Source organism: Lytechinus variegatus, chromosome 1 (assembly GCF_018143015.1).
Source record: "Lytechinus variegatus isolate NC3 chromosome 1, Lvar_3.0, whole genome shotgun sequence".
Classification (NCBI taxonomy): domain Eukaryota; kingdom Metazoa; phylum Echinodermata; class Echinoidea; order Temnopleuroida; family Toxopneustidae; genus Lytechinus; species Lytechinus variegatus.
This window is the reverse complement of record NC_054740.1, coordinates 23,202,955-23,491,312: the sequence shown is the minus strand read 5'-3', so window position 1 is coordinate 23,491,312 and position 288,358 is coordinate 23,202,955. Positions and strand designations below refer to the sequence as shown.

Below are 288,358 nucleotides of genomic sequence, written 5' to 3'. Positions count from 1 at the left end.
ATCTTAGCATTGATCGCAAGGCTACTGTTATTTTTAACAACAGATTGCCATAGTCATTATGCAGAAAAATCTTAAATCGATCACTAGGCAATCAATCACAAAGTTCAGGGCACAGTCTTACAAAGAGTTGCAATTGATTCAATCAATCACAACTATGGAAAGCCAGCCATGTCAACATCTAAAATGCATGTTTGTTTAATAAAGATATGAATGTATATCCATAAATTCATTGATTTTTTGACAATTTGGTATGTTCTCCTTTGTTTTATGACACTGATGGATTTCCATAGAGTAACAATTGATAGGATCAATCTTAACTATTTGTTAGACGGGGGCCAGGCTTGGTGTATGAATTTTGTTTAAAAACAAGCTTGAAGATTTCAGAAAATGTCTCTGAATTTCAGGAAATTTGGTACTCGGGTTTGGGAATTTTATTTGAGCTGTGAAAACACGGGGAGGGAGGCACCGCATGATTTGACAGGAACCTGAGATATCTAAGTATCTGTCAAGGTCCATCATGGACCATCTCTGTATAGGTAATGCAAGACCGTAATGCATGTACAAGATGGAAGCTGAGGCCACAGTTTGGACAGTCCAGCGTCACGCTGTGATGTTCTATTAGTCTCAAGACCCTTGCCTAAGTAAGCGACCTTTAATCCTTGATTCCTTAGTGTATCACACATCCATCTCTTCATGCTCCATTTTTCCCTCGCTTATGTATATCCATCCAAAGATAGATGCATCGTGGCTGATCCAGTGGGGGCACAAGAGGCGCATGCTGGCCCTCTGTGTAGTTTATGAGTCTCCCATAGAACATATGTAACTAGATTGAAAATTATTGTCCTCTGATTCCCCGCTTTTCCAAATTTGTTCATTGTGGCCACTCTCATTTCAGAATCTTGGATCCTGAGTGCATGTACATGTAAGTTTGTAGAGCAACCACATTTCTTATTAATGGCTCTAGCTCCTGCATCAATTTTCTCTTCCACTCAGTAACCTACACACTTAATGCTCCATCCCTTACCCCTATATATATATCTTGCCTCTCACTTTCTCTTGCCAGCTCCCCCTCCCCTCATCCTTTCCCTTCCTTTCCCCTTCCTCCCTCCCTTATCCCCCTCTTTCTTTCCTCTTTCCCTATAACCCCACCTCTCTCCCCACTCTTTCTCTCCCTTTCTCTACACACATCTCCATTCATCTTATTCCTTTCATGCCAGGCCCTTTAGCAGACTGTATTGGCAATGGACAAACACACAGATAGAAGGGGAAGCACATAGCATAGTACCCCATGTTTGCCCAACCAAGCATCCTATTCCTTCCTCATCTTCCAATACCCATTTACACAATTGAAATTCATTTAGTCGCTATACCGTGGAACTAGCTGCAATACATGGATATTGCTTAGTTATATATCATTAAGTAATGTAGTCATGAAAAGTTGTGAAGAGAAATATACAGAAAAGTGGAGTCCATAAGTGTTCTGTTTTGGGCCCTGTTTTATACTGAACATATCACAAAACAATGGGCTTGAAATGTAATATCATACAGCAAGATGCATGATTGAGAAACATTTCTCATTAAAAGTGGAGTCCATTAGTGGTCTGTTTTAGGTTCTGTCTGATAATACTCCAAACATTTCATGAAACAATGTACTCGCAATGATATCTTAGGCAGCAAGATGCAGGTTTGCCTTTCAAAAAATGGGAATTGAGCCCATCAGAAAATGCTAGAATGCAACACAAATGATAGCAAGCTGCCAGTGACCTTCCAACTTCTAGACTGTTTCCTTCATACCCAGTTCCTCTGCATGTCTTTGATGACCATGTTAAGATTTTGATAACCAGCCTAAAGCCATTCACACTACAGTGATTCTTTCCACTGCGTCACTAAGAAACAAGTCGGGACGTTTTCCTCTGTCTGAAAAGGTTATGTTCCTCCTAGAGTAGCGTGCAGTATTACTGTAATAAGATACCGCAAGGAGGATCTATGCATACTAAAAGTGTGTTTTCACGTCTTGTCTCAGAATGCTATGTTTTCTTTCCATTCAGAATTGCGTGACCGCGGAAAAAGATGCTCTCCATCGTGCTGTTTGATATTTGATACAATCTATCAAGTCCTTATACCCACACACTACTTTTCATGGGCTGTTGGTTACAAGAACCAAGGAAGATGCATTTTGCAACACGATATCTCTCATGCCACTTTGATATAAAAGACACTGCCATCATCTATTTTCTTTAAATGAGTTAAAAGCAATATCTACAAGAGGAAAAGTTAAATGAAAACAAAAGATATGGTAACATTAGTGTCCGAAAAGTTTTAAACCGTCAAGTTTCATCCCAGGTTAGAGATAACAAATTCTCATGCTTCAAATTGTTTTTACACATTTTGTGCCAAAATTGACAGGCCTAAATTGTCATAGCATACTTGTCATGGTGGGACCCTGAAGTTAAATGGCCCGCTCACCCATACATGTAGCATAATGAAGTAAATTCTACCCTTTTCTAGCTCTTACATGGCAAGAATGGGAAGACAGAGTCCTATTGTTTGAAGTCTTTGGCATGACTCAGTTTAGATTTGAACCTACGACATGTTCATGAGGTAGATGCTCAAACGTGCTAACAGTATTGAGCCCAGTGCCAAATGAAACCTGGGGGTGTTTCACAAAGATTTAAGCATGACTTAAGTCGCACTTAAATGCCGAAGCGTACATGATATGCAACGCGCGATCTTATTGATAGATACGCATTAGTGCGCGTCCTCATGACACGATCTGACCAATGCGGTCAAGCCTTTCATACCGTACGCAACTCGGTATTTAAGTGCGACTCTAAGTCATACTTAAATCTTTGTGAAACACCCCCCTGGTAGTCACTCTACAAAGCCTATGGGGATTACAGAACTCTGTTATCGACAGGTTATTAACCCATTGCCAACTGGAACTTGGTAGTTTATACATGAAGCCTGTGGCAAGTTCTCAACAGGTTAATGACTCAAGAAGGTAACCTTGAGAACAAAACACCTGTACACTTGGTATTTTCTAAAAAAAGCGAGCAGGTACTACATACTCCGGGTGGCTTCTCAAGTTTATTCACCTACCCAAGAACATGAAACTGTTAATCCTCTAAGACAAGCACTTATTGGCTTCTGAAGTCATCAAGATGTCATGGGCGATCATTTTACTTATCAAGGTTCAAAGAAGGAAAAACAAGAGGTTGAAGAACGCTAGACAAGGTGGCAGATAACGGGCGAATCGTGAAGAATGAGGAAACCAAGAGCGGGAGAGAAACCGAATGTCTTGACGATCGTGGGCAAGAGTATTCATGACATGCCTGTGAATTACAGGGGGGAAATGAACACCGTTGATTGATTTTGGAGTCTGGGCCACGCTTGGAAGAGGGTAGACTTGATAAGGGGAGACAGAGAGAGAGAGCAGGGGGGAAACAAGTTTGGAGGTAAAGGGCGGAGGCTAAGCGTGCTCGGGATAAGGAACTGTGACTGGAGGGAATATTGGTGCGTGGAATTTCATCTCGTTGCCGGGAAAGACAGCCGATATGATGGAATGACAGAGGGCTGGGATGAGATGCGGTGGTGCGCGGCAATGTGATGAAATGTTTAATGATCACCATCGCATCAGACAATCACAAAAGTATGTTCTGGTAGAAAACAAAAAGAAAGTGTTCTCTGATTGAGGATTGGTCTTCTGGAGAAATGAGCGTGGGCGCGGCTGGAGAAGACAAGGGACAAAATCAATGAGAGAAAAATGCGAGGTAATTTATGAATCAATGAAAATCAATCAAGGGTTTTCTATCGCATGCGTGGCTGAATGGATGTCTATTGATTGAGACAGTTATGTGCAATCTCATCCAGCGATGGGTTAGAACAATTTATCACACATCATAAAACACTTTCATCAAACTTAAGTCTTCATATTGATACATAATACACATTACTCATATCAGTGTGAAAGTAAAAAAAGGCTTTATCTCTAATTGCTAGCCGAGTAGTAGATCAAGATTATGCACAAAATATTTAAATGGTAATTGATCCCTTTGAATAAAGTACCAAACAGTACGAGCAATTATCAGGATATTTTTCACGATCTTTTTTTAGGGACTTGATAGGGATAGGATTATGGCTTACATTATCTATATCATTACTTCTTGAATTTGTATCATAGTGATTGATTGATTGATCGATCGATCAATCGATCAATTGTGACCTCTGAAGTTTTACCAGGAACTCCCTGGTTGTTTGTACGATTACAATTCATCTTCCCTGTATACCAATAAATGTGGAACAGTGTCAGCATTTTCCATTCCAACACTTGCTTGAAGTCACATCTACTGCACACCAACTACTCTAGCAAGAAGTTGCGGTCCATGTGGGTGATCAATAATTAATGAAGCCTGTTAATTAAGTCCATGGAAATAAAGCGTTGATTGATTAGATTCTAGCTATACTGGCCACCTGCCTAGCAAATGATTAATTGACTAACCAGCTTTGGAAGGTAACACTATCTTTAATGGCTTCTCTTATTCAGGAATGATAACAGTAATATCATTATGAACATAATGACAATGATCCCCATGAAAAAATAAAACCTGGGATAGATACGATTTCATTTACACAAAAATTTCTAAAAAATCATCTTCAAATCAACAAGCAATACAAGCCACCCAATTAGATGTAGAACATCTGAATATCCAGTGGCAGTTTGTCATACAAAAAAAAACTGCAATGAATCTTGATCAATTAATAGAAAACAACAACTAATGATAGACCGGAATTAATAGACGGTGGCTGCTTTGCATCCGCTATAAAAAAGCACAGTCTACTTCAGATGCATTCCTTTTTGTTTTTAGCATAACAGTGAAGACTAAGAGCTGCAGACTCCGCCTGGGATAGGCAAGTATGCTATTGCCTGCAGTATGAATGTAAAGACAACACTGTAAAAAAGGAAAAACTGCGGTGTTAAAACTGACACCAATTGGTGTTAATAGAGGACCACACCCTGAGGTGTTAAAATTACACCCTAGAAATTAAACGTAACAGAGAGTGTAAATGTAACAACAAAAGGTGTTGTAATTACACCTATAGGTGTAAAACTAACACCACCAATTTAACACCGGTGTAAAATAACTGGTGTGGTCCTCTATGTACACCAGTTAACACCACAGTTTTTGCTGTGTAACACTACGATCTTGGATCTGTTGCATAAAACTTTTTACCTGAGAAAACTCTGGTAAATACTGAAAACTAAGGTTAGTCTGATTTCTGCCATTGACTTTAACACAGGGCAAAAACTCCGGTAAAAACAACCTGAGTTTTCTCAGGTAAAAAGTTTTATACAACAGGCCCCTAAAGTGCCAAACGACACACAGAATAGCAGTGTTTCTGAATCAACCAAATAAGTACCGAATTCTGTGATTCCCACAGGCTTTGTACAACTATCACCTAGTTCCAGTAGGGAATGGGTTAACCTGTTGATTACTGGGTTCTGTGATTCCTGGATATGCTTTGTACAATGATCACTCTGCTCCATGAGGCAATGGATTAACCCGTTGACTACTGGGTTCTGTGATTCCTGGATATGCTTTTTACAATGATCACTCCGCTCCATGAGGCAATGGATTAACCCGTTGACTACTGGGTTCTGTCGTTCTCATAGGCTCTGTACGTCATCATAAGGTTCCAGTAGGCAATGGCTCGAGCCTACCGTATATAATATATTCTGAATAGCGACCATTGGCTATGGCAAGCATCCTTGTTCAAATAAAATATGTATGAAAAGTCGCTACTAGGTTTTGTTACTCTCACAAATCCAGATGGATAAAAACACCTGCTTAGCTACATGTAGCGGCGTGTATAAATTCTCAAACAGTATCACCACCAAGTTCAGCCTTCCCCATTCAGCCAACCAAAATTCATCATTTGATTGCATAAAATATATTGTTAATTTTCTTTGGTATATAAAAGTTTCAAAAACTATTGTGAGCTGTAAAGCATACTGTTCTGTAGTGGAGCAAGTTTAATACGTCACTTCATTCTGAACTTGCTACAAAAAAAATCAAGTTCCATACATTCACCTTATCAAGAATGTTGTACAGCAAAAAAAATTTGTATGCCATTAAAAAGATTTTTTTATTTTCTGTCTTTTGTTTTTTAAAAAGATAAATCAATTAGTTTATAATTGTTGGCTAAATATGGTAATACTATAAAACCATACACAAGTTTGAGTACACAACCATACACAAGCTTGAGTATATATACAATATCATGAGTATATAGGCCTGATCAGTGAGCTACTAAATCTCATCAAAATCAGGATTCTATATCGTTTCTTTGAACAACTTTGCCAACCAGTTCCTCAGACTATAACACAAAGTTCTTTACACACTCTTTTAACACAATGTAATCGCAGGGTATAATAAATATGAACACCCTTATAACTAAATACAAGATGCCCTTTAACACAGAGTTTTTTGTCTGTCTGACATATCTTCATGGCTGTATATGGTGTAAATGACCCCACTGATAAGACTACTCAGTCGAAGCTATCTACTACTCATAGGATAAGATATGCACCTCTAGCTATGTATTAAGTCAGATAATAGAAAACAGTTGCATTCAAATTATGGAAGGAGTTAACCACCGAATGAATTGTACAGCATTGGAGTTTATCCTCTGCCCCCCCCCAAAAAAAAAAAACGAATGACCATCATTAATTAAGAGTGTCTCAAAAGAAACGAAAGCAACCTGATGCAGAGATTCACCAGTTGGTATACCGAGGCTTCAATAGACCTAGCTAGCTGCTGACTTTTCAATGAGCTAACACTGAATTATTCATGGGCTAACACCGAACAAAGATGTCCATCCTGCAACAAAGATGACCTAATCCCCGATCCTGATACCGCTCGAAGGGGAATCTCGAACCCCAAATTATTCCGACCTGGAGGGTTTTACTCCGATCCATATTGCTTCCTACACTTGACCCGTATCACCAGATGACGTGGCATCCCGCTTCAGATCGACCCTGTCAACGTCAGGGCTCCATCATCAACTGCTTTACTACTGGAAGAATGATGTGGTGCAAAGAAGTTTGCAGGCATCACTCCCCTGCCCCCTCCTCTATTTGCCATAAGAGGAAGCACAGAAGTCTTTGTGGACTTTTCAACCAATCCAACCTTGTAACTGAAACAACACTGAGACCTTTAGAATAGTGTGAATAGTTTATGACATTATTGAAGGTGCCTTTGAATGTTTTTCCACAGATAAATAGTACAATACAATCGCTGTCCATCATCATCAAAGTGGTCTGACAGATCCAGACTACCAGGAACAATTTGGGATTATGAATTAGGTTTATAAAAAGAAGGGGGCAGGCAATTAATCTTGTGCTAGACTTCTGTCAAAATTCAATGGATACTCACAGAGCCAGTTAGGGTCTGCACTTGCAGACTAGATGGGGTGGGGTGACTGTGATGGAAATAGTAAAGTGTTGAAGAAAGAAAACATTTTTCCTTCATTTGCTGCTTTTGCATCCAAAATAAATTGAATTAAAGGTCCCTTAAATAAAAAAGATCTCTTTAACAGCATACAAGTACTGAACAACTTGTACAATAACAAAGAAATATGATATCTACCTTCAGTAAATCATGTTATTACTCAAATATAATGCCATGAATTTAAGATTCAGGCAAAGATTATACTACACTCAATCTAAAAAAAAAAAAAACTCTTTCAGAAGTCTCACATTCAATCACCATGCTCAAGCAAGTCACTTTTTTTACCCAAGGGTCAAGAATCACTTTAGAATCCAATTTTCGCAGTACAAGTGGCTTCATATTAATACCTGCCTAAAGGTATATAGTTACATATCCTCTTGTACTTTTCACAGGGAGAATTGGTCAGTGGTCATTCAATGGTCAGTGGTGAGCGGTCAGCCGGGTCATAGCAGTCAGTCAAAAAGTGAATTACTTTCTTCTTTCATCAAGCTATTTGATAATGGACGTAAGGGTTTTTTCTATATGATTTGGGTTCACCTATTATACCATGATTATTGTGTAGCTTAAGGGGCATTTGGTATGAAGTCAGCCTTCCATAGTGTCTGAAAAAATATGAGTGAAAGGAATAAATTCAAAAGGAGAAAAGGGGAAGTAGAATAAGCAGACTGGAGCTGGTGAAGGAGGAACATGTGTAGGATGAGAGGAGATAAAAGAAGATGAAAAAAGAAGAAAAAGAGAAGTAGAATTAGGCGCTATTCATAGGAGGGGAAAGAGAAGTAGGAGTAGTGGGAGGGGGAAATGATGTGGTTCAGATGATGAAGAACAATAACAAAAACAAAAAACGATGAAAATGAAGAATAATAGGAAGGAGAAGAAGAATAAGTCGATGTATAGACTAGTACAACAGTTTTTTGTGTGTGTTTCTTTTATACAAGATAATTCAAGCTTAAGATAAAGCGCTAATCGGCTGTACATGGTATGCAACACCAAATCCAAAAGCAAGCAGGCAACATATGTGATTAACCCTCTTTCCAGCACCTTTTACACATTTATAGATGATTGCAATAAATTGCAAGGCACCATTTTTAATATATTCACTTTATCTTCTCAGTATATTTGCAAACCTTCCATACTGTATCAGCAGGGAATTGAGACTCCATGATAAAAGTACCGGTATTTCTACATATACTTTATATCCAACAAATTATGTCACAATATATGGAATCCCTTTCCCCAAAAACCCGACATGGGACACATACAGTATGTCTATTTGTCAATGCTATGATTGATAGCTACTGTATGTATTACACATGGACATATTAAAAATACACTGCTCCACGGGGCAGTTTCTGTTTGTAAGTTAAGAGTGACTTTAGAACAACTGGTAATCCTTTCTTGTGGTAAATGATATTCACCATTAAATGTTCATTGGTGATTATTTAGCACATAAGAAAGGTTTACTAGGCTGCGTTTATGCGACCTCGACCCAGAATCATGATTTGAATCACAATTTGAATCATGATTCAAAACAGCAGCATGAATCACGATCTGACAGAATCAGCGTTTATACGACCATCTTTCTAACGCTGTTTCTCCCTGAATTCGGGCCGATCCAGTGCGCATCACAGTGCGCAGTTTGACCCAGGAAGTATAGGTCAACATTTTCGCACGTGTTTCTAACTTCACGTCGGCTGCTAGATTTTTGCTGCCGCCGGAGCTAACGAGCAAACGTTTGTGCAAGTGCAACGCTTACTCGGCTTCCGAAAAATAAATCTTTTACTTCCAGAATTCCGTGTATTGTACCTCATATTGTTTTTGATCGGGAACCAGAAGGGGTCATTATCCTCCCTCCCACCTCCCGATCGATTTTTCTTGTCTATGATGGTCCTGTACTGGGCACGAATTCTGTTAATTTTGTCTCGACAGGCGGTGCCACATCTCCGTTCAAATCCCTCCCTCGCAAGCGCCGCTGAAAGGGATCGTCTTATTTCTGTGAATCCCGGTAAGGGATGCTTGTGCTTCAGGCTGAGCCCAAAGCACAAGCAGAGCCCTGAGTTAATTCATCGTCGATCAGTCCAATTTGTGCCTTTGGAACTTGAAGAAATGATTGATGAAAACAATGAAATATACAAATGACGCTACAGTACAACCCCGGGGGTACAATACACAGAATGATAATTCCTAAATGCTGGCAATACTGCTACACGAAAATTAACCTGCACGAAACACAGCGCGCGCCTTTGAGTCGAACCCGGAAGAAGCACGACACAATGACGTCATAGAATCATGATTCAAATCACGATATCGTTTATACGACCTTTTTCGTTCGTGATTCTACAGAAACGTCTTTCCAAACGCCCCTTTTTTCGTGTTTCATGTTTGTGATTCTAATCATGATTATATTCAATTTCGACTAAACGCAATCGTGATTCTGCAGAATCGTGATTTCAATCATGATTCTAATCATGATTCTAGGGTAAAAAAGTGTCGAATAAGAACGCACCCCTAGTTGTTCTAAAATCATTCTCAATGTCGCTCTTAACTTACAAACAGCTTTATGGAACTCCCACCGGGTAAGAAAATTATATCTACTGTTTTTACTTTCAGTGAACGGAGAGTAAGCTGTCCTTTAATATCATGACACCCTTGTATTCCACATGCATTAAAGAAATATGATTCTGTTGATGACCAACATATCTGAGTCTCGTCTTGCAGAGAGATCCGAAGCACGCTCAAATGGAGACTGATCTCGATTTCAATCTCTACCTAATTAAAAATCAATCTCGTCTGAAATGACTTTTATTATAATCTGTTGCAACTCTTTGTTGTCAAGAATCAATGCTCCCCCAAAGCTATCAGAGCATGCAGGGCCCCCTAAACATATCTTATCTTTCTGTGATTGATTGCATTGATGAAAAAGTATAATCAATCATAAAAATTATCCTCACAGTCAATCATTACAGCTTCATGTTACATGTCCCAGATGAACTGTATATTCCTATAGAATACATTCTCCGAAGGAGCCAGCCACTGCCATTACAAGGCGGAGTCGGTGGACACACCATGCTAGTAGTTGTACATGGACTTTCAAAATTGACCTTGAACTAGTATCATCCTTCCATATACGGCCCTATCTCAACGTACCCCAAACAATATTTTCTATGATTTACCCAACCTAAATCATCCCTCAAATTATCTATTTGCATGATAGGTTGAAATATATACCCTTTTAATGTATCCGCAGATAAAAAGTATGTACCTTTTTTCTCTATTTGGCAACTTTAAAGCCTTTTCTCTGTGAGCAGCACTTGTCATACATTGCCTAGTCGCATGGTGTCCACCATGTAAGGGTAGTCCCCCCCCCCTATATTTTATCATATCATGTATAGGCCTACATATCAAAATGCCATATTGTTTATAGGCCTAGGTTATATGTTGTCAATACCATTAATCCATTATCTTGTTTCTATTACTGTCCATATATCCTAACTATCTGCGCAAAACTAACTTATCAGTCATAAAGATGTTGACTTTGGGCTCTGAAAATACCAGCTACGTCTACGACCATTCCTGGAGATGCACTTCTGCTGAATTATTCAAGAAGATTGTCAACAATGTTTTTAATTCATTGATTTCAAATCTGCTTACAGCATTCTGCAGAGTGGATTTGACATGATAAATGCTAATATGGTCATTTGTGACTTCAGAAGGGTAGGCTATATAACCGACGCACTCGCCACCATATTGGTGTCACACGGACACCCACCGTCAAGTCCGCTGATGTTGTCACTTTACTACTTACCGAGCTTCTGAATCTGTTCAATCTGATGTTCTTGATACCGCGACAATCGTAGCCGGTTGTCCATGCTTTCTTCCATCAAACGTCTGTCTGTTATCTATTCACTGGTTCACAACACCACTTCTTCAATAACAATAAATAGTCAATATATACATCTACAAAAACTGTCTAATCGGCTCAGGCTTGGGCAGTCCTTTGCGTGTTATTTCCTAAGATTTTGCCTTGATTTTTTTTCCCCCGGCCCTGCGATGTCTCAAGAAGCGACAAGCCTGCCTGTATGTACGCTGTGCCTGTCTATTGCTTTTTCTCTATTGAGTCTATTGGATGCCTGCCTCCACCGTGGCTTGCATAGGAGGAGATGAATAGGCAATGCGATGCATTAAAGAGATGCAAGTGCGTTCTCCTCACAGTGTATTCCAAGTGCATCAGTGTGTGTGTGTGTGAAAAGAGACATGTAGCTCAGACCGGTACTGAATGTGTGTATGGGGAGAGCGATTGTGTGTGTGTGTGCATCTATGCATGAAGGAAGATGCTCCTAGCCTGCCTGTACATGAGGACACCTCTCTCGCCGATGATGCGATGCGATGCAGCATGCACCAAGTGCCGGTATATGGGTCCATACATGTACGGATGCAAAACACACACACAAGGAGAGACAGCCTACTCCTCTGTGGTCGTATGCTCGGCAGTGAACATGGACTGACTATGATTACTGAATTTCATTTCATGGCCAGTTCGTGTGTGGGGAGAGTAGATTTAGATGATGACGACAGAGTCTTAATCCAGCGTTGCTCTCGGGGAGGGACGGGATAAAATCGGACTGGTTTCAGACTGATATGCATGTATTTGGGGATTGAGGTTAACTTCTACTGAGGTCGGTAGCTCGAACGGCCAATAGAGAGTTTTTACTTGAATTTATTTGTTAACGTTAACTGTTCATGGTTCATCCTCAAGACTCATTTTCATATTGAATTTGGTATAAAATATAAATCAATTACACTAGGTTAAAAGTTAAAAAATATCTCGTATAAAAATACCTTGTTAAAACTACCTTGCTCATATCATCTTGTTAAAAATATCTTGTATTTTTAATGGTTTAGGGAAAATACATAGATACAAATCTATCTACATGTATATTCCATTTCGACTCTTGATTTTTTTTAATTGTACGTTGAAGATCAAAGTTAATTCATAGTATTTATTGAGTTGAATGACTTGACAACAATTGAACAAATAAGGAAATCATAGAAATTGGATTTCAAATTTTTTGCATGATATCTTAAAACTGATATCAAAGCATAGGTTCCCCTCAATCTTCATACATTATTTCATTTAAAAAAAGAAGAGATTCCTTATGAAATTGAAATGGACATAAATTTCATATCATGAAATATATAACTGGAAGTGTGTGATGTTGTCGTTGACTCAATCCTTTTCATATTATACAATGCATTATAATTTGCATGTTTATCTCTAACTCCAAGGAGTAAAAGAAAAATTCAGATTGGCCATGAACAGTGACCAGTCATATCAGATTAAGATTTAAACCTTGTTTATTTGAATATAAAGCTAAAAGTTTGAATTTTAATTATTTGAGATTTAAAATGTAATCCTAAGATTAGAAATAAACCCAATTTTTGGCTGGTCAATATTTTTGTTGAAGCAGGTGTTTCTGTTTCTTTTACAAATTATCAAAATGCAGTGGCAAGCTATCGTTCATAAGCAAATCCCTTGAAAGAATAGCAGCCAATCTTGCTTTATTTCAAATCCTTGAAATGTTATATCATGAACCATAATTATTGTCAAGGTTTGCAACCATCATATCATTTGCTAATTATAATTGCTGGATGCATGATTGGGAGAGCAGATCACTTTCTCTGTAAGATGTGCAATGGCCTCAATTACATCACACTCTTTAAATTTTTACACTGATACATCAATACTCTCCCTCGTTCTTGCAAATTAACATGTGGTTCAAAAATCTTTCACAAATGTTTCCTCAAAAAATATTTGAAAGATGTGTTATTCTGTCTGCTCAGGGATTATGCAGTCAGTGACATTTCAGATCATTAGTCCTGCTAAGCATGTAATACTTTTGATATTTGTGGCTACATTTACCCCCAAAATAGATTAAGACATTTCTGTGAATATAAAATGGCAAGTGGTGAGGATAAAACAAACTTTGCTAAATTGGAGGAAATATTGATAAGGTCGTTTTGATGAAAGCTTTTCATTTCATCACCATAAAGCATCTAAATAAATAATGAAATAAATGCAACAATAATAATAATTGTAATAGTCATTAATTTCAACAAGAAGAATTGCATCAAGGAGGAGGAGGAAGAGGAGGAGAAGATAAGAAAGAAGGAGAATAGGAAGAAGAGGAAGAAGAAGAAGAGGAGGAAGAAGAAGAAGAAGAGGAAGAGGAAGATAAAGAAGAAGAGGAGGAAGAGAAAGAAGAAGAAAGAAAAAAGAAGAAGGAGAAGAGGAAGAAGAAGAATGGGAAGGAAAGGAAGGAGAAGAGAAAGAGGAAGAATAATATACAACATTTATGAAGTGCTTAATACAAAGTTTCTGAGCACTGTAAGGAGGAGGAAGAGGAGAAGAAGAGAAAGAAGAAGAATAGGAAGAAGAGGAAGAAGAAGAATAGGAAGAAGAAGAAGCAGAGGAGGAAGAAGAAGAAGAAGAGGAAGATAAAGAAGAAGAGGAAGAGAAAGAAGAAGAGGAAGAAGAAGAAAGAAGAAAAAGAAGAACGGGAAGGAGAGGAAGAAGGAGAAGAGAAAGAGGAAGAATAATATGCAACATTTATGAAGTGCTTAATACAAAGTTTCTGAGCACTGTATATTATTACCCAATACCTATCAATATCTTTACCTTTTCAAATGAAGCAGACCTTTACTATAAATATCTTGCCTGCTGACATTTAAAATTCTCTCACCACTGCCCAGAATAAGAAAATAAGCTTTGCATTCTTTTTTTTTTCTTGGTTGTGAGAAATTTGGGGTTCCATGTCCCAATCTCGATCCCACATATCGTCGCTGAATCCACAAAGTGGCACAACGTCCCAAAATCATGTGAAAAGTCAATTTTTAGTTTCTTTCAGTTTTAGTATTCTCTAGTCATGGTATTATTTCACCGAAATTTAGAACCCAATTCTCTCTAATTAATGAGATAATTAAAGTAAAAAAGTGACACAAGCCTTAAAATCCTTTGTAAAAAATCCACAAAGTGGCACACAGGTGCCCGCCGTTTCTACGCACAAAACGACACTTGTGTTTGAATCACTGCTAAGTCAAGATTTGATGTTCTCGATAAAGTTTTTACATGGGAAGCAGGAGTAAATACCTGGCTAGTGGTATGTGCATTCTTTATTCTTTTAAACTTCACAATCCTATAGCAACTGGCAATTGAAAATGTAAAAAATTTTAATCGCGTTTATCTCAAAAAGTGATTTCGCGCATCAACCGTCGCGTGTGCCACTTCGTGGATTTGGCGACGATATCTACCCCAGTACTCCTTCACACTCTACACTGCAAAAACTCCGACGTTGATTTAACACCAGCCCGGAATCTATATATGTCCACACCAGAGAAGTATTGAAACAACACCAGTTTGGAATCAAACCAATGCTGTTTTAATACTAATTGGTGTTGTATAAACACCTCTGGTGTTAGACCAAAATTAAACTGGTGTTGTTTAACACTTCTCTGGTGTGGACATATATAGATTCCGGGCTGGTGTTAAATCAATACCAGAGTTTTCTCAGTGTACACACCCAAGACCCACAAATGAGTTGCTTATTTCCACCTATGAAGTGTTCAGATGTTGCATTTATATTCACTTAAAATTGTTCAGATATGCTATTCATAGTCACTTAAGTGTTCAGATGTGGCATTTATATTCACCAAAAAAAACTGTCAAGGGCTCCGCATAAAACACAAAGCTTAGCAATGATCATAGAACATTTTTCTACGACTGATTCCATTGACTACAATGTACGATCGTGAAAATAGTTTGCTAAACTTTGTGCTACGGGAGACAGATGTGGCACACGACCCCCTGATTACGAGGCAAGAGTCAGAACCACTACACCATAACACTTTGACTATCAAAAGAGATAGAAGAGGAAGATAGGCAAAATAGATAAAGAAAATGTTGCTGTCATGTTTGAGGCTATTAATATTCTAAGGCTTCTAATAATCTCCCTACTATTAAGAAGAGAAAGACATAAATCATGATGTAATGACCATTCTTCTAAATGCCACACCAACCATTATGCTGCCTATGTCATTTGCAAGAGACCCAGAGAGCTTGGAGCCAAGAATACCACTTTATCAAGATAATACTTTTATAGTCTACTTAATGTCTAATGACAAGTTCAGAAAACCATAGATATGTCAACAGCACATAATAATGTTAAGGTTAAAAAAGCAACCACCTTTTTTTCAGAGATGAATACACTGAATGTAAAATGACAATCAGATAGATAGATAGATAGATAGATAGATAGATAGATAGAGAGAGAGAGAGAGAGAGAGAGAAAGAGATAGATAGATAGATAGATAGAACAAACGAACGAACAAACGAATGAATGAATGAAATAACTAAATACATAAAAATAAACAACAAACACTTATTAATGCATTATGAAAATAACAGCACATGTGCAACTTTAGGGTGGGATAGAATCATACGAATGATTATTTGAGCTTGCACTCATCAAGGAAATACCAGCATAATTACATTTGTTAGAGGTTTGCACAAATAGCAACTCCTCCTAACACCGTTCTCAAACAGAGAGATACTTAAAAAGATATGGAAAGAAATCTACATCTAATGAAGATAACCTCAGCATCCTGGCGCTCAGTTACTGATCTATGTGTCAATGCTGGCACTATGTAGCTACAGTCACACCAAAGAAACCGAATCCAGACCGATAGACTCTATTACATTATATCAAATGGCATATCATCGGTCGGTTTAGAGTCGGGCCCATGGTGTGACAATGGTATCTGTTACTGCTAATGAGACCTTACCAAAAGACCACAGTCACACCTTCAAGACCGAATCCAGGCCGATTGACTCTACTACGCTACATGTATATCAAATGGCATATCACTGGTCGGTTTAGAGTCGGGTCCGTTGAAGTGACAGTGGCATCTGTTACCGCTCATGAGACCTTACCACTTTTATTAGAGGTAAATACTGAGAGATGAATTTGGAGCCGATGATGTTGGCTAACCTAATGGGCCTAACGACCTAGTAGCGCGCAAAGAGGGGCGTCTCCGGGTGTTATGGAGGGGTAGGGATGTGATGGGCTAAGCAGACTTGGCGGCCTTACTTGTGAAAAATCTAAACCCTTTTCAATCCTAAAATGCTAAATTTTGGGGAAAAATACAAACACTTATCATTCTTACACATTTCAAAACTCCTACATTTAGGGGAAAGTCTTATTTTGTGTCACTTTTCCCTTACGAATCCTAATAAATCAAATAAAATCTTACTACTTGGCAGACCTGGCTTAGTATGGAGATGAAGTGATTCATAGCTCAAAACCAACAGGAAGAAGGGGTCTGATATATACATGTACATGTAGGAACGAAAATACTATGACAAACATTTGGGAGCAAAACATAGGAGGGGTTTGATATTGATAAGGTCATTATTAATTAAAGACAGTGAAATTCTTGAAGAGGGAAGAGTGAATATAGATAAGACAAAAAATGGAAGAACAGAAAAGTTATGGGTGGATGAGTATTAAACAGATACTTCAGACGGAAAAGGCAATATGTGAATAGTGAATTAAGATTATAAAAAATGAAAAAAGGATGAATGGTTATTATATAGATGGATGATAATTGAAGAGAAAGGTGGGGGTTTAAGAAGTATTCTTTAAACAAAAGCTTTTTCTTCCTCTTTATTCTTAACATTTATTCATTTTATATTTTCCTCCTATCAAACTGTTGAAAATATCTTTATTCTTGATGATTCATAATATAAACATGAATGTAAAAAAATAAGACAAAGATACACTGTTAAGACAGCAAATTTAAAAAAGATTGATAATTATGAAATGGAAAGATGAAAATTGAACAAAGGGGGTAGGGTAACATAGATTTAAGACAAGAAAATCAGAATGAAAAGAGTGATAATATAATAATAACATATAATGATAATAATAATAACAGGCATTTATATAGTGCTATCTATCTAGAAATACTCTATTCTGAGGCGCATTGTTTTCATTACTATTACCCCGGCTTTAGCTCGAGCTGCCTTTCAGCGCTCATGCATTCAAGGAATCAATCCTGCCTGGTACCCATTCACCTCACCAGGGTCGAGTGCAGCACAATGTGGAAAAATTTCTTGCTGAAGGAAATTACGCTATGGCTGGGATTCGAACCCACAACCCTCTGTTTCAAAGTCAGAAGACTTATCCACTGGGCAACAATGATATTAAAATTGTAACTATTTTAACCATACAATACAGATTTGGTAATTTATTTCTGGCAGTAGAAATCCTCTTTCTCAGATAAACAGGTGATAGAGATTAAACAAGAGCTAGATGGCTCATGGATAAGAAAAAAGAGGTTCCAAAGTTTGCACTAAGTTTTTGTAAAATCAAAAAAAAAAAAACTTGGTCATTTTGTAATATTCAAGACTTTCAATCATTTTGCGGTGATGCTACACAATTTAAAAGAGTCATCTAACCAGAACTAATGACAACCCGGATTTGAATCATGACTACGCAATCGGTGTGAACTTTACAAGGATCAGAGTAAAATAAAATGTTGACTTCCTGCATTAAAAAGTGTTTATACTTCTGTGTGATTTAAATGTTATTAAAATAGTCCAAATGTTTCACATTATGGAAATCTTTACTAAAGCTTTTGACAGGCTTAAAAGGTCAGGATATTGGAAAAAATAAATTTAAAAGAGCAAGTAAATCATCACGTGTAGGTCAATGAGGGGGAGGAATATAAGAATCAAGTCACAAATTTACAGAAAAAAAACTGAAAACAAATTGAAAATGAAATGATAATAGTTCAAGAAAGTGAGGTCTTAGATCAAGAGGAAGATAACATGTTAGTCTTGATAAATCAGTACTAGCACACAATACAAATACAAAATATTAAGAGTGGATTTTTACACTAAAAATTTCTCTAAATTTCACATTATTGTTGATGATAGAATATCAAATTATGGTTAGTAATAATGGTCATGATCAGGTTCAAAGTCTGATATAAATCAGCAAAAGGGATATCATTTCATTAAAAGGTGCACAGCAAAAACTGTGGTGTTAACTGGTGTACATAGAGGACCACACCAGTTATTTTACACCGGTGTTAAATTGGTGCTGTTAGTTTTACACCTATAGGTGTTATTACAACACCTATGGTTGTTACATTTACACTCTTTGGTGTTATGTTCAATCTCTAGGGTGTTATTTTAACACCTCAGGGTGTGGTCCTCTATTAACACCAATTGGTGTCAGTTTTACACCACAGTTTTTACAGTGTGCAAACGAGACAAGAAGAAACTAGTATATGTCATAAGGGTAAGCAACAAGTGGAATAGCAACCAAATATGTATTTTACCAAAATACTGACAAAAATCTTGAAATCAGTTGAATGTCAAATCAGCATCATGTTTATAACATCTCCCCAAAATACAAGTAGCTTCTGGTTTATCAGCTTCAGTGCCATCTCTTTCGAAAAATTTACCATTCAATTTAATCATTGTATTTTAAAGTAATAGTAGTTTATGATATCAATAGATTTATAGATTGCAGAAACTATTAAACATAGTAAGCGATATGGGAGACTCGGGGAACAAAACCTTTGGAACAATTAGGCTTGTTTCGAAACAGGAAAATCAAAGAAACTGGTCAACGAATGTTGTAAGAAAAATCAGACAAATAATGAGAAAGTTATGAGCATTTGAATATTGCAATCACCAATGCTATGGAGATTCTCCCATTGGCAATGCGACAAGGATGTGTGATGTCACATGTGAACAACTTTCCCTTTTGATGGAGTATAAAATACCCCCAAAATGTCTCTTTTTGCTTTTTCTGATGGTGATATGCAAACTCTTTATCCATGACGTATTCTTCAAAAATCTGTATTACGTGCCCTCCTATAGAAAGAACACATGATCTACTGATAGATGTGATAAGAGAGGCAGTATTAGTGAAATATATTCTAAAGTAATGGAGAGAGTTGTTCACAAGTGACATCACACATCTTTGTCACATTGCCAATGAGGATCTCCATAGCTTTAGAGATCACAGTTTTCAAATGCTCATAACTTTCTCATTATTATTCCGATCATTCTCAAACTTTGTTGGTCTGTTTCTTTGATTTTCTGTTTTCACACTAGCTATCTTGTTCACAAGGTTTTATTCTCCTTTAATTGAATAGATGAGATCACCAAAAGTAACCTTCAAATTGGATGTGTCCATATTTGCTAATACCAGTAATGTTGCACTCGCGATGCTAGAGGTTGTTAAATCTGAGCTGATGCTCATTTCCCAGCGCATCTTTTTTTTGCACATGTTCTTCTGAATCACTATCTGAAAGATGTTTATTTTTACAACTGAGAATGGGGTACAATGAACACACCCTTTGTTTCTCATTATATCCCTGTTTTCAAATGTGCGTTTTCAGTCAGGATTCATGTCGCTGTTTAAATTTGAAAACGGACATTAAACTCACCCTAAAACACTTCTGATCTGTACATAAAAAAAATCCTTGTTCTGTAAATTTCGTGGAAGGGGGAGGGGTGCCCCCCCCCCCCCCCGGATAGAACATATTTTTTTCATTGACAAGGCTCTATAAATGCCTAGCTGACCATAATTTTTTAATACAATAATTTTTTAATATAATAATTGTTTGTTTGTTTTTATAATTCATTTTCACAGTTTGATCACATGATCAAAGTAGGCCTAGAGTTTCTCTTCACCTAAGAATATACTCCCTCTGAACAGTCTGAACTTGCAATTTAACAGACCTATTTGTTCAGAACCTAGTTCTTTAAATCCCAATTTATCTTCCTGTTAACATTAATTGTCAGTCCCATATATCTACTCTCCTGTATGTGCTTCTGGACAGGATTGTGTAATTTACCGGTTTCAAACAACCCATTAATGTATTAGCACCCCACTTCACGTATTTTAGGTAAATCAATGAATCAGAACAATTTATCAGCTAAAAATGGGCTTTTTAGAAAAAGTGACACTTTGAATAAGAACAAATCAGAAAAAGAGGATTATTTAAAACTTGATTGCTTCCATTCTGGGTGAATAAATGCTAATCGGAGCGTGAATCGGAATATGAATGAATAAACCAATTGTATAAAGAATTGAACACACTTTAACATCCATGTGATATCTGCTCTATTTCTAGAAAGGCATGAAAATTAGAGACATAATGTAGCAAATAAGGTTTTTGTTTGAAATTCCCCAAATAACATGAGAAAAATTTTGAATTTTTAAAAAGCTTTATGTTCTTTAACATCAAATTCGGCAGCACTTACATGTACGTATGCCACACATACATGTACAAAATATTTTTTTCACAGTAATAATTCCTCATACACAATCATATTTTCTGTGAAAAAAATAGATCAAGTCATCGTGAAAACATTTTCACACTAATTCATGGAGTTTATCACACAACATATTAACAGGGAAGCCAAAAAATAAATGACTGTGTCTTTGAGAATTTTTGTCAAACCTGCCTTCACCAATACTTTGTCACAATGTTTTACTCTCATTTGAACTTAATTGACATCAGGGCAAACTCTCCCCCCTTTCTCCGTCTGAAAACTCAATTTTGACACTTCTACAAATAATGCCATGTCTATGGTATAGACTAGAGTCCAAACCCAATGGCCCGTATTCTGAAGTCAGGTTTAACTTAGACCGTGGTCGAACTCTGTGCTAAAATTATGGGAAGCCAAAGGTGTCAAATTTTTATTAAGTTGTATGTTTCTTATCTTTACTGTGCTCTTTCCTGATTCACCAATGGTGAAGACAATTATCTATTTATACTTCCTAGACAATTATGAATGATTTGAGAGCCAAATGAGCTAAAATATGATATCTCTACTGTTAGTGACATATGTATCAATTGGCTTTCCATACTTAAACCACAACTTTAAACTTGGGTTTAAGTTAAACCCGACTTCAGAATATGGGCCAATGTGTACATGTACACGTACGTCAAATAAGCAGCCACGCTACATGGATGAGTGAACCTACGTTAATCTCAATAAATGCAATTTAAGAGTTAATCTTGTCCCTCATCTCGGCCTGATACAAGGGACCAATCCCTTTGGAGTACATTGTACGTCCTTATAGAGTAAATTATAGCTTCTTCTTGAGTGAAATGTGCATCTCTCTGGACACTTTCACTCCAAAAAAGAGGTGAAATCCAATCCAAAAACATGCGAATCTCACTCGAAAATGAGTGACTTCATCTCACTCCAAGTGTGATAATAGACTATCCAACAGGATGAATAGACTATTAACTATCCAACAGATTATCCAAAACTCTGCTGCAAGATTAGTTAATCAAACTCGAAAGTATGAATCAATCACCCCTGTACTACGAAACCTACATTGGCTTCCTGTTCATTCTCATATTTCTTTCAAATTATTAGTTTTTGCATATGAATGCTTCCATGAGATAGCTCCATCATATTTAACCGAACTATTAACTTTACATCAGACTCCTAGTACTCTAAGATCAAGCACAAAGTGCCTGTTTGCTATTCCTCACATTGCTACCAAAACATATGGTGAGTGCTCATTTGCACATGCCTCTTCCGTCTTATGGAATGCTCTTCCTAATTATATGAGAAATATACATGATCTAGATAAGTTTAAGACTTCCCTAAAAAAGTATCTGTTTAACTTGTAATGAATTCAGTGCCCAACACCCTTTACTTACTTTCTAATTTCTTTCCTTTGTTTCTTCAAAGTGCATAGGGACATGCAAAGGAACTGAATATTATCATTATTATTAGCTCTTTTGTATTTAGATAGTAGTCTCCTACTTAAACAGACTCTGCATTACACACTTAAAGTAAAAAACTGGTGATGTACCTGCAGACTAACACCCCCCCCCCCCCCTTCTTGCCCCATCCAATCCCTTCACTCCTCCAGACAGCTCCTCCCTATTAATCTAGACAATCTTCATATTGACAGAGGATGAATCCTCTGATCTAGACGCTACAAGGACTATTACTTGCACTTAAAGAGAGCGACTGGTTGCACTATTCCCATTAGATATCACAGACTTCAAGGCCTGCTTATTATGATTTAAAGGTAAATGCCAGTTTTGGTAACGATATCAAAATGAGTTCGTACAGAATCCAATGAAATGACCACCAAAGTGTCTGTTTGTATAAATAAAGAATATGTGCCAAAGGATTCTGGAAGAAATTGTGTAATTGCTGAGAAATTAGCAAATAAGCACAGGATTCTGGTCAAGCGTCGGGCACGACATTCAAAGCAATAATAATACACTGTCCCACGTGCGCTTATCTGTGTTGGTGATCTTCAGTGTGAATATTTTTCAGCGTAGATTTCAAGATTTCACAAAGTTCAGTTTATGTGACTGCACCAGATCTAGATCCTCGATGATATAGTGACAATTAAGCCTGGTTTTACAGACTTTCTCATTAAAACCGGGGTTTACTGCAACTACTGGAATTTCTCTTCAAGTTCAGTAATAATGCTCGTCTCTTCCATAATGATCCTTAGAAAGAGCAAAAAAATATATGAAATAATAGAAGAGCAAATTAATGACTTTTTCAGGTCAGGTATAGAAACTAATTTCCAGAGTAAAAACCAAAAATTGTGTATCACATTATTTTTTTTACAGAAAAAGAATCGGTCTAAAAGCAGAGAAATACCGCAAGATTTTAACATGACATCTTTTATTCACTGGAGCATATTCATTGCAAAAACAAGAATTCGGACACAGATTGATGAAAAAGTAATGCTATATCCATAAATTCACATTTTAAGCAGTGAATACTCATGATAATCTCTATAAAAAGAAATAATTATGCCCCTCTGTAGTCTCATATTATAAGTGTAATGTTTTTGATAGCTATCATGGGACTAACATAGGAGGGGTTCATGAAGAAAAAGGGGTAACAGAAAAGGTGTCATGCAGACTAACGATATCAACTGTAGTACAGTATACCAAAATCACTTCATGAGGCTGGTTTGATTGGCAGAGAACAGAGGTCAGTTTCATAAAACTTGTTACAATAACAAATTTACAATAACAGTTATAAGCTACTGAATCCTTCAATCCGATTGGCTGTTAGTAAATTTGTTATGGAAAATCTTGCATTTGATATTGTAACAAGTCTTCATGAAACGGGACCGAGGTGTATACTTAATATAAAACTGTATAAACTACTTGGGGCTACATAAAAGAGCAATTCCATGCTAGAAAAATCAGCCATTTTTCACAACATTTTTCAACCTGCTGTCCAAACGAACAAGGAACTTCAATTTGTTTTGTGGTAATATCAGAGTACTACCGGGTAGACATGCAAAAAACTGACAACCAACAAAAATATTTTGTCCATAGGTGAATTAGAGCTTAAAATGTTGCGTGTCGCACGGGACATTTCTGCATCCTGTACGACACACGACAATTTCACCTATAATTTACCCATAATCAATGTTTTTGTGTTGGTTATTAGTTTTCACATGACTTCCCTCTATAGATTTATCAGTGAAAAAAAAGAATATTTTATTACCAAAGCATTCAGCTCGGAAACGAGAAATTGTTGTCCAAATGTCCCGTACAACACGTATGGAATCGCCCAAAAGTTAAATTTCCACTACATTGACAAACTGATATCATGTACATCTACATGTAGTAGGATCCATGATCTATTAAAATGGCCCCTTATAAAACTTTGAAAGCTGTTTAACTTAGTGACATTTTATACAATAATTCTGATCTAGTCTGAACAGGTCAAAGGAGTAATATTCAATATCAGCATTAGCTGAAGTAGGGTAGGGTTAACTGGATATTTGATTTATTACATGGTTTCCCTGAATAGCTCCTAAGAGAAGAACTATGAAATATTAATAGTGCAAATTTTAGATATCCTTCCAAACACCCAATTTCATCCATTCAGTTGATAAACATCCAAGCTGCACTTGAATATCTAAAATGAATTATCACTATTCACACAGAGGAAATATAGCAAATATAACATCATGAAAGCTTTAGAATGCAATTTTTTTATAAAAAAAATGGCATGCTTTAAGGAACACTGAATTTTATTATCAGTTATATTAGTTTTTTGTTAGACTCTAGGCAGCTCAGGACGAAATTTTGATCATTATACTATCTACATGAAGAGAGCTAAAGTGTGACAAAAATGTATATTGTTGAAATATATAAAACATAGAATTTAAAAAAAAAACATGTGAGCTACAAACCTTGAATGTAACACAAATGAAAAGCACTACAGTAATACATATCAATCTTGGAAAGTCATGTCGTTTTGCAGGCTCACTGGAACAGCATGTGGATGAAATAGCTCTTTCTTCATGAAAACAAACTACAATGCAACCTACATTAGTAAAATAAACAATGCTTCAGAACCGTAGCAATGGTTTCATTATCTAAAATGAATATAGAATCAAATTAACTTACTTTGTTTTCAATAGAATGAGACAAGATTTACTGTACACACATTTTCATATCAGAGGCATCTGTCCATCATAACCTGTGATATAAATTGGATAATACAATAAAAACATATATATTGGTTAAAAATTTTATTTTCCTTTAGAGGAGGAGACAGTAGTAAATGTGAGAATAAAGATTTTATTGTTTTCAGAATATTAAAGTGTTATAATTTAATGCGAAAATCACAAAATGGTTCAGAAGTGAGTTATGTCCTTTTGCTATGGCAAACCTCGATGAGATATCATACAGGTTATATGTATATGTAGGTAAAATGGAATATTTTCAGAATCTGAAAGTGTTTTCATTTTAATACCAAAATCACAGAATGGTTCAGAAGTGAGTTATGTCCTTTTGCTATGGCAAACCTCAATGAGATCATACAGGTTATATTTACATGTAGGTAAAATGGAATATTTTCAGAATCTGAAAGTGTTTTTGTTTTAATACCAAAATCACAGAATGGTTCAGAAGTGAGTTGTGTCCTTTTGCTATGGCAAACCTCAATGAGATATCATACAGGTTATATGTATATGTAGGTAAAATGGAATATTTTCAGAATCTGAAAGTGTTTTTATTTTAATACCAAAATCACAGAATGGTTCAGAAGTGAGTTATGTCCTTTTGCTATGGCAAACCTCAATGAGATATCATACAAATACATGTATATGTACATGTAGGTAAAATGGAATTTTTTCAGAATCTGAAAGTGTTTTTATTTTAATAGCAAAATCACAAAATTATTCAGAAGTGGGTTATGTCCTTTTGTATTGCAAACCTCAATGAGATATCATACAGGGGACCGTTTCATTAAAGTTGTCAGCACTGACAACTTGTCTTTCTCTGACAGTTACCATGGAAACAGTCAGAGGTTAGTACCTCTCAGCCAATCAAAACCAAGGATTTTACTAAAATTGTCAGCTCTGACAATCTAGTCAGCGCTGACAACTTCATGAAAAACCCCCCTGGTTAGTACATGTAGGTAAAATGGAATATAAATATATACATGTAATTGCATACATATAGAGTGATCCTTGTAGGTAGAAAAAACTTCACATCTAATAAAGATTAAAAAGGAAAAAGCCAAGGATTTTAATGATGACAGTGGAGGAGGTATGGTGGTAGTGATGATGATGATGATGATGATGATGATGATGATGATGATGATGATGGTGATGATGATGATGGTGATGATGATGATGGTGATGATGATGATGGTGATGATGATGATGATGGTGATGATGATGATGGTGATGATAATGATGATGATGGTGATGATGATGATGATGATGATGATGATGATGCTGGTGATGATGATGATGGTGATGATGATGATGGTGATGATGATGATGATGGTGATGATGATGATGATGATGGTGATGATGATGGTGATGATGATGATGATGATGATGATGATGATGATGGTGATGATAATGATGGTGATGATGGTGATGATGATGGTGATGATGATGATGATGATGATGATGATGATGGTGATGATAATGATGGTGATGATGATGATGATGATGATGATGATGATGATTATGATAATAATAATGACAATGGTAAATAATATGTGGATCATTATCAGGATCATGAGGAGGATGATCATGACAGTAAAAATGACCACATAAATGAACAGGGGTTTTAAATGGTGTATGCCAAAATAATACCAAATATCACAATTATATCATCATATCATATCAAATAATCATGATTGAAATTACTGCAAGAGTGGTGATATTGTGATATTTATTAACGGGAGCGATGACGGCAATTATGATGCAGGCTAGGATAAATGAGATGACAACCGTCGTCATAGAAACTTGCACTTACAAATATTCATTAACGAAAACATTCATATCATATTCAATCATACCCCATGCCTCTTGTTTTACATAATACCACACACACACACAACAGGAATTCTCTCTAAAACCAGAATAGGAAGATTTATCATTTTGCTTGCATTTTACAAGATATTGAGTCGCAGATTAAAATCCGAGATAACGGCCTATAAGCAGACATTATAATAGGAATAATCATCAAAACAAGATCCTATGCAATGTCCAATAAATCCCTCTCATGGCGCTATCTGCTAGAAATAGGCACACGAATTGACGTATGTGTATGATGTAAAGTGAATATTTAATCATTAATGTAAGAAGCTTATCTTCTTTTATCTTTGGCTACCTCAGCTTGTCACAGACAAGCTAATCTTCCAATATATCATCATCGGGAAACCATCTGGAAAGAAAATGTGGCACATCGCTTCAGTCCCGCAATGTGCAATTTCATGTTGGGGGCACATGAAAGGATTTGAACCTAAATGCATGGCAGATGTAAGCAAATAACAAAGCACGATGTTTGATAATACTAGATTTAAAGGTTCAAGTCCACCCAACAGCAAGTTTTAAAATAAACTGCATGGAAGATAATAACTTTTTATAAATTTATTTTTTATTATTACTATGTTCTCATATTATAAGTGTGCTTTGCTGTGTCAATTTTTGAACTTTTTTTTTCCCTGTTCATTTGAAAGCAAAACTTAGAGGACAAGTCCACCCTAACAAAAACTTTCTGGAATGGTACGGTTCACAGTCACCCATGGACCGGTTCATGAAGAGGAAAAATCTATTGAACAACTATACAAGACCGTATATGGGCAATTCCATGGAAAATGTTCACTTTAGAGAAAAAATGAAGCTTAAGATTTCACTTCAGCAGTCAAATTTTCTTAAAAAGTAATCTATAAAGTCTCAATTTCCAATAGAAAAATCGCAATATTGATAAAATTTTGTAGTTTTTTCCATCATCAAAAAATTAGAATAGTAAATTGCAAAATGTAAAAAATGTGGCTATTTTTAAACAATTCATCTTTCCTGTCTTTACTAAAAGCAAACAAGGTCCCAGAGGTCTCTTTTAACTTTTGAATAGTTGATTAATGTTTAAATCAACAGAAAATAATTGTTAAATTTTATGCCATTCATCAATTTTAGAGAAATCTGTCTTCAGATTTGTGTGATTTCTTTACCATTATCAGTGTCATGTCCGTTACGTTTTTCACTTAAAGTTTTCACAGCTTACAGGAAATTTGTCTAAAGGTACTGCAGATTCAGATTCTATGTTAGAATTAAACCCCCTACCATGTGTAGCAATCATTTTCCCTTACCACTTCTCATTTTCATAAAAATGGCGTAACGGACATGACAATTCGCGTAACGGACATGACGCCTTATATATGGCAAAAGGCAGCATTCACAAAAACAAAATATTAGGCTCAGTGTCACAGACTGAGGTCAGCCTCAATTGTTTGAGGATAGCTGAATGTAATATTTCCTAGAATCTGCATGTCATTCAAGCTATTTTTAGAAGTTGGTGAATGATGAAAGTTCAGCTCTTGTTCTGGTAGATTTTTCTGAGAATTAACGGTATGCCACATAATATTAGGATAAGATGCAGCTAGATCTGGCAACATACTCAGATCACAATCTGCATCATTTGTGTTTGAACAAACATTTGATTATCTTAGGTTTTTGCACTGACAGTTTGGAGCATTATAAAACTCCAACTTGTGAATTCATGATCATTGATGATATTACTTCAAAGTATCTGACTTTCACCAACCTCTACATACTTCTTCAGTGATGGCATGGGCTCACATTTAAAAGCAAGTTTGTATTCGGATATCTGTGTTACATGATGTAGCTCTATGAATCCATGAATCTACAGTGGCACTTCTTTGCAGTATCACAAAGCAAAGGGGCCGTGGAAAGAATGCGGCGCGATCAATAAATTATGTCATCGTAGTAGTATTTTGGCCAGCCATAATCATGATTTGAATGATGTATCTTCAATTGTACACAAGCAGCGCGGACAATACAACAAAATTAGATACAGCCACATTTGTCAGCAAGCAAGATCGTACGATTTAGAACATCCAAGATTTGATGAAAGGATGATTATACTCAGGATGATAGTTATTTTGAATGAAAAAAAAAAATCTCAGAAGCTATTTACAAACATTCTGATTACCTTTCAACTCATACATAATCGATAATGAAAAACCGGTTTCCAGGTACTGCTATTAAATTTTTATTAAAATACTTTTTAATACCATTTTTTGTAATCTTAAAACTGACATTAATACGAGTACATGTTCTTTATCATACAATACATTCCATAATATGTTCATCTTGGATTTATACAGGTCTGGTATATTTTGTTTTCTTCTCACAAAAAATGAGATTTGGTCTGCTCAGTGTGCAGTAGTGGTATGATAAACATTGTATTCAATATAAAATTATCACTTAGGCTATAGCTATTAAATTAATGATACCTGCTAATAATATCTACATATTTTTCTTTAGAGTGTTAGTAAAGGTACTTTGCTGTTACATAATTACTTTCATTATTCATATTTCTTTCATTTTCAAACTAAGAAGTGCTGATGAAGTTCACTTCATAAGGGTGTCATGTCCGTTACGCTAGTATATTATCAAATATTAAGACGTGAATAAAAAATACTCTTTTCTATCAACTTTTTCTCCTTTAATAAGGTGTGGTGGATGGTAGTAACTTGAAAATACTCATTAACTGTTGTTAACCGGTGTAAAATTAATTTTTCTAAATATTTTTTTGTTTTATAAATATTGTACAAAAAGACCCCCTCTCAAATTGCAAAATAATAGGAGATATTACAGATTACCAGTTATGATATGTCTCTCTAACCTCTAGCCTTAACATGTAAACAATTAGACTTGTACCATATCTTGTAATAAAATAATTATATTCGCTTACAAAAAGTGGACGAAACTGTCATGTCCGTTACGCTTCGTGTGTCATGTCCGTTACGCTACATTTTGAGCTAGGAATACAGAATGCACTGCAAAACTGTTGTTAAACACCATTTTATTAGTAGAGCGGATAAGCTCCAAAAATCACAAGAATTGTGCAAAATTTGACTAAAGCATGAAACTTTCACAAGTATTAGTATATGCCGTAAGATTTATTTTAAAGATGGGAGGTAAATTTAAAAATGCCATTTTCGGCCGTTGCCATGGCAACGGAATAATTTCTCAAAAATGACATACATTCCCATGTAAATGGTAAATAAACATGATATAGATTAATAAAATGATAACTTTCAAGCTTCCAATTGAATATATATAAAATTTAGAAACATTCAAAATCAACAAGATAGTTCCAATTGGTCCGTTGCCATGGCAACGGCTTGTTTTTCCCCAGAAAAATAAAAAAATTTATTAAAAAAATGTTGTGGAATATGATTTATCTTTAATTTTCCCTAATTTCATTGTGTTAAACAAAGATATTTTGGTTGCTAGATGTATAAATCATATCTCAAGCCATTGCCATGGCAACCAAATAACAACTGATTTACAAAAATAACATGGTTGACAAGACAATGGGCAGGTGGAAAAATCAACTGGAATTGACTTTATATGTATGATTTAGTTTTGACCCCCTCATTTGAACCAAAACTACAGAAAGTGTTCTGCAGGAGTTCTTAATAAAGATAAAACTTTATGTTGCATTGGTAATGCTTGAATTAAATAAAATGTTGCAAAGAACCCGTTGCCATGGCAACAGCTTATTTCCCTCTAGAAAGGTAAAAATATTGATAAAAATGTAGAATACATGTATGATCATCATTCCATTTTCAATCATTTTAAGGTACTAATCGAGATATGTTTGTGACTAAATTTATATATATATATATAAAACATCTTAAGTCATTGCCATGGCAACCAGATAACATTCAATTTAAAAAACAACAAAACAGGGATGACAAGGTTATGGATAGGTGAATAATACAATGAAAATAACTTTTATGCATAAGGTTTGACCTACTCAATTAATTTAGGGGAAATAATAAAGTGAGTGTTTTGCATGAACTAATTAGAATGTCCAACATTGATGTTGCCTTAGCAATACTTGAATTCCACGATAAATATCAATGTTGCAAATGCCCTGTTGCCATAGCAACGGCTCATTTACACAAGAAAAGTACCAGTTTTGATTAGAAAAATGACTATAGACTCTGATTTTTCTTTCATTTCTCCTAATTTTGTGATTAGAATTGATATGTTTGCTGTTAACATACAAAAAATATCTGAAGCCATTGTCATGGCAACCAAATTACATCTAATTTGAAAAAAAAACATGGTTGACAACACAATGGACAGGTGGAAAATACAATTAGAATTATTCTGTATATGCTTAAGTTTTGAACCCCTCATTTGAACATAAAGTATAGAATGAGTTCTGCAGGAGTTCTTTAGAAAGATAAAAAATTATGTTGCCTCGGTTACGCTTGAATTAAATTCTTTTTAAAATGTTGCAAAGGGCTCGTTGCCATGGCAACAGCTTATTTCCCTGTAGAAAGGTAAATATATTGATAAAAATGTAGAATACAGACATGTATGATCATCTTTCCATTTTCAATTATTTTAAGGTACTGATCAAGATATGTTTGTGACTAGATTTATAAATATAACGTCTTAAGCCATTGCCATGGCAACCCGATAACATCTATTTTTTTCAAAAACAACATGGATGACAAGGGTATGGAGACTATGGACAGGTGAAAAATTCACTTAATGTGCATGCATAAGGTTTGACCTCAATCTAGGGGAAACAATACAATGAGTGTTCTGCATGAACTAATTAGAATGATAAACATTGACGATGCCTTGGTAATACTTGAATTCAGTGATAAATATCAACGTTGCAAATGATCTGTTGTCATAGCAACTGCTCATTTTCCCAAGAAAAGTACCAGTTTTGATTAGAAAAACTGTAGTGGTCTGATGTGTCCAAGACCTTGAGACGGCTTCCAAAAATGGAGTTTAAAACGGCTGTTGATATATAAATGGACATAGCTCACTTCATATCCGTCTGGGATAATTATATGATTTCGTGTCTAGACCATGGTTTCAATGGTCAAGTAATACATTATGACAAGTTACACGGACAGTCAGTTGTCCTGTATATTAAAAGAAATCCAAGATGGCTTTGAAAATGGAGTCTAAAATTGCTGTTGCTGCATTAAAAAACGTAGTTTCTTTAATATCCTGGAATAAGTTTATGCCATAGTGAAATGTGTCAAATTATACATAAGGACAGGTTACAAGAACAGTTAGTGTTCAAGTATGTCCAAAAATCCAAGGTGGCTTCCAAAAATGTAATATAGAATAGCCCCTGTTATAACAAATGGACATATTTCGTGTAATATGTGCCAAGTGCATATTATTTTGATATCTAAATCATGGTTTAAAAGTCAGTAAATACATCATGTACATTGGAACAAGTTACAAGGACAAAAGGACAGTTAGTAATCTAGTATGTTCCAACATCCAAGATGGCTTCAAACAATCGGAGTCTATTGAATTGGAGCCTGTTGCTTAAAAATTGACATAGTTCATTTAAATCCACCAAGGAAAACTGATTTTGGTGTTCACACTTTGGTTTCAAGTTTTAAAAGATACGTTTAGACTTGTTACAATGATATCCAGTTGTCCATTTTGCCTAAAAATCCAAGAGGGTTTTCCGAAATGGCATCCAAAATGACTTCTATCACTCAAAAATTATCAGTTCATAAAACCTGTAAGAAACAATTTTGGTGTCTACACTGTGGTATGAAGGGTCCATTATTACATTAGGACAAGTAACAAGGATGGTTAGTTTTCAATTTTGTCCAAAATCCAAGGTAGATTCTCACAAGTGGATATCATATCCACTTCAAAGTAACAGTCGCCATTTTAGAATCTATTTATGGAAGCCATCTTGGATTTTCAGGCAAAATGGACAATTATACATAATTGTAACCAGTCCCAACGTATCATTTGATCCTTGAAATCCTAGTGTAGACACCAAAACAACATCCCAATGTGTATTTAATGTACTATGTCCACTTTTAAGTAACATTAAAACCCCCATTTTCAAACAATCTTTGAATTTTTGGACACAATATTGACGCCTGACTGTCTGTTCAACTGGACACAATGTACAGTATTAGTTGACCCTTGAAACACTTCTGTAGACACCAAAATCATATCCCCAATGTATATATCCATTTTGAAGTAACAACAGTCAATTTAGACCCCATTTTGGAGGCCATCTTGGATTTTTAACATATCATTCCATTGATTGTCCTTGTAACTTGTTCTAATGCATTAAAAAATGGTTTTATGATAATGGTTGAGACATCAAGATCATATTCCCCAGACAGATATTGAACAAACTATGTCCTAATTTATTATTTGACTCTTGTAACTATGGTTTAGACACCAGAATCACATTTCACAGGCGGATATAGAATGATCTACGTCAGATTTGATTAAAAACAGTCAATTTTAGACCCCATTTTAGTAAGTCACCTTGCGTTTTTTTTACATACCAGACCAATGACTGTCCTTGTAACTTGTCTTAATGCATTACACGACCCTTTAAACTATGGTTTAGACAGCAACATAATATTCCCCAGACAGATATTGAACAACCAATGTTTATTTGTAAGTAACATTAGATATGGTTTTACAAAACTTTTTTTGTAAGCCATCTTGGAAATGTGGACATACTAGACCACTGACTGTCCATGTAGCTTGTCCTTATGTATTGACCCTTGAAATAACAATTCATATTCCCCAGACAGATATTGAGCAAACTATATCCTAATTTATTATTTGACTCTTGAAGCTATGGTTTCAACACCAAAATCATATCTCACAAGTGAATATAAAAGGAGCTATTCCATTTTCAAGTATCAGCAACCGTTTTAGAATAGTTTTGGAAGCCATATTGGATTTTCAAACACACCTGTCATTGTAACTTGTCCTAATATTGTTAGACTTATGAAACCAATGATTTAGACACCAATATATCATCCTCTAGGCCAATATGAAATGAGCTATGTCCGCTTTAGGTATCAGCAACCATTCTAGATTCAATTTTTCGAAGCCATCTTGGATTTTTGGACATTCCAAACCACTGGCTGTCCTTGTATTTGGCCAAATGTACTACTTGATCCTTAAAACCAATGAATAGAAACCAAATTAAAGCCATTTTATCAAGTAATGGATAAATTGTGGATTTTTAGCTCACGGCAGCCAGTGAGGGCATCATCTTGGAACACCCTTGAGTGCTTAAATTATTTTTAACCTTTCAACCAGTAAGGGTATTTTTATCGTATTTGACCAGTCTACTTTTCATGTAAAATAACCAGTGAATAGATTAAACTTCGTGTTGAATAGATTCAAACGTTACTTTAAAAATTATCACAGTATTACAAAATTTTCTTCGTCAAAATCAGCAGTGTAATTTTGAGGGGGCCAGATATGACGTATCGAGCAAAAAATTTCATTTTGTTTTTCATTTTGGGTACATTATTCGTAAAATAATATTTCATCCATCTCTCTTTCACTTTCTCTTTATTTTTTTTAGTAATGATTTTTTTTTTTGGGGGGGGAGAAGGGTTGCTAAATTACTGGGAATTTTCTTGATGGAAACTTTCCATGGGAATAAATTTGACTTTTGTGGGAATTTTTTAAATTTTTGGCAATTTTCAGGAATTAGAAAAAAAATGACGGGAATTTTCAAAAAGTAACAATTTTCTGATATTTATATGCAGGAAATAGGCATATCCTGGCAGATTATGCTTAATAGTGCTTTGCTATCATATTTCAAGCCAAGTATGCTAAAACAGTCAGACAAGGCATGATTTCAATCATCTCCATGTAAAAGATTATTTACTGTATTTACCTTGACTTGGATATCAAGACCATGTCGACTCCTTACATAGACCTAAGATTTTGAGTTATCAACCCCTATAATTCCCTTATATATTGATATGTTGAACAGCTTTAAAACACATCACCCCAAGACGCTTTCTTCAAAATGGCCGCCTGCGAATACTTTGAACGAAATTGTCCAGCATCGAGTTTCGGGCATTTATTTGAGCCCACAAAACTCTGATACGAGTTTTGTTGGTCTTATTTCGATGCCATGTATAATGAAGCAAGATTGTGCTTATCATTTAGCATTTTTATGTTCAGCACCCCCCCCCCCTAAAAGGGGGAAAAATAAATAAATAAACATATTTTTATCGAAATTTGTACTTTTCTGGAGCCATTTGCAACATTGATATTCATCTTTATGTTCAGCATTACCAAAACAAGTATTTTTGTCAACCTAATGGAACAATGCATAACACTTAATGTAACTCTTGTTCAAAATTACATGTAAAAGAGCAGGTCCAATCTTGTGCATATTAAGTTAATTTTATTGTATTTTCCGTTTGTCCATTATTTTGTCAGCTATAGATTTTTGGGGTAAATTAAATGTTATGTTATTGCAATATTAATGCCTCAATATGTTATTTATAAACAACAAAAATGTACGCGTATCTTTGGCACCCTAACTTTAGTAAAAATAAATGAAAAATAAGATTCTACTAGGTATTTTTTAAATCAAAGATGGTCTTTTCTGGAGGAAAAATGATCCATTGCCATGGCAACCGAACACACATTTGCAAACATTGATATCATTAAGTTCAACCGTTACCAAGGCAGCATCAGTTTTATCATGCTATTGTACTCATGCAGAACACTCACTGTAATTTTTGTTCAAAACTTAATGACTGTTCAAACATTATGTACATTAAGTAAAATTTTATTTTACATTCCACCTGACCATTATCATTTCAACAGTGTATTTTTTTTGTATTTATAAATTACATCTTAATCTCAATGGCTAAAGATGTTATCTACATATTAACAACAAGCATATATATGCTTAGCACCCTAAAATTAGGTGAAATGAAAAAAAAATCAAATTTAACCATGTTTTTTATCAAAGTTGCTTATACTTTTCTGGGAGGAGGGGAACATTTGAATTACTAATATTTATCATTAAATTCAAGTATTACCAAGGCAACATCAATTTATTATTCTAATGAACTCATGCAGAATACTTAGTAAATTTTTTGTCCAAAATTAAATGACTGGCCAAACCTTTCACACATTGAGTTATATTGTATTTTCCACCTGTCCATGATATTGTCATCCAAATTAATATTTTTGTAAATTAGATATTATTTGGTTGTCATGTCAATAGCTTTAGATGTTATTTAAACATTTTGCACCAAACATATCGATGTTTAACACACTAAGATTAGGGGAAATGCAAGAAAAATAAGATTCTATAGTCCTTTTTTAATAAAAATTGGTACTAAATGATCCGTTGCTATGGCAACAGGCCATTTGCAACATTGATTTTTATCCTTGAATTCAAGTATTACCAAGGCAACATCAATCTGAATCATTCCAATTAGTTCATGCAGAACACTCACTGTATCATTTCCCCTAAATTAATTGATGAGGTCAAACCTTACGCATGTATATATAAGTTAATTTTTATTGTACTTTTCACCTATCCATAACCTTGTAATCCCTGTTGTTTCTTTTTTTTAAATTAGATGTTATCTGGTTGCCATGGCAATGACTTAAGATGTTATATTTATAAATTTACTCACAAACATATCTCGATTAGTACTTAAAAAATTATTGAAAATGGAATGATGATCATGCATGTATTCTACATTTTTATCATTTTTTTCCTTTCTAGAGGGAAATAAGCTGTTGCCATGGCAACGGGTTCTTTGCAACATTGTTTGTTTTTATTTGATTCAAGTATTACCAAGGCAACATCGATCTGTATCATTCCAATTAGTTCATGCAGAACACTCACTGTATTATTTCCCCTAAATTAATTGAGTAGGTCAAACCTTATGCATGTACATATTAGTTAATTTTTATTGTACTTTTCACCTTTCCATAACCTTGTCATCACTGTTGTTGTTTTTAATTAGATGTTATCTGGTTGCCATGGCAGTGACTTAAGATGTTATATTTATAAATTTAGTCACAAGTATATCCCGATTAGTACCTAAAAAATGATTGAAAATGGAATGATGATCATACATGTATTCTACATTTTTATCAATATTTTTACCTTTCTAGAGGGAAATAAGCTGTTGCCATGGCAACGGGTTCTTTGCAACATTGTTTCTTTTTATTTAATTCAAGTATTACCAAGGCAACATCAATCTGTATCATTCCAATTAGTTCATGCAGAACACTCACTGTATTATTTCCCCTAAATTAATTGAGGTCAAACCTTATGCATGTACATATAAGTTAATTTTCATTGTACTTTTCCCCTTTCCATAACCTTGTCATCCCTGTTGTTGTTGTTTTTAATTAGATGTTATCTGGTTGCCATGGCAATGACTTAAGATGTTATATTTATAAATTTAGTCAAAAGCATATCCCGATTTGTACCTCAAAAATGATTGAAAATGGACTGATGATCATACATGTATTTTACATTTTTATCAATATTTTTACTTTTCTAGAGGGAAATAAGCTGTTGCCATGGCAACGGGATCTTTGCAACATTGTTTTTTTTAAATTTAATTCAAGCATTACCAATGCAACATAAAGTTTTATCTTTATAAAGAACTCCTGCAGAACACTTTCTGTAGTTTTGGTTCAAATGAGGGGGTCAAAACTAAAGCATACATATAAAGTCAATTCCAGTTGATTTTTCCACCTGCCCATTGTCTTGTCAACCATGTTATTTTTGTAAATCAGTTGTTATTTGGTTGCCATGGCAATGGCTTGAGATTTAATTTATACATCTAGCAACCAAAATATCTTTGTTTAACACTGTAAAATTAGGGGAAATTAAAGATAAATCATATTCTACAACGTTTTTTTAATCAAAATTTTATTTTTCTGGGGAAAAACAAGCCGTTGCCATGGCAACGTACCAAATGGAACTATCTTGTTGACTTTGAATGTTTCTAAATTTTATATGTATTTAATTAGAAGCTTGAAAATTATCATTTTATTCATCTATATCATGTTTATTTACCATTTACATGGAAATGTATGTCATTTTTGAGAAAATATTCCGTTGCCATGGCAACGGCCGAAAATGGCATTTTTAAATTTACCTCCCATCTTTAAAATAAATCTTACGGCATATACTAATACTTGTGAAAGTTTCATGCTTTAGTCAAATTTTGCACAATTGTTCGGCTAATCCGCTCTACTATATGGACAGAGCATGATCTTAAGATTAAATTAACACCAACATCAGGTGCATGCAATCCAAGAATTCACAGGAATTTTGATAAGCAATAGGAGGTAAAAATGCTTCGTCCATTTCGTGTCATGTCCGTTACACTCACGAAGAGTGCAATTTCTCCGCAACTGTTCAACGAAACGATTTGAAATTTTATGTGTATGTAACAGATACTTAAATGTGTCTGATAAGCTTATTAACAATTATCAAAAGACTGCTAATTCTACTGTATAACTCTTTGAATTACAAAAATTTGTCTGAACGTCATGTCCGTTACGCTGGAATTGGCCATATTATAAAAGGTCAAGTTTACCCCAGGAAAATGCTGACTTGAATAAAATAGAGAAAATTCAACAAGCATAACACTGAAAATTTCATCAAAATCGGATGTAAAATAAGAAAGTTATGGCATTTTAAAGTTTCGCTTCATTTCACAAAACAGTTATATGCACATCTCGGTCGGTATTCAAATGAGGGAACTGATGACATCACTCACTCACTATTTCTTTTGTATTCTATTATATGAAATATGAAATATTTTGATTTTCTAGTCATTGTCATGTGAAATGAAGTTTCATTTCTCCCTGAACACGTGGAATTCCATTATTTTAACATTTTGTGCTTCAGGCAAGGAGGTCCTAATCATCAAATTCGTAAAAATTGAAATATTGTATCATTCAAACAATAAAAAACAAAAGAAATAGTGAGTGAGTGACATCATCAACTCTCTTATTTGGATGTAACTGGCTCGTTCATATAACTATTTTGTTAAAAATAAGCGAAATTTGAAATGTCATAGCTTTCTCATTTTACATCCGATTTTGATGAAATTTTCAGCATTGTGCTTGTCTGATTATTTTCTATCGATTCAAATCAACACTTTTCTGAGGTGGACTTGACCATTAAATTATCGCAAAAAACAATTGAAAATACATAACACATAAAAAACTCAAAACTTAAATTTAGAGTTACTTTGGAGAATCAAAGCTACCAGTTTGAAATGCGGCATGACATGTAGGTACACTCTCCCCTTCTAGGGATGGGCCTACTCAATAAACATGCTGTTTAAATGTTTCATACATTTTAAACAAGTGTTCAAAATCTTAAACAACAAATATTGATTTATTATAAATGACTCAAGCATGGTTGTTTATAAAAACTAATAAAGAATTTTGATTTTAAAAATTTCAAACTGAAATTTTAAAATTTTAAACACTTATTTTAAATGATAAACAATAATTATTGTAAAGTTCATATAGTAAACAGCATTGTATGAAAAAAATTAAACGGCATCTTTACAGTCAGTGTATGATACTGATTTTTGTTACCATCTTGAAGCATGGTTTAATTTTAATTGCATTGGTCAAGGATAGACTTTGACCCCAAGAGCAATTTACTCTTATAATACTCTATCTCAGTTTTATGACCGGAGAAATTTATTTGTAAATTTATAGCTAGACAAGGCGCTCCAGTGAATGACTTCATTTTCTTTTGAGATGACCCCATAACAGTCTGACTTGAAATTACTTAAATATCGTGGAAATAGATTGACCTCACTGACCCATTTTTCTTCTAACTCTATGTAGTTCAAATGAAAATACGACCCCATTCACACTCACATTAAAAAAACAGCTCACATGATTTAGCAACCACAGTAATGACATTGCAAACTGCATTAATCCTGTTGCTATGGAAACAGTCTCAATGCTGCCTAGTGGGGTCAAGGATTTACACAGGAAAATGCTGACTTGAATAAATAGAGAAAAATCTAACTAGCATAGTGCTGAAAAATTCATCAAAATCGAATGAGAAATAAGAAAGTTACATTTTAAAGTTTTGCTCAACTTCACGAAACAGTTATATGCACATGCTGGTCGGTATACAAATGAGGGGACTGAAGACATCACTCACTCACTATTTGTTTTGTATTTTATATGTGAAATACAAAATTCCATTATTTTCTTCTCATCGCCATGTGAAAAAAAATTGCAAATTATGCATGTATTAACTGTTTTGTTAAAATATAAGCAAAAGTTTAAAATGTCATAACTTTCTTATTTTACATCTGATTTTGATGAAATTTTCAGCGTTATTTTTGTTTGATTTTTCTCGATTTATTCAAATAAGCTTTTTCTAGGGTGGACTTGACCTTTAAAGACAGATTGCTACATGAGGAACATTCATAGTCACACTGAACCAATTAACACGGAATCAATTTAAAGGGGAGATTCACCTTGACGAAAACTTTGTTTTAAAAATAGCAAAAAAACAATACAAAATATTGACGAAGTTTTGAGGAAAATCCATTACAGAATTCATATAGTTATTAAAATTTAAATTTTTTATTTCTGATGTCATAGACGAGCAGGTACTCCATATGATAGGTAATATAAAATTTCATTTTAGATGGTTTGTGATATTGATTTGTATTGATATGCTGAAGGTACAGTGAAAACCATTTTCAATTCTCTGAGAAAATGATATTTTATTGATTTTTTTTTTACCATACAACATGTCGGAAAGCTGCTTGCATGGGACATCACAATTCAAACATTGAAAATTTTATAACTTTTTATTCCTGGATGGATTTTCCTCAAAACTTTGCCAATATTTTTCATTATTTTTTTCTGCCACTTTTGAAATAAACTTTTTGTCAGTGTGAACTTCCCCTTAATTATAGAATTGATTCAGGAAATTATGTGAATGTGATTTCCAGTTATCCAACTTCCAGTTAGAAGTCATTTCCAATTACCCAACTGGTTCCAGTTAGGATTTCCAGTTACCCAACTGGTTCCAGTTAGTATTTATTTCCAGTTACCCAACTGGTTCAAGTTAGAACTCATTTCCAGTTGGAAGACATTTCCAGTTACTCAACTGATTCCGATTGGTTTCAATGGGAAATTGTTAAATTCCAGTTAAAACCAATGGAGACCAGTTGAAACCAATTGAAACCAGTTGGATTTTGGAAATCCAACTGGTTTCAATTGGATTTTGGTCCTGGGTGGGGTCTCTGTATCAAAGTGGACTGTTAGTTCCTGGGTTTTTTTTATAAAATGAAAGATGTTCTTTCCTCACTGGACAAAATCATCTTCAAATTTGTTTTAACTACTTTACTTTCAGATTCTTATCCCTCCTCGTCGTCAGAGCATACTCTAATCAAAGCGTAGCTTCCCTTTACGGCAGCATGGTACAACCGTCTGTTTTGAGCCATTCTAGTTGCTTTCTCCATGGTAGTGGTACCAAATGCCTCCCTCACTGTCTATCCCTAAAGGACAGTATCTTGCCCATATTTCTTTTAATCCAATGCATTTATAATGCAAAATGATATTCATTAGAATTTAGAGAGGCAGACATCTTAACTGTGCATAAAAAATAGACATCCTCTCAAAAATGCAGGCATCACTTTTTCAGAAGTAAGAATTTCCTTTCATTATTCTTTGACATGCAAACTCTTCTTAGCGTGAACTTGTTACTTGAATCTGGCAATTGACCTGCATTTTTTTATCCCCAACTCCCATCACTATTTTCAAGATTTATTGGGTGTATTAGTCATACACGATTGACTATTCATGATCACGGTGGATGGGGGCACACTGAATCAACAAAATGTCCAATAATACAAGATTACAGACATCATATGTTGAATTACTGTCTGCATGTTTCATCCCCTTTTCTTTGAAATATGTTATATCTTTCTCATGCACAGACACAAATCTTTGGAGGGATTTGATTTTTGTGCACATGAATCTATTTTAGTAGTTACCCCCAAAGAATGCAGTAAGAGCATTAGCCACAATATTAGGTGCGACAGCAATAATAAAAATAGCCATATTTTTTTTAGAAATGCATTGGGTTGACCCAGTGGCGGATCCATTTTGAGTGTCATAGCCAATATTTTTAAAGGGGAATATGGCATTCGTTATGGCCTGTCAAATTTTCCTAGAGAATATGTGCCCCCCCCCCCCCTTTGAAAATCATGGATCCGCCCCTGGGTTAACCTCTCTGCATCGGTTCCAGTTCAAGCATTTGTATCAGTGGATTAGTGGCCCAGTGGATTAGTCTTCTAACTTTGAAACAGAGGGTCGTGGGTCCAAATCCCAGCCAGGGCGTAATTTCTTTCAACAAGAAACTCATCCACATTGTGCTGCACTCAACCCAGGTGAGGTGAATGGGTACCGGTCAGAAGAAATTCCTTGAATGCTTGAGCGCAAATGTAGCAATATTTTGTGACAACAGTCATCATGAATATTCATTAGGTTGGCTGATGATGTCACATCCCCACTTGTTCTTTAGTATTTTATTATATGAAATTAGCTTTATTCAAATATTATCCTCCGAGAACTAGAAAAATTGGATTGACAACTGATTTAGTGCATAAGATATTTATTGCTGCAAATTATTTCATTATAAGGGAGACATTATTCACACAAGTAAGATATTATGAGAAAAATTATGGTTTTATGTAATAACTTAAGAAAACGGAAAGTGGGGATGTGACATCATCAGCCCACCTAATGAATATTCATGATGCATATAACTATTTTCTTTTCATAAAACATGCTATCTTGGAAATTAAATTTTGATTATATTTTCAGCATTTTGTTTGGTAAATTTCACTCTAGTTTTCACAAAATATTGCTAAAATTTAAACTCCAATAACTTTATTATTTGTTATCCGATTTTGATGAAATTTTCGGTATTTTGCTCAGTGAATTCTACTCTATGTTTTAAAATATAAATCTTCTCAGCCCGGACCATCCCTTTAACAAAAATTGGGTGAAAATTTGTGAAAACAAAAAAAACGGAAAACAATTGACATATGAAACACGTAAGCAATGAGTTACTACACAAAGGATGCATAGTGTCTTGCAAAAAAAGGCATTTTTAACGTTTTGCATCCTCTCGGCATCCGTGAGTGCACTGGGACCGGACCTTTATCGTTTTGCGAGTACGTACAGTACATTTACTTTGTATCTGGACAGCTTGAAGTTTCATTTTACCTTGCACACTATGCATATATAGTAATGCTTAAAAAGTCAACCCCAACACCACCAGCCAAACATGTTTTCTCCGTACTACAAAATTTCTTACTGATATATCCTTCTTCACTGAACGAAAAGTACTTGGGTTTGATATTGCTTTGACAACTTACTCATACTCACAAGTATCTCATTTTCCCTATATTTGCTTTTTTTTCCAAAATCATGAAAATCTCAATATTCATTTTGGCCAACTGATTATGGGTTTTGAAGTCACAGTATGTGAATGTAAATGATCATATTGCTCATGTAAATTGTGTAGACTACAATCTGCAAGACTCTAATTAACAAATCAATGTAGTATTACACAGGAAAGCGATTCATTATAGTTGGTAAAAAAAACCTAGAAGGGGGGACACTTGAGCAACAAGTATTGCAGGGCCCCCTTTGGACTCCTGCATCCTTGCTAGAGCATCTGGCTAGACCTGTAGGCAAATATGGCTGACTGGTTGGTAAACTACAACCAGACACAACCAAGACTAAGGAAATTGACCCTTTCCATCATCCTTGTAATGTGCTTTCAGGCCACCTCGATCACAAAAATACCCATAAATCTACAAGAACTTGTTCAGGCTTCAAGAAAATTGTATCACGATTTCCATCATTGATTCTCCCCACCTAAACCAGACACTTTTGGAGTACGTTTACATGACTTACATTTCTAAAAATCTGACCGGGCGCAGAACAGACAGAGTAGCAGATGAAGCGTTATTTCAAAATCGCCAGCTCAGCAAGCAATCAACCCAAGTGCCTTATAAATGGTGCCTGTGTAAAGTGGTGGGATAAGAAAGTTCTAAAAACATTTCTTTCACACCGCAAGATTAGCCCTGACCTTGGCAAACTTCAGGGAAACTTCTGAAAAGTTAACCTTGTGATTAGCAGGGTAATTCCTTTTGACTCTTTTGGGGATATTCACTAAAAAAGCTAAAAAAGCTAAAACAGCTCTTGAAACTCGAATAACAAAGTTAACTCAGTTAAACATGTCTCTTCATTTCTATTTCTGTTGAAGTGCATAGAGACATCTTTACACATACATTATCATCATCCTCCTCCTCATCAACATCATTATCATCATCATCCTCCTCATCATCATCATTATCATAATCATCCTCATCAGTATCATCCTCATAATCATTAGCATCCTCATCATCATCAGCATCATCATCCTCATCATCATATAACCAAAAAAATTTGCATTTGTTATATTAATCTACTTGGGGTATTAATAAGGTAGAAATCCTAATTAAAAAATATCAAGAATTTGGGAGATATTAGACGGTCTAAAAGCACCTTAAGAGACAGAAACCCAGTGCATTGGAGTTTGATATCTTTAAACTGATTAATCACCGATACTATAAAACCGTCTCTGCTCAAGCATGCCTAAAAACAAATATAGATCGAGAGAGGGAATCTTGACAATAATTTGAGGTCCAAATGTATTGATCTGCATTTTCATGAGTAGGGAAATGAGCTGAAAGTTGAATATCCTACAAATTGAGAAACGTGGTATGATAGTCTAATCAGATAGGGTTGGTGTCGACAAGTGAAAAGATACGCAGAGAGTGGGTAATAAGCTCATTCCATGTATGAAATAAAAAGGCATAATATGACATTCTCATGCAGGGGCAAAAAAAAAGGGGGGGGGTATTTGCTGTATCAGCCCCCCCCCCCTTTTTGAAAAAAACTGTGTACAAAACATAATAATGACCATCAGATCATGATTTCTTGCATGATCAGCCCCCCCCCCCCCCACTTTCAGAAACGTTACGCAGCCTGCCGTGCATGACATTCATTGAACAATAGATATTGTTCATAGATAATGAGGATGATACTGGTAATGATGATGATGATGATGAAGATGATGACGATGGGGATGATGATGACCACGACGATGACGATGATGATGGGGTGGTAATGATGGTGATGATGATTGTGATGATGACGGTGGTGGTGGAGGTTGTGGTGTGGTGGAGATGATGATGATGACGATGACGACAACAACAACGACGACGACGATGATGGTGGTGGTGGAGGTGGTGGTGGTAATAATGGGGTAATGATGATGGTGACTACAATGAAGAGTAATACTAATGTTAAATATGGTGATGACAATGATAATGATGATTAGTGACGATAATGAGGTTGATGGCAATGATAACGATGATGGCAATGATAACAATGATAACGATGATGAGGTTGATGATGATGATGATGATGATGATAATGGTGGTGATGATGATGATGATGATGATGATGATAATGATGATAATGATGATGATGATGATGATGATGATGATGATGATTATAATATGATAATAATGATAATAATGAGGATGACGATGGTCACAATATCAATGATAGTGGTGATAACAAAGATCACAGGGATCAAATAATTATTGATAAAAGCAACAATGAATATTAAGATTGTGATAATGAAGACATCTTGACCAGCAACAAGAAAGATCATTATGTCAACAAGACTGAAATTTTGCCACTAAGTTATCTTACTAAGATATGAAACTCCTATGATACTGATGGAAGGCATTCAAATAGAACTTGTTAAAGGTCAAGTCCAAACCAAAGTTTATTGGAATCAATACAGAAATATCAAACAAGTATTACACTGAAAATTCAATTAAAAATCAGATGTAAAGAAATAAAATTGTGATATTTCTAAGTTCTGCTTTTTATTCACAAAACAGCAATGTGCACAACCCACTGATATTCAAATGAGAGAGTCGATAATGTCCCTAACTCACAATTTCTTGTTTTTACTGTATAATTTTTATCTTATGCAATTTTGTAGTTTCTCATGGATTGACAAAAAAGCCCTTGGGGTTGAACCAGTCCAGGTTAAACAATGGCAAAATCAGTTTAGGGAGGAATAAATCTTCACATTATAGACAAATAGACTGGGATCTGTCCCTCATTTGCATACCATTACCAACCAGTATGTGGAGAAACTATTAATGTGGAGAAACTATTAATGGCGATAAAGGGAAAACTGTAAAATTTCATATTAAACTTTCTTATTCATATCCAATTCTTATGTAATTGTTAGTGTTATTTTTTTTTTCAAACCAACTTTCTGTTGGGAGTGGATTTGCACTTTACAATTTTCAAAAGAGGCATCTCGTATAAAAATTGGAATTAGCTCACAATTCAAGTAATTTTATGTGACATGTCATACTCCAATAATTCAAAGATGATTCTTAGCACACCAGTGGCGTACCTTGGATTTTCCAAAGGGGAGGGGGCAAATTCCTCTGCCAAAAAAACTGACAACCAAAAAAAAAAAGGTGTTCAAATTCAAAGGAGTGGGACACTTGTGCCTCATCAGGATCAGTTGTGACTTGTCAGGGGGCAGGGATACGTCCCTTGCATGGGTTGTGACTCATCAGGGGGGGGGCAGTCTGCCCCCTCTGCCCCCCCCCCCCCCCGTAGGTATGCTAATGTTGCACACACATTGAAGAACAAGCACAAAATAACATTCCAGCAAGACATCTGCTGACAAGTTAACTTCCTCAAAATAGATTTATTTGTGAAGGGATCGCTCAATTGGTTTTTTATTTTTTATCTCAAACTACCATATTTCCAAGGCTGGCAGATGTGTTTAGAATGGCATCGCCATATTAATCAACAAGCATTAGACAGTAATTCAATTTCTGAGAAATTAATCACTCCCTCAGCTAGAGCATGTATTTGCCCGTTGTACCAGACTCTCTCGCACGGACACGGACTGAAGCAAGCGCTGAAAAGCCATTTTGTCAATAGCTGCCAATTCATGGCAGCTCTAGTGAGGTGTTGTTTAGAATAGATTAGCAAGAAAGATAACAAAAATCTGTAATATTTAATTAATTCTGTCTGATTAATAAAATGAAAACCCACTTTAACTCTGTCCTTTTTAAAAAAATCAGAATTGTTTGGAAGTTGCACCAGAGTGCTTTATAGACTGTTGGTTGTCAGTATGAATCCCCAATATAATTAATTATCAAAGGATGAATTGAAATTAAATGCTCACATCTAGTGTTAGTAGCAAAATGATTACTGATCTTGAATTAAGTACAGAGTTAATTTAACTGGATAGTATATAGAGATATTTAAGAATAGGTTGCAAACACTATTTATTGCCACATAACCAAATCATAAAGAAGCATGTCTAAACTGAAAGTGACGTTATTCCGAAGGTTCGGAATTACAAACCTCATTCAAAAATACGAACCTTCTGAATAACGAACCTTCGGAATATCCGAACCTTCGGAATAACGAAGCTTTGGAATTACAAATGTATGTGCCTCCCTCCCCCCTCCCTCCCTCCCTCCTTCCCCCTCCAATCCCTTCCTTCCTTTTACTTCTCCTCTTCTAACCTCTAGTTTAAAGTAAAACAAAAGAAACAGAATTCAAATGTTACTGCACACCCATAAACATAATGGGAAATAGGTCATCACAATTCTTGGCCTACATGTACAAAACCACTCGCATGGAACAAACATCATTTGAGCTAAATTAGAAACGTTAAGTGCATGACAGCTTTCTGCTTGGCCGAACACAGTTAGTCGGACATTAAGAAAAAATTGTCCATATGCATGATGAGGCGCATGACTGATCGACATTTTAGGTGACATTCTATACTCAACTCCTTGATCCCATATCACAAAACTTTGGGATTGATTGTATGGTTGACCTGTATGATTGATTGCATATAATTGTAATGATCAATGCAACCAAATATTTTTAAAAATCAGCCCTACAATCAAATGTTAAGTTTGTGTTAACGGGCCCTAATTTCATTGATGAAATTGGCTACAGGAACATGAGATTGCCCACACAAGCAATGACAGCAACTCAATCCACTGCAATAATGTACCCCCACTAGGGTGTGTTCAAGCAAATAGCAATCATCGTTCACTCTCGAACAGCCTTTTGCAAAAACACTATTAACAAGGAACCCAACTCAAAAATGGAAAGTGTGATTTTAGAAGAAAAGAAAGGTTTCTATGTTCTTGGACATGTCGATACATATCAACGCAATGTTTAATGGACATACAGGAGAGTGTGGAGCATTGTGGCCCAGTGGATTAGTCTCCGGACTTTAACACAGAGGGTCGCGGGTTCAAATCCCAGCCACGGCGTAGTTTCGTAGTTTCCTTCAGCAAGAAATTTATCCACTGTGCTGTACTCAACCCAGGTGAGGTGATCGGTTACCTGGCAGTAATTTATTCCTTGAAATGCCGAGCGCTGGAAGCTAGCTGCTTAAGCTACAGCCGGGGTAATAATATCCTCATGCGCTATACAAGAACCGACTATTATCATTATTCCCAACATTTGTCTACACGTACGACAAGCTTTCAGAGCTGACAGCTTCCTTGAGTTTGAATGGCTGAGATACAAGGGTGTCTGACTGTTACTATGGTAACTGTCAGATAAGAAAACACCTAAATCCTATCCCGAAAGGCTCCCTTGGGCCACATAACACAAAGCTTAATAGCAATTGATAATTGGGTTGATTTTTATGATTAATTCATTTTGCATAAAGAGCTTTTTCTTAAGAAGAGTTGCGATTGATCCAATCAACCACAACTATGGACGGCCTGCAACATCAACATCTAAAATGCAAATTTGCTTGAAATATTTTCTAGATATTATGATGTATAATGTATACATTCATCGTTCTCTGGAAGATTCAGTGCTATTCTCTTTGATTACTTACAGAAGATTCTCCAAATTTCTTGTAGAAAAAATTAAGGCATGAATGGAGAGATTGATTAGATCAATTGTAACTCTTTGTAAGATGGGGCCAAGTTGTATATCAGCCTTACAATCAATCCCTAAGAATTATGTTACAGGTCCAAGGATGCCAATTGATGGTCTGTTATTGTTGATTAAGCTTTAACATTTCAGTATCATAAAAGCTGAAAAATCAGTATATTGGTGAGGAAATCAGTAGTTTTAAAGAAATACCATGGGGCAAAACATAAAAATGGAACTTTAGAAATCAAAATCTTGCGTGAACCATCAGCATTCTTCTCAATTTTCAGTACTAAAATACAGAATATCCATTCTACCTGGCAGTGCTGTTCATAATATTTACAGCATGTATTATTCAAGTATGAATATTGGAGCCTTTCATACATGTATGTGCTCACAGCGTGAACACAGCCTTTCTTCCAGGGGTCTCAAATTATTTCTCCACTCAGTTTCTCTTTTCAATCATTTAAGCATGTGGGTTAAGTTTCAGACGGCAATTAGGACGGCAAATTAGGTACAAGAGTTACATTGCAGTACTTATAAGATGGCATGTATAATTGTAATGTTAGCATGTATGGCAACCGGAGAAACTGGAGCAGAACAGATTAGATGAGGATTAATTGCATGATTGAAAAGTAATCCAGAACAACCACCCAATAGAGACATTTTCAAATTAAATATAAGAGTCCCACATTTTTTTAATAGAACAAAAGAATGGAGTAAAAAAAGACACAGTAAAGAAAAGGTCATGTATTTTTCATGAAAACACTTTGTCTACATGTAGAAAATAAGGCTGGAAATATTTATTGAAGAAAATGTCATTTAAAGGTGGTGTCACGTTGACTTGATATCCAAAATATCCTTGATTAAAAAACAAGTTGTTTAGGCCTTAAAGTAGCCTATGAATACTTTCTGCATCACAAAACAGCCAGGATCTTTATTTGGATTTAAATATTGAACAGGATTTATTTATAATTCTCAAATTTTGATAACATATTTTATGTTCTGTATTAATTTACAGCCTGCCATAATTTGGCTCGTCACTGCCACACTCATCCAGGATTTATTTGAAATTAAGAAAATGAAGTAAAGACACAGAACTCCAATCCTTTCTCCACGATATCTCATGATTTATTAACAAATATCTAAATACATTTCTTATGTATTTTATACTTCTGTCATGAATTATTAAACCGTTGACATTAAATTTAACAAAATAAAGCTTCATGCACTGAATAACTATCTTCATGGATCAAAATATCTTAAAATCATTTTACAAAATGATTATAAAAGTTTCGAACAGACAGCAAAAAAGACAGAATATTAAACTTGTCAGTTAAAATCTTTTATATAGCCTTCCTTAAATGGTCGTTATTAACAGGATTTCCTCTATGCTAGGACATTTCACGTATGTACATGTAGTATAAAAGATCATACAGGTCTTCTACACAAACGAGCAGGCAGGCAGCCCCTTGTATACCGGTATCCACTTGAAGGAACATCCAAAAGCCATCCGTTGGAGGCATGAGCTCGGGACGTTCGCAGCACAGTGATTGGTCGGAACACTGACGCCCTCACCTGAAGTGGGTCGAGGTTTGCTCAAGAATACCTGAGAGTACACCTTGATAGTAAGGTGTACAATGGCTGGTCTCCAAGCACAGACTCAAAGTTGACACTTCAATGAATGAGACCATGTCCAGGGTGGAGTCATCGGTCCTAACCATGTCTAGATTGAAGACTAGTCATCAAACCTACTATGTGTTTGTCGAATAAGCGACCACAGTACACGAGTGAATCTAGTCTCCTTCTTCAGACTCTGCAGTATGCATAATGCAAAATTCAAGGGTCTGCACCTGCAGACTATACGACTGCATTGGAGGTATACGCCATTAGAGATGCAGACGTGAATTATTCACGACTCTTCATTGCTTTCTTCGTATCTACCTATCCCAAGATGCTCATAGAGCTAAGTTCACCTTCTCGTTTGTCTCCTTATTTTCATTTCTCTCTCCCCTCTCTTTCCCTATCTCTCTCTCCCTCTCTCTCTCAAGATTGCTTACTAGTCCAGGATAGGCCCCATAGAAACTTGACCAAACCTTGTTTTTTTACATATACAATATCTTTTGATGGTTTCTTGTCAATTCGAGGGTGCTGATTACGAATCTGGATGATGCCACTCATGTAACCTTGAGCATTTTCCACAAATTGGCAAAATCCAATATGGCCGCCAAAATATGCAAATTACCCATGAAAATCCTAAGATTGTCCGCACATTGGCTATGAAACGCATGAAATCGTGTGGCAGGTGTGAAATACTCTCTGAAAAAATAATTTTTGACAAAATATTTATTTTCCTGATATTCAAAATGGCCGCCATAGGCCATTGTATTCTCTATTATGTACAATATGAATAGGGAAAACTAATTTTCACAAAAATTAGCACTAAACCGCAAAAATCGCGATGTATAAACGAAGAAATATATGCACATCGTCATTACTAACGAGATATATCATTTATTATGTCACATATGGGGACATTGCTGCATTTTGATATCCAAAATAGCCGCCACTGGCCCAAAGAGTATTATGTACAATGGCAATGGCTAGGGCCAAAAAATGAAAAGAGTGAGCACTAAAATGCATATTATTAAGATAAACGAGTGGAATACTGACTAAAAAGTAAAAACATCATTGTTAATATGCCATTTATGTGATAAATGCTGTATTTTGACATTCAAAATGGCCACCATGGGCCCTATATTTATCATGTACAAAAAGTGCAGTGTGGAAAGCATATTTGGCTCCTGATCGATAAGAGTCCATGTTTTCACTCTTCTTCACTATTAATATTTTTCAACAAAATTTGATCCTCTTTTTTGTTTCTAATATGCTTCCCCTTTAATACACCCTCCCCCACCCCCCCCCCCCCCTCATTCCACAAGTGGCAGTATCATGGTCTAGTGGTTCTAACTTCCACCTTGCATTATAAAGCCATGGGTTCAAACCCTAGCCACAACATTAAATTCCTTGAGCAAGCAATTCATCCACATTTAGCTGCACTCAACCCAAGTGAGGTATGGGTACCTGCAAAAGAAATTCCTCAAAAGCCATTATCATCGAAATCATCAGAAGCCTGGCTTAGCCAGGAAACATAAACGCCTCAAGCGCCTACATGTATGTGCACAATGTTATCATCATCATTACATATCATTAGCCTGAACCTGTACCCAATTGCATCTCTTTTTTAATAGCACTTGTAAGGGGGTGAGACTTGCTTTATAAATGGCTCAATCTACACTGTTAGAAAATTTATCCTTAAAATAAAAGAAGTTCCTGCAGCAGAGTCTCAAGAACACCAGGGGAGCGTTTCATGATTATAGTAACTGTCGGATAAAACAGGACTTGTCGGATAAAACGTCCGACAAGTCCTGTTTTATCCGACAGTTACTATAGTAACAGTGCTTATCAACCAATCAGAATCCAGGAAAGTTGTCAGATCTGACAACTTGTCGGACGAAAATATTGATGAAACACCCCCCTGTTATCGTACCAGATTGTGTAATCTTACAGAAAATTGGTATTTGGTGTATGTAATCTTACAAATTTCCTTGAATAATACACCATTTTCCCCTTTTTAAACAGACCTGTTCTGATAAATTGCAGAAAAATTCCTGTTTTATGAATTTACAGAGTGATTCTGTTATTGCTTTCTGCAAAATCTTCTCTTTTTTCTGTAAAATCATGGGTTTTTTAACAGTGTACATTTTACCGCAGGCACAAAGTTTGTCAATGAAACCTCCACATTAATCTTCAGATGGAAATGCATCTGAATTGAACTTTACTTTAATACCCAATGGAAAGCTATACAAACCTAGGTAAGGTTTCACAAAGACTTGCTACAACAAACAAATGAAAACTTTCTCTAACAAGTTCACTAACAGCCAATCAAATTGAAGGATTCCAGCAGCTTTAAACTGTTATTGCATATTTGTTGTTTTAACAAGTTATATCAAAACGGGTCCCCAGTTTGTGCTTGCAAGCAGTGGATTAGGCTTGCATCATCTTCTTTAGTAAAAAAAAAAAAGTTCCCCTTTTCCTGAAAGCGGAGGGGCCCCAAGCCTCACCTGAGTAGCGGTGCCTCATTGTCGTCATGCATACCCGGTGGGTACCCCTCAGGTGTATTATGTCTAAAGCTCTCCATCTCGGGTTCCAATGATGCTTTCAAGCTCCTCGATCTCTACACCTTCCCCGCTCTATCTATCCCCATCCCAGACCGTGTTCATACTTTGTGGATTGCTCGATTGGTGATTGTGGAGCGTTACATTATGTTCCAGAGGATTTAAGTTTTCGACATTGAAACAAAGGGTCGTGGTTTTGAATCCCAGCCATGGTGTAATTTCTTTTGGCAAGAAATTATTAATTGAAATGCTTCTGTGCTGTTCAAGGCTATGGGGATAGAACTGGGGTAATAATATACAAGTCCTTTTTATAACAACTTGTTATAAAAGGATGTTAAATTTCAGGAAAGTGTATTATTATCATTATTATTATTATTACAATAATTATCATTGTATAATTATCATCATCATCGCCATCATCATCACCTTCATCACCATCATCATCTTCATCATCAGAAGTAGTAGTAGTAGTATGAGTATTAGTAGTAGTAGTAGTAGTAGCAGCAGAAGCAGCAGCAGCAACAGTAATACAAGTAGTAGTAGTAGTAATAGTAGTAGTAGCAGCAGCAGCAGCAGCAGTAGTAGTAGTAGCATAGTAGTAGTAGTAGTAGTAGTAGCAGTAGTAGTAGTAGTAGTAGTAGTAGTAGTAGTAGTAGTAGTAGTAGTAGTAGTAGTAGTAGTAGTAGTAGTAGTAGTAGTAGTAGTAGTAGTAGTAATAGTAGTAGTAGTCAGTTGATTAGGCCCGGGTCCAAAACACAGGCAAGAGTTCCTGGATCCTTACCCAAGATGCAACATTAATACACACTGGTCCGAATTCACAAAGGTGGTTTAGGAAACCCACGGTTCAATCCAGGGTTTATGCAGATTTCCTGTATAAATTACGCTTATTTTGCTGCGTATATTAAAAAATTCCGATGCTGATGCACGCTTTTGTCACAGTGCGCCAAAATGACACCTGTTGCCATGGTTATCCACGCTATTTTATTCAGGAGTCCACTGTTTAGTCCACTCTTCAAACAGTGGACTCATGAATAAAATAGCGTATCTCACCATGGTAACAGGCGTCAATTGGCAAATTGGACAATGTTTATACATGCACCCGATACGCGCTAATACAATACAATACAGAAAATCTGCATAAACCATGGATTCAACCGTGGGATTTCAAAACCACCTTTGTGAATTCCGGCCGTAGTGTTTAGCCAAAACCTGGGAAACTGGGGGAACCGTTATCTCAATAATACATCGGGGACAACAGACTAAATTTGATATTGCTGATCGGCTTTATTCTTCCGTACATTGGCAACTATCAGAGAATAACTATTTTTCAGTGCTGAAAACTTTCATGAAATGGCACCTTACACAGCCATCGTGCAAATGTTTTCATGAAACTGGAAGAGTCGTAAAATAGACACAAATGGGCATTATTCTGAAATGCAAAAGAATAAATAATGTAGTAACTAAAATCTCACTCCTCTTGGAGTGATACTAGCGGACCAATCCACATGGAGTGAATTATACAGCTTTACAGAGTGCTTCATGGCTCCTTCTGGAGTGAACTATCTTCTTAGACATTTTCACTCCAAAAGAGGTAAAATCCACTCTTAAATTTGAAAATCCACTCTCAAAAGAATCAGATTTCACTCACAAAGGACTGGCTCCAAGAGCAGAGTTAATTAAAGCCCACAGCATTCATAGAGTAGTGTGGACACAGCATCCCCCATCCTCTCCCGGAGGCTGGAGTTTATTGGAGGACGGAGAGAGCTACTTGTCCCACCTGGGTATGAATATTCACCACCATCAAGCTGAAAAGGCCCGGCCGACGGAATCGCAAGAGGAACTGTTGTTTTTCACCGCTTGCCGAGAAATAAATGCCCACAAGGTGAGGCCACAGCGAGTACAGGTGTACCGGCTTCACCTGTGCGCATTTGTAAGGATAGGTTTCTCCTTCTCCATTTCAGAATGTGGCTATTTCTGTTTTCCATTCGTCTCTTTAGACTTCACATGAATGTGGGGCTAGCAGAGGGTATATACAGATCCGTATAAAACTACAAGAGAGCTTCACGCTCTTTCATCATTTCCTTTTATACCCGGGCCAGTAAAGATATGATCAATATTTACAATTGATGTCATTTTGGGTAAATGCTTCTACATTGACCTCTAATTGAAATTGATTTTTGAATTGACTGTATTCCTTTTGTGTTACAAGACCCTGGTGTAATCCAAGTAATTAAGATTCTTTGCTTTTTATTTAAATGTTTGGTGTGGAAGAATCATAAATGAATAATCCTGTGAACAATGTCCTGAAGGTAAAAGGGAATATAGATAGAAATATCATTCTTAAAGGGATGGTCCGGGCTGAAAATATTTATATCTTATTAAATGCATCGAGTAGAATTCACTGAGCAAAATGCCGAAAATTTCATCAAAATCGGATAACAAATAATAAAGTTATTGAAGTTTAAAGTTTAGCAATATTTTGTGAAAACAGTCGTCATGAATATTCCTTAGGTGGGCTGATGATGTCACATCCCCACTTTTTGATTTCAGATGTTATTACACAAAATCATAACATTTTCATTATTTCATACTTGTGTGAATAATGTCTCCCCTATAATGAAATAAGTTGCAGCAATAAATGTCTAATGCACTATAAAAATCAGTTGTCAATCCAATTTTTTCTAGTTCTTGGAGGAAAAAAATTGAATAAACCTAATTTCATATAATAAAATACAGATGAACAAGTGGGGATGTGACATCATCAGCCCACCTAATGAATATTCATGACGACTATTTTCACAAAAAAAGCTATAAATACTTTCAGCCAGGACCATATTTTTCAATATCAAGAAAATAATCACAATCGGTGAAGGTGATGGGCAAATACGAGGCAAGCTGGACAAAATATAGAGCGAGTACATCCAACTATCCGGGATGTCAGCAAGTGTGTCAAAACATTAAGATTAAGCTAAAAGCTTACCCTTCAACTCATTATATCAATGATTTTTTTTGTTTGCTCCCCCCCCCCCCCCCCCCGGTTCAATCGTGCACTTCGAGCACATGACGCCTAATGAAAAGCATTTATTATCATTATTGTTATTATCATACCATACCATATCATATCATGTTATATATAATGTACATGTACAATATTATATTCTATTCTACTACTTGTTATTTTTATTTACATGTCCATGTACTTTGCATTGTTTGGCTGGAGAGAATTAGCGTGCACATAGAAGGAATGCTATGAAGGGTTAGTTCATTAATTATCATCATTAAAATTGTTTTACACGTATTTCACACACATTACATCTGCCATTAAAGGCTATAACACCTCCGTCTCATTACCTCCAATGCTTGAACATCCATCCTTAGGGCTACCAAAGTACACTTTGGTGTTTCACACCTCCAGTGTTAGTACAACATGGACCTACAAAGTGCCGAAACATTGAAGACATGAAGGTGTTAGACGGTACAAGAACATTGCACATTGCGCACGAGTGTCGGACCACAGCCCAAGGCAACCATTGCACATGTAGCTTTAAAAGTGATGACAGATAGATGATTCACATGGAGGTTACATTGTCATTTCAACTAAATACTTAATTCCAACATGACCGATAATACTCTTTGATTACCGGGCAGTTCGGATTCGAAAGGAGAATGGTTACTCATGGGGATAAAGAGAGTAAAGAATAACAACTGCTCATATCATTAATGATTCACGCACATAAGCTTCGAAATCAATCAAATGGCAAGTTTGAACTGCATTAAATGAAGTCTAAGAACAATGCTGTTTGCACATCTGATAAGCTACAAGTGTACAACGCACGCATATCCTTTTGATTAGATTTCGAGGAGTAGGGGGCGCAGAAACACTTTCCATAAATTTTGTTTTCTGGAAGCTTCGTCTGATCTTGAGAGGGTAAATAGAATTACCAAAATGCAGTCTCCAACTGCACAAATACAAGTCAGACATGCAATGCCAACGCGTAGGGTACATGATGAATACGTAGCACACAAGCATGAAGTCACATCAGACATAGCCTTTTTACAAGACCTTCTGACTTTGCTATATTCCTAGTCTAGTAGTGGCTGAGACGAGCCAGCAAGAGACAAAGGGGGTTGATTAGACTAAGTTGAACGCATGATCAAGCGACTTCGGAGACTGAACTAGCTTCTTCTTCTTCTTCTTCTTCTTCTTCTTTCCTTGGTTGGCAACCAGTCAGGATTGACTATTTTTGCCACAGATTTTGATCATTTTCAGTAGCTTATTATAATTTTTTTCTTTTTCATTCCTCTTTCCTTCTTTCTCTTTTAATTCTTTTTCTTTTTCAATCACACAGCCATTAGTCTTTGTTCAGTCGCTCAGCATCTGATATGAATATACAAACACTGAGCCTTGGTTAAAGGCTACGTCAGATGGGGTACAGACTTGCAAGTATGTAGATCTGCATGTACAAATGTATACTGAAGCCTGTTCACATTGCTTCAGACCATAGCAGGCCACTGAACAAAAATACTTGGGACAGTTTACATGCACAGGAAAGGCATGCATATGGAAGGGGTTGCGCACATCTCAACAGCCATGACACAGCAGTGGGAGCAGCCCCTGTAGACTAACTCATACTCTGTGTTTACATGTCAACAGAAACCAGGCCAACCGTCAGTCATCAATCGTGTGTCGTGGGTGCTTTCCAGTCGTTACCAACCGATAAAGCCAGTTGTAATTTGACAGATATACATCAGTCTACTTTGTGTACATAAGAGCAGCCGAGTACTCTATAGGCCATTTGCATTTAGTGTAAAGGCGAACATTTGTATTCTCGCTGCTTCCCCCACAGACGGATGAAAATTAATGCACATAGCCTAGATTGATGTGATAACTAAAACAAAAAAAAGATTACCGTGCTATCCATTCTAAGCTGCTGGCTCTTGATTTTGATTAGATTTTATTTTATTTCCACTATCAAATAACAAAAGTACAAAGAAAAATTCATCAGTGCAGCACTGATATCAAAGGGAAAGCTTACAAAGCTCTTGTTCGTCCACATCTAGTATGTCTGCTGTTACTGATCCCTACCAGAAATATGTTCGATAAAGTTCAAAGAAGAGCCGCTCGTTTTGTGATCAACGGCTACAGTCGTAAGTCCACAGTTCCCGAGATGCTAAAAAAAGCACTTGGGGTGGGAAAGTCTTGCTGACGGCTCAATGCCAGATTGAGCCAGTTCTACAGAATTCATAAGAGGGAATCCCCATAACATCAACCAAAGGCCACCTCAGACACTCCAGTCGTCCAAGTCGGCACTTCACACCAGATGCCAACAACATCATCAAATCCAGAACTGATAGGCACCTGTACTCATTCCTGTCCAGAACCATACGGGACTGGAAGTATCTGTCTTTATAGCCACTACATCAATGCAATCACTAGATGAATTTAAGACTGCTCTAGACTAGTCACTGTCACATCTGTACCAGACCACAGCGTCATGAAGCTTTCATTCTGTTGCTGTGTATCCGTGATGATGATAATTACATTACATGTATGAACAAGTATAATCATTTTTTCCAATGTAACATGATAAACAAACAGCATAATGATTCTATTTATATGCATCCTGGAATAAATTATACTTGAAAATGCACTCTTTTTAAATTATTGAAACATGAGCAGAGAAAAAAATACATACATGTAACGACATGATACATTGAAATTTGGACAACCGCCATCTAGAGCTTTGGAGCTTGAAGTTGATGGTGGCCTCAAAAGGAAAGGGGAAAGCAAAGCAGACTACATGTACAGTGCAATAAGGATAATGATATTCATTCTCAGAACCAGAACATCATATTGCACATGATGTGCATATGAATGTTGTCATGCACAGGAACAATGAAGCAGAATTTCAGAGATTGCACAGTGTAAAGAATCATGAAATTTCCAATAACTAAAATTAGGCAAACAAGTAACTTTTGAAATACTTTGTTCTTCTAAAGAAAATCATTACCATAGAAATGCAATATCTACATACAAGTGTTTTACATTTTTACTGCCAACCAGGCTGCCAACAAAACATGTCAGATTTTGAATATGAGTGATTTACAAATCATCTTAATAACAGATAACTGATAACAAAAAGTATGAAATTATAAATATATTGCAGTTAAACTGAATTTCAAGGGATATACTGTATGGTCTCATTGATTACATAAAATTGAAGATAATGACATTCAAATGGAATGATTAACAATTTCGGGTGATCAAAAAAAAAATCATAAGAAGTTCATTTTTGTATCCAACGGTACCACAGGGGCAACACATGTTACTGCTGTGTGAAGAAGAGTTCGGCTGCTCAGCTAAAATCGACATTCTTGAAATTTATGTAATATTGAAAGTGTACATGTACATGTACATCTATGAGTAGAAATTATTTTGATTACATGTATAGTATGTCTATATTTTTCAGGCTGGAGATGAGGTTTGCTTACCTTGAAACATGTTCTGTTTCCAAAATCATTATGATCGATGTTACTTTGTCAAGAAATGGAGAAAAAAAAGATTGTATAAATTATGTACACATCTAGAGTAGATATGAACAAACAGGAAACTGTTTGACACTACAGTGTACACGTAGTACATGTACATGTACTTGCAGATAAACTCCACAATACATTTCGTAAGTAATCAGAGTCTATGTAAAAGAAGAGAAATTACAAGAGAAAGACAGAACTCTTTGCACTCAATTGTTTTTTAAATTAACATTCATTCAATTAAACTCACCAATTGTCATAGAGTTCTGAAGACAGTTTTACAACGGAGAGAGAGGAGTGACGGAGATACTCCAACAGACAGACAGACACATAGATAAAGAGAGACTAAAGATAGACAAAGAGAGAGAAAGAGAATTGCGAGAGAGTGAGAAACAAAGACAGAGACGCGAACTACCAAAGAGAGAAATAGAGAGGGAATGAGAGCAAGAGAGAGAGGGAGTGAGATGGACAGAGACAGATAGACAGACAAAGAGAGGTGAAGGACAGACTTAAAAAAAGAGACAAAGAGAAAGACTGACAGAGATTAGGAGGGTGCAAAAAGAAGACACCAACCCATCCATCCTTCCATCCACCCAAAGGAAAGAGACGAAGGAACATCAGCAGTGCATGGGCTGCAATCCAATTTTCGCAGCCGAGGGCTCCCAAATTTGAGCCAATTATTGAAAATAAATGCGGCAAACCAGCTGTTTCTTCAGGGGGGCTCTCACGATGCACAGCACTGAACATCCCAGGTACACTAAAACCCAGTCGGGACCAACACGGCCAGCCAGCATTCAACGGTGATGTACCACTAACCAGTGGAATAACATAAATTGGTATATTTTATTCGGGGTGGAATAATTCATGGCCTGTCTTTATCCAATTTGCAGCAGAGCTGGTAATTTCAGTGATATTAAGGTCAATGCTTTAGGAATTATTTGCGTCTCGGTTCCTAAGGCTACAATTTGATGTATTGCTACATGTACAGTATACAACCATAGCAAAAATAATGCAGCCTTATTATTTAAGTGGAAAGATGCATTCATTATTATTCATAGCCTGATGGCATTAATCTGGTCTTCAAAGGAAAAAAGACCTCTCCAAAATGAATTTTTAAAAATGATTAAAATAAATTTACAAATGAGAGTAATATGGACCTTAAAAATCTTTAATTTCATTTTTCAATTTGAAAATTAGAGCAGATGAATAAAAATTTACATAGTACATTGAGCAAAGTCAATGATTGATTATCATTCGTCAAAGTCCCCCCATTCCCCCCCCCCCCCCCCATTACTTCTATAATTTTGTATGGAATCGATTTTGCTCATTAGTTTAATATTGGGCTATTTTGGCGCTTAATTATTTTTTTTAATACTATACTGATTGATTATCATTCGTCAAAGTCCCCCACATCCCCATTAATTACTTCTATAATTTTGTATAGGATCGGTTTTGCTTATTAGTTTAATACTGGGCTATTTTGACACCTAATTTTTTTTATTTTTATTAAATCCTCAGCCTGGAGTTGTGCCAAGCGCCTGTACTCCAAGCTATGAGGGGAAGTTACATGTTGATATGTGGGGAAGTTACATGTTGATGCAGGGGTTCAAGGCTCAAGCTCTGGCAACATCTTTTGCATGGTAAGGTCAAAGGTCTGTCTCAGACGTAAATAGGTATACATGTATCTGATTGATACAAGTCTGTATTACTCAATTACATATACAGACACCTCCAATGAATAATTCTCCACTATACTTTCTTAGAACCTGGAATACATATATGTCTGGCAATTCTGTTTGGTGACGTTCGTCACTTTCTCTATCTTCATAGCTTTCTTCCTTTTACTATGAAAATGTTTTTAAAATACAAAAATTTATATATTTCAGTCTGAGAAATGAAGTTTAATGCAATTTTTTCTATTTTTTCAAACAAAACTAAAATTCAACACACTACATGCATTTCCCATATCTTTTAAAATAGAAGATTACACTGCATAAAACTGCCTTTTCTGCAAATTCAGTACGTAGGCACATTTTTATAAAGAAGTTACATTTGTATCAAGCACAATACAAAATTTGCATATTATTAATATCATTAATATAACAAATCATATATCAAATTTAATACTGCACATACATACCCGACATAAAGGTTCGTCAAAAACACACATCAATCGCAGGTAAGCTCCTTCATGCCAATGAGAGCGGCCAAGATTTGTTTGTTGAAAATCATTCCGTCTCAACAAAACTTGATTGGGTCTGTCGGTTCCCTCATCAGCCTAGAATTACAGCAGCAGCAGATCAGCCAAAGCCTTATTCGTTCCCTCCCTCGTCTCCCGTTCGCTCTCTCGTCTCTTCTTCCCTCCCTCAGCTTCTATCCTCCTTCGTCTGGAAATAAAGCGAGACAAACGTGGTACAACATTCGTGAATTCAAATCACCGTCGCATGAATGTGTGCACATGTAGGAGGCATATGAAATGAGATTTGAAGATGAACGTTGCAAGGGAAATTTGTTTCTTTGAAAACGCTGTAGTTTCAGCTGCCCTCATGTTATCTTTATCAGGCGTCTAGCTTCACCCTGTAAAAACAATAGGGTGGTGAAGAAGTATTATGTGAGGACTAAATATCCCATTTGGAACCGGAATATGAAGTGTCTCGATCAAGCGAAGTGAAAGGTTCAAAAGTATTCTTTATAAACAAGTCAACCAATGAGGAGAGACTTGGGACTACCAGCTAAAAAATTTGATTGGAAAGGGGAGACTGAACACATTATATGTTCCCTTAAAGGAGAATCCAACCTTTTCAACGAAATGTTAAGTTGGAAATGAGAAAAATAAGAAAAATCGGAATGGTGAGAGTATGAAAGAAATCGGACAAGCTATGGGAAAGTTATTGCTGTTTTCAAATTGACATCCCAAGGCTGTAATTTTTTTAAAGTCAAAGTAAATTAAGACAAGGGGCAAGGGCAACTTTCCCCCATAGGCAAAGTACTTAATTATCAGGATTTCGAGGTTTTCTCCTACATGTACATATAAGTACATATTCCCCTGGGGGCAGTAATCAAAATAAAACCCATGTAACATATTGTTTTATATCCTCATGAAAGAAAAATATAATTTGAAGTATTAAAAAAATCACTATGGCATCACAAATGCAGCAAATTCGGGTACAATTATTACAACTTTTAAAAATTCATAACTTTCTTATTGTTCATCTACATGTAATACTGTTCAAACTTTTACGTATCAACTTGTCTGATTTTTTTTTCTTCTAAAAAAAAAAATTTATTTGCGTCAGGGATTCCCCTTTAAAGACTGTCCAATCCATGCAGGGAATTAGCAGCTAGACATCCTAGTCCATCTACAAAAAAAATCCCCCCACCTGTTCTGTCCTTTTTCATTCTTTATTTTATCTATCTTTCCATTTACTACCTTGTAATGTTATCTTGCTCTCTCCTAAGGGGGCAACAAAAACTGTATTACTGTGCAGAGTCATGAATGCACCCCCCCCCCCCTCCTCCACACACACACACATACACACAAACCCTAACAAACACCCACAAACAAACCATACACCATTCAGACAACAAAAATTGTGATTGAATAAACCTTTTAAAGTTGGGTTTTCTTTTTCATTGAGTTATTTTAAAAGTTCTGTCATCGAATATTAATTCCTTCTTCTTTTGGGGTATTAAAACGAACCCATCCCAATCCCACCCACCTTTCTTTTAAATGGGCAAGTATTTTATGTGAATCTCATTCACAGTTTCAAAGGTGACTTCTTTTGTAGGATTTGCAATTTTAATTCATGAACTTCCAATAATTACTCAAAATTATTAATCATAGTGAATGTGGCAGCTAGGCCCATTATCTTGTTATCTACTCGTCCATTTTAGTCCAAATTTGCTATTTAAACATTCCGCTTTCTTGAACTGACTGGTTAAACAATTCCATGCCTATCCCTCTACCCCCCCCCCCCCAAAAAAAAATATAACAATACATTATCTGACCCAACCTTCCTCCCCCCCCCCCCCGAACAACTTTACTTCACATATGGTTTGATGACTATTTCAGAGTAAAGATTTATTTATTTTATTTTCTGACTTATTTCTCTTTTTAATTAATTCATGTAAACTCTTGTTGGGTAGAGACTTCACCCGTATCATAGAAATGTCGTACATAAATAGGCAGCCTCTGATAAAAAAGCAAGCCAGCCAGCCATGCATACAGCATTATGCAGACCATGTTCGCAGGTAGGTAGACAGGCAGCTAGGGCAGGCAATTATGAAGACACCCAATGTAAACAGAATTCAGAAACCCATGAGAATATCACGTTTGCCATGGGGATCTTCAGATTGTTCCAGACAGTTGTCGCACTGCAGGAGGAGGGCGACGATGGGGTGCTACCCCCCCCCCCTCACATGGAGGGGGAGGGCCTTAAAGGTCAAGTCCACCCCAGAAAAAAATTTGACTTGAATAAAGAGAGAAAAATCACACTAGCACAACGCTGAAAATTTCATCAAAATCGGATGTAAAATAAGAAAGTTATGGCATTTTAAAATTTTGCTTATTTTTCACAAAACAGTGATATGCATATTTCTCCAATGAGATGGTCAACAATGTCCTTCACTCACTATTTCTTTTGTTTTTTATTGTTTGAATTATACAATATTTCCTTTATTTATAGATTTGACAATAAGGACCAACTTGACTGAATAATATAGTAGTATTATGCTCATTCCACGTGTTCAGGGAGGAATTAGTAATTGTTTCACTTGACGATGAGGAGAAAAATAGAATATTCCCTATTTCATATAATGAAATACACAAGAAATAGTGAGCGGACGACATCATCAGTCTCCTCATTTGCATACCTATCCGGATGTGCATATAACTGTTTTGTGAAATGAAGGAAAACTCTTAAATGTCATAATTTTCTTATTTTACATCCGATTTGATGAAATTTTCAGTGTTATGCTTGTTGGATTATTTTCTTTTTATTCAAATCAACTTTTTGTGGGGTGGACATGCACACATGACCCGGGTCCCGTAACACAAAGGTTTTTCGGGATTAATTGCCAATATGAAATAGCAACTCTCTGATTGAATCTTCATCAGTCTAAACATGCAACAATGATCTTGATAGGCCATTTCATTTTTAAGCGATTAATCGCAAACTTATACCTCGGTCACATTTGCTCTATGGCGGCCGTATGGCGAGACGAAACAGCCGTTTTATTCAAACCAACTATATTTAGCTGGTACAAAAAAATGATAAAACGGCTGTTTTCGACTTGCCGTACGGCCGCTGTAGAACAAATGTGACCAAGGTATTAGTGTTGCAGGGCCCTCAACATGTTAAAAGAATATTGTGCTGATGTTTACATGTACACTATGGCATGTTTATAGCCTGTCAAGAGCAAATAAAAATAAAGTAACCCCCCTTAAAAAAAAATGATGTCATCCCACTAGAATGTCATTCAATCATGAGATCGAGTGTACATGGGACCAACAGCAAATGGATTCGACATGAAGTGTGGACGCCCCAATATGACATAGACACTCAACAATAAAAGAGTTCAACGGGGGGTCTTTTAGCCTGTATCTCTCACCCTCTTCCAACAAAAGACTTTTTGGCTGCTATTACCTACACTTACAGCATTATTCACCTTTTTTAAAGCTTTACAAAAGGTATTTCCTATTGAAACATCTTTCAAAATGAATTATTGTCTGGTTCTGGAAGTGGGGACTAGATTTGTGCCCCGTTTCCTCTGTGAAAATGGATCACAGGATGTTGGAGCCCGAACTCTGGATACGCCTTGGAAGGGCTCCCAGCAAGAGTACGGAGATTGGGTTTTGCCTCCACTCACTCAGCAACGAACTGAGCGCCAAGTAATGTTATTACTTTCATATGGAGGAAGACCGGGAGATGGTATGAAGAAAGAATAACATTCATAAGAGAATGATTTAGATGATGACTGAAATATAAACAAATGATGAATACCAGAGAAGGAAGTTGAGGTTATTAATCAGAGTGGATTATTTTTTGGGGGGGTCTCTCTCTTTGTAACTTTATCGCTTAAAGGGGTATTTGGAGCTGAAAATAATAATATCTAAATAAATAGAGTGAAATTTACCACACAAAATGCTGAAAATGTAATCAAAATTTAATTTCAAAGATAGCTTTTTTTTATGAAAATAGATATATATGCATGTCATCATGAATATTCATTAGGTTGGCCGATGTCACATCACCACTTCCATTTTTCTTATATTATTACATGAAATCATAATTATTTCATATTTTCATAAAGGTATGTACATGTCTCCATCATAATAAAATAAGTTGCAGCAATGAATATCTAATGAATTAAATCCATTTTTTTAGTTCATAGAAGACAAACTTTGAATAAACATAATATCATGTAATAAAATACCCCAGGTACAAAAGAACAAGTGGGCATGTGACTTTGATCAGTTTGCTTGTTGAATATTCATGAATACATGCACAGAACTGTTTTACAAAATAAAGCAAATCTTTGAAATGTCATATCTTTGTTTAATATTCCTTGTCTAATTTTGATCAAATTTTCAGTGTCTTCTTGTAAGTCTGATTTTTCTATATCTGTTCAAGTCAATACAGCGAAGTGTACCCCTTAAATACTTCGTATACAGTGTTTATAAAAAGAGATTTTTTTTGAAAATCTATCAAAATTATTTTTCTAAATATCAAGGATTTCCTTTGAAATATTGCTCTATTAAAGTCTTCTCTATGAGATGACCAAAAAAAGACAAATTTCTGTTCATGCTTGACAGAATACCAACTGTTTTCCTCTAGGATATAAATAATGGCTTGCACCGAAAAATAGTGGGTATGACAAAAATAAATAAGCAGTCAACACGAGTTCCAATTAAAATTATTTACTCTTTGCATGCATGCATGCATGATCATTCTTGATTTTATGTGTTGATAACGTTCAATTAATTAATTTTTCATGGATTTCTTTTTGCATAATTCAAGAATTTATGTGTGCTCACTTTCTATATTTAAATGAGAACTTCAAAAGACATTAACTGGATTTTAAGGCTTATTAGAGAAAAGTCTTGAAATTACATGGTTCAAAGTTGCAAACCTTTCATGTATGTATATAGATCAAAGGTTAGGATTGGCATCATCAATGCACCCCCCCCCCCCCCCACATACACACACACCCCCCCTGATATTCAATATTGTTGTTAAAGGACAAGTCCACCCCAAAATAAAGTTAATTTGAATAAAAAGAGTAAAATCCAACATCACAATCAGATATAAGAAAGTTATGACATTTTCAAATTTTTCTGAATTTCACAAAACAGTTATATGCATATTCTGGTCATTATGCAAATGATGAGACTGATGACATTATCCACTCACTATCTTTTTATGTGTTTTATTGTATGAAATACGAAGTATTCCAATTTTTCCTCACTGTCAAGTGAAGCAACAATCAATTCCTCCCTGAACATGTTGAATTAGCACTGTTTAATACTACATGTATGTTTCAATCAAGTTGGTCCTTATTGTCAAATCTGCAAAAAATAAAAAAATATTGTACAATTCAAACAAGAAAAAAAAAGAAACAGTGAGCAAAGGACATCATCTACTGTCTCATTACATGTCAATGAATCACTATTTTGTGAAAAATAAGCAAAATTTAAAATGTCATAACTTTCTTATTTACATCCGATTTGGATGAATTTTTCAGCATTATGCTAGTTTGATTTTTATCTACTTACCTACATGTATATAAACATTTTTTTCTCGGGTAGACTTCATCTTTAAGAAATGAGATATTTTGAATTAGAAAAGGAACATACTTAATATATTTTTTCATACATTTTCTTCAATATTCCCTTTAACTAATTAATAAATTTTCTTGTGTTTTTAATGTCTTGTATTCCTTTTGCTTAAATGAAATAATGAAATAATAAATGAATAAACAAATTATCAAAGAAAGATCATTGTACCTGTATACCTTAAAGCTTGTGTATAGTTTTGGTAAATCCACCAAAATGCACCTATCACTATTACAATTCATTGCTAGCTAATATGAATGGATATGCCCTATAACAGCTATGACGTGGAGGATATGAAATGAAAATGTGTTTTACAGGATAAATTTCGCGATTTTACATGGAAATTTAACTTGATCGGGTCACCCGATCAAATTATTAAAAATATCTGTGTGTTTTTGTCTTTCAATGAAATCCTATTCCAAATCATGGAATGGGCTGAAATTTTCAAGATATGTTCTTAGTCTGTAACTTTTGGATATCTAATCACTAAATTTATAAGATAAGTGCTTGAATGCCCATTTTTAAAATTTAAAACAAGCATCGCCGAGAGAGGGCGCTATATATCCAAGATTTGAATATTTGAAATTTTCTCAGAGAAGTGCAGTTGGAAAAATATCCAACGGTCTCTACGCTTCAGTAAGACTGTCATATTAGATGATATTCGATTATCAATCACATTATTGACCCTTTACCAAAGCTACACACAGGCTTTAAAGACAAGAATATTTACTTGCAAAGAAGAATGTCTGTGATATTACCAATACACTGTAAATTTCTTAGAATAAACCCACATACATGTAGTATGAAGGCAGAAATATGGCAGCTCACACTTTATGATCCATAAAGGGACATGAATTATTCATAAGACAATCAGACATGCACAGCATACTACTTGGTAAGATTGTCATAGACATGCATGCGTAGCCATGGACGTGACATTTACAAGCTTGCAGTCTTGACTTTGGCAATATTACCACAAAGAATGCTTGTTCAACATCCAGTCATAACTGATATTTGTTAATAAACCCATAAAATGAAGAAAGTTCTTCCATTCTAGATACATGTACTACATGTACAGTATGCAGGTGATGCATTTAACAGTGCAAATTATTTGATCGATGGATATTTTTTTTCCATGTTCTTGTACTTGTCATGGTTACTACAATTTGTTGACATTACAATGTTGGAAACAAGCCTTTAGGCTTTGGATGTAGGCATACTGTCATTTATTTGTTATCTGCCCATTTACATGTATCTAACTATAACGAACCATGGGCGGAAATCCCAGGGGGGGACAAGGGGGACGCGTCACCTTACCCAAAATAGTAGGGGGGACACAATATCACATGTCCCCCCCCCCCTTACTATTTTTGGTCTTATATGATGGAAAGAAATACATGTACATCATTCAAAGTCGAAATAAACAAGATGACCTAACCTTTTTGTTGACTTTTTTTTTTTTGCTTGTCAAATTTTTCAGCCCCTGGTCCCCCCTACCCCTTTAAAGTTTAGAAAGAGATTTCCACTCTTGCTACCTACAGTGATGAGGTCTCATGAGCTGGAAGAGATGCTTCAGTCACACAAACGGACCCAGCTCAAAACTGACCAACGATATGCCATTTAATATAATACCAGAGTTGATCGGTCTGGATTCGGTTTCGTTGGTGTGACTGTGGTCCTTAGGTGAGGTCTCATGAGCGCTTAACAGATGCCACTGTCACACCAACGGACCCGACTCTAAAACCGACCAGTGATATGCTATTTGATAATGATAATGCAATAGAGTCGATCAGTCTTGATTCGGTTTCGTTGGTCTGACTGTGGTCTTTTGGTGAGGTCTCATTAGCGGTTAACAGATGCTACTCTCACACCAACGGACCTGACTCTAAACCGACCAGTGATATGCTATTTGATGTAATCTAATAGAGTCGATCAGTCTGGATTCGGTTTCGTTGGTGTGACTGTGGTCCTTAGGTGAGGTCTCATGAGCGGTTAACAGATGCCACTGTCACACCAACGGACCTGACTCTAAACCGACCAATGATATGCCATTCAGTTTCGTTGGTGTGAATGTGATCATTTCGTGGTCTCATGAGCAGTTAACAGATGCCTCTGTCACACCAATGGACCCGACTCTAAACCTGTTTTGTTGGTGTGACTGTAGCTTCATAGTGCCAGTATTATAACACATCTCTCACTGAGTGCCAAGATATTATCTTAATTAGATATAGAATTTTGTATCTAATGTACGTATAGGCAAAGTCGGGTAAGTTGTGACAGTTTTTGCTTTTTGCATGGTAGAATTGATATGATTAATAATCTTGTCGAAATAAGTACCTTGCCTTGAAATTTAATTCTTCTGAAATATTTTCCACCTATATATAACTTTCTATCCCCACACTGAAAGTCATCGTGACCTTTGAAAAAAACGATGTCAAATGGTTCAACTTGCCCCATATATGGGGTAAGTTTGAGCCACCTTCTGGGGTAAGTTGAGCCACAAAAACATACAAAATGTATGAGGGGAGAACCAGCATGTCAAGTTTTTGTTTAAAGTCTTCTCACTTGCTAATTCTCTATAAATACTAACATCCTTTCAAAGGAAAAGAGCAGTCATGTAAATTTGCTCCTTTCAGCCTGCATTTCAATCGATTTTTATGGTTTGTTTGTTTTTTAAGATACATTACCATAGGAATTACCATGGCTCAACTTGCCCCATGCTGTTTGGCTCAACTTACCCCAGTCCGAACTTAGTGCGATAATATTGTATCCACACATTTATTATGCATCCATCATATAAAAGACTATGACAAGAATGAAGATCCATACCTGGACTAATAATGTTGTTATCATGTCTTTATTATATTAAAAGACGTGTGTGTTTATAAAGCACTTATCTATTTCACACTCTTTTTTTACTTTTTGGCTGAAATTCATATTTTTCCCTCTAAAAAACTACTTTTTGTTTCAAAGTTGAAAACAATATGGTGGGGTTAGGGTAGGGGTTATGCAATGGGTCATCAATACATGACACCACCACAATGTCTGAGTCATTCATTATTGGCCTGGAGCTGGTGGCTCAACTTGCCCCTATGCTCAACTTACCCCGCCTTCCCCTATCTTTTCAGTATCATTACTTTCGAAAATTGCTTTTTATAGAAAGAAGTTATTTGTACAAACCTCTAAAATGCTGGTATTTCCTTGAAGATTGCAAACTCAAATAATAATTCTTATGATTCTATCCACTCAGTTGTATGCTATTATTTTTTTTCTATTCTATATATCTATCTCTATCTATCAATCTATCTGTCTGCATGTCTATCTACATGTACATGTATCTATTTATTTATCTATCCATCCATCTATCTAAATATCTATTACTACTACTACAGTAGCTGTGTACATGTATCTGCCTATCTTTCTGATCTATCTACCTATCTATCTATAGCTCTACATTTATCTATCTATCCATCCATTTGCTAGTTTCCATTTATACATGTATTATCTATCTACATCTATCTATCTATCTGTCTATCTATCAATACATCTGCTGTATCTCTATCTTTCTATATATCCACAGTAACAATCATATGCATCCATTCTACCTCCCATCCAGCCACCCATAGCGTTTTCCGTATTTTATCAATGTACATGTATGTATCTATCTTCATGTCTATTTCCCCAATCTACCTATTTAATAGATGTATATATCTTTACATATTGATCCATCTACCAATCTACATGTACATTGTATATACATCTATATAATATCTTTTTATCTATTGACCTACATGTATCTGTTAATACAAATCAGTTTATCTATTGATGTATCAACACTATATCTTTTTATCTATAGATCTATCTATCTTTCTGTCTGTCTGTCTGTCTGTCTGTCTGTCTGTCTTACTGTCTGTCTGTCTGTCTGTCTGCCGTCTGTCTGTCTGTCTATCCATTTATATATCTATCCATCTATCTATATATCTATCATAAATCTATAACTCTCTCTCCTTACCTATTGATTATTATTATTTTTATTGATCAATCTACCAATCTATAGATATATTTGATCTATCTATCTACCTATCTCCCTAATCTATCTATCTATCTCTTGAACTACAGGGTGTATTGATAGTATTATTGATCTCTCTACCAATCTACCATATACACATCTACATGTATCTATCTATCTTTCAATCTGTCTATTAGATAATTTATTGACGTATCTATTACAATCTATATCTATCTGTTTTCTATCTGTTTATTTATCTATATGTCTGGACATGAAATTATGAGCTGTTATCACCATACATGAAAATGTACATTATAACTTCTGCATTATCTTTTTACTACTTTCAATGAGAAGGAAAAGAACAAAAAGATGAAAGATATGTGTATTTGAAAATATTTTGAATGCACTGTTGGTAAGATTATCAATAAAAATAAATGTCTGGTAATTTCTAGGTCTGTCTTAGTAAGCAAAAAACAGAAAAAAGCTGTACATTTTTAGAATGGCATTAGACACAAATTATCACATCAAATGATTTCAATATTTGATTTGATTTGATTTATTTTATTTCCACATTTCAAAACAAAAGCAATGTATATACAAGTATAATTTTTTCAATACTACATAATAGGCAAATATTTTTTCAAACATCATGAATAATGTACATAATCATAAAATATCAACTGTACTGTGAAAATTATATCTATACATACATTTTTCTTTAATTACTGAACTTATATATATTTCTAGAAATGTGGGAGACCTCCATCTTAAGCTTGGAGCTTGAAAGTGATGGAGGCCTCGAAAGGAAAGGGGATAGAAAACCAGACTGTATAGTGCAATAAATATACCATGAAGAATTGGCAATGAATTCATATATCCTGAAATTAGACTATTCAAATGGTGTTTATAGAAAAAGTGACTTTGAAAAAATATTACACCATCAAGGGTTTCCACAAAGATAAAGTGTCAATATCATATTTCACTAGATCTAGTGAAACATGATATTGACACTTTATCTTTGGAATTTGACAAAATGGTGAATAAATATTTGGCCATTAAGAATTTACATGTATACTCAGACCAAAGTGACAATTAATTCATGCCCTTTTATCTGTGAATTATAGTTTTATATTAAAACAAAATTACATCTGACCATCAATCAATGATTTAGAAATGACAATGAATTCATATTTTACAATGGGAGAGTTAATGGTATTAGACAAAATAATTTAGGTTATATCCTAAATAAATTAAAGACGTATGCTGATTGGTTTAAATAGCATCATGTGACCAAACATATTCTCACTATTTTGTGATGATGTCGAAAATGAAACGCCCACCGAAGAAAAAGTGCTATTCTGTGACGTCAACGATGGAATAGTCGACTATTCCATCATTGACATCAAAGATCATGATGGCGCAAGCAATAATAAGCATTCCATGCGCTGAGCGCGTGGCTTGAGGAAAAGTAGGTCAATCAGCTAAGCTGGTTTGGTTCAGATTAAAAAAAGGATGAACGACGAGTACCAGAACTAGATTATCAAGACATGTTGTTCAACTTATTAGGATTTAAAACGAATAAACAAATTTGCAGTGTCATTTTCATATATGGGTCAATTTAATGTTTGCATTAAATTATCAATATTTCAGTCTGCGTGATTCATCTTCCATCCTTCCTTTTTATTTTTGTATGCCTTTTCCCTTTCACCTTTTTTCTTATTTGTCCTCTCCTTAACTTCAGTATCTTCTCCCCTCCTTTCCTTCTTCACCTTCTTTTCTCCTCCATCTACGTGCATATTCTTTGTTATCCTTCTCTGAATTCATTTATTTGTTTTCAAACTGAACTCGTACTATACTTCTAAATTGTGTTTAAAATGTATTACCGGTACCTCTTTTATGAAATTATGAATGTACGATTATGTGATATAATTTTAAATTAATATTTCAATTGATTTTCTGTATTATTATGATTATGTGATGCCTGTGCCTTTGTAAACCTGGGGGGTAAAAAAAAGCCTGGCCTAGTTAGGGTTTATAAGGTATTGTGTTCTAAAATGTTTAAGTTTTATCTCATTTGTGCCATCTTCTTCATAGTATTTATTTGAAATATTATGTTCTTGTGTGTAGAACTTGGTTCTAACTTTTTATATAATGGTGGCAGCATACTATCAGACTTCAATATTCTTCAAAGTTGTCTCCACATTCTAATATTATATTGTATAGATTTCTACCATGTAATTGTTTTATTAAATGAAATAAAGTTGAAATTGAATTGATTTCGAACAAGATGAAATATGGTAGTGAAATGTTAGTGTTTGTTTTATCCTGATTGCTAAGAAAGCATCAATGCTTGAAATGGCAATGACTACATGTTTAAAGTTATTATGTAATTCTTTGTAGTGCTTTTTTAATGGTACATGTATTATGTGTTCAGATTTTCAGATTCAGATTCATTTACTTCACACCTCTTTAAAATACGCAAAAATGCATAAATACATTAATACAAATAAAATTCTTATACAACAGAACAGATATTGACAGTATAAGTAGTCATAAACAGATAGTAAAAAAAGACTCCTACCTCAAGCTACAGCTTTAATGGGTATCCTAACCATTTTTTGTGTGTATCATGTTATTATATCTTATTTTAATTTATGGCTGAAATAAAATTTAACTGAAATAGATATAATTTTACGATCAGGAAATTATACTGAATAGGAATAAATAATTCTGGAGATTTCATTACCTGGAAATTAAAGCAAGTTGTACTAGATAATGTGGATATGTTCTTAGACCAGGTCCGGAATTTTAGACAAAGTGGTTCTATTGGAAATTTGTTGAAGAAGAAAACAAATAGCATGTCTTGTCTGGAATTTTAGACAAAGTGGTTCTATTGGAAATTTGTTGAAGAAGAAAACAAATAGCATAATGTCTTGACTCTCACAGTAGAGGGGGCTCTTTCAGTTTGTATGGATACAAAATAAAGCAGTATTTTTATTGATTTTACCACTGAAAGAAATGACCAGTCTGGGTGGAGGCGCTCAGTTCATGGTTGGTGAGTTTACAGCCCACTGGCTCCAAGACTGACCGCATCCCATTGATTTTTCTATTGTGATCCGGATGAATCATAATAAGTTAGCAACTTTAAGGCAAAAACAAGTCCTAAAATAACAAGTCCTATATACTGCAATATACTCATAGGTTTATGATCAATATAAATTAGCAATGCAGAAAAAAGTCCTAAAATACTGTAATAGGTACAATATATATGTACATGATCTATTGTATAATAAGCAGAATCTTGTATTGTACTATGCTAGCCATGTTTGTAACATGTTCAGACTACCTATATCTGGGGTGCTTCCCTAAAATTCCTCAAAATTCTAACATTCACTAATTTGCTTTATTCCATATCAAGTTACCGGTTTTTACATTCTTAATATTTCTTACCTCTGTTAAATAAACCGTTCTAGATTTTATGTAGGCCTACATTTTATTATACATGTATATGCCAATTATTTTTCTCAAATTTAGAAAGAAAACAGGCCAATTAATTTCTTAAAATTTGGCAAATTGTGGAGATCAAATAAGAAAATTACTAATTTCAATCAGTAAATTGTATTTTCTCACTTGTGTTATAAAGGTGTACAAACTCAGCTATGGGTAGGATGCAAGTTCATGTTTGTTGGGGCTGTGGAACTAGGGGTTGCAGGGGCCGGGGGCTGACTTTTGCCCTGGCCCTGTAATCAAACATTTGTTTCACTAAAAAGTGAACTGTGAAAAAAAATCTGATTATGAATTCTTTACAATGCATTACGAAAATTTCCCGTTTGATTCTCGACCTCACTTCGGACTGCAAACTGCGGTTTCATACCCCGATTTGCGTTTGGGATATCTCAAACAACTTTTCCAACCCCGATAAACCCATCTTGGCCAGGTAATCCCCTTGTCTCGATTTCACCACCACGGGCCAGCTAAATGAGCGTTGAGCCAAGGACGAAATGATAAACAGCTGTGCTATTACGTAAGACTTGTCTGCCTGTAGAAGGATCTTCGGAATGAAATTATTGTATTCGATATTAATCACGTTTTCAAAGGCATATTACATTCAGACATCCAATACTAGTCCATTTTCAATTTCGAACGAAGAAAATCGACCTTGAAATAAGGAAAGTAAGCGAATAAAAATTACGGTATGCTTAGCATGCAAGGACCGCGATGCATGCATAGTTTCTGTCCGTCCAGCAAGAAAATGGGTTCACTCGCGCAATGATACAGTCTTAACGTTCGAAAAATAGAAGTAATGGCATACCAACATACAAAGTATAATAATCATGCTGCTGATATGCACAAAAATATGAAATCATTATTCATTCTTCAGAGGTGTAGAAAGGGGGTGGATGAAGAAAAATAAGTCTAGAAAGAAAAAAATTAGACAGCCAGACAGAGAGAAAGAAGGAAAGAAAGGAAGGAAGAAAGAAAGAAAGAAAGAAAGAAAGAAAGAAAGAAAGAAAGGAAGGAAGGAAGGAAGGAAGAGAGAGAGAGAGAGAGAGAGAAAGAAGGAAGGAAGGAAGGAAGGAAAGAAAGAAAGAAAGGAAGAAAAAACTTTCTATCAACGCGTGTATACATGGAACTCCATGCGCTCGCCGGAACTACACACATTGCAATCCATCGTGTGTGGCCCCCTGCTGTGACCGTAGATGCTGGGGTGAATTATCTTCGGACCGAGGTCAAGAAACAGGTGTTTCTATACTTAAATTTCATGCTTGAGGGCAATAGGATTTGTATTACTGGGAGAAGAGATTTGATGATAAGGAAAAATGGGGTATACAGCTCTCAAACGCGAGATTTTCGTCATGGTCAGCTCCCCTCCCCCCCCACCCCCTCTGCTACTTTTGGCTCATCCCCTCCATTGAATAAAATTACATGGGGGCAGGGGCTTGGGGCAAATTTGCCCCCGAAATGCTTTTAATAAAAAGCCCTGGAAATTTAAAAAATGAGTCCCAGAAAAACCCTATCCACTGCAATTGTAAAGCTTACATCCAATGCTGTAGAAGATTAGGGCAGTATTTTGTGATAAGCACCCCCCCCAAAAAAAAAAATTAAAAAAAATGAAATAATGATAATAATTTTAGCCCAATTCCCTCCACCATGTCCACATTCAAAACATTCCACACAACCTCAGCTCCTGGTGCCTGGTTTGCAAACAAGACATAATCGATGGGAAACATGCTGTGAATAATATGGTGCAGATCCACATCTATTTCAAGCTTTATCTATTATTCTCAATGAATTACAAATTAGGTGATTGATGACCACTGAATTTGAATTTTGACTTCTCACCTTGGCCTGGATCTAACGTTTAATAGACATCTACATGTAATTTTCTCCTATTTTTTTATTGTAATGTAAGACTTCAATTATTGATTCCTCACTTATTTGTTTAATCTAGTTGATTTGACATATTTCATGCCAATATTGTGAGGATGGATGTTTGTGGCTGATTATTAAGTTAATTTGAGATAATTTAGCTTGTTAATGTGTTTAAATAGCCTTGAACTTATTGTCAGCCTATATTGTTTGTTACTGTTATTTTATGAAAACAAATAAAAACAGAAAAAAAAATTTCATGCCAATATACCTCCTGATCATTGTGCTCTATCTTATCATTGTAATTTGTTAAGCATAAAAAAAATAGAAACTGACAGTGCAGACAATTGAATACTCTTCACTGTACTGCCGCCCACGCATCGCATGGACGGTTTTGTAATACCACTTTCTCCATGCGTTTGTCAAGCTGTGTACACAGTGACTACATGCACTGCTTCAGTGCTTGAGATGCAGTCTGCTACGCTCTCACTCAGTCACATTCTCCCGCAATCTATCCAACATTCAACTTGCTATCATCCATTCAGTCAGCACGCAATCATTCCCAACACGACTGTTTCGAAATTTTGCATCATTTCTCAATACAAACGCTATCGAACATATTCCTCGAAATTGAAGAAATTAACATTTTACTTACTTCTTTTCCTCGGCCGGTTCAGCTCCCAGGGTTTGGATTTGGTCGCCACATCAATCTTTCTCCATTGCTGCACCAAAAGAGGGCGTTGATTCACTCTGAAAATGTGTCCAAGTTGAAGTATCTTGACATAAATGTTGGATATTCCACCCAATATGGTTGCGTTATCACAATATTATTCTGAGCAGGAACACTCTTCTTTTTTTCTTCCCTTTTTGAAATTGAAACAATATTTTAATATATATATATATATATATATATATATATATAATCAATCAACTTTCTTGAATATCTCTGCTGAATAGGAAGGCCTACATGGCCTTGTTACTTGATGGACCTATTATAGGCCTATACGGACAAATATTTTGAAAACAAATTATGTAAATTTTCTATTATGTTAAGGGGACACTTAATTGTCACATTTGAAAAAAAGACAAAATTGAGAAATATTTTTTCATAGAAACGTGTTGATCTTAAAAGGGACGTCAGAATGAAGAATAAACACTCATTACAAATTCTTAAGGGATATGCCTACTAGTGTAAAAAATATGAAGTGAACATATCTCTTGTGTCATTTTGCATTTCTCAGAGGCCCACAAATGTTTTAAAAATATAATGAAAATATATGGTCCCATTTTTTATAGCTACGTTAAAAGTGGGTATTAGGTGGGTATGATTGTCGTGTTGGGATTGGTAATTATAATTTAGAAGGGAAGCGTAATGAAGAAACTTAAGAGAAAGTTATACAGTTCAAAATCACCAGGTATTTAATCAACAGTATTTAGCTACAGTTTACAATTCGAAGTACATGAAGATTCAGATATAACAGGAGATGATGAATATAATTATTTCGACGCATAGGATTAAAATTCTGAAGTTGTTTAAAAAGTTTTATCAAGTATTAAAAAATCTTAAACAACCATGCCTAAATTATTTGAATTTAAACTTTGTTGTTTAAAGCAACTGCTGTGCGATTCACATATATTAAACAGCGTTGTCAGGGGCGGATCCAGGATTTTGAAATAGGGGGGGCGCCAGCGGCGAGGGAGCGAAGCGACCGTGCGGGGGAGGGTGTGGGAGGGGAGAAACCCCCCTCCCACGGCAAGGACTTTTTCAAAAAATCATGTCTAAAAGTCGTATTTTGAGAGCACCTTTAGAAGAAATATGCACACTTAAATCACTGTACATAACTTCATGAATAAAAGACACATACTGACTCATTTAGGAGCTGGTTTCCAGTCACACACCGTATAAGCGGTCATTCAAAACATACATTTGGCAAAGGCTCTTCACTTGCTTGCATCGTGTGATTGAAACGTCAAATTTAAATGATACGAAACTGAGACTTGTAATCGATAAGTTCCGAATAATCCATTCTGTTTATTGTCATTTGTGTATTTACATTGTGTGTTTCAAACGAGAAATGTTTAGTCGTATGGCAACAGGCAACATGCATAAAATTTTGTTCTTTTTTCCCCAAAATGCACAGTTTGCTCCTTGATAATTCGTTGGAATGATTGCTTCGGCGAAACTTAGTTGGGGCGCCCTGGATAATATGCCTCTGAATCTACCAGAAAGTGTAAAAGTTAGTTTACATTAAATACAAATATGTCTGACCTATACATTTCAGTGAAAACGTACATGACCAAGGCAGAATGATAATGCTGCGCACGTGGCGCCCGATATAGGGCTTCATCTTTGAGTGAAGAATAATCTCGGGGATAGACATTATCATTCGCATCGTTGACACTTTCTCTCGCAATCTGTTACTTACAATTTACATGTATTTGCCATAAAGACGGACAAACGCATGTTACAAAAAACACAAAATTTCGGGAAAAAATGATATCCAATCCAACATCTTCACACTGGTCACTGCACTGCAACTCCCGATTACAAGTGGTGCAACTTTCCAACCAATCGACTTGCGCGCCCTGGAATTCCGGAATTTACATATTGCAATACAGTATGACATAGGTGCATTTGTGCGAACACAAAGGCCATGAGCGTAAGTTAAAATATAGTTTTGACTAGATCTAGTCCTTGAAATTGACTACATTGTACCAATCCAGTAAATATAACCATCAAAAAAAAAAAAAAAAATCCGGCGAAAATAGGGGGGGGGGGGCGAGCCCGGGGCGCCTCCCTCTGGATCCGCCACTGGTTGTTTAGATTATTTTTAAAAGTTTACCAAACCAAACCAAATATTGATAGGAGAGTGAAAAAAGGTGATCCTTTGTCGCTCTAGATGTATACCGAAATACTTTCACATGCATGTAATTCGAAATGATAATTTGAATTTTGGTTGTAGGATTCCAATTTGGAAACAAAGAAGTGAAACAATTAAGTGTTCTTTGCCGATATTCATTTATTTTTGTTGAAAAATCATAGCTCAATGAATGAGTTTCGAAAATGCATTTTAAAGTTACGCAAGTGTATTTGGATTGAGAATGAATAAAGAAAATATACTCGTTACTAGACAATTTTAATGAAGAAAACCGAAAGGCACTCCCTTTCGGAAAAGTTCTATTTAAAAATTTTGAATAAGAAGAGAAAAATCCAACAAGCATAACACTGAAAATTCTATTGAAATTGGTTGGAAAATAAGAAAGTTACGACTATTTAAAGTTTTGCTTAATTTCACAAAACAGTTATATTCACATCCTGGTCATGCTAATGAGGGTACTAATGACGTCACTCAGTATTTATTTTGTATTTTATTATATAAAATATAAATATTCTAATTTTCTCCTCCAATGGGGAATTAAAATTATTTTAATATTTTATGGTTAGGCAATTTGGTCAATGTTGTAAAATCTGACATGAATTATATTGTATAATTAAAAAAATAAAAACCAAAAGAAATAGTGAGTGAGGGACATCATCGATCGACTCTCTCATTTGCATGTTGCTAAGTTGTGCATGACTGTTTTGAGAAAAATTGGCGAAACTGTCATAACTTTCTTATTTTACATCCGATTTTGATGCCAATTTCCAGTGTTATTCTTGTTTGATTTTTCTCTATTGCAACACTTTTCTGGGGTGGACTTGACTTTTAAGAAGTAAAGGTACAGATAAAACATGTATACTAAGGAATAAACTGCTCAGTTGGAAAAGGCAGATGCACTTTAATTGCGAAAGAAAAGGGAAAGATAATAATTATGGAAGAAATTTTATTAATTGTTTCGGACAAAATTATCCCGAGAAAATTGTAAATGAAAGTGAACTCATCTGAGAAAGATGAAAATAACTATCGTCGATTGCAATGAGTCTCTGCTGTAGTCAACCAAGTAAAAACAATAATTTTGGTTTGTCTTTAATATCAGAGACATTGAAAAAGTAATTTCTCAGTCCAAGAAAATGTACTTTGAATTGATGACTTTATGTTAATGTTATCACTTTCGAAGTTTCGATGACACTGTCTTTAGCCAGGTTTTCAGCGAGGTATGCTCCTTTTGAAAGACGGGTAGACCCATGTCGTCGGAAGGAGGATTAATTTAATTTTTTTGTTAAGTGGGATGTGCGATGATTTTACATCTTTTCTTTCTTCTTTTTTCTATCTGTAGGCCTACATGAATTATATTTCTTAATTTGGCAGTTTATGATTGTAAGAGTTTTTCATTGCTGTTTGTAAAATGTTGATAAAACAAAAATAAAAAAATAAACAACGCTTGCATATCGCATCCGCGCGATGTCATGTGTTTTCGCCCTCTGTTGTCGTTGTTTGCTCGATTGGGACGACGACGAAAGAAATCTGATCTGGCATTCTGGGCAATTTATCCCATAAAAAAACTCATAATCATATCTTCTCGAAGCCATAATGACTACTACAGCTCCCAAACGAACCCAAGAACCTCTCCCCGAGGTAGAGAGTCACTTGATTCTCAGAGTTCCTCAGGTGAGTATAATTTGTTTTACGAATTCTAACTACGCTACGGTACCTACTTCTTCTTGACACTGCCACTGGTCCCATATGCTCTGATTTGTGTTACCAGGTACTTAAATCCGTCTTTCGATTGAGTTGAGTCTTGAGACTTGACTCTTGACTTGAATTAGATTATTGATCTATATGTATTCTTGAAATGTAGGAAAGTTCATTCACTTTTCAACACGAAGTGCTGACATTATTGACTAGCGCACTCAATTGATGATCAATTGAGTGCTCTTGTTTAGGTTTCGTAACTGTAACACTAACACTAACAGGATTATAATATTGGAAGACGGAAAGTCGTGAAAATAGACAGTGAATTGGGCCTTTTTTTTTGGGGGGGGGAATTGAGGTCACTGAATCTATTTTTAGCACTCTCATTCCCTGTCATTGCCGTCTCTGTCCCGCAGGGGTAAGTGAAAAAACAAGTTCCCATAAAAAGGCATAAACAAGGAGTCAAGGACAAACTCAATTTATCAAGACATGATTTGTCTTGGCTTATACATGAGGATATCCCTTTTTTTCTGGGACAATTCAAATTTTTGGACCTGTGCCTCTACTGGCTTTATGTGCGAATAGAGTATGCAGGGACTGCGACGGTAAGCTCATCCGGGCTCAAATCTCCCAATATCAACTGTACAATACACTGGAAAATATAAAATCACAGCATATGTTTAGTGCTGGCATCAGTTTCTCCCAGTCGTCGCTCCAAGACAAGTCCCGTCATTGAAGGAATTTGAGATCCCTGTCCAGACAGAAACAAATTTATCAAAAGAAAATATTAACTTCGTTGAGCGCTTGATCACATGTTGATTAGTGCATGGACTGTGATGTTCCCTTTTTTGGGGGGTAGGCGCAGAATGCGAATATGGTGTCAAAATTGCCAAAAATCATTCAATTAAATCCCTGTTTACACTGAAAATTAAACATTGCCATCGGGAATGGCTTCATTTCAGCTTCGATCTCAGCTTCAATTTCATTGTTCAACTTCTTAGTCTGGTGCCTTAAAAAATGTTACACTGTACTGTTTTTGTATAATGGACTGAAATTCTCAACCAAAGGCAAATTCTTGCCTGCCCATGCTTTTGCCTTAAAATTGCTTAATTTTGGTTGCTTATTTAAGTCCATATCAAATCTATGGCAAAGGCGAAATTCTGAATTTGAAAATCAAGATCGAAGCCAAATTTTGCCCCCATTCCCTGATGCTCAATGTGGCTTAGGTTAAGGATTGTTATTTCAGAAAAGATTTCTAAATTTTGACAAAAATTGAAGGGAAAATAGTTTGCTAACATCGCCAGGTGCGAAAGTGCACTTGTGCCGACTATTATTGAAAATAAATTTGAGGGCATAATATCTGTTTTCATCCCCCTTTGTACCGTCTCTGTAGCACTGTGCTGAAGATTTGAAAAGACTGGTCCAATCTGGCAGTCAGATGTTAAAGGATTATCTGAAAATTGAAACTCACTGTAAGTAGATTTGCACTCCAATGTATGCTTGTTTTGTAAATAATCCTTTTGGAATTATGTTAGTATATTTTGTGTTTTATATAATGACAAATAATTTGGGATACAAATTTTATTCTAAGCTTGTTAGTTGCATACCATTATCCATGAAGGGGAAAGTGTCATGTACATGTATATACCTGCATCAACCTAATCCTTTTGTTAATGTATTAGATACCTTAATCTGTTAAACTATTGTAATAATGGTTATATGTTGTGCCTTTTTACAAAAATTTTAAATACTCTGTTCTTACACCATGGACTTTAAATCCATTCATATTGCTTTTATTCCATACATGTACATACAAAAACAAAATTTTTGACTTTTATTCCTACATTTTAGCTGATATGAGGCACGCTCTTGTTCATATCGATGATGACACCTTTGCTGCAAAGGTAAACATTTTTTTCTACTAGTAGTGTGAAATATGTATTCACAATCATTGCAGGTATAGAAAAGAAGAGAAATATTACAATATGTTGTAATTTAATTGCTTAATAAAGCTGAATTCAAGCAAGATGGCAAGTTGCTCTTTCTAAAAAAAACAAAAAACAAAATGAACCCTGTGTATATGATCAGCAAAGAAGACGAATGACTGTTTTGAACATATAATATGAGAGTTGGAAATTTCAGAAAACGTTATCTCTAAATTGGCCCCATAGATATAAATAATTTTGTGATGTATTGTGAGGTAGGAAGACCTTCATAAGCTCCAAAGCACAACATTACTAAAAATAAATTCTTCATAAAAAGTTTTATTCAAATAACTTCCTTTTGCTGTATTTTATTTCTTGCTGATAAATACTTTTGATTTAAGGTCAGATTTCCTTTTTAGCTGCTGCAAAGTATTGATGGGTTTTTACAGCTTAACATGAATGAAAACATAGAACAACAAAACAGTGAAAGTTTACCATAGTGATGCAAATAATTTTTGAAGCATGATAGATCACTAAGCATCATCAAATTGGCAAGAAGTAGGCGAGGTAGGTGGGGTAGAATTTAGTAAAATTGCACATCATGCCACATAATGATGCACAAAATAACAAAGAAAGTCTTATCACTTCCTGAAGGGGAGGATGGGGTCATTGAATCTATAAATATTTTGCCTATTTTATTGGTACATGTATTATCGTTTCCTCCCTTTTTATCTATTTCTCACGTAGGTTGTTGATTTACCATGTATGATAGAATCTCACAAGACACTTGACAAGAAGACTTTCTGGAAAACAGCTGATATTTCTCAGGTACTTTTTTCCTTCTTCCTGGGGCAGAAATTTTCAATTCCTTCCCCTCAGCCTAATTCTATTGATATGAGTTTCAATAGATTATTTCAATGTGTGATTTATTTGCTCTCATAAATATGATCTTTATAATTATTTTGTACAATTGTAAATTAATTTATCGGGCTTTGGGCTGTGTTTTTGTTTTGTTTCATAATTTGAATCATTCTATAGCCACTACAGGGTACTCCTAAATGTTAGCATCAGGAATTTGAATTTAAATGAGGTGTTTAATAAAAGGGTACTCCATGTTGAAAATTATATCTTACAGCCCTGCGCAAACGAAGCGATGCAATGAGACACAATTTTTTAATAAATCACATTTTGCATTAAATATGAAATTTTCTTTGAAGTTGTGCATAACGTTAGGAGTAATAAAATCAGAATTTTGCTTTGCGTCAAGTCGTGTGCTCGAGGTAAAGTTAAAATCCGCTTCAAGTCGCAGCGGATGATTGAATAGAATTTGCTTTTAATCCTACAGGGAGGCTCAAAGTAGACTGAATTTCGATTTTAGTGGTCCTACCACTATGCTTAACTCTGATTGCTAAGATTTTATTGGTTGGAAAGCACAAGTGGGGAGATGACATCATCAGTTTGCTCATTAAGCAGTCTTGGAGACATGCATAGAACCGTTTCAACAAAATAACGCAAATCTTTAGGATGCCATTACTTTGTCATTCCTTGTCCGAATTTTAATCAAATTTTCAGTGTTTGGTTTGTCTGATATTTGTTTTTCCATTCAAATCATATTTCCATCCTGGAGTACCCCTTTCATTGTTCTGCATGAAAGTCATTTAAAGATAAATTCCAGTTTTGGTAACGATCTCAAAATGACTTTTTACAGAATCTATTATAATGACCACCCAAGTGTCTGTTTGTATGAATAAAAAATATGTGCCAAAGGATTCTGGGAGAAACTGTGTAATTGCTGAGAAATAAGCAAAATAAGCGCGGATTCGGTCACTTCCGTCGGGTCTTTATTCCAGCAATAATAATACACTGTCCCACGTGTGCCTATCTGTGTTGGTGATCTTCAGTGTGAATGTTTTTCAGCGTAGATTTCAAGATTTCACAAAGTTCAGTTTATGTAACTGTACCAGATCTTCATCCTCGATGATATACTGACAATTAAGCCTGGTTTTACAGACTTTCTCATGAAATCAGTGTTTACTGCAACTACTGGAATTTCTCTTTAAATTCAAGTCCACCCTCTTATGCCAAAAATACATTATTATTCATAATTCAGATGCTAGTGTGTAATGTTGAAGATGCCCCTATTCTCCCAGATGAAGAGGCTAAACAAGGACTCACCAAGAAACCAGAAAAGGTCGACAAGAAGTTCATCTGGAAGCATGGAGGCGAGTATTACTCACACTATTGGGATTTGGCTCCCGTGAAATTTGAATGACTGTGTCACAAAATTGTGATAACACCATTGGATATGTATTGTTAAGAATTGCATGCACTGGTTATGATGATGGCCTCTTGTGCACACTGTGCAATCTCAATGAAACTTTTGAGCTGTCCGCAAACACTTGCCTCAAAGAAACTATTGTATCTTGTTTTCTATTCAATTAAACAACTTTAACAAGTTTGACAGTATGAAGAGAAAGAATTGCTCTTTCAAATAAGCTTCAAATAAGTTTCTAGTTTTTGGCTTTTTGAAGACCAAATTACTTTCAGGGCTATTTACCGAGAATCTTCCCTGGCGACTTATTGTTGGTTTGGGGGTGTCTGGTCACAATTTACTAATGACAAGTAATATTGGCCAAATACGTGTTTGAGATGAGGATGGTTGATTAATAAAAAACAAGGATCCATGTCACTATCTTTATATAGATTTGCACGGGCATTAAAATACCATGTTACTATCTTATGTGATACACATCATTTTTCTCAGGCATGAAAATACAGTAATCATAAAAATTATAATGATGATAACATTTGTATATTACCTTTTCTCAAGAGAAAATAAAATGGTGATATGGATCCTAATCAAATGATTGGTTGGAATCTGTCACATGACCAATAATTTGTTTAAAGCTAAATTGAAGATTTGCTAATGACTGGTTCTAATGAGTAGTAATATTGACCCGTCATGGTTTTGAGATGAAGATGGTTGATATGACAACCAGGATGTCCCTATACTATAAAATATATAATACACAGCTTTTTGCTTGGGCATTAAAATACCATAATTATAATAATAAAAACATTTACATAAAAAAGCAACTGCCTTTTCTAAAGAGATGCAAAGTGCAAAAACTGAGCCATACTTGCTACCTATGAAACAGTCCAAGATTCCAGGTAACTCATGCGTATAATTCTTACCAATGCCGTCAATGATGTGCATTATATATAAAATGGATAATGTTTCCTGAAAAATTGTTTTCATGCTCTTATTTACCTCTTTATTCATATTTAATTTGATATTTTTGCTTTTTCTTTACAGTCACTCCACCCCTGAAAAACGTGAGGAAAAGACGGTTTAGGAAAACAGCTAAAAAGAAGGTAAAGAATTAATCTCACGTATCATCTTTAGTTTATAATTTAAGTTATAATCGCTTTTGAATGAAGTGATCAACACTTTGATCATTTGTATCATATTGTACAGTGTGTTCCAGAAAAATGAAGCCAAACAAAGAATTGTTGATGATTTATCAGAAACAATAGTAAATCACAAATACGATAAACTAACCTGTGAGTGTAAAGCTTAGAATTTTCTCATCCAAGTTTTGACTGCTGTAATTTAGACGATTCCTCATTCATGAACGAGTGAATAAAAAAATTTGAATGAAGGATACCAAAAAAGTGAAGGACAGCATCTGAATTTCAAAAAGAAATCTCATGTTTACTGAGTTCAATGTATGCTCTTTAAGTTGGTACCTCAATCACTTTAAAAATGATCAAAAAATAAAGTGCTGTTTATTTAAAATTGTGCTTGAATAAGTTGAATTCCAACAATTTTATGAAATGAGGACATTTCAAAGGCTCTCTTTTTTTAGAGGTGAAGCGTTAAAAGCTGAAAAATATTCTTCTAGAAATTATTCATAAATCTATGATACGCATTTGACTACTTAAGTAGCAAGTTTGTATTTAGCGCTGCTTTTGGTAGGAATCAACTTGAGTTTTGGATGACATGGGCCCTTCGAGAAAGAAACCCCCCCTTAAATTCTGGTTATCTTTGGCTTTGTAGTATATTGAGGCTCCTGATGTTGAGGAAGAGGTGAAGCGATTACTGCGGATGGACAGTACTGCCATTAAGATCAAATGGGAAGTCCTAGCTGAGGAAGACATTAAAGATGATAAGAATGATGATAGCATGGGATCTCCTCCTCATGGTGAGTGAGATCAAAGTCATATATTTTTTTATAAGTTAGTGAAGTTTGATTATAGCGTGGGAAGTCGCGGACTTGTGGTTCTGACTTTTACAATATTTGATTCTAAGAGAGTTGCAAGTAGGCCTGAATTGGAATGGATGGAATACCGTAATCCCTCTGATATGTGTAGGTTCCGGGGTTTTTTTTTTCCGTTCCGGTATTCCGATAAAACAATGTAATACATAACAAACAGTTTAACATTTTCTCCTTCTGAATATCTTAACATTATTATCAAGTAAGTCTTATTCAGTCTTACCAATCATAACCTAGGTTTCAGGTGACCACCGAGAAAAATGTGATGAGAAGACGGAAAAACTTGCCTATGTTTACATGGCCATCTTGTTGACTTTGTTAGTAGTTAGGCAGCAAGACACATATAGATGGCGGCAGGCTCTCTAATGAAATGACAATAATGGCCAAATTAGCTGATCTTATGACTGCTATAATGTCATTACGATTTAATTAACTTTAATACCTATGAAGAGGAATGAAAAAGCCATAAATTTTTATTTAGGAATTAATAACCAGTCAGAATCTTGTCAGATTTGTTATAGTGTTTTATTCCAATGTCGAGTCATACACCAATTCTTGGGTGTGCGATAGCCTTAAGAGTTGATTAGAAATTGTGAGTCAATATGCTTTTAATATATAGGTGACATTATCCACGACATGTTTGGCGGCGACGTCTCCGACACAGACGATGAGATGGAAGACGACGAGGAAGACATGGACGTCAACATCGAGGACCTGGAGGATGGGATCGGAGTGAGCCCTCGTGTATTGATGGAAGGGGAGGATTCCAGGACGGCATTCTCTGATGCTGGTATGGCCGGTGACGACGAGGAAGACAACGATGGGGAGGACGATGAGGATTCCGATGGAGGACAAGAGGAAAGTAAGTTGATCCGGGATCTGCAGCATTAAGCTTAGCCATTGATCATGGGTATTGATTATACACAATAGTCAATGCAATCAATTAAGAATTTAACTTTGTTGAATTACTGTTACCATATATTAATAACAACTTGAAATATGATTGTTATATCTTGGCAGTCTATCACTTTTATATTCTTCTCTTTCTTTCCATTCTTCCTTATTCTTACAATTTTATTTTGTTTTCTTGGATGCAAAACCATTTTAAAGGTGCTTCAACCAATAAGGCTTTTAGCTTACGTTGCAATACCTTTGTATGTTCATTATTTACTTTTGTTTTATATTATGTGTGTATTCTTTTACATTTTACATTGTGTACATTCATGAATCATTGAAACCTGCCCCACAATCAATTAATCAATCATTAAGCTCATGTTACTGGGCCAAGAAGATTGTCTGTGGGTTTCTTTTCTTTCTTTTTGTCTAAAGGCTTGATCCCACTGCATTTACGGATTCAGAGAAGATGTACAACAAAAATAATCTTGCCGTCCGTTGGAAAATGTTATGTATCCATTGTGTACTCTTTCCATACGTATTTCATATGTTCTATATCCATTGAGCATCCGTCCATTGTGATTTCATTGTATGGTTGTACACGTTTGTATATGAATGACTTGTGAAGGAGATCCTTTTTTATAGAAATTACATGTAGTACATATCCATGAATATTATGATCCATCCAGTAGACTTGAAATATTAATCAGTTACAAATCCTTTACTGGTTATTTGTGAAAATTGTGAAGTTGAAACTCACAATTCTCTTTAGTCGCGACATTTCACCAACCACTGTTGGCTTTGTCAGGCGTAAGAAACACCAGCATGTCTTTCCAAGTGAATGTGCGTCCAGATCAGTAGACCTGTAGCGCCACTTGGTTCCCTAGGGGCGGGAAGTTAGTATAAGTTATCACCTATTTATATGGTTTGTAATTTATCTTTGTCTGACATCAAATAGGCAAATGAATGAATGGATAATGGAATGTACGTATGAGTGGGTAGATGGATGGATCAAAGAATGGATGGATTGATGAATGAAGTAAAGAGTGGATAAATGGATATATAAATGGATGAACATATGGATAGGATTGATAAATTGTGTATTTTTTTCATATTTTCCCTTACTCCCTAGATGAGCTTGCAAAGAGACTAGTAGAATTGGAAGGTGAACTCTTGGAACAAGAAAGCAGAAAGAAGACTTTAGAAGAATCTGTTGCCAGTTTAGACAACCCTATGCTCAAGGTACTTATATTACTTTTTACATTTGTATATTTGCAGCTTTTTTAATGTGGAAATTAAAGGGGGAAATTCAGCAAACACAAAGGAATAGAATAGGGAAATCAAACAAGTATAATGCTAAAGATTTCATTAAAATCGGATGTAAAGTAAAAAAAGAAAATTGTGACATTTTGAAGTTTACATGCACCTAACACAGATAATCATGTATGGGACTACACCTAAATCAGCCCAACACTTTATATACTTTTAATGATAGGGGCAATTGAAGGGAAATCGTTTGACGTGGACAATATGTGTTTATGATATTCATCCTAAATATCAAAAGAATTCAATAATAGTGAAAATTATGTATTTTAGAACCGCTAAAAACAAGAATTACCGTAATGTTTATAATCATACTTCAATCATTCAAGAACAATAGAGAAATTGATTGAGGGAAAGGGTTTGTTTTAATTAAGGGAAGATTTGATGCCAAGAATACTGATAGCTCAAGTGTTATATTACCAATATTCACAATGATTATTTCTGACTTTTCCCACAACTTTTGTTTTTTCTGTAATCCCAGCAACGATTTCAATCTCAGCTCGATGAACTGCTAGCAGACATGAAAAAGAAACAAGAGGAGGTAAGATCAGTTACTATGACAATCAGAGGAAATCTGTTGTTATAAGCCCTGGGGTTGGGGGAGTTACTCAAATTATAAAATGATACCTATGTGCAACAAAAAAAAAAAAAAAAAAATTGGGGGCTCTGGAACTAAACTTTGGTGGTCTTATAAAATGGGGGTCTCTGGAAGTACTATAGGATCGACGAATGCTAAAAGTGCAATGCTCTGGAACGGTGCAAATTCTCCATTTCAGAGCGTTGTATGAATATACATGTCATTGGTTATTACGTTTTGGCGCGATGGACCAATCAGTGGTCTCCGAATCCTGTCCATCAAGTGCTGCCGAGAGTATAAGCGTGCGCTGGAAAAGAAATGGAATTGAGGGTCTTTGAAACTGGAAAAAATAGGAACTTCTTTGGCTTTCTAAATTGGTGATGCTCTGGAATGGAAATTTATGTTGAAAATGGGGGTCTCCACCACGGCACATACGTATCATACATTTCTAGTATCATACATTTCTACTAAGTATTCCCCCCCCGCTGAGAGCAGATTTATCTTTGAATTCTTTCATATTTTATTCATGACCATTGCATAAATATTCATGGTGTGCGATTGTCGGCAAAGACGGGGGGGGGGGGGGGGGGTGATTTAACCCCCGCAAAAAAAAAGCAAGTGATCAATATGTGATTCCACCCCCTCTTGACGTTTTACCCTTTTTACAATAGAAAGGGTTGAGGGTTGTCACTGAATTGTTTCATTCATTCTTTAGTGAATTTTTTTTTTGTCTTACCTGAACAAAGTTAGGCAGAGACCGAGTAATCACTTTTCCTGTTGGTCTGTTTAGTCTGTTAGCCCGTTGGTCTGTTAAAATAATGCTCATGTTTTTGTTCAATTTCCTTTCATTTTGTTATTTTTTCATCAATTATTATGATATTTTGTACATATGATCCTTGGGTAATACCGCATGTGTGGCAATGAGGACGATGTGTCAAAGGTCATCTAGGGTTTAAAAGGTCAAGTTTTTGTTCAACTTGCTCTTATTTCTTTATTTCTGCATCGATTGTGTTTACTTTCGTGAGGATGATAAAATCAACGGTCATCTAGGGGTCAAAAGACCATATTACATATATTATTGATCACATAATCAGGAGAAATTGTGGTTCGCTCGTAAACCATCTTATTTACTTTAATTGTACTTCCATAACCTATTAGTTTTATTTAGGGAATCACACTTGCATGTAGACTCATGGCTCTTTTCATCAAGTCCCAGTTAAATTTCAATTGTATCTACTTGATGTTCATGCAATCACTTGTGCATTTAATAAATTTTCCTTTTTTTTCCTACAGGTTGAAACCCTACAGTCAATTGTCGGCAACAGATGATCCATTCACAGCTTCCGTTTGTCAGAGAGAAACAAGTGGAACTGAATAGAAAGGTCACTTTTCAAAGACACTATAAGCTACAGAAGACCTAGGAAAGCATTTCATGTAAGGAGTCGCTGGACCTTTTGTCTGAGGTGTTGCCATAGAAACTGATTCCCAGCCAATCGAAATCAAGGAAAGTCATCAGATCTGACAAAATGTCAGGCAGAAGATATTGATTAAATGCTTTCCTGCCAAAAGCTTCATTGTATTACTGTCTGCAAATGGAGACTAGATTCAGGTCTGCAAATTCACAGACTAGAGAAATATTAAGAAGCTGTTGTTAGTATCAAGGACTGCAAATAGACACTAGAGACATATATGGAAGCATCATGTTGTTGTTAGTTTCAAGGTCTGCAAATAGAGAATACATGTAGGTACATTTTTTTATAAACAAAGCCGAACAGAGACTAGAGACATTAATAGAAGCATCATGGCATTATTATTATCAAGGTCTGGAAATTAAGAGACTAGAGACATATTTGAAAGAAGCATAATGTTGTTAATATCAAGGTCTGGACAAAGAGACTCGTATCAAGGCCTATAAACAAAGACTAGATTCTGGTCTGCACATTCAGACTAGGGACATTTGTGAAAGAATCGTATTAATATCAGAGTCTGCAAATCAAGAATAGATTCAAGTCTGCAAATACAAAGACCAGAGACTTATTTGAAAGCACTATTGTGTTCTTAAACTATTATTATCAGATGTTCCTATAGCATCCTTTGGCAAGGCCTTAATCTATAATTCGCCACTCCCCAACCAAGGTGTCAAATGGGTACCCGTTGGGTGTTTCATAAAGCTGTTCGTAAGATACGAATGACTTTACGCACAACTGGTGACCCCTTCTTGTGCTACATCCCTATGCCATTCATTTAGGACATGTTAAGTACATGTTCCAGTCGTTCGTAAAGTTGTGCGTAACTTTACGAGCAGCTAAATGAAAACCCACCAGGTAGGTGTTTCATAAAGCTGTTCGTAAGATACGAATGACTTTACGTACAACTGTTTGTCTTTTGTGCTGTGTGATATCCCTATGTAATTGAACACGTTCCAGTCGTGCATAACTTTATGAACAGCTTCATGTATCCTCCTCTAGATCGATCAAACTTTTACCCCTGGACTTTCTCCTGCATGTTTGCATCCCCCCCCCTTTCCCTTTGAAAGAACTGGCTGTTTATGATAAAATGTGCATTATACTGAAATTAAATCATGTTCAACAGGTTAAAAATACAGAGCATTGTTATATGTGAAAATTTTTGCTCTGTTGAAAGGATTTAATATTTAGGGGTTGCCTGGAGATCGGTAAAAAAGAGATGGGGATTTTGAGAAAGCAGTGGTGAGAGTGACTGATGTGTGGTGTGAAGCTGATGGACAGGAAGAAGACTCAAGGACTTGAAGGGGAAGTAAGTTCACCCTGACAAAAACTTTATTGGAAAAATAGAAGAAAAATAAATATTGCAGGTTTGAGGAAATTCCTTCAAAGAATTAAAAAGTTATTCGAATGTAAATTATTTGATTTGTGATGTCATATGGGAGCAGCTTTTAGTACATATCGTGAGGTAAAAAAAATAAATGACATATATGTATCATTTTCTCAGAAAATTGAAAATGGTTTTTATTGTACCTTCAGTAGAACAATAGACAAATCATTTCACATCTGCTCGTTTTTTATGTCACAAGTCCAACACTTCAAATTGTAATACTTTTCTTCAGGGTAAACTTCCCCTTTGATGCATATGTTGGGTTTAGAAGAGTTGGATCAGATCAGATGCCGAATGAGAAGAGATTATTTTGAGGTGGCTGGTCAGAGGGAAAGGGGGGGGGCAAAGAAAACAAAGAAGCAAGTGGTGGAGGAGAGTAGAAGGGTTGGGAGAAGGATGCACCAATGGTGAAGGAGATTGCTGTGAGTGTGAGGTAAATCCGGCTACCCCTGGGTGGCCAGATTAGTCGGGGACAAAACTAGATTTTAAAACCTGAACTGCTGCTACTATAAAGCAAGAATACCAAAGTCCTTTTGAGCAGTGTTATTGCAAACAAAAACATGATATCATCCTCTCAACTACAGATCCTTTCATGAAAAGTCTTTCAAAAATCTTGTTCATGCTATTCAATAGGTGAACTATCAACATAATCACACAAGAAAACGGGTAAAAGTATGCTATTAAGCTAGGCAGTATGGACGCTTTATTTACAATTATATCATGGCACTTCATGTAAAGTCAACAAAAACCTTCATGAACATTTAAATACATAATTCGACAATGATATAAACATCCGCAAATTTTAAACATATAAACAATACATACATTTCAAAATTATTACCATCCCCACCATTCTTTGTTGGATAAAAAAAGAGAGCTGACTTCTTGTTTTATACAGAGGAAGTTCACCCTGATAAGTTGGTTTTAATAAAAGAAAAATGTTAAGAATATATATTGTATGAAACCCATAAAAATAACAGAGTAATGTTTAAAGGTTTTAATTTGTGATGCCATAACCCCAACCAAATTATTTAATGGAACTTTACAAATAAAATTGTTTTTCCTACAGATGGGGATATGAAACGATGTGTCTAATAATGATATATTCCCCGTACAAATTGTAAAGATGAAGATGGTATTTTGTGAATTTATGTCACATGACATACAGAGGGACTGCTAGACTGAGATCACAAAATCATTGCTTTAAAACTTCTTAACCCTTATTTCTTGAGGGGTTTTCATCAAATTTTCACCAACATTTTTCTCTATTTTTTCTGTTTTTTCAAAACTTACCTCATCATCTGGCTGAATATCTCCTTTAAATCAGACACAACAGGAATGGTAGATGGAATATATTTTGTAAGATTTGATTTGCACTTCCTTGGGACCTTAAAAAACTTATTGTCATAAACCATGATTGAAATATCAAAGCTACATGTACTATCAGAAAGATAAGTCCTTTTCAAGACTAACCTACATGGTGTAACCGTAAAACTCTCCATTTTGAAATAAAAACTGTTGTGTAATCATGAACATTGTTTTCATTTTTTTTCTTAAATGAGTATGAATTACACTTACAGCCATATGGATTGGGGGCCATGACTGCCCCACCCCCCAAAAAAACAAACAAAAAGAAAGGAGAAACAGATAAATATGACATCACGGTTTGAATATCAGGTCCATACCTATCACAAAATCAGATTTTGATATTACAAAGGTCAAAATATTTGCTTGCTGGCTTTGCTCAATGGCAACATAATTTGCCTCATACAACTTTGATCGGTCCCTCTGTTTTGGCCCATTATGGCACTAGAAGAGCTGCATATATGTCATCACAGTACACAACAGGGCCTGCTTTTCCATGCACTCCTATCATTGGCTTAGCAAATTCATGTACATGTTACAATTCATTTCCAGCTATTGAACTACAATATATATTTACTGTAATAAGATTTCTTACAAAATTAAGGCAGTTAGGCTAATCTATATGACCTTTGCTTAACTACTATTTTCCCCTATTTTTCTAAACCCAAAACAATATTTCTAGTGCATTAAACTTTTATTGCTTTTAATATTCAACTATATTTAGTTCCAGTACATAATGTGAAAACTGTACAGATTCCTTCTTTTCTTTTTTCAAGTTAACATGCTACCAAACCCAATGTATACAATAGACCGGATAAACAAATACACCTCCAAGTCCTGACTACCAAAGCTGTCCATCTGTTTACATACATATGCAAACAATTCACCGACCAACCTAACAAAATATCTCAAACTCATCAATATACAAGGATGAAAAATGATCAAGCATATAAAAAAAACACAAAAAGAATGTACATATTGAAAGATTATCTCTGAAATGATACTGTACATAAAGAGTTGATATACATAGAATCAAAGACAAATAGAATTTTTCTGTATCTTACATAATTACAACTGTACACCGTATATTTCATTCTGTCATAATTTATACATGATTGTACGGGGAGGGGGGATATTACAATTTTATTTACAAGCAAAAAAATCTTTACACTTACTGCTCACAATCTACAAATAATATACCTTTGTCATTATATCCCACGATGTATTTACTATTTTTATAAAACACAGGATTCTAACATTTTTACTCCAATTCAAAGGAGGAATGTCATTCATGAACTATGTGTACAGAAGAACGCTCTGATCAAGCGATTACTTTCATCATAATGCGTTCAATCAGAACGACTTACTTACCAAACAGAGTATACAGATTTGAGAATAATTAAAAGTGAAGAATGACACTGTTAAAAAGATTTTATTTAATCAGAGGATGCGCCCCAAAAAGTCTTTCATATTTATTATTATTCAGTTATCAATGATGAATGAACTTAATACTAATTTATAAAGTGGGGGCTGATTTGTATACAATATAATGAGAAATAATTCTCTGATCAACTGGTCATAAATTAGACACAACTTCTACCTCCATGTTATAAGGTGGGTTACAAACACAGAAAAATGTTTTTCAATTGCATGTAGTTGGTCAGAGACCAGACTAATTTTTTTTTCAACTGATCATTGATGACAAATGAATCTAGTAGAAAAACATGATCAATTAAAAAAAAAAGGTCAGAGCGAGGATAAATTCTCTCTCCCTGTTCTCTATGTTGTTGATGATTGATGATTCCTGCTTCTTATTTGCCGAAGAATCTTGCCATGGATTTCTGAAATTCAAACGGAAGAAAAAGGTTAAGGGCCTTCAGTTGAAACGAGAAGCTTATCCGTAATCTTATCCGCACATTGCCTCCTGGGAATGATAATACCCCAGGTCTATAAAAAGTATTGACTGATGCATGCCACACATGTCCAAACACAATATCCTGATATTAAAAAGTCAATTATTAATGCTCAAACTTCAACCGATGACAATGTTTGGCTTTGCAATGGCATACCTCCAATGGCGCAAAGTAAAGATAATGCCAACTTTGACAACAAAGCTGTTCTAAAATTGTCATTATCGGAAAAAGCATGGAGCCATGGACCTACTACATCTAGACACTCAATGAATCCCCTCCTTTGGACTAAAGAGGGTTGCTGCTTATCCTTTTATCAATTAAGCGCAAGTAAATACGCTGTCACTGACGGACAGAAGAAATCAATTGAGCTCTGCTTCCACACATTGCAATGTTTTTTGTTCACTTCCAAAAGCAGGAGGCAAAGCAGCAAACGCTAGCGCTATCACAATGATCGCAGAAACAAGACAAGAAAACAGCTCTGCATTTCTATATTTTTTTACGTACATCGCTAACAACCGCTCACAGAATTCATTGCTATCACTATTAAGCAAATCAGAATATCTTTAACGAAATTGAAGTGAAAATTTGTAGTAAAAATGTGCGGAAAGATTGTAAAAATCCCTCCTTTTAGAAGAATAAATACATAGAAAGTCACACCAACATTCACTTGAAAGGTAATATTGGTATGGCAGAGCTGCCAACCTGAAAAGGAACATTTCAGTATTTTTGAAGCTGAAAATCAGTATTTCGGTGAGGAAATCAGTATTTAAAAAAAATACCATAGGACCACACATACAACTGAAACTTTAGAAATCAGTATTTTACATGAAACTATCAGTATTCTTCTCACTTTTCAGTACTAAATACTGAAAATCAGTACTTCTTGGCAGCTCTGGTATGGGCGTAAAATTCCACAGGATTTTTCTTTAATAATAATCAGATGACAATTGCATAATTTCAATAGCGTAATATCATGCACTGAAAACCGGATGACAAAAGTGCATTGCATTGTTGGTAATGTAAAGCAGGGGCTTTCCCTCGCGCACAAAATGATCAGAGCTAGAGCATGATAATCTCTGGCCAAAAGAGGGAAGTGATTTCTCGGTGACAATGATTGGGTTCACAGGATTGTTGCATAAACATGCGCCATGGGCTAGATCGTAAAAACAGCGCAAAGAGAAAGTCAACTGTATAACAGCAATTTTTGACAACAGGTGGTGGTTAGAAACTTCTCTCGTTGAATGTCCATTGGTAATAGGTCCATGGTAAGAGCAACATTAATTCTGAACATGCCAGATGGATTCCAGCTTCATAGGATTAATGTGTACTATTTGGTTTTAATGGCGACAATGGCATGTTAAATGGAATGAGTTGATATCCATCCATCCAAGATATGAGGGTTATTTCCCTTCTTGCAATCGCACGTCAGCTGAAAAAAATATAAAAGATAAAAAAATCACACCCCAAATTTCTCTGGAATTAGTTTAATAATGATAATAATTGTGCATTTATATTGCACAATTTCTATAAGTATTCACTCAATTGCACATTACAATAATGTTATTATTTTCCCGGCTAGGCGGTCTGCCATTCGAGGAACTTCTTCCTACTGGGTGCCCATTCACTTCCCCTGGGTTGAATGCCACACAAAGTGGGTAAATTTCTTGCTGAAGGAAAACATGCCATGGCTGGGATTGAACCCATGTCCATCAGATTGAAAGACGAGAGACATAAGTCACATAACCACTAGACCATGATGCCCCCACAAACGCTTACAAATGAATGGAAAATAATGATTTTTCATAAATTGCACAAAACTATGTAAATTTCTGAATTTCCTAAACCATTTGAATGATACTTTCCCATTTCAATTTGAAAGCCTCTATTTTCTCGTTTCCTTTTATCTTCATTGTGCCATATAAACATGCCACAAAGGTACTTACCATTTTAGATGGGGTTTTCTTTTGGGGCGTTTTCTTTGTCTTTTCCTGGGGTGTGGCTACCTTCTTCTTCATCTGACTGAGACCAGGACTACCCTTCACACTGCCCTTCTTAGAAAAGCGCATGGACCGTCTCCGTCTGCTGGCCTTACGTGGAGAGAATCCGACGCTGTAAGCGATGCTCTCACGCCTGGGGTTCAGAACCTCCTGTTCAGAATATCAACAAAAGGATTCATGATTTGCAGCCACTTGCTCTAAAACTATTCGCTCTAAAGGCAGTCGCTGTAATATTAGGTGGTCTACTATACGATCAGTTTGGTTTATTATCAAGTACCGGTAGTCTTCTTTCAGTTGGTCTACCATCGTTGGTCAACCATCATTTTGGTCTACTATCAGTTTGGTCTACTATCAGCTGGTCTGCTATCAGTTTGGTCTACTATGAATTTGGTCTACAATCAGTTGGTCTACAATCAGTTGGGCTACTATTGTTGGTCAACCATCAGTTTGATCTACAATCAGTTTGGTCTACTATCAGTTGGTCTAATATCAGTTTGATTTACTAACAGTTTGGTCTACTATCAGTTGGTCTACTATCAGTTGGTCTACTATCAGTTTGGTCTACTAATATTTTGGTCTATTATTTGTTAGACTAATATCAATTGGCCTACTATCAGTTGGACTACTATTGTAGGTCAACCATCAGTTTGGTCTACTATCAGTTGGTCTACTATCAGTTTGGCTTACTAACAGTTTGGACTACTATCAGTTGGTCTAATATCAGTTGGTCGAAAGTAATGTATTTTTTAAATTAATTATACACATAGATACAAAGATATGTTGATATCTAAACCCAAGATACTTACATCAATTTCTGGCAGTTCCGGTTCCTTGGATTTCTTCAAAGTGGACGTAGAAGTAGCCATACTAGCAATGCTACCAGTTAGGCTGGACCTACTAGCTCTGGATGAAGTCCTGGAACTCGGTCTAGAACTCTGCGTAGCTGGATTCTGGGAAGCCGTTCGACCGGTTGTGCTGGCAAGGCTACTTCTGCTGGTCTGTTTGGCGAGGTTGGTACGGCTAGACTTACCGGCCGGGTTGTCGGATATCAGACCGGTCCTGCTGGTAGCCCTGCTTTCGGCAAGCCTTGGACTGCTCCGCACGGCCTTACCTAGGCTGGTCTTACTGTCGCTCTTGTGGAGAGTGTTGTGGACATGGAGGCTGCTGCTGCTTCCGTGTTTTCTGCTTGATGTGAAGTGGGCCTGTGACATGCTGGATTGTGATGTGGATTTCCTGGTCATGACTGCGGTCTTTGTGGTTGGGGGAGGGGGTGGGGGCATTTCTTGGCAGGAAGATGTGCTACGCATTTGCTGCAAAATAGAAAAACAAAACCATCCAACTTGGAAATGACAGCTTGTAAAGAGTCACTCATGTACAATACCAACAGTTTTCAAAATAATCATTTAACAACAAAAAATGATCGTGAGAGTTTGCAAACAAGAAAAGAATTCCTTTTTCCATAAAAAATAATAATACGTGCAGTCAGGTCTTTGCCACTATAACACTAACAGATATATTAACAGTTTGCAAAAAAAATCTTCTTAAGATTTTTTTTTTTGAGTAATGAATTCAATCAGGGGATGTTTCACAAAGACTTAAGTGTGACTCAGAATCGCACTTAAATGCCTAGTTGCATGCCTATTAAAAGGCACGACCAAATTGGTAACATCATGCTAAGAGGATGTGCACTCATGCATTTAAATCAATAAGATTGCACTTTGCATATTGTATGTGCATTGGCATTTAAGCGAAATTCCAAGACATCTTTTAATTGTGATACACCCCCAGGTCTTTCAGGTGTAACACTATAACACATAATGCTAACATTTAGCAAACAGATTCTTAGCTCTATCTAGGCCATGGGGGGGGACCTTCTCAACATTTTGCGCAATATCTTAACACAGCTCACACCGCGATGTTTCATGACTTATTTCCTTCAACTCACTGCATATTTTAAGACCTAATTTGCGACGCCCGGGCACAGTTCAGAAATTACACATTTTGTCAGTGCATATTATTTGTACTTCTGCTGGTTTAAATGGATTTATTTCATGCTGTTGAAGTAAAGAAATACATAATTGCAAAAATAAAATAAAATACACAATAAATTGGTCTGATATCACCATTTTTTCATGTAAATTGCTAAGAACATGACAAAGAGATTCTACAACAAAAATTGGGACATTTTGAGTTTAATTCTTGGAGTTAGGGTAAAGAGTATGAGTTTGCAAGCTAATTATGCATAAATTACGATACCACAACAACCACAAGTTTTTTATTCTCTGTCATTAGCATAATGCATCAATAGAAATTGATGGCGAGCTCACCTTTGAAGCTGGTGCTTTGAAATCGAACTGCTCGCTCTTCCTCTTGCGAGTTGAGTTCCTGGTACCCTCCTCCACATCCCCCGTCAACCGAAGACTGCTCCGACGAGTATCACAGCCGACCTGTAGATCGGTCTCGGTGATCTCCTGTTATACAGTGAAAGGTCAGAAGTCAAAGGTCAAAGGGCATGGATCGAGTCAAACGATAGCGTGGGGTAGCAATTAGGAGTACACATTTGCCTCTTTGATCTCTACAGTGAGATTGAATGAGTGTCAAAACACATGCATACAACAAGGGAATAAACGACCAAGCTTATTTTACCCCACCCCCCCTCCCCACCGGCAGATCTAAAATGCAAAAGGTGTAATCAACATGAAATTTGGGACATTCACAAGCCATATTAAAGGGAGGTCACCTTAGTTTTTCGACAACAAAATTTTCGGTGATATCTATTAAATTATGCAAATCCAATGCCTGGTTTATTTCGCCAACATGCGAGAACATAATGTGCGGTTACTTTGCAACCTCTTGTATAATTCTCGTAAACTTGGTAACAAAAAAAAAAGATGAACAAAATTTGAAAAAAAAATAAATAAATGTGTCAAATTAAGATGCTACAAATTACAAATTATGTGCAGGAACTCTGTGTTGGTTTGGGTTAGAAGCGAAAGGGTGAAAGGTCAAAGCAGGAATAAACAAGAAATAAATGGGACAGGCAGTTGGATGACACCAAAACATAATAATGCTCATAGTGACCACTTTCAGTGGGCAAAGGCATAAAAATCTTTAAGAAGCAAAAGAATATGCATTGACCCTAATAATAAGACTGGTGTATTTTGGAGGTTGTATTTTCAGCTATTGATTGCGCAATCCCGACCAAAATCAATGTGCATGTCACCCATGATGTAATCAACAACATTGTCTTCTTGATTGTGACACGAATATTCAAATTTATTTTTTCAGTAAGGACATGGTTCAGGTGGTACCTTCGGTGCCCTTGTCTGTGTCTCCACAGGGTAGGATGTCCGTAGGTGGGGCCTGCAGAGGGTGTTCCTTCGCTGAAGCTCTGCCAGACGATCTTCCCAGTCAATATGAGCAGGTTCCTCCTCACCGCAACCCACCAGGAAGAAGCCGCTTGGTCCTGTCCAAAACAACCATTCAAAAAATCACATTAAATCATACAATTTTTATCTCAAAACAGAGATTAATAGTGAGACCGGAGGCCAGGTGTATGAGGAGTTGCAATTAAAGATGTTGGCCTGTATTCCGAAGTCTGGTTTAATGTAGGTCATGGTTTTACTCTTTGGTACAGTTTATGATGTTCAGTAGTGAACACCATATCTACAAAGTAGGCATATTTACCTATTCCCTTAAATGCCATACTTGAATACACCGGCAAAAACAAACTTCTCCTGTAAAAGGAGAAGAGTCTGCCATGCAGACTAGATGATCGAATAGTGCCCTATTCCATCATTGACATCATTGGAATAGCAAACATACACACACAAAAAGTCAATGCAAATTGAAGTTTTTCACCTTCTTTTCATAAATATATGATTATTTTTACTTCCACTAGTGCTTCAACCAAAAATCATAAATGTATGATTATTTTTACTCTTGTTAAATGGATTTATTTTACGCTATAGGGTCCCCCATAAAGTTCATAAGAAAAAAAAATGAAAAACAAAGGTTTGAAAAAACATAGAAATACATAATTTACAAAACAATAGAATACATAGGAAATTAATATTTTGGCAATTTTTTTGTCGACATTTGTTAGAAATGTAAAAATTGATACTCTCACCAAAAAGTAGCATTCTACTAGCTATACAAGTAGATAAAGGCAAAAACATACACATAAAAAAAAATAGGGCAAATTCCATATGCTTATTTGCATAATTACTTAAAAAATATAAACAACAAATTTTTGAAAATTTTACAATACGGTCTTGGAGTTTACATCCAGCTCTACACACATGAAAATTTATGCAGTGATCACTCAATCAGTGGGCAAGATCTGAGGGGGGTCAATTTGACCCCCCCCCCCCGTATATCCTGGTCTGAAATAGCCTAGGTAAAATAGGATTAAGCTGCTATCACAAGTTAAATTCAGAAATTTGTTAAATATGTAATTGATATGAAACAAACATGGATCTCCTTCACTACAGTTAGTCTGTACAGATATCATTGGAGCATTGGGTAGACTGGCTTTCCATATAAGAAATTTGAATTATATCACTGAAATATCATCAAACTGAGTGCTATGTTACAGTACATGAAGTCTCAAACGGGTAAATTACCGGTTGTACGATGGGTGTCGAGTGTGTCCCTTCGGTTGGAAGCCGAGAGTTGGGCGCTGCTCGCCTCCAGCTCATCCAGGGTGCGGGCCACGTTATCAGGGAAGTCCACTCCAAGGCTATTCAGGCTACCACCAAAATCATCAAACTGGGAATCGAAGTGAGATTCGGATCTGGATGTGGATCTGGATTCACTGCGCTTGCCTGATAGAGTGATCTCTATCCGTGTGCGACCTGAAGTTCAGAGAAAAATGAATATACTTGCAGTAATAATAATATATGCAATTTATTAGGCACCATATCCATAGGAGATGCTCAAGGTGCACAAGAGAATGGGGGGCCAATAAAATTACAAGTTAGAGTGCTACATAAGCACTTGCCCGATTGCCCAGGGTAAGTTAAAGTTAGAGTCGGGCAAGTGTTTTGAAGTAAAGACCAAAACTAATTGGGCAAGCAAAATTCTCACAGTAGAATGACCAAAATTAGGGTAAATATGACCCTTATTTTGGTCATGGCAGGCAAGATAAAATCACTTTGGAAAAAGAAATGCAATAACAAAGTAGATCAGTTCATGTCAACAGAGAAAAAAGGCCAATGGTTTATAAAACCTAAAACCTTTCTTTTGAAGAGATAAAACTTTTTTTCAATGATTTTTTCGGGCAAGTGAAATAGATTTTTGGGTAAGTATATTCCACCTATTTAAAAATGACCAGTAAGTCTTATAGTTTATATAGTGTTAGTCCTCTCTTCTTGTTTCTCTCTCTATTTAGTTCTCCCCCCCCCCCTCTGCTTTTCACCACACCCTCTCTCTTTCTCTCTAGTTCTCCTGTCCTTTAATTTGATGCTTGCATCATTGATTGTATTCTATTAGCCATTGTATATGTATGTATATATATTTTTTTACATCGCTCTCAAGCTCATAGAGCTTATGATGATCCACTCTGTTATTTGAAATATTATACCAATGATAAATGTTATGTTATGTTGACAATGATGTATATGAATAAAATCAAATCAAACCTCAAAGCAGTAACTGTGTCTCTCTCATGTAAATTGGTAATGTTTTTAAGCGCTCTCTCTTTGTACCTTCATCATTAGCCTGATAATTGCTCTAATAGCATGACACTGGCAGTAAATTTGTTGGGCAACTTACTTCTTGTTGATCTTGTGCTTCGGACAGACCCTGTAGATGTGAGGCTGACGACTGACCCCGCCCTCAAGTCATGGTCAGTCTGAAGGTCATCCATCCTGAGGTCACTGTCATCGTGACTGATCCGACTGACCGCTAGACCATCCAGACTGTCCACGCTATGGTCCACCGTCGCATCGTGGGTGAGGTTGAGGTCGGGGTGGCCAGGGGGCGTGATGTCGGTGATGGAGTTCCGGGTAGATGAGGGGAGGTCTTGGTTGGGAGTGGCCGACCTGAGACGTTCGATCTGCTCTGAGAAAGCAATCTGGGCCATTCAAAGAGAGAGAGAGAGAGAAGTGACCAAACAGTAGCTGTATAACTTCTGTCTTAAGTGGGTTCACAAGCAGCCATGTTGGGAGGACAAACAATGAACACCTGTGAATCAAGGCATGATCAATACCGTTATTGTTTTTATGGTCTGATACACAGATTTTCCCATTGTCATACCCTCCAACATGCCAGCTTGTCACATCATGCTGTAACCCTCTATAACGATGCGACATCTAAGGACAACATGAGTACCTCATGCAGCTTGTGAGTTGCATGATCACTTTTTTTATTTTTATGGCATACATGTACATACTCATATTCTAGTAAAGGAGTGCACTGCTGTGGCAAAACAAATATAGAAAAGAAACATGTTCATCCCAGTTGAATTGGAATACCCGGTACTGATAGATGCATGTGGTGATAGATACATGGAGTGGGGGGGGAGAGAGGCTTAAGAAAGACACCCGCTGCATACACCACATTCATTACTAACCTCCTGGGCATGCTGGGATACACGTGCTTCATTATATTTGGCTTTAAGCTCTTCAACTTCCTTCTCAAGGTCGGCCACGCGATGCTGGCGACTCTTCCTATCTGCTTCATCTAGATATATGACAACAATAACAAACAGAAAACAGAGCTAGTACATGAAAGTCTACATGTGGGACAACAGTAGAGTTTCATGTAGGTACGTACAACAACAGTAGAGTTTCATGTAGGTACGTACATGTAGAGTGTGACATCAAATGAAAACAATCTTTCAAGAAAAAAGGACATACATGTATTCTTAATTTTTCAAAGTACAAAAAGGATTCAAGGAGATGTGGAAAAAAGATGGACATTTCATAGATGTAAAGATGTGAAATGTGCAATTTCAGCAACTTTTGAGGATTAAAAAATAATAATTTACCCTTGCAAGTTCCACCCATTTATTAACCCTAAAAAGACTGGGGGGGGGGGCCTTTTAGGCCCCCCCCTGTACATAAATCGCGATAACTTTTTTGCGCATGAAGCGTTTGCGCCGCCATTTCATGACTTTTTTCTCTTGAGTTTTGCGCAACTTTTGATACCAAATTTGTATACCCCCATGCCGCGGTTGCGGAGTTACGTAACAATTTCGTATCGCATGTCACGTAAGAAATTGAAATTTGTATTCGTTTGTGTGTAAAGTGTATGGTATTTGAATGAATGTTATACACATTGTTTTCTAACTACATTTTTATTTGTTTCTTTCTATATTATGTCACTTGTGAATTCAAGTAGCAGTTCTAGGATATGAAAATAATGAAAAACATTGCATAAAAAATAAAGAAATACATAAGAAATGCAAAATAAAGAAATACATAAGAAATTAAAATCAAAGAAAAACATAAGAAAAGTAGTGCAAAATACCAGAATCGCTTGCAATAAAACATGCCAATTATTGTATTTCTCTACATAACGCATGCGGAGTACTTATTTGCATATTTAGTAATTACTAATTTGCATAAGCATATCTAATAATTCAAGCATGAAACAACACAATTCCATGATAAACAACCTCTTCTTACAGCTGAAAACCTTGAAACAGGAATTTATGGACCGCAATAAGTACCAAAATATGAAAAATTCAATTTTTTGATAAAAATTTGCATATTCACATAATTATGAATATAATTTGCATAAATTATGTGATATCTCTTATGCTTTGTTTTCACCAGCTAGTGTACATGTAACACATCACTTGTTTATCTTCCAAGATTGCTTTGGCTCATTGCAAGAGAGTGTAATGCAATAAAACATGCCAAATGTTGTATTTCTCTACATAACGCATGCAGAGTACTTATTTGCATATTTAGTAATTACTAATTTGCATAAGCATATCTAATAATTCAAGCACGAAATAACACAATTCCATGATAAATAACGTCTTCTTACAGCTGAAAACCTTGAAACGGGAATTTATGGACCGCAATAGGTACCAAAGTATGAAAAATTCAATTTTTTGATAAAAATTTGCATATTCGCATAATTAATTATGCATATATTAAAAAATACAATGAATATCAGTATTTTGACTGTGATTTCTTTTAGAGGACATGACAAAGGATGTCTGTGCCAAATTTGGTTGCGATCGAATGACCAACGGCCGAGATCTTAGGGGGGGGGGGCCCAAAAGGCCTCCCCCCCAGTTTTTCTAGCCTCCAAAATAGCCCAGTCTTTTTAGGGTTAAAGGGGAGTTTAACTTGACAACAAGATGAATTAAGCAGAAAAATATTTTTTAAAAATCATTATTCATCAGTTTCCATTAAAATTTTTGATGGAATTCATTTTTCAAGATATGTATGGGAAGCTGCTTGCAGAGATCGTCAAATGTTTAAAATTGTGTTGACCTAAAAGCATCACAATTCAATCTTCACATTATAACTAGGGGTCTGATACAACCAACCCTATGAAAATATCATTGGTCATTTTATTCACTCTATACATTTCCCATCCATGTTTTCAGGTCAAATGCAGTCACATACTTGTATACAGGGTTATTTTCTTCCATTGTCCAGTCTTTTCAGTATCTCATTACATGAGGTGGAAAAGTGAATTGCCATGGGATAAGGTCAATGCAGTTATCTGTCAAAGCATAGCCAATCATGGCAGAAATCTGATTTGTTTTTTGGGGTTGGTGACATTTGCTCCTGTCTCAATATCTTAGAGGGCAAAGGGTTAGCTAGAGTTTTTATTTCAGAATAATGACACAATAAGGCTTAGGGTTTATTTAGTTTTGAAGGTTAGGTTTTATGTTTGGCTTTAATGTGTAGATTTTCCATTGGAACAATTGTCGTTGGAGCAAATGTCATGAAACTGTTTTGTTTACCTTGTTCAATTTTCTCCTCAAGCACCTTGATCTTCTCTTCCCACAACTTCTTGTTCTCGCTAGTTGTCTCCAAGATGTCGTGCATGTTCTGCACGTCCTGTTTCAAGCGGCCGTTCTGCTGCTGCAGTTCTTCAGCCTGCTTCATGGCCTTCTGGACTTGACTCTCTCCATCGCGCTTCAGCTTCTCTTCGACAAGGCGCAGGTGCTCCTCTTTGTTCTCCACATTCTGCTTCAGGACCCAGTTGCTCTGTTGGAGATCCTTAAGCTGGGTGCAGGTTTTCTCCAGACGGGAATCCACCTCTCGCTTCTGCGCCTCCACGTCCCTGAGGCGAAGGCTCAGATCCGAGTCTTCCTTGTCCAGGTCTTCCTTGAGAGAGCTGTACTTATGCTCCAGCATCTCTATCTTGACCGAAGCCTGACCGAGCTCCGTTGCAATCGCCTCCTTCTCCTGCTTCATCTTCTCCTCCATGACCAGCCAATCTTCCAGCTTCTTATCCAGATCTTGCTTCAGGAGGTGATTCTGCATTTGAAGGTCCGACACCTGGGTGCCCATGGTCTTGAGTTTGAGTTCGTTCTCAGTGTTGTCTTCTTTGATCTTCTTTTCAGCCACCCGCAGGACTTCGCTGCCACTTTCCAAATCCTGCTCCATCCTCCTGCTCTTGCATTCCAGGTCTTTGATGCGAGCATCGGCCTTCTGGAGTAGGGAATCGCTCTCTTTGATCACTGCCTGCAACTCATTTTGAGTGTCTTGCAAGTATTGTTCTTTCTTTATAAGCTCAAGGTTTAGAGAGTCATTCTGAGACTGGAGCTTCTCAAGAAGATCACGAGCTTCAGAGAATTGGGCATCTTTCTTCTCTCGATCTTCTTTCATTTTGGTTTCCAAAGTTAAGGTTTGTCCACCCTTTTCCTCCAACTCTTTCAATAAAGCATCAATTTTGGTCTCGAGTTCTTTATTCTGCTTTTCAGACAGTTTGTGGACGTTTTTGTATTTGGCCTCTTTCTCCTCTCCTTCTTGTTTCATTTTCATCAAGTACTGTTCTTTCTTCACAAGCTCAAGGTTTAGAGAGCCATTTTCCGACTGAAGCTTCTCAAGAAGATCACGAGCTTCAGAGAATTGGGCATCTTTCTTCTCTCGATCTTCTTTCATTTTGGTTTCCAAATTTAATGTTTGTCTGCTCTTTTTCTCCAATTCTTTCAATAACGCATCAGTTTTGGTCTGGAGTTCTTTATTCTGCTTTTCAGACAGTTCATGGACTTTTTTGTATTCAGCCTCCTTCTCCTCTCCTTCTTGTTTCATTTTCATCAAGTATTGTTCTTTCTTCACGAGCTCAAGGTTTAGAGAGTCATTCTTAGACTGAAGCTTCTCAAGAAGATCACTAGCTTCAGAGAATTGGGCATCTTTCTTCTCACAATCTTCTTTCATTTTGGTTTCCAAATTTAATGCTTGTCCGCCCTTTTCCTCCAACTCTTTCAATAAAGCATCAATTTTGGTCTGGAGATCTTTATTCTGCTTTTCAGACAGTTTGTGGACTTTTTGGTATTGGGCCTCTTTCTCCTCTCCTTCTTGTTTCATTTTCATCAAGTACTGTTCTTTCTTCACAAGCTCAAGGTTTAGAGAGTCATTTTGAGACTGAAGCTTCTCAAGATGATCACGAGCTTCAGAGAATTGGGCGTCTTTCTTGTCTCGTTCTTCTTTCATTTTGGTTTCCAAATTTAATGTTTGTCTGCTCTTTTCCTCCAACTCTTTCAATAAAGCATCAGTTTTGGTCTCGAGTTCTTTATTCTGCTTTTCAGACAGTTCGTGGACATTTTTGTATTCGGCCTCTTTCTCCTCTCCTTCTTGTTTCATTTTCATCAAGTATTGTTCTTTCTTCACAAGCTCAAGGTTTAGAGAGTCATTTTGAGACTGAAGCTTCTCAAGAAGATCACGAGCTTCAGAGAATTGGGCATCTTTCTTCTCTCGTTCTTCTTTCATTTTGGTTTCCAAATTTAATGTCTGTCTGCCCTTTTCCTCCAACTCATTCAGTAAAGCATCAATTTTGGTCTTGAGTTCTGTATTCTGCTTTTCAGACAGTTCGTGGACTTTTTTGTATCGGGCCTCTTTCTCCTCCCCTTCTTCTTTCATTTTCATCTCCAATTTCTGCATGTCTTCCTGGAGACCTGAATACAATGCCAATGCATGCTGGAGTTGGGCCTCTGCCTCCTGCTTCAGCTGCAGTACTTGATCGTTGGCTCCGCTCAACATCTTTACTTCCTGCTCCAGTTCAGATATGCGATGAGTAGCAAGTGAGTATTCCTTCTGGATCTCTTTCAGTTTAGTCTGTACAAAAAAATAAAAATATCAAAACTATATACAAATACAAAAAACACCAAGACAATAAACAAGCAATGTACAAACAATAAACAACAATACCAAAACAATATGAAAATAATATGCAAACAATCTGAAAACAATATATCTAAAAAGGATCTTGTTCTTGCACTTGAAAACAAAACCAAAAAGCATTCCTGTTTAATGCATTTAATTCAATATCTGTTTTTTTTTTATAGTATTTCTATGTCATCATATTTTGCCTTTTCACTGAAAACTGTTTTTGCTTTCATAACGTACATAACATGAATTTTTTTTTAAATTGAGAGAAAAATGTAAAGCATATACTTGGGTCACTGAAAGCAAATTTTTTTTATTGCAAAAAACTTGGAACCGGCAAATCATACTCTGTTTACCTCATATGTATGAGCAGTTTGGCAAGCCTCTTCGTACAGGCTTTTCATCTTCTGATGGACTTCGGGACTGATCCAGGTCATACGGATCTTCTCTAGCTCTAGCTCCAGCTCAGAGACGCGCTGCTCAGCGATAATACCCAAAGACTCTCCCTCAACAGGGCTTGTAGAGGCTGAAAGGAAAATATATAACATTAAGGGGTATGTTGCAAGACACTTGGAATTGATAGATCAATTAAATTGAAAAAAAAAATAAAAATAAAAAGATAAAAAAAGAAATGCACAAGAAATAAATATTAAAAAAAATTTGAACCAGAATTTTTTTCATTTATAGTTGTAAAGAATGCCATGAAGGATGTTTTCACCACAAATTAGCTTTCTGGGAGCTTTGTTTAGTGAATAAGAGCAAAAAATATTTATTTCATGAATAAATTATCATAATTCATTCACAAAATATGTATATATATATATATATATATATATATGAATTTTGTGTAGTTTACAAAAGCAACAGTATAGATTATGTCATTCTCTACCCTCGTGCAAATTTTCGCCACAATCGCGCTATACGCAGCCGAGATCATATAAAAATAAAAAGATAAAAAACAAGGAAATGCACAAGACATAAATAAAAAAAAACAATTTGAACCAGAATTTTTTTCATTTGAAGTTATAAAGAATACCATGAAGGATATTTTCACCACAAATTAGCTTTCTGGGAGCTTTGTTTAGTGAATAAGAGCAAAAAATATTTATTTCATGAATAAATTATCATAATTTATTCACAATATATATATATATATACATATATATATATATATATATATATATAAATATATATATGAATTTTGTGCAGTTTACAAAAGCAACAGTATAGATTATGTCATTCTCTACCCTCGTGCAAATTTTCGCCACAATCGCGCGATAAGCAGCCGAGATCATGGGGGGAACCTAAAGGCTCCCCCCCCTCGCCAGAATTTAAGCTTGTAAAAAAGCCAAGGTAAGGTAGGGTTAAGTGGAAATTCCAGTTTGTCATAGCAATGTACACAGCTACAACATGAATTCTACTTTGCAAAGGCAAATTCAATGAATTATTTTCACTTGAAAAGTTTAGAACCAAAACAGATTTTCCATTTTGATTTATTGGTAAACGGAAAATCACTGCAAATCCCTAAATTGGCAGCTTTGTCATCACCTTGCATGAGCTGCTCCTCGAGCAGGGTAATCTTTTCCTTGTACATCTGCTGACTGGTGTCCATCATGTGGGTCAGTTCCTGTCTCTCTTTCATGGCGCACTCCAACTCATCCGTCAGGCGGCAGTTCTCCCTGTGAAGCTCCCCGAGATTGAGTTCCGAGCGACGCAGCCGGACCCGCGTCTCCTCGAACTGGTTCTTGATGGCGCTATGGTCTTTCATCTGTGTGTCATAAGGTGTGTTGCAAGTATATTATTGCAATTCTATCACATATAGCCCATACTCATCAATATCAACATCTAAGGTACTTTTGCTGAGACATGCATTCTGGTTCCTGTAACACAAAGGTTAGCAATTAATCGTACACTTGATTTTCACAATTGATGGTACATTGTAGTCAATGTAATCAATCGTTGAAAAATGTGTCTACGATCGTTGCTAAGCTTTCTGTTACTGGCCCCTGGACGCAGTTTGAACTGCAGCTGACTAGCATTACATCACAGAAAGCTAGGTTAGGTGATTGTGAAAGTTTCCTAGTTTCTCTAGCTCAAGCAAATTGAGAAATCATCACTGAGAAAATTTTGAACTGCTGTGGTGTTCCTATTGCTAGCAAACAACGATCAGTCACTTGCACCGGAAGTACCCCTCACAATTCATCCAGGAACTTGAAAGGATTTTGCCATGAATAGTTGATATCGCTGATTGGCCGTATGCAACAAGGACAATTGATTGCAACTCTCAATCAATAGACATTGAAAGATCATTTATTGAATTTAGAATTGACATTGGTTTAATTTTGATGGATCAAACAGCTCTCCATTTAATATTAAACAAAGTAGGAATACATATACACACTTGGCACTCCATTACGTGTGAAGTGATACAATAGTGAAAAAAAAATATGGCACAAAAAAACAAATGGTAGGAGGTAAAATGGAATATCTATCAAGAGTAATCTCACCATGTGCTTGAGTTCTTGTCTCTCTGAATGCAACTCCTTATTCTCTTTCTCTAGGTGAGCGTTGTCGGTCTTCAGCTCGGCTTTCTGCTCCAACAGCTTCCTCAATCTTCAGATATCAATCACAAAGACAAAAAACAAAAATGAAAGAATTTTTTTTACTTTGGGATCAATGTTGCACATTGTACAATAATAAAAAATTATCGCAAAATGACTGATTTTCATCAAAAATTTGCATGTAAAAGTGAACATTTAATTTCAATATGAATTGGCACGTATATTCCCATAATTAAATACAGAAGGAATCAATTTCACAAAATTCTGATATGGGAAGTGGTGGATGATGTTACGACCCATGTGCATGCCTACTTTCAGCAGCTGACACCGATGGTTCGTCATCGGAAAATAACACAATAGCGTTGGTCAGTGCAGTCCCATAACAGAAATCTTAGCAATTGATCAAGGAGTCGATTTTTACGACCGATCATACACAATGACCAATGCAATCAATCGTTGAAACCAGTCCCACGATCAATCGCTACGCTTCGTGATACAGGGCCCTGGAGACCGTGGCATTACCTGGTGTTTTCTCTCGTACTCTTCTGCAGTTCCGCTTGAACCGCTTGGAGTTCGTCGACCTCATCCTTTAGCTTATTCAGTTCTTTGACCTTCTGATTCAGCTCACGCAGCTGGCTGTCTATAAAACCACATATCAAGTATAAACAAGAACGTCTAATGTCCATTTCATTTTCATTCACTTTGCACAACTCGCACTAAGGCCAATTAGACCAAATGGTATATGGACTATAAAATGGCTATTGGACCAACTGGTTATTAGATGAAATGGTGAGAGGACGAATTGGCAACTATCCATGTGGATAGTGAACGAACCGATGATAGACCAAATGACAGTAGACGAGTTGGCAAATGGACGAATTGGAAATAAACCCTACAGACTAGCCTTTCACTGGCCACAGAAATTTGTGTGCTCTTTTAAAACTGGATGGATTCTCAACTACACGTAGTCTCTGCCACTGGCACATCGAGGATATTCTACACATTGAACTTCTACAATTTTCCAACTCTTTGAGCTTGGATCTCTGACCTCATAACACCCAAATCCAATCTTATCATTGTTACTTCCTTTAGCAAACATAAGCCAAGATTGAAGTTGAATGCTCAAATGGTTCTTCAGCTATTGCAACAGAATATCATGGGGTATTTCGAAATTGCGGATACAAAATATTTTGAGGTATACGATGACCTTTGCAACCTTTCAGCTCTTTCATGCCATGAAATTACCTCAGAACAAGCCAGAGATAAAAGTGAGCAATTTACCTTTGCTGCCGATGACAGAGTTTTTCTCCACAATCTCAGCTTCAAGATCCTGCCTCAGTGCTGTCTCAGAAGCTATCTTCGATTCCAGGCTGCGCACTCGATCGTGAAGCCTGCGATTATTCAGCTGAAATTAAACAGTAAGTGAGGGGTAAGGGATCATAAATAAAATGAGCTGGAAAAAAAAGGGGCTGAAGAGTGTTTAAAAAAGCTCATTCAACTGAAAGAAAGCCAAAACTTTTTGTACATAGGAAAGCTAAAATAAGTTGAAATAAAGCTGAAAATCAAAAGCAAAAATAACTGAAAATCAGCTGAAAAGCTGAACTCTCACATCCTTGAAATTTGCATACAACTAAATCAATCCAAAGTTAAGAATAAAATCAAATGGTTTCACCCATGTGGTAGTAGAGTAGACTATCTGAGAATACGACCAACTGTAGATCAAGTGAGTATGTACCAACGGACCTACCTTGCTGACCATATAGGGAGAGTTGATCAGGTTATGGACTGGAGACATGGGAGAGTTGGAGAATGCCGACGAAGAGGACACCGTTCTGGGGACAGGAGTGCCCGGCTCCATCGGGGTTAGGACACCGCGGGAAGAGTCACTTGAACTATCCCCTAAAACACAGAGAATAAATTGTATTGGGATTTGTTAGACTGTCGACCTTCTTAATAACCAGGGGCGGTATCCTGAACACTGTCTTTTTTCCATATTTTATCTTTTCTCAGAGATATGACAAAATCGGTATTCTGGTGGACGTCATAACTTTTGTCACAAACATCGTCATAAATTGCGTCTATTCTCTTTAGCGTGTACCAAAAATATGCGGCTTTAAATGCGCGTAATCCTTTTATACAAGCAAAAGATATGACAAAACATGACAGGGGGATAGCAGTCATAAGTTTTGTCTTATCTTTGAGTACCTAATATCCTGATAACCTGCTAACTGAATGTCAAGCATATAATGATATTATTTAGATTAGATTGTGGTATTAGTTTCACTCATCATCCATGACAATTTTCAAAATTATTTTTTCATGCTACAATTAGTTAGGCCCTACATATTAATTCCTTTTTTTTTTCTTCTGTTTTCCTCTTTTTTCCATTTCTCTTCTTAAATCCTTCACAGCTCACTGTCTCTCTTTGTAATTAAGCGCATCAATATACACATAGGTGCACGATGCCAGCAACTGTATTGGGGATACACCCTACATGCCACGGGGCTTTCCTATTGGCTAGAAGGGCTCCCACTGGGAACTAACGATGATTTTGATTGGTTTGCTTCCTAAAAGATGGGTGTGAACTTAGAGAGAAATGACAGGGAAATGACAATGTTCTGAATACCGATTTGTGACAATCATAGCGGTGTCACATCTCGGAGAGAAATGACAAAATTTATAAAAAAAGTCATGGCAGTGTTCCAGATTACCACCCAGGCTACCTGCCCATGAAAATGACATGTACAAATCATAATTACATGTACACCATGTCCATCTTCTCTCTCTCTCTTTCTCTCTCAAAGATATGTTTCGTTTTGTTCATCGTTATTATCATCAGCAAAATTATATGCTGTATAAGATTACCTTATCACAGAAGTTCAATTTATTAAGGTGTTCTAGTTCACTAATACCCATATACATGTAAATCATTCATTACAATCCTTCATATTGGTTGTCACCTGAACAAACTGTTGTGATAACCGATACAATCACCAATATAAGTACAGATTAAACATACAGTGCATTATATACCTTTATGATATATATCATACATTTAGGTTTTTCATTCTGGAAGTGCATGTACTCATGAATGAGATGCAGGCAATTGTTTATGTTGGTGGTGGATGCAGATGGATTAATGGTATACATGTTGTAGGCCTATGTTTTTTCCCAAAGTTTTAAGTGAGAACCGATTAGTATAGTGGGAAATGATATCCATAGAAATGAAAGGATATAGACACTAATTAAAAGAGAATGAAACCCAGAAAACAAGTTAGCTTGAATGAAAACAGAAAAGTCAAAGAAACAAATCAATGAAAGTTTGAAAAATAATTGTACATGTAATAAAAAATGCATGAGCATTTGAATGTTCAGATTACTAAGATGTGGAAATCCTCCCTTTGACAATGCGGCAAAGATGTGTGATGTCGCACTTGTACAACTCCCCTAGAACTTATCTCCATCTATAGATCGGGGGGGGGGGGGGGGAGGGGGAGGGAGGGTATGTGAGGAGAGGTCTCATAAAATCTAACATTGACAAAGTGTACTATCTTTAGAATGAAAATCTAAATAGGTGTTCGGGGTATATTTCAGTTTATAAATGGGAGAGTCCACAATGTGTGACATCACAATTCTTGGTCGCATTGCCAATGGGAGGATCTCTTCATAGCATTGTAATGTTGATTTCAACATTCAAATTATGCCCATGACTAATTCATTATTTGTCCAATTGTTCGCATAAATTTTGATTGATCTTATTGTCAACAATGATTACATGTATTTCCAACTTTCCCTCAACGTTCATTTATCTTCAACCTCTCGTGTTCCGGCTATTAAGGTTAGATGAATCATGGATTAGAGCAAAGTGCTACATGTATTATGGGACAATGCGGATATATACACCCTTGCTACACAAGTAACTGCCTCACTACCTGTCTGAATATTTGCAGTCGGAATAAACTCAACAATATTTGTAAGTGGCGGGCAACCTAAGAGGAAGAATATAACACATTGTACATCATGAAAGCTGCTCTTTAGTTTATTTAGTCTATAAATAGTTTAAGTTGGAAAGGGAATGAACAGCCTCATAAATCACAAGAAGCCTATCAATCTAATGGAAACCTAAGATATGGAAATTAATTTCTTTTGCTTCATATCTTGAATATTCAACCGGTTTTTAGCTACATGAACAGGTAAAAGAAAATAATTGCAGCAAACAATTATTTCATGAGAAGGCCTTTAAAATCAAGGTTAAATACCACCATAGTATCTCTCTAGATCTGGTACATAAAAATAAAGTCACCTTTGTTAAATCATGAAATCTTAGCTGAAAACCGATAATTCTGATAACTAACACAAAAAGGCATATGTTGGAGAGTGTATTAATATCGCTTGGAAAAATACTGGACATTTGATGAAATTCAAAGCTTATTTTGCTCATTTCCCAGCAATTACACTTTTTTTTTCAAAACCCAATTTGCACATTATTTTTATTTATACATGTAACATTTGGGTGGTCATTTTTATGGATTCCGTTCGAACTCATTTTGAGATCATTACCACAACTGGTATTTATCTTTAACATGGGTATGAAGTACATTTAAATTGTCCCCCCCCAAAAAAAAAAAAAAAATTATTACACTTTGTCATTTCAGAATCCAAGCATTTCAGAAACTTCCTTCTTTCTTTCGCTTCATGCAGCAATGTTGAAAATCAAAAGGAGTTTCAATGTATCACAATTTAAAGTTATAGTCCTTATTTCTTAAAAAAAAAATAGATTATGGAAATATTATTGCAAACACAACAAAACAATCTACATACGTACATGTATTGTAAAAAATACCGGCCGCAAAGAAACATTGTTATTAATGCTAACATTGCGCTAACTAGGGGCTGCTGTTACAATTGGTAATGTCACAGCGATGCCTGATGTCACAGTAATGCATTATTTACATCTTGGATCAACATTTGATATCACAATCAGACAGATATGACTGGGTCTACTATAAGCGCTCTTTTCAGCGCTAACAATTTTTCTGTGCGGCCGGTATAGATATTTGGTAATATAAACAAAAATCTGCCTAGGGCCAAAAGCCTTTCCTCACCTCGTCGATGAAGAATATCTGCAAAGTCTCTCCGGAGTTTGTGGCTACTCTCTTGGACCACAATATACTGGATGATTTCCTTCAGGTCATTCTGGGTCAAGAGGTCAAGCTCAGTGATGGCATCCACAAAGATCTTGACCTTCTCACTCTGAATGGCAGCACAAAGCAGCAGGGCGGTGACTTTTGCGACTTCCGAGATGCTGGAGCCGTTGACGATCTGGGAGAAGTCCACCAGGAACTTGAGGGATGATTGATAGAACCCTAACAAAGGAGAAAAATAGGAGGTACGGCATCCGTGTAGGAAATACATGTACATGAGAGTGACAAGCGATTTTGCCTTCGACAACCAAAATCACCCCTAAAATTTGCAAAATGGAATTCTTTGGGGCGACCATCTTTCCTAAATATTCCCAAGATCTGCCATAAAAAATATTCTATATACAACAGAATGCAATATTCTTCTATAGCATACAATTAATTGCTCATTCAGCAATTTTTTTTTATAATGAAAAAGCCCCCCAAAATTCAGCTATGTTGCAAACAAAAAGGCCCCTAAAAAAAATAAACAATTATTTCCTACTCTGGGAGGTACATGTACATTGATATAACATGAATATAAAGTTAGGGTGGTACTTCACACAGATTTAAAATTGTGAAAGACTGAAATCTGCTCTTAAAAGTGATGTTTACACGGAAATTTAATTCATTTTAACTTTACTGACCTGAAAGTGACAGGATTATCTCATAAGATATCGAGATTACCATTGCAGGATTTCTGGCCTTTTTTGTTCAAAACAAATGCATGCTACCCTATTCTCCTATGGAATGATTCCCCTGAACCCTCAGAGATATTCTCATTGATAATGGGCTTCTTTGTTTTATAGAATACATGTACATTACAAATGAAAAGTGTGCGAATGATGAAAGGAATAAGGAGCTACCCAAGCGGTAATCACTTCCATTCAGTGTTATAGCCACAGTGGACAGCAGTGGTTGGGCCCAACCAGTACAACAGAAGATGTCAATGAAAAGTGTTTCAAAACTAACTCCTTTTAAGAGGAATTGTTCATGCCTTCATTCCCGTCTTTAGACTTGATCTATTTGTATAATTTATATTGAATATTCTCATATTTGATAAATATTTATTTTCAAAGATTTGGTAAAGTCACGATTGTAATAACATTGATGTTCCTTCACTCTTGGCTTTTAAGTTAAGACCGCTAACTCAGCCTGAAAAACATGTTGTAATGCTGTGAAATAGCGACCACCACTAAAATGGGTCTAGCTAGAACACTGCTTCCAATGAAACATGAACAGAACCTCCGAAGAAAAACAACATGGAAAAGGGCTGGAAAGGATAGGATTAGCATGTCAAAAACACAACAAGTGGAATGCCTCTGGCCGTCTCACCTGCATCACGCGGTTCAATATAGCAGCAGAGCTGACTTTGAATACTACTCTAACTCGCACAAGATGTTCAGTGATACATGGTTACTCTTATGTCCACTTTTTATGAACTAGACCAATTAACTTACAGAGATATGATGGTTATTCAACAAAAAACCCCAACATGGCCAAAGTTCATTGACCTTACATGACCTGTGACCTTGATCATGTGACCTGAAACTCGCACAGGATGTTCAGTGATACTTGATTACTCTTATGTACAAGTTTCATAAATCAGATCCATAAACTTTCAAAGTTATGATGGTAATTCAACAGATACACCCAGTTCGGCCAAAGTTCATTGACCTTTGACCTTCGTCATGTGACCTGAAACGCTCACAGGATGTTCAGAGATACTTGATTACTATAATGTCCAAGTTTAATGAACTAGACCAATAAACTTTCAAAGTTATGATAGTAATTTAACAGATACCCCCAATTCGGCCAAAGTTCATTGACCCTAAATGACCTTTGACCTTAATCATGAGACCTGAAACTTGCACAAAATGTTCAGTGATGCTTGATTACTATTATGTCCAAGTTTCATGAATCAGATCCATAAACTTTCAAAGTTATGATGGGAATTCAACAGATATCTGCAATTCGGCCAAAGTTCATTGACCCTAAATGACCTTTGACCTTGGTCATGTGACGTGAAACTCGTGCAGGATGTTCAGCGATACTTGATTAACCTTATGTCCAAGTTTCATGAACTAGGTCCATATATTTTCTAAGTTATGATGACATTTCAAAAACTTAACCTCAGGTTAAGATTTCGATGTTGATCCCTCCAACATGGTCTAAGTTCATTGACCCTAAATGACCTTTGACCTTGGTCATGTGACATGAAACTCTAATAGGATGTTCAGTAATACTTGATTAACCTTATGGCCAAGTTTTATTAACTAGGTCCATATACTTTTTAAGTTATGACGTCATTTCAAAAACTTAACCTCAGGTTAAGATTTGATGTTGACGCCGCCGCCGCCGCCGTCGGAAAAGCGGCGCCTATAGTCTCACTCTGCTTCGCAGGTGAGACAAAAATGAGAAAATAGCCCCCTGAATCACAATAACCTGCCCTGAGGCCCGTTTCATAAAGAACTTGCATCTGTTGTAACTTTATTGTAATGTCAACTCCCGGTACCACGGTAACAGGGCTCAGAAGACAATCATAATCAAGGTTTCCATGGTAGTTGCCATAATGCCAAAGTTAAAACAGCTGTAACTCTTTATGAAACAGGCCCCTGACGTCTTCTGTAAATAATAACAAATTTTATACTTTTTTTTTTACACATACCTTCCAAATACTTCAGAATGAAGCGATAGCATTGCATAGGATTATCACAGTCAGGGATTTCCTTTTCCGAACTGCAAAGGTTAAAACACAAAATCACACTTGAATTCACATTCTAGTGCCATTTATGCAAAGAGTTACAATTGATTCAAGTTAAACTTATATTCAGATTGATCTTTAATTCTTTATCTTTGATATATATCAAATGAATAATCATATAACATTCAGAAAAGAATATTTCAGATTATTTATTAAAATAATAATATTAATGCTTGCTTTTAGTTTTGGTAAAGGGTCAAAATTATGAATTACACTCTAGCAGCATCTAACATTCCATTCTTAAAATATGTAGTAGCTGATTGGTGACATGATATAGCTTTTATAAATCCAGGTGGGTGTTTCATATAAAAGCTGCTTGTAAAGTTGTGCACAACTTTACAAACGACTGGAACATATTCTTATACTTCCTAAATGAATGACATAGGGATGTATCATCTACATGTAGCACAAGAAAGGGTCACCAGTCGTGCGTAAAGTCATTCGTATCTTACGAACAGCTTTATAAAACACCCACCAGGGTTGAAGTTAATCATTCCATTAGTGTGGAATTGCAGTGGAGCAATTTTCGCCTGGGCAAATGTCATGGAAACATAACTTGATCATTTTTATTCCCTGATTCGCTGTGAAAATGTAATCTTCAAATATCAAACATATCTAGCACCCTCTCTTGACGATGTTTTTATTTTCCTTTAAAAGGACTGTTTGAGCATTCATCCACAAAGTCATGGATTGGACATCTAGAAGCTTCAGACAGATTTTACCCTGAAATTTTCAGTGAAGTTCATGCTTTGGAACAGGTTTTATATAAAACAGAAAAACCATACAGATAATTTTATTTTATTGGGCCACCCAATCAAAATAAATTTTCATGTAAAATAGTAAAATTTACTCTCTAAAACACATTATTTTAAATACAGAGATCTCAACATCACAATTGTTTTAAGGCAAACACATCCGCATAATCTACTAGACAACTGGAATAGTGACAGCCACTTTAAGCCCCATTTTGGGGATTTAGTAAGAGGCAGGGCTTAATCAACTTTACTTTGTAAATTCTTCTGAAATTCTTTCTTTTGTTTGAAGAATTTGAACTGAATACTTATCCTTACAGGATCTTAATCATGGAGATGAAATGCTTCCCATCTTTCAACTGATGTAATGATTCAACGACCTCTCCTACTCCAAGTGAATTCACCTAAAAAACAAAAACAAAAACATAAAAATAAATCAATGGGGAATTACCATTGGAAATGTTAATACCTGTTGGGTGTATGATTAATTCACACTTAAATTTCAGCTGAGTGCAATCAATACAACCGTATTTGTCAGACCATGTACATGGGATGCCCGCAACCATGTATCATTCAATCAGATTATGTAATAAATAACACGTGAATGTTGGTTTTAAAGGTAAATGCTAGTTTTGGTAACGATATCAAAATGAGTTCGTACAGAATCCAATGAAATGACCACTAAAGTGTCTGTTTGTATAAATAAAACGCATGTGCCAAAGGATTCTGGAAGAAATTGTGTAATTGCTGAGAAATCAGCAAATAAGCACGGGATTCGGGTAGGGCGTCGGGCCCGACGCCCTGAGCAATAATTATACATTGTCCCACGTGCGCTTATCTGTGTTGGGGATTTTCGGTGTGAACATTTTTCATCAAGATTTCACAAAGTCCAGTTAATGTAACTGTACCAGATCTAGATCCTCGATGATATACTTGCAATTAAGCCTTGTTTTACAGACTTTCTCATGAAATCAGTGTTAACTGCAACTACTGGAATTTCTCTTTAAGGATAACTCTAAGTCACCATTAACTCATTGTGAAACACTACCAAGTGCACACCATGTACTCAATGCAAAGTCCTTAGGTCCTAAGTCCTAAATATGCCTTTTGAATGGTTGACAATCAAATAATATAGAGGCAATTTTTTTTTTGCAACAGGCCCGATGTCTCCGCTTTTTAGTAAAAATCCCTGTTCATCAAATCGAGTTCCATTTTCTATAGTAACATCTGATAACATACAATATGACAGAGCATCACTTAGGCTAATTGTTAGCAAGCACTATACATGTACATTACTAAAATATTTTGTGGTGTTCCATGATAGGGATGTTTGCATTCAAGCTGGTACCAATGTAGTCATCAGTCATCTAAGGATACACAGTCCTACAAACTCATTGCACAGCTGGCTTAAAACTTGAAAACACTTATCATGTCATTTGTTGACCTCCCACAATATCAAGTGATTGCCTACATATACCGTGTTTACACAGTGACACGGCTCGGGGGTTCGACACGCGAGCCGTGCTCAACACGGCAATTTTATGCTGTGTAAACGCGATCAGTGTGATCCGCGAGCCGTGTCGGACACGGCAATTTTTTCATGTGTAAACAGAAAGCCGTGTCGAACTCTCTTGACCAGGTCACTGCGCGCGCTTTCACTTTTGGCATTGTTGTTGTTCGCACGGACAAGATTCGATTCCGGCGGTGAATTTCCCGCGTTTAATTTGCGACGTCATAATTCTTCTTCCGTTCGAGATCCGCGAGCCGTGTTGAACTCGCCTTTTTATATGTACGTATAAACGCGATCTCTGATCCCTTCTTCGCAGTGTTCAACCCGGCTCGCGGATTCAACACCCGAGCCGAGTCAATGTGTAAACACGGTAAATATATACAGGTATAAGTTGAAATTTTTTCAGTCCAGGGCACCGAAACATGAAACTTAGCAATTCATCCCAAGGCTAATTTTCAAGATTGATCATACACATATCAATGAAATCAATCATAGAAATGACCCAATGATTACCGTAAGTAACGGTGTATTAACCGCACCTTTTTCTCGGCGGGGTAGAAGCAAAAGTCGGGGGTGCGGTTTATACACGGTGACAGGTCTGAGCCAGCCCGCCGTAACCCCTCCCGTACATGTACGATGTCTGCCAGTTCACAACACATCGAGTGGCCGGGCGTAGCCGCCCAGGCAATGTCGTTTAGAGGGGTATGAGCCGCGGGTAATGGGAAGCGATTATTGCAATATTACTTAAATGTTGTCCATAACAAACGCACTCACTTTCATGACACTAATTTTGACTTTATTCTCGATTCAAAGTAGTGAAGTTCCCTGACTAATTTAAAAGAGACGCCAAGCATACTCGGTAATATTTTGTCACCGCTGAGCGAGAGTTGAGTGAGCTTAGAGATTGCGTTGTAATGTGGTTACAGTGCGACTAAAGCTGGCGCTATTCAAAGTCCCGTTTCGCGCCAGCTTGTTTTTTTCTTTCCTGTTTGCTTTTCATAAGATACCATGTAAACCACGCATGAGAGAGACGGCACGAAGCCGTAAAAAACAACTGGAAAAAATGTCAATTTCTTTGTTTCTTAAACCTTCCTATAATCCCGTATCCAAAATTCATGCTAAGACATCAAATTTCTGAAAGTGATTGTGAGATTGTGATGCAAGAAATGTGAATGTTTCTTCCTCCTACGCTGGGAAAGACACAGATCATAATTTGATAAGATGTACTGGCATGACTTGTACTGTATCGTAGTTTGCAATGTAATGGCAGTGCTGTGTGTGTAGACTGTGACTGTGAGGTGAGCGAGTGTGTAAGTTGCCAATATTGGCGGGACTGTTCTTTCTTTCTAACATTTGTAGATGAATTGATCAAGAACAGCAGATTTCTGCATACAGGTACCGTAATCGCTAAGCTTTGTTATATATATATGAGGCCCTTATAATACAAAAATATTTTTGTTTACCTCCAGTCAAAAATCCGTGGTCCAATGTGATTAGACTTGGGTATCTTGAATCATTTTCATCATTTGCCCCTCAGAATTTTTCACTAGATAGTTTATTGCAATTACTGTTGTTATTTCATTATTATTATTAAAGATAAATTCCAGTATTGGTAACGATCTCAAAATGACTTTTTACAGAATCTAATATAATGACCACCCAAGTGTCTCTTTGTATGAATAAAAAATATGTGCCAAAGGATTCTAGAAGAAATTGTGTAATTGCTGAGAAATAAGCAAAAGAAGCGCGTATTCGGTCACTTCCGTCGGGTCTTTATTCCAGCAAGAATAATACACTGCCCCACGTGTGCCTATCTGTGTCAGTGATCTTCAGTGTGAACATTTTTCAGCATAGATTTCAAGATTTCACAAAGTTCAGTTTATGTAACTGTACCAGATCTAGACCCTCGATGATATACTGACAATTAAGCCTGGTTTTACAGACTTTCTCATGAAATCAGTGTTTACTGCATTTCTCTTTAATGTTAATATTATTATTATCATCATTATTATTTTCATTATTATTATTAAGCAAACCAAAACTCATCCAAGGAAGTCTTTTCTACTCACAAAATTCAGCAAGCTCTTCACTTTGCCTGGATCCATCTTCTCTTCTGGGAAAACCTAAAAGAAAAAAGTAACAAATTGCATTTATTTTTTTTCAATATCCATCTTTGTTGATGGCGATGTACTGCAGCTGAACCTAAATTGTAAACAGATGAGCAATTCTACAGGCATGATAGTAACAAAGGATTTTATTTCATTTAAATAAAGTTTTAATTGAAATTGAACACTGGAGAAGAACTCTCCCAGAAGGCGTAAATGCGGTCATGGAGAGGGTTGTGATGTGTCAGGTAAGGCCAGTGATTGGGTTGATGAGGATCTTCTTGCCGTATTCTTGGTGCGCAATACATGTATATGGTATTGGAGACTGACCACTTTTCAGAAATTTAATGCAATATTTGCTTGAAATTTACTGGATTTCCACCATAAATCAACAAATATAAAAAAATAATCTATGGAAAATTTCTACCGAGATATTTTTTTATTTACGTTGCCAGCTTCTAATCACACCTCACATCGCATGTGAAATATTTCAGTCACTTTCTTTGCAAAATCCCTTTGGAAGGATGTTGCAAATGCAAAGTTCTTTACTAAGCATCTAGGTCTATGCCATGGAATTATTTTTGTTGCGTAAATGCGTGTGTACGAGAATACAAAGTCAGTTGGTATCCAGTACAATCTATATCCTTGGTGCACTGCAAATTCGACAACTTGTTTCATGCACTTTAGAATGTTGTCACTGATATTTATGCACAAAGTTTGGCGATTTAAAGAAAAAAATTTGGATCTATTTGGTAAAAAATAAGATTCTTAAAATTTAAATCAGATTTTTTGAATTTTTAAAATCTTTTTAATCAATTTTTTTTAACAAAGTGCAAGTGTCAAAAACATAACCCTTTACACTGATATTGAATTCAAAATCATACATTTCACTACTAAAATCATCCTTCTATTTCATAATGAAATAAAGTCAAGATATAATTCATAGAAAATATGAATGCCATGAAGATGCTGACAATTTGAATATTTCTGCTGTGTCTGCATAGAGAGCTCTCCTACTGACTGGTTCAATCCAAGTTAATGAACTCTCTCGGTACAGCTAATGCTACACTGTACATAATTGGTGTTCCTAATTCAAAGCTCTTAACATGAAACAGGCTTGAGCGGTAAATACCGCTAGAGGTAATTACCGGTGGTAAAAACCGTCCGGTAAATAAGATGGGCGTCTGGTATTTATATGTAAAAAACAGGAAATATGATTTATAATTTTTTTTTCAATAATTCTAGTTGTTTTTAACCTCAACAAATGAAAATAGTGTTCTGAAATAATTAGAATCACAAAACTCATAGTAGAAACACACAAACAGATAAAATCCATACTGCATGCATGTACATACCCAAACACACATAGGATCTAAGTCCATACATACATGCACGTACACAATCTCAAATTATGTTCCTGGAAATTGAATAATCATATTAAAACATAAATAAATATTTCTCCTAGGGTTTAACTTTTTACTAGCCATTGTATCTGATTACAATATGATTTTTGTTTTCAAGTGTGAATAAAGCTCAGTACTGTGTGTAAAGAGTTTTAGTGTGTACATGTATGAGTGTGTACTAGTGGTTGCTGGTTTTGAATTTTGATATTGCTTACAGAAAAAGACCTTTTTGTAGATCCATACATGTAGCCCACTAGACTAGTGATATTGCAACATTAAAAATGGCATAATCCGAGTTGTGTAATTTTTTAGGCTACAAAAAGTCTGCCAATGTTGTACAGAGCACACACTTTAAAAAATCATTAAAATATCACTTTTGTGACCAAAATTACTAATTTCCATACAGTTCCAATTTATTTTTCATTAGTAACTTGGGAATAATTTTGTATTTACCAGAGCGCTCAAAAACTTGAATTTTGGGCATATTTTTGTGTACGCCCTCTATTGGTGAAAAGTAATATGACAAGAAAATGTTCATGTTTTAATCTCTATTTTTAATTAATAAAAAAAATGATAAGAGCCAAGTTGTATGAATAATAGGTGTAATGGAAACTGTCAGTGTAAAAAAATCAAGCATTTGCTCCAAGCAAAAAGAGAAAATAAGCCAAACATTGCCACCCTTATTTTGCCACATGGAGATATAACTGAGAACCAGGACGATATCATATAACCTTGTTCATTGAATGTGTGGTATACTGCACTCATTCAATGAACAAGGTTATGATATAACCTTGTTCTCACTTATATCTCCATGTGTGGCAAAATAAGGGTGGCAATGTTTGGCTTATTTTCTCTTTTTCTTTGGGGCAAATGCTTGATTTTTTTACACTGACAGTTTCCATTACACCTATTATTCATACAACTTGACTCTTATTTAAATTTGATTCTTTAAATTATTTTTTTCTTAATTAAAAATAGAGATCAAAAAATGAAAATTTTCTTGCCATATTACTTTCCACCAATAGAGGGCATACCAAAAAATATGCCAAAAATTCAAGTTTTTGAGCGCTCTGGTGAATACAAAAATTATTCCCAAGTTACTAATGAAAAATAAATTGCAACTGTATGGAAATTAGTAATTTTGGTCACAAAAGTGATCACAGCAGTTTTTGCCCGCTAGCTCCCTGAGTGTCACAGAAGCATTTTGCACTGGAGAACAATACACCTACCAATCAGACAATGGAAAGAAGAAGTCTTGTATTGACGGATTTCTCATACCTGAGACAACTCTCCCGCAATTCCAGAACCTTAGAATAAGTGAAAAAGATCCCCTGAATACTTCTTTCTAGTGACTGTGGAATATTGTGTACGGCAAATCCTTGCTACAGAGGAAGCCTCTAAGAGTGCTTTAGCTCAAGCAAATAGGATCTCTCGCACTAAAGTCAAGTGGGACCAGGTCAGCAGGGATAGTTTACTCGATTTGTACACCAATCCGCTGGAACTACTGGCAACTGATATTTTCTGCCAGATCTCTGACGGAGATGTCGACACTAGCTTGGCCGAGTCACTCCTTCAGGAACTTATTCATGCAATGCTGAGAACTTCGCTTGAACTTCCTCATAGCTATCCATCTCGTAAGAAAAGGGGGAGGACAGAATGGACTGGGGAAGTGTCAGAAGCCTACCAAGCAGCTCTTCAAGGATGGAGGCAGTGGAAGAAGGCAGGAAAACCCAAGTGCACTTATATCCATGAGATGTACTTGAGATGCAAGAAAGCTTTCAGGAGTAAATTCCGCCAGTCAAGAGCACAGCAGAAGAGAAGGCTTCTTACTAGTATTGAGCACGCATCTAAAGCCAATACAAAGCTCTTCCATCACCTGATAAAGAAGCAGCGCCCTGAGAAGAGCAAACAACTTCAAACTGACAAGCTTCAGTATGATGGGAAGGCATACCAAGGGGAAGCGGTGCTTGATGGATAGAAACAGTACTTCATGGATCTGGCTCTAGCACCCCAGGAAAACAGCATAGATCTGCATTCCCATGAAACTGGAAATCACGAAAACAAAGAGTACTTGTCCTCTATGCCGGCCCTCGTCATCACATCAGATGAGCTGGATGAGGCGATAAGGGGAAAGCGAGTGGTCTAGATGAAATAACTCCAGAGCACATACAGAACCTTGGAGAAACTGCAAGGAGACTGCTACTCTTAATCTTCAATGTGTTCCTGACTAATGCATACACCCCACTTAGTCTTAAGAGTGGAATTGTGATACCAATCCATAAGGGCAAAGGCAAGAGCATCCAGGACTCCAAGAACTACATAGGAACAACCATAACATCCTCACACTGCAAACTACTGGAATTGGTTTTGAAGCATCATCTTGAGCTTTCACTTCACCTAAGTGGCATCCCGGATGAACTACGGTTTGGTTTTCGGAAACAGCACTCGTGCATCCTCACATCACTCTGCCTGGAACTGATTATTCAGCTTAACACCATGAACAACCAGCCTACCTTTGTGGCATTATTAGACGCAGAGAAAGCTTTTGATAAAGTTTGGCATGAGGGATTGTTCCAGAAACTAGATGCATCATACATCCATCCACAGTATGTTCACATGATCAGGTCTTTATACAATGATCTTCACAGCCAAGTCCTTTGGGATGGGATCATTAGTGAGCCCTTCCAGATAGAGCAGGGAGTTAGACAAGGAGGAGTCCTATCTCCACTCCTCTACTCGGTATTCATCGACGACCTGATGAAAGTCCTCCGGGAAAAGAACTTGGGATGCAAACTTCTGGATAGGTACTCCGGCCTCCTTGTCCTAGCAGATGACGTCGCACTGATCAGCTCATCACCAAGTGAATTACAAGAGATGTTGAATGTTACCAACAGCTATTCCCAAAGTTGGAGGTACAAGATCAACCCTAATAAAAGCTGTGTAGTACCTTTCAACAATAAGGGTAAACATGCAATTCAGCTCCCGTCATGGAATCTTGGAAATGACACAGTACCAACATCTTCCCGTCATCCACATCTTGGCATCATAAAATCAAGTGACAAGAGAGACCCAACATAAAAGATCATCTCGAAAGGCTTACACACTTTCTATGCACTTACAGGAAGTGGAACATACACAGGAGGCCTTCTACCACAACACTGCATCCCTGTGGAAGGTTTATTGCATCCCTCGTATGCTCTATGGAGCAGCTGTAGTACACCTCACGAAAGGAATGGAGAAAAGACTTGATCAGGCACAACATCAGCTGTTCAAGCAAATCCTTGGTCTGCCTAGAACAGCAGCAGATGAGGTTGTCTTCCTTCTCACTGGGCTCCTTCCTCTTCGTTCTCAAGTTGACCTTGAGAAGCTCCTCCTGATTGGACAAGCACTGGACCTCCCCCACACTAGATTTGAGTATAGGACTCTTCTACATGCTGTAGCCAAGACTACTCCCACTATCAAGTCCTGGCAGCTCATCTTGGACAAGTATAATCTCCCTGACCTTCACTCTCTTCTGCTCAAACCCATCTCCTACATCACTTGGAAGAAGATCTCAAATAGGGCAGTTACAAACAAGGTTAAAGATGAGGTACTGGCTGCTATTGAGTCAAAATCTACTCTTTCGTTGTGGAGGAACATAGATCTACCAGCGGCAAACACACTATACCTCAGCTCCAGTAGCTCCCAGTTCCTAAGACGGGCTGTTGTCATCAGGTCACAGTTAGTGAGTCAGACGTACCCAACTCAGTGCAGGCTCGTTTTGATAAAGAAGGCTACTTCTCCAACTTGTCGCCTATGTCATCAAGGTGATGAAGACACCATCCACTTCATAGCTAGATGCCATGTGTTTGACACTCAGCGTGATGAACTTCAAGAAGAAGTCAGAAAATTAGGCCTTCCTGCATCGATCTGCTCCTTATTTTCCCAAGACTGCTGTGAAGACTATGCTAAATCCATTCTATTACCTGTCCATCCAAAACTATCTTCTTCCATGCATGACAAGCTGACCACTAAACTCTTACTCTTCCTGCACAAAATCCACATCTCTCGTACCTCCTTTCTCTCTTCTCTCTCTTGAATGTGTATTAAATTGTATTGTATCACCGATACTACTCTGTGGAAGTGCTTTGTGCCCTTATAATCATTTATGCAACAATACAGCAACCAGCTGTAGATCTCCGGGATCAGCGGAGGAAGAAGAAGAAGAATGATTTTTTAAAGTGTGTGCTCTGTACAACATTGGCATACCATAGTCCTACCTGTAGATTCCCCACAGGCAGGGTGGTAGCAGTGAACAAGTGGTATACTGTAACTTTTCAAGAATTTGTTTCTGTGTTGCTATTTTATAAAACAAATAATGCACTTGCTCTGTCGTGCGTAAAAGTAAATGCAGAGAAGGCTCAGTTTCTTCAGATGATGCACACTGGGCACTCGCTGCCAGCGGCTCGTGCACAGTGCGGCACCTATCTAAGTAAAGTAAGTCTAAAGAAACCTCGCGTGCTCTGCATTTCCACTATATAATGGCAATGCACTCGGCTGCATGCCACAGTAACAAATTGTGTACAACGGATAGCGGAGCGTGAACGTAGCGGTCGTGTACATTTTTGCTTATTACATGACGTCATACAGCCACTGCCGAGAACCAATTTATGAATGAAAATATAGTAAGCATGCGCAGTGCAAGCCTTTTATTTACCAACACAGAATTCCACCAAAACAAGTGTGCAATTCTCTATCACCTCGTACCAAAATCGACCTAGAATTTCACTTTCGTGTATTTTATATGAATTATGAAAGGTATTCTCGGAGGATCTATTTTCTCACCGATACCGCACAGGTAAGAGAATTTCTATTACTTTTTGCTTTTCCGTCAAAATCTTACAAATTAGCGTCTACATATGTCATCATGTTCGTTGGAATTTGTAGAGTCTATCGCAACGTGCACAAAGTCAATTGGCTTCCGGGTTTCGGAGCGTATCGTGAATATGCATGAAATTGCAGAGTTTCGATAATTTTTTATCGATACCAGAGTGATCCGATCACGAACCAAGACCATTTACCGCCTACACATCGTGACCATGGTGACCGGATATCGTTATCGGCTTATCGCTATCGATACTTCCGCACGCAGTCCGAAGGAATTATTTTTCGGACCACGTGATCATGACGTGATCTGCGCGATTGACCAATCAGCGGTCTTAGAATCGCTGTGCGGAGACGATCTATCCGTTGTACACAGTCTATTTATGCTATGGACAATTTGCCGTTGTGCATGCATTGTTTGTGTAGGAATCCCTCGGCCCTCCACTTCAGACATACATTTCAGAAACTAGATCTAACTTAAAACTTAAGCACACACACACAAACACTCTAAGTTAATGAGTCTAAGTTCTAGGACTAACTTAGGTGAACTTCTGGGACCCCATGCACCCCCAGTTGCGCAAGGCAGCGACTGAGCTGAGCGAGATTTCGATGGCGATAACGCGGCCGCCGGGCCGATTGGCAATGGCCTGTGTTGTGGCTGTACTGGACTGCAGTTACATACCAGTACCGTCGTGAGACTAACGTCCACAAAAGCAACAAGCATGCGTTACAAATGGAATTAAAGTAGCAAAATTAACTAAGGTATAAAATACACGTTGCTCATCCATGTCAAGAGGAAAAACTTACGAATATCTTAGGCTTTGTACGTCTCAAACTGGGAAAACCTTCATTCTCTCAGAGTCAGACTCAGATCACATACCCAAATCTAGCGGTTTGATTACAGGTCAAAGGTCGTCTGCAGCGATTGACCAATCAGTTACGTTACGTTTCGGCTACCGGCCGCCGATATATAATTATCCTACTTTGATGATGGCGCTATATCAATTATCACAGGACCCTGTATAGGGCCTTGAATTACTATAAGTATCACAAGTTTTTAAATCGATAAAATTAAAACAATATTAAATTGGCTCTTTTTTATTTTCTTTCAGAAAGAAGTGTTAAGAAAACAAAGAATAAGAAGAAAAGTAGACGCACACCGCTCACAACAGATGATTCCCTCCATACCTTAACATGATGGATGATCATGTGTTACTTATAAAGTGATTAAAAAGAATGACACTTCTCTTTCCTTCTCTTTCCTCTTTTATTTTGTAACATTCTACATGATTTGGGAGAAAATTATCTTCATGAATATTCAATGAGAAAATTGAAGATGCATATCCCGACCTCAGTGTCTTGTTTTTATTATCATTATCATTATATGAAATTATGTTTATTAAAATTTTGTCCTCCAAAAAATAAATATATCTAGATTGACAATTGATTGAAAGCATCAGATATTCATTGATTCAACATATTTTATTATTATAGGGGGAAATCATTGGCGGACCGTGGCCCGGAAGAGACAAAGCATTGGAGGGGCACAGCATTGTTCACGAACAATACAGTGCCCCTCCAATGCTTTGTGTCCTCTCCGGGGGTCACGGTCCGCCACTGGAGGAAATTGTATGAAAATATGAAATAATCATGATTTCATGCTTGTAATAAAATAGACTTAAAGGAAAGGTGAGGACATTATCATGACGACGTGCATGTAACTGTTTTCACAAAATATAGCTAAGATTTAAAAGACAATAACTTTGTTAGCTGTTTAACTGATTTTATGAAATATCCAGCATTTTGGTCGGAGAATTTTATAGTTCAAAAGCAACAACTCCCTCTTGTGGTGTCACACGGGAGTTGTTGCTTTTTTGTCCAGTGGACAAAATGATTATTGGGCAAAATGGTCAATGAAAAAAAGGTTGAAAGAATCATTGATTCGACCAAACTAGACCATAGGCGGCGGAAGCAGGGGGACAGGTCCCCCCCAAAAAAAAAATTTGAGGTGGGGGGACGGTCCCCCCTAAATTTTTAGTTTATAACCTTTTTTTTTTTTTTTTTTTTTGCTTGTCAATTTTGTTTCCTGCGTCCCCCTAAATTCTGGTGGACCCCCCTTAAAATGTCTTTTGTCCCCCTAAAATGTCTTTTGTCCCCCCCTAAAATTTAGGTTAATGAACTTTTTTTCAGGTAGACCCCCCCCCCTAATTTTTTTGGCTTCCGCCGCCAATGAACTAGACCATTATCATGATCATGTGGGCAATGGGCCGGATAGGGTTAATTGGACCAATAATCATTTACCACATTCCTCAGAACATATAGGCTTTTGTGTCAGTGGTTTTATCTTTTGGTTTTTTTTCTAGCCAAGTCCTCTATTTCTCAATGTTTTCATTTAAATTTGCGAACTTCTTATCAGCATCAATATTGACATCTGTTTATTGACATACTGTTACAAGGTTCTTCACATCTGAAAACAGTTCTGTAGGCCGATACAAATACTCTATCGTCATTTTCTTCTTTTATACGTGTCTTCCCTCCCTTCTTTCTTTCTTTCTTTCTTTTTCTTTCTTCTTCTTCTTCTTTCTCCTCCTATAGGTCCCGCCTCGCTCATCTTCCTCCTCCTTCTTCTACTTGGGCAGAGCCAGGTATGTGCGTGTGTGTGTGTGTGTGGTGGGTGGAAGGGGTGATCGGGGGGGGGGGTGGGGCAGTCAAATATATTACTGTACACATGCGTGACAAAGAAAAAACGCGTTTAAAGGGGTGTTTTTCAGTTTTGGACGAGGATCGCGCATGCTATAGGGTATAAAAAAAACACCGATTTTTTAAAAGAGGGTGGTTTTGAAAGACTGGTCAATGGTCAATGGCTGGGTCAAACACATTTAGGGCATTTTTCCAAAGCTTTTTTTTTAAGACTAGCCAAACGTGTTTAGGGTATGTTTTTTCCCCAAGCCTTTACCCCGAGGTCATTATTCTGGCGACAACTTGTTTAGGGGCCAAATTGTGTAAACAAGCAGCGAAAAACAAAATGTTTAGGGGGTTATTTCGCAAATAGAGAAAAACTCGTTCAGGGGGTGTTTGGAAATAATTTGGTCACGCATATGTGTAGAGCAATACATTCGAATACCCCCTCCCGGGAGGGGGGTGGATAATCCGTACTTTGTTCATGTTACCCGATCCGATTGGCTGGTCGAGGAGCAAAAAATAAAAACTTGTTTTGTGGGAGGAGGAGGGCAAAGCGTGAAGTTTTCGTACTCCAGCTCAATTTAAAAAAAACAGTCGAATTATCTTTCCCATAAGGTTTAAAGGAATCGTTATATTGGATACTGACCTGAATGCATCGAACATTTAGGAGCATGAACATGTATCACAAAAGATGCAACCCGAAACGCGAGCTATTTTTTTAAATTCAGACCTGAAACGGGGCATTCTAAGTACTTTTGCATGAGCTAAACAAAATCTTTACATTAATTTGGGGTAATCCTTGCAAAGTGTATGTTATTGTCTCAAAGATAAAACACAAATCTACTATTTTAGAAATGTGTAACCCTTCAATATGCTGAATGTTTATTTTTATTGAGATTTTAAGGAACTTGATTCCAAACCAATTATTCTCCTTTGTCGACAAACCCTTGCCTTTGATTTATATCTTGGGTGGCCTGTTTAAGAAAACAACATCGAGAGACAGCTCCACCCCTTTTCCATCACTGACTATCGAAAATCGGTTATAAGGTCTTTCAGCATGCAGTCTTCAAGATCACGGATTTTTGAATATTTAAAAAAAAATCTCATTATGTGTAATATACTCAGTGGCGTAGCTACGGGGGCCATGGGGAACGTGCCCCCTGATATTTGGTGTGCCCCCAGAAAAAAAACTTGGCAGAGCAAAAAAAAAAAGGGAGAAAGAAGAAAAGAAAAAGAAAGACAGAAGAAAACAAAAAAGGAGAGGAAAATAAGAGGAGGAAGACGAGTGAATGAAATAGGCCTAATGTGAGGGGAAGACTTGCAAAAAAAATATTTCATGCTACTATATAAATATTTGCTTGCGCTTCGCGCCAGAATTGCCTGTTCGATGAGATTCATATCTTGCTCAATAGGCTGCTGATATGGAGCGAGTTTTGAAGTCAATCAAGTACAAAACACATTTTAGCTCCCACATCGAGCTTTCACTATTTTATCATTTAAAAATTTAAGTGCTCTGTAAAATGTCAGTTTTATGGTCTACATAAAATTATCAGCACTTTGAGCTCACGCTGATGTGTGGTCACATTGTTTGATTTGCCAAGTTCATATTGTCTACGTGTATTCCATAATGTTCCATTAAAGAAATGTATTCAGAATGCCCAGATTCTAGGTCTAAATCTAAAACATGCGCGATATCCTGCATGCATTCTTTATTTAAAATGTACTTAAATTATCCAGTTTCACATCAGAATATCAATAATTGTCTGCTCACGCTTCACAATCGCATTATTAATGATACCCAATTAACTATATATCCTACTCATGATTTACAAATATGAATAGAGTGTCCTGCTTTTAGGTCTAAAATCTCCATTTTCTTCCTCTCGCGCTTCGCGCTCGCATCAATTATTGTTTAGTTACATACCTATATCCCATTTATTAATCAAAAAATGTGCTTAGAATGACCATTTTTTTTTGGTCGGAATATCAAAAAATTTGCTCGCGCTTCGCGCTCGCATTATTAAAATTTATACCGTCTTCGTGGGTAACTGTAAGCAGTCCTATAACAGGTCACTTTTCGACAATGTTAGAACAGTAAATACAAATTTCTGTTCGGGCTTGGAGTTCGAAGTAACCATCTAACATTTCCCAGAATATTAAATTTTCAGGACAAAATACAAAAAAGTAAAAAACAAATAAAAATCGCTAGCGCTTCGCGCTCGTACTTTTTATAAGGCTTATGAGATTATTTCATGTTTATTTGTTTTATAAGAATAAGACTAAGAAGTGACTGATCGAGGAAAATATAGGCCTGGTGAAGATAATTTCGGGCCCCGTCCCTTATTGGCGAAAGTCGGATCTGCCCTTGTGACACATACACACACACCGGAAAAAATGGCCAGTGCCCCCCCCCCCCTGAAAAAGCAAGGACCCCCAGTACCCCCAGGAAAAAAAAATCCTAGCTACGCCACTGAATATACTCCGAAAATCCTTGAAAGAATTTGATACCTAATTGTCTTGTTGAACTTCGACTAGTCCAACAGTGGTCTTTCTATAGTATTTCATTGGTCCAGAGGCGTTGTGAGTCAAACATTTTGAATGGGCCAGATATGGCGTATCGGGCAAATTTATGAAAGGTTGCGAGCAAAAATTTCGATATTTTTTTGATGACAAAAATCAAATTTTGTGATAAATTTTTGACAAAATATTCAGCAAATAATCTTATATTTCGCCTTTCTCTCTTTCCTTCATTGTCTCTTTAAAAAAAAAATCTTCTTGGTCGTATTTTTTTTCTTGGGAGGGGGAGTGCCCCGAGCCCCCCCCCATCTTTACGCTAGGACACAGCCATTATCGGTCTTTCATTATGTTCAGAGATTTTATTTTCAAGAATCAAAATCTTTCGGCAAGCTTTCTATTGACTTTTATTGGTTTTATTGGTCTTTCCATTATTTTTCAGTTATCTTTCAGCAATCTTTCAGCCATATACCCTTACGAGAGACTATGTAAAGTCATTGAGAAATTTCATTGAGAGACCGGTAAAATATCACCGACTGTTTTGAACCTTATAAAATAAATGTAGCCCATGCATGAAGACAATAATTGAAACACTTATGCCCGAATTAGTTAATACTATAATGCTACTGGAAGATTATAATTAATTTAGTATGGAAAATACTGCCTGAAAAAAAAATTCTGTATAAAAAGATTTTGTGAATAATTAAGATATTTTTTTCTTATAAATAGTGTAAATATGTTTGCTAAAAATGATCGCAATTGTCTGCAACAGTAGAATTAGTACTGAATTATTTTGATGTACAATATTGAGATTTGTTTAAACTAGTGATACTTATATTATTTGGGGCTAACCTTGATTAGCATCTTGCTAATGTGTTAGCTCCAACTCCCAAATGTTTCGTTTATACGGTGATGTGCTATTCCATGTTAGTGTTACCTGACAGTGATATTTAATGGTAAATTCAATTTGAATTCAAATTCACAAAGCCGTGACACACGGTTTTTTATAAAGCATGCATGGTTTTTGAAAAAAAAAAACTACCTTCTGAATTCATATTAGATTATCGTTTTTTCCAAAGTAATGTAATTCAGAACTTAATATGTAAATATTTTTGATAATTACTCTTTGTTTAATCGTTTTAGGATTTCAGTATACAGTGTATACTGAATCATTTATCTTTATTTGTTTATTTTTTAATTCATTACATATATATATATATATATATAAAATAAAATAAAATAAAATAAAATAAAATAAAATAAAATATATATATATTTAATTGGTCTCCTTCTCTTTCGATTTCATAGTATTATTGTATTATAAAAATGATTTAAATGTTATATTTTGTAAATATGAAAATTTAATTATCATTGTAAATGTAAGTTTGAAAGAGAAAATAAATGAATTGAATTGAAAATATTTAATTTTTATAGTGAAGAGCATATTGTATGAAAAGAGGGCACATTTTCCTATGTGGCATTTTTGGGGGGGCCATTGACCCCCCCCCCCCGCCCGCCCCTCATTTCATATCATAATATCATCGTTATCAGTGACACATTCCCCGTCATCTGGATGTCCGTGTCCACGGGTTACCATAGTTCGAACTCGGAACCCACCCTTATTTGCATATGACCCGAAAAAAGATCGTTGGCTACGGAGCGCCCAATTCACACACGTACACTATACCGGTACGGTACACGGAATTGTAATTAAGGTACGAGGAGCGTAGGTTTTTAGGGGAATTGGAAATAATACGGAAATAATGTGAGATGTGGGGCGTTGGTGGATCAAGCGACCTGTGATTGCCACTGTTTGAAATTGAGACTTTTTCGGATATATATTTGGATCTTACACGACGATGAGGTGAGATAATTCATCTTTTATTTATATTGAAGAGGGTTAATGTAACGAACGTTAGCTATCCATCTCACTCTTTCTCAGCTCAGTCAGTCAAGGAAGCCATTCTCGAAGTCGAATGCGAAAGCCAGCGCAATTGCGCAATTGCGCAAGCGAGTGCGAACCGTTGCCGGAATGCCGGGTGGGTGGCGGCTCGCTTCATTTACTTTGTTGCTGCTGCTGCTAAAGTTTTAGCGTGTCTTCTTGTCCTGTTTAATATCTATTGTGCTATTGCTAACCTAGGCTAAATCATGTAAATCTATGCCTAGAAGGATCTATTTGCCTAGTAGGCCTACGGTATACCGGTAGTAGTTAGTACCGGTACCGGTACGGTACCCAGTTTTTTTGTGTCCGGATGATCAATTTTAGATGGTTATTTGGAAAAATTTACAAGCGAAGTTTCATCAGTTTTAACTACAAAATGTTAGGAAACATTATTGAGAACAAAATAGAAGATGATTACAACTATTGAATTCATATTTTTAGTGTAATCCAAAGACAAAAATGAAGGCTAATCTTCTATTAAAGCATCATATCTGCGAAAATATTCATCAATTTTACCCAGTTTTCATCTCATTTGTGCAGAAAATTGAGCAGATCAGAGTCCCATGTTTCGCTCGGCGACTCCGATTCAATCCATGTATATATCGACGAACAACGAATACGACGATTTTACATTTGCACCCGTCTTGAAACCGACCACCCGCGATACATGAAGTTTACGGCCGATTCTTGTCACGGTGGCGAAATATTTTTACTCTTCCAAATCAGTTCTATGATGTCAGCAACATGCGAGGGTTATTTATTCTAAAGCCGTTTCCTATCGGATTTCTTGGTTCTTCAGCGGGGTTTGGGTCTGGTCATTAAAATTTTGATTAATTCTACGAAATTTGTACTTTTTGTTGCTTTTTTTCTTGTAAAATCGATTCTTACTGTTTCTACATGTATGGACACTGCGCCTACTCTCCCGCGCGTATCGTTTGTAATACGCAATGATTTTAACACGCGCAAGGTGGTCGGTTTTAAAAGAGGTGGTCAATCTGTGGTAGTCTCACAATAAGTAGTATTTAATTAATGTGAGTGGTCTATGCATGTACATGTATGATGTAGGATGGGAGGTCGGGTGTCCGGACATGACAATATAATATATTTTTGAAGCTTTCTTTTTTGTCTTTGGATTAGGTCTAGATCTAGATTTTGTTTTTCTATGTCTACACTAAAAATATGAATTCAGCAGTTTTAATCATCTTCAAGTTCTATAAAATATTTCCTAACGTTTTTTTTTCTAATTTATGAAACTTTGCCTGTAATTCTTTTCAAAATGACCTACTAAAATTGATCGTCCGGACACACATTACACAACCTGTCCGGAACACAACAACTGGGTATATTAAAATCAGATACTTTTCAGAGTAGTAGGTCCATGGTCTAATGTTACTACTATACAATGTATGTAGATCATGGACCTACAGGTCTGTAAAACAAGGCAAAGTACCATTGCAGGGTAAAAATTATCACATCTTTTGTATGGTCACAAAAAATACTCAACTCACACAAAATTTGTGGGCCAATTTCATAATTAACTACTAAAAAATTTGCAGTAAGAGCTGTTTAAAGCTTCTGAAATCATTCAATTTGATTGACTGGTGATAAAGTTGTTTAATTATGTATATATATATTAACAAGTCTTAGTGAAACCACTCATTCAATGAACAAGGTTATGATATAACCTTGTTCTCAGTTTATACATTGTACATCTCCATGTGTGGCAAAATAAGGTTGACAATATTTGGCTTATTTTCTCTTTTTCTCTGTGACAAATGCTTGATTTTCTTACACTGTCAGTTTACAATACAGCTATCCATTATATAACTTGGCTCTTATGTAAATTTGATACTTTAAATTATTTTTCTTAATTAAAAATAGAGATTGAAAAATGAAAATTTTCTTGCCATATTACTTTCCACCAATAGAGGGTGTACATAAAAGTATGCTTAAAATTAAAGTTTTTGAGCACTCTGGTGAATAAAAAAATTATTCCCAAGTTACTAATGAAAAAAAAAATCCAACTATATGGAAATCAGTAATTTTGATCACAAGTCTGTGCTATGTACAGCATAGGCATTCCATAGTCCTACATTGTACATGTACCTGTAGATTCCCCATAGGCAGGATGGTTGCAGCGAACAAGTGAATGAAACTGGACTCTGATGACCGAAATTCTGTGTGTACTTTTGCTTTAACCACAATTAAAGTGGAGCTCTGGAGCAAACAATCTTTGTCATACCATAATTTTGATTCACCTCAGATTTCCTTCAAAATGAAATGAGCTGTCTTGTACATGTGATCATGATTAAGAGTACCGTATGTGATCAGTGCTTTACAGTTCCCATTCTTCTGGCTTCCACAGGCTTTTTTTTTCATTAAAAAAATGAAGTCTTGCTTAAAGGACAAGTCCACCCCAACAAAAACTTGATTTGAATAAAAAGAGAAAAATTCACCAAGCATAACACTGAAAAATTCATCAAAATCGGATGTAAAATAAGAAAGTTATGGCATTTTAAAGTTTCGCTTATTTTCAACAAAATAGTTATATGAACGAGCCAGTTACATCCAAATGAGAGAGTTGATGACATCACTCACTCACTATTTCTTTTATATTTTATTATATGAAATATGAAATATTGTTATTTTCTCGTCATTGTCATGTGAAATGAAGTTTCATTCCTCCCTGAACATGTGGAATTCCATTATTTCAACATTTTGTGCTTCAGGCAAGGAGGTCCTAATCGTCAAATTCGTAAAAATTGAAATATTGTATAATTCAAACAATAAAAAACAAAAGAAATAGTGAGTGAGTGACATCATCGACTCTCTCATTTGGATGTAACTGGCTCGTTCATATAACTATTTTGTTGAAAATAAGCGAAACTTTGAAATGTCATAACTTTCTTATTTTACATCCGATTTTGATGAAATTTTCAGCATTGTGCTTGTCTGATTTTTCTCTATAGATTCAAATCAACATTTTTCTGAGGTGGACTAAAACAGTGACAAGAACCTTTTAAAGAGCCATTCAAAATTGGCTATGCCAATCATGTGCCAAATTTCTAAACCAATGTTGCAAATAGTTGCATGACTTATTGTATCTCTTTTACAATGTACATGTAGGCCTAGAATGTTTATTTCCAAGCAGATTGAAGATTGAATTCATGGATTTTGGATAGGAGACTTGCTAAAACATCCCAGATATCTTGAGTCTGGGACTCTGGGGGAAAAATGGAAGCAGAAGATTTAAAAATTTGTTTAGAATAGTCTGGGGGGGGGGTGCAAAAGGTTTGCTTCTCACCCCCCTTCATACACTGTATTCCTTCTTTATTCCTCTCTTTCTTTTGCATTCTCTTGCTCTTGTCTGAAGCAGATCAACAGGAGTAGAAAGAATGTAAATGTTTGGTGTCTTGATCCCATTCCATTCTTTCTATAAAAATACATGTACATGTAGACCGTTACAAACAGTCAACAAATTTTGATAGGCCCATGTGATAGTGTATTATGTATGGAGATGTTCGCCCGTCACATTCGTGGTAAATGCAATCGTAATTGACACTATTCAAATGAGCACGTGTGTGCACTGGAGCTGTAAATTCAAACTACTGTACTAGCATGCCATACAATACATTCCTAATCAACCATGTCAAAGAGTAGATTACTGAATCCAAAAGACTATAAAGTGTAAGTTTTGACAAATGGAAAGCAATTACACCTACATGTACAATGTACATGTATTCAAAACCTTTTCTCAAAAACTGCCTTTGATCTTCGCATGGAAGAACATGCATAAAACTAAAAGCAGGCTCCATTGTGTCATGATGATGCTACAAAAGTGTTGTCAATGCTGGTATAATGTGTATAATGCACACTTAGTGTCATCCCCCTTCTTCATTTGTGATAGGATCACCAGGATTGTCATGGGGAATTTTCCAATTTTAAAAACAGTTTTAACATGTAAATGTACATGTACAATCTTTGTCCACATGTACATGTATCTGTGTATCAGATGATAGGTATGATGCTATTAAAGCCTTGTTCAATAGTTTGTTGGTCTTGTACATGACATGTATGACTCCAAAATTTGATTAGATTCATGTATGAAGGAAAAATATCCCTCAGATACAGTGTACATGTATGCTCAGAATGCACCAAAGAGCTAAGAACCCCAGAGCTTCCAGGGCCCTTTGCCAAAGGGCCCTGGACACCGGCCGAAAGCACTTGGCGCTCGTCATGTGCGCTTTGCGCACATCAATGTAGTTCACAAACAAATTTTCAGGCCCAAGAGCAATTTGCCACTGGCATCCCTGACATGTGTACAGTACATGTTTCATTGATATTTTGATGAACTATTGGTTGTGATGGAAAAAAAGAAATACAGTTAATTGTACAAGTGTTACTTGTAGTGTACTGCACTGCCAATATTACTCTACTTTTCCACCAGGGAGTTGAGCGGACCAGCTTACACAAATTTCTACTATAAAACTCCACTCTAATACAAAGATTTTATACACTTTTTTGTCTCGAGGCTATACGCCACTGGTATCAGACACATTGGCTCTCTGTTAATTGTGTGTTTTGGAGCCACTTCGCAGACGCTTTCTGGAACCCTGAGAATCTATTGAAAATGCCTGTCCAATCACAATGAATAGATTAGAGGTCATTGTCAAAAAAAAGTTTGGTGGACCATGACAGCACGATCTTAAGATTCAGACTGGATGAAAATTTGCAAGTGCAGTATGTTGCTTGTCCAGAGTCCAGGACGACACCGCTGTTTTGATTCACCAAGTATCGACAAAGGCTGCTTTGTTATAAAGGGCATTTTGACAAAAGAGTTTACATTATACTATAGAAAATGTCTGCATACTGCATAGTGATTGCGAAAATGCCCAATACAAGTGTCATAGTAGTATTGAGGGCTCAAAAAGACAAAACGTGAAATTGTAGGTCTTCTTGTTGTAGGAACATTAATAGTCAAATCAAGACGGCCCCGAGAATTTAGTATGTACAGTCCTGAAACAATCTGGAACTAGTCTAATCTATCTTGACGATACTTTTGGCAAACAAGCAGTCAGTAAGCCGTTGTAAAACTTTCTTTTTCCAACATAACAATTCAAATGATATTTAGATGATGAAATGGTCGTTGATCAGCCCAAGAAGATAAGTTACACCAGCTTTCGAGAAGAAATCTATTTCTCTGACAAAACAAACTTGAAAAAGAAAATATGTTGACATCGTAGCTCATCTAACAACGAGTTGCAGGTTGACGCAAAAGGCGCGCAACTCTATGCAACCAGCGATGTTACGTAACAATAAATTACCGCAATAGTATTACAATGTAGTTTGCTGTTAAAATCAAATTTAGCATTTTATCTGGTATAATGAAAACTACTGTAGTATTGAAAAAACTGTCAGATTTAAACATGTACAGGGTAGTCTTAAAACTTTTAAAAAAGACATGTCAATGTTTGTGAATCAGTGTACACAGGTAGACAGATCATTTGTTTGCTCTAGATATCAGACTGTTTGGAACAATGTCATGGTACCAGGTACATGTAGATCCCTCCGAAGATGTTTGAATAGCATTTTGAGTTGCGGTTTCCAGCAGGATTATTTGTTTGCTATTGTATGTACATTGTATGCTACTCAAAAGATTTAAATGAATTCCTACATGTATGTGTACATCCTCAGTGGCATTCGGACAGTACAGTAGTCACATACCAGGGAAATCCCTGCACATTCTGTATGCAGGATGTTCCTTCTCTTCTCCTCTATAGTGTGCAGCACCCAAAAAGTAGGCTATCCCTCCCATGTTTTGAAATTGATACATGTACTGTGCTCCATTACAATAATAGCGAAAATCAAAAGGTTATTTATTTACTAAGCCTGAGTCATATCGATTATTTTGAAAACCGGTGTTCGACAGCTCTAATTCGATCGAACATCGATGCATCGAATATTGAAGGCGGGGAAAATTTAGTCTTTTGTTTTTGCGTCGATGCCATGCGCTTTGCATATATGCACTACGCACTGACGGTATGCGCTGGCGTTGGCCGGGTGAGCGTTGCACAAGCAGATGACAGAGCAAAGTTCGTTTGTATTTTCTATGATCACAAAACACACAAAAAAGGCCGGGGACCAAAGCAGAATTCTTCCCAAAATATCTTCAACAATGATATTTGCAGATGACAACATATAAGTTTAAAATGAAACAATAATAAAGACATGAATCAAGCAGAGTCGATTCGAATGATTTTCGGTCAACTAGCATTCGCAGTCCATTCACCAGCCCCGTCCGCAGCTCCGTACACTCACTCTCCCGAAACGACAGGCGTGCTTGACGTCAGCGCCAGCAAACAATTGCAATCAACGGAGAGCGCTGTAACTTGCCTGACATTGTGTAGTTGGATCCAAAATGAGCTCCAAATAAATTTATGGGAATAAATACGTAATTTTCTCTGGATGGTCATTTGAATTGCTATTCAATGCTGATATAACGATTGTGAGGAAAGATTGTGGAATATGAGTTATGACGATGTTCGAGAATTAATCCTGATGACAATCCAGTTTTTTAGACGCAATTGAGCATGCGATCAAAATAAATACGAATGTTTCGAATCGAGCCCTAAATTCATCTAAATTATTACGATTTAACAAGATTTTATGGTCATACTAAGAATATTGACGATGTCAGCAAAGTATGTTATGTTCATATGGAAGAAATAATACTGGGATTATTTCTATTGTTCCATCTCCAAGCTCCGAGAAAATAAAGCACAATGCGCATGCGTGTTTGATGACGTATGACATATTTTCCCATTCATGAAATCAGAGCCCAAAGTTGGGCACAAACTAGCTTCAAATTGATGGAAAAAAATATCAAACGCAATTTTCTCTGTTTTGTCATGTAAAATGATATATGGTGATATTACGAACTTGAACAGAGTTTTTGCATGTAGACAATGTTCGAGAATCAATCCTGACGTGATGATTATTTTTTTTAGACAAGTGCACTAGCTCGACTCAAGAAGTCAAGTCGATCGTCATGAGATGTCCGCCATTGAAAATTGAAACGAAATACAAACGTTTCACATCAAGCTCTAAATTCATATTAATGATTATCATATGCAAATTATTGTTAAATATTACGATTAAATAATGTTCTATGGTCATGCTTTTAATATTGTTCATGAAAGCAAGATTTATTTTACGTTGATCGCGTCAATTTCCGGCCATTTTCTGGTTTGATTAAAGAACAGTACTGCGCATGCACGATCGATGGCCATGACTTCCATTCATGAATTCATCGTGCATAAATTATCTCGGCACGAGCAGACGAGTAAGACTCAAACTATGATCGAAATAAACTTCAAATTAATGGTGAATAGCATCATAATTACTCATTCAGTTTCATTTTGGGGGCAATAGAAATCAAGTAAGTAGTAGTAAAGTTGGACATTACTGATATTTTGATGATTGATTGTGTAACCCAAACGAATCGGCCGGCCAACATATTTTTTTTCTTTTTTTTTCGATGCACCGATTTTGCAAAATCTGCACCGGTGTTCGATGACATCGATCGAACACCGATTTTAAAATCGATTCGACTCAGGATTATTTTCTACACTACAGTATTACATGTAGCCTACATGTACACATGGACAGATTTCTGTACCATTTATCATTGGAGAAAGCATTTTGACTCCTCTGAGATCTAGGCCTACTATGATTTTCCTGTTTACATTTAATGATCAGTTTTCCTGCACAATCGTGCATTGAGCAATTATTGGAAATACTGTTTCTTCCTATTTTGGGAAAAAGAAAATCATCAAAATTTTCTAGTTTTAAACAGTGGGTTGGGAGGCCTGTGTAATAATAATTGTACTTGATTTTATATACATGTACATGCAGTGCCTACATGTAACACTTACTTTAATATCAGAAGTCTTTTAGTGTTCTACAATAATGCATCATAATTAATTACCGTGCCTTTAACCTTGTAAACTATCTGAACTGTAGCTAAAAAAGAGAGGTGGAAATACATGTTTTGATTGTAATTTCTGTAATAGTCTCTATTGATAAAAAATAGGCCTACATGTTCCTATACCAGATCTTTGCATTTGTTTGAATTGAAATAAATAAAATCCTTGTGGCAGAGTTGTAAATTATCACTCCTTATCTCTCAAGCACCGGAAAATACTTGACTCATTTATTTGCCAAATGGTGTTTCAACAGGATGTTTTTCATAAACAGAATTGTGAAATCTCTTGAATTTAATGTATGTACAGTACGTGTAGTTGATAGTGAAAGTTACAAAAAAGTTTTATTGTAAAAGAAGATGGACCTTCGTGAAAATATATAAAGGGACATACTTTATATAAAGCTTTATATTGATATGCGCTCATCATCTGGAGTAAAATTGCTTGAATGAACAGAACGCTAGAATGAAAAAAATACCCTGTACAGAGTGTACACTGTATAACCGAAAGAGACATTGGATGCTAAAACGAGATGTGATTGGCGATTGGGGTACATGTAAACGAAATACATCTACATGTACATGTAGGCTTAGTAACAGCCTTTTATACATGTACATTATAAGCAAAACAACTACAGCAACTTTAACTAATAAAGGCTGTTACTATTAAAAGCCTATTTTGTTTTATACTTGTACATGTACATGTACCTCAACAGCCAAATCACAGCTCGTCATTTAGTGTCCATTGTCTCTTATAGTTCTATTATATTGTTTTGTTCTAGCATTCTCTTCATTCATACGATTTTACTCTGATGACTGAGTGCATGTCGAAAAGCTGTATTAAAAGTACATGTATGTCTGTTTTTAACCCATATATTGCGATTTTGCAGTACCACACATTTATATTTAAGATTGACTTTTGGGATAAATTTTTGGTGCAGCCACTGGAAGTGAAGGCAAAACTTTCAGGCCTACCGGGTACCCCTTCTCAGAATTCAAATCACTGGCCTGTGAAACCCTATGGTCATGCATGGTATCAACTCGTCATTTGAATGCTCTCCCCCCCCTCCCGGAGCCTACAACTGCCTTACATATACCACGGACTTGATTTTAAGGCGCGCGAGAGTGATCGCGCGCTACATGCGCGCCTTAATCCATTTTATGTAGCGTGATTAATAGCGTGCCTCGCGATCGCTGAGCTGCGCGGATATGCCTTAAGTCGCCCTCGAAATACCCAATATCATGCTTTAGGGGGTGACGTAAGATCTGAATATCGCCCCCGAAATTATTGCCGAGTGATAGCAACTCAACGGCCCACTAGCGCCATATGCTCGAGCTCCGCTTACCATTTAAAAATCATCCAAGATCCCACTCAAAATCATGAATGAATAAGCCGTAAAAATAGCGAGTAGCGCAGTTTCAAATTCCGAAGTTGCGTTATTTTTTATGTACCACATATTTCCATACACATGGTACCAGGTATGGAAAAAAAAATCAATGCAACGGTCGGGAAACAGTTGCATGTATAGGGGTCCATTACGACTACCACCATGTGCAATTTCGAATGCACATGTTTCCCCTACAGATATCACAAGTCTGTGATAAAATAATTCGAATTAAACAGGAAATAAGTCCTATAGTCTAGTAACCTACATGTAGCATTGGTGAGTTGTCATTTGGCTTTGCTTTTCAAAACGGCCTACATGTATTAACTTCCAAAATAAGTTATCTTATTTATTAATTATAACTAAAAAATCATTTGTTTTCTTTTTCTAGGGGATGAGGTATTATATCAGACAATAAATCATCAAACAAAGCTCCATCTACGGTATTTTACAAGGCCGGCGGCAGGCTCACGCATTGGCGCTTTTACTAGCTAGCCAGGTTGAGCTCTGTCTCTCTGACAGAGCTCTGGGGGACAATTTGCTCAGTAAAGGCCTCAATGATGGTGATTTTATGTTTCAGACAAAGTTTACTTTTCAGAAATATTATTCAAAACTGCCAATAAAGTTTGATGATTTCTTCATTGTCATGTATATTTAAGTTCTTAATTAATACATTCTCACCGAATTTATACTCCCCCATAGAGAAATGAAATTTTCATGGAGATCTGCGTTTTCAAAGAACTTCAGGAAAAGTTAGAGTATGTGGGCCTTATTACATGTACATGGCTGAGTACAGGGTATCGTACTGGAATAGATGGAGTAGAAATTAGATATTACATGTAAATTCATTTATATCCAAGTCCAACTCACAGTGACACACGCACACACCCACATCCAAGATTCTAAGCATGAAAAATAACTTTAAAAATCATACAATATTAAACAAAAAGTAATAATTCATTAATAAGTGAACAGGTATTCCTAAAAATACCAAAAAGTAGTATTTAAAAAGAGCCCCCAAAATGCAAAGAGTAGCCCCCGAAATTTGACCAAAAAAGTTTAAAATGGAGCCCCTGAAAAAAAAAATAAATTGTCAGTGGCTTAACTTTTAGCCAAAGTCAAAACCTAACTGAAACGGGTTTTATTACACACAATCTACTGTAGAAGCTGTTATTTTCGGCGGATTTCGCGAAGTGCCGATCGGCCGCGAATTTAACAACACGCAAAAATATTGACACATTTCTTAGTGCCAATGTCCCCAACAGCAAAGCTTTACTACAGAAAACATCCTGTGTGCATGTAGTAAGAAAATGGAGATATGCACCTGTATATGTACAAAAATTAAGGCTTAGAAAATACAGTTAGTGATTCAAAAAGTTAGCTAGAATTTCACTTTTTTTAATTTCAAACAAAATCAGAGCCTAAACTATTTTCTAATATTAGTTTATCAATATTTATACACTCTCTGTAATATCAAAATGTATTTTTCATGAAATAATTTGATTTTATTTTCATCTGATTGACTCTATACACACGTATTGGCAGCTATTTGCATACTCATTAATATTCATAAGTCACATTACCAGAGCTTTTTAGGTGAAGGTTCTGTTCACAAAATTCCACATTTTTGCACTTTTACCAACTTTTTGAAAAATTAATCGAACAAATCACAAATTCCAAAGATTGCTTAACCCTGTAGATTACAGATCAAATTGTGGCATGATGAATTTTCAGATCTAAAGGTAAAAAAAAGTGAAGTTCAAGCCACCTTTTTCCACAGTTTGTAACTGTTTTTACAGGGACATATTTATGTACAAAAGACACATCAGCATAAGGACTTTGAGGAGCATAAATTTGCACGTAATTTGCACTAGTTTGCTTCTTAGAAATGCTGTGGAAATGTTTTGTACATCTTCCAATCGCCAACCCGCGAAAATGTCGGGATCCCCGCGATTCGCGAAAAATTCTGTACCCGAAAATAACAGCTTGCACAGTAATTATAATACATTGTAAAACAATTATAAAAACTTCCTTTGGTTGTTGATTGTAACTTATGATAGTACCGGTACATACATTTCCTCCATCCGTTTCGTTAATTGGACAGAAAGCTCCCCTTGTATGTTGAAGAAGAGCTTTTTGCAGTGCTCCTCGATCCACCGCTCTCCTTAAAAGTTAACTAGGAGAGCTTTTTATTGCTCCCCTCATAATTATAAAACTGAGTCCCTGATATACATATACCTCACCTGTAACAGTTTAAAAATGTTTAGGCCCATACTGCTGGCCTTTAATATAGCGTTTCTCTCTCACATACATTACTGCAGCAGTAGTTTCCATTTAAATGTAGTTTTTAAAAACTTTATCAAGGACTTGTTTACATCTGTGTACTTCAGTTTTTTATCACCAGAAGGCCAAATGTGTTTGTACTGTACATAGACCTTCATGACGTACTACAAAGGATTTTGAAATTGGGTGTTCTGATTAAAAATGAACTGCTTTATTATTGAAGATCATACACTGTAGAGTATTAAACTAGAACATTCATGTTGAACAGTGCAGGGTACAGTAGTTGTTCACGACTACTTTACATGTAATAGCCAGCAGCTTATATTGCAGAAAAAAAATGAAAAAGAGCAGTAAACACTTTAGATACCGGTAATGTACATGTACCTGTACTGTAATAATTACCGGTATGTAATGTGATGAATTGCAGATTGGCTTCTTTATAATTATATCCATAATCCATTTGTTTAGACTGCAGCATACATGTGTGATGTAAGCATTGGAACAAAATTGCTGATCAATTTCCAATCAATTGAAAGAGTACAAGGCTGACTGGATTCATTCCCATGGTACATGTAGGTCTGCCAATTAGTTCCGTACAAATATTGTATGTATGCACATACATGTAGGCAGAAGTTTAAAATCTTGCATGATATTATTTTCAGATTTGTCCTTTGTTTTGTATACAATGTATGTATGTAGCCAATTTTGTAAGAAAATAATGCAACCCTGTAGGCCCACGAGTTACAAATTCTTTAACTCGTAGAGCACAGGAAAAATAATGCATTACACTCAGTAGTTCTTCCTTTGGAAGCCTAAAGCACCATGAATATTGCATAGCTCTTGGGGGCACTTGAGGTGTAAAAGTGTTTGAGTGTGGCATTTAGCAGTGCACATTTCCAAGTTGCAAACTTGGAATATAAATTGGATCCAATGTGCACAAGTGCATCGACTATTGCACATACATGTACATTGCAAAGTGTATCAGGTACATTTACTGTATATACATGTACCATTTAGGCCTAAAGACTTCATGTACATGTACATGTACATTTGTAGGACACACCTCTGGAAAAAATAGGCCTTCTACATGTACATGTACATTGTGATCCACACCCCTGATAATGATACTGACCCTCCTTGTACATGTACAAGTACGGAGAGCTCTGCAGTCTGTACTCATATCATACATATTCCTCCCCACCCCCCAAAAGACACACCTTCCATGTATATGTGGAGGAGCCGTGGTGTAGTGGTTCTGACTCTCGCCTTGTAAACAGAGGGTCGTGTGTTCGAATCCCACCGCGGTCTGGTGTCCTTTGGCAAGGCGTTAATCCACACTTTGCCACTCTCGACCCAGGTGCTAAATGGGTACCCGGTAGGATGTGAAAGTCATTGTAGCTTGTCCAGTATTGTGTGCGCCTCACAGGCGACTGACTGGAATACTCCCCAGGGAGTGGAGGATGTGCACACATTGTGTGCGGGAATGACTGATTGAATCCGATGACCGGGGTAATAATATATCTGTAAAGCGCTTAGAAACGTCGTTCTGATGGATTAAGCGCCATATAAAAGCGGATTATTATTATTATTATATACATAAATGTAGATCTTTCTTTTATGTTGGCAGGGTAGATGAGGAACTGAGTATTAAACCCGTCTAAAGCTACGTTAAACTTAGGGTCAGGATACTGTATGTGAATCGGGACTCCAAATTAACCCTTTTTTCTACTGGTCCGACCTGATCATGTCGGACCAGTACATACCCAGTTTTTCCACAACTTTTTTCAATTTTTACTGGACCTTTTTCACCAGTATTACTGGTCCCAAAATTAAAGAAAAATGTGAAAACAGACTCGAGTTTATTTTGCTGTCTTTATTGCTTATTGCTACCCCCCCCCAAAAAAGTAGTACACACACAACATAATTCATGACAGCTATATTTTGACTTTTTTGAGACATGAGAGCCATTTTCATAATTTACAACATATAAGAATATACATGTATTGTAACAGTTAGATACATACTGGTCATGTCGGACCAGTAAATCTGGCTATTTCTGAAAAGTTTTTGGCCCGACAGCAATATTTACATGTACATGTACCAGTCTGGGACCATCGGACAAGTGCCAGTGTCATGCACTGTGTGCATTATGTGTATTGGTCGTTGTATATTTTTTCAGCTGTTAGAATTCAAATGTGGCATTTTCAGCTGTTAGAATTCAAATTTGGCCTTTTTTAATTAATAGCTGTAAAAATTTAAATTTGGCATTCATTTTTATTGGAAGATAGTCTATAATATTGGTATGTAGAAGCATTTTCTACTTTACATCACCAATTAAAGTTGGATCTTTAGAATGCAAAGCTACATACATGTATGTACAGAAAAAGATCCTGAATTTTCCAGCCCATTCCATGCTTGAAAAGTGGATTTCTAGATCTACATTTCGGGGTAGCAGGTCATGACTGCAAGTTGATATGCTTTCAGACTTCTTTTGATCTATAAAATGTACTACATGTATGGACTAGTATGTACTTAAAATAAAGAAATAATACAGTTTATGATATCATTTATTTCATCAAAATATTAAATCTCACTTGTACAGGTAGGCATATGAGTACATGTAGGTGCAACATACAGGAATATTTCTTTTTTTTTGTATGGTGGTCAAATTGCTTCTCAAACCTTATCCCCTTACAGTATGTACATGTACAAGGCGTACAAGGGTCATGTGCACAAATGTATAGACACGTATGTGCTTCCTTCCTCAGATGGGTTTTTCATTTTCATTCCATTTGTAATGAAAGGCTGTTATTACTTCACTAGACTTGAAAAAATAATAGCAAAGCGTAAATGCAGATGAAGTGAAATGTGATGTACTCTAATGACGCTGAAAGCAAGTCTTTCATACCGCGGCACAGTTGCAATCTGAAAACAAATGCCATAGATGCATGCACTCATCCATGCAAATCGAACGGATATCAGCAAAAAGGTCTGGCATGTTTTGCGCAATGTGTTGGTAATGTGCCGCCTTCAGCCCGGTAATATCGATAATGATGTTAGCTATTGTGTGGAGTCGCAGGAGGAGAGTGGGTCTCTCGTATTTCGTTATGACTCATGGGGGGCCTCTGATGATCTCAGAGTATTCCAAACGTCAGCAATGCCTCTGTTTTCCCCTCTTGCAAACGTGCCTATTTGACATCTTGCTTTTTGGGTGTAGTACTTCACGAGGTGGCACATAAATTACCATAATGTCATATACATGTACATACTTCTGTACATAACAGTACATGTACATAATGTAGCCATGTTTAATATGCCATCACTCCCCTCCGGGCTCCCTACATGTACATACATTTAGTAGTCTTTTTTTCTTTCATTCTCTCGTTCTTTCTTCTTTGTTTTCCTGTTGGTTTTCTCTCTTTTTCCTCATATATGCATGTATTGTGTATTATAATACATTCTATAGTTTGAGGGAGGGGGGGGGGGATAGTGTAGGCCCATACTGAAAGACAAATTTCATATTTCTATCTACAGTATATAAAGGTTGATGATGCATGTTTTGGAATCAGTCTACATGTACATGTACATGTAGCCTTTACATGTAGGGGAAGGCGGGGTAAGTTGTGACAGTTTTTGCTTTTTGCATGTTAGAATTGATATGATTAAAAATCTTGTCGAAATAAGTACCTTGCCTTGAAATTTAATTCTTCCGGAATATTTTCCACCTATATATAACTTTCTATCCCCACACTGAAAGTCATCGTGACCTTTGAAAAAAACGATGTCAAATGGCTCAACTTGCCCCATATATGGGGTAAGTTTGAGCCACCTTCTGGGGTAAGTTGAGCCACAAAAACTACGTACAAAATGTATGAGGGGAGAACCAGCATATCAATCTTTTGTTTAAAGTCTTTTCACTTGCTAATTCTCTATAAATACTAACATCCTTTAAAAGGAAAAGAGCAGCCATGTAAATTAACTCCTTTCAGCCAGCATTTCAATCGATTTTTATGGTTTGTTTGTTTTCTAAGATACATTACCATAGGTATCACCATGGCTCAACTTGCCCCATGCTGTTTGGCTCAACTTACCCCAGTCCGAACTTAGTGCGATAATTTTGTATCCACACATTTATTATGCATCCATCATATAAAAGACTATGACAAGAATGAAGATCCATACCTGAACTAATAATGTTGTTATCATGTCTTCATTATATTTAAAGACGTGTGTGTTTATAAAGCACTTATCTATTTCACACTCTTTTTTACTTTTTTGGCTGAAATTCATATTTTTCCCTCTAAAAAACTACTTTTTGTTTCAAAGTTGAAAACAAAATGGTGGGGTTAGGGGTTATGCTATGGGTCATCAATACATGACACCACCACAATGTCTGACTCATTCATTATTGGCCTGGGGCTGGTGGCTCAACTTGCCCCTATGCTCAACTTACCCCGCCTTCCCCTACTGTTTTATTTTTTAACCAAGTCGTTAAAGTTCAACAAATCATTAAGAAGTAGAAAAAAAGAATTTATTTTCTTGCAGATTCAAACAAGATAACTACATGTATTATAGCATACAAAATAATGAATACAGATTCCTCTTTTTCTTCAAAATTAATAGTACCATTCAAGAAAATACAACAAAAGGTGGTTTCAAACCGCCTTGATCATAAGAATACCCGTTAAATTACTAGAACTTTTTAAGGATAAAAAATGCCCATTAATTATTCCTACATTCACACTGCCTCGAAACATACTCTTTGGGATAAGTTCCTGAAGCTACGAGCATGCGCAGTATGGTCTGATAAGCAGGCAAGGCGCGAGATTCAAAATCACTAGCCCAGCAGCCACCCACGCCGCCCGCGCTCAACGGCATGCTGGGCTAAAAGTTCACGTAAATTGCTTTCACATTGCCAAAATACCTGCGATCTTGGACAAATCCCCGCGAAAGTTCTTGTAATTTCGCCAAGTACCTACATGTACTAATAACAGGTATTTTCTTTTATAGGGAAAATAACGCGTAGTTTGCTTTCACATTACCAATGTACATGTACCTGGTATTTTCTGATCGGGGTAAACTTCCAGATCAGAAAATACCTGGAACTGACGAACTTTGAGGCGGTCTGAAACCACCTCATGTGATTTTCTCATTTGTTTAATTTGTCAGTTCATTATCCAACAGTTGTCAAGGTTATCATGTGTGCATCAGTGTGCCTGATCAAATCCTGTTTTTAACGACGTCATTTAACACACATCCTGTGACCTCATGTACTGTATGGTTGTCCGTAGTGGCTGTATAGTCTGTTCTATTCTCCATTGTCTCTGTGTATTCCCCATTTTTACATTGTCTCTCTTGATTGCTTTCTAGGAATCCATTTACATGACATCGTTGGCAGAGTTTAGGGCAGCCCCCATGGAGGCGGATAGCGTCTAGGGAGTTTCACCGAGCTATGGATCATTTGAGATACAAATTACACAAGTGTCTGGTAAGGATATATGGTTATTTCTTTATCATCTGTACGTGTATGTGTTTAGGATTCATTTTATAGGGAAACCATGTGATTATTTGTTTTTTAACATTTAATAGAATAAAATGTAATTTTTTGTTTTGTATGACATATTGATCTTGCAATGCTTGATAATTGGCCACTGTCAGGTTTTACATGTACTACAGTTATTCATATACATGTATCTTGACCCAGAATTAAAACTTTTCTTCAGAGAATTATTATTTTCATCTCATTCAAAAAAGATTACATATTGTATATGCTACTGTACAGGTACATTTAATACTTTTCACCAAAAGAGGGCCTCATATTACATTTACATGTAGATTGAGGCCTATTATACACGTACATGTATGCTTAAAAGTACAGTGGTCTGGTGAATAAAGAAAAAAAAATTGCCAGGTTTAAAAAAGATTATGAAAGACGGATCATATTATGAATGTGATAATATTTATAAAAAATTAATGTTTAAATTTTCTTTTGTATAGTGTGTAGTAAATTGAAGAATATGAATTCAGAAATACAATGAAATTCACAGGATAGTCAGATTACATTGACATACATTCAAGGCTGTCAATTTTTTATTCTTTTTTACACAACATACCAGTTTCAGATAATATTACTGACAGTACTGTACAGGAGGCCTTACATGTGCACTAGCAAAACTCAAACATTCAGTGCATTCAATTAGTTTTACCCAAATTCATCAACCGAATAGTACTATTTGCGCTATTTGAATGTTTGCCAGATTTGAGCCATTATTTATTTGACAACAAAGTGCAATATAACAGATGAAATTTATGCTGAAGTTCAATCAATTCCAAACTCTTTCAAGACATGACAATTACGGCCACTCCAGCAAGCATGTATCATTCAACTCTGTTGATGTTCAATGTGCATCTCAGTCTTGGGACACTCAACTGAGTCAGTCTGCTGGTATATGTAGGTTATGTAAAGAGTAGGTCAACTTTTTTTGTGATTTATGATAATTCAGGAAGCTCAATTTTTTTTATTAAACTACTAGTATTAGATTGTTTGATAGGGAACATTTGAAAGGCGAAAAGGGTATCCGTCAAAGGCCTAGCTTCATACAATTCCAGTTTCACTTTTTTTTCAGCATAAAGGGCAGGAGTAATTCCTTCACAGACCAAATCAGTGCAGAATGTAGTCATCTCTCTCCACCAAAAGCAGTGCATATTATACATGTACATATGTATTTCCCAGTGTTTCCACAGATAAAGTAAGAAACAAATCACCCAGCCAAAACTGAATCCCAAAATTCCAGAAATTCAGAGGCATCTCCTGGAATCTTCAAATTTGAGTTTAAAAAGAAATCAGACAATACCGTAATAAAGCAAGTTTGAACTTCGGCCAAGTGACCAAAATCAAGGAAGACCTTTAGCAGCTAATATTATTCACACACTTTTTAAAATGGGAAAAAATCACTAAGTGCGAGTGCAAGCAAAAAATAAATACATGTATGAGCGTCATTTGTAAAGGCACACATTCTTTAAAAATAGAATCAATGTTGAAACTTGCTACATTCAATTGTTGTGTAATTGTAATAGTACTTTTCAGGTGTCCCTGAATTTCTTGGCATTTCCAGAATTCATGGATACATACATGTAGTTCTTGAATGAGGTGAAAACTGATGAAGCTCACATGTGCATAATGCACCTGGGAGAATTTGAACACTCCTGTGTATATACATGTACATGTACCGGTATGCTGAATCTCTCTCACAAGGCACGCCCTCTTTCCTTCTCGTCAGTCTGATTGGTGGATTTCTTTTTCTAATTTAAAGACAATGAATAGAGTGTAGAACATCTGCTGCATAAAAGTGTTGATATTACATGTACATGTTCATTTTTTATTGTATCACTCTATTTTTAACTATTTCTATTTTATCATGCTGGTGTGATTTGTTGTTGTTCTCTAGTTTTTATAGTTGCTTTCACTGTATGTTGTATGTAATGTTTTACTCTTTTACATTGTATCATATTGTAATATGTTTGTTTACATAACAGGGCTCTCTTGCAAAGCAGTTGTATACTGAAGAGACTACCCTGGGTAAATAAAACAAAATGAATAAATGTACATGTATGTAAAATGCTGCTTCAGTCGCAAAAAACAAACAAAATAATTTCTCACGACTCTCCTTTTCATGACATTGAGAGTGTATTTCCTTGTTTCAGGCAGAGGAAAAATGAATTCAGCCGTTCTGGGGGAGTGGTCAATTTTGGTTGTGTCTTTGGAAGATGTGTTTTCAAGTGCTCTCCTACATGTGTTTTTGTTGTGATCATTTTCCATTTTGAACACCAATGATGTCTGCAGTAAACATTAACAAGTGGAAATCTTGTTTCTGTTTGAGTTTAAAATTGGAGATTGTGTGTTTTTAGATTTGTTGGATAACAAACAAGTACATGTACACCATATAAAGTCATTGCAAATTAGGATCGTTCACAAGGAAGTAAATGTTTGGTACATGTAGCATTTTTTTGTGTGTTCAGTGTTTTTTCATGCAGGCCTACAGTGTACTAATGTACATGTAATATCGTCAGTGATTTTACAAACCTCAGCTGGTCTCCAAAACACTATTTTGAGATAATCATGTCCAAAGTTTTCAGTGTTTTTCTGATGCTTACAATGTATGTAACAGTATTTTTTGTGCTTTCACCAGAGCTACCTTTTTAAAGCATACTACATTGTACATTTTTTCAATATTTGAAATGAAATGCAGACCTTTTCAGAAACTGCTATTAAAGTTTTAAAAACAGGGGGTTAAGGACACCTCGTAAAATCATGCGTACATGTACCTTCCGCACTGTTTTTTAGCGGCACAAACCGCGGTTTGAGCCAGTTCGTAAAATCATTCAATGCATACATGTACATGTATAAAGTGCAACATCTAGGCCTATAGGTTGGATCATTGACATCTGCGCTCCATTCTGGAGACTGCTACAGTCAGGAAGAATGGGTTGTGCCACTTCGAAAAATCAAAGGAGGGGTACATGTACATGTGGCGTTTCGTGTGAAATTTAAATATGCTCTTCAAATAATGCAAATTTTTATCTGAAATTCGGTCATTCTGTAGAGTTAAAGAAGGCTTTCAGCAATGCAATACACTTAATTTTAAAAGTTTGACCAAAAATTACATGTAGGTTTGTGCTTGCTCATAAAATCACTGACAATATTATGTACAGTGTAGCTTGCTATGCAAAGAGGGTTGGCGCCTTTTTGTGCAAATATTAAAGCGTACTGTAATGTTACCCCCACATGTTGGGATTGAACAGTAGAAAAAAATTAGATTCTACTGTATGTAAAACATTCATGTGCATCGTCAGAAGGCGTCATCAACATCCTAGAACCATCTGCAGGTGTAGCGCCTTGTGTGAATTATGCTGACATTGCGCCTTAGGCCACAGTGAAAATGGAAAGCAAGGAGAGCACCCAGAGACTCTTGGCACACAAATCTTTGGATGTTCCCCTTCCTTCCCCCATCTACAAGTTACTGCAAGTGAGTCAGTTCACCTCTTCAGTATTGCATCCCATGGTCACTTGGTCTATAGAAATTTAATATTTGTTCAGAATATCCCTTTTCACTGTGTATATTTGCATAACAAAGCATTTTGGTAACTGGGATAATAATAACCTACACACTTCATGTTTTGTTGACCTCTACAGGACTACCTGTATCTGTACACTACACACATACATGTACATGTACATGGAATTTCTATTTATTTGCCTTGGGTCCATATTGTGTTTCATGTTGAATTACATGTACTTGTTGTACGCAGATGTACAGTACAAGTACAATCGCATTTTACTTGGATTTTTTTCTCCACTGCTGGTGCCTATCTCTGATCGATTAATTATTTCTCTTCCAAATAATAAAATGGTTGACTACATGTACATGTACCCTGACCAATTCTGAAATAACAATCTCTGTTTTATAGAAAACCTAGGTATAAATCAAAAAGACTACTTAATCATTGTCATACATGTTTTGTACATGTAATTTAACACCACCTCCATTAAAAAAAAAAGCCTACATGCATATTCTTTTATTTTTGTTTTTGAGTTGTAGGCCTATTTTTTTTGTTTTTGCTTTCATAATTTTGTTTTTTATTTTTATTTTTGGTGCAATTTGCTCTCTTCATTTTGATGAGCAGCATGTGTGGGAACAATGTTTATCATGCAGTTCTAGACTTGTACATGTATATCCTGAGCAAATATTGGGCCAACATCTTGTAGACATTTAGATTTAATCTTTGACAGTTTTATAGCACTTGATAAGAACCATGAACTGGGGTATAGAACTTTGTACATGTACTTGTATGTTTTTGTTTTCTTCCATTACTGTACATGTAGACCTACACATACTGTACATGTAGGTCCACTTAATGTATGTAGTCAATCAGTTTTAAGGGCATATACTGTAGACCAGTAGATAATGACTGTTTTACATACACATGTAGAAGTAAAAAAGGAAAAAAAAAGATTTTGGAAAACAGCCATGCAACCTTTTGGACAAATAATGGGGTCATAATCAATTACATGTATAGTTTATTATTTTTTTTTCAATTTACTATTCAATGTAAGGCTTAAAAGCCTATTGTGAAATAATTTGGGGATTATCACGTATGATGAAAAATTTGCAAGTGATATACATGTAGGAACACGTTGAAAGGTAATTGGTAATAAAAAAAGGCAACAATATACCTGTACAATAAAAACTTCTACAGATATTGTACAGTTGCAACATCCATACAGATTTATACTGTATACTGTACACTATAGCAAAGTATAATGCAGGCAAAACTGTAATGTTTTGTTTTGGCTTATTACCCTTCCCTTTCAAGTTTATATAATACAATGTAGGCCACACTCATTTTCTTTGGCAGTACATGATATTGATGTACATACATGTACATGTACTGTACAGTGTGTACATGTACAGGAAAATGATGAAAGAAAAAGTTCTCATAGCCCATAGACCTTCAGTGTGCGTTGAAAAGTAGCAACAGACTAAACAATGGTTCACGAATTATTGATTTTTATATTGATCTCTGAATCATTTGTCCACATATTTGTATTACTATTTAGTGTGGAGGAGTGTTGCAAGCTACTGTATGTAAACTAGGTCACAAAGATGTAGGCCTACAATATGGTGTACAATTTACATGTGAGATCTACATTTTTTTAAAAATTATTTTTGATGACTTTTTTCTCTATTTATTGATTAATTTTGAGTGGTGTAATTAATCAATAAATGAATTCATGAATTCATTTATCTAGTTCATGTAATTGAAATTATTTAGGCTAAAATATTTTCCTGTTTATTATTCATCTGTTAGTTTTTTTCAGGTTATTGGTAATAGGCTACAGTGTACATGTACATGTATTGTAAATCCATTCCACAGTGATGATAAAGTTTGGAAAGCCATGTCACATGATTATGGGATTGTACTTCCTCGATTCACCACCATTTTTTAGTATCTTGCAAAACCACACAATATGTAAATAATGAGTAATAAGTTTTGGCATAAACACATCGAGGTCAACCTTATGATGAAATATCAAACGTTTTATTGCAGATTGTTTATTATTTACTCAGTGTGCATGTATTACTACAAGTACATGCTTTATGCCCCTTCAGTACCCATTGTAATTCATACATGTACTACATGTACATGTAATTCTCTTTGTTTTTGTGCAGTATTCACAATTAATGCAATTTGTCTATTTCCTGTCAAAAAACAACCTCAATGTCACACATCACAAGGGCAGCAGATGACTTGATATAATGTAAAATCAATCACGTATCGGTTTAATACATGTCCAGGCTTTGATAACTCTTGAGCAATCAAAGACCTTCCTGTACATGGACAAGAATTATGGAATTAAAAGTGGCCAATTTGTGATTTTACATACATGTATGCATACTACATGAAGTACATGTTCGTGTTTGTATGGGAGTTCAAGTTTGTCAACTGTTTGCTTGATAGTATCTCAACTCCCTGATATGCATTGTACGTACATGTATGTACACGTAGCACTGTACACTCACTGTTTCAAGTTTTGCCAAAGTCGTTTTCATCTTTGTTCTTTATAATTAATATGGAAGTGAGTTACCAATTTCTTGTATAATACATGTATGTACATGTAGGGCTACATGTCATACTGACTCTACTCCTACTTGTACAGTACTCCATTCTTTGTAGGGATTCCCTTTTTTGTGTGGATCCTCCTACAAGTACGGTATATTAGAAACAAAGTGGAATTTGCATCTGCCTTGGAAAAGCATTGTTGTACATTGTACATGTATCTGCAATTTTTTCCTTCATATGGCTGCGTTCTCAGTTGGAGATGGTGCTTTGAAATGAAAGTATGGAATCTACTGTACTTAGTGTACAGTATAAAAACGAATAACCATTAGAATGTGTAGACTTTACATTTTGTACGTGTATCACGATGTATTTGACGTTGGTAAGTCATGTTCTTCTGTATGTTTTTTTTTCATGGAAATTTTTAATTTTATGGAAATTTGGTGGTAGTGAACATACTTGCCAAGTATTCCTATGGGGGGGGGGGGGGAGAAAATAAATATTAAAACATTTACATGTATGTTCCTACATGTATTTCTGTGAATTCATATCTTTCTGTTTTCTAATCTCAAATATTGAAAAGGATATGTAAGAATGTTCCTACATAGTATGTAACTTCCTGTCTCTGTAAATTTATTTGTAATTTGTTCCTCATAGGGTTTGTACTTGGTAAAGATGTGTAATGCTCTGGTGTTTGTAGTACATGTAGGTCCTGTAATATATACACATGTACATGTACTGTTTAGGGAGGTTTAAAATGGTGTTTCCCATGACAATGAGGAAAAAATTAAAGAGTTCATATTTCATATAATGAAACAAAAAAAAGTAGTCAGTGGATGATGTCATCAGTGCCCTCATTTGCACACCGAGCAGGATGTGCATGTAGCTATTTTGTGAAATGAAGCAAAACTTTCAAATGTCATAAATTTCTTATTTTACATCCAATTTTAATGAACTTTTGAGTGTTCTGCTTTTGGGATTTTTCTGTTTTTATTCAAATCAACATTTTGTTGATAGGGTGGACTTGACCTTTAATGTCTTGGAACTCCATTGTCATTCAATTACTTTTGTCAATTGGAGATTAACTAGTAGTAGGACAGATAATTGATGTGACTGTTATTGAGTGAATGAGGAAGTAACATCCTTTTTGAAGTTTTATTGAAGTAGCATACATGTATCTGTATGGTCCTGCCACTTGAGTCTAGTACAGATGTACTTTACATGTATGTATCAGTGTAAAATTCTGCAGTAATGTTTAAATGTGATGAAATTAATAGACCCTACAGATTTATTTCCTTGAATGTGTACTAGCTGGTTTCAACTAATCTGTTTTGATCTAGAACAGCCTTTAACAATTTAGTTTTTGATTTTCATGATTGTTATTATAGTGTCACAACTATAAAAAGGTTTATTGTTGTTCCCTGTTTTATTTTTTGTCACCCCTGATTGATTCAATGATTTGCGTGAACCTACAAGTACATGTAGGCGTATTTGGTGCAAGGTACAAGTGTATTCTTTTCACCCCCCTACGCGTGTGTATGCAGGCCTGAGGCAGCCAGCAGTGTTTCCCCTCGCTGTGTCACTCCCCTTGTTGCTGGGTATTATTAGTAGTTTGCACCTCAAGTGATTCACATTTCTTTTGATTGATCAAACGATGAGATGGATCATCATCGATGGTGATCAATGGGCAGAGGATATTGGTCTCTATCAGCCCAAGATTTACTCAAACTCAGAATTCTTGACTTGTAAACTTACACCAGATCACCTACATGTACATGTACATGTAGTTCGTCCTCATGACAAATTAAAATTTTTGTTATCATTGTCTAATATCATCATGGAATTGTGTTTCTGATGGTGACAATGGTGGTGATAATGATGATGAATGATGAGTGTACAAAGATGATAATGATGGCGATGATGATCATGATTCTGGTGCTGATGATAATGATAATCGTCATCTCCATCATTATTTTGATCATTACACTCAAAAGAGTCTCAATCATACATGTACATGTACATATATATAGTGTATACATTGACTTAAAACACTGCCTTTAATAGTGCCCCCCTGTTAAACAACCATCTCGGTTGGAGCATCCCATGTCTTCTTCAGGCACACCTTATTACTCCAATCCCTGCCCTCACGTGCTCCACTCAAACTCTCCTTTAAATGTATACCCATCAGAGAGGCCAACTCACCAGGTCAAGACTGCCCTCCGTTAGCAACCCGCTACTTGATGCATTTTACATGGAGCTAGCTGTGACAGTCGGGAATTCATAACTGGCTCGATGTCTCCGTATAAATAGCATGAGCCGACGTAAATTGAGGAGGGTTCTGTTCCTCCAAACCCTGTAGAAAGCTCAGATCTGGCCGTCGCCGCTGTTGCCAAGCAAACAGCATCCTCGTGAAAAGATGGCATCATTGGATGTAATGATGATGGCAAATCCTCTTGTCACCTTCGAATTCCTGGCTGTCATCTTGAATGAGAGGCTCTGTATATATTCAATGGTTAACAAGTGACATGTTTATCTGTAGATTCTTCCATGCCATTTGGGTGAAGGTACTTTGAAACATTTCATCGTCTCCATGTAGCTGGAGTAATAATATCTAGCTGGAGTTGTTGTTTATCCATCCGTCAATCATTGTATTGAAATCATGTACAGTATACAAACATACCAATCATATAATTTTTACATATGGTAAAAAAACTGAGATATAATACATGTACATATGTATAATGTACATTCTAATTTCTATACAATTTACAAGGCCTACATGACAACTACTGTTGATAGTAAAATGGCCAATCTAGTGGCCTTGTTTCAGCAGAAGCTTTCTGTACATTAATCAATTTAGTACATGTACATGTATATGAATAAGAAAATATTTTTTTACGGGTAGGCGATTCCTTTTGTTGTATTGAGTTGGGTTCTACAGCAGATAATTGCATTAAAATAAAAACAGAAACCTTTTTCAGGGCTCGAATTAAGAATTTAAAGGGGCAAGGCCATTTTTTAAAAGGGCACTTAAGGGAAAGGGCAGGCAGTTTTCACTTATGGGACATCCAAGGCCACCAAAAAAAGGGCATCAATAATAAATGCACTTTTCAATGGGGCACATGCACTGGATTACCGCAGGGCACCAAGGCCACAGCAAAAAAAGGCAGTTATTTTGGCCTTAAGTCTACAAATATTTGAAAGGGCATCAAGGCCATTTCTGAGGGCATCTAAGGCCATGGCCTTGGATGGCCTTGGATTAATTCGAGCCCTGCTTTTTTCAAATAACAATATTTATTAGCCCTTGGCTTAAACATAGAAAAGGTGATAATGTGATAATGATGATGATAATGATGTGAAAACAGTGATGATTATAATTGACATGATGTGATCATTGTGATGATAAGATTTGTTATCTCAATGAGACCATGGACCTACTAGTCCATGATGAGACATACATTTACATACTTGGACATGTAGGCTTAGAATCTTTTTGTTCTTTGAAATGTATTTTTTTTATGTAAAATAAAAATGAATTCGACTTGACATGCAAAGGATGAAGATTCTGAACTGTAATACTCATTTGTTATACTGTAGATAGCCAGGCTGACACTTGCACGACTTTTGGCCACGATTTTGTCGTGGCAAGTCGTACCATTTTAGGGCACGAACTGGGAGGCTTTCGCACTGTTTACGACTTGTTCATGTATAGTTCACGACAAGTTCACGACGAGTTCATGAATAGTTCACGAATGCGTGCCCGTCAGTGTCCACATTGACACGAACTGGCACGACGAGTTCACGCATAGTTCATGCACTTCCCGCATTAGCACGATGAGTTTGCGCAATTCGGACGGTGTCGTGCTGAACTATTTGTGAAAACGATGTGAGCTGTTCGTGAACTATTCGTGACAGTCGTGGCATGGCGCGCACTGCCACGCACTGGCACACATCCTCCCGTATCGTCCCGACGAGTTCACGAACAATTTGCGCATAGTTCACGACCCGGTCGCTAAATTTTGTCGTGACCAAAATTTTGAACATTTCAAAATTCTCGTCCCGACATGGCACGAAGTCACGACGTGTTTACGCACACTTCACGCCAGTTCACGACTAGTTTGCGCACTGGCACGACTTGAGTTGTGCCAATGTGTGACACAAAATTGTGCAAGTGTCAGGCTGGCTTAAGTTATGATGGAAATTCTCTGTCCCTTGGATAGGATGAATAGGAGGTCCTGTGAAGAGAAGAGTCACCACTTCTGCACATAATCCCACTGTAGAGTAACCTGGGGTAACCCTGAGGTAGGTTCTACAGGTCTCCATACCCCCTATTGGTTTATTGGGAGGAGAGACCTGCGGGTCACGGTCAGTGAGCAGTGTGCCATTTTTTAAAGGCTGTTTTCTCTCCCTTTTTATATATCGTTTTGTAGTTGTACCCCTTCTGGAAAACGGCTCCCAGGCACGTGATACTATAGAGATAATGTAGTTACTGATTTATTCCTCCACTTTTTGTTTCTTTTATCCTTGCAGAAACCTCACAGAATACTTGGCTTTGCCCTTTGCTACACCCTGACGTGCTTCATATTTCTCAGCCTGTACTACGATGGCACCTCCAGGGTAGCCACGTCAAACCAAGTCAAAGCACTCCTAACCAACAACATAACCGTTCACTCGCCCCCCGGGCCACCCAAAGAAGCCCATCGAAATGTCTCCCGAGAGATCCTCCAGCTGCAGGACACGGCGGAGCAGCTGCAGCGGCAGATCGAGCGTCAGACCGCAGAGCGCCCTCGCCCCAAGAAGTTCGACTGGCGAGAGTTGGTCAAGAGGGATATCTTCAAGGAGAAGAAGAAGCTGTTGTCTTCAAATGACTACAGGCATTTTGCGAACAATAAGGTATGGTGTAGTACATGACATGTACATGTAGGTCTAGGATTCAGATCTGGTGGGTGTTTCATACATTTTTGTAAAGCTGTTTACGAGTACATGTAAGATTACAAACAGTTTTACAGGTGTCTGTAACCCTTTCTTAATAGAACCAAATCAGTGTAATGATGTACTAGTGTATATCATTACTGCAAGAGAGGGCCACCAGTTGCTAGTGAAGTCGCTTGTAAGTAAACTGTAACTTACATTTACAAGTATGGACAGCTTTATGATACACATAACTGGTGGTTTCAAAAAACAAATTTGATTCAAGTCTAGCTTTAGTTCCAACATTCACCTAAAATGTACCATGTGCTAGACCATGTCTTACCTTTGTTGTGATGCGTTGCTACCCACACGCAACTTGAAATGCAAGTGCGACTTTCGACATACCATAGAAATCTTTGTGAGCCCTCCCCTTGGGTTGTTTCTTGAAGATTCTTGTCAATGATTTTTTTTCTGACAAATATTCTCTTTGCAAATAGGTATTGCTTTTCATTCTGATTTATACATGTAGCTCCTGATTGAAGCGTGCATTTAGTCACCTAATACCCTTTTTAGACAGGCTAAAATTTCCTTAACCCCGTACTATTGGTGGGGCTAAATGGCAATTTAGCCCCACCTATAGTACGGGGTTAAGCTTAGCCCACTTTCGTTTTACACAGCGTTTTTGCAAAGTGGGCTAACCCCACCTATAGTACGGGATTATTTGGCCCTGCAAAAAAGCAGGGTTATCCCACCAATTGCGGTGCTAAGAGCAATAGTACGGGGTTAAGATCGCATGTGTAAAACGAAAGTGGGCTAAGCTTAACCCCGTACTATAGGTGGGGCTAAATGGCAATTTGGCCCCACCTATAGTACGGGGTTAAGGAAATTGTAGCGTGTGTAAAAAGTGTACGAGTGAAGCACTTGTACTACGAATGATCGACAAAAACCACTAGTCCGGGGTTAGCGAGTTTCGTGTGTAAAAAGCAAGCATTCCTTATCCGGGGTTAGCAATAACAATTTGGCATGTGTGAAAAGGAAAAAAAATAGTACGGGGTTAAGGATAGTATGGGGTTAGCGATAGTCCGGGGTTAAGAAAATCCTGTGTAAAAAGGGCATAAGTCCCCAAATGCACATTGATCTCCATGCATTTGTTGACTTTTCCAATAATGTGTCCCTAGTCCAGTTCAAGTCAGTGTGTTAAAGTAAATTCGCCAGCAGTGTGTTCATATGGGGTACTCTGATACAGTAAACAAATCAGTTGTGAATAGCAATTATGACAACGGTAATTGCTGCCAAAGAGGATAGGGGTATATGACATGTTACGTAACAATTGCAGACATCTCTCTCTCATCAGGTTTTACGAGTGGTTTATTGGATGCCTTGTCAAAATGTTTGGCTATTGCAGTGGACTCATTTTCATTGGCCCGTATTCTGAAGTCGGGTTTAACTTAAACTCAGGTTTAAAGTTGTGGATTAAGCATGGACAGCCAGGTGTTACATAAATCACTAACGGTAGAGATATCATAATTCAGCTCATTTGACTCTCAAATCATTCATTATTGTCTATGAAGTTTAAACTATGATTAGATTCACCATCGATGAATCAGGAAAGAGAACAAAAATTTATTAGAAACATACAACTTAATGAAAATTTTGACACTTTTTGCTTCCCATAATTTCAGCACAGAGTTAAAACCTGACTTCAGAATGCGGGCCATAGGGTTCGATATACATGTAGCTGTTTGTTAAATGTCCATTCATGCTTTTGTGACTTTCATGTATATTGTTACGAACTACATATATGTAGTACAATTTCCAATCTCACAAGCTTTACATGTACTTGCAAACATTTAATTTTTACTTTGATATTCATGATTTTCATGATTTGATTTTCAACTGCGTTTCCTCAATCCAAATTTGTTGGGATCTTTATAGAAATAAGGTTTTTGTGAAGTTCTGTGAATTGTGTTCCTATTGAATTTTGTTGATTTTTCCATCTCCATTTTCTGGACTCTAGTTGATTAGCAAAAAATAATGAAAGATTCAAAAATCAAACCACATGGGATTTATATGTATCTTTCTTTCATTCTCTAAAATTTATTTCCACCACTGGTATTTTGCAGAGATGGTACTGTAGTACAATATCTTGCAAATTTTATAGATACAAATTAGATTTGTTTCAATTCAAAGGTATTGAACCATTAGGATGCGTATCAGGGTTTTGGGCATCCGCAATAGCACTTGCTAGAAAAACTGTCCACATTCTCAGGACGTGCATGCATTATTGAACATTCAAAGCACACATATAGTCACAGACTCTACTTGCCTTTTATATATAGCTTATATTGATTGAATTTCAGAGGCCTTGCTCGGGTGCGATCCTTTTTATTCCTAAGATATAATATACAAAGAAGATATTTGAAGAGGAAATAGAAGAGGATCCTTTGTAAAGTATTTGTAAACCTTCTGAGATATGATCATGCACATATCCCTTTTTGGTTCGTCTATTATTAATAACCATGGTGTGTGGGTTGACTGTCTAGAAAGGAAAATGTAAATGTAAACAGTTTGAGATTGAATTTTTTTTTAGTTTCTGTTTATACATATTTTATAATAAAATATATTTCCCCCACTTCTCTTTTGAAAATTAAAAAAGATTTTATGAATACATTAATTGTGGAGCCTTTATAAGTACACATGCACAGTAGTTACGGCATAAAATCTTGTGTATTCTGAAAAGAAAGAAAAAAAAATTCCTCCCTGGTTCTCCTAGTGTGAAAGCCCCATAATATGAATAAAGTAAATATTTTAAAAGAGACTCAACTTGATCATGAATAAATGAGCACAAATTGATGGCACAGAAGGTAGAGTGAGAAAAAAGAGTCAGGTTAGGATAAACAAGTACAGTATCATAGTTTCCTCTCGGGAGACCGAGTGCAATGTGCATTCAAGCAAGGAATGGTTAGCTCCTCCAGCATGAAATGCTTCATGTGGGACAATGATGAGGATGACGACTGAGCAAGGTATGACTAGCAAACATGAGTCATAGGTGACTGAGAACCTTAGGAGTTGAAGGGGAAAATTTGGGGTTTGATGACTTGATATTAAACTGTCCATCTAAAGTTCTAGTAAAATGTTTTAGCTTTTATGAAATGAAGCCAAATACTTTTTGAAAGTGGAATTAAAACTTGAATTTGCAAACAGGAACACACAACATTGATGTAAACTTTTATAATTCATCTTTAGAGATTTTAATGTACTTCATCTCGACATTAGCAGGAAGAAGAAAAAAGACTCCATAGACATGTGGGAAGGTTCAGAGATAGCAAATTGAAATAATTTTGAGGTGGGTCTAATAGTGACAGAACTACAGTGATAATTCTAGCACATTTTTCTCCAGTATTTCACTATTAATGCATAGAACAATCTGTCCAGATTAGTTTTGAAAATGGCTATAAATCATCGAAACATGCATTGCTATCCTTGTCAATGATGAAAATAATATACATGTATGATGTATCTGCATATATTTTAAACCATATTCCATGTGATAAAAGTTTATGTGATTTGAGATTTAATGTAAAACCCAATTACAATTTACATCAAATTAAGTTATCTACATGTATGCCTCCCACTCATATAATTGTAAAGTTGATTTCTCTCCAGCACTGATGGAACAGCAATTACATTACCGCATATATTTTCTACTTTGTAACCTGCATACAGTATTTCCTATCAAAATGCCATCTATTTAAGTCCAGTTTCTTTCAAGTTGAATAATTAATGTACACACAGAACTTATTTCTCTGAACACTCCAAAGTGAATGCCCTCACTTACGTCAGACCCAATTTGATGTTTATTTTGCGGGCATCTCAGAAAATGAATTCAGTAGAGAGCTAGCCATCATGTTTCCCTCCGACAGACATCCATTCTCATTACAAATTCATATCTCTTTCCGCGGTATGTATTAAAGTATAATGATCTGTGTCTCTATGATTTCTGAGCCTTTTTCCCTAAAGAATCAGGGTGAAAAGGGATGATTGCTTCAAATGCCTCCCCAGAGATCAATTGTGGCAATACATTTTACTCGTAATAATAACTCATAGGGGGGGGGGGTGTGCTAAATCATTACTCATTCTAGAATTAATGTCCTCGAAAAGAATTAGGGGAGCATTTTATAAACAATTTGTCTGATAAGTCATCGGATCTGACACCTTTTCTTGATTCTGATGGCTGAGAAACATTTTTACCACATATGGTAATTTTTGGATTAGAGACTCTTTGTCGGATATAAAAACATACACACATTCTTTATGAAACGCTCCCCAGAAGGATACACCAACTTCTCGAGGAAAGAATGTATGATATTAAAGTTTAAAATCATCATCAAAGATAAATTATAGTTCTGGTTTTGAATTGAATAATTGGAGAAATATCAAAGTGATGTTGAATATTACATGTATCTGAAATTTACTGATGTTTGATGTACAATGTACATGACATGTAAAGCAAAAAATCACCCAATATCTCATGAAGTTTGTGTGCACTGTACACTTGTAAGTAACCATCTCTGGGACTACATGTACACCAAAATTGTTTGCCAGCTGACAGCTTTTCAGAGCTTGGAGGGCATTTGAAGAGCAATTCTTTGCAGAGGACCTTTTTTAATAAAATTCTGCCAAAAAGTTCCAAATACGAAAAAAAGCTCGCAATTATTATTTTGATCTCCCCCCCACAACTTTCATTAATATAGAAATTTGACTAAAATTTATTTCTTGTAGAAGTGGCGAGATGATGTCAGCTTGCTCATGAATATTCATGAGGACATACATGTACAGAACTGTTGTAGATAGAATGAGCAAAATGGTAGTGTGGATGTAGCCATCAATGAATTTAGATAAGATAATGTGTCCATTTTGCCAAAGCAGTGGTGTGGTTCGGAGTTCTCTAATACCCCTTTCATAAACCCAGTTATGCGGCTAATAGCAGCATAATTTGGTCGTAAAATTGGAGGAGGACAAGAGTTATCCGCATTACTCTGATGCTGCTATTATCCGCATAATAGCAGCATCGGGACAAGATTTTGAGTTTATGAATGCATTTCCAAATAATGCGGATAATTGCCATGGTGCGGTCACAAGGTCACCCTCTTCCAACACAACCGCATCGGAGGGGGCGTGTCCAGTTGTCATGACGATTATCCGCCTTTTTCAGGATGGGTGCTCGTAAAAATAATGCGGCTTTTATTTTTGGAGTTTGTGAACGCAATTTTTATTGAATTATCCGCATTACTCTTAGGCGGCTAATTGGAGGATAGGTTTATGAAAAGGGTATAATTTGCTGTAGGCCTACAGTTGTAAACATCTTGCTTTTACTTGACAGTGACCAGTTCTTCCAAGGTATACCTAAGTGGCTGAGGAAGCCTTTTGATAATTGGAGAAACGTTATTGAAATGCAATATAGATTTTGCTTTCCACTTGTAAATTTAAAGAACCTCTTCTTCTTTGAAGTGGATTGAAAGGAGATATCAGAAGTGCCTACCATCTTGTTCTAGCTTAATTTTTTTAAAACAAATCAGTTTAACATCTGAACAAGAAAGAGGGAACTTTATTTTGACCTCGAATTTGAATTCATTATGATAGGTATATAACCACTTGGGCTTTTAAGGCGCTGTCACACCTTGGCGTTTTAGACAGCGTATGCCCGACGTATGAGGAATTTGGCGAATACGCTGGCGTACGTCGAATGCGTTACGGGTAAGTTTTGCATACGTTAAGAGTACGCTAAAACACGCTGGTATACGTCGTCATACGGCGAGGTCGTCGAAAATTTTTGTGCAAGCTCAAAATTTTTCGACGTATGCCGGCGTATGGCTCATACGTCCCGCATACGCGGGCCATAAGTTGTAGGCAAGTTACGCGATCGTTGATACACGTTGACACACGTTACTCGTAAGTTACTCATAAGTCGATGTACGTTGAGATAATGTCCAGCGTACCCTAAAACTTACTTCTAACCTATGAGTAACGTGCTTTGAACGCATGTGTAACTTAACTCCAACGTATATTGACGTATGAAGACGTGCTCCGGACGACCGCAAAACTTACTGAACGTGTTTATAACTTACAGCTACCGTATAATGGCGTATTGACAACGTTTATAGGAATTGGTATATAAAGGTGGGTTCACAGGAGTTTTCTTCGGCATGGCGGTGGTGTTGATACGGTGATGTATCGTGCGGTTATGATTTGAATAGTCGAGCGGCAGATTTTTTATATGCTACGACACGTGTTCGTCAGCGATACGCTGCCGCGCGCTATGCATAAGTTAGGCTATCGTAGGGCATAAGTTGTGTACGCCAGCAAAACGCTAAGCATTCGTTGGAATACGTTACTTATAAGTTAACAAAGCGTTCGATATAAGTTACTAATACGTTATGTATACGTCCAACTCGTTATGAATACGCTAAGTATACGCCCAGAGTTGAAAAAAAAATAACAAAGTTCAGCGTATGCCGACGTTTTAGAGAAATTTTGATACGTCGGGCATACGCTGTCTAAAACGCCAAGGTGTGACACCACCTTAAGTAGTTAAAATCAAATTTTTATGACCGCTGCCCCTTGTGCATGAAAAGACAATACTGCCTGGGCATCTAAACAACTTCAGTTGTGATATGTGTCTGCAATCCTACATCTACATGTAGGTGTCATGATGTTTATTTTCAGCTACCAGTACTTGTATCTCTAACAAAAAGCCTTGTCATATGTCATGATTCCATTAGCTCCAATATGTAAATTCCATATGCACATGACATCATTATGGATTTATTTTATGTACTACTGTACGTATTATGAACGAGTTGTTTTAAACGAGAATGATCGCTAAAGTTTCGGGGGTGTGGTGTTCCAGCTGGATATTTGATTTTCAATGTCGGGGTAAATATCATTTGGGGAAACATTTGTACTATGAAGAATCAGTTGTTTATTGCATGTCATCTTCATTTTATTCTGATTGATGGTAGCAGTGCCAAGTATTAAGGCGGTTTCACACAAATCATTTGGTATTAAATGTTTAATCTCATTGATGACAAACCTAATGTATGCATGCCCTGAGCATAATGTGATCCAGGCAGTGATACATTGTACACACTGTATTGTACATGTAAATGAATATTGGCACTAAGTTACACTTAATTGTTTGTGAAACTGCCCCCACCAGTTGAGGGAATATTACTGTGGATCTTCACTGTAAAGTGCTTTTGTATCCTTTGGCAAGTATTCATCTACGTTTGCCACTCTCTACCCAGGTGCAGAGTTTAAGCTCAGACATCTTTAATTCCAGTTAATAAACATCAACTTATTCTTTTGTTGTTCTCTACTCACTCACTCACAGAGTCTCTCATACCACTGTAAACGATGTGCAATAGTTTCCAGCTCCGGGCAGCTCCTTGGGAGAGGGGCGGGCCCCGAAATTGATAGCAACGAGTGCGTGATACGCATGAACGATGCGCCCACCAAGGGCTTTGAACAGGACGTAGGAACAAAGACTTCAGTCCGTGTTATAGGACACAGGAACCTGGGGCGCATGTTTGCCAACCAGGATGAACTCCAAGATAAGATGTTTTCCAATCATTCGACGGAGAAGGTCTTCGTCCACTGGTCTTACTTGACGGACATTGATGCCGACAAAGTGGAGGAGTACGCACTCGTTTTGAAACTCATGGAGAAATACCCCAAAGTGGACTTTGTGATGTTTACGCCGCAAAAAATGAAATTTGCCGAAAAGCTCTTCCATCATGAAACAGAATTAACAAGGTAATGTATCGCAGGAATTTTAGAAATTGTTGAAGTTAAAGGAATGTAACAAAATGGTTTGTTTACTATAAACTCCATTGTCACACATGTATTTTAAATATGTTTCATTCTTTTGACTTTTCCCCCCTCATTCAAAGTCATCAAGTCATCAAGAAAAAGTCTACCCCAGCAAATAATTGAAATAAATAGAGAAAAAAAAAGGGTCTGGAAAACCCAGGAAATTCCATGTTATAACTATTTTTGTCTCATGTACATTGTATGCCATGTGAGGATGTCCATACTGTACTACTATACAAATAGCAAATATGCATGAGTGCGATGGTGCAAGATTTTGCATGAGGTGTTAGCCGAGTTGAATAGAGCGTCTTTCTTTCACCGAATGCAAAATCTTGCACCATTGCATGAATAAGAATATTCGCTATTTGTGTTGTACAACGCCTAGTTTTAGCGAAAATATGAAAAAAAGAGTTTTTCCCTGTATGTACGAAAAGGGAGAAAAAATACTGGAAGCGAAAAGCAAAATCCCACAAGCGCACATTAAACCTTGGCACCACTGCGCATTTAGCCAGTAGGCTTATACATGTACGCGTATTGCACCTTCATTTTTACTGAGAGCAATGAAAAGCCATGCAAGGGAACATTTTGGATGGTCTGTCCGTCTGTCTTATGTGCAATGATACGAATGTTTGACATTCAGCCTCCCATTTGCTCGCGGACACCAAGCTAAGTCGGTTTTGTAAAATGTAGAATGAGTGTTTATCATGTGAAGACATCCCTACAAGGTAGTCCCTTAAATTGTCTCTGGAGCCCCCTGGTTTGTCGAGGGTCACCCCAGCACAAGGATGAATGGCAATTACAACCGAGTATGATTTATCAAGCACCATGGGCACTAAAGACATCTTAAAAGGTCACATCAGGCTTCATACATCAAACATGAGCTGCATTTAGTCAGCTCCATCTAATACCCTATCAATATCGTTTCCAAACATGTTACAGGGTAAAGTTAAAAAACGCCGAGCCCTCTTTGTTTTTATAGTTCAAGTGATTTTCAGTTGTTGGAAAAATAAACATCTTTCAAAATGTAGATATTGAATACAGAGAATTTGTGAAAGACAGTACCTACTGAAGAAATGGGCCTTCATCTGATATTGTGCCGACTCCAGCATTGAACTATTCTGGGCCCCTACTTACAAAGAGTTATGTTTGATCTGATCGAACTCAACCATGGAAAGCCAGCAACATCCACATCTAAGAATACATGTTTGTTCGAAAATATTTCTAGATATGTATTTTCATAAATTCATAGATATCTTGACAATTTGGTGTCTTTGCCTTTGTAACAAAGGACATTTTGCAAATTTCCTGCAGAAAAATTATGACACTGATGGATTTCCAATGAGTTACTATTGATTGGATAAATTGTAACTCTTTGATTGGATCAATCTTAACTCTTTGATTGTATCAATCATAACTACATGTACATGTGTACACAACTAGAAAAGAACAAAAAAAAAACACCATACAGGAAAAACTTCACCCCTGATATTGAGGAGCAGGGGCCCGTTGTAGAAAGAGTTGCGTTTAAACGCAAGTCAAAAAATCAATCGCAAGTCCCAAATGCGCGCTGTTGATTGGTTGAAAATCAAGTTGTGCATGATTTTTAGAGTTGCGAATTGATTGCAACTCTTTCTGCAACGGGCCCCAGTACATGTATGTGAGTCTCAAATCCAGGTTAAAATCACTGCCATTATTAATAAAAAATAGACATGTTTTTGAAGAAATAAGGCAAGAGTTGAGGGAATAGCATAGGTTTCTGAGCTGCAGTTATTTCATTCATAGTTGTCTCCCCCCCCTTATTGGTCTGAAGTGTTGTGTGATCTAGAATCCCTTGAATAGGGTTTTATTCTCGGTTGCTTTTGTTAAATGTAATTTTCATTTGATTTTATGTAAAACATGTATATGAAATGATTGAGTTTGAATAATGTGATCCTGTCAGAAGATTGCCTGAATCAATTGAATGCGATGAAATCCCAATCATGTTTACAGTGACATCAAATTGCCCAGACTACGTTTATGTCTGACTGTAATTGATGTGCTTTCAATGAATTTGACCCATAGTTGACCTTGACCTACATTCACCTGTAAGGTCAATCTGCTCTTTTAAATAATAGACCCAAGGTCCAACCACAGTTTGAACCATATGAAACGAAATGAAAAGAAATGTAGGAACACAGCCATAGTTTGAAAATGTCTTTCCACCTAGGGTAAGAAGGTGTTGATTGAATGCAGCCTACAGAGTGTTAAAACAGTTAATTTCCCTGGTTAAAACAAGGAAGCATGGTACCCATCCTTATGGTTGCAAGATCTGCTACTATCTTCATCCTAATGAGCTATTGATCACTTTGCCAATTATCAGAAAATTGCTTTTGAAATGGTTTAGATTGTCCATTACATGTACATTGCTTGTCCATTACATCAACATTTCAGGGCCCTGTCTTACAAAGAGTAACGATTGATCCAATCAGTCATAACTCTATGGAAAGCCAACAATGTCATTATTTTTCTAGAGGAAATTTGCACAATGTCTTTTGTAAACAAAGAGAAGCCAAGAAAACAATGAATGCATGAATATACATGTACATCATAGTCAGAAAATATTGTGAACTATCATGAATAATCGGTGTTGATGTTGCTGGCTTTCCGTAGTTGCTATTGATCGGATCAATCACAACTCTTTCAGTCCTTCACGTTTATAATTTTGTGGAGCTCAATAAATCGCTCTCCTTATTTTTCGAGGAGCTCAATTTACATGTAGCTCCTCAGAATCGCTCTCCTATAGGAACTCAATTTTACATGCATGCTTAAAGTTGTAGATTTTTCTTAAAATTGTAAATGCAAAAGCTGTGTAGCTATTAATCAATCTGTGGTGAAACTAGGCCTGGGTCATTACTTACAAAATATCACGCTCCTGCTGGAAGTTAAAAAAAAAAAACTTTACGAAAGATTGCTAAAATTTCACATTTTACGTCTTTAAATCAATAAAATGGCCATCTGTTTTCCATAATTCCTTGAAATTATTTTAATTTAGTCGAAAACTATCAGGAAAATGAAGAATATTCAGCTCTTTCTTGACTCTGATTGATGATGTTACAATCAGTAAATATTGTAGTCCCACATGTAGACTTCCATGGTGGTGCAAGATTAACTGAAAATGATCGTTGATTGTTACTGATCCTTTTACACTTGGTAAACACCATAAAAATCTACATATGGGACTACAATATTTACTGAGCTTACATGTAACATCATAAATCAGAGTCAGGAAAGAGGTGAATATTCATTTTTTTTTTCGTTAGTTTCCAACTAAATCAAAATAATTTCTAAGGAATTATGGAAAATAGATGCCTATTTCATGAAAATAAAGATGTAAAATGAAAATTTCAGTAACTTTTTTTTTTAAGGAGCGCAATATTTTGTTCTTATTTTTTTAGGAGCGCAGTAGGAGACCAGCGCGATCGCGCTCCTCAAGAATGAAGGTCTGCTCTTTGTAAGATGGGTCCCTGGTCCGTTACTTGAACCATGGCAATGGCTAGGAGTTCAAAATGTCTTTTTATAATGCCCTTTGGAAGAACCAAATTTATACTTGATGACCCATCGTGGTAAAACTTGCAACTCTTTTGCCTTTTTGTGGTGCTTAGGGTGTGTTTATGCTTCCATTGCAGGGACAGAATCAGTGTTTTCAAATGTAGATTCAAAACGCCGATCGTAAATGTTCTGGGAGTGCTGTTTATGCTACTTTTCAGAGGCGAAATCAAGATCTCCAGCTGGCTTCGCAGGAAAGCGAGGTCAAATTGGGCGCACCTTTTTTTGAAAGTTTTTTATTCCGAGTGTTGTTATTACGTGGAGATAACATAGAGCAATGCGACTGTATTTGCTCGCGGATTTTCATCTCACCAGAAGCATGTACCAAATGACGTCATTTAAACACGTTTATGATTGTGGTTCTGTTTATTCTTCCCCAGAAAGCCTGATTCTGGTCAAACGAGGTTTACAAACTTACCTTTTTGTGAGTTTACGATCAGCGTTTTGAAACAGCGTTTAAATGAAAGTAAGCATGGACGCAACCGTGTTTTGGACTAATCACGTTTGAAAACGCTGATTCTGGCCTGAAAAGTGGAAGCATAAACACGGCCTTAGATAGAATACAAAGGTGGTAATATAAAGGATAATAATAATGCTGATGATTATGATGATGATCATGAGAATAATGATGATATTAAAAATAGCAATAATAATGATAAGGATAATAGCGATAATGATAATATTGATAATAAAAAAAGGATGAAAATAATGATACTAATTCTAACGATGACCGTGATGATGATGGTATGATAATGGCATACATGCATTTACCAGGGTAGCCACTTCAGTTCCGGAAACTGTTCTCCCAGCAGGCCCTGCTTTTTATTACAATATTATACCACTTGGTTTCATTCTTTTTTTTTGGTTTATAAAGTGATTTCTATGCGATTAGGTTTAATCATCACTTTCTCTGTTGATTACACATCAAGCTAGTGGATACATATTGGTTCTACCAGGGTTCTTCCTGAAATCAAAACGAAAGCAGAAATGTACATACATGTACCTGTATCAAGCACTGATTGTTAATATTAAAACAATCTATTCAAAAAGTCCATTAAAAAGACGATTTCCAAAGTTGATATTTAGGATTGTCACATACAAGCCTATGATATGAATTTCATAAGATGATTTTTCTTCAGAGGTTTTATGCTGTAGTTAAATAAGTGAAATTAATTTAATAAAAGAAGATATTTCATACACTATACTACAAAAATAGATAATTATTCATTCATCATTGATATAAAGGTTTTTTTTTCTAAAATATAGCTTTCCAATTTTCGTGAAACTTCTTACAGGTCTACCAAACATGTATGAGATAACTCAATTTATGTATATTTGATAACAGCCAGGAGCAATTAAAGAAATAACTTGCCATTTGGACGAGTTTCAGCAGTAAGCGCAGGGAAATAAATCGAATTATTGTCTTGAAAACACATGTTTCATTTAGATACAGCAAATGTAGAGCTTTTGGCAAAAAACTTAAAACATTACAAAGAAATTAGAGATTTTCCCCTTGATTATAGAAAATATACATGTATGGCCAACTTTTGTGTAGTGGTATAGAAATTTAGTAAATCAAATTACAAAAAAGGCAGAGAAACAAAACAAAACAAAACAAGCATCATCCTTTCCCTGATACATGTTATTACTCGACCTGTTCATGATATTTTTTTTAACTAGACCCTATCCATAAAATGTATAATAATAGTATACTGGTATAGTATAGTTACTATAGTACTAGTACTTATAACTACTGGAAACTTCCTTGGAAACGTTTGATACATGGTTTTAAACCGCCTCAACCACAAAAATCCCCGTCAAATTACAAGAAAATTTTCAGGCTAAAGAATACCCAATTATTATTCCTGTATTCACACCGCCCGAACACACACTTCGGGTGCTGTTGGTCAAAAATGGACGTTGAACAAACCTCGTGTTGCATGATTGTAAATTGTCTGCTCCTACATTTGAGAGAGGAAACTTTGACCCCGTTCTCATTATGCTTTCTGAAACTAGTTTACTGGAAACCGGTTCAGGAAACCAATTTGGAAGATCGTTATGCTAGCCTTCCCAATTTGATCAGCCGAAAGTGGTTTTCAAAATCACTTCACATATCTTGTTGCTATGGGAATGCTCTCAGGGGGACGACACGTTTTGCGCGGAATTTGAAACCGCATTGTAGGCACGAGCGCGCTCAAAATATGCGAAGATCGCTTCCCGAGGAACAGTTGTGTCCTTTCTTTTGCTAAAACCAGTTTAACGAGGCAAAGCGGTCTTGAAAACTACATCGTGAGGTGGTTTTATGAACCGGTTTGGAAGATCGCTTTGACCGTTCTTACTACACAATAAACTAGTTTCCACTAAATTAGTTTCCAGTATTTAGCTTTAGGAAGGTAGTGAGAGCGGTCTCATAGTGAACGCAATGAGGATGTTTGCCATGCAATTACACTGCTGCAAGAAGGAAATGACTGGTGACAATAATTTTACAAATTCGAATGAAGAACTGTCCCCCATGGAGGTCAGTTTGACAGTGAAAATCTGTCGATTCATGTAATGTCTGTCAACTTGTGGTCTGAATATTGCCAAGAAGGAAGTAGCACCCGGGGGGCACTCAGTATATAACGCATAGTGGGTATGTGCCGCGGAGGGGACCCCCATTTTTACACTCAAATTCCGTTCCAAGGCATAGCATTTTTGCCTTTGAGAAAAAGAACAAAGAAAGCCGCTCCAAGGCATAGCATTTTCTTCTTATCGAGAAAAAAGAAGAGAGAAATCCGCTCCAAAGCTTCGCATATTTTTCGTTACGCCGCTCCGATCGCGTTGAATGAGCTGCAATTTTGGTGAAAAGCGGCCGCAGAGCTCCCCGGCGGAGGCCGCGCTAGCTGCATCATGCACGCATGACCGTTCCGTAGGGATGCATACGCGCTCACACGCGGCGATCCGTTCCAAGGACCCCCGTTTTCACAAACATTTGTCGTTCCGATTCCAAGGACCCTCCTTTTTACAATAAGCCCGCTCCAAGGCCCCCGTTTTTTGTCTCGCCCGCGGCACACCCCCACCACTTTTTTCGTCGAGTGCCCCCCCCGGGAGTAGACACAATGGTTAACATTCTACAATCGGATTATAAAGAAGACAACAGTATCAAAATGTTGAATTATGGGTAGGGAATCAGGTACATTGCTGATACTGACTGTTGTACATCTGATAGTCTGCATGTACAGACCCTGATTCAGTGATTGGTTGTTTAATCAACAAGTGTCGAGTGATTCTTTATCTAGACAAGTCTAGTGAAAACACAACTTCGTGTTTCTGCCATATATCTGGTCTGGATTGCCACGCAATACATGGCATCTCAATTCAGCCCCAGGTATACTAGGTTTAAAATTCAGACTAATTTCGTCATTTTCATGTGATTTCATTGAATCAAGAGCTTATACCTACTTTTACCTACCTTGCAGTGGTACTTCAGAATACAATGTACATGTACGATGTGTGCTACCAGCAGTGATTTATAGATAGCACCATTTTATTGTTGAAAGAGAAATGCCAGTAGTTGCAGTAAACACTAATTTCATGAGAAAGTCTGTAAAACCAGGCTTAATTGTCAGTATATCATCGAGGATCTAGATCTGGTATAGATGTAGGTACATAAACTGAACTTTGTGAATTCTTGAAATCTACGCTGAAAAATGTTCGCACTGGAGATCACCAACGGCAACACAGAAATTAAGCGCACGTGGAACAGTGTATTATTATTGCTTTGAATGTCGGCCCGACACTTGACCCGAATCCTGTGCTTATTTGCTAATTTCTCAGCAATTACACATTTTCTTCCAGAATCCTTTGGCACATATTTTTTCATGTATACAAACAGACATTTTAGTGGTCATTTCTGTACAAACTCATTTTGATATTGTTACCACAACTGGTATTTACCTTTTATAACTGGTATAACATTTTCGTTGCGTTCTACTTTTATTTCATCAATCACAGGAGACAAGCACGAACGTGGTTGTCGACAGGGTGGTATACAATGTTGCTTGCCATGGATGTCTGTGATGAAATCAATGTCTATGGTATGGTCAGTGAGGATTATTGCAAGTAAGTATCACATTTCCAGTTTGTAATGAATGTGGTATCAATTGTACCATGACACAAAACCATGGACTATTCAGATTTCTCATATTATTGCACTCAAGCCAGAATAAGCGCTCTTTGACAAAATCATGCATTAACAATTGGCCTTCTAATATGTATGTGATGAAATAAGCAAATTATGTAAAATCTGCATCTATAGTCCATGGCTGTGTACCATAAAATGATTAAAGAACACCTAAAATTTTGGGCCATAGTCTTTGGAGGCTAGTCTCCACTCAAGACGTATTATTTGTGTCAAATTTAAGTCTGTGCTTGCAGATTATATCCAAAGCCTCATTTAGAAATGGGTAATTTATGTCCTTTATCATCACCTGATGTACAGTGTAGTACCCATTTAAGGTATATTGCCAATTATCACCCGTATCAGACATCTGAGCGGGTCATTTACAAAACCGTATTGCCCTACATTTTCTTAATATCGGGAAGGGTAGGTATATTGTTTGTATTTCCTTGGTCTCAATGTGTGCATTGCAGAGACGACGCAAAATATACCTTTGTATTTTCCCTGGTCTCACATCCGGGCATTTGTGGATGCGTATAAAGAGATACGCTTCATAAGGATCCGCGCACCAACAATATACGTCAAAATAAAGACAACGCTGGATCCGAGAGCTTGCAAGTACATCATAATGGTAAAGTGCAGAGCCTAGACCGATATTAACATGACACAATAGAACTCTATTTTTAAAAGAAATATCCCCATTATCATGATTTTTGCTCTAGATATCTGATTTGGATGATAAAAATATTGACTGGCTCTTCTTTCGGGGAACATCAAATATATTGCCCTTAAAAGACCCATATTGCCCTCGTCTAAAGACTCGGGCCAATATGATTCTTTTGCTGGCAATATATTTGATGTTCCCCTCAAGGCCAGTCAATATTATATAATTAGTCTATTGCCAACTCGTCCACTCACCACATGGATTTCATTTAGTCCAATGCCATTCTGTCAATCAACATTCCGTCGAAGAACCATTTGGTCCAATCATCACTTCATCTATTTACCTTTCGTCTATGACCATTTCGTCTCATAACCAGTTGGTCTAATATTTTATTTTTATTAATTTTGCCCAATTATTACCTAGTCTCATAGTAGATGAGTGGGCAATGAGACGAATTGGCATTAAACAAGTTGGAAGTAAGACCGAACCAAATTATTTTATCTAGGATTTATATGTACATTGTATTGTCAGGCAACTGTTGTATTTATTCACCTAGGCAAGCCTCTTGCAAGCTATCACCTTTGTTGAAAAGAAAATTCTAGATGATATTCTTCTTCATTGTAGCTCCATCACGTACATGTATTAGGAATAATTTATGGAACAAGCTATCTGGTTGTAATTACCTCTATCAGTCCCCCACATTCGTTTATGACAACATGGCGATCTCCTTTCATCGGGGAAAAACTGCAGGTGTTACGTGACTCGACGAAGGAGAAAACTTGGGAGAGTCATGCTTTTTCTCCATAATTGAGAAAGATGTGGTAGTTGAGAGCCAGAATGTGTGTTAGAGTCTATGAATTAGCACCCTTCTTGCACCAAAGTCGCAGGATAATGGGGGATCGTTTCCCTCAAGCAGGTCTTTGTTATGAAGTTGGAGTAAATATTCATAGAAGTCTAAATGCTAATTACTGTTGTAAGGAAGATGCTGAGGCACACTCTTGATTCCCTTGGTGAGTGGTGTTGTGTACATGTATGGTGACGATGTCCAGGGGTGGTATTCTGAGATCCATTTTATCTCTGTAAAATCAGAGAGATAAAAATACCCCTAAAATCCCTCCGAATTGGTATTCCGAGAACAATTTTATCTTCATTTTTGTAAGACACACCTATTTTTAAATCAATATCCAATTAGACACGCGCTTTTATAGCTCTCACATCATTCAACCAATAGAAATCCATTCCGCCAGGAGGTGTGGCAAAGGAGTGAGATTGCGTCAATTTATTGACTTGCGCGTCTTTACAGAGATTTCTCTTTAAAAAATGATAATACTCCAATTTTTTTTGAAGACTATATCCCATCTTTTCAAGCATCATTTCAAAGACAATATTAGTCAGGAAAAGTCTTATGAAATACTTCCAGATTGTACAGGGATAACATTAAGGTGTTATTCTCAATATTTTTTCTTCAATTTCATGTGAACATTTGGAGTTAATTCTCGTAGAAATAATGATGAAATCAATGTCGCAGAGATAAAACAGCCCCTACCCTCTTTTAAGTTTATTTAATTTTTTTCTTAAAAGTAACATTGGCGCAAGCACATCATCCGTGTTGCAATGGCCAGATACGCGATGGGCATAACTACGCAGGCATTGTCCTGCTGCGTATCATCTGTAGATATGCAAAATAAAGTTAAAAATTTTATCTAAGAGATAAAATGTCATCTCAAAATACCAATTTCATTTTAAGAGATAAAATGTTTTAAAGATAAAATAACCTCAGAATACAGCCCCAGAAGTTTCCTGCACTACTGTTTCTTGAATAAAACGGTCTTCATGTACATGTAATACACATCGGTGAAAATAAAAATGGAAACAAAAATCCTATTTTATTGTTTGACATAGAAATCCTCTGAGTTCATTTTGCTCAGTTGATCGTGGGCCTGGCCACTGAGCAGTGCCAGATTGACGCATCCATTGGACATTCTCATATCTAAAAGGATAGAATTTCTAAAATCTTTTAATAATTTTTTTCAACTTTTCTCCTCCCCTCACGAGTCTCCCATCACCTCTCCCTCATAGCCTCTCCCTTTCCCCTATCTTTCCCCCCCTTTCCCCCTCCCTTTCCACTCATGAGTCTTCATAATCCCCTCCACTGCCTCACATTATCATCTTTCCCTTTTTTCCCCTTTCTGTATTTCCTCAATCATCAATTACCCTTTTTAGCAATTTACAATATGTGTACACAAGCAAATACCGAGGCCTGTCACTATTTGCCTAATACTTCAGAGGTATTCATGTAATAATCATTCAAGTTCATCACTGTACCAATATTTTTAACTGTATAGTCAATAGTCAATACTATTAACGATCTATCAAGGGTCATATCTGCAGTAGGGTTATCTGTAGATCTATTGAATCTTGTCATCAGTGGGTGCTCTTATTTTCAAATGAAAATACTGCAATTGATTGGAAGTGAAGGATTTCAGTCAATATTTACCATGTACACGTAGATTAACAAGGTAAAGAAGTATGGTGAGCTAAAGACTTTGTAAAGGTCAAGTCTACCCCAGAAAAATGATGTTTTGAATAAAGAGAGAAAAATCAAACAAGCATTACATGTACACTGAAAATTTCATCAAAATCAGATGGAAAATATTTAATAGTTACGACATTTCTCCTTTAACATGGCATCAATCCACACTTTGCCACTGGATGTCCACCCAGGTGTTGAATGGTGCCTGGTGATCGGATGGTATTTAAAGCCAATGTAGAATCATGCCTAGCAATTGAATTCGGAAACACTTATTTTGGAATGTTCCAAGGAAGTGGAGAAAGTGCTAGCTAAAATCCGATGACCAGGGTAATAATTTATATCTGTATTAGCGCTTGGAGACATTGTTTCGACACGTTTTAAAGCTCTATAGATATGAATAGTGAAAGTCATATTATTAATCTCTTTATGTTTCAACTTGACAGGGAGCATCCGAATGAAAAGGTGCCTTATCACTACTACGATCCTTCCTCAAAGGCTGAGTGTGCATACTACCATACAAGCGAGGTCAGGCTATCCAGCGGCCATCTATTCATCACGGAGAAAGCGGTCTTTGCCCGCTGGTCAAGCATCTACAACATCCGCTTCCATTACCCCTATTGGACTCCAAGACCGTACAGCGTCAGCGACGCGCTTAGAACTCCTTTCCTCTTGCGCTACCATATAGCAAACAATCGACTCTTTGCGAAGTTTCCATACTGGAAGCTGTATTTTCATTTTGCAGGAATATTCTACCCCCTGGTACATTGATGTCGGGGGCCATTGTAGATAGCGTATGTTTGGTCGTTGTCGTCTTCTTGTCATTGACATTGTGCGTCATTTTCGTGCCATATGGAATGTTATAGTCGCTTGGAATGTGAAGTCGCTTGTGATGTGATACTAAAGTCGGTTTGCATATCCATGGATTCGGGTCTATGTCAATAACCCGGTAGCTATGAATTGATGGAAAGATATAAAGGTCAAAAGAAGAGGGAGGAAGAATTTTTCTGAAAACGGAAGGATAATGACATAATACATCATGGAATCTGCACTATCAACATGTTCTTAATTTTTCATCAAGAAAGAAAGGTATTCTAATTCTTCAAAAGCTGCAGCAATGGATTCATAAAGCAAGGATTATTACTGTACATGATTGGACAATCCTGCATCACATGATCTGTTTGCTGCTCTGTGATTGGTGTAATTCAGGAATCTCAATGATAACGCCCTCATGGAGATCTTGCCAAGGCCCATTCAAGAAGCGTTGAATAAATTACTTAATAATAGGTCACATACAATGACATTGGATGTGGCAATAGTTAATTGAAATAGGTGAGGTAGTATTAAGGTGGTAGGTTGTGTATGGGCTGTGTTTTATATTATCTGAAAGCTTTTTATTCAATTGATAATCAAATGTACACAATGAAACATGATGGAAATTGTATAACACTATTAAAGCATAACAATACTAATCTTAGCACTCGATCAAAGGTCAGTTTTTTTACAACTGACTTTATTGATTGTATGCGATCAGTCATACAAACCAATTAAATGTCAATCTCATTTTTTTCCAATGGAGATGGGGATGAATTAGGGGTGTTTATGACTCAGAGATGCCCTTTTATCATCTGAAAAAGGTTACATTTTTTCAGCATCAGGCATTCAATCTAACTTCGGTGTTAAGGGCATCAGGAAATTGTAATAATTAAATATGAATAATAAAAAACTTTTAATAGTGGAAATGGTAAAGGTACAAGGGATTTTTATACAAAACCTTATCCACTACCCCTGAAAATTAAATATAACATTAGAAACACATTTTTTTTTTTGGGGGGGGTTGTTCCACTGTCATTATATGTTTGAAATGTAATGAAGTCGAAATGAATTATTGTTTAATCAGAAAAGTCATATGGTAAAGATGACAGAAGTGAAAACGATTTTGATGTACTTTTTATACGGAATGCGATGCTTGGTATTGTTTTTCTTTACTATACTGTCTATACATGTACCTGTGCTTGATTGAGGATTTTTCCTCATCCATTTTTTTTAAAGACAATGAAGGCATCTTATTGATACCTGAGTCAGTTAATTCCTTCCCAAAGAAACCTTGCATTAACTTATTGCCATTGAGGTGTGACTAATTAGTCTAGTCATTCTAATTAGTCACTCTAATTCAGTGTTGTACATGTACATTTCAATTGCTGATAACGACAGTAGGTAATCTGTGTCTGTGATTGATTTCTCATTAAAATCCACATGAGAGGTGAGGATGAGTCATCGGGTGCATTCGCACTCAAATTCTTGTTCTAGAATAGACGTTTTAAATCATGATTGTACCTTTCATTGTTTTCATGAATGCTGTCAAGAACAGTGGGGGAGTTAAAGCAACATATGTTTACACTTTTGAAAATTCACCTAGATGTCAGTTTTCATACCAGCTAATTTCTTAATTTTGCGTGGAGGTATTTTTTATGCACTCATCATCCTAGTTATCTTCGATTTGAGTTAAATACAGTGCGTCCCACAAAAAAGGAAACTGGGATTCCCATGTCGTTTTCTTCATAAGAAAATGGATCCATTTACATAACCATATAATTCAATTATTCTTCTTTAAATTGTTACCTAATATGAGACGAATAATTTGCATATTAATGAGGAAGACGAGTTTGAAATTTCAATGTCAAAACTGGATTGTGCAGAAAAATTTGACAAGATTGGTTCTCGATATGACGACGTGCTTATTCGACGATTGGCTCATTTGCATCTCTTTTGTATTCTTTGTTAAGATTCTCTAACTGATCCCTGAAATGAGAATGGATTTAGATTCATACATGTACGTGAGTTTTTGCGCAAATCGTTTCTGATATGTCTCAATATTTATTGTTTGTAATCTGCCATGCGTGAATGATTTGCAAAGCTGTTGGTTTGAAATTACAGATGAGATTCCACTCTTGCCATGAGTATCAAATTTATAGTAAAAACATATTTAATAATTGTGAAATCTATCTCTGAAAAAGGTTGCCTTTTTGGGGGACGCACTGTGTATTCCACCACAAAACTAAACTCCAACATGTAGCTGCATGTAATTATCAAATTTTTTCTTGGCAGTTTGTCTCATGTTTAATCCCATGGCTTATTTATGGTCTCTGGGACCTTGATGTTACTAATGTGACGGAGGAAGTCATGGCTGTCTTAGTCTTGCACAAAATATCGTGAGGTCATTTCTTATCTTTTTTACTGGTTGGCATGAACATGGATCCCACTGGCTTACTGTAGGTGTGTGAGATAATGTAAGTTACAGTACAGTATTATACCCTTTTCATAAACCCATCCTCCAATTAGCCGCCTAAGAGTAATGCGGATAATTCAGTAAAAATTGCGTTCACAAACTCCGAAAATAAGCCGCATTATTTTTACGAGCACCTGTCCTGAAAAAGGCGGATAATTGTCATGACAACTGGACACGCCCCGTCCGATGCGGTTTGTGTTGGAAAGGGTGACCTTGTGACCGCACCATGGCAATTATCTGCATTATTTGGAAATGCGTTCATAAACTCAAAATCTTGTCCCGTTGCTGCTATTATGCGGATAATAGCAGCATCAAAATAATGTGGATAACTCTGGTCCTCCTCCAATTTTACGACCAAATTATGCTGCTATTAGTCGCATAATTGGGTTTATGAAAGGGTAATAAGTTACAGTAAAGTATTAAAGGCTTTAATGATTAAAAGTGAGATATGGGTGTATACTTAATGACTGCTCTAAAAGGGAAACATGAAAAGCAGTCTGAGGGTGTGTCCAATGGCGATTTTCAAATTTAAACAGCAACATGAATTGTGATTGAAAACGCAATTACAAAACGCGGATATAAGGAGAAACAAAAGTGTGTTTAATGTCCCTCATTCCCTGTCATATAGGTAATCGTCTTTCATATCATGACTCGAAGGAAAATTCAAATGCTGAAAAAGATACGTTTGGAAACGCGGGAGCTCTGATTTTACGACCTTGAGCACCATGAATGTGGACTTTTCTTGTGATGGGTTAAACAGTGCAGCTTACTGCGCTAATCGCTATCTGAAAGACGATTACCTCTATGACCGGGAATGGGGGAAGTTAAATTTTAATAAAGACAATTGACGTATAACCAGCTTTTCATTTTCGACACTCAATGGTACACCCCTGATCTGGTTTGCGTTCTTTGTTGTGTAATTATTACGGTATTTTGAATAATAGATTTGGAAATGGACATATTGAACACACCCAAATATTTGAAGGATCCTTCATGGTAATCTGTAGTTGGATGATAAAAAAAAATCATATTCTGAAGATGACAGAAAAGTCTTTTGAGACAGGTTGCACTTAATACATACAAACTTGGCTACAAGTTTGAAGCTGTACTAGACAGGGTACTAACAAACCGCAGAACTAATGGCAGATAGATTTACATGTAGGTTGGTGTATCAGTGTAAAATGTACATCAGGGTTGCCTTGCTCCCTGGTGCCCCTTTCAAGGGGTGCAAAACAAAAATGTTGCGAGGGGGCAAGATTTCATTAATTACCCTGAGGATTTTTGTAGATATGCCATTGGCTATTAATCAAAGAACTGTCTTCCTGATTCAAAAAAATTCTCAAAAGCCTGGAAAAGGTGTTGTTTTCAATAAATATATGCGTTTTTACGCATAAAAATAGGGCTGACAACAGCTGATAAATTGTGGAATTTTTGTTAAAATATTGATTATTTTCCCATTAATTGTATTTATTTATCTTATTGACATGTGTTGTATTCATTCATTACCTGTTTATCAGTATACTGTTATTAGACATGATAGTGATTTTGCAAATTTTTTGGATAAATTTGGATGCCATCTTTGTTTACCTACAATCTTATAAACAAAATACTTATTATAGACCTATACATGACCATTTTTTACAAGCGAGGTTTTATATCATTGTTGAATTCAATACTTTTTGCCTGCATTTTTTATTTTGATGAAAGTTAAAGCTGTTTTATCCTGAAATTGAGAAGATCATAATTTTTATAGGCATATTGGGATAATTTTGATATGTTTCATTGTCTTATGGAGCCAGGCATTATATATAATTTTGCATTCAGATTATACATATACACGTGATGTAGAAGTCTGTTGAAGCATATTTTTCTCCTTCAAAGTTCAATTTTCAGACTTGTATGCCAGTATGTACTATACAAATAATTTGACCTCAAAACAAAAAAACAAACAAAATAAGTCATAATGCACTTGGTGTTTTTTTTTCAGAACCAAATGTTCTATAGTTAATACTTGAATTGCTTTAAAACAAAATATGTAGCAAATTGTAAAATCAGTAATCAATGATACTTTACAAAAGAACAGATGATATTGGAAAGTTTATAGGATATAAATTGTGATGATAATCTACTTTTTATTATTAGCATTTGGCAATATCTAATTGCAATAGCATACTATTGGACAATATGTGTATTAACCTCGATATTCCACCGTTGCCAAAAATGTAATAGCCGAAATAGCGTATATAATCCATCTATATGTATGTAATTTTAAGCCAAAGGTGGTTGTTTTTCTAAACGTTTGGGTTTCTTTCAGCATGCACAAATGATCTCTTTTATTGAGGCAATTTTAATAGGGAGGATAATTGGAACTTACTTGTTAAAGCATAGATGAAGTATAATGTCAAGCAAATGTACATTATATTTTAAAAGGTGTTTTGGAAAGGGCTCTATTTTGACACCTGAATGTTTCAGCCAGCGTATGCGAACATACTCATGTAGGGGGGAGTGGCTATTGCAAGCCGTTTTCTTAATTCCATTTTTTATGTTAAGAATAGAATGCTTGATATCAAGAAAATGGGATTAAGGAAAAAAATTATCGCCCATGTTCATGTATGGTACATGACAATAATAATATGCAGCATTACATGTATATACAATGTTTCTAAACGCTGCATGCTATTACCCTGGCTTTAGCACGGCTACTCTTAAGATAGACCACTAACTGTTTTAGATCGAGGAAGCCATTGTGGCTCGTTGAATATTATAGTCTGGAGCATTATCAAGAAATCCATTTCCGTCGAACAGACGGAGCATTGTCCTCGGTTGAATTAACAGCATTACCATGGTAACATGTTCTTGCCTCGAGCAGCTCTTGAGAAATAACATTTATTTTGCATAACTATAAATGTCATTTTCAGCACATGAATCAGTATGTATCTTGTCATTCCATATTATAATCATGGAGCTATTAACACAGAATCTTTCCATGTTATAACCATACGTGTTTGCAACGTTGGGTATCAATCAACAGGAGGGGGCGCTGTTGCACTTTTGCTAACTGATTTGTAAGCATTCAGCTGTGATAGATACATGGATTGTTCATCTTAATTTGCTTTGCTGGACTTGAACATAAAATATGAATGCAAACCTCTGCGTAGCAATGCACATGACTGGATAGTCTGCTAGCACAGACCCCTGGTTTACGCAATTCGCGTAGTGCATAGTACAGAGTCTGAAGCTGTGAGTCTAGATTCACTATGTACTGTGGCTGGCTCTACCACTTCATTTGACACAGAGTGAGCCTTTGGCATCTGGTCTTTACTCCAGACCCGTTATTGGTTAAAGTGGCAAATATGAGGCTGTGCCTACAGACTAATGACTGGATGCTCCTTGTATCAGTTGTGATCGAACCACGTCTTACGGTCATGCGTTCTGGAGATCCTCTGTAAAAGTCCACTTTTATAATAGGTTCTGCAAGTTCTCATCAATTTCATATGTTTATGGCCCATATCTTTTTTTTTCTTCTATTTAAAAAAAATGATTTCTTGTCTCTTTGTACTTTCCTCATTCATATAATCACAACCCTATCTAATCACATAGAGTAGGCATGTTTGTAATGGAAAATGTACTAACTTAATATATGTAGCGACTTTTTTTTTACTACATTCCGCTATATCTATTTATTGCGTTATTACAACTGTACTCGTTTAATACCTTTCTTCTATTTATGATACCTTACCCCTGCATGCTAAGTTATATCCACGATAATCAGTATTTCCATTCTTGTATTATGCATCATTGAGTCTTGGTATGTGTGTATTATGTTGTAGGCTGTTTCCAAGTGTGCTGCCCTTTTCATTGGACACAATTGAGCATTATGTGCAAAGATTTCAAACTTTTTTTTAAATACAAATTGTCAGTATTAGTCATTTTGCACTGAAAAAGACCAGGGTGATGGCGCTCGGGGAAGTGGGGGTGGGGACCAATCACCTTCCCAGATTTTTCAAGTGTAAAGAATCAGGACACAAAGGGTAAAGGAGTATGAGGGCATATCCCCACCTGGGCAAATCCCCCACCCCCCTCACCTCAGCGCTGCTTCTGATAGAAGACATTAAGAAAAGGAAATTTCTAAGTGTAATTGTCACAAAGTCTGTTATTCTCATAAAGTAAGTGTGTGTGAGTGTCACGAGTGAGTGTGTTTGTAAGACTAGACTATGATGTGATGCACTGCAGATTTAGGTATTGATGTATTTCATTATTTTAGTAGTTGTTGATTTAGTGATGAATTACTGCACTTCATGGCCATTGTATTTGTTTTTTCTTTTGACTCTATATTAACCATATGGATATTTGTAATGAGCCGGTATCTACCATGAGGAGAAGCTCAAGATTCTAAAGACAGATGGACTTTTGATAGAGTTGATAACATGGACATTTTAGAATAAAGGATTTGTTTGAATCATGAAGTGAAAGTGGAAAAAGGGTTCCAAATCCCTATCTCATGTCAATGAAAAGTACATTAAAAAAAAAAAGTTAAAATAACTAAATCATTATTCATGCAAAAGAGATGGGTTTACAGCGTCGCTTTAACGATGGTGTGTTCTTTTCGTGACTGAAATAATCTCTAATACACAAATTTGTTATAATCTTTATATTTTAATATATAAATGTGAGTGGTGTATCGTACAGCTATTTGTAAGGTATGAATGACTTAACAAATGAATGACTGTGAGGGCAGCTACCAAAACCCAAGAAGAGAAGCAATCTTATTGGAAAGAGTAAAATAAGGGGAACAATTAAAAAAGAAAAGTTTCATCAAAATTGGTTATGAAATAAGCAAGTTATGGACATTTAAAAAGTCTCGTACTTTCTGTGGGGATCCTCAAATTGGCAAACGTGCTTCAAAATGGCTGATTTTGTGGACATCTCTCCATTTGCTTTGTACACAAATTTTCAGATTTTCTGTATTTCAAATTGTATCTTGCCTCCTTCTGAGCACAACATATGTCATGGGAAATTATAATTCACATCACAGATGTCAAGGTCAGAAGGAGATAATTTGAAATTTATAAAATAAAGGGGAATATCTGAAAATTTGTGTACAAAACAAATGGAAAGTTGTCCACAAAATCAGCCATTTTGAAACACGTTTGCCAATTTGAGGATCACCATAGAAAGTACATCAAGAATTTTGAAATGTCCATAACATGCTTATTTCATAACCGATTTTGATGAAACTTTTTTAAAATTGTTCCCCCTATTTTACTTTTTCCAATAAGATTGCTTCTTTTCTTGGGTTTTGGTTTCCTTTAATCACAAGAAAGGACAAATGATCATGCATTATTTAAAATCAGCTCTATGATCATCCTCCAGGTAATAAGTCCTCTTGGAATTTATCTGCTATTATACTTAATATGACTGTAATGTTGGTCACATACACTCAATTTTTTTGGGTAAAATGTTGAAATTCTTTTCATATTTCCTTTTTTTCTTTGTCTATATATATATATATTTTTCAAACTTCAGACTGTTCTGAAATGCCACTTGGCCTTTCATATGGAAAGTCCTGAACAATTGAGCAATTATGCTTCTCTTAAAGGGGAATGAAACTTTTGGAACAAATAGGCTTGTGTAGAAACAGAAAAATCAAAGAATAAGAATAACGAAAGTTTGAGAAAAATCGGACAAATAGTGAGAAAGTTATGAGCATTTGAATATTGCAATCACTAATGCTATGGAGATCCTCACATTGGCAATGCGACAAGGATGTGTGATGTCACTGATGAACAACTTTCCCTTTGATGGACTATAAAATACCCTCAAAATGTCTCTTTGCTTTTTCTTATGATACAAACTCTTTATCCATGATGTATTCTTAAAAAAATATGTATTACATGCCCTCATGTAGAAAGAACAGTATGATTTATGGATTGATGCGATAAAAGAGGCAATTCAAGTGAAATATATACTAAAGTAATGAGGAGAGTTGTTCAAAAGTGACATCACACATCTTTGTCGCATTGCCAATTTGCTATCTCCATAGCATTAGTGATCGCAATATTCAAATGCTCATAACTTTCTCATTATTTGTCCGATTTTTCTCAAACTTTCGTTGATCTGTTTCTTTGATTTTTCTGTTTTCACACAAGCTATCTTGTTCCAATGGTTTCATTCTCCTTTAAGTTCGAGTGTTATTACTTGTAATTGAGAGAAGGATGTTATACTTATTTGATTACCAAAGTATCTTCTTGATATGTGTGAATCTTTTCATTTAATTTATTTTCTCAACATGAATACTTAATTACTTCGTTAGACAGAAAATGGGGACTGAGTAGGCTATGCTGTGCAATGCAGTTTGATCGTTTTGGTATATCATGGCTTCAATTCATCACGTCTTGTTAGGGTCATTTCTACTTTAATTGGAACTTATATTGCCACTTTGATAGGATTTGACTGGTTTGATTCACTCATGTAGGAAAAAAAATGGGGAGGGATAAATCACAAGGTCTTGAGGGTAGATGGGAATGTTGTTTGGGTAATAAATTTCTCAGATATTTTAAGTAGACTAAGTAGACAATATGTATTTTGATGGAATCAGCATTCATGTCTTCAGACAATGTATATTTATTTAAATGAATATTGTACGAGTCGATCCAAAGCTGAAAGTGGGGGGGGGGCAATGGGAGGGCTGACCATGCAAAAAGACAACAACAACGCAATCAGATGTTTTTTTACACTGTTGGGGGGGGGGAGTGGGTGGGGATGCCGTTTACAGTTTGGTATACACTGTACCAATACTAATCACTGTAACTTGTCTACTTGCCTGTTGAGATTCTGGTATATTATAGACATTCCTATTTAGAATTGGTGTGTGCTGTGTATATTTATGGTTAAAAATGGAATGGTCATACTTTCCATTCATGCTATGTGAAGGACTTGTCTAATGTTTTACTATAACCCCACCTAAGTACAGAATTTGTACACATTTCCACTTTTCTAAAGAAGTATTGAAGTTTGTTGGTGTAGTTTTAAAGTGTATGAAGTTGAGAGTATTGATTAACAGTATTTTTCATGGCAGCGATTAGTGGCACTTGTTAACCACTGTATGCATTTTGGCAATACTTGATGAGGTATTTGATGATTCTTAGAGTGCTCCCTCTGTGGCCCAAAGAAAGAGAATGTAGTCAATCTTTGTACCTGTTACTTGTAATATCTTGTGTAATGTACATATTTTCGCTCTTATGAAAATGTCAATCAAGTCATGACTGCATTTCTTAACAATGTGTATTAAAGAGATGATGACTGCATAATTTTTTTTAAAGATATATACTGGGTATATATCATGATTTGTTTTTATGTGCACTTTTTGTTGTTGCATATGCCATTGCAAGAACGATTACATGTATGCTTATAATTAATAATTAATGTTTTTCAGAAAGACAATTGAAGTCATTGTTTGTGTTGAATTTCCTTGGTAACCTTTAAATTTCAAATTGAATTTTTTTTTTGCAATTCTGTATATATATGAACAATACATTATGAGCAGGCTGAATATATTGCTAACAGAATGAGGGTTGTATTGTAGGTGGATTTTTTTTTATTATTTATAGTAGCTTCTCTATTTTGGAAAGACAATTTTGTAGATTATCTGATGGCGAGTTCATTTTATTCATTCAGGCAGAAATATTCAGAGAGTATCAACTGCCATAGGAACTTTTGATGCTTTTTGGCAACAATGAAATTGTTCTTGAATTAGTTATTGCAGAGACAGAATGAAGTATTACCTTTTTTTAAATATGACTTTGTTGTGATATTATGACTTCTGTCAGAATGCTTTTTGTTCAATATCTCAAGCTTTTCAAAACTACTTTTTGTAGTTGCAAATTTTTCAGGAGTTTGTTAGTTGTAAAGCCGGTGTCAATGCAAACACACACACCCATCCACATATGTTTTATACCAGATATTGTATTGTAGCTCTCCACAACTATGTAGTATCTTATAGTAACATTTAAAAAAAAGGAACATTGGTATTGCAATTGTACAATGCACTTGTTATTTGTAAACGAAGCTACTTAATGGATGAACTTTCTTTTTTTTTAAATTTCAAATAGCAGTAAAGCAACGTATCACTTTGCTAGGTGAGAGTGAAACTATACTCGGCCATGATTTGAATTTAAAGAAATAAAGTATGTATCCTCAGCCATTCTATTTGTTGGATCCCATTATTTATTACTTGTACATCAAGTGATGGTCGTGGTGATGATGATGATAATGATGGTGATGATGATGACTATGATGGTGATGATGGCGACGATAATGATGATGGCGATGTTGATGATGACGATGATGGTGATGACGACGATGATGATGGTGGTGTTGGTGGAGATGGTGGTGGTGGAGAAGATGGTGATGATAAATATTATTGTAATGGTGGTAGTGATGATGATGATGATTATAATGGTAATTGTGGTGGACGATAATGACAATGAAGATGATGATGATCCTCATGATAATGGTGATCATGAAAAAAAAGTTTGTAAAGGTAGTTGGTAGTGATGACGGTGGGGGAGATAATGCTGATGATGATGATGATGAAGATGATGGTGTTAGTGATGATAGAGTGTAGTGATGTTGGTGATGATGAAGATCGTGGTGGAGGTGGTGATGAGGATAATAGAGATGATGAAGGTGATGGAGAAGATGACAGCAATTTTGATGTTAGAATACACTCGCAGGAAACAGGAAGGTTTCGTTGATAAACCCCGCATCAGCACTTTGACAATGTTTCTGAGCTGACTACAGTACTGTTGATTCATAACCACCACCATCATTGTAATCACCATCATAATCATCATTACTATCTGCATCATCATCATCAGTCGCATAACCATCGCCAACATCAATATCATAATCTCAGTCGTCGTAACCATCACCACCACCACGATCATCATAATACATGTCAAAAGTAAAAATTAAGGGAAAACAGTGGATACATGTACTTTCTAGGCCTGACATTCCTCAACGAGTATGTATTTGAAACATAATGAAAATAAATTTAGAATATTAGAGGCATCATTGAGAGTTGATTACCTCCCCCCCCCCGAACATTGGTGTAGGGTCTATTTTGAAGTCTGTGAACAAACTATGCTTTCTATCTTATAACAGTGGCCCTATGCCCCCCACCCCCTCCCATCCTTGAAGTTAGGTCAGAATATCACTTTTGTTTTCTATTTCATCAAAATAAATTGAAATTAGATCAAAAATCTCCAAGAATGTAAATAACTGTAAAAACACCCCATTTTGGACCCCCCTTGAAAGTGTAAATTCTACTTGATATATATACGAGGAGAGGTCTTTTATGCACATCTACAAAGATAAAATAAAATGAAATCATTTTGTTTTATATATAAAAGAAAAACTGATGTCTACCATGCCATCAGCTCACACATGTCCATTCCCAGAAAACATTTCAACTTTAAAATGACATAAGTATTATTTTCATTCTTATCTTTATTAAAAGAAAGCATTAGTCTACTCATATTCTATCATAATTCTTATCCTAATAAATCAGCTTGTAGTGTGGAGTAACCCTATAAGGACAGACAAAGGAAAACAAAGACTGGCACATGATCTTTCTTTCATAACATACACTGTATAGCATTTTAGACACATTTGTGAATACAAGGCAGACTTTGCCCTCTATTTTCTATTTGCCTGGCAATTTAGAAATGAAAAAGATTAAATAATCAAATATGAATAGCAAATACATGTAAAATTCTATTGGCAAGATAAAGACATTTTTTTTACTTTAAAGTTGGTGGACATGGAATTACAACTTACAATACTTTTACACATGGTACACCATTTTGTTTTCCTTTCATATCTCCAATCTATCTACACTCTAATTTCCAAGGATTTAACATAAATCCAGATCGGCTGCGAATAGTGACCAGCCCGAATATTAGATTTAAACCTTGTTGATTTAAATATAATTCTAAAAGATTTGAATTTAAATCTTTTGAGATTTAAGAGTTAATCCTTAAGATTTAAAATAAATTCAAAATTTGGCTGGTCACTATTAGCGATGCATTAAAACGCATATTCTGGTCTGCATCATATTGAATGTAAGCCGCCCTTCTACAAATAAATTCGATCTTGTGAAGCGAGGGCATGACTTGCTCGATTAAATTTTTTTCCCTCTTTATTCAGGGGGGGGGGGTGGAGGTGGGATAGAAACTAATAATTATACTGGATGGCTTTGTTTCATGGACTACCACCACTCGTGTGGGCCGATTCCTGGAATATTTGCCCAAACTCTTGGAATATGGTATTTCATTCTGAGCCATCCAATATAATATAAATACCTAATAGCTAAATGTTACATTATGTAATTCAGTTGGTAAATTGCATACTGGTCAAAACCCACTACATCTACTTCCTGTCTCCCCCCCCCACATCTAATCCTACTTCGTCTACAAACAGTTCTTCTTTTCCCTATTTGGTACTATTACCATTTAACCCATGGGCGGATCCAGGATTTTCTAAAGCGGGGGGGGGGCAAATTTTTTGGAGGAAATTTTTTCAAGCAAAAAAAAAGGTCTTCAATTGTTTTAATGACATTATCACAATATAAATTTTAATTTTGCTTCTCAAAGGGGGGGGGCACATTCCCCCTGTACCCCCCCCCCGATCTGCACCTGATTTAACCCATTCATCACTGTGACCTGCCACACCAAATCTAACAATAAGTCAACCAAAATGAATATTGAGTTATTATTGAGCTTGAAAATGAATTTCCTAAGCTTTAAAATGATATATGATATGTTAAAATTGACCAACAATAACCATTACAAGTACTTGATTGAATATGCAGAGGAAAATCAACAAGAGCTTAAAAAATAAGGAGAAAGCAAGGTTTGAAGTTCACTCAAGCATGATATGTGCATACTGTGTAATCTCAGTGAAACTTCCAAGCAGTCTGAAAAAGTAGTGTCCAAGAAACTCTTGTATCATTTCTTTTATTCAACTTCACAACTTCAAATTTTCACAGCATGAATATAAAGAAGAATTGCTCTTTCAGATATTAAGGGCAATTCAAGAAAAAGATCATCCATTTTGTACATCCGACCCACATTTGTCTAATGTCTTACTTCACTTCAATAATAAACTGGCCAAGTCATGGTCATTTGACAGCATTGCAGACTGTCAATAGAACCAAAAATCAGCGACAGAAAATTTCATGAAGGTCCCAAATATAGGGGATCGGACGTACATATTTTACGAAATTGCCCATAAGCCTTTTTTTTTTTAATTTTGGAAACTAAATTACTAGTTTTGCTATTGACAGAGAACCTTACCTGGTGACTTATTGGTGGTAGGTCACATTTTGTCTAATTTCGAGTAAGGCTACACCCATTTGGTCTAATATCCACTTTTGGTCTACATGGTTAGATGAACTGTTAATGGCCCATATTCATTCAACAGATTTTTTTTTAAAGGAGACAAGATGCATGTATTGACAAGAAATAAGTTAATCATTTTGCATCCAACGATACAAGGGTGACCCACATTACTGCTGTGTGAGGTAGAGCTCGGTTGCTGTGAAGAAATCACAGGCACTGACTGGGCGGGATTCGAACCCACAACCTCTGGATTACTAGACAGGTGTCATAACCACTAGACTACTGGAGTGCCCTTAGTGATCAGGGTTCAATCTATTCCATAGATTATCAAATCAAATGGAATATTGGACCAACTGTGTATTGAAATGTATGACATGCAAGTGGGTATTAGAATAATGGGGCATTGCATGAAACTTGAAATTGATTGCAAGTCAATGTTAGGTCAAAAAATCAATTGAAATTCATCCATTTCATTGAAAATTTGCAAGTAATTGATGGCCTCCATGCATCAGCATGTATAAATTGATTTTATATTTTAGTTTTAAAATTGATCGATCACTTGTAAATCTGCATCTGAAATTTGCAATTGATCGCAAATATTTCCTTGCAACCCCCCCGCAACTGACCAGGGCTCCGAAATATAAAGGTTAGCGATGAATTGCAAGTACATGTATGAAAGAACTGCACAGATTGGTTTCCAGTCAGTATAACAAAGTGCACTTGCAACGACGATCTTGATTGGTCATTGGTATTTAGCGACAAACCTTGTGTTATGGTGCCCAGGTGGGTTTATGTGGTATAAGATTATACAAGGAGAACATGTAAACCAACTGTTAAAGACCATGTGAATATGAACACTTAAAGTTGGGTACCTTAAATGAATCATAATTCTGAGCTTGATTTTCTTTTATTTGAAAAAAATATAAAGATGAACACTCGACAAATGACATGAAAAATTATTATATGCAGCATTTTTTACATCAAGATTTATTTATTATATAAAAACACATGAATGAACTATACCACATGCAGCATGTTGGTTTTACATACATATAGTTTCGTCTACACATGATTGATAAACTTTGGTTTCGCTCTTTAATTCTTTACATGGATTAAATGAATTGCATTGGATGCTTTTAAAACTTCACTATTTACAGATACAGGCACATTCTGCTCTTATTTCATAACAGATTAACAATCCTGAATAACGAGGAAAGGGCCAAAAGTAGGTAAAGGACTAAAACACAATCCTCTGTTTGAATGCAACCAAGGGAAAATATGACAAAGGGGCTGGATACGATTAAATAGCTCCTGAAGTAGTCAAAAGGGTCCTGGAAATTCCCAATCATTGTAATATACCGTATTGAAATGTTATTGTTAAAGTTTAATATCCAGTGTAGCAGATTCAGGCAGTAAGTTGTGTAAAGAAGCACTTGAAAAGAAAATATTTAGCTTGAATGCAAAGTTCTCTTAATCATCAAATACAAGTTATCTCTATTTCCCTCTTTATCATTTTCTGCATCAAATACCAAATGGTAATTTGATTTTCCTGCATTTTGTTCTCGAGAACACTCAAGGTGACAAGGTCCATTATTACACAAACAAGTAAAAGATGGCAATATGATATTTCAATTATTAAATAGAACACAAGTGATGCTGGTGGGTTAAATTGAACCTGGTTCTATGCATAAATATGTACAGAGGTGACGATCAAGCCTCTTTTTATTTTGGCTTTAATAAACAGTGTACACACATGTACAAGTACACGTATGTAGTACTGTACATACATGTATTCTTATTTCAGTATGGTACATGTACATGTAGACATTGTATGTAATAATAAGTGCCGTAATATATGTATGGCCTTGTCACCCCACCCCCCCCAAAAAAAACATATCATGTACTGGATATTATATAACATTAACATGTTATTTTCACAAGGAAAGTTGATTTATGGGAATGCATTGATTTTGTTTCAAAGGTGTAATATAGATAGAGAATGAAGAAAAAAACAACACAAACTTATCTGGGGCCTGTTGCAGAAAGAGTTGCAATCAATCGCAACTCCAAAAATCATGCGCGACTTGATTTTCAACCAATCAACAGCGCGCACTTTTGACTTGCGATTTATTTTTTTACTTGCGTTTAAACGCAACTCTTTCTGCAACAGGTCCTGGACTTGAAGCATTCATGTATCAACTGTACTACAACCAAGTTTAAAACAAAAACAAAAGAAAAATCATGGGAAAATACTCAATTGTCTGTTTCAACTTGACTTTGCATATATTGCAAAAATAGAATAAGTGATTGGTGTTGATATTAGTTGCTAAACAGATTTGAAAAAGTTCACTGAACAATGACGAAAAATACACACAATTTAGCTACTTCTTTGGTTACATCTACCATTTTCAATGTACATTGTAGAATTAATCAATCATAATATATCTGAGATTTTATTTGTACACACAATGTTCGAAATATAACTCGCAATCATGTAATTACCATTAAAAAATACATGTATGCATATATGCAAGGATCAGTTGAAAAACAAAGAATTTACAAAAGAAAGTTTACATGTATAAAAAATATGGAAGTGTAATAATAATGAAATGAAAAATGATATACTGCATTTAACAAACAAATTTCAATTTGAGAATTCAAGAAAAGAAAAGTTTTGCTTCTAATCTGATTCAACACTTTACACCATTCAGAGTTGTATGGAATTGAGTGATCTCTGCTTGCAATCACTGACATTTCTAGTAGGACCCCAGGTCCTACTAGACATTAGGATGTTTTTTTGGGGGGTCTTTTTGTTCCTTATATGTACCGGTATTCCTAGATGCCTGTCTGGCTTTGCGATCAAGTATTATTCTTTAAAAGCTTCAAATACATTTTTAAAATCACACTGCAGAATTCCATTGCCATGTTTGGATTAGAGTACAATTAAGATTTGCTTTCAGTCATGCAGGCATGCACAGACTACCCCCCCCCCCCAAAAAAAAAAACTGTTGAGAAATCCTATTCAAAATCACATTTACATATTCGGGGACAATTATAAATACGGTACCTTAAAATCTGAAAATCACAGAGCGCTCTGGAGTTCATGCTTAAACTCTTGATCAATGGAGCATGATCCAAAACAATCACCCATTGTATATCTTGTGATTAACAGTGCATGGTCTGTCACGTCACAATGCACAACAGTTTCGTTGTAACAGGGAAAATCTACCTATTGCATTTTATACAGAACTGGAAAATAAATGCAATCTGACACAAAATCAGAGGTAGTTATTTGGTTTGTGTTACTCGCATTGATGTTCATTTTTGAAATGAGCAGTTTGCTCATAATTACTGCACTTACATACATAGTACACTGGATTTAGAAATGTTCTGAAAAACCTGTAATATATGGAACATTTATATAGCACTTAATACCAATGTTTCTGCTACATACATGTACTACTACCCCGGCTACCCTGATCGGGCGCATCAAGCATTCAAGGAATTCCTTCCTACCGCGTACCCATTTACACCTGGGTCAAGAGTGGCAAATGTAAATAAACACCTTGCCAAAGAGTGCTAGTGCTGCGGTGGGATTTGAACCCCGGTCCTTGTGGTTCAAAGTCTGAAGACTTAACCACTGAGCCACAACACCTCTACACCTCTGTACTACCATTACTGCGCACATCAATGCAAATGCAGTATTTATTGAAGAAAAAATCATATCAATATTACTAGAAAATGAATTTCACACAGTGCATTTCACATGGAAAGTAATCTTTTAACCTGAAATGTGAGGATTACGCATTCTGTTTCATCTTTTAACATGGAATAAAGACAAATGGCATTCATAAATTTTTTTCTATCTTTTTTTTTCAATAAGATTTATTGGTGAGATATCTGATATGCAGCAGCAAAAAAAAGTTTGATTTTTATCAAGGTGAACCATTATAAAATACAATTTTCTTAGTATTTCTTTTTTTAAAATAGATTTTAACTTTCTAGCTTTATAATATGGCTTCCAATGCCCTTTCTGATTTTAAAAATAAATCTTTGATTTCTACACTTCTACTTGAAAATACCCAAACATACCATAAACTACAATAAAGTTCACACCAACGATAATTCAAAATCTACATTCAGAGTCTGAAAGACCATTATCAAAGAATACAGTGGAATGTGTTCAACAGAGGAGCTATCTACATGTATCACACACCAAATTGGAATAGAGACAGAATGTAGTTGTTCAGAACACAAATTTCCCATTTTCTGTATACACCTGTAGAAGTTGTATTTGTAGAGCAGTTAAAACCATGACTTTACAAAAAAAAACCAAACCACTTTGGCAACCTTTATTTTGTCATTTTACTACCCCTTTTATAAAGTAGATAAATATTCACTTTCCAAGGGGTCTAAACTTGTCTATTGTAAATATTTATTTATCTATGTCATATTGCCATACTGTATATATTTTCAAATATCTTTGTAATGATTTCTTTTGCTGTTAGATTTGAGTTGAAATGAAAATAAACCAAACTGAAACTGAAACTTGTTGATGAACTGATTTGCGTGAAAGGAATATATGAAAGAGAAAATGGTGAAAATTTGAAAGAAATCAGAGAAGTCCATAATGGAAACTCCGCCACAAGTAAGATATGTAGGGCAAGCTCTCCCATTTGACATTCTTGAACATGCACCCTTTCCGTCCATCACTTTTGGTACAAAATGACACACAAATACAAGTGTAGGTGTATAGTATATAATACTTTAAAGACATCATGGACCCGTTTCATAAACTTGTTATAACAGCAAATTTGCTATAACAGTTTAAAGCTACTGAAATCCTTTGATTTGATTGGCTGGTAGTAAACATGTGCATTTGTTATTTATAACAAGTCTTTATGAAACCTAACACATACAAATATGTTGGTCCATGCACATACCAAGGTTTTTAACATGCAAATTGTCTACGGACAGAGAGGTTTCATCAGTGCCTCAATTCAGATTAAAAGTGTCATGATTTGATAATCAAATCTCAGATTGAAGAAGGCACTGGTCTAATGTACTTATTTATTTACCTATTTTGTTTCTGGCAAAAAACCCCAAATACATACAAAATTGAAAGACCCATCGTCTGGTGGCCAGGGCCCAGGAGTAGCCCAAAGGATACTGGTTCCCATTCCTTTTTAATTCATCAACTTTAAACTTTGAAAGCAAAGAAGAACAATGAAAAGGGGGATCTATCCACAAGACTGCAAGCTTACCTGCATACTACCAATATATTGAATGCAGCAAATGACCCATATTAATAGCCCCCCCCCCTGGGCCCCCTCCAGTAAAGTAGCCCTTCAATTGCAATTGGGTTAAGAACAAATCAAAACTTGGGAACAGAAAAAATGAACAGCTAAGTGTCCCCCCCCCCGACATATCCTCAATAATAATTACCAGGATGTTGGAAAGGTATCTGGCAACTACTTCGTAGCACATCCGAACACGTGGGATCGAAAAAGACGCGGACACTTGCGTACATCCATCTTGGTATATTGCACCTTACCGAAGCCAGCCCGGTCAAGAGTACCACAGAAGGTATTGTTGATATGACATCCAGCCAAGGAGTAGAAAAGAGGGGCCAGGATCCTCTGGAAGAGATGGGTCCAGCTGTTCTTGGTGTGTGTCTCCGTGTGCTCAATGAAGAAGAAACGTCCTCCCTGAAGGAGCAAGACAAACAGAATTGGTTTTACTTCTTTTTTTCCCAGAATACTGAAAAGTGGTAGGTGTAATCTGGACATAGATGTAGACCTATGCATTTTATGTTTCCTGGTTGGGCAAGATTCATAATTTTTTTTTAAGAAACCAAAAGCCGAACCCATTATAGGTCAAGTCCATCTCAAAAAAATGTTGATTTGAATCAATAGAGAAAAATCAGACAAGCACAATGCTGAAAATTTCATCAAAATCGGATGTAAAATAAGAAAGTTATGACATTTCAGAGTTTCGCTTATTTTTAACAAAATAGTTATATGAACGGGCCACGGGGCCAGTTACTTTCAAATGAGAGAGTCGATGATGTCACTCACTCAATATTTCTTTTCTTTATTGTTTGAATCATACAATATTTCAATTTTTACAAATTTGATGATTAGGACCTCCTTGCCTGAAGCACAAAATGTTAAAATAATGGAATTTCAAGTGTTCAGGGAGGAATGAAACTTCACTTCACATGACAATGACGAGAAAATCAAAATATTTCATACAATATTAAAATACAAAAGAAATAGTGATGTCATCAGTTCCCTCATTTGCATACCCTCCTTTTTACAATAAGCCCGCTCCAACTCCAAGGCCCCTGTTTTTGTGTCTTGCCCGCGGCACACCCCCACCACTTTTTTGGTCGAGTGCCCCCCCCCCCCCCCCCCGGCATGTAGAATGGATTGCAAATAATTTTAACATGTTTATTTCAATTCTTCACTTGTCTTTCCATTATGGTCCACTGTCAAACTTCAGGCTACATGTTTATATTTTAGATCTACAACTCTTGAACTACAACTAAAGGAGATCAGATTATCCAACTATATAGCATGGATAAAAAATATAACATCTTAAATACCGGTTTCAGAATCCGATAGACCTCGCTAAGCACAGCTTCGATGTCTTTCACAGAACACATTGTGAGAGTACTAACAACTGCATCCAAACTAGAGTCCTCAACATGTCCTCTCAGATCCTCAGCCCCCATACTCAAAAACTTTGTAATTTCCAGCGATGGGTATTTCGCAGCATTCTTCGTCACACTCGTCTCGAATCTGGAATTCGGCTCGACGACAGCAAGACTGGTATTGGGGGGATAGAAGGCGAAGTTCTGCCCGGTGCCGCACCCGATCTCCAAAGCCAGAAATCGCTGGTTGCTGTCGTCGCGATAGGGGCGGGAGTTCAAGAGTTCAGAAAATAGTTTTTCCTTCTGTTCTTTGATGTCACCGTGATGCCTTTTCGACACTATCGGACATATCATAGCAAAGACAATCGGATGGAGCTTCAAGTAAATAGAATGCAGAATTCTCAAAACAATGAACAGCCCAGCCAGAGGGACGACATATTGCTGGAAATATCCAGACATTTTGGCATCAATTAACGCCATGTTACATGTACGGTAGACGCTATTTTGCACACGTTTTTTTGCACGAACCGCGTGGTGGGCGGAGGATGTTGTTGTGGTGGGAGGGGGATTGCAAAGTGGGCGGTGCCGACGAAAATATCTCTCCCGCGCCCGGGGCTGCACGTTCAATAATAGTCAGTGGCGGATACAGGGGGGGGGGGGGGGGGGCACAGCCGGCCCGTCCCCCCTTTGAGAGTCATAATCAAAATATGTATACACCGTTAAAACAGAAGTTTGCCCCCCCCCCTTTGAAAGTGAAGACCCTTTTTTTTCGTGGACGAAATACCCTGATTTTTTTTTATTAAAACCCCCCTTTTTTGCTTGTCAAATTTTTCCTCGGGAAAATGTGCCCCCCCTTTCGAAAAATCCTGGATCCGCCCCTGATAATAGTGAACCTTCAATCAAAGTCAAGAATTGATGTTCAGGGTCCTAAGGCTCAAGGTGAATCCGCAGGAGAAAACTTTCTCAGATAATCAGTGCAATCTTCTTTTCCATGTGGAACCCGGGGACTGGGGCGTCGCTCCCGGGTTTGCCCCCACTATTGTTTTCAATTACAAGCACAAATCGTGAGAACAACCATCTAATTGTTTTTCTTATATGAGAATGTGGATTAAATTTCAATCCAGCATAACCCCCGGTCATTCTGGTGAGATGTATAGCTTCTATATACTGATTTGCAGATAACTTTCTTTATAAAGCGAAGAAATGTTGCTATGCATCCGAATTATACCACAATATTTTTTTAATGTTATTTTTTGTGTCATTCCCTCCCCCTTGAATAATCATCTTCTGTATTGATGCATGTACAGCTTCCCGTTTATAATCTTTGTGTGTCATATTCCGGGGCATATGACAATCAGTTATTTCACCGAATTTTGGAAGATTTTATGAAGGTTATTTTGTTGGTTTATGTCGAATTAAAGGTCAAGTCCATCCCGGAAAATGTTGATTTAAATCAATAGAGAAAAATCGGCAAGCATAACGCTGCAAATTTCATAAGTGGGATGTAAAATAAAAATGTTATGACATTTTAAAGTTTCGGCTTAGTTTTCGCTAAAAGTTTAATAATGAATATGCACAACTCAGTGATATGCAAATGAGAGAGTCAATGATGTCCCTCACTCACTATTTTTTTTTACTGTTTGAATGATACAATATTTCGATTCAGGTTTTGACAATAATGACAAAATCTTGATTCAACCATAAAATGTTGAAACAATGATGTAATTCCACATGTGCAGATATAGGAAGAAAACTTTGTTTCACATAATGAGAAAATTTCATAGTGAAAATGTCATCGGTCGCTTTATTTGCATACCGACCAGGAGGTGCATAGCTATTATAGCTCTTGCAAAATTAAGCGACACTTAAAAATGTCAAAAACTTTCTTAGTTTACATCCGATTTCGATTGGTTTTCAGTGTTATCCTTGTGGGATATTATAGTTTTGGGGGTAAACCTTAGCAAGAATAATTTTTTTAGGGGAATTAGGCCTGTATCTTCATGAATTATCAGAAATGGGGCGACGCAAGGACATTATGATAGATTTGGGGATGGAGGGGAGCTGGGGGGGGGGGGGGTTACAATCAAGTCATTCTATATTGCAATTATAATGCCGTGACCCGGATATATCCCCTCTTTTATCTACTTGTTTCAAACTATATAGGCCCGTATTCTGATCTCGGGTTTAACTTAAACCCTGGTTTAAATTCGTGGTTTAACTACGGAGAGCCAATAATTGGGGCACGAATCCCTTACAGTAAGCATTCAGTTTTTCTTAACTCATAATTTTTATGACACCCAATTTTTTTTACAATAATTGTCTGGGAATGATAACTGAAGTATTTTTCTTTGTTATGAAAGCACAATGAAATAAAATAGCAAACATAAGAAATATATGCAATATAATAAACATAATTTTTAATTTTTTGGCTCCCCATCATTTTAGCACAGAGTTAGACCGTGGTGTAAGTTAAACCTGACTTCAGAATACGGGCCGTAGTCTTTTGTCACTAAGTCTATAAGGCCTGACCCAGGGAGCATCGCCCTGATATTGCCTATATACTAATGAGCAACTCTTCCAGACATAAGTTTTACTGATGAGATGAGCCAATTAATAGCGAGTTGAAGATCAGACCGGCTTTCTTCCAATACTCTTTCTATCTATATTCCCTTTATTTGGTGCAAGTGGCATACAGATGTGTGTGTGTGTGTGTGTGGAGGAGCGGGGCCCGGGGGGCGAGTGGGGGGAGCTTCCCCCCGCATATTTACGACCAAGAAAAAAATAGAAAAGGAAAGAAAAGGAAATAAAGAGAACTTGGTGAAAAATTATATCATTTTTGGAATTTTTTTTATGTCAGAATCTATCACAAATTTTTGTAATGAAAATTGTCGCTCACAACGTGTTGTAAATTTTGCCTGATACGCCATATCTCCCCCGGGATCGGTCCCTCAATTTTTTTTGCTCATATTCCCTGCATATTGCAGGGGCCGTGGAATGGTTTTCAAAGGTGGGGGGGGGGGGGCTTACCATGCTAGAAATCACAATCACATGGTAATTTTTACGTTTTTGTACACGGTTTTGGAAAAAAATTGGGGGACTGAAGCCCGCGCCCCAGCCCCCCGGTTCCGCGGCCCCTGTATTGTGCCATTGCTTGGTGCATGTGACCATGCTCGGGGATAGAAAGATTTTCTTTTTACCTCCATGATGTGACCTTTTGGTTGGACTCTCATGGTGTTTTGAGTTTTACATAAACGTTGACTCCCAATCTGATCTGCGCTGTGAACCCGGGGGGGGGGGGGGGGGGCCACTTCCATTCACGAGTGGATACCATGCGCGAACATGGGGTCTCGAAAAGCACCCTAAACACGTAATTTCCATATTCTGAAAATGCACCCCTTAACAAGTATTGGCGTCTCCGAACCCTACCCTTAGCAAGTATTGAAAACAAAACGATACTCTTGGCATATATTCCCTGAAATGAACCCCTAAACAAGTACAGGAATGTTTTATTGTTACGGGTCGATCCTGAATCGGTCGTCGGCTTTACCTTATTTGGTTTAGTACGACCCCACCTTTTACACCTCGCGCAAATCGGACTCTAAACACGAAGTGTTGGGGCAAAAATGACATCCTTTGGGCTGTGAAAGAGCAAAAGACAGTTTTTCACAATGTAGCCTATCGGGGTATGCGGCACCCCCCCCCCCCGCAAAAAAAATGGGTAATGTTCTTGTTGTTGTTTGCTAGTCTGCACTTAAGACATACCGGTTCTTACTTTTAAGTTGTACAATGTCTCATTTTGACGTTTTGTCCGAGCGGAATACACAAAATCAACTAAAATAAAATTAAATATTGTAAATTGATAAAATATGTAAGAATAAATAGATTTCAGATCCAAAAGGGAGGCGGCTAAATTTTCTGGAAATTATCTCTCAGTCAATGAAACAGAAATAGCACAAGATACAAGACTACGATTACCCACTTAGTTCCGACTTTTCGGATCAAGTACGTGCATGTCGCGTTGTCGTCAGCGAATACATCGACCATCGGTACTGCTAAGCTCATCTCCCCTCTCTTCTCGGCGTGATGATCTATCGTTATTCGCATTCATGAGGATAATGCTGATTTACCCAACCAACAATTACATTTCGGTGTCAGGCACGTTTATCTTTTCTGGGTGAAATGTATTGAGTCCTACTCACTCATTCCTATTTAAACTTCCAAGATGCCGAAGGTTTCAAAGAAGAGCACCTCGCAAGGGTCTAAAATCACAGATTTTCTGACAAACAAGACGGGCGTCGATACGGGAGCGAAACGTTCAACTGAGGGAGCCAGCAAATCATGTCCGAAAAAGATACCAACTGACAAGGGCAGAGTTGATCCAAAATTGACCAGCTCTTTTGCTCAACTACAAGAAACTCTAGAAAATGTGTTTGGTTATGCATCCTTCAAATCTGAGCTGCAGAAAAAGGGAACAGAAGAAGTATTTAAAGGTAAGCCAACACTCCGATCCAACAGGCATGACAGGCCTGAGTCATGAGTGACAATGACATTGACAAGGCACAAACATCCAAATAATATATTGAATATATATATATATATATATATATATATATATATATATGACAGGGATCACAATTATCAAACTTTCAAATGCAAAAGACCTGACAAAATTGGTTGTGCCTTTAGTGTGCATACAGCTGCAATCAGCTCAACATTTTATTGGGCAGTCTCTTGCAATTTCCTTCTTTTAGTTTTACTTTAGTTAAAATGTTAGGTCTCTGCATCTTTCTGAACGTTAAGAACTTTAAAGTAATACAAGAGATTGGCAAATGATGTTTAATTTATGTCACAAAAGAAAGAAAGGATGGGAAGAAAGTGATCGGTGTCCAACTAGACCAATTGAATATAGATCTAGTGGTTTACTTGTTTATTGATCACCAAACACTTCATGAATTTAATCATATTTCTATTAAACAATATTTTCTTAATAAACTTCGATATTAAATACGCCAAGGGTATAACCGGTATAACCTAGCCTTGTGGACTTTGTGATGATATCCTTTGACATATACTTATTCACCACGAAGACTTGAAACCCTTCCCATGCCTATAAAGCAAGACCTACACTACAGATCTACACCTGAATGGATTTCCCTAGGAAATCCATCTTTTAAGATAGAAATCACGTAAGTTTTTAAAATTTTATTTATCTACCGGGTATACACCTTCATATGTCTAATGCGTATTTGAAGGTGTAAAAAAACAGTTAGTAGGCTATAAATATGACAAATGAGAGGTTTCTTACCAGACCAATCTCGTGTAGATCCCTCGATCCATTTGTAAACTAGGGTGACCAGATTTCACAAAATGAAATACGGGACAATCGACAAACAAAGATCCACAAAGAAGCCCACACACAGTGTTAGACTTGTGAAAAATATATAAAGAATTGGAAGGGAGGGTGAACAAAAGAATGAAGGAGAGAAAGAAAATGAAGGAAAAAAGAAAAAACAGAAATTTAGAATAAAAGAAGGATGAAAGAAAGAATAAAAGGGATAAAAAAGGTTTCCATCATTCTTTGAAATGAATATAGAAACAAAGAAAAAGAAAGGAAGGGAAGATGAATATGTAAAGGAGAGAATTAAAGGGAAAACTTGAAAGTAAGAAAAATGAGGAAAGAAAGAATGAAGGAAAGAAATATGTTTCCTTCATTCTTTGAAAGAAAGAAGAAAAACAGGAAGGAATGAGGGAGGGATAAAGAAAGGAAGAAAGAGAGGGAGGGAAGAACGAAGGGAGGAGAACGAAAACTTTAAGAGAAAATAATGGAAGGAGAGAAAGAACGAAAAGAAACAGGAGAGGAAGAGAGAAGGAAGCCAATGAAATTTTAAGGAAAGAAAGAATGAAGGAAATAAAAAATGAAATTTGATAAAGAAGGAAAGAGAGAAAAATGAACAGAGAGAAAAACATGTTCAGGAAAGAAAGATAGGAAATGAAAATAGATGGAACAAAAAGGGACAAGCAGGAAGGATATGGTAGAAAAGAAAGAAAGAGGAAAAAAGTTCAAACTTCAAGCAAACAAAAAAATCCAATCATCTAACAAATATAATGTTATTTGGTGTTTTTTTTTAATGTATTTAAAAAAAATTAAAAAGTAGAATGTTTTAGAAATGAATAAAATTTCAAAGTGAAACATATTAAACATCACGGCGTCGTACACACCAAGACTCCAAACGAAATCTGAAACAACTAGATATGAAAAGTCAATAACTTGTTTCTCTGATTACATCTCTAATAGTATCCCGTAATTAGTAACCATCTGGAATAAAATTATTGGAAATGGTTTTTTGACTGATTTGAGTAGGTATGGGTGTCAACATGTACCAAAAAAAAGTTAGGAGGAAAAGGGTTAGGGGAAAGTGCTTTTTTTCAAGGTCAAAGGTCAATGACCTTTTTATATATACTGTATAATGGTATCTCTGAGATGGAAAGGCGCAGGTTGGTGATAATGGTGTCAAAATGCACAAATTCTTACCACAATATCAAATAAAATGAAATTAGGTACCCAGAATGCACATTAAACGAAAATTTTCAAGGTCAAAGCCTTTCAAAGGTCATTGACCTTTTTTACATTATATACCATATACGATATAATGGTATCTCTGAGATGAAAAGGCGCAGGTTGATGATCTTGGTGTCAAAATGCACGGATTCTTACAAGAAGATCAAATAAAATCAAATCAAGTACATACAATGCTTATTCACCAATGAAATTCAAGGTCAAAACCTTTCAAAGGTCAATGACCTTTTTTTACATTATATACCATATACGGTATAATGGTATCTCTGAGATGAAAAGGCGCAGGTTAGTGATCTTGGTGTCAAAATGCAGAGTTTCTTACTGGAAGATCAAATAAAATGAAATTAAGTACCAAGAATGCATATCAATCTATAAAGTTCATGGTCAAAGGTCAATGACCTTTTTACATAGGTTATATATCGTATAATGGTATCTCTGAGATAAAACGCTGCATGTTGGTGATTTTGGTGTCAAAAAGCAATTTTTGCAAGAAGATAAAAAGGCACAAAATAATATTAAAGAATTATCCTTCACCTTTGATATCCAATATCAAAGGTCAAAAGTTAATGAATATTAGGCGGTTTCAAACCGCCTCGATCACAAGAATCCCCGTTAAATTACGAGAACTTTTTAAGGCTAAAAAATACCCGTTAATTATTCCTGCATTCAGACCGCCCCGAAACACATCCTTCGGGATAAGTTCCCGAAGTTACGAGCATGCGCAGTGTGGTCTGATAAGCAGGCAAGGCGGGAGATTCAAAATCTCTAGCCCAGCAGCCACCCACGCCGCCGCGCCCAACGACACGCTGGGATAAAAGTTCCCGTAATTTGCTTTCACATCGCCAAAATACTTGCAACCTTGGAAAAATCCCCGCGAAAGTTCTCGTAATTTCGCCAAGTACCTACTATTTAGCGGGTATTTTCTTTCGGGGAGATTACGCGTAGTTTGCTTTCACATTACCAAAATACCTGGTATTTTCTGATCGGGGTAAATTTCCCGATCAGAGAATACCTGGAACTGGCGAACTTCGAGGCGGTCTGAAACCACCTATTGATATATCCCTTTATTATTCCCCCAAAAAAGAAATTAATCCATTATATTCACATTTTTTTTATAATAGAAAGAAAGATGGCTATTTGTAATGAAAACTAGGAAGTTTAATAATTTCACTTTGAAATAAGGATAATTAATGGCCATGAAAAATATATTTAGGGGTTAGAGGTCAATGAACTATGTCAAAAACTGCTGGAAATTTAAGTAAATATGTCGATAACTTGATTTAAACTGAGAATCCATAATATAATCATATTAGAATTTCCTGCTGATTTTGTGATTATTTTGGTGGAAAAACTGTTTATCATGTGAGATTGTTTGTACCATTGAGAATTTTCTCCGATCCTACATGCCTAGCTAGTAGCCTGCCACACACAGGCAGGAGGCCAATTCGTTTGCTAGCAAGAAAATCATTGCAGAACTTACAAAAGTTTACAGTTATAAATTTAATTGCTGTCTCTGTTTCGTCATCTGTTGTTTAATGAAAATTCGTCACTTTTAAATGTATTAACTACATTTGTTCAATATTCTGAAATACGGGACAAATAGGCATCCCGGGAAGGGTTTGTCGGGACGCCGGGACAATGGAGCAAAATACGGGACAATCCCGGGAAATACAGAACATGTGGTCACCCTGTCCTGTCGTAAACAGTGCACATACAATAGGCTTGACCCTTGAACCACTTTGTTATGATGTAGCTTTGATAAGCAATATTCCAAAATGCTGTTTTGAAGAACAATTTAAAGATACAAATTATTATTTAACAAATAATAAAATTTGAAACTTTATTATAGATAATTATTATTACAATAATAATCATTTTTCATCTATTTCAGGCAAAAAAGATGTTTTTATATCTATGCCAACGGGAGCTGGAAAGTCCCTCTGTTACCAATTGCCAGCAGTATGCAAGAAAGGCGTAACTCTTGTCATCTCTCCTCTCATCGCACTCATAGAAGATCAGTTGTCCCATTTAGATGAAATCAACATCAGAGCCGAAAGTCTCAACTCCAAGATCCCTGCGGCCAAGAGAAAGGTATGGTTCTTTATCAATAATATTTATAATAATAATAGGTCTAAACAGTTCTTCTATAGCGCTTATCACATTACGAATATAACATCTATATGTGCTTCCAAAGGACTTTGACGTTTACCCCGGCTTGTGCTTGGCGGCTGTAAGTACTTACAGCGCACACACATTTTAAGGAATTTACCTCGCCCAGGTCAAGTGCAGCACACTGTGGATGAATTCCTTGTTGAAGGAAACTACACCATGGCTGGGATTTGAACCAACAACCATCTGTTTTAAAGTCCGGATAGAAGTCCACCTTGTCACAACGCTCCATTTGAGAAATGAGAATTCTCACATTCTCAAATGGAATCTTTTCATCTTTCTAAGGTAAATGGGGACCGGGCAAGATTTATTCCCTAAAATGCTTGTGTAATTCAAAAGGATGCCAAGCTGAAGCAAGGGGTAATGATATCCAAGTTCTTTGCAGCACAGAGCATAGCCTACATGTGCCTACCAACTGTTCTTATTGAATAGGAATATTCATATTTGGTTGAAAGGAAAATTGCCATTTTTACCTGTGCTTTTCTCCTTTTTCTCCTTTCTCCGTTTCTCCTGTATTGAAAAGGAGATTTAAGAATGAACTTGTTTCTGGAAATTTTTTAGTACTTTGTCCCAATTTCTTGTCATACTCTCAAGGTATCATAATGTAAGATGTGCTTTTTAAGAACTGTGTGTTATTTTTTTATACACATATCAGTAATATCATTGAGAAAATTGCATTTTAAATTCCCGAACAGATGGTGATCTCAGACCTTTGCAGCAAAAAACCAAAGATCAGGATGCTCTACATCACCCCAGAAACAGCAGCAACCTCCACCTTCAAGACCATCCTCAAGAACCTTGATAACAAAGGGTTGTTCAGTGGCATCGTAGTGGACGAAGCCCACTGCGTGTCACAGTGGGGCCACGACTTCCGACCTTGTTACCTCAAGCTGGGGGCACTCCACAAGGCGTACCCTACCGTTCCCTGTGTCGCTCTCACCGCAACGGCAACAGCGAATGTCCGGAAGGATATCGTAAATGAGTTGCATCTGAGAACCCCCGTTGTCGAGTTCAGGGCGGGCTGTTTCCGAGAGAATCTCTTCTATGATGTGATTTACAAGGATGTCCTGGAAGATCCCTTGGGTCACCTCAAAGACTTTGGGCTGAAGCTGCTGCAGAAAGATGAAACTCTTGGGGTAAGTGAATGAGATTTAGATATGAATAAAGTAATCCCCCAGGTTCTTCTCAAAGATTTTAGCCTGAAGCTGCTCCAGAAAGAATAGGCATTGGGGGTAGATCAGAAAATATAAAGCTTTTACTTTGATACTTAATTCCAGTTCTTGTTTTGTTGAAGTGGCAAAAAAGTAGAGTACAGTAGAGAACCAAAGTGTGATGTCTGCAATTTTCCATCTTTGTATTTCAGCTTCTTTCCGTATTTTGGTATAACATGATTAAATACTTCGACAAACCGAAGTTGGTGGCTGGGGGCCCAAGATATGACCTCATGAATACAGAATTAACTGTACTGAAATCAATGTATAAATGGCCTGGTTTTAAATGATGTGAACCAGGCAAATAATACATTGACTTCAACTTAAAGAATAAAACTAAATAAAGGCTTCAGATCCTTTTCCTGAATGACCAGGCCTGCTCAGAATGAAATGTTTTCTGTTCATGCCTTTAGGATGCGTCGGGCTGTGGAATCGTCTACTGCCGGACCAGGGATGCCTGTGTCACAGTTGCAGGGAGCCTGAGCCGACAGGGACTGACGGCGCGGGCGTACCATGGAGGAATGAAGGCTGCAGACCGGACGTCGGTCCAGGAACAGTGGATGAATGGCAAGGTCAAGGTCATCGTAGCAACCATCAGCTTTGGAATGGGTGTAGACAAGGCGACAGTGAGGTAATGTTATGTGATGATAAGACCTAGTGGGTGTTTCATAAAGCTGTTCGAAAGTAACAAATGACTTTAATAATAATAGGCAATTGTATCGTGTCATCTATCTATAAACATCTATTATGAGGGGCATTGTTATTATTATTACCCCGACTGAAGCTCGAGCTGCCTTTCAGCGCTCGTGCATTCAAGAAAATAATCCTGCCGGTTACGCATTCATCTCACATGGTTTGAGTGCACTACAGTCTGGATAAATTTCTTGCTGAAGGAAAACATGCCATGGCTACGATTTGAAACCATGACCCTCTGTTTGGAAGGAGAGAGTCAGAACCACTAGACGACTACGCACCCACTTTACGCACCACCGGGGACCCTTTTTTTGTATAACCTCGTATATCCCTATGTTGCTGACTTCCCACCTAAGAACATGTTCCAGTCGCACGTAAAGTCGTGTAAAATTACAAACAGCTTCATGAAACACCGACCTGTATCTCAAATTTAATGCTTCATCAATACTCAGAGCTGCCAACCGTAATTGTGAAACAATCCTATTCTTTATTTCTTTTTATCTTATTTTCAAGCCTAAAATCATATTTTTCCATGAAATTTTTGAAAACATATAAAAAAAAATAATCATTCTTATAATTAAAAAATTCCTATTAAAAAGGGAAATAAATCATATTTATTGTCACTTTCCCCTTATTTACCCCACTAAATAGGAGAAAATCCTATTTATTTGACAGCTCTGAACACTTAATCAATACTTCTATAGGAAGTTTAACTGAAAGCTACTGGTATATATTTATCAACTCCAACTTTCATTACAATGTGTTACCCATTCTTTTTCCAGCTAAACCACTGAGACACACAATCTTTGGGTTTCTTATTTTTAGTGACATCTCTCATTCTCACTAAATAGTCCCGCCCCCCCCCCCCTATTTAAGAGAAAAGTAATGACATGGTCAAGGACTCAAGTTTGTCCAACAGCTTTAGAGTCTTGACCAACCACTCAGGGTTCACGTGTGAACTCTGTTCAGTTTTAGATAATATACCTTAGAGATCACAACGTGAGGTTTACAGATAAAATATTTGAGCTTAATACAGAGCTTATTATTGTCACCGACAACATCAGAGTATTCGAGTATAGTCACAGACTTACTCCCATATATTTGTGCCATGCAGGTTTGTGGCACATTACAACATCCCCAAGTCTATGGCTGGCTACTACCAGGAGTCGGGTCGAGCGGGACGTGACGGTAAACCGTCCCGATGTCGTCTCTACTACTCTAGGCAGGAGAGAAATCAAGTAGCTTTTCTCATCACACAAGAAATAGCATGTGCAAATAGCAAAAAGGTATGAAAAATAATAATTAATAAATTGAATGATTAATTAAAGGTCAAGTCCACCTCAGAAAAATGTTGATTTAAATCAATAGAGAAAAATCAGACAAGCACAATGCTGAAAATTTCATCAAAATCGGATGTAAAATAAGAAAGTTATGACATTTCAAAGTTTCGCTTATTTTTAACAAAATTATAGTTATATGAACGAGCCAGTTACATCCAAATGAGAGAGTCGATGACATCACTCACTATTTCTTGTGTTTTTTATTGTTGAATTATACAATATTTTATTTTTTTTTTACGAATTTGATGATTAGGACCTCATTGCCTGAAGCACAAAATGTTAAAATAATGGAATTCCACGTGTTCAGGGAGGAATGAAACTTCATTTCACATGACAATGACGAGAAAATAAAAATATTTCATATAATAAAATACAAAAGAAATAGTAAGTGAGTGATGTCATCAACTCTCTCATTTGGATGTAACTGGCTCGTTCATATAACTATTTTGTTGAAAATAAGCGAAACTTTAAAATGCCATAACTTTTTTATTTTACATCCGATTTTGATGAAATTTTCAGTGTTATGTTTGTTGATTTTTCTCTTTTTATTCAAATCAAGTTTTTGTTGGGGTGGACTTGTCCTTTAATAGGTATGTCTGCCAGTGACACGACATTTGATCCAGTGGGTGTTTCATAAAGCTGTTCATAACTTAAGAGCGACTTTAAGAACGACTGGTGATCCTTTCTTATGGTAAATGGTATATTCATTAGTGATTGTTTAGCGCGTAAGAAAGGATCACCAGTCGTTCTTAAAGTCGCTCTTAACTTACGAACAGCTTAATGAAACGGCCCCCCGGTCTTGATTTCTCAGAAGGCATAGAGTTAGAGTTAGGATTGTAATAGAGTTTTTGGTTCAGAATAATGTAAAGATTTGGATAAGGGTTCATTTAGTTTTGGATGTTGAGTTTTATGTTTGGCTCAATGTGCAGATTTTTCATCGAAGTAATTGTTGCGGAAGCAAATGTCATGGAACCTCTGTGCCAGTAAGGTTTTTTACAGGTCTAAGTCAGTCAGTCAGATGTGACATTAACAAAGGCAAACTCTTAGGTCCGAATTCACAAAGGTGGTTTTAAAACCATCGGTTGAACCAATGATTTATGTAGATTACCTGTATAAATTACACTTCTTTACAGCATATATAAAAAAATGTCCAATGCTGATGCACGCTTTTGTCACATTATGCCAAATCGATGCCTGTTGCCATGGTTAAGTACGCTATTTTATTCATGAGTCCACTGTTTGAAGAATAGCCTCATTAATTCAAGTCAGTGGACTCATTAATGAAATAGCTTGGATAACCACGGCAACAGGCGTCATCTTGGCACACTGACAGAAGCGTACATCAGCATTGGAATTTTATGATATACAGGAAATCTGCATAAACCATGGGTTCAACCAATGGTTTTAAAACTACCTTTGTAAATTCGGGCCTTAACGATCAGTTAATAAAAAGCGATTTCGTGCACACCCAATAATAGTGTAGTGTACAAAAATGTTCAGTCCAACCATCAAAATATATCAGGAATCGGGATCAACATTTTTAAGTAAAATTAATATATTTTTACACACTGGAGATGAAGTCGAGACATGGGGATCCAAATTAGGCCCGTTTTTAAGGTCCATTTTTGATGCACGTGTACACGGCGTGTTTTTCGGTCGTGTACATGTGTACACGTTGTAAACACTGTGAGAGCGAGTTCTGTTTTCATGTCGACACGGACCCGCATCAACATGTCATAAAAAGGGGTCTATATAGCCTAAATCACGGTTTTAAAGCTTACCTGAGAAGTTTGAAGTATCAATCCACAAAAATTGGTGCAAATTAAAAGTTTACTCGGCTTAGCAGCGCATTATATTAATAAAGAATGCAAAAGAAAATCAGTGCAGGGCCCTAGCTAACGCCGACGCTCGTTGGATGCGCATTTTGTATACTGTACCGTACATGCATGCACAGATCGCTGCAGAATAAGTGTAACTGAAGTTATCGATTGATTTTCATTATTTTGTTGCCAATTTGAAGAGCGTTTGTTTGTAGGCTTGTGTGCGAGCGTATAACACGTAAGTTGTAGCGATGATCGCTATCGCAATTGGTGATTCTCAAATTGACTCTGAGTGTGATTGAGCAACGCTTTCGAGCTTTTGAGACCGGAGCAGACCCATTTCGTGGTACAAAAACGTGAGTCTCCAGAAAGAATGTGGATTAAATTGGCGATTTTGGAAGTGAACTCACTCTGGATTAATTGAAATATATTGACATATTAGTAATTAAAACATGTGCAGTGTCTGAGAACTAAGATTTAATGTGAGGCTGTGAGTGTGAGCTTGTTTATGCAGATGCTACCGTGTACACGGTGATGGAATTTATTACACGTGCACTGACTTGACCGTGCGTGTACACGTGTACCCAAAACGGGCCTAATCCAAATGGTGTCTGGCGGTTGTCTGATGTATAGTTGAAATATCTCATTTCCCTTTAATATTTATTTCCAGAGAAAGGCGAAGTATTCGGCATCACCCGTCAAGCCCAGCAAGGCTCCAATGCAGAGTTTCGAGGCACTTGTCAAATTTTGTGAGGAAGCAAAGTAAGATGAAAACATTCAGGCCTCAATTCTCAAATGAGGCTTATTAGAGGGGGTACAAGACCATGGAATGCAGATTTCATGTATAACTGTGCTTGATTTAGAATATATTTACCGCCCTTTGCTTCTAGCGTGCATTTATGATTTAGCCTTTTCCAGTGTACGCACTGAATTATGTGTGAAATCTGCATAGTCTATGGATTTGTGCCCCTCCTTGACAAACATCTTTCGTGAATTTGGCCTTGAAAGGTTTGAATTGTCATGAGAATTAGAATTTAGTCGAATGATTTAAAAATTCTTTGATCTTTTTTTGTTTTGATTTGTGTATGTTCACTCCACATGCTGATGTAAAGTTACACATTGTTCCTTAAAAATGAAAATGTGCAGAGGGACATATAGATATGATTACATATTATGATTATCATCATCAATTATGGAGATTTTAAAGTTATAATCGAATTAAATGTTTAGCCATATCACAATTTTTATTTGGAATAGATCAAACCAAACTTGTTAAAAAATAGTTATCAAACATTATTATATAACCTTGTTCAGATGAAAATTAATGATTTATCTATTACCCGGTAAATGGAATTGGCATATTTAACATAGCTCTGATTGCAGTTAACTTATTAGTTAATCTATTAATATATTTCTTGCTATATAATTCAATACTGATTTTATACATTTTTATACATTTTATTGTATTGCAAAGCACTTTTATATGGAGTTCATGACAAGTAAAGCCATTTTATTTTTATTATTAGTTTAGTTTACTCCAACGATGTTGTAGGACTAAGCCTGTTCATCGATCAAAGTAGAATGTCTATTGCTGCTCTCCTTCAGACAAATTAGATGCACTACTTGTGTTGGCACGGAGGGGTGGCAGGGTTTTTTTTTACAGCAAAAATTCCATGAAAAACACAAGAAAGTAATCAATCACTCAAAATCGTAGGCAATCTATTCCCAATGCTTATTATTTTGATTATTACTATTATTATTATTATCATCATCAACTTTCTGATATTCTTACATGTAGATGCAGGCATGAATCCATTGCCAAGTACTTTGATGACAAGCTGCCCTCGTGTGGCAGTATGTGTGACGTCTGCAAGACGCCGCAGGTCGTGAAGAAGCGCATCGACGAGATGCAACGTGGCATAATGGGTGGACCAGCGAAAAAAAATCACATGGGACGGACATATATAGAGAAGAACCCCCTCAATGTTCATGATGATGAATTGTACGGTGGTGGCCGCTATGGTAGAGATGTGTAAGTTTATTTACATATTATTCAGTCTTCATTTATATAGGGTAGCCCTATTAATAACAATTACTGTTCTGATAAAGGGCCCTGTCGACAGTTAGAGCTGCCAACTAGTACTCATTTTCAGTATTTAGTAATGAAAAATGAGAAGAATACTGATGGTTTCATGCAAAATACTGATTTCTAAGTTTCAGTTTTATGTGTTGTCCTATGGTATTCTTTGGAAATACTGATTTCCTCACCAAAATACTGATTTTCTACTTTTAATATACTGAAATGCTCTTGTTCAAGTTGGCAGCTCTGGACAGGTACAAAAGTATGATGTAAAAGGAACTGTAGTTTAGAACTTTAGTTTTGTATAAATATGATTTTATTTTACAGTAAATATGCAGGAAGAAATGCATGCGTCTGTATATACTTTTGTGCATAATTTCATTGCAAATATTGGCTTTAGCACATTTTATAAACAAATGATTTTTTTGTTATTGGTTAAAATTAATTCAGTTTCCTGTTTATAATGTGGAATTAAAAAGCTTTTCTAAGAAATAAGAAAAAAGTCTAACAATTATAAAAAGTGAAAAACAATAGAGATTGAGGGAAATGCAATTAAATTCATAAGAAGTTGATTATGATTTATCCAAGGAAATTTGTTGAAAATAGTACAAAGGGTATGTAGACCAATATTTTCTCATCATTTTCATCTTTGAGGCAATTTGTACCAGAATTTGCTCTCATGACCAGGAGGTAATTTCATCTTTGAAACTTGGATTTTGGTTTGTAGACTTTTTGAATTTTATTTGTGAAATCAGATCCAGAGGTGTTGTTTTGTTTGTAACAAGGAATATAAAATATGAGGTCTAGTGTTCTGTTAATCCTTTGTAGTACGTACGTTGGCACGAAGAGAAAGCCTGCAGACTGGTCCGACGATGACGACTATAACACAGATGAAGATGATGATGATGACGGTAATCGTTCTGGAATGAGAGATCTTGTGCAAGCGGAATTCAGGAGGAGAAAAAAGGTGACTGATAGGTGTTGTTCACAACTTATCCCATCACAGAAAATACCTGGCATCTTCTGGGCTCTGTAACGCAAAGGTTTGCGATGAATTGCAAATATGAAAGAACCGCACCGATTGGTCCCTGGTCAGTATTTTAAACAGAATGCGCTTGTAACATTGATATTGATTGGTCAGTCAATTTAGCGATTGATCGCTAATCTTTGTGTAACAGAGCCCTGGTCAGGAATTTTACCTCATTCAAGAATTGTAGTATGCTTTGGCATTGTGTCATTCTACACTTTGCCGCTCTCCAACCTGGCAGGAATCAAACTTGAAATGCTTGTATAATGCATTGTAAAAGTTTTATAGGGTAATAATATTCAAGTCCTTTGGAAGCACATACATGTAGGGGTAATATGATATGCCCTGTGCAAGAACTCTTTATTATTGTTGTTATTATCTAACCAAATTTAGCCCCCTGCATCTGCCACTAAGTGTACAATGTTTGGGAAAAATGACATTGGTAGTGATGTGATGATGATGATGGTGATTGTGATAAGATAATGGTGATGTTGATGGAGAGGATGATGATTATATTGTGATGACAGTGGGTGGTGATGGGTGTGATAGGGTTCCGGAACATTTTCTCTGGCGACAATTGCTCCGATGGAAAATCTGCACGATCAGCCAAACATAAAATCTAGCCTCCCAAAACTAAATAAACCCTAATCCTTATTTTACATTGTCCTGAACCAAAACTCTCTTACGCTCTCGAAGCCTATGCCCTCGGAGATATTAAGACAGGAGCAGATGTTGCAGGACCATATGTAGTGTCATCGGTGATGGTGGTGATTAAGATGATGATGATGATGAAAGTGATGCCTGGTGCGAGGATAATGAAGGTGTTGATGGTGATGATAATGGTGATGATAATGGTAATGATGGTGATGATGATGGCGATGGTTATGATGATGATGATGGTAATGACAATGATGATGGTAATGATGGGATTATGTATATTGATGGTGGTGAATAGTATTCTTTTTGTGTAACTCTAATTATGTTTCTAATTGTATATCATTATTTGCAGAAGAAAATAAAAGCAGATACCCAACAGACAGAGGAAATAGGTATGTTGTTTCTCAAGTCATTTACTCATTAAAATAATGGAAATTAAATTGAGAAACCATGTCTTTCAATCATTTTATGCAGGTCTCCCCCTACCCCCCCAACAACTTACAAGCAAACTATCTATAAAATGCATAAAAACGATCTACATGTAGAACTGCTCAGTGAATTTTTGTTATAGACGAATATGTTGAATTTTTAATTCGTATTGTCAACAATTATCAATCAGAAGCTGTAATTCACCATATTGTATTTTTTGGGGGAAATATTCCTGTTGATTTTACTGTAAATTATTGAAAATTTACAACCCCTATATCTTTAAAGTTTTATCTTTCTTGTTTGCGCCAATTGATAGCATTTTCATACAGATAGGCTTTTCAATTTTACACATTTACAAATTTTGCAGTGCTATTACATATTATCGCTTACTTATCATAATATTTACATATATCCTATATATTTTACTGATACATTTAAAACCATTGTATTATGATTACTTGTTATTGATTTTCAGTTTCTTTCTGGTTATCTTTTATCTTTAGATCCAAACTGTAAATTGAAAAATCCTCAAAGCTCCAAAGTTCCAGGACTTACTATTAAGGTAATGAAAAATGCAGATTTTCTCAATTAAAATTTCACTTTTGGTCTGTCATGCTTGATGCACAATGGAATCTTTATTGTACCCCAGCGAAACAAAGTTTAAAGGGGGTATTTATCAGTGTATGCAGGGCTCCACACTAACCCATTTTTTCTACTGGTCCAACCTATTCATGTCGGACCAGTAGATACCCAGTTTTTCAAATTTTTACTGGTCCGAACCTAAAATCTACTGGTCCCAAAAAATAAAGAAAACATTAAGAAAAGGCGCAAGTTTATTTTTCTAGCCTTTCGTAACCCCCCCCCAAAAAAATGAAGGAAAATGAAGGACAAAAAGAAAGCAAGACAGAAACGAAGAAAGACAGAAACGAAGAAAGGAAGGAAGGAAGGAAGGAAGGAAAAGAAAGAAAGAATAAAAGAAAGGAAGGAAGGAAGAAAAAAAGGTAAAGAAAGGATAGATGTGAAGGAAGAAAAAAAGTAAGAACTAAAGAAGGAAAGGAAGGAATAAAGAAGGAACAAATATAAGAAAGAAAGAAAGAAAAGAAAAAAAGAAATTAAGGAAGGAAATGAAGCAAGCAATACAGAAAGAAAGAACAAATCCAGAAAGTAGTAAAGGAAAGAAAGAAGAAGCAATAAAAAAGAAAGGGTAAAAGGAGAGATGGAAAGACGGACAAAAGAAAGAAAGGAAGGATTGAAAGAAGGAAGGAATTAAGGAAGAAATGAAGGAAAGGTAAAATGATAGATAGAAGGAATGAAATAAAGGAAGGAAGGGAAGAAGCAAGCAATTATAAAAAAAAGAAAAGGTAAAAGAATAGATGAAAGGAAGAAAAAAAGAAAGACCGAGAGACAAAGAAAGGAAGGAATGAAAAAATAAAGGAGAGAAAGGAAGCAAGCAGTCAAAAAAAAGAAAGGAAAGGTAAAATGATATAATTAATAAAGGGGAAAAGGAAAGAACAAGACAGATAGAAGAAAGGAACGAATGTAAGAAAGAAATAAAAAAAAGAAAGGGTAAATAAATGATGGATGGAAGAAACAAACAAAGAATGAAGAAAGGGGTAAAAAGAAGGAAGGAAATAAAGAAAGGAAGAAGGGAAGAGATGAATATAGGATGGATGGACTCAAAAACTAAAGAAAGAGAGAGAAAAAGGAAATATAGAGAAAATATTATATAAAAGGATAGAAAGAAAAAATGAATTAAAGAAAACAAGGGAAATTAAAAAAGAAAGACAGTAACCAAAAAAAATCGAGGGAAGAAACAAAGAAAGATTTATAAGAAGGAAAGAAAGATAGGAAGAAAGCTAAAACTATTATAAATAATTTATCAGTTTCTTTTCTCATTTAAAATAGCTACGAAAGAAAGTCAGATACCATTAGTGTATCAACACACACATAAATGCATATGTGGGGCTATTATGTATTCAGACGATATCACCCGAAACCCGATCTGTTTGAACCAAAACAGAAGTGAAAATTTCTCCTTTTACTGCTTACAAATGACAGAGTTGCTCCAATTTTTAGGAAATATGGACATTATAAGAGCCTTTCATGAGTATGAACCTTGGATTTTGACAGTTATGTGAGAGATTTCTGCCAGAGTTTAGCCAGGCTTCGTTCGTGCGGCCAGTGGAGAATTTACCATGTGGTTTGTGTGGCAGACTACATGTACACTGTATGCATGCTGTATGTATAGTACTCTAGTAACACTTACGTGTGATTCATTCTGTGTGTATTCTGTGTGTGAATGGCAGAATTTCACGGGGGGAAATGGTTTGCTGTGAATTTGACCATTTCTGGAAAAGTTATTGGCCCAACAATGGTTTTTATTACTGGTCATGTCGGACCCTTAAATCTTGCTATTTTTGGAAAAATTACTGGCCCGACAATGATATTTTTTACTGGTCATGTCGGACCAGTAAATCTTCCAATTTCTGAAAATCTACTGGCCCGACAGCGATTTTTTACCGGTCTGGGACCGTCGGACCGCCGCTAGTGTCGAGCCCTGGTGTATGGCTGGGCGGCCGGTCCGTTGCGAATCTTGCGCATTGAACTACTCCCTCTCAGTTTTGAACTGATTTTAATGAAACTTGGAACACATAATGGTGTTGGGGTGAAGAAGACACACTTTTCGCATGTGTTGGAAATTGTGTTGCCATGGTAACAGCAATTTATAGACCCAAAATTTTGTAAAAATCTGTTGGTTCAAACTACTTGATTAGTTTTCAACCAATTCTCATGAAATTTGGCTCACACATTGGTCTCGAGGAAAAGATGTACAGGACATATATATTTTTTCCCATGTGTTGTAAACTGTTGCCATGGTAATGGCATAAGGCGGGGTATTAATCACCTACTGTGATAGTTCTAGTTTTGTCCGTCAAAAAATAGTTGTAACAGTTCCAGCAGTGCACCTTAACATTAGGTCATTCTATTTCATCATGAAGAACAAAGCACATACATGTAAAATTAATGATAATAAATTGGTACTTATATAGCGCATAATCAATTCAAATTGCTCTATGTGCTTTATACAAATTGCTCTCTAACCCTGCTGAACTAAAATCAAGCAGCCCAAATCATTCGATGATCGAATGATGGCCATCGTTATTATTTTCAGCATACAGATTAATTGTAAACAAGCAATTAAAGGAAAAAATAGGAGAACCTCTTGTTGAAAAAAGAGCCATCATCAATGTAAAATGTCATGCTTAATTTGCTGATTTCTCATCAATTACACAATGTCATTCAGAATCCTGTGACTGATATATTTTTTGTTCATACATAGGCCTACATATTTCAAGTCTTTTCACTTGCTAATTCTCTGTAAATACTAACATCCTCTAAAAGTAAAAGAACTGGAATGTGAATTTGCACCTTTCTGCCTGCATATCAATGGCTTTTCAAGGTTTTTTTTTATATTATACATTACCATAAGAATTACCATGGCTCAACTTGCCCCATGTTGGCTGGCTCAAAGTACCCCAGTCCAAACTTAATGCGATATTTCCACATCCACACATTTCTTGTGCATCCATCATTTACAAGACTATGACAAGAATGAAGATCTACACCTGGACTAACAATGTTGTTCTTATTTCGTTGTTAAATTTTGAGATGTGGGTATATAAAAAGCACTGATCTATATTACACCCTTTTTTATTTTTTTGCTGAAAATTGAATTTTTCCCTCTAAAAAAGTACTTTTTGTTTCAAAGTCGAAAACAATGTGGTGGGGTAAAGGGTTATGTAATGGGTCATCAGTACATGACACCACCACAATGTCTGACTCATTCATTATTGGCTTGGGGGGGTGGCTCAACTTGCCCCTATGCTCAACTTACCCCGCCTTCCCCTACACACACACTACAGACACTTGGGTTGATTGCATTCTGTACAAACTACTTAACAAAATTGTTATTCGTTTTAAAGTCTGTCTTTAGCTTTTGTAAATCCCCCAAATTTTGTTATGACTATGTATATCAATTCATTACTAGATTATACGAATGTGCATGCCCTAAAATTGTTATGATGTGGAGGACAAGAAAATGTTTTATGTCTAGGATAAATTTTGTGATTTTTCATGAACATGTATTTTATTGGTTTCCCATCAAAGTATCATCATCTATCGATGTCTGCATGGTTTTTCTGATCAATATAAAACCTATTCCAAAGCATGGGCCGGGCTGAAAATTTCAGGGTATAATCATTTTCTGTAGCTTCCTAACATCCAATCTCTTTATTTGTAAGGTAGATGCTCCAAGGGCTCTTCTAAAGGAAAATAGAAATATCACCAGTAGAGGGCACTAGATATGTTTGATATGAATATTTATATTTTCCACAGAGAATAGGCTTTTGGAAAAAGATCAAAAGCTACTGCAGGTTTTTAAGATTTAAATTGTAAATGACACTCAAGTATAGTTAAGAAGATTAATTACCCTTTACTAGAGGTAAAGAAAGGCTATAAAGAAACCAAAAAGCAAGAAGAGAAACAATCTTTTTGGAAAGAGTAAAATGAGAGGAACAATTCAAAATAAGTTTCATCAAAATCGGTTATGAGATTAGCAAGTTATGGATGTTTGAAAAGTCTTGTTGTACTTTCTATGGGGATCCTCAAATTGGCAAACATACTGCAAAATGTGGACAACTCTCCATTTGTTTTCTACTCAAATTTTCAGATTCAAATTGCATCTTGCATCTTGCATCCTGAGCATGATATGTGTCATTGGAAAATATAATATGAACCACATATGTCAAGGTCAGGAGATAATGTGAAATATTAAAAAATGAGGGGAAAATCTGAAAATTTGTGTACAAAACGAGTGGAGAGTTGTTCACAAAATCAGCCATTTTGAAGCATATTTACCAGTTAGAGGATCCCCATAGAAAGTACAAGACTTTTCAAACTTTCATAACTCACTTATTCTATAACCAATTATGATGAAACAAATTTTAGATCACTCCTCTCATTTTATTCTTATGATAAGATTGATTCTCTCCTTGTATTTTGGTTTCCCTTTAGAAGCAAGTTAAAAATATAAAAAAAAATGCATTCTTTATCCCATCAGGTGAGAGAACATTGTATGCAGCTTCTTGAGAAGGCTTTGAGAGCAAACATCAATGCTGCCTTCTCTGACGAGTCAAATGGTCTCACCTCCAAGTAAGCTTTACTATTAATTAACTTTAAGTTTGATTAAGTTTAACTCTTTTAAATAAACTTTTAAAGCGTTTGCAGTCCCCAGTTTGATTTTCTTCAGCTTAGATTTTATGATCTCATTAAGGTCAGCTAATGTAAGTGAACAAGATCTTGATCTTCTGTAATTTAGTTAAAATTGACCTTGGTTTTACAAGCTTTATCATGAAATGATTGTTTACTGCAACTGCTTTCATTTATCTTTGAAGCTTGTAATATATTGTATTTTGAATCCTTTTTCAGTGACTACAAAATCCAAAGATGTGCAATATCAGCTGAGTACTCAGCCATGGAAGCAGCCAAGACATGCAATCTATACAAGGCAAAAGTATTTGGTCAGGTAATAAAAATAAATAAATATATATAGCACCATCAGAAGTATGTATAGCACCATCTATGTAGAAATAATCTCGAACATTTGTTGATCTTATTCAGTGATTTTTTTCTGTTTCTGTACAAGTGCCTTGTTCCAAGGGTTTCATTCTCTTCTTACAAGATGTATTTTGAGGGTTAACAAAGAGAAGAAAAGAACACCTTTTTTGGGGCCGTTTGGAGATTTGATACCAATTTACGTGTATAGCGCCTACTAAAGTCTGACAACCATTAATCCTAAAAGGCTGAGGAGGAGTGGGGGGGGGATGTCAAAGTATGCATGTCCTTGATGTTTTCCCTCCGTATTTTTTTCACAATAAGTAGATAGCTCATTGTTTCATGAGCAAATTTTACTTTTGCATGTGCGGTTTCGAAGTTACCTCATTTGTTGCATTATTTTTGCTTTGAGTTTAATAACCGGTACATTATTTTGAATTAAGAAACATCTCATCTTAGATACCTCATTGATTTAGTTTCCTTATTTGAATAACCTGTTTGGGTTTATATATCAGTTCCTGAAAATGGTGCTAAAATATGACAAAACTCAACATGACTCTACTTGGGGCTCTTTTCTTCACGTTCTATTTTCATATGATATGTCGTAGTTATGAATATTTCAATATTCCCTGTCTTTTTAATAGGTTGGAGAAATTGGTAAGAAGACAAAAGAAGGCCGTCTGCATGATCTCTTTATTTCTGTGACAGATGAGGAGGACACATTGAAGGAACCTCTGTCATGCACGGTAATTCATACTCCAAAACTGTTGTCTTTGTATCAATTTTTTTCTTGTCCTTTTACTTCTCACTGAAATACTCGGTTGATTCATGTACACAAACATTTCATTGTTGCACTTCATTTCAGATATACTGCCTATGAGCCTGTTTTTCATTTGCCAAAATAGAAGATAATAAGAAGGCGAAGTGAAATAAGACCAAGTGGGAATTAGACTAAATAAAAATTAGACTTTAAAGGTATTAGACCAAGTTTAGTGTAGGACCAAACGAAAATTAGACCAAATTGATCATAGGCAAAACTGGTTTAGCCATGTGGTATTTGACTACCTGAGAATTGGTTTTAGACCAAGTGAATATATGCAATGCCAGTCAGTAGGAGCTCTATCATGTGATATTCAATTTGTGATGTATAAAGTGTTCTTTTCATGTTCTATATCCTGTAGGCTCCATCAAGCACTGCATCCGATGGCCCAAGGTTACCAGCGCTTCCCGGGTTCTGCACGGCGGCGTCTCTGCTTGCTGCCAGCGCACCCAAGAGAGGTGAAGACAACTCCAGACAGACGACTCTAAACTTTGGGCCACCTGCCAAGGGAAGTGGTCTTAGAAAGAAAGGGGAGGCCCAGACCAAGGTGAAATCGTCAGGGGGATTCGTGAAGGCATCAGCTTTAGTGATGTCGGATGGACAGGTGAAGAAGAGGAAACGGGAGGGGATGGATGGTGGCTTAGCAGCTGAGGAGGAGGGGATGGAAGGTCTGTGGATTGGTGATGCGGGAGCAGAAAGAACCCCTGAGGGTGTTGAAATGGACGATGTGGAGGGCTTTGAGGATGGGGACTGCGATGACAACCTAGGGTGCAGCTTCCTGGAGGGGGAGGAGTTTGACGTGGAGGAATACGATGCAGCTGATGAAGACCTAGAAGATAATGATTCGTTAGTGGACAGTAAAGTGGAGAGGAGTGACGGCAGAGACTCCACTAGGTTGCCAATGAAAAAGAAATGCATGGAAACAATCGCACATATGGAAGACTGTAGGACTAAGAAGCAAGGTGAACCAACACACCATGACAACCTAATAAGCAAGATATCTACTGTTCCTGATGAACATCCACACCTACATGCTTCCGAAGCCACAAGGACAGGAGGACAATCAAGTGAAGTGCAATCGCTAGAAAATGGGTTTGATACTGGCATTACAGGTAGAACAGGTACTACAGACAGCAACATGACCAGAAGAAGTAGGGGCGCACTATGCTCCCAAGAGGATATCCTTTCTGAAGACTGTACAAAAAACAATACATCAGCATCATTGACATCAAAGAATCTGGATGTTGTCCAGAAAGAAGACAGTCTTTCTGTTCCAAGGAACAATCCTATAGTAGTGAAAGGGGCAGCAATAAAATCGGAATCTGGTGGGTTGATTGTTAATCAGAATGGATTTGTAGGATCTCATGGAACAACAAGGGACAGCTGCAAATCAGGCAATGCAGCTGACTGCACTCCGGGAGTAGGTGAAGGCACATCTTCTAGGGAGACAGAGGTAAGATAGACCTTCAACTTTTTTTTATGACACTTGGTTTCTGTTTATACACAAAGGTTAGTGATTAATCGTACGCTTGATTTTCACGATAGATTGTACATTGTAGTCAATGCAATAAATCGTAAAAAGTGTTCTATGATCATTGCTAAGCTTTGTGCTACGGGCTCCAGTATGTAATATACTTACTAGAAGAACGATAGGTGTATGGCTGTTAAGTTTGATACTACATGTAGTCAGTCCAATTCCCCTGGTTCACTAATAACGATTTCACTGGAACTCTTTGTACATAAACATCGATGTGGATTGGGCGTGGAGCAGAGCTGCAATGGAAGAAATCGATCGTTACTTCTCTTGAACTAATTACCCATGCCGTGATATGTGATTGTATTACTGTAGGAAGTAGTAAACAGAGACATAATTTTAGGAAGGTCCCATGTTATGGGAGTCAGATATTCATGTTTTATCTCATTTCAAGGTGAATTTTCTGAACATCTGGGGGGGGGAAGTTTTATCTGGTAAGCCCTGTTTATCCAACATTTACCATAGGAACTATGCTTCTCATCCAATCCAAATCAAGGTAAGATATAAGATCTGAGAGTTTGTCAAACAAAAATGTTGATGAAACGCTCCCCTGTAAATTTGTGTTTAAGTTCCCTTCTCATCTGTTTCTATCTTTACTTTCTATCTTACCTTTCCCCTCGGTGTCCTCAAAATGTTTTTACATTTGCAGATCAAGTCGTCACTTTCCATCAGAAGACTGAACCCTATGGACAACAGCGCCCTCACAGGTAGTCCAAGAAAACATGTGACCTTTGACCCCAAGGTTGAAGACAACGAGAGAGCAACGGGAGAGTCGTTGGAAGACAAACGCCAGGAGAACAAGATGTCGCAAGGGCTCAATAAGATCGTTGCCGACGCTGTCGTGAAGTACCTCACTCCCCACTACAAAGAAGGCAAAATTGCTTCCAAGGTGTGTTAAATTATAGAGGGAGCAAACTCACCAATACTGCTTGTGGTCTCTCATGGACTTTGTGTATAAATAACTAGTCTTCAAATAGATTTAGAATATAAAACTTATGTGATATAACGTTGTATGTAACGCCGAAAGTAAAAAATGATTTCCTTGGTTTTGCTAACATTCAAGACTAGATTGTGAATTTCACACCAATTGACAATTTTTTCTATTTGACTGAAATCATCATTGACATTAAGGAGACTGGTAATAACAATGTAACCAGCATACTTTATTATGGAAAAGCCAGCTTCCGACACTGCATTTGACAGTGTATTTTGTAGTAAGATGTAAGGCCAGCAATAAATTCTTCTATTCATGTTGTTCTTGTCATAATTATTATTATACATTGTTATCTTATTATTGATACCAAAATGTTACATTACGTTTTTTTTATTGTGTAGCCTCTATTCAAGTCTTTGGCAAGATGTTTGTCACATCAGCTGACTGACAATAAGCTGGTCACCAAAGCTACAGGTAAGTTTTTTTGGTACTATTTATAGCCTTTCTAACCCAAAATAAATTTGTGTCAGGTACCCATTTACATCACCTGGGTTGATTGCAGCAAAATATGGATCAGTTTCTGGCTGAAGGAAATCACTCTGTGACTGGTATTCAGTGCCACAACTATCTCTTTCAAAGTCCAGAGAGTAATCCACTGGACCACAATGTTCCAAATGGTGTCCACATTCATCATTAAAGGTCAAGTCCACCCCAGAAAAATAGAGAAAAATCTAACTTGCAAAGCGCTGAAAAATTTCATCAAACTTGGATGTAAGATATGAAAGTTATGACATTTTAAAGTTTTGCTTGTTTTTCACAAAATGGTGACATGTACAACTCGAATGAGACAGTTGATGATGTCCCTCACTATATCTTTAATTTTTCTTGTTTGAATTATACAATATATCATTTTTTATAGATTTGACAATAGGACCAACTTGACTGAATCATATACTGTAGTATTCATCAATGCTCATTCCACATGTTCAGGGAAGAATTAATTGTTGTTTCACTCGACAATGAGGAGAAAAATAGAATATTCGCTTTTTCATATAATAAAATAAAAAAGAAATAGTGAGTGGATGACGTCATCAGTCTCCTCACTTGCATACCCACCAAGATTTGCATATAACTTTTTTTGTGAAATTAAGCAAAACTTCAAAATGTCATAGCTTTCGTATTTTACATCCGATTTTGATGAAATTTCCAGTGTTATGCTTGTTCGATTTTTATACGCCCGTCTATGGTATCACGCTCGGTGTAACTTCTGCATCACATGAAAGGTGAAGTTATAGAAATAGAAATTTCACCAAGTAATCATACTTTATCACACAATAATTGTACATTCCGCCACATTTCCATTCTTGCTTTACTTTATGAAATGCCTAAGTTATGATCATTTGAAAGCATTAGGAACAGAAACAAACACTTTTTGGAAGGTTCCAACTACAGACGGTGGGATGTACATACAAGCTGTGCTTTTTAGTCGGTCTCCTTCCCTTCCAATATGATGATGATGATGCAAAGCATTCGTACAGCACCATATATCTGTCAAAGATATTCAAAGGCGCATTGGAGGAGCCAGCCACAATATCACACAATATCATGTGTTATTGTGTTGTACAATTCGATGGAAATGTTATATAATTTATATTATAAATATGAAAAGATTGGAAGAGAAAAGTAATGAATAGAAATGGTTTATAGTTTATGACCACATAATAGTCATGAATTTAAGGACTGTTTTTTATCTTTCGTTGGTTTATGGGGAGTTCTTTGAAAGAATTGTTTTGGCATTTTATTTTCTGACCGCTTGACAATCCTCCTTTTCACAGTGAAGAAACACGCAAAAGGACTGGTTCGTGATTACTTCAAGCACCAAGAGAAATGCCTGACAGAAGATGATATACCAACAGACTCGATGACACAACCTACTTGACCTGATCTAAAAAAAAGATGTCCGACTCTGTCTGTAGAATGTTTGGCCAGTCAATATAAGGTACTTTGATTTGAAATAAGGCGAGCTATGTTGATTGATCCATTAGTTAGAATTCTTGCCACCATAATGACAATATTTTCGACCACTCCAGATGAACTTCCAAAATGAGTTAACAGGTACATGTAAGCTCTTAACAGGCATCATGAGATTTCTCTGTGGATCCATGGATTTCCACTGATTTTTTTTAAAACGGTCGTCATTCTGCGACTTTGAATTTTCTTCTTGGAGCGACGGGACGCATTCCTGCAGATTGAAAATGAGGCACGCTGTGTAGTTGACTGGTCTGTTGGTTGATAAGTGGGGATGTTTTCAATTCTTGTTTCCATATGGGCCCCTGCATGTTATTATCTCCATTCTCAATAGTCGACAAGAAGACAGGAAGTCCTATTTTGCAAGTCTTTGGTATGACTCCGCTAGCAATCGAACCCGTAACCGGATGCTCTACCACTGAGTCCCAGAACCCACAATTAGTAGCCAGGCAAGTTTCTCTTTACTAAGCCAAAATAATAATAAGAGCTCCAAATTAACAGTTAATATAAATTTATTTGAGAGAAGAGTTCTTGCTCTTCTTTCTGTAAAAAAAAGTGTTAAGTTGTGAAACTCCACCAAGCATGAAAATACAAAAAAATCTGTTAAAAAATCTTTTTTTTTTATACGGCTGAGATTTTCCACAGATTTGCATTTTCAACTTGAGTCGATTAACTTGAGTCGATTATCTTGAGTCATTGGAGCTGCCTTGTCAGACAATCATAGTAAAACAAATCCATGAGAGCCACGTGAAAGTTGTGTGTCCGGACAGGTGGTGTGTCCAGACAATCGGTTTTAAACAGCCATTAGGAGAAGTTAACAAGCAAAGTCTCATCAATTTTTAGTACAAGATGTTAGGCATTATTACAGAGAACAAAACTGAAGAAGATTCCAGCTATTGAATTCATATTCTTTTTTGCGTAATTCAAAGGCAAAAGAGAAAGCTTCAAAATTTGAAACTGTCTGGACACCCCACCCCATTCTACGTGCTATATAGTTTATTTGTGGCATTGACTGCGTTGCACACAGCTGTTAAAAAAAATCATTTGTATCAAATATTGCACTTGAGAAGATTTTAGTTCAATTGTGACTATGCTGCAAAAGACTTTCATAAATGTGTTAATTCTCATTGAAAACTCATCATATTTGATCATATTGATCGTAGTAATACGTGTTTATTTTTCTCCAATGTATAATCACTTTCAGTCCCAATCATTTAATGCAATGTAAGTAAACTCGTCTTGTTACCGGGGGGGGGGGGAGGAGCATTTCTATGTCTGACTCGTTATTAAAAAAAAAAATCTTTATATGGAAAGTGCAATACAGAAATTCATGGATCAGCTTGTCCAATCAGGAAAAATTCATTTTTGCTTTGTTCTCTTTCCAACTTTTCAGTAGAAGGCGGCAATAGTTCTACACGTAGGTTCTTATGGGTCCATGAAAACCTGAAAATTTCTTGAATATTTGCTTTTTCATTATCCATTCCTAAAAAGTCCTATAATATGTACCTTGAAACAATTATAACGTAAAACATGAAAAAAAAATATAGTGCCACTGAAACCCAAGGATTCTGTTAAAATAAAAATCAATTAGGTATTGAACAATTTATTTTATGACATAATGAAAATAGTAATAATTATTATGATAATAATTATGATTACAATAACAACAGAACAGTTTTTGTATAGTGCATTATGCCTTTCAAAGGTCTCTATCAGATTAGCTGAATTTTCAATATTGTCAGCATGAAATAATTAAACACTAATAAATACAAGCAAATGAAATCAAATTTTTGCAGTGTATAAGTGATTTATTGATATCTTTTTGTACATGATGATACAAATATTAATTATCAACACATTCACATGTGTTTGCCATCATTGTTTGCAAGCCTCATTGTTTCTGAATATTTAAAATGTGTTTATACAGTATAAAATTGCACTTGATGATAATAAAGGTTAACATATATTTTCATATTTGCACTTTTCCCTGCTCTATTTACAATGGCATAAAAAGTTTGTGTTCCTAACTACATGAAGATAATACAATAGAAAAATAAATGAGTCTTAGATCAAAACATCTTGCATTTTTTTATGTCTTCCTTAATCCAATATTAATCAATGATGACAATGTACAAGAAAAGAACGATGAAAAATAATTCATAATTCTTCAAGACACCATATTCACTTGTTGCTATTGAAAATAGAGTACTGAAGCAATGATGTCCAAAAAACTCATTTTGCCTGTCAGCGTTTTTTTATACCATATTTTTGCAGAGCATTTTGGTGGGAATTATTCCAATGGGGTCCCAAGATTCGGCTGTGTGAAAGCCTATTGAGCCCCGTTGACATTAGATCAAAGCAAGATTGTTTGTTTGGGGTCCTTTTTTTGAAAATCTGTGGACAAGTATGGTGCCCACCCCATAATGGACATAGAATTGGCCAATAGGCCCCTTCCTCTCTCCTGCTTTGCTCTCTTTCCTTTCAATAACTTTTTAAAGTACAGTATTTTTTTTTATTTGACTAGAGGTAGCATTTTTCTATGAAATTATCTAAAGGACAAGTCCACCCCATCAAAAAGTTGATTTGAATAAAAAGAGAAAAACCCACCAAGCATAACACTGAAAATTTAATCAGAATCAGATGTAAAATAAGACAGTTAAGACATTTTTAAATTTCGCTGAATTTCAGAAAACAGTTATATGCACATACTGGTCTGTATGACGTCATCCACTCACTATTTCTTTTGTATTTTATTATATGAAATATAAAATATTCTATAAATTTTCTCCTTATTGTCATTTTTAAAGTTTTTTTTCTACCTGAACATGTAGAATTGCCATTGTTATAACATTTTATGGTTCAGTCCAATTGGTCCTTATTGTCAAATCTGTAAAAATAAAGAATATTATAATTCAAACAATGAAAAAAACAAAAGAAATAGTGACTGAGGGACATCATCAACTCTCTCTATTGAATGTCAGTGTCACTTATATAACTCTTTTGTGAAATACAAGCAAAACTTTGAAAAATGTCATAACTTTCTCATTTTACATGTATCCGATTTTGATGACATTTTCTAACATTATGCTTGCTTGCTTGATTTTTCTCTATTGATTCAAGTCAACATTTTTCTGGGGCTGTATTTCACCTTAAATGTCCTCTCACAACAAACATCTACATGTATACAGCCTGTGCCACGCACCCATGGGGGGGGGGCATTTCAAGTATCAAAGAGTTGGGGATTTTTCTCTGACCATGTGTTATAAGCTACTGAAATCCATGCATCTGATTGGTTCAGATTAATTTCAGATCAAACAGTTACGAACCAGGCCAATTTTCACTGATTTCAATAGCGGGTCTATTACAGTAGGTATCAATATGACCATACTTGGGGGCCTCCATGAACAAATTCATGTCAAGTTTAGTGTTCAGAGGTTTGTAATCATGATCTACCAAAATATTGTCAGAAAAAGGCTGACGATACGCCAGCAGGAATGTCATGACATCATGCTTCAGTAATCTATATCATTTGAATACATAATCTGGTTATTTTCATTACACACATCAATGTTTCAATTTGCAATATTATATTATCAGCCTCTTTTACTGATTCCATTATATAAATGTATAACATACTGTAGCTTTTAATTTGATATGCCCTTATCAAAGTTATATGATACAGATTTGTAATTGGTACTTTTTATATCCACTTTTATGTATGTTATTAAAATCCTTGAAGTGGAAGTTTTCCCTGTCGAAAAGTTTGTGAAAAAAGCAGTAAAAATAATTAAAAATATTGCTGAAGGTTTTAAGAAAATCCATCAAAGAATAAAATGTTATTAGAATTTTAATTATTTGATTTGTGACATCATATGTGAGCAGCTTTCCTACATATCGTTTGGTACATGTAAAAAAAAAGAAAATTGAAGTGATTTTTACTGTACCTCCAGTATATCATTACACAAATCATTTCACCTCTGTTCCTAAAAAGAAATCAAGAATAAGTCATCACAAACTATTGAAAAATTGAATTTATGCATTTTAAATTACATAAAATATAGGGCAGCTGCTCATTTATGATGTCACAAATCCAAAACATTAACTTCTAATATTAACTTTCGTAAACTTCAGTGAATTTTCTTTAAATCTTCACCAATATCTTTTTTTTTTCTGCTATTTTTACAACAAACTTTTCTTCAGGGTGAAATTCTCCTTTAAAGAAAACATTTGATGCACTTGATATCAACACCATTTAGATACTTGGTCAAAAAGTCTTGGCGGGATCTTTTCACAGAAATCCTGTGAAAGGCACATTGAATCTCTTCATAGTGGCATTTATGCATTCCCCGTTGCTTTGATGAAATGCGAAATTCGGTGATGAAAGGCTGCTTGCAGGATTTGCGCACAAAAGATGCTGCTATGACTTAATATATAGATATCCAAATGGCAAGATTTTGTGCTATAAATGCTCTACCCACAAATTTATGGAGATTGATTGAAGCAAACCTTAAGTGAAAAAAAACCATGAAAGTGATAATAAAGATGGAATTATATCTATTTTGCATAAAAATCCATAGCGTTTGTTCTTTGGGTGTGTATGGAGCTTTGTGCATGTGTGTGTTAGGGTTGTGCCTTCAATGTCAATAAGCATTTTTGCATTTCAAATCAAATAAATGTACACATAGGGCAATGAAATGATATTAAACTCCACATTCTAAAGGAAAATTCTGAATCATCAAATGGAAACATACTGTACATACATATTTGAAAGGCTGAAAAAGAAATAACTGGCATATTATTGGCGCATGGTATCAGTACACGTATATTGAAATTGAACTGAATTATAGGCAATGTACATGTATAGTTATAAGGCAAGTGAAACCATTCGTTAGTGAAATAATGCACACATAATTCTCTGCACTCTTACACATCAGCAGTCAAATATATTCAAGATGGTTTATTGCCATTTCGTCCACTGCCATTTTGTCCACTACCCACATGGTCTAATATCATTTCGTCTACCATCAGTTGGTCCACTATCCACATGGTCCAATTACCATTTCGTCCAATCACCATTTCGTCTAATAGCCATTTCGTCTAATAGCCATTTCGTCTATTATCATTTGGTCTAATAGCCATTTGGTCTAATGGTATTTTTTTGCCAATTGGTCCAATAGCCACTTTGTCCACTATCATTACGTCTATTCCCATTTGGTCTAATAGCCAAATGGTCTAAAGGCAAATGGTCTAATAACCACTTGGTCTACTTTCATTTCGTCCATGTTCCATTTGGTCTAACTGCATTTGGTCTACTATCACTTGGTCTAAACTCATTTCGGCTAACAATCATTTGGTCTAATTGCCATTTGGTCTAATAGCCAATATGTCCAATTGCCATTTTGGCTAATCACCATTTCGTCTAATATTCATTTCGTCTAATACGCATACTGGTCTACTATGCTGCACTAGCGCCCTATACGACCCGAGTCGACTCTATTCGCGATTGTGGGCCTAATTAATTACCAATTCTCTTCAACTTCTTGATTTATTTTATCACTGTTGACTAGTGTTGTTCGTCATTGATTACTTTGCATTATGGAAGTGTTTTCCACCCAAAGGGGAAGCAATGTGTGTCTTATCGAGGTTATACATACACGATACGGGCGAGGAAAAACGTCATTTTCATGTCAGAATATCACAAATTTCGACCAGCGCTCGCATTGTTTATTTAGATGTGTATTATGTACAAATTTACAAAAAGTGATTAAAGTGCCCCGTTTTGAGGTCTGAATATAGGAAAATTTCAGCTCGCACTGTGATGTTGCATTTACAAAAGTAAAATATGTATCTTCAAGAATTCCTAAACGCAGTCCTTAAAACGCCCCTGTTTCATGTCAGTATATGGAAAATTCTCAGCTCGCGCTGCGCGCTTGCAATCCTCGCATTAGTTATTAATCTAGAGAAATGTTCAGGATTTCAAACAGTGTCAAGACTTACGATTTTATGTGTAAAATAATAGTGGGCCTACATGAAATAAAATGTTTATAAAAAAAAAGATCAGCTCGCGCAAGCAAAAAAAAAAAAACACGGAAAAAACCCTCTTCGATCCGCAGACAGGGGAATATATAAATGAATGAACATTTTTCGAGCAACAGCCCCCCTGCCCCCATTAGCAAAAGCTAGATCCGCAAAAGGGATGTGTTATAATTATACCCGGCAGGCCTATATACTCGCGACCAAAAATCTACTCTAGTGATTTCAATACCCCCCCCCCCTTCCTGTAAACTCCTGGATCCGCGCCTACGTAGTAGTAATTATTTTAATTATGTATATTATTTCTATTATGATTATCCTTATTATTATCATTTTTGTTAATATTAGTAATATGATCATCATAATTATTATTATTAGTAGTACTTGTGAATTTTATTATTATTATTAATATTATTATTTATTAGTATCATTATGATGATTATCATTCTTATTATTATATCCATTAATTGCTACAGCATGAGTATATCACAAACATTATACTCATCGTTATTGTCAATACTACTAGGCCTACATTTATTTTAGGCGCAGGCGGGCTTCTAGCGACGGGAAACGAACAAAAAGGGAGAGGATAGTACAGGGAAAGAAGATAGGACAGATCGGGAAGAGCTCTTTTGGGGGGTGGGGGGTATATTGATCAATAATATTTCTTTAAAAGGCTATATTGTCTTTCATCTGTTTATCGTATTTTGATATCGGAATACAATATTCTCCTTTCTTTTTTTAAAATAAAAATTGAGCGACAAATTAAAATAAAAGGACCCTTTTCCATTTTCCCCATCTTAGTTCCCCCTTTTATATGGGTGTGTGTGCGTGTGTGTGTGCGTTTTAGGGGGGGATGGGGGTGCCTGAATTGCTGTACCCACTGAATCGACCCTTGCGATAGTAGTTATCATCATAGTTTTTAGGGGTTTTTTAAAACTAATACCATCAATAATTTCAAGGTATTAAAGTCATTTCGCTCCCCTCCTCGGATAACGCAAATTATTTGTATTAGACGAAATGGCTATTGGACCGAATGGCTATTAGACTAAATGGCTATTGGACGATTTGGGAATTGGACGGAATGGTTAGTAGACGATTTGGTTGGTAGACGAACTGATTATTGGACCTAATGGTTGATGGACGAAATGACTATTAGACGAAATGGCAATTGGACGAGTTGATAAGTAGACGATGTGGATATTGGACCAACTGAAATTAGCCGACATGGCTATTGGACCAAATGAACGGTGGACGAACTGGTTAATGGACGATTTGGCATTAGACCAAATGGATTTAGACGAAATGGTTGGTAGACGAAATGGTTGTAGACGAATCGGCTATAGACTAACTGGCTATTAGACTAAATGGCTATTAGACGAAATGGTGATTGGACGAAATGGGTGGTAGACGAAATGTTGATGGACGAAATGGCATTAGACGAAATGAATGTAGACCATGTGGTGAGTGGACGGGATGGCAGTAGACGAATTGGCAATTTACCTTCAAGATATACCATGGTTTTTGTTTAGATATTGCTTTGTTTGCTACATTGCATTGTGTGCTGCATTATAACGTAGTTTTGCATTTAATTTTATTCTGTTTACCTTGTTTATGTTGTCTGCAAAATTTTTGGGGCCAAACCCCATTATGTAACTAAGCAGGTGGGACTATCAATCTCAAATCAAACAAGCAAGCAAAACTTTGAAAATTACACACTACCCTGTCCAACCCGGTTACACTTCGTAATTCCGAAGGTTCTTTATTCCGAAACACGTAAATTGCCTATACCTCGATGTTCGTTAATCCGAAAACGTAAAACAGTTCGTTTATCCAAACATTTGTGGCGTTATTCCGAAGGTTCGATAATCTGAAAACGAAATAAGGTTCGATGTTCCGAAGGTTCATTAATCTGAAAATGAAATAAGGTTTGTTTTTCCGAAAGTTTTAATCTGAAAACAAAATGAGGTTCGTTGTTCCGAAGGTTCTTTAGTCCGAAAACAAGATAAGGTTCGTTAATCATTTAGTTTTTGGACTAACGAACCTTCGGAATCATGAACCTCATTTTTGTTTTCGGACTAACGAACCTTCGGAATTACGAACCTTCGGAAATACGAACCTTTGGAAATACGAACCTTCGGAATAACGAACCTTCGGAATAACGAAGCTGCGGAATAACGAATGAATGTGGCCCCAGCCATGGTTTCAAAATTTCCGAATTGAAACCTCCTTATTGGAATAGGGTCCGATTGGGATGAGAGGCATTGGAAGAGAGAGAGAGAGGGAGAGAGAGAGGGGGGGAGATTGACAGAAGAAAGAGAAGGAGAGAGAGTGAGAGGGGGGGGCAAGAAAGAGATGGACAGAGGAAAGAGAAGCAGAGGGGGAGTGAGAGACTGAGAAACAGAAAGAGATATGATGGATGCCATTGGCAGCAGAGAGACGGAATTACAGGAATATAGAAGCAGATGGATCAGGGGAGAGACATATATGAGCTGAGGAGGGGCGGTGAGAGATTTACATAACAAACACGAGTGAACACTCCCAACGCACCTTTCCAGCGAAACTGTGAGTAGAGGGCTTTGGATGAAGGGTGGTGTTCCCTTAACGCAAAGTCTCATGCAGCTCTAGTTAGGGTTAAAGTTGGCTATTGTTTGTAAGCAGTGTAAACAACTCTTTTCATGACTTTCTTAAGTTGCATTGACCATAACTATAAAACACATGCAATGTATCACCTAACAATCTTTTTTAAAATTGCAAAGTGAATCTAACTTTTTTTGGTAAAGGGAACTGACCCTTTATAGGAATAAATTGGTCCTTAATAATAACTGAAAGACAGTTACACAGTTTTGTTCTCACACATATAACACAAAATTGACACCAAACTGGCAAACAACAATTTTCCTCAATGTACATCGAATGTAAGAATTCTTTATATGGTAAGATGGCTCAGTTTTCATATGTGGCATATCAATGAAGCAAAGAAACTTTCTACGGTGAACCAAAGGAACATCCTATTTTGTACGCTATTAAAGTTCAAGGATATCTTATGTGATAAGGATATTGAATGGTTAAATTTTCCTATGCGATATATATTATATATATATACACACTGAATAAGTTTTCTTGAAGTAACAAAAAAATTGCTCTTATGTGGTATATCCGTGCATTGAAGGGATTTTCTAGAAGTACATAGCATTTAAGGATTTTTTTTGGTGATGAAACATCCCAGATGGTTCAATTTCCTTCTAAAGAAGCCTCCTTAAAGTATGTACTGCTCAATGATTTCTTTCGTCATAAGGTATCTTGAATGGTTCAATTATCCTAGGTGGCATACCCATCCAGTAAGAAGTTTTTCAAAGTACATAAGGTTTAAGGTTCTTCTGTGAGAAAACTTCCAAAATGGCACAATTTTCTTAACTATGTGGCACATCCAAGCCCTGAAGAAGTTTCCACAAGGTAAATGAAAATAAGATTCAAAGATTTCTTATGCGATAAAATATCCAAAATGACTTGGCTAATCAATGCACTGTAGAAGTTTTCCCAAGGTACATTTGGTTCGAAGATTTCTTATTAGATGAGGTATCCCAAATGTTTCAATCTTCATATGTGGCAAATCAACGCAGCAAAGTAGTTGGTTTGATGATTGATGAATAACGACACAGATAAAAATACAGATTAGTTGATTCCAGTTTATCTTCATAAGTCCACTAAATCATGCATCATTCATTGAGTTTTTCTTAATGGCCGTGTTCAGAGCTGAGTCAAAGTTGGATTCTTTGTTTTGAATTCTTCGTCATATTCAAAGGCTGCATTCCTGTATGAAAAATACTGTCCATTATTATTGGGAGGTAAATCAGTGAATTCCAAATCAAGAGGCGGAGGAGGTACCGGGGGAGGAGGGGACGTCAGCCCATCGATGGACGGGCGTTGCTGGAGATGCCTCTGCGTTAGGAGTACCTCTCGCAAGCACTGCTGCACCTCTGTTTGTATCCCTCTCAAAATGTCCTTTTTCATTGTTTCGAGATCGACACGTGACACCAGCTCTTCTAGTCCACCGTCGTCACGTGCATATGCAATATTGACAGTGCTTGGATTGGTATTTCCACCTTCACGTCCAACCATGCCCTCAAATCGTCTAAATGCACTTCCTTGCCCGCTTCCAAGTAGAATCGGCCTTAACGCACCAGTGCTACTCGTGTCCTTGTTGGGACTATGCAGGGATTCTGTACTGGTAGCACTCCCGGGTTGAGATCGGACATCTAAGGTTGTACTCGTTGGCTCGGTTGTTGAGCTCGTGCTTCTTACTATACGTATAATATCTCGTCGGATGTTGTGCATGTTGGAGCTTCCGCGGGCTTCCTCTTTCTTCCGGTCCTCACGGAGTTCATATCTAAAGGAGATGATAATTTTTGGAAATTCTTATTTGGACGCTGTTATATATATATATAAGTAGAATTGTAAGAGCAATTACATTCTTCTATTTAGTTATTTCCTCTTTAAGGATATACATAGCATATAATGATTAAGAATATTCCAGAATGTCTCAGTGAAGCTTTCTTAGGCATGCCTATTATCATGAGATATTTTTTGTTATTTCTGGAATGTACAAAGATAAACAATAGAAGACTGTTACAAAATAGAAAATCCTAGTGGTAGTGGAAATAAAGGACAATAGGATTATCTATGTTGTTTACATTGTTAATTTCACTGAGGTCATTCAAGAGTCTTCTAGAATTGAATTTGCTCTAGAAAGAAGGAGAATGTTCTTTTTAAAAACAACACTAGAAGTTTCCAGAATAGTGGAAATTTATCTATATATAAGCTGGCAGTTTCTTCTTCATATTAGATCAGAACTCAGAGATTCACACCAGACTTTATTTCAGAGCACAGTTTATTTCCAATTGGAATACAACGTTTATCTTCTGTGGAATTATTTGCACGCCACCAATGAACTGTTTGCGGTTTTTTTGAAAGAGGGATTCTCAGTTACCTGAAACTCAGGCAGGATTTTTTAGTAATCCTTGATTACCCTTATGTCCAAGTTTCATGAACCAGGTTCATATACTTTCTAAGTTATGATGACATTTCAAAAACTTAATCTTGGACATGTTCCTGAAATGCGCATGGGGTATTCAAGGATACATTGATGCTCTTTTGTCCAAGTTTTATGAACTAGATCCATAAACTTTTATAGTAACATGTATGATGACAATTCCTCAAATACCCCCAACATGGCCAAAGTTTGTTGACCGTTAATGACCTTTGACCTTAATCATGTGACTTGAAATTCAGGCAGGATCTTCAGTTATACACTATTACCCTTATGTCTATGTTTTATGAGCTAGGTCCATATACGTTCTAAGTTATGAAGACATTTCAAAAATTTAACCTTGGTTAAGATTTCGATAATGAGTCCCCGAACATGGTCTAAGCTTGACCCTAAATTAACTTTGACCTTGGTCATATGACCTGAAACTCAGGCAGGATGTTCAGAAATATTTCATTACCCTTACGCTGCCGTCGCCATTGGAAATGCAGCGCTTACCAGTCTTGCTCTTCTTTGCAGGTGAGAAATATATCAACTTTGTTCACAAATTTTTCCCCAATTCACTTATCAAAACCTTATTGGTGAAAATTTGTAAAAACTATTTGATTACAGAGTTTTTTAATATCTCATTTGTTATTATTAGTCTCATAAACCACTTGGAGGTACAATTTACCCATAAATTATGAAAGAAAATGAGGAAAGAAAGAAAAGAAAAGGATAAAAAAAAATATACCAACCTCAAACTGGAGATGTCCTGTTTGATTTCATTGAGATCATCCTCATTTACGCCGTCTGCTTTTCGAGCTGCTTTACACTGATGGATGTAGCGATTCACCAACCGTTTCATGACGTCTTGATACCGGTATTCAGGGGAGTTGTTCGGTCCGATAGACCCATCTACATTCTGAAATATGGAAATGAAATATTAATTAAGATTGATATCAAAAGCAAGGGAACAAGTAGAAGTCCATATGCAGTAGCACATTGTGGTGATAATGATATCAGTAATAGAAGTAGAAGTAGTAGTAGTAGTAGTAGCAGTAGAAGTAATAATAATGATAATAATAGCTGGATATATAAAGCGCTTTTTGCCAGAGGATACAAAGTGCTGCTATTATTACCCTAGCTTTAGCTCGAGCTACCATCACCGGCGCTCAGTGCATGCAAGGAATTACTCCTGCCGGGTACCTATTCACCTTACCTGGGTCGAGTGAAGCAAAGTGTGGATAAAGTTCTTGCTGATGGAAAACACGCCATGGCTAGGATTTGAACCCACGGCCCTCTGTTTCAAAGGCGAGAGTCAGAACCGCTAGACCAAGACGCACCCACAAGTAGTAACAGTGGTCGCGGGTGGGAGACATGCCCGCCTTGAATTTTGAATTTGGTAAAACATCCTTCGTCCTCCCTAGGGGTAGCAAAAATCTCATGAAATTGAATTACATAGTAGTAGTAGAAGTAGTAGTAGTAGTGGTAGTAGTAGTAGAAGTAGTACTAGTAGTAGCAGTAAAAGTAGTTTTACTTGTAGTAGAAGTAGTAGTAATAGAACTCAAAGTTGCAGTACTTATAGCAGTTGTAGTAGTAGTATTAGTAGCAGTTGTAGTTGTAGCGCTCATCATCATCATCTACATCGTAGTAGGATTATATAGTAATAGTAGTAGTTGTAGTAGTAATAGCAGTTGCACTACTAGAAGTAGTGGTAGTAGTAGTAGTATTAGAAGTAAAAGTAGTAGTAGTAGTATTAGTAGTATTAGCAGTAGTAGCATTAGTAGTAGTAGAAGTAAAAGTAGTAGTAGTAGTAGTAGAAGTAAAAGTAGTAGTATTAGTAGTAACAGTAGTAGTTGTAGTTGTAGTAGTAGCAGTAGTAGTAGTAGTAGTAGAAGTAAAAGTTATAGTAGTAGTAGTAGTAACAGTAGTAGTAGTAGTAACAGTAGTAGTAGTAGTAGAAGTAAAAGTAGTAGTAGTAGTAGTAGCAGCAGTAGTAGTAGTAGCAGTAGAAGTAGTAGTAGTAGTAGAAGTAAAAGTAGTCGTAGTAGTAGTAGTAGTTGTTGTAGCAGTAGTAGTAGTAGCAGCAGCAGTAGAAGTAGTAGAAGTAAGAGTAGTAGTAGTAATAGTAGTAGCAGTAGTATTAGTAGTAGCAGTAGTAGTAGTAGTAGTAGAAGTAAAAGAAGTAGTAGTAGCAGCAACAGGGGGTGTTTCACAAAGATTTTACTTAAAGTCGCACTTTAATACCGAGTTGCGTATGGTATGAAAGGCTTGACCACATTGGTCAAGTAGCAGTAGTAGTAGTAGTAGTAGAAGTAAAAGTAGTAGTAGTAGTAATAGTAGTAGTAGTAGTAGCAGTAGTAGTAGTAGTAGTAGAAGAAGTAAAAGTAGTAGTAGAAGTAGTAGTAGCGGTAGTAGTAGTAGAAAATAAAACATGTTCTGAGCAGATTATACTAGTTTATATACATGTACCAACCTTCATGGAGTCATTCATGGAACAGTCTCTCCTTGGTTTGGGTTTGTGTTTGCTCTTTGTGACCCTAGATGAGAAGACCCTCTTGCAAGCCATCGCAGCATAGAGTATTGATTTTGGACTGATGATCAGGTTGAAGGGTGGGGGAAGCGTGGACCCCTCATCAAAGTAACTCATCCAAAGTTTAGACCGAGCAAACTTCCATTCCCGATCAGCATGGTCCTAGGTTCCAACAACAACAACAAAATGATAAAAAATAAAGTATTACAAATATATTGAAAAACAGATTATACAATATGATTTCATGATGGGCAATTCCATGAATAACCTTTTTTTCTGTATGTCGAATCCCAATTTTATTTCATGCCTGGCACATCACATCATGAGCCGCTCAAGGCACAATAATATCTGAGCATTACAACTTTTCATATAAACTAGAAAGTTAAGACAAATGATTTAACGAGGGTCACTCATAAATGTTTGTTTGGTGAGACTTACATATTTTATGGAATTGCCCTTAATATTTAAAGAATATTGAATTTATGTCTCCTTTCAGTATGAAGTTGAGATATAGCTGTAAGAGAGCATAAATTTCTAGCCTAAGGGGTGTTTCACAAAAATATTTGCAATCAATTGCAAATTTACAAGGGATAGATCAAGTTTAACTAAAAGCAAACCAATTTCTACTTGATACAAGAAGCACACCAATTAATTGCAAGACTTATGATTGATTTGATCGAGGACCTGAAACTAACATGTAATCTACAAATAAGACTTCACAAAGTTAACTTTCATTGGGGATGATTCAGCTTACAAAAAATATGACTTATTTTCCTGTATGAATTTGTAAAACTATGTGTTCAAATTTTTTTTTTCTAGTTTGTTTATTTTCTGAAGATGAGAAATATGTGAATGTACAATACTAGTTGGGTTCTGATAGAAACACTCCCTCATGTGTTCAAAATATGCCATGGAGTTTAAATATAACACCAATGGGGTTGAAGTATTGGGTTCTAATAACATCTATGGATGACGAACCTCAAAATTGACCCTGGTTTAAACAATCTGATGCAGTCCTCTGTAAACTCTGGTGATGTAGTTTTCAAACCACTGTTTTTTGTAGAGAGTTGAATTCGATTGGATTGGCTTGAATTGAATTAAACTGGATTAGACTGAATAAGATTGAAATAATTAGGATTGGGTTGCATTGGATTGAATTGAATTGTGATCATTCCCTTGCATTGCTTTGAATTGAATTGACTTGGAATGGATTGGATGGAATGAGATTGGATTGAATTGAATGGTAATGGATTGAATTGGAATCAATTGAATTGAATTAGATTGGATTAAATTAGATTGAATCGTAATGGATTGAATTGGATGGAATTACATTGGATTGAATCGGATTGGAATGAATTGCATTGGAGTGGATTGAATCAGATTGGATTAAATTATACTGAATTGGATTGAATTGGATTGATTTGGATTGGATAAATTATTGAATTGGGCTGGATTGAATTGAATTGGATTGAATCTGATTGACTTGACATGAACTGAATTAAATTGAGTTTGATTAGATTGAAATGGATTGCACTGGATTTGATTAAATCAGATTGAAATGGATTGAATAAAATGGGATTGGAATGAATCGAATTTATTGATTCGGATTACTTGACTTGAACTTAATTCAAATGAACTGGATTGGATTGAATAATTGGATCGAATTGTAGTGAATGAGATTGAATTGAAAATTAACTACATTGAAATAAAAAGGTTTGCAACTGAATAACTTTTCAACATCATTCTCCCACACACATAAATCTGGAAAGAGTTGCTCATCAAAGCAATCAGCATGTTTAGAAGAATACATGAAGTGGTACGTAAACCAGGAACAAATACTCTCCAACTTGTTAAACAATTGAACTGAATTGAAGTTTATTAAACTGAATTGACTTTGATTGAATTGAATTGGATTCGGATTGAATTTAATTGGATTGTATTTGGTTCAATTAAATTTGAGCTGAATGGAAATCAAATTGAAATTGAACTGAATTGAAATCAATAGCTTTGCCACTCTGAAAATGTTTTGAACATCATTCACCTCCTCACCTCAATAATCTGGAAAGAGTTGCTCATCATAGCAATCAGCATGTTTAAAAGAACTATAATTGACATCAGGTGGTATACCAGGAACAAATACTCTCCAACTTGTTAAACAATTGAACTGAATTGAAATGTATTAAACTGATTTGACTGTTATTGAATTGAATTGGATTGTATGTGGTTCAATTAAATTTGAATTGAATTGAAATTTAACTGAAATGAAGTCAATGGCTTTGCCACTCTGAAAAGGTTTTGAACATCATTCATTTCATCACCTCGATAATTTGAAAGAGTTTCTCATCATGGCATTGGCATCAGGTGGTATACCAGGAACAAATACCCTCCAACTTTTGAAACAATTGAAATGAATTGAACTGAATTAAATCGAATTGAATTGGATTGAATTCAATGGGATTGTATTTGGTTCAATCAGATTTGAATTGAATGGAATTCAAATTGAATTGAAATTTTACTGAATTGAAATCAATAGCTTTGCCACTCTGAAAGGGTTTTAAACATCATTCACTTCCTTACCTCAATAATATGGAAAGAGTTGCCCATCACAGCAGTCAGCATGTTGAGAAGAACTATACTTGATTGAATGGAATTCAAATTAAATTGAAATTGAACTGAATTGAAATCACTAGCTTTGCCAATCTGAAAAGGTCTTGAACCTCATTCACTTTCTCACCTCAATAATTTGGAAAGAGTTGCTCATCATAGCAATCAGCATGTTGAGAAGAACTATGATTGACATCAGGTGGTATACCAGGAACAATAACTCTCCAACTTGTTCGACAAAGTACTCTTGGTCTGAATCCTCTTTGTTCAGTTTTGGTGCTGTGTTCTGGACCAAGCCAAACAACGCCCATAGCAGAGTTAGCAATGTTCTAGGGAGTCTGTTTAAAAGAGGAAAGAAATATACATTTCAAAGAAAACAGTACGGTTTTAAGTTGAAATGTGATGTGAACAATATGATATCTGAAAATTAGGATTCGTCGGTAAGAATTAGTTTTATTGTTGTCATATCATATTTATATAAAGTCATATTTGGCTTCCTTCTCATGAAGTGTAAATAGGCGTGTGAGTGTATTAACTTTTCCAAAATTTGTAGACTTGACGGTCCTAATCCAGCCAAAGACTGATCACTTTTATCGAACTAAAAATGCAATTTACCCATTAGCCTGTAAGCTTGAAAATAAAAATGTGATAATTACGCCTTAGCTATTATTGAGACAATCATTTACTTTATATAATATTGCATGAATGTGGTTAATACTCTTAAGCTTAAATCGCTATATCAAAAGGTTTAAAATACAGATGGCCACGCAGTAGTGGATTCCTTCGAATTAGGTATGGAAGAAAGTCATTGTCCCACCTCGAGTTTTAGAAAGTTTTTATTATATTATATAAAAAAATCAGACAAGCAGGTTTGCGAAACACCCATTGCTTACCCGTCAAAGTCGTTATTTTGCAATGCCGAACAGTACTCCCCTTCTTCGGCCGTACACCTTTTTCTGAAACTGCTCAGATAGTCTGAATAAAGTTTGTTGAGGCCGCATGCAAACGAACAGAGGACGAGGAAAAAGATGAGGAGAAACTTTGCTATGTCTATTAACATGCAGCCGAGTGATATTTGGAGTGGACCTAAGTAAGGATTAGCCTGCAGAAAAAAATAATATTCAGTAGAATTCGATTAATTTCGGATTTATTAATCGTCGATTACAAACTTGTGTGTGTTACAAGATATAATCACATCGTTAAACATGTATAATTGAGGTACATGAATAAGAGCTGTATGCATTGGATAAGCGCAGTTCCCAAAACATTCAAGAAAGCGGAGAAGTCTCCGCTAATGATCAGTGTAAAGAAACATATAGGATGACGAAATAAGAGGACGAGAAGACGGGTTAAAAGACAAGATGAGTAGATGAAACTTGGCAGCTAAACTGTTTCGGGACGAGAAGGATAAAATGAGGAGTTGTTAGATTCGACTTTCGACTAGTTTAACAATTGGTCGTCTTGCCGAATTTCACCAACTCATTATCTTGTTTTATTGTTCTAAAGTCGATATATGCAAATTTCCAATAACTCGTCATAATTTCTTGTCCCAAACAAGTCGACTTACCGAGTTCTAACTACTCATTGCTTTGTCTTCTTGTTCCGAACAAGCCAAGTTGTCAAGTTCCAACAACTTATTATCTTGTCTTCTTGCACTAATTATTTGACATGTCAAGTTCCAACAACTCACCATCTTGTCTTAATACTTGTCCCGAGCAAGTCGATATGCAGAGTTCAACAACTCATTATCTTAGTGTTGTATTGTTCCAAACAAGTCAACTGATAAGTTTTTTTTTATTAAACTTGCCGTCTTTTCCCCAACAAATCGACATGCAAAGTTTATTCAAATCGTCACTTTGTCAATTAACAAGAGGTGCACCCTGATTTTGGTTTGAAAATTAACAAAAGCAGAATACCAAAGAAATAATATCGTTGATATTTTTTTCATATATAAAAATATATAATTTACAAATTTCTAATAATTCATGATGTAGTAATGATTGGTACCTTTCTTGCGAAGCAATTCACTCTATGCAGGGGAAGCGCCTAGGTATTTCATTTCATTATCAATAATACAATAATAATTTTATTTCATTCCCAATAAAACAATATAATACACGGTCCAGACCTCTCTATATCTCGTCCGGCCCGAAAGGCCAGATGAGCTTATGCCGTGGCGTGGCGGCCGTCTTCTGTCGTCCGTCCACAATTGTCATTTCTTCATCAATTTTAATTCTATATCCTCAATTTATGTCACCAATATATTTCACTGCAGTGTCAACTGGGCTGAAATAAAAATTGTGTTAAATTTCGTTGCAAGATGCCAGATGAGCTCCACATCATTGTGTTTCTTTTTTCCATTTTCTTCCTCTTATAAATACCCCCACAATTTTAAGCAATAAAGCCTTTAGATGCCGTCCTCCCATATGGGCCTCCGGCCTTCAAAATATTGAGACACGAGGCCCGCTTCATACCCCCCCCCCCTCAAAAAAAAACAACAACCCCACAACCCAAGACATTTCTTCTTCATTATTTGGAAAATCGTAACAACGCTACGACACAATTGGGGGGGGGGGGGGTTGCCGCGTCAGACTGCACATACCTGAAAGAGGTAGATGATCCGAGCAAAACTGAACACGTTTGCGATGGCAAAGACGCCCTCGGAGAGGAGGGTCGGGTCGCCGGCAGGCCAGTCTGCTCGGTGCAACCCGTCGTTGTACTTCCCACGATTATTCTGGATTGCTGCTACCAAGCGTAGACTATTCATCGATCAGCAAGAGGGAAAGAAATGTATTTTTAAAAAATAAATCTGGCACAAATCTTCCTCTAGCTTGGCAAGGCTTAAAATGGCAGCACCGCACATGGTTGTATGGTTAAACAAAAACAAGTTATTTGGGCAACTATAGCTGCCAATGGCACGACACGGTTATGGGCAACTGTAGCTGCCAACGGCTCTGAAAGAGTTCAAATAGTTAATTGACACCTTATCTATTAATCCTTGCCATGCCAATGTTGCAATTTTACACATTTCTCGGATAATTAAAATGATTCGACAATCGTAATAGTTAGTGTTTAGTCATTTACATTTCTACTGGAGAAGCTAATTAATGGATATAATTATTGTGACATTATTTCATACACAATAATTGTTAATATTAATAGGACAATATGGAAATCTTGTTTCATAGAAAATAGAATAAATACTGTAATTTATATTATTCCACTAGAATTTATTCAGCATGCAATAACTTCATCAATTCTAAAACATTATTCGTGAAGAGGATGTTATCATATATCATAATAGTATTGTATTCCAGATCGCTTGGTGTATTTTTGGTAATATTCATCTATTTTTCGAGACGTATTTTTTTTTAAATTAAGCTAGTGTAATGCATCATGAATGCGCCATTTTTTAAGGAAAAAATTCATTTGTTAATTAAGACTCTGATTTTACTCGAAGGCTGAATATTGCACACGCATTGGCGGCGGAAGCAAAAAATTTTAGGAGGGGACAACCAAAAATTTTTTGACAAGCCCCCCCAAAAAAGGTTCTCAACCCCAAAATTTTAGGGGGGACGTAGGAAAATAAATTGACAAGCAAAAAAAAAAGAAAAAAAGGGTCATCAACAACAAATTTAGGGGGGGGGGACCGTCACCCCCTCCTCAAATTTAGGGGGGGGGGGACACGTCCCCCCCGCTTCCGCCGCCTATGTGCACACGTACCAGTATTACATCTCTTTATCAGTACTTATTTTAGAATTAACATCACGAAATTCTTTTATGAGGCCGCAATCAATTTCAAGATTAACCACCCACGATCGTGGTCTCCTGTGTTCATTTATTCAAAGAAACGTTTTTTGGTTGTGGTGTATGTCTCGGAATTCCGCAAACATTTTTTTTTTCATACATAAATACATTGTATAATTATCTCAATTGCAGATAAGATAGAAAACAACCATACTGAGAATGAAAAGGCAAACTGTATTTTACGAATTACGAGGCCGATACAATCTGAAGTGATCGTCAGAAGTAATAAACGAACTAAAAAAAAAACACAAAAAATATACAAAAACAAAATACCTTTTCTATTTGTAAAATTCCATTTCAATGATATATTTCATCTTCATGCGAGACAAAAACCCCCACTTGAACAAAAGAATGATGTTACATCTAAACACCTAAAAAAATGATTTGATTTGTTAGAAATTGAAAACTCGATATCTTAATTAACTGCTGTCTAGCTGAAAAAACCCTCACATTTTGTCGCTGTTGCTATCGTGATAGAGAAATTTTGCTCCGCAACGTACGGGTTTTAAGATCACAGTTAATGTATTAAAAATGCCCGTCAAATGGTATTGAACAACTGGAAGATCTTTGTTAATTGGTGAAACGCAACAGCACTTTTGTTTAGGACAAGCCCATCCCAACAAAAATCTGATTTGAATAGATAGAGAAAAATCAAACAAGCATAACATTTAAAATTTCATCAAAATCGGATGTGAAATAAGGAAGTTATAACATTTTAAAGTTTCGCTTAAGTTCTCAAAACAGTTATATGCACACCCTGTTCGGAATGCCTATGAGGATACTGATGACATAACCAATCACTATTTCATTTGTATTTAATTATGAAATATGAATATTTTTATTTTCCCGTCATTGTCATGTGAAATAAAGTTTCATCGGCTTCCTGAACACGTGGAATTCCATTATTTTAACATTTTTGTAGTTTAAACAAGGGGGTCCTAATTGTAAAATTAGCAAATTGAAATATAGTATAATTCAAACAATTAAAAAAAATAGTGAGTGACATCATCGACTCTCTCATTTGCATATCACTGAATTGAGCAAAGAGTTTTGTGAAAAATAAGCAAGACTTTAAAATGTCATAATTTTCTTATTTTACATCCGAATTATATGAAGTTTTTAGCGTTATTCACGTTTGATTTTTCTCTATTTATTAAACTTTCTACTGGGGTGAATTTGACCTATAAATTTCTATGCTGATGAAAATTGAAAAAAAAAAACCGTGTGGTTTGTCCATACTAAAGGAATGAACTGCCGATTTGATTCACCAATTTCGACATAGGCTTCTTAGTTATAATTTATGATTTATTGATTTTCGAGAAGTACGAATTGAAATAAATTGTAATCATTGGAAATGGAAATAAACTAAAGGAATGGTTGCTCTTTATCATGACGGGAATTTGACAACTCAAGTCATGTTCTATGTTCTTGAATCCGTTCTGCTTCTTGTACACTCTTTATAATGTTATAATAATAATAATAAAAACAACGGCATATTTACCCAGGGTAGCCTCTTCAGTTCCGAAAATTGTTCTCCTAGCGGGTCCTGCTATTATTATTACCCCGTCTTTAGCACGGCTATACATGTACCTTGGTCGGCCGCTCGAGCATTCGAGGAATTTCTTCCTACCGGGTACCCATTCACCTCACCTGTGTCGACGTTGGGCAACGCGCTCGAGTCCACACAATTGGTTAAAACTTTATCCGATTCTGGGTACTTTTCAAACAACAATGTCTGCTTTGGGTAAAAAATACACAGTATTGGTTAAAAACTACCCAGAGTTGGATAATCTTTTAAACCAATTGTTGTGTAGACAATATGTTGCCCAACATTTTAAGATAGCAAAAACTCCCTAATATATAACTTGTATCATTAATACATCAGTCACATTTCCCCTACGGCGCCCGTACGGGGAGTCGAAACGTCCGTTATATTAATTTTTATTCAAACCACCTTTGATTAATTGAGCCGGTACAAAAAAATGGTTAAACGGCTGTTTTTTACTCGCCGCACGGCCGCCGTGGGGGGGGGAGGTGTGACTGAGGTAGAACTCCCAGTATACTTTACCTGAATGTGCAGAGGTATAATGAAAGCATGATGAAGTCCAGCCAATTCCACCATTGCCTAATGTAAGCTCGAAGGCCTTCCTCCCAGAGCTGTTTGCATTCAGCCCAAATCATACCTAGAATTATGAATTACAGAAGACGAGGGGCCCTTCTTACAAAGAGTTGTGATTGATCCGATCAATCACAACTATGGAAAGCCAGCAGATCAATATATGAAATGCATGTTTGTTCAAAAAAAAATCTATGAATGTATAATATCCATAAATTCATTGATTTCTTGACAATTTGGTGTGTTCTCCTTTGTTTTCAAAGGACATTTTGCAAATTTCCTTTTGAAAACATTACGACACTCTTGGATATCATTTATTGGATCAAATAAATAGGTTCAAATCAAACTCAAATGTGCAATTGATCTACATTTGTGTATTTCAGGGGCCCATTTTATAACGAGTTACAACTGTTGTAACTTTGCCATTATGACAACTACCATGGGAACCTTGATTGTGATTGGCTGCTGAGCCCTGGTAGTTTCCACAATAAAATACATCAGTTGTAACTCTTTATGAAACAGACCCCAGATCAATCGCAGTTTATCACTTTTCGTAAGACAGGGTCCAGGCTCGGGGAGCGTTAACATTCTTTCGTCCGACAAGTTGTCAGATCTGGGCCCCGTCTTACAAAGAGTTAGGATTGATCCAATCAATCATAACTCTATGGAAACCCATCAGTGTCATATTTTTTTTCTACAGGAAATCCGCGCAATGCCTTTTGTAAAGAAAGAGAAGTACAGTGATTTTTAAAGAAAACATAGAATGCATGAATATACATCATAGAAATATATTTTGAACAAACATGCATTCTAGATGTTGCCGATGCTGGCCGTGCATAGTTGTGATTGATCGGATCAATTGCAACTCTTTGTAAGATGCGGTAAGATGGGTCATTGGGCCCCGTCTCACAAATTCAATCAATCTCAACTGTATGGAAATCCATCCATACCATAATTGTTTTTACGGGAAATTAGCTCAACCCTAAACAAAGAGAATCGCACTGAAACTATAAGAGAATATACTTCATATCTAGAAAATATTTTGAACAAATTTTGTATTTGAGATTGTTGACGTTGCTGGCCGTCCATAGTTGTGGTTGATTGGATCATCATAACACTTTGAAAGACAGGTCCCTGGAAACTAATTAACTCGAATTTGATTGGCTTGGGAGCGCTTTAATATGGTCACAGTCGGATAAAACAGGACATGTCAAATTAAACATCCGATTATTCCTTTCATGAAATTGCTCCCCAGGGGTCCGTTTCATAAAGAGTAACTATTGTAACTTTGCCATTCTGATAATCACCGTAGTAACGGGGCTCAGGAGTTGATTACAATCAAGATTATAATGGTTGTTGCCATAATGGCAAAGTTACCATCGTCATGATAGTTGTAAAACTTTCATGAAACGGACCTCATTGAATGATCTGGGGAGCATTTCAAGTGTCGAATCAATAGCTCCAAATCTTTTTCTAACCTGGGGCTGGGACATGTTTCATAAAATTTGGTAACTCCTGTAGAAATTATGCAAGTGTTGTATCTACCATGGATACCTTAATTGTGATTGGCTCTGAAACCCTACCCCCATGGTAGTTGCCATAATGGCAAAGTTACCATACCTTTATGAAATATCCCCCGGTATAGCGGTTTCATGAACAAAGCAAATGATTTTTATTGACAAATCTGCGATGAGCCAATCAGACGCGCGTATTTAGGTCATGCTCAGAACAGAGACGTCTCAAAAGGGAGGTCGGTGTTATGGAATTGGAGGCATCTAACCGATGGATTCAAGTAAATACCTAACAAACGATGACGTATGGCACTGACATAGCAACGCACCTGGCCTATTGCATAACCCATTGAGGAAGCTTAATTGTTCTTCTTGAGAAGACCCCGGTGAAGGTCGCCATTAGTAATACCATGGTCACAATTGTTCTATGGCGGCCGTACGGCGAGTCGAAAACAGCCGTTTTATAAATTTTGATTCAAACCACCTATATGAAGTTGGACAAAAAATGTTGAAACGGCTGTTTTAGACTCGCCGTACGGCCGCCGTAGAACAAATGTGACCATGGCATTACAGTCATCTGAAGTCAAATTTCTTTATTACAGTCCTACCCAAGATTGAAATCAAAATACACTACTCAAAAAAAGTTAAGGACCACTTTTTAAAACGTATATAATTTTTTATACAAGGTGTTTTATTTCTGGAAATACCTCAGTACAACTGTCCTGAATGTCCTTAGACACGCTGTAATCAATTTCACGCATGGGTGGTTTCAGTTGTTGCACACTGTCGCTCTCATCACTGCACATCCTGAAAAGTGGGTTCACAGGGGTATCAACTATCGACATGAAGAGGAAAAAATGAATGTCTGAGTGTCTTTCAGGCAGCCTAGTATCGCGTATGACCTCCTCCTGCAGCAATAACGGCTTCACAGCGCTGTCTCATGGAGCTAATGAGGTGATTAATGTCTCTGACGACCAGTGCATCCCATGCAGCCTCCAGAGCCACACCCAGCTGCTGCAGTCCAAGTGGATGGTCTTCGAGCTGCTGGATACTTCTCCCCATCATCTCCATCATGTCCCAGACGTGCTCTGTCGGGTTCAAGTCCGGGAACCTCGCTGGCCATTCCATACACTGAATGCAATGGCCCTCAAGGAACTCGGTCACCACCCTAGCTCGGTGGGGACGGGCATTGGTTTCAGTTGTTGCATGATGTCTCTCACATCATTGCATATCCTGAAAAGCGGGCCCATTGTGAAGTGGTACAAAAGTGGATTCAAAAGCATTTTCTGTCTTTAGTCTTTACAATCAACAAATTGCTGACAACAGTAATGCCAGGATACAGGTGTCCTGAATATCCTCAAACACAATGAAATCAATTTCAAACATGCAGTTCTTTCACGATGTTTCTCACATCATTGCAGTGGGCCCGTATAAAAGTGGCTTCCAAAGCAATTACTGTCTTTAGAATCAACAACTTGCCTACAACAGCAATGCCAAGACACCACCTAAGTGAAACAGATGTAGCCAGAGCCCTAGGGATGCTCGAAGCTGGCCTCAGTCAGCGAAGAGTAGCCAGAGTGATGGGCGTGTCACGCAGTGTCATTAGCAGAGCAAGTGAAAGACACCGAGAGACAGGGCTATACTCTGAGAGACCCCGTAGTGGCCGACCAGTTTCAACAACCCCTAGAGATGATCGCTTCTTGACGAATCTCAGTCTCCGCAACCGCTTTCACAGTGCACGCCGCCTCAATAATGACTTCACTGCAGCAACTGGAGTGATTGTTTACACTCAAACAATCCGTAACCGACTTCACAGAGCAAATTTGAATGCCAGACGGCCAGCTCAGTGTGTCCTACTCACCCCTGCTCACAGAAGAATTCATCTCAACTGGGCTCGGCAGCATGTCAGATGGACCAGACAGCAATGGCATTGAGTTCCCTTGACCACAACAATGGACGTTTGAGAGTCTGGAGGCGACCAGGAGAGAGATTTGCTGACCCCTGTATTGCAGAACATGACCGTTATGGGGGAGGCATCACCTATGACAACCGTACTCGTCTCTACGTGGTCCCAGGGAGAGCAATGAGGTACAGGGATGAAGTCCTCGAACCTATTGTGGTGCCATTTGCTGAAAATGTGGGTGAAAACTTCATTTTGATGGATGACAATGCCCGTCCCCACCGAGCTAGGGTGGTGACCGAGTTCCTTGAGGGCCATGGAATTGAGCGTATGGAATGGCCAGCGAGGTTCCCGGACTTGAACCCGACAGAGCACGTCTGGGACATGATGGGGATGATGGGGAGAAGTATCCAGCAGCTCGAAGCCCATCCACTTGGACTGCAGCAGCTGGGTGTGGCTCTGGAGGCTGCATGGGATGCACTGGTCGTCAGAGACATTAATCACCTCATTAGCTCCATGAGACAGCGCTGTGAAGCCGTTATTGCTGCAGGAGGAGGTCATATGCGATACTAGGCTGCCTGAAAGACACTCAGACATTCATTTTTTCCTCTTCATGTCGATAGTTGATACCCCTGTGAACCCACTTTTCAGGATGTGCAGTGATGAGAGCGACAGTGTGCAACAACTGAAACCACCCATGCGTGAAATTGATTACAGTGTGTTTAAGGACATTCAGGACAGTTGTACTGAGGTATTTCCAGAAATAAAACACCTTGTATAAAAAAATATATACGTTTTAAAAAGTGGTCCTTAACTTTTTTTGAGTAGTGTAGTTACCAAGTACGAAGATGAGGATGAAACCTTCGGTCGTGTCCGGCGCGCGACCCCGGTCCGAGTTCACACTGACGGTCGACGACGCCATGACGAGGAGGAGGAGAAAGAAGATGAAGGAGGCGCTGTGGTTCAAGAACTTCATGAACGGTGACCTCAGCAACGTCCCTATCGGGGTCCGAGGAAATAACAGATAGTAGAGGGCCATGATGGGGAAGAGGCAGATCAAAGCGCAGCAGATGAGGCTCTTGACGAACCAGTTACGCCGCCTCCATCCGGTAGACCTTCGTACCAAATAGATGCCAGGAGCTGTTGCGTGTGGGGATGTGCTACGAACTGATAGAAGGGTAAGGAAAGATTAATATGTTAAGTCGTTTGAGTTTATATTAATATATGCCTATATAGGAACATATTGGGTCTTGGTAAATTGAAAGAGTCTTCATTTTTAAAGTGATCATTCGTTTTAAGTTTATGGTGTATTTTCAAATAAAATTCATATGAATCATTTTAAAAACCAACCATCAATGCATGATGTGGAGGAAATCAAAATTCAGTGGCATTAACACGTCTCACTGTTCTTCCATCGGATCTTTTGTCATAAAAGGGCAATCACGCGAATTAAACCATGATGCGACATTACAATAAATCAAATATCGATATTTAATCAAATATGAATCAGGCAGACCTGTTTCTGTTCGTATTTCAGAGCTAGTTTGAGCCGGGATAGAGTGAGTTTCCCGCTGTTCATCTCATCCGACCCGTAACCCTCGTCGTCGTCATCCTCCGAGCTCTGCTTGTCGAGTAGGGCGATGACCTCCTCAGAGCTTCGGCATTGTTCGAGAAGATCGACGGCATAGGCTGTTCGGACGAGAGAAAAAATAAAGTAAGAGATTCTACTATAATCAAAAATAATATAGCACCCCTTTTCCATCATTTTCAGCTTTTGTCATTTCATGTGAAATATGTGCTTGCTTGTCATTTGCTGATGTTTTTATCTTTGAATTTGAATGTGGAAATTAACGAAATTAAAATAGTTATGTGTCTCATTGATACCAGTGCATTATATATTACTTGCAGCTAAATGCTGAATTACAAATGCTTGTACATGATAATTGATTTATATATAGAATTTAGAAAACTGTTAAAAAGAAGAAAAAAAGTAGATTAAAGCAAACACTCACATACGCCCTCACACCCACACATACAAAACAGTATAACGGTTAACTCCATTCAACCTTGAGAACTTTATCAGTAAAAGAAACATTTGAAGATGTACATGTATGTAGTGGAGATATAGATTGATCAGTGAACATGAATATCAACGAAATATGTGCAAAAGAGAGAGAAAAAAAGCAAGACCCCCCCCAAAAAAAACACTTGTACATGTAAACTGAAAAATACCATGGTTCGTTAATCAATTCAGAATTATAAAGCATGGGTAGCTCTACGGGGGGGGGGGGCAACTGCCCTTTTGTTTTTTTTAATTATGAAATAAAACAAAGACGAAAACAACGACGAAAAAAGAAAAAGTATGGATCGACGTGACTTAGTCGAATGAAAATAAACAAACTTTCCTATCTTAAGAAACAGTTAAAGTTATCTTTGGGTCATATCATCACAGAGTAAACTACCCTCAATGCCGCCCGCCCTTGACGTTCATTGTATTCAATTCTGTTTAACCTAGTCTTGTTCACTATAGGTATGACTTTGAGGGATTTTTTTCCTTTCCTTTACGTGAGTTTATTTTCACAATATTCATAAATGATAAAAAAATGACAATAATTCATTTATGATTGATGTCTTCAGACCTATAAATTTTCCTTTTCTATAATCTCTATTATGTTCCATTCGTTCATAATAAAGCATTCAAAGGAAAACAAATTGAGGGTGTGAGAGGGAGTTATTACCATGTAGGCCTATATAGGCGAAAGTGATAAAAAAGAAGGTGAGAAGGTTTTCACCACGAAGATTACTTTTTAAAGGGGGAAGGCGAGTGGAACGGGTGGATATATACCCCCACCTATATTGTCTCAATTGGTCAAAATAGCATGCGCAAAACAAGTGTACCGCGCGAGCTGAATACGAAATTTCCTTGCCAATCATAAGCTGTTTACTAAAGTAAGGGTTCAGTGATATACTTGTAGTAGATATGTCTACACAACCACTATGACTTGAATTTTGCAAAGGTGAACAATATTTGGATCATTTTATGAGATTTAGTTTCAGAAGGAAACAAGCTCGACTGTCATCGCAGAATATATACGGACGTAATTAGATGTCCCTTATATATTTTCCAACATAATTAACGCGATCGAATTCAGAGGAGTATACGGGCTTGTATCAACCAGTTTGGGAGGAATTTCCATGAAGATGTTTTTGCTTCCACGGCGTAAAACAAATTCAAGAACTTAGAAAATCTATTGTCGAATGCCCTTCATGACAGAGCACAACAAACTAGTCTATCGAAAATCAGTGAGTAAAAACAGTAATTTACTCCTGGACTCTGTGCAAACCCCATATTTTACATTTTTTCCTCAGCTCTTAAACTTACGACAAAACTGTTGATCCGGTTCACTCATTCTTAATTGACAAAGACCTCCCAGCTGTTCGTTGTCATTTCACGGGCATTTTCAATACATTTACTGTGTTCTGGAATTCATTCTGCGTCGCGATTTCGAAAACTCGCTACCTATTAATTCATTTATTGCAACGTTGGAAACAGTTTTCGCATTATATCTTATATATCACTGAATTTTTGGAATCCTTGTTATTTTTTCGTATTCACAGCTTTATCTCTTTGTCCTTCTCTTTCCGTTCCATCATATTTTTTATCCTTTGCTTTTTCATTTCTTGAGAAATATCAACAATCACTTTTCTCTCAAGTAATTATTTCTAAATGTTTAATTTGCACCTAATTTGTGTTGTGTAAAAGGCAATATTTGTGGAAAAAAAAAATGAATGCGTCATCATAAATTTATGATCCATTGTATTATCAAAACAGCAATAAATCAATTTCATTAACGACATCGACATTAACAACATAATCTCGGAATTATTATATTTCATTTCATGTCATCTGTGAAACTCTATTCCTTCATTCCTTTCAAAATTTATCCTTTTATCTTTATATCCTTGGTGCCTACTTCTTCATTTCATAAGGAGGGGCGAAAGTTTTATTTTAACGATATCATATACATTATTTTCTTTCCCCTTTTTTAGTTGTGATTTTTCTAATGTTTTATTTATTTGTTTTTATTTTATTTTTTTAATTATTCATTATTATTATCATTATTTTTTTTTTTTGGGGGGGAGAGGGGGCATGACTCCCAAACTTTTCCATTTAAACGCTAGTAATAACACCATCGTATTGCTAAAATGATGTAATAAGACAGGGTTGGAAGATATTGCATGGTCAACCTTCATACACATGTAATAATGCATTTATCGTAAAAAAAAATTGTACCAATTATCGACTATTTTTACATGGCTGTACAAGGTCTAAGCGCCATAAGCAAAGAAAGGTGGACCTGCATGTGCGCCATATAAGTATCCACCATTATTATCATTATTATTATCGTCGTTATCATTACCACACACATCTTATTCACCATTATATTCATAACCAACCTCTTAGTAATTATCAACATCAATATCTTATTTTTTTATCATTATCATTGTCATCATCATCACCATCATCATCATCATCATCATCATCATCATTATCATCATCATCATCACCATCATCACCATCGTCATCATCACCATCATCATCATCGCCATCATCATAACCATCATCATCATCACCATCATCATCACACTCAGCATCATCATCATCATCAGCAGCATAAACATCACCATCATCATAAACATCATCACCATCATCATCATCACCATCATCACCATCGTCATCATCACCATCGTCATCATCACCATCACCATCACCATCATCATCATCACCAGCATCATCATCATCACCACCATCATCATCATCACTACCATCATCATCACTACCATCATCATCATCACCACCAGCATCATCATCATCACCACCAGCATCATCATCATCACCACCAGCATCATCATCACCACCATCATCATCACTACCATCATCATCATCACCACACTCAGCATCATCATCATCACCATAGACCAAAAATATCCTATTCACTATTTTCATTGTCACCATCGTTAACATAATTATTATCATTATCATGATCATCATCTTATTCATTCTTATCACTTTTATTCTCATCATCATCAACAACAACATCTTATTACTTTTTTTTTGTCTCACCTGCATAACAAAGCGAGACTATAGGTACCGCTTTTCCGACGGCGGCGTCGTCGTCAACATCAAATCTTAACCAAAGGTTCAGATTTTGAAATGCCGGTTGAAATGTCATCAAAACTTCAGTTTCAGGTCACATGACCAAGGTCAAAGGTCATTTAGGGTTAATTAACCTGTGGCCATGTTGGGGGTATTTGTTGATTTCCATCATTACTTTTAAAAGTTTATGGATCTGGTTCATGAAACTTGAACTTAAGAGTAATCAAGTATCACTTAACATCTTTTGAGGGTTTTATGTCACATGACCAAGATCAGAGGTAATTTTGGGTCAAGAAACTCAGATTATGTTGGGGGAATCAAAACGAAATCTTAACCGGGGTTAAGTTTTTTAGATGTCATAACGCTGAAAGTATATAGATCTAGTTCATGAAACTTGGACATAAGAGTAATCAAGCGTCAGTGAACATCCTGTGTGAAATTCAGGTCACATGACCAAGGTCCCTGAACTTTGGCCGTGTTGGGGGTATTTGTTGAATTGCCATCATAACTTTGAGAGTTTATGGATCTAGTTCATGAAATATGGACATAAGTGTAATCAAGAATCCCTGATCGTCTTGCGCTAAGTCTTTGGTCACACGATCAAGGTCAAATTTCATTTAGGGTCAATGAACGTAGTATTTTTTCATCATATCAATGGTGCTTTTTGTGAATGATTATTCTATAGTCGTTTTTTTTTTAAGTCAGCTATGCTGCTATACTGAATCGCGTAATGCAGGCGAGGCTGCCAGAGTTATAAATGTTATAATTATCATCATCGTCATTAAATTCGTCATCATGATCATCTTCGTCATTATCACCGTCATTATCACCATACAAATCTTATTCAGTATCATTATCATTTTCTCATCATCTTACCTTTTTAAAAATTATTATCGTTATCATGATTATCATCCTATTCATTATTATCTCTTTTATTTTTATCATCATCAAACATTTTATTCGTTTTTATAATTATCATAATCACCATTATCAACACCATTATCATCATTATCAACGCCATCGTAATTTTGATAATCTCCACTCTTATTCTTAATACCTATTATTGTCATCGCGACATTACAACGTCAATGTTGCTTCTTTTTTCATTATCACGTGATCTAGTCTTACCTTTTGCCTGCTCACTGAGCGTCAAATAGATATCCTTGAATTCATTTTCCCGCATGGCCAGTCGCTGCAACTCCCAGCTCAATTTAAAGGCAGTGAGAACGGGATCACAACTTGTCAGCGAGATCCAAGCCGGACTCGCGAGGGCGCGATAAGTATTGATGCGGTCCAGTGAGTAGCGCAGGCTGTCCTGCTTTTGCTTCTCCTCACACACCGCGCATGCGCAGACGCACGGATGTGGCTTGTAGATGGTGGCGCCACGGGTGAGGAGAAGCTGGAGTATCTTGACCTGGTTGCAGTGGGCCGCCAGGATCACCGGCGAGATGTCCGGCGAGTAGTCCGAGCTCTCCTGGTGGCGGGACTTGTTGGCCGACGCCCATCCTTCCCCGAGCATCTGGCGGGAAATACTCGGGTGGTTTACCATCATCTCTACCATGCGGTAGACTCCTTCGCGTATCGCCTGCACCAAAATAAAAACGCAACTGCTTAGATAAATGATCATTTCATTCTGATATTCCAGCAAACTTTCAGCATTTATCCATTTGAAGAGCGCAAGCAACATACATCAGAAGAAAAATCTAGGCGCACTTTCGATCTTCAGATCTATCAGAACTTTGTCGACAGCCTCGATTTCTCATAAAATCGATTCTTTAAATTTCCTGCCTGCTACAAGATGAAACTTAATGAAGACACGTATTGAACTCCGAGTCATCTGCAATTTCGAGCGTAGAGACCACTCGATATTGCAGCTAATTTATTCGCCATACAAGCAAATGAAACGTGTGATTTCCCTACAAAGTCGCTCATATAGTAAACATCAGATTGACGTTGTATATCAGTTTGGCATACGGAAATCCATATTGATTGAAGAGATATACGAGATTCGTTTCCATGATAACAAATACATTCGGCCTCAGACGCCCCTCAAGGAAAAATACGTTATAAATTAGCATTGAAGATGTTTATATCATGAGCAATTACTTTGCGCGGGAAATATATTACTTTTCGCGGGAAATTAGTGATCACGTGCCGAATTCTTAATCGCATATCTTTTTGCTATATACCTTTTATCGCGAGATACATTTCATTTTAATCAATTCAATTCTTAAGTCGGCTTGGCCTAGATGATCGTCCCTTGTGTGCCTTCATCTCAGATTCTGCCATGCCCTACATCTAGCTTCCTCACATCAATCGTTTTTATTGCTTTCATAATGCATATTCCGTCCCCTAGATACAATTTCCCTTATTGGCTCTAAAAACAAAATAAGACTGAGATGTGGCTTCAGGTATGACTATATTACCGACTTAGAGGGGCACTTGGAAAGTGTCAAGCGAGAAACATGTACGTCAGGGGCCGCATCACATTGATGTGGGGGGGGGGCAGGGGGGCGACTGCCCCTATGCCAGCGAAAATGTATTAAATATTAACGTACAATGTAATACTGTAGAACAAGCACAATTCAAGCAGTGGAAATGAGACAATTTGAAAAGAGGAAGAAAAGACCAGGAAGAAGAATTGAAAAAAATGCGTCCAGGATAATGGGGATATGAACATGCACTACTACAGCGAGTAGAAAACGAGGGCACTAACAGACCCGAATTTCACATTTAGACCGAGGACACACAACAAAGTGAGCATCCTGTGAATGTCCGCGGTACAAAATTACATGTGTTTTCGCCCATTATGAGTAAAGTGAAAATTCCTCGTTTCACGATGATATTATGAGATGTCCTCGGTTGCAAGTAAAATTTCAAGTAATCCTCTGTGTGTGAAGTTGGTGGTCCTCACTATGTAGTGACATTTTAAAAACAATTCTTTGATGTCAGACGTGAAAATGCTTTGTGTGCGTGTGTTTTCAGATGTCCTCACACATCTGGGGACTGAAAATGGAGGTATAGTGCGAAATCTTAATTAAAAAAAACCCTCAATATTTTCTTTAATGAATGACATAATGGTTATGAAAGGTAATACAGGGCCAATTAAATAAACGGTTCTATTTCAATCACACAATGTAGGAGCAATTCCTGAATTCTTGTTTCTGAATGGGTGATCGGGTTATGGTCACAACTCTTATAGTAACCATCACAATGGTTTCATGACTTGATTCAGTCTTTTCCACGCAAGTTAAGAAAAAAGACCCCAAACCCTGTAATTCGCCTGTATTTATTGGACTTTGATAGTGGCTGATGGAAAGAGATTGAAATATAGGCCTATTTCAGGGGAGAACTTGATTGTCTTTCAATTTACCTGGAGTAGAGCATCGCCTATTTCCACATCAGGCTGTGCGAGCAAGAGTTCAACGATCTCCAGATTCTCATTATCTACCGCCATCTGCAATGCGCTGCGCCCCAGGAGGTTACTGACATTCACGTTGACTGGATTCTCTCCCTGAAGGCAGCGAACTATGGTGGCTTTGTCGCCCTTCTCCGCAGCCTCGAGAAATTCCCGCTCCTTGACGGTGATGCGCTGCCCTTCGCTGAAGAGCTGTAAAAAAAATCGATGAATATGATGATATAAAAGATAAAAAAAGTGCTCTTTAGAAATGATGTGTGTAAAATACGTAAAATATGTCAAATCTGGCGTAGGGAAAAATTACCACGTGCCCCCCCCCCTTTTTTTTTTGGGGGGGAGGTCTGAGGGATATTACAATTTCCTATTCATTTTTCTCTTTATTGACCTTATAAAATATCGCTGATTTGACCAAGAATATATTTGGATATAAGTATGCCACATGATGTTGAAATATTCAAAAGCTTTCTGACAGTATATCGTTTAATTGAAGTTCATGTGTGGATGGATTAAACAGTTTACTGTTAAAAAATCCGCATACATTCGTAATTCCGAAGCTTCGTAATTCCGAAGGTTCGGTTATTCCGAAGGTTCGTATTTCCGAAGGTTCGTAATTCCGAAGGTTCGTAATTCCGAAGATTCGTCAATCCGAAAACGAAATAAGGTTCGTAATTCCGAAGGTTCGTCAATCCGAAAACGAAATAAGGTTCGTAATTCCGAAGGTTCGTTAATCCGAAAACGAAATAAGGTTCGTAATTCCGAAGGTTCGTTAATCCGAAAACAAAATAAGGTTCGTAATTCCGAAGGTTCGTTAATCCGAAAACGAAATAAGGTTCGTTAATCCGAAAACGAAATAAGGTTCGTTAATCCGAAAATTAAATAAGGTTCGTATTTCCGAAAATGAAAAATTATTCATTTTGGTAACAAAAACGGTGTTGTCATTACAAGATTACACGATATTATGCAATGACGATCGATGATGCATGCATGTGTTGTGGCCAAAAGCATGTATTTCATTAGAATAGGCGCCCTGATCAAGCATAGGCTAATTTCGATTTTATCTGAGCAATTGCTGCCTAAGCAAATGGTTTAAAGATGCAGGGGATCAAGTGTGTTGGTCGCGTGCGAGTAACCTCTAGATAATAGGATTTGTATTGGAGGGGATGTCATTTTTAATAACAGCTTCTGCTGGTAATAAAAATAAAAATAATACTATAATAATGATCCTTGTGAGATGTTGAAAGCGCGAATCGCAAGCTCAAACTAGTAGACATTTCATGTAACAAGACGTGAACTTAAACATTCTGAGCAGTTTTTTTAATCGTGAGAAAGATGTGTATCTTTCTAAAGAATTAACTCGAGGGCGAGCTGTAATTTGTTTATATACTGACCTGGGGCCCGTTGCATAAAACTTTTTACCTGAGAAAACTCAGGTTGTTTTACCGGAGTTTTTGCCCTGTGCTAAAGTCAATGGCGGAAATCAGACTAACCTTAGTTTTCAGTTTTTACCAGAGTTTTCTCAGGTAAAAAGTTTTATGCAACAGGCTTCTAAGTAATCTTTTTAAGGACTGCATTTAGTGACTCATGAATAGAATATATATCTCACGAACTAAATAATGAGAGCGCGAACCGCAAGCTTAAAATTTGTGATATTCCACCTGAAAACTGGACATTTTATATTTTTTGTAACCAGGAATAGAATGAGTTCCTCAATAAACAATACTTGATGCGAGCGAGAAACGTGAGCCAAAATTTTCCGATTTTCCAACCTGAAAACTGGACATTCTAAGCATTCTTGTAAAAAAAATGATAGCTGGGAGAACAGTTTTCAGAACTGAAGTGGCTTCCCTGGGTAAATAATATCTATATCATTATTATTCTAGGCCTACATGAAATTTCCAAAAGTTTGAGCACGTGATTCGCTCGCAACATCTCACAAGGATGCCCTTTTAACAGTAATTGACCAAAAAGGCGAATTTTACATCTTCAGATTTGATTTCTTTCCCCCCAAACCGCTTGCTCGCTACGCTCGCAGAAATGAAACGTAAATATATAATTTATCAATCAGTGATCACTTAAAATTTTTTGCTCAATTCAATTACTACAAAACACACAACCTCTTTACACAGATGATAATCTCAAGGTGAAAATATACGTTTGCACCAAATTGCCCCTATTGGCCCCTTTTTTTGGCTTTGCCCCCCCCGGAAAATATATTCCGCCGCCACTGGTTGAAACACGCATCGTCTTCATGGCTAACTGCAAAAAGTTCTTTAAATGTCCCCTTTAGATCAGGCATGTCAGGTCAGAGCTTATATATTTAAAATTTCTGTTTGCGATCTTGCTCGCAGTTATTATCTAAATTTAGTTACATAGGCATCTCGTTTTGAAGATCACAAACATATTGCCCATCATATTAAAAAAATATATAGCTCGCGCTCGCATTATTTAAAAAGGGTTTATCATGTTATTACATATTTACTTTATTTTATAAGTATAAAGCTAATTATTGACTGTTAGGACTACCCTTTCAAAGAAACAAACAAAAATCAACTTTAAGCTGCCGATCGAGGAAAATGTGGCTGAAAAAATATTGCCCCCCCTACTTGACGAAAGTTGGATCCGCCGGGAGGGAGGCAGGGGGACTTGCACCCCAAAAATGAAATAAAAAACAGGGAAATGAATATTTTCCAAAATGGGAAAGTTCCTTTTTCAAAAATAAATATGCCGTTTTTCGTGTTTTTTCGAAATAAAATATTCTTTTTAAAGTATACAAGTTAAGTTTTCAGGCTGGAATATTGCAAATTTTCAGCTTGCGCTTCGCACTCTCATTCGATTGGTGAAATATGCATCCTAAAGAGGTCACTAAATGCTTTCTTTAACAGGTTCCTTTTCTGGTCAGTATGTTTAAGCTGCGTTTTGCGCTCGTGTTAATTTTTTAGTTAGATGCACATCTTTTTAATGACAGCAGAAATCTGCTCGGATTTTTAAAAACTTATTTTCATTTTTTATTGAAATACCCTAAAGTTTTAGCTTGTGATTCACGCTCGCAACACCTCGCAATTATGCCATTTTAAGAATAATTGACCCCCCCCCAAAAAAAAAGTTTTACAACTTCACCTTTGAATTTGTTTTACCAAGCCGCTCGGTCATTACACTCTCCCGAAAATAAAGCCTAAACATACGTTTTGCCATAATAAGAAATCACTTCAAAAAAGGTTTTTCTCTACTTAATCACTATCAAACACACAATGACTTCAAGCAGATGATAATCTTAAGGGGAAATATCACCAAAGTGTCCATTTTGACGTATGAGTTTCATTTTTTGGCTTTACCCCCCAAACGAAAATTCGTTCGGCCGCCCTTGCCTTCCCATCCTCAAAACAATTGAACGGCAACAGTGTCCCCCGCCCCCTCCCCCTTGCCTCTGCCTCTGCTTTCACGGTTTTCATTTTTCGGATTAACGAACCTTATTTTGTTTTCGGATTAACGAACCTTTTTTCGTTTTCGGATTAACGAACCTTCGGAAAAACGAACCTTATTTCGTTTTCGGATTAACGAACCTTATTTCGTTTTCGGATTAACGAACCTTCGGAAAAACGAACCTTATTTCGTTTTCGGATTAACGAACCTTCGGAAAAACGAACCTTATTTCGTTTTCGGATTAACGAACCTTCGGAACAACGAACCTTATTTCGTTTTCGGATTAACGAACCTTCGGAACAACGAACCTTATTTCGTTTTCGAATTATCGAACCTTCGGAACGAACCTTATTTCGTTTTCGGATTATCGAACCTTCGGAATAACGAACCGTCGGAATAACGCCACAAATGTTCGGATTAACAAACCCTTTTTCGTTTTCGGATTAACGAACATCGAGGTATAGGCAATTTACGTGTTTCGGAATTACGAACCTTCGGAATAAAGAACCTTCGGAATTACGAAGCTTCGGAATTACGAAGTGTAACCCAAAAATCTACTCAGATTTAGATAGTTATCTAATATACCTTAAGTAATTAGACGTTCCCTGTTCGAATACGAGTATCTTCTCATTCAAACGAATAGAATCTATCCATTTTGACAGAAGTCTTCTACTTTGTTAAAAAGAAAAAAAGAAAACATTGTATACGATAGTGTCCCGGAATCTCTTCGCATTCTGAGAAATTAATTGTTTTTGAAGATAATATTCCTCACGAATATATATAATGGAATACATGAACGTAGGTAGCTTTATCAAAACATTTCAGCTCCTGGATTTCTTTTATTTCATTTTATTAATTTTTTAGGATGCCACACTTTTTGCAGCAAATCTGCGAATGTTTAGCGTGAAATTCGAGCTTTCGTTGTAAGATCGGGATGGTCAATTACTATAACATCGCGTAACAGGTAATCCATTTAAGTGTTAAAGAATGTTCGCGTGCCAAATATTTTGTGATATCAAATTCACAGAAATCCGTATATCTCACCTGTAAGGGAATGTTACTAACACCGGATATCAGTGAAAGATCGGACCCGATACCATTTGCCGTGAGACCCGGTACGGATAGGTATCCGGGTAGGTGACTGTTGTGATGCCGGCATGGTGTCTGAGCCGGGGTCGGCAGACGATGGGGGTTGAGTTCCGTGGTCGAAGATATCGAATGCATGATGGATGACGGAGATGATGATTTCAGGTCACCGAGAGTCAAAGTTTCTTTCCTTTAGGTAGAGAGAGAAAGAGAGAGGGAGTGAACGGACTTGTGCACGAAAAAGTAAAATCATTTTCAACAGCCTTAATATCATGCACACGAACATTCCTTAATTTATACCCCTTTTTCCAGTCGTGCGATCCTTTACAAACGCCTTTCGTAACTGATCGCGAAAAAATTCTGAACCATTCAAAACTACTCGTCGATCAATACGATGAATTGCTAAGACTGATCTGATGCGATCTGATAAAATCACTACGATTACCACACGATAAAAAAGGCCCACGCCGTTTGAATCGTGGCGCAACTCGTGACAGTGGGAACTTGGTTTTACAAAACTAATTGTAGGCTCCGATTAGCAAAGCCGTGAGTACGTGATCAGTCTATGACAATGTGGCTTCTTTGAAAACCTTGTTATTCTTCATGTGAACGCCCACACGACAACTGAGAGTATGGCGACTAGGTCTAGTATTTCTCCTTTCCAGGTCAAGTGACTTATCAACAAGCAGAATTAACTTACTACACAGTGCTTATGGAAAAGTTAACACTTCTGCATTTTAATAATAATAATAATAATAAACAGTTCTTGTATAGCGCATATCACAATAATGAATAATGTCACTATGCGCTTCCAAAGGACTTGGATATTAGTATCCCACTTTAGCTAGGCAGCCGTAATTACTCAGATCACAGAGCACACGCATTTCAAGGAATAAATTCCTGCCAGGTACCCATTCACCTCACCTGGGTTGAGTGCAGCACAATGTGGATTAATTTCTTGCTGAAGGAAATTACGCCTTGGCTGGGAATCGAACCCACGGCTCTCTGTTTCAAAGTCCAGAGACTTATCCACTGGGCCACAACGCTCCACTGTAAATTTTTTTAATTTACAATATGGGGATAATATTTCCACTTAAATTCTTGGGCTTAGGTCTCTTCCACCAGATGCCAGTACGATTATTGCCCGAATATTACGCTTGGTTGAGCACTGCCCATTTTTCTAAAGCTCACAGAAATTGGTTCTCGAATATGCTGATTTTCATGCTGTTCTGGCTTTCGATCTCTCGTGCATTCAAATCCAGAATTTTAAATACGCAACCAATAATTCCATGTACGTGATGTACGCCATTAGAATTTTGCCAGCATGTGTGTGTGGGTTTGTGAGGTGTGTGATTAAGGAGAGAAATGTCATACAATTGTCGCAATCAAACAGTAATGAGCCAATATGTCATATGCGAATATGCTTCATTAGTACTCTTGATGCATATTATCTTTCTTTCGAGGGCTATGAAAACATTTTTAAGGTCTTGGTATGAAATAAATTACATGGCCATAATAATCTTCATCGAATAAAGTTTGTAGCCTATACCGGAACTATTTTCTGTTCATCAGTAAGTTAAGTTGGGGCCAATAGTGTATAATATTGTAAAAAATAGCTGTTGCTATAATCATTATTATTATTATCATTATCAGTCAGCGTGTTTTAGACATGGGCCCGTATTCTGAAGTCAGGTTTAACTGAGACTATGGTCTGTGTTAAAATTATGAGAAGCCAAAAGTGTCAAAATTTTTTTATCAACTTGTATGTTTCTTATGTTTACTGTGCTCTTTCCTGATTCATCTGGCGAAGACAATCATCTATTTATACCTCCTAGACAATTAGGAATGATTTTAGAGCCAAATGAGCTGAAATATGATATCTCTACCGGGAGTGCTTTTTGTAAGTATTGGCTATCCATACTAACCACAACTTTAACCTGAGTTTTAGTTAAACCCGACTTTAAAAAAATCAGAAACTATTTGATAAGTTGTTTAATTGAGCATAGATTACTGAAAGTTGAAGATAGAGATATGCACTTCGACTTGAGTAAAAGAAACAATATCAATCTAATGAAGAGTACAAAATGTGTAAGCACGCATTGAAACCTCAATTATGTGCATTTATGATAAGAGGGTCGTGGGCGTATGGGGGGGAAGGGGAAGTAGAGAAGGGATCATAGTTGTGCAAAATACCGCCTCTTATAAATTCTGTGGAATGATTGGTTTTGTGGTGTATATTGTGGTGGAGCGTAATGTTGCCAAAAGATGGTGCTTTCACAAACACTGTTCTATTGTTAACGATCAATTTGAATATTTGTGCGAAATTTTGAGCCTGTTTTTCATACTGGCGTTGATATTGGCTTTGTTATTTCGACGGCAAAATTAACACCAATTTCGGTGTAATTTCATTCATGATAAATATTACTGTTAATTTTAAGTGCGATATAGACAACGAATCGGATAATCGGCAATTTTCATTGCCAGGCAGTTGAACAGAATATGAATTGTATCCACAACTTATCGTGTGCTTTTGCTGTAATTACTTACTCAGTTGCGTTCGTATTGCCGAAAACGTAATCATAAAATTGTAAAACGTGTACGCTTTTAGAGTGCTTCGTTTTCAAAGTCGCCTATGATAGGGATGTACTAATGAAATATCTTCCGGCCAACCAGACCCTTGAATTAATATGAATGTGAGTGCCAAGACCTGTTAGTGTAATTTCAAGAAGGCTTTGTTAGCTAATGAAACGTTCGTCGAGAAGATAACATTTTCGCAAATGACTAGATTGTCATAGTGATTAGAAGATTGTTCGCAGGGCTCTTTTGGCGTAAAACAGTGACAATCATGTGCATGTGTTTGTTAATAGCACACTAGGTTCTTGTAGATGTAACTGTCCTTTGAATTTTGACCACCACATGCGTCAATGGTTAGGAAATCTGTACGCCCTATTATGTTCCGAAACAGTTCAAACAATTATTGATACCGAATTGTTCAAAAAGTAATCAAATGTCTCAATGTTTATTGAAATATCAGTAAAAGTCAGTCCTACACCCATAAATCAATATAAGATTAATTTAATGAGTTATTTTTATGTGGACCTCTATAACATTAACGAAGGCGTTAAAGTGCGTTTTTTAAAACATATTTAACAGGGGCCGCGGAACGGTTTTCAAAGTGGGGGTTGACCATGCGAGAAAAAAATCACAATCATATGGTAATTTTTCCGTTTTTGTACATGGTTTTGGAAAAAAGTGGGGGTGGGACTGAAGCCCCCTCCCCCACCCCCCACCCCACCCCGCGGCCCCTGTTTGATGTATATATATATATATTTATAGTTAACTAAATTTAAAACACAGACTACAAGTCGTGTTCATACACCCTTTTTTAATGCAGACTATTATCCGCTTTGCGAGTCATCTCGAGTTAGGATACACATTGTACACTCGGAAAAATCCATTGTTTCAGCCTCTAGTTTGTATTTTTTTTAAAACGTGGGTTGAGATGACCAGCTAAGAATGACACATTATTCTGTTTTTTTATATGACATCGTAAAAAAGAAAGTGAGGAGAAATGGCAGGGAAAGCGATGTAAATAAAAAGCAACGGACTCGTCCGTCAGTGTCCATTTCTCAAAACACCCACGGTTTGACCGCTAATAACTCTGGACATACAAATACTTCATGAGGGGAAAAACGTGGGACATCAGATATGGGGGGCAGAGGAAAGCAGAGAGTTAGAGAGAAGGGGAAGAAGAGCGAAGAAAGAGAGTGAAATATAGAGAGATAGAGGAAGAGAAAATTGAGGAGAGATGGGGTAATGAGAAGAAAAAGAGAGCGATGTGGAGGGCTGGCGGGCGTTGGGGGGGGGGGGGGGGGTGCCGGGGAAACTTAGAGAAAAGGAAAAATTAAATTTAGTTTTACGTATTTTCTACCTGTTTATTATTCATGAGTTGAAAGTTCTTAACCCAGACTCTCTGTCAATATTTTATATCAATTTTCTCAACATTGCAATCAAGAACAGTCAGAAGACCTAATTCACATTGAACACTGAGCAATAATCATGTTTCTGTTGGAACAGTTATTTGTCGTTTTTTAACCTTGCGTGTATAATGTATAGTATTGAGAACACAAACAAATGAATTAATAATATTATTTGTACCAGTAGTAATCTAGTAATTCTACTCAGAGATTTTTTCTCTCTCCCAGACCCTCAATGACTAAACCTGAGAGGGGAATCGCGTAAGCACTGCACATGGGCATTTCCAATTTCTACCCTTTAATTCCGATGGAAGATGGACACGTTCGTATTCGTCACGAAGTTCGCCGCATCTTCCACCAAACGACAATTTGATTATAAAATGTGTATTTCTTTATGCAACAGATAGCCTTGGCATTAATTACGTATGGGGAGCAGTAATAGCATTATTTAATTCACAGAGAACTGTTGAACCGCGTGGATATCGTGTATGCCGATGCGAACAGGTGAAGAGTTCGTAGGAGGCACATTTTCCAAATTATATAAAAGAACAATGGTCGGGGGGTTTTTTGCTTAAATTCAGACTTTAACCCCACCTCTTTGGGTTTTTTTATATCATTTGAATATTAATCGAAATTGCATGTGAAAGAAATATTTCATGATAAAAATTACGCATATACTTGAAACATGTTATCTTTATACTCCTTTGTTGATGAGTATTAAGGAAATTCAGGGGTTTTGTCATTCACTTTGATATAAGGAAATAATGTTTATGCATTTTTTGTTGACCAAAATGACCTTTAAACTTAAGGCAGCGACCTTACGTTTCACCTTGATACTGACAATGCAAAATCTAAACTTAATCCTAGTTTATTTTCTTTATGTTGATAAGGTTTGTTAGTAGTTCAGATTTATTTTCAAAACTATTTTTTTACTTGAAAACAAAATCCAAAGAGAATTATCACTTGATTACCTCAACGTCCAGCTTAATTGAAATAACATTGTGAACTTATACCTTTTACGTTATGATGCTATTTTAACCTTAGGTTCATATTCTAATGTTACTGAGATAATCAACCATTTAACTATATCATTATTGTCATTTTTTTCTTTCAACCACCAAATGTTGAGCTGGTGGCACGTGCATAACTAAAAAGAAATCTACCAAACCATGGGTGTCGATCGGTATTCTTGGTTGGGGGGGATGATTGACACAAATGTTCTTGTGGATGGGAATCTTTCAACATTACCCCAACTAAAATCACAAGTTAGGACATTTGGGAACGAGTGATTGATATGCATGGTGTTCTCGGAAATTCCTTTATTGTTGTAGTGTACTGTACTTATATTTTTTTTGAAAAATCAATTTTTGTTACAAGTAAGCCTATTCTAAACTCATACGAAAAAAAAATGACAAAAATTGTCTGGACCATGTACATAGCGATATGTTTATTGAGCATGATGTATACACAGGGGCGTCAATCCATTTTTCAGATTGGGGGGGGGGGTAAAATCATGAATCAACGTTCCAAAGGCGCTCGATCACACAAAACGAACAAACTCACCCACACACCCCTAACCCCCCACACATAGGCCTATATTTTATATATATATATGTGTGTGTGTGTGTGACTCATGAGAAAGAGACACATATCTCACCCTCACCAACAATGCGAGCGCGAAGCGCGAGATGAAATTTTTTTAGTATGACATGAAAACAGGAAAAATGTATCTGTTTAGGTTTGTTTGTAGTAACTCATGAGGAGGATAGATACATGTATCTCACTAGAGAGCGAGCTGAAATTTATTTATATTCTGACGTAAAAGCTTGATATTCTAAGCATTTTTTGTACCAATGATTAAGATGGGTATCTAGAAGAACAATAGATGCGAGCGCAAAGCGCCAGCTGAAAATTTTGATATTTCGATCTGAAAAAAAAAACAGTTTAATGGACGCTTTTAGTAAATAACAAGATATATATCCAACAAAAGATTATTGCAAATCGAAGCGGGAGTTCTTTTGAGGTTTAGAACTGAAAACGGGACATTCTATTCACCTATTTAATAATGAAAAGTATGGGTTTTTGGTACAGAAATGATGCGAGCGCGAAGCGCGAGCTGAAATTTTTTATATTCCAATCTGAAAAGCAGACATTTTGAACACGATTCTAAATCAAAATCTAGTTGGTATCTCAATCTCGCTTGCTGGTTTCATTGTAGCATTACAATCTTTTTTTATTTTTTAGTTGCACATGCGGAATTATTGGGAGGGGCAAAATGATATGTCCCCCCAATATTTTCATTGGTGGGGCGATCCCCCCCCCAGATCGACGCCCCTGTGTATACAACTTCACTCTTAAATCTAACCCTACTGGCAATATCTTTTTTCTTAATGCATGATGACAAAATGCAGATTCGGACCAATTAAGACTAGCACAAATTACAAACTTTGTGGCTTCTCGTGCGCCATCGGGCTTACCGTCATTCCATAGACCTATTACTGCAATAGCTTTATGGTCATTCCCCGGGGTCATTCCTTAGACGATTTATCTTGCCACCCTTTTACTCCTGTTTACTTTACCATCCTTTTGAATTAATTGATTTATTCAAATCAATTTATTCACCACTGGTGGGATGGAACATCCTATCAACCAAAGTTGTTTTTCGTTGGGGTCCTTTTATGCCCTGTGTTAAAAAATATCATATACATTTCATTCTTTTTCATCTTGAACCTGCACCCACCTGTTTAATAGTCCTGAAAAAACAATGTGTTTATTTAATAAAAATATACACAAATTGCGAGGGAAACAAAGTGATTGATGGCATACTATAATCATCACTATAATCATCATAATCAAACTTTTCATTTTTTCATCATCATTATAATTATAATTTTTCTACCCTAAATTATTGGGGGATGATAATACAGGCTATCCCCCCACTTGAAATATTGGGGGGATATCCCCCGTGATCGACACCCATGTACCCAACTGACCAAACATGCCCACCTAACCATCAAGTCCGTTCAATCATAATTATAGATGAACTAACAATATGTTTCTGCACTTTTAGCCATGTTCGAAGCCGTCAGTAAATAATTTGTCAGGCATATGGTTTCCTATCTCTTGCATATGGGTAGATAAAAGATTCTTGAATGATTGCGTACATCTATATAAACGCAAATACGCCTTTGTAATGCTGAATACTTTTCGCTGCCACTGTTCTGGCATTGTACCCTGATTCTTACCATTTCAGATGCATGCGGATAGAAATTGTGCGAACCGGGCTAAAAGACATAAACAAGAATATCCAGCCATAGGCGGATCCAGGGGGGGGCCCGAGGGGCCCGGGCCCCCCCTATTGGCGGAGCAAAAAAAAGAAAAAAAAGGGAAAAAGAAAGGAAAAAAGAAAAGGAAGGGAAAAGAGAGGAGAAAAGAAGAAAGGCAAACATAAGAGGAGGAACATGATTGAATAAAATAACATGAGGGGAAGACTTTGAAAATGATTTTTTGAAAAATCTATTTGTTAGGATATAAAATTTTCGCTCGCGCTTCGCGCTCTTATTGTCTTTTAGGGGATTTGCATATCTTGCTCAATATGGAGCTTGAAATATCAAACTTTGAAGTCAATATACAAAATATATTTCAGCTGGGAAATTGAACTTTCATTATTTTGTTTGATTTAGAAATTGATTTTAAAAAAGTGCTCTGTAAAAATGTCTGTGTTATGGTCTGAATATTATCATTTTCTGCTTGCGCTGCGCGCTCGCCAAATTTGATTTGTAAGGTACCGATTATTTTCCTGTATTCCATAAAGTTCTCAAAAAGTTCCCTATTCAGGTCAGATTGTCAAAACGTATCAGCTAGCGCTGCATGCTAGCATTTTGATTAGTGAGTTATGTATATCCCAATATTAATTCTAAATCAAACTACTTTGATGACAGTTTATCAAAAATTTCGGTTCGCGATTACTGCTTGCATTGATAGATATCGTGCATTTTATGCATAATTACAAAAGTGCTTTAAATGTCCAGTTTTCAGGCCATAATATTAACAGATTTCGCGCTCTCATGCTTAGGAATTAGAGAAATAGGAAGATAGTCATCATTTTCTTACGATGACATAATGCCCTTATAGAATGTCCCGGTCCTATGTAAAAACTTAAAGTGATAATAATAAAATACATCAGCTCTTTTTTAACTGTCATCCATCACGATTCACAATTTTCCCACAAATTGTTTGCAATACAGAGCTTAAATTGACACTTTGTAAGATCGGAATATCAGATGTTTTTAGCTCGCGCTTTGTGCTCGCTTTATTGATTTTCATGATAAGAAAGATACTAAGAATACCCAAATTCTAGGTCGAAATCTAAAGCACACGTTAATTCAGATACGCAGATTGTTCTCTATTTAAATCATTATCCAGTTTCAGATCACAATATCAAAAATGTCTGCTTGCGGATAAATAACTTATGATTTTCATGATTTACAAACATGAAAAGAGTGTCCAGAATTTTTCCGCTCGCGCTTCGTGCTCGCATCAATAAGGTTTAGTTTATATACTTAGAATCCTTCCAAGATTACAAAAAGTGCTTAGCATTTCCATTATTCAGGTAAAAAAGGTCAAAATTTTTCAGCTCGCGCTTCGCGCTCGCAATATTTGAATGTTGAAATATATAACGTCTTCATGGCTAATTGCAAGCAGTCCATAACAGGTACAATTTCGAGCAGTTCAAAACGTATACAAAAATTTTCTGCTCGCGCTCTGCGCTCGCATTATTAATGTAAGGAAGATCCCCACTTATCCTTTTCATGATTTAGAAAACTAATTGAATACTGTCTTGTTCAGTAGGTCTAAATCTCGAAATCTTTTGCTCACGCTTCGTGCTCGCATGTTTAATTATATACCTATTCTGTTAAACAAAAAGTGCTAAGAATTTCCATTCCTTAGGTAAAAAATTTCGGCTCGCGCTTCGCGCTCGCATTATTTCATTTTTAAAAATGTGTAACGTCTTCATGGCTAATTCCAAGCTAGTATTTAACAGTACCTTTTCCATCACTTCATTTCTGCTCACTCTTTACGTTCGTAGTAATTATTAACTTGCATACACATCTTTTTTTTCAGGAAGACAAACATTTCCCAGAATGTTCAAAATTTTAGGAAAAAGTTTTCCAAAAAATTTAGCTCGCGCTTCGCGCTCGCATTATATAAATAAGGGTTATGGTATTATACATTTATGTTTCATAAGAATAAAGCTAAAAAGTGACCATTAGGACTACCCCTTCAAAGAAACAAAAAAATCCCGGCAAAAATCATATTCGAGCGGTCGATCGGGGAAATATGGCTGAAAAAAATTCCGGGCCCCCCCTATTGCCGAAGGCTGGATCCGCCCCTGCTATCCAGCAAACCAAAGACAAGCCCAGCCAACCAACCAAACAAGCCCATCTAGCACTCCAACCAAACAAGACCATGTTACCAACTAAAACAAGCTTATCCAACTAACCCAACCATCCAACCAAAGTCATTCGATCAAATAAACTAGCCCATCGTACCAACCAAAAGAAGCCCAACCAACAAAAACTAGTCCAACAAACAAGCCCATCTAAGTAGCCAACCGAGCAACCCCTTTTAATTTGCATTTAGGCTAGGAGCACATGACCTATGTAGAGCCAATAATGTGCGCCTTATATAGTATTACTGTCAAACCGTTATCTACATATATTTTCTTTTGATATTTGTGTCTTTAATCATTAATGTTCGTAGTTGTTTTCATTTATCTTCTGTACATCTGCTATTTTAATCTGGTTTTATTGTGTATAACTTACATGTTGATGTTGAATGTTTATTTGACCCCTAGGAAGACCAACGTGATTGTGTCAGTCACGCTGAATGTGGGCTACCGTATCTTATTGTACATAATTATTTGTTTGTTTGCTTGAAATTTATTTCTGCGTCCTACATGTTCAACATAATAAAACATAATCAATTATTACATAGATTTTACATATGGTCAATTCCAGCGTAACGGACATGACGTTCAGACAAATTTTTGTAATTCAAAGGTTTATACAGTAGAATTAGCAGTCTTTTGATAATTGTTACTAAGCTTATCAGACACATTTAAGTATCAGTTACATACACATAAAATTTCAAATCGTTTCGTTGAACAGTTGCGGAGAGATTGCACTCTTTGTGAGCGTAACGGACATGACACGAAATGGACGAAGCATTTTTACCTCCTATTGCTTATCAAAATTCCTGTGAATTCTTAGATTGCATGCACCTGACGTTGGTGTTAATTCAACCTTAAGATCATGCTCTATCCATAAAATGGTGTTTAACAACAGTTTTACAGTGCATTCTGTATTCCTAGCTCAAAATTTAGCGTAACGGACATGACACACGAAGCGTAACGGACATGACAGTTTCGTCCACTTTTTGTAAGCGAATATAATTATTTTATTACAAGATATGGTACAAGTCTAATTGTTTACATGTTAAGGCTAGAGGTTAGAGACACATATCATAACTGGTGATCTGTAATATCTCCTATTATTTTGCAATTTGAGAGGGGGTCTTTTTGTACAATTTTTATAAAACAAAAAAATATTTAGAAAAATTTATTTTACACCGATTAACAACAGTTAATGAGTATTTTCCAGTTACTACCATCCACCACACCTAATTAAAGGAGAAAAAGTTGATAGAAAAGATTATTTTTTATTCATGCCCTAATATTTGATAATATACTAGCGTAACGGACATGACACCCTTACGAAGTGAACTTCATCAGCACTTCTTAGTTTGAAAATGAAAGAAATATGAATAATAAATGTAATTATGTAACAGCAAAGAACCTTTACAACAATCTAAAGAAAAATATGTAGATATTATTAGCAGGTATCATTAAATTAATAGCTATAGCCTAAGTGATAATCCTATATTGAATACAATGTTTATCATACTACTACGACACACTGAGAAGACCAAATCTCATTTTTTATGACAAGAAAACAAAATTTATCAGACCTGTATAAATCCAAGAAGAACATATTATGGAATGTATTGTATGATAAAGAACATGTACTAGTATTAATGTCAGTTTTAAGATTACAAAAAATGGTAATAAAATTTAATAGCAGTACCTAGAAAGCGGTCTTTCATTATCGATTATGTACGAGTTGAAAGGTAATCGGAATGTTTGTAAATAGCTTCTGAGATTTTTTTCATTCAAAACAACTACAGTATTATCCTGAGTATAATCATCCTTTCATCAAATCTTGAATGTTCTAAATCTTACAATCTTGCTTGCTGACAAATGTGGCTGTATTTAATTTTGTTGTATTGTCCGCGCTGCTTGTGTACAATTGAAGATACATCATTCAAATCGTGATTATGGCTGACCAAAATACTATGATGACATAATTTATTGATCGCGCCACATTCTTTCCACGGCCCCTTTGCTTTGTGATATTGCAAAGAAGTTCCACTGTAGATTCATGGATTCATAGAGCTACATTATGAAACACAGATATCCGAATACAAACTTGCTTTTAAATGTAAGCCCAATTCCCTTGCCATCTCTGAAGAATTACATGTAGAGGTTGGTGAAAGTCAGATACTTTGAAGTAATATCAATGATCATAAATTCACAAGTTGGAGTTTTATCATGCTCCAAACTGTCAGTGCAAGAACCTAAGATAATCAAATGTTTGTTCAAACACGAATGATGCAGATTGTGATCTGAGTATGTTGCCAGATCTAGCTGCATCTTATCCTAATATTATGTGGCATACCGTTAATTCTCAGAAAAATCTACCAGAACAAGAGCTGAACTTTCATCATTCAACAAGTTCTAAAAATAGCTTGAATGACATGCAGATTCTAGGAAATATTACATTCAGCTATCCTCAAACAATTGAGACTAACCTCAGTCTGTGACACTGAGCCTAATATTTTGTTTTTGTAAATGCTGCCATTTGCCATATATAAGGCGTCATGTCCGTTACGCGAATTGTCATGTCCGTTACGCCATTTTTATGAAAATGAGAAGTGGTAAGGGAAAATGATTGCTACACATGGTAGGGGGTTTAATTCTAACATAGAATTTGAATCTGCAGTACCTTTAGACAAATTTCCTGTAAGCTGTGAAAACTTTAAGTGAAAAACGTAACGGACATGACACTGATAATGGTAAAGAAATCACACAAATCTGAAGACAGATTTCTGTAAAATTGATGAATGGCATAAAATTTAACAATTATTTTCTGTTGATTTAAACATTAATCAACTATTCAAAAGTTAAAAGAGACCTCTGGGACCTTGTTTGCTTTTAGTAGAGACAGGAAAGATGAATTGTTAAAAAATAGCCACATTTTTTACATTTTGCAATATACTATTCTATTTTTTTATGATGGAAAAATTAAAAAAAAATTATCGATATTGCGATTTTTCTATTGGAAATTGAGACTTTATAGATTACTTTTTAAGAAAATTTGACTGCTTGAGTGAAATCTGAAACTTCATTTTTTCTCTAAAGTGAACATTTTCCATGGAATTGCCCATATATATACATTTTAGACACACGTATCATTTACAATCTATTTCTGAATATAAAAAAAGTATATGACAAATATTATTTAACTAAATTTCAGAATACAGGAGACCGTCGTCATGAGCGACCTGCTTTTATGCTTTTAATACGGAAATAAATACTGCTACTACTGCTGCCATCGGTTAAAGTATATAATACTTGCTTTATATGTTTTCGTTCTGGTATTTGAATAATCATAATTTCAAATATGCAAGAGATACATTTTTCAATCATTATTTGAATATACAAGAGAAGTATATCTAATAGAAAATTGGCTATTTGCCGTTTCGTAACACAAATGGAGACGAGATTGAACTGATCTTGATTATCTATATTTTTTCTGGAAGGCCAACAGTCTTAAAAGCTTAGCGTACATTCAATCATAAAGAAGAAGAATAAATAGAAAAAAATGTCAGTATCTTAAAATACTTGCTGATTCATTTTACAGCGCACATCCCCTAAGAGCACCATTATAACAGAGGTCTCAATTTGCGACATCACCAATTTTTCATTAATACCCACTCTCATTTCTAATAAATCACGTTATTTCTGCGAGAATAGTCTTTTCCTTGAAGTAACTTTCCTTATGCTGTGAGTTGTTCAATTTCAAACCGGATTTCACTGGATTTTGGCAGGATTTTTAGATGATTGCAGGTTGACTTTCATGGCGTATTTGAAATGATTATAATGATTTATATTCCATGGTTTTTTTAGTTATAGGTTAGAAAAACACATTTCCAGCTAAGATTGATGCAGCTGAGTAATTTCCAATTCAAAATACCTTGGTTTCAGAGAATACATTTTCTCAGTAATCTCAGTTCCATGTAGACTGCGTTTGTATCATGCTTTGTGAATTATCGCCGAAAGTAAAATACCGATAATTAAACAAACAAAAAATTGAAAATATGCCAGGTAAATAAAAAAAATTTCATCAATTGACTCAGTTATTATTTGAAAGATTTTGAAAAAATCGCAGATAGGCCTACATTCAAGCAGGCTGCTATGTCAGAATGCACATCTGTTTGTAAAAATAACTTGCAAAATAACTTCCAAAACGAAATTATGCTTTTAATACAAGAATATACTGTCGTGCCGAGGGATAAGAATTAATGTTCTTATCAATAACATGCATCAAATAAAACGATTTGGTTGGTTTTGAATATTTAATCTTGAATCTGAATGTGTATATAATTTTTCTTTCGATATTTAATTAAACATTTGTTTATTGATATATTTGTTTTGTTCATTTTTAGAGAGTTGGGTTCAAAGATAAGCATAATTTCATTAAAGCACAATATGTACAAAAGTAAACAAAACAAAACAAAACAGAAAATCTTCTCTCGCTGAGTCCGTGAAAAAAAAACATAAAAAAGACAACAGAAGCAATATGGGGGGGGGGGGGTGGGACAAGGAAAAAAACGATTATTAACTATGTTATTCTCATATGAGAATATTGTTATTGCTATTCATAATAGCACAATATGATTAAATTATGCTTATTATGTTATTGTTATTCATCTCATTTGTGCATGTCCATGTATGGACTGGTATATCCCCAGTTGCTACTCCGTTTGCGTGTTCAAAGAAACATTTTAATGCATTATGAACGACGTGGAATTACCCTCAGTCCACTTCTTCGGTTTTCCATCTGCATTTACAGAAATAAAGGTAACCTCTAATTAGAGTAAAGGGGCTTTCTGTTAAATACCCTTG

General features: G+C 36.4%; 6 protein-coding genes and 1 long non-coding RNA gene across 8 annotated transcripts; 3 read left to right on the top strand and 4 right to left on the bottom strand.

Annotated features, from left to right (window-relative positions):
• Positions 1–61,715: 61,715 nt before the first annotated feature.
• LOC121406252 lies at positions 61,716–77,642 on the bottom strand. The gene is made up of 2 exons (XR_005968765.1): positions 77,572–77,642; positions 61,716–62,090 (listed from the first exon to the last, which is right to left on the bottom strand). It is a non-coding gene; the product is annotated as an uncharacterized LOC121406252 (long non-coding RNA).
• A 3,632-nt stretch (positions 77,643–81,274) lies between these two features.
• LOC121409580 (transcription initiation factor TFIID subunit 7-like) lies at positions 81,275–92,130 on the top strand. Its single transcript, XM_041601496.1, has 11 exons — positions 81,275–81,466; positions 82,884–82,962; positions 83,342–83,394; positions 84,163–84,243; positions 85,526–85,637; positions 86,732–86,790; positions 87,476–87,620; positions 88,312–88,554; positions 89,719–89,828; positions 90,391–90,450; positions 91,780–92,130. The coding sequence occupies exons 1-11, from the start codon at positions 81,389–81,391 to the stop codon at positions 91,813–91,815; spliced, it is 1,056 nt and encodes a 351-aa protein (XP_041457430.1). The 5' UTR covers positions 81,275–81,388; the 3' UTR covers positions 91,816–92,130.
• Positions 92,131–95,483: 3,353 nt separating this feature from the next.
• Positions 95,484–131,940, bottom strand: LOC121409562 (myosin-1B-like). Of its 2 annotated transcripts, XM_041601477.1 has the most exons (21): positions 131,863–131,940; positions 124,754–124,807; positions 121,493–121,578; positions 120,327–120,397; positions 117,584–117,844; positions 116,411–116,467; positions 114,226–114,377; positions 113,760–113,883; positions 113,001–113,118; positions 112,425–112,530; positions 111,466–111,685; positions 110,274–110,443; positions 107,547–109,866; positions 105,189–105,298; positions 104,390–104,690; positions 103,240–103,470; positions 101,926–102,080; positions 100,942–101,085; positions 99,421–99,924; positions 98,561–98,764; positions 95,484–96,545 (listed from the first exon to the last, which is right to left on the bottom strand). In XM_041601477.1, the coding sequence occupies exons 2-21, from the start codon at positions 124,787–124,789 to the stop codon at positions 96,516–96,518; spliced, it is 5,400 nt and encodes a 1,799-aa protein (XP_041457411.1). In that variant the 5' UTR covers positions 124,790–124,807; positions 131,863–131,940; the 3' UTR covers positions 95,484–96,515. The 2 variants fall into 2 exon arrangements, with proteins under 2 accessions (XP_041457411.1, XP_041457419.1); XM_041601485.1 differs by lacking the exon at positions 116,411–116,467.
• Positions 131,941–137,963: 6,023 nt separating this feature from the next.
• LOC121409551 (alpha-N-acetyl-neuraminyl-2,3-beta-galactosyl-1,3-N-acetyl-galactosaminide alpha-2,6-sialyltransferase-like) lies at positions 137,964–186,080 on the top strand. The gene is made up of 6 exons (XM_041601467.1): positions 137,964–138,115; positions 155,213–155,330; positions 165,992–166,354; positions 173,766–174,187; positions 181,823–181,930; positions 185,629–186,080. Exons 2-6 carry the CDS (start codon positions 155,295–155,297, stop codon positions 185,951–185,953), a joined length of 1,254 nt encoding a protein of 417 aa, XP_041457401.1. The 5' UTR covers positions 137,964–138,115; positions 155,213–155,294; the 3' UTR covers positions 185,954–186,080.
• An 18,759-nt stretch (positions 186,081–204,839) lies between these two features.
• On the bottom strand, positions 204,840–207,060 carry LOC121409539 (methyltransferase-like protein 7A). The gene is made up of 2 exons (XM_041601458.1): positions 206,481–207,060; positions 204,840–205,581 (listed from the first exon to the last, which is right to left on the bottom strand). Exons 1-2 carry the CDS (start codon positions 207,006–207,008, stop codon positions 205,345–205,347), a joined length of 765 nt encoding a protein of 254 aa, XP_041457392.1. The 5' UTR covers positions 207,009–207,060; the 3' UTR covers positions 204,840–205,344.
• Positions 207,061–210,487: 3,427 nt separating this feature from the next.
• Positions 210,488–235,919, top strand: LOC121409527 (ATP-dependent DNA helicase Q5-like). The gene is made up of 17 exons (XM_041601449.1): positions 210,488–211,018; positions 214,997–215,196; positions 215,970–216,410; positions 216,899–217,116; positions 218,293–218,464; positions 221,009–221,100; positions 222,137–222,370; positions 223,247–223,385; positions 224,455–224,494; positions 225,035–225,093; positions 229,651–229,742; positions 230,019–230,115; positions 230,789–230,890; positions 231,326–232,417; positions 233,148–233,387; positions 233,834–233,906; positions 235,268–235,919. The coding sequence occupies exons 1-17, from the start codon at positions 210,751–210,753 to the stop codon at positions 235,369–235,371; spliced, it is 3,663 nt and encodes a 1,220-aa protein (XP_041457383.1). The 5' UTR covers positions 210,488–210,750; the 3' UTR covers positions 235,372–235,919.
• Positions 235,920–243,589: 7,670 nt separating this feature from the next.
• Positions 243,590–274,237, bottom strand: LOC121409515 (transient-receptor-potential-like protein). The gene is given in 13 exon segments (XM_041601438.1): positions 243,590–245,883; positions 247,278–247,444; positions 248,999–249,217; positions 251,790–251,997; positions 252,553–252,761; positions 254,262–254,418; positions 257,535–257,649; positions 261,831–262,100; positions 262,103–262,160; positions 262,510–262,682; positions 267,280–267,736; positions 269,525–269,761; positions 274,034–274,237. Coding segments are annotated over 13 exon segments (3,090 nt in total). The 5' UTR covers positions 274,214–274,237; the 3' UTR covers positions 243,590–245,243.
• Positions 274,238–288,358: the final 14,121 nt, after the last annotated feature.

Excerpts from the sequence above, each read along its gene's own strand:
- LOC121409580 (XM_041601496.1), top strand. The coding sequence starts at position 81,389 with ATGACTACTACAGCTCCCAAACGAACCCAAGAACCTCTCCCCGAGGTA. Across the intron at positions 86,791-87,475 it reads GGAAAACAGCTAAAAAGAAG|TATATTGAGGCTCCTGATGT; the intron begins GTAAAGAATTAA and ends TTGGCTTTGTAG. Across the intron at positions 89,829-90,390 it reads TAGACAACCCTATGCTCAAG|CAACGATTTCAATCTCAGCT; the intron begins GTACTTATATTA and ends CTGTAATCCCAG.
- LOC121409562 (XM_041601477.1), bottom strand. The coding sequence starts at position 124,789 with ATGGATCCAGGCAAAGTGAAGAGCTTGCTGAATTTT. Across the intron at positions 104,691-105,188 it reads TATCCCAGCATGCCCAGGAG|ATTGCTTTCTCAGAGCAGAT; the intron begins GTTAGTAATGAA and ends TGAATGGCCCAG. Across the intron at positions 99,925-100,941 it reads TCAAAGCACCAGCTTCAAAG|CAAATGCGTAGCACATCTTC; the intron begins GTGAGCTCGCCA and ends TCTATTTTGCAG.
- LOC121409551 (XM_041601467.1), top strand. The coding sequence starts at position 155,295 with ATGGATCATTTGAGATACAAATTACACAAGTGTCTG. Across the intron at positions 155,331-165,991 it reads ACAAATTACACAAGTGTCTG|AAACCTCACAGAATACTTGG; the intron begins GTAAGGATATAT and ends TTATCCTTGCAG. Across the intron at positions 166,355-173,765 it reads GGCATTTTGCGAACAATAAG|AGTCTCTCATACCACTGTAA; the intron begins GTATGGTGTAGT and ends ACTCACTCACAG.
- LOC121409539 (XM_041601458.1), bottom strand. The coding sequence starts at position 207,008 with ATGGCGTTAATTGATGCCAAAATGTCTGGATATTTCCAGCAATATGTC. Across the intron at positions 205,582-206,480 it reads TCTATCGGATTCTGAAACCG|GGAGGACGTTTCTTCTTCAT; the intron begins GTATTTAAGATG and ends TTGCTCCTTCAG.
- LOC121409527 (XM_041601449.1), top strand. The coding sequence starts at position 210,751 with ATGCCGAAGGTTTCAAAGAAGAGCACCTCGCAAGGGTCTAAAATCACA. Across the intron at positions 216,411-216,898 it reads AGAAAGATGAAACTCTTGGG|GATGCGTCGGGCTGTGGAAT; the intron begins GTAAGTGAATGA and ends TCATGCCTTTAG. Across the intron at positions 233,388-233,833 it reads AAGGCAAAATTGCTTCCAAG|CCTCTATTCAAGTCTTTGGC; the intron begins GTGTGTTAAATT and ends TTTATTGTGTAG.